Here is a 286,404-nt window from a genome sequence, read left to right as displayed (position 1 = left end):
AAATCAGAACACGCTTTCTAGAGCCTAAACAACTACCAAGGCATTTTCCTGTCTAATGAAGCCTAGCTTTCCTAAAGTCTTTCTCCCAGCTTTGTTGTCACCTTCCGTTCATAAGACAAGCACACTGACAGCCTGTCCACTAGGTGAAGGATATCTAGGTGTACCTCTGTACCCCCCAGATGTAGTTCCAACAAACCACTGTCTTCACTTGTAAACAGGGTACCCTCTGCTACTTGTTTTTGCCAGTAGAGAATCTCCTCTGGATATTTTGCAATCTCTTGATTAGCATTTTGCTCAGGCTGTAAATAGGCATTCATTGATGAAGTATACAACCCTCAATTCACATACAGCCAGAGAGGTAGAGAAAAGTCTCCTGCCTGAAAAAACCTTTTGGTGACCAGCCCCAACTCACTGACCTAAATTGTATAATTTTCAGAATATACACATGTTCTGACATGTTATCTGATCCCACATTTCACAATGATCATGATAGTCAGTGTGACACAGGCTTTCAGCAGAGACCTTATATGAATACTTTGATGAACTACTATGTAGGGATCAGACCCAGTAGATCCCTGTCACCCTATGCACCTCTGTACCCTCTGCCAGTTAGCACTTTGGGTCATGGCATGACTGAGGAAAGACTGTTCTTCGTGAATGGAATTCCCTCTGTGCAGAGGGGCCAGCCTAATGCATAATACTCCATTTAGGTCCCACTTAAGCACTGCTTTGAAGGTTTAATAGAGAATTGCATGGTTTTAGGCCTTGTACAAGCCCCCTGCACAGGTCTGAATTTCAATCTACTGCAAGTGGTCCCATTGACTTCAAAGGATAAGTGTTTGCAACATCAGGCTCTAAATTGGACACTTACAGTATCCCTTTAAATTATTCTGCTAAGGGTGAGACATTATCTTCTGCTAATGCACCCACCCATCAGACTAAAATTAAGCTGTAAATGGAAATCAGAAATTAATAATTCCTGATGCCCCATGAGAAAATATCCTACCTTGGATTTCTTTCAAGATTTCTTTACAGACAGAAAGAAAAGAGAAATATGACTGATTCACCTATCTTTGGACAGAGTATGCCTTCAGACTTCTCTTATCATGCAGAGGAACAGGTTTCTATATCTTTAGTTCCTGCACATCTCTCTCTCCCCCTCTCTCTCTCACACCCACCCACAGTTTCTGATAGATTTAGCTCCTATATCTCTCTCCCACAAAGATGAGCAGGTTCCTATTGCTTTAATTCCTGTATATATACAATCTCACACACACAGTCACATGAGAGTGGTTTTCTATAGCTTTATCTCCTGTATCACACAGAAGCAGCCTTAATCCTGTAATCACAGTAAAGGAGCATTTTTATAGCTTTCCATTATTAAAAAATAAAAGGATTCTAGGGCTCTCTTCCTGTGGCACATAACAGTTTAGTCTCCCAAGCACTGAAATGCTTTAGTCTAACACAAGTTATTGAGCTCATTATAGGGGACTCTGGGTAAAAATTTAATGACCTGTGATATCTAGCAAGTTAGAATGGTCCCTTCTGGCCTTAAGCTGTATGAAACTATTAAACTGTTCTGAACAAATGGCCTACAGCCCTGTAGTATCAGTGTAGAGCTGGTTGACATTTTTTTGTCAAAACTTTTTGTCAGTGCGAAATGGCTTTTCAAAGGAAAGGCAATTCTTATTGCTTCCTTTGAAATTTTATATTTTTTGATGAAGAAACAAAAACTGAAAAATGTTCTGTAGAAAGGTATGGATTTCAGTTTTCTAAAACTGAAAACTGTTTTTTACTGAAATTAATACATGTTCAGTTTTTGAAAAACTATTTTGTTTTTGTTTCAGTTTTACATTAAAAAAATTCATATAATATTTTTAAGATTTTTTTTTTCAAAATCATTTACCTTTTTTTCAAAAGTCACCACCAAAACAAATTGGCATTTTTGACCAGTTCTAATAGAGAGTTTTGAGGCATTACTATCTATTTATATATTTTACCCTATTTTAATAAGAAGCTAGAATAATGTTTAAATAATAACTTTCCATTGAACCCAGGACCTGCTGCACAACAGCACTGCCCATGGTAGCAGTAGTAGGCTGTTACCCCCCGGTGAACCAACCATTTGAGGGAAATGTGACACACATTTTCCAGCGACAAGGAAGGTGAGGTAATATCTTTGATTGAATCAACTTCTGTTGGTGAAAAAGACACGCTTTCAAGAATACATAGACCTCTTTATCAGGTCACAACTCTGTGTAAGCTCAAAAGCATGTCTCTTACACCAACAGAAGTTGGTCCAATCAAAGATATTACCTTACCCGCCGTGTCTCTCTAATATCCTGGGACAAACACAGCTACAACAACACATTTTCCAGTGTTACACCAGTAGTGAGTCCTGCTAAAAGTGGATAGGCCTAAAGCAGCTGTGAACTCCCCCAAGGTGAACGTTACTCTAGTACCATCTGTGTCCTTTCTTGGCAGATTACTGGGAGCTGAGTAAGTGGTCATATTCCTACACCAATTGATAAATTATTAGCCACACTGTATATATAGTATATCAGTTCAAGGTCTAGATTACACACATTATCATTACCACAAGATAAGGTACCGTGAAATGTCTGTAGCTATAAAGGGTATTTCTGTATATCAATTTCTTTCATGCTATGAGGTTTTCAAATGGACTCTAATTAAATTAAACAGCTTTTTTTTTTTTAGTAACCGCAGGCAGATCAAGACTGTGTTGCAATTATGGGGAAAGATCTATATTTGTAGTGTGAAAGAAATTTGCACAGAAGAGGCAATCATCTTTCTGGCAGGCATGGCATGGCATTGACATTGCTTCCGAATGTTGTATAACCTCCTAGTAAGTAAAACAAGTATGTAACAACTACCAGGGTTGTAATACTAAATCTATAGATCTGCCCCTCTTGTACTGCATGTAATACAGAAGCTGGAGCTAAAGATAGAGGTTTATACTAGCTAAATACTGGAGCTAAAGAAGGAGACACTCTATATAGTCAGAGCTCAAAAGTCATGAGTTAGGTCTTAAAATCATGAGATCCACTTAAAATTCATGAGATTTTTGTAAAGAAAATACATTTTGGGCTTGTTTTATTTGTCTTCTGGTTTCTGAGCCTTCAGTGCACACTTGGGTCATGATCAAAAGCTTTTCTCCACAACCTCAAGGGATAGAAACTGAACACTGAGATTGCCCCAAAGAACTGACAATCAAAGTAGACAGGACAGAATAAGTGTGCACTGGCCTTTTTAATATCTCTGCAGTGCAGCCTTCTGAGCAACGGACTGCTTGTGTGAAATCCTGGCCCCACTGAAGTCACTAGGAGTTTTGCAATTGACTTCAATGGAGCTAAAATTTAACTTCTAATGTATTGACTCTGATCCCTTACAGATAATGACAGTTGGGTCACATATGTATTTATTTGTCTCTGCTAATAAACAGGCAACCTCTGATTCCTTGGCTCCTCTCTGCGATCAAGCCATTTGCAGACATGCTACAGAATTATTTACTAAACACAGTTTAACAAGCTTTTGGAATAAAAAAACACCTAAAATGTCCAAGGGCTCATACTGGTGAGATGGCTCGCATGATCCGTTGTTCAATAATGGATTATAATTCCAAACATGGCATTAGCTATTCCACTGCGTGGAGTCTAATTAACTATCGAAAATGCATGGTTGAGGTGATTATGCAGAGGAAGACATTACTTAAAACTCATTCTTATCTACCCATATGTTGACCAGAGCTGAGTGACAGTGGCTACGTGAAGAGTCCATTTCCTATTGGTTTCCACAGCAATGAGTGAGGGGAACTGCAACTACCTATCAGTGCCCCCCACACAAATTAATAGCCGATTAAACATCACCTTTTCTTCACTTGCACTAGTGGAGTAATTTTGATTTTGTAAATGTATACATTAGCGTCATACACTGAGGCTGTGGCACATGCAAGTCAACTGGAGAGATGGGTATGTTTAGAAGACAAACTTCTCAACTCAGTTCTATTTTTGTTGTCCCAGATCTAACATTGCCACGTACCATTGTGCTGAGTATAGGAAGACTTATGCTGGAGAAAACACTAATGTCCTTTGCCTGTTGCCTATCAAGTGTTATAGGTTTGATTTAAAAGAAGATGTCAAATAGCTAGGCTTAATCAACTTTATTAATAAAAGATTATTAGCCAAAGATTAATACAGCATAGTACAAAAAAGCCATTATGTTACCAACCCATGTGGAGGCAGCAGTGCAGCTGGTCAGCTGTTTTACAATCTGAGCTTCACTTTACCTCTAGATATACTAGAGTTGTTTACAACCATTTCACTGCATTACTTTAAACTTAACATATCATTCCTATCTATCTTCTTTGACATGTTTTTGGAATTTTCTTGCTAGGCTTGCAGAGACCCTGCAGTAAACAGGACAGAGATTGTAACTAGCTTATTATTTTATTTCGATCACAGCATTTCAAAGGTCAGCAAAATTTTAGAGACATCCTGTATCAGCTATAGCTTGGTACAGAGGATAAGCTAAGCATCAACAAAATTATTTGTCTTATCCTTTTCCTCTGGAATGTCTCTCTACCTACCGCTGAGACTATAATACTTCACATCTCTGCTTGGTTAAACAGCTTTACTAAGTGAAAAGCAATTTGAAAGCACTTAACATGAAGAAAATTGATAGTTATGTAAAAATACACATGCTATTATATATAATATTGTATATGATATTGGCTAACACTAAACCAGACCTTACCTCACCTGGCTCTACACACATCTGCAAGACAGAAAGATCTCTAGTAACCAAGCATAGCAGAATACGTAAAGGCTGACGGGTTGAGTTATTTCTCAAGCCTTGTATTTTCCTGCAGTATACAGAGCAAGAGTTATGCAAAGGTTACAGCATCTAACTATAGTACAGTTTTACAGTAATACAAATCAGCATGCATATAAAGCATTCTAAATATAATGTATTATACTTATTCCCTATAAGCTACTTTCTTATTGAGGTTACATAATATCTCATTTTTTAATCACATTTACAGCTACGACAACAAACAAATCCCATGATTTGATTAGTACATTTTACTTGTGAGCTGAATGCCATATACTTCCTGGTAGTTAGCTTTGACGTAATTTACCTGCCTGGTTAACAATTCTGTTTTTGAGAGTTGTTTTCCCAAGATATTTTGTTTACAAGAATCAGCTTCATAAATCCTTGATGAAATCCATTCCTTATCAAATAACTGCCCCTACAGCATTTAGCAATCTAAAAACTGTGCAAACAGTGTTTTATTCCATTTCGCCTCTGGCCAAGCAGCAGAGCACCATGGGGCTTTGGCTTAATTTGGCCAACACAAGGTACTGCAGCAATCCACTGGCTCTTAAAGATGATCTCCTGAAGAACTCTTTTCATGTGTTTATGTCTGGGCCTCGATTAGGAGATCCACTTTTTGAACAGTAGATAGCAGGTTCATCCTCACAGTGCAAAATGTAGCTTCCCTCTTAAGATGTATTTAATAAACCACACAGCAAAATCTGACTCTGGAATTCTGACCTCTTTGGACACCTGTGACTTCACTTCTGGTTTCTGTCTGTGACTTGAAGCCAGATGCCCCCAGTCTGGAAACATTAGACTAAAAGATCTATTAGACTGCTGATCATCTTTTGAAGCCATTGGAGTGGAGAGCAGGTCAGCCAGCTGCCCTAATGAACTAGATGAAGGAGGACTGGTTGCCTGAAGAAACCAGAGAGGATAAGAAGTCAGAAGGACTTCCCCTCACCCTGTTCTGTCCCCTCCTCTCACTCAGGAGACCTGGAGCTTATTGTGGGAGAACTGGAAAAGGGGGTTTACTGGGACCTGATGACGGAAAATGTAGGGGCCTCCAATATATGGACAAGCCCCATTTAGAGACTCAGGGCTCAATTCTGCCAGCCCTTCGTATGCAGGAGACATTTATATGCAGAGAGCTACAGGTTCAGGCTCCTGCTATCATCTCAAGGTGACCAGATGTCCTGATTTTATAGGGACAGTCCCAATATTTGGGGCTTTTCCTTATATAGGCTCCTATTACCCCACATCCCCTGTCCCTATTTTTCACACTTGCTGTCTGGTCACCCTATATTGTCCCCAGCATACAGGGCAGCCATGGCAGAGGTCGCTGGTACTGACACGCATTACTTCTCTGCAGGAGTGGGGAGGCTGCTTGATTTGGGTTGTGTTTTTTTTTCTTATTCTAAACACCTTCCCTGTAATGAGAGCTTCAATGTCCCAGCCAGCCAGCAATGGAAGAGCCTCCAGACGGGGGGCTGCTGGAAATGGGGCAGAGGGCATCCACTCAACACACACTGCCACTTATTGCTTGCTGGCTCATGCCATACCATCTGCTGATCAGAGAGGAACTCTCCTCTACAGCCAGTCACTAGCCTACAGGTGCCAGTTGAAAGACAGCAGCAGTGAATGTAACAGCGTGTAATTAAGCAGCAATGGATGCTCATGTGAACCCAGCAGAGAGGGGTGAACACAAGAAGCTGGCAGGAATCTTATCACCTCCTCCTGAACAGATGGCACCAGATTTGTCCATTTTTAACCTTTTAAATAATGAATTTGCAACCTGGTTAAAATGACCCCAGCTAGAGCCTATATCCCCAATTGTTCCTAGGGCTCAGTTCAAACCTCCCCACCACGGGACGAGGTGAGAGCTTGGGCACTCACACACAAACCGCACAGCTGGAAATGGAAGTGGCATGGTTTCATCCCCCACTGAATCTGGGATTAGAAACACTCCCTCCTAGATGGAGCAGTCTGGCCTATAATTTGGAGGACATTCCACTGCTGGTGTGTTTAAGGAAAGGAGGACTCCTTCCATCACCTGCCTGAGGGGTATCCCGAAAATGGCCTGGGGGCGTGTAACGATGTTCAGCTGATCCTACAAAATTCCCAGACTGCTGGTGAATACTGAGGCAGGAGAAAGAGGCATTCAGCATGATACAATAAAGTGTAAATCAGACCGATGGGATTAAAGGAGGTTTAAGTTGATAGTTAGGAACTATATTTTATTAGACTGTGGAATAATTCCAACGGAGGTGCTGGGATGTGGTGGAAGACATTTAAAACCAAATTGGAGAAAGCACTGGAGAACAATTCTGCACCCAGACTAGTCAGCCTAATCAGTCTTTTCCATCTCTAAATTCCTATGATTCTGTGATAGCCCAAATCATCCCTTTGGATCTCCCCTATAGCAAGTTCATGCTTCCCTAGGGTATATTCTTGGTAACCCACTCACTGCTACTTACTAGTTCTAACTGCAGGCTGTACTGGATAACATTCAAACACCTCATCATATAGTCTGTCCAGACAGTGTTTCACAAGACAGACTCATTCTGCTCTTCCTCCATAGACATGAGGATATGTCCCTACCCTAGAGGTTTTAATTAGAGTGGATTGACCGCCATTTAACTGGAGGTGGTTCACGCATTTGTACATGGAAGTGTGACCACTCCACAAACATTTGTATCAGGACACACATTTGTGGTTTACCTTAGGTTTCAACAAACCAAAAATGTTTGTGTCATGGAACAAACATTTATAGAGTGTCCAAACCAGTTAGTTAACTGGCAATCAGTTAACTTTAGTTAAAAAACTCTGGTGTAGACATATCCTGGGATGTCACTTATTACCCCAAGAATCCATGGAAAGGGGGCACTATATGAAATGTACAGAGTAGCATGCAGCCAAGGCTCTTAACCATCTCTTCCAGTGTCTGATCAAGTCAGCAGCAATTGGAGCCAAAGTCTGTGCAATACAAAAAACATTTCAGCAAACAAAAGTCTTATCTGAACAGGTCATTTTTCACCTTTTTATACCTGCATTTATCAAACAGTCTCTGAAATAAAGTTCACACTCACTTATATCCCATCATGAAAATGCAGCGTGCTACTGAAATGAAAGCAATTAATTGAGGTCTTTTACCGAGACCAGCATTAGTTTCTCTCATGCATCACTGAGTTAATTATTTAATGACATATAAATCCTAATGGTTCAAAAGGTCTGGGACTGTGTTGGAACCACATAGCAAAGCTGTCTTTCGTTTATCTCTGCTCACAGAAAAGCAACTTTAACTTTCTCAGGAAGAAAGAGCTTTTTCTTTGATATGATGTTGTGGCAGCCATCAAAAAAGGTGTGATATGAAATGTTTATTCACAACAGATCCCGGAAATTAAATGAAAAAGAACATATGTGATTGTTTGTTTGTTTGTTAGTTCCCTGTTAATCCCTAAAGACATTTTCCTATCACTCTCTCTCTTATTAATACGTGTGTTTGATCCACTGTTCGTTAGCTTCATGAGACAATATTTCTCAATGAGGAAATATAGCAAGTTAATGAATTTGTATAAAACCTGAGCATTTTGTTGTTAATAACACCACCAGTTTGGATTTACTGTTATGTAAGAATTGCAAAGTGCTTTACAAAGATGAATTAATTAATGACTATTGTGATGCCTTGTTCTCCCTCACCCCTGATTAGGGGCTTACAAATCTCACATGGACCATGGCACTATTCCCTGCTTTGGGTGAGTCCTGCTTGGCCCCAGTCTTGCATTGTGCTGAGCACCCTCATCACTGAACTGAATGAGAGTTGAAGGCAGCTACCATCTCAGGGGATTAGACATCCACTGTCTTGCTTCTTACCATAGCTGGCCTGACTTTTGTTTTGCCGACTGTCTCCTAGAAAGTTTATGTCATGTCTTCCTGAGTTATTTCCCATGCCAGAAAATCTTTTTTTGTGACCGGCCAGTCCCCAGAGAGGATAAGGGACCTATTCCCACTGCCAGCTGAGGACCAGCTCCTTTAGTTCAAGTGGTAGAAGACTGCTTCAGAAGGGAAAGAACTAGGGTTCTAAATCCAGCTCCCTATGGGTGTGTGATACTTGGTAGCTAGTTGTTGTTTGTAGCACTGGGATTCGTTGTACCACCCCTGCACTTTCATTCCCAAAGCTGGTGGGCCAGTAATTCATTCCCCCGTCCAAAGTACAAAAGGTTCTTCATCAACAGTTTGCTTCAAACACAGAATGTAAACGTGACTGCTTTATTACACGTTGCAGTGCTATAAAGACGAGAAAGCTACCAAGAGTAGGGCAGCTCAGACCTAGAAACTGATTTGCAGAATGACCTTCCTTCCAGTGACAAGCTGAGCAAGGTCACATCTTTTATTAGACCAACTTCAGCTGGTGACAGAAACAAGTGTTTGAGCCATTTTCCTTCCAGTATCAGAAGAACATGATCCCAGCTTGGGGGTGAATGTATCATATCATGCTGCCAAAAAAAAAAAAAAGGGAGGGTTAAAAATCACCATTGGCCGATCCAAGCTTAGTTAATTGTCTTCCATATGATCCTAGCTGCTTCTTCATTTGTGTGACACCTTCTGCTTCACAGAGAGAAATGGCTATTTCTCAAAGCCCTTGTCCACAAGATAGAAACAATTGTTCTTTCCCCTAGAGTGGCTTTTCCAATGTGTTGACTGCTTCGCGCATTCATTGGCAATCAGTTGACTCAAGGCAACAACAAAAAAGTGTAGTATAGACATTCCCAGTGCAGCTTGGGATGTTTGGACCTACCTGTCTGTGGCTGAAACAATGGGCTGAGCAAAGATGCTTGGAAAAAGTTCAGCCATCATCTAGCTCTGCAACTCTTCCTATGCCTGCATCTTCCAAAGATGAGGTCAGTCAGGCACTGTAGCTGGGCCTTTCTTTCGCCCAGAAGGATTTTATATAAGAAGAATGCCCTCTTTGATATGCTTGTGTATAGAGCAAATTAGTGATGGACAAACAGCCAAAAGTTCAGTACGGAAAGTCATCCAAAAGTTCAGATGCTGCATAATCAAGCTGGAATACTCACCAGAACAGGATTTCTTTTGTTGCTTCCTGTTGATCCAGAAATATCTCAAGAGAAGTCTCTCTCATCACATTAGAGTTTCTGGTTTCCAGCACAACCAGAAACTATAGTGTTTGCTAGGAAAGTGAGAAATACAATAACAGAAAGTTACATGCACTTCTTTAAACCTAAATTCTGTTTGGGCAGAGACATCAATGGACAGGGTGCTTATTTTGTCTGAACTATATTTTCCATTGCATGGCCAGGAGAAATGAGAACAGTGTGGTTAGGAGTCAGACAGCATGGAGTTCCCATTCCAGCTCTCCCACTGACGCACTGTCTGACCTTGAGTAAATCACATCACGCCACTCTGTACCTCAGTTTCCCCATCTGTCCAATGAGTATAACAATGCTTATCCATTTTTGCGTAGCACTGAAAGATTTATTGATAAATAGCACAAAAACAAATAAACAAACCTAAATTGGATTTTCCTATGCATTCTTAGTGCCTCTCAAAAGCTACTTTATTTCCAATCAACATATTGAACATGAGTCAGGAGAAATAAAGTAGATTGTGTTGGAAAATATAGATTTATCCCACTAGTTGAGGTGTAAAAATTTCATAACATGTGTCAGTTCTGTTTTGTCCTCCTGTGTAAGAAGTTCTTGCCTATTCTTGTAGGAATAATAATCCATTATCCCGCTGCAGCTCCTTTTGTCTAGTCTTACATTTAAAACCATATGTGTGTTCTTACTCTCTTTCTCCCCACCTCCATCCTGCGCCCATCTTTGGGTCAGTAACCTGAATGAACCACATCATCTGGCATCTTATCCATGGCTCATCTTGGGGAAGCAGTAGGATTTTTCCAGCAAGTCACATCTGTTACTCTAACGTCTTAAACTATTGCCAAAATGATGTTCTTCCATCAGGGATAACACAGCTGAGACAAATGGGGCTTGAAAGAGGCTGGGCCTGATTCTCCTCTGACTCACACCGGTTTTTACACTGGTGTAAGGCCATTGCTTTGAGCAGTGCTAGTCCCAAGTGACACTGCTGCAGCTAAGCAGGGAATCAAACCCACTGTTTCTATCAGGAGGGGTCTCTTCAGTTCACCAATGTTAGTTAGGCGCCTTTTATTAAAGAACTGCCACAGCCTAGAGGAAAGCTTTGAAAAACATTCTATTTAGAGACCATTCTTCTTGCATTTGTTGGCATTTCTGTTCTCTATTTCTTCCCACGCCGCTAAATTCTGCATGAGAATATGATCTTTATTCCTAGAGAGTTCATCCACTCCTGCTACTGCTGCCTCTCCATCTGAAGACGGGCCTTCTGCAGCTGCTGGTATCTCAACTGGCCTTTGTGGGAAGGCTCCAGGGCAACAGAATGGGAGGGTCAGAGCTCAGAGGTGGGCACAAGGCAGCAAGAGGCCAGAAAGAAATTTTAAGTTTGCTTCTATGTCAATTCTCCCTAGTAGGAAAGAGCCAAATCCTCTCCTATCCCATCCCAATACACAAACACACACACGGACACACAAGGAGACACACGCACATATGCTCCAAGTCTTGAGTTGCAAGTATCCTCAGGCATTGCAGGATGAATACTCCTGCCCAAAATGCCACAGAGTAGCAGGAGAGAGTAGCTGAGCATCCACTATTGTTGGTGCATCTCTTCTGGCCCAACAGAACCATACAGCGCAGCTCTGCTAATTGGCCCCCCCTACTTTTTCCATCCCATGCCTGTCCCCAAAATACATTGCAAAAGTTGCTCTTACAGTGTGCACAGGACCGGGACTGCCTCCATGGGCCCCCCAGAACTTACTCCCCACAAGCTCATACAATGGGGCCACACTACAGATAGGGTTCTCCGGAGCCACAGAAGAAGGAATAGGCTTTGCCCCCAAGTAGAATAAATAAAACAGGAGCGGTAAATAGAGATGCATCATAGTTTCATGATGATTACAAGGCCTGTTAGAGCGTCAAGCCCAGCTCCATGCAAATGCAGGACTTAGTCCCACAACTAGAGGGTCTAACAGTTACTACAGACTGAACTCTGCTCCTATTAACACTGATAGCAAATCTCCCATTGACTTCAACAAAAGAAGCATCATGCCTTTGGTCCTAGCCCAAAAGACCAAGACATGCTACCTCAGCAGGACTGATTCTAGAGTGGAATGTTTCCCACGGAATGGCTTTTAATAAAAATAATTGTCGAGGGTCAGTGATGCTCGGTGGATCAAAGGAATAGCTGAGCTGATAAAAACTAGGAAGAGAAATATATGTCAAAGAGAATCTGGACAGAAATTGGCAAGGAGATAGAGAATTGTTCCAAAGATATTTCATACACATAATGTAACAAGTGCTGAATGTTTTTAGTGATTGATCCCAGAACGGTTTTAAGAAAATGGACCTTTTCATCTCCTTTCTCTCTGATCCCTTGTTTTAACCATGATTAATAGATTCTCCTTAGTTTTCCCACCTGAGGAAAGTGGATGTCACTGAAAAAAAGAAGACAGTGAATTAAGTGGATCCACTTTCAAGGTGAGTGTTAGCTTCTATAGGTAACCAAAGTCACATGAGACACACACAGAATAAACGGGAGCCCTTCATGCTGACTGATGACCCAGGCTGTGAGAACCACTCCCCATTAATTTCAAGCACACTTTTTTAAGTGCCTCAAATGAAGATTCAGTTTAGATTCTGTCAGACAGCTATTGTGTGTTAATTAAATGCCTGCTGATTATGAAAAACATATTATGGGGACTCCAATACTGCTGGTGCCTCTTTAGAAAGCTCTGGAAAACATCTTACTTAGAAATAAATTCTGCCTCATTCATTTTCCCCCTTAATATCAATTCTCTGTTTCTAAGATGGTTACTTGAAAAGGGGGATCTGTCCTTCTTCAGAGTTTTTTCTGTCCCAACTTCCAAATCCTTCATTTGAAGTTGGGTAAAATGCACAATGGTCAGTGGAGCAGGTCACATGAAACAAATCATGATCTTGAGTGAAGAAGATTAAGACTGTAGGAAATGTGTCATTTTTGCTTTACAAGTTGTTATATAAATATATCTTCACTTTTGATCCACAGAGAAAGGCCAGAGCTTCATTTGAAGTTCCAACAAGGGAATAGTTAAAAACTGAAAGCGAGGATTAGATTTTCATAGAGATCCAAGACATGAGTCCCGTCTCAAAACCTGTTTGTGACAATTCTGATGTAAGGAAAGCAGGCACATAAATGCATAAGTATATGTGGAAGTGGGGATCACAGTGTAAAAATCTGGGCCAGGGAAATGTCATTATAATGTTTCAGAGTCAACATAAAGCCAAGATGGCTCGGGCATCTGCTAGAGATGCTGTTTTGTTCCTGTCCCTCTGCAGACTCAGAGAGAGTCTTTTCATGATCACAGCACTTCTTGCAAGCATCTGCATGCTGTACAGAATACTGTACATATTCTAGGTCAATTCCTGAGGTCCTTGGTAAACTTGGACTCAATCCTTGGACATTTGGCTAAGTAAGGATGAGGTAAACCCCAGTAAGGACTTCAGGATTTGGGTCACACAGAAAGGATACTTCACATGGCACCAAAAATTTAAGTGGGACATGGCAACTGTTAAGCTGTACATAACAACACTGGTTTAGGATAGGAAGCATACAAAAATCCGGTTGAAGTTTAAGCAATTTTAAATAGACAAAATACAACTAATCCAAATTGGAATTGGGCAAGGAAAGCTGGGTTAACAACTCTATTTTTGCAAAAACAGCCATAAGATATTTAGTGAGCAGGGCTCTGGTTTGATGCTGCATTCAAGAGAGGGACCCCTCCATCAGAACAGCATCCTCTAACGTCATATTGCATGCATTGGTCCAGTACTGGTTCGAACTGAAGTATACAGCCGAGTCACTTTAACAACTTGAAATATACTCTAGTTGGCTTTTATCTAATACACAATAACAATAATACTAAACTTAAATTAATTGCATAGTAATATATGTGACTCACTTAATCTTAATTGTTATTAACTCAATTTCTAGAATTATAGCAGTAAAAAAACTTACTTCGGTTTCTAAGAAATTGTGGTTATAGTGTGTTTTCTTTTTACCTAGTAAATCTCTATCAGTAATAATAAAAGTAACTTGAAGTATGTGTCCTCCACCTCAGAATATTCCAAAGCACTTTACATATAATGTTCAGGCACTCACAGTTGAAATGCAGCCACTTCTGGGGTGGAACATGGCAACTGTTCAAAACACACAGCAATTGTATGTTGGTCCTAGTAGCTCATACTTTTAGATTCAGATGCCTTGAGTTCAATCACAGGAGATAACCTAGTCTGGTGAGGTGTTTAATTGTGTCTGAATGAGATGTGACCTTTCCAACAACAGAGCTTTGTAGATAGACTATGGCTACTCAGCACACGCAAATCCATAAGAGGGGAGTCCTGTGAGGCTATGACTTTAATTCCCATATTCCCCATTTATGCAGCAGTCTCTTTAATTACAAGTATGTAATGTTATTCAGGCTCTTCTTGTTAAATAGTTTTGCTAATAGAGGATATATTGATGGGCCCATTTACCAGACCAGAGAAAGAACCAAAGCTCATAGATTAAAAATGAATGGAGTGTTTACCTGTATATCATTTTAATGGATGGTGAAATTCATTCTCATGATAAACCCATAAATGTCACTTTTTGTCTGCCACAGCAAAATACTTGTGTAATGGATGGCATGCTGCATTAATACCCAACGAGAGGACTTTCAGAGCAGCTTGGCTCACATCGTATACACTAATAATGACTCACTCTGGGATTTTTATTCATTTCATTGGTAGAGGGAGAAGCAGACACACAGCTGATATCCATGTGTGTAGGGGATGGAATGGGTGGATGTATTGCAGCAGGATAGGTGGAGGATATGAAGACAAATAATGCAACATGGCTTCCCGATTGTAAGGAAATCCCCTTGTTGAGCTTGGGCATGTTCCATATGCTCTCCTGCAAACAGCAGAACCTCTGACCCTCTAACTCTCCTCAGTCTCCTCCTTACTTTTTCCACTTCCCACAGTTACTCGGCTCACCTGGTCAATGAAGCCGATGGGCCCTGTAATTGTCTCATGTTCACCAGTGTAAATAGGGAGTAACTCCATTGATGTCCCAAGGAGTTTAGAGACAATGAAGGTGAAGCCAATAGATGATTACCCTTGTGTGAGTGCAAGGAGACTCTGGCCCCTCATCTCTGCATGTCCTGAGCTGCTCCAGTCTCTAGCTAACTGGGGGCAGGGACTGTGTCTTTCTGCATGTCTGCAAAATGCTTTGCACATTCTAGGCACTATACACATGGTAAATAATAAACCTGATTCCATCTCCCTTTTCTTCATCTAGTTTGGCAGTGTCATGTCCACCTCTGTCCACACTGCTCATCTGCCTCCATTGATTTGACTACATAGAATTCTAGAACCATGCAGACTAGAGAAACAGAATCTCTAGGGCTTTGACCCCCACAAAGCTCAGGGGCTGTATTTATTATTTATACGGAGTGGTATTTCTCTCTCTCATGTCCATCATTGTTGCAGGTCACAGATAAGGACATGGTGATAATGCCAATGCCCTGATTAGATACTGTTACTATTATGCTTTATCTAGACCTTCAAAAATACTGCATCCCTCCCTAATAAATAGCATATTAACTAAACTATCTATCCCTTCCTTATGGGAAAATAATATAGACTTTAATAGAAAATGATGTCTCTTGCATACGCAGTGGTGTTGTAGCTGTGTTGGTCCCAGAATATTAGAGAGACAAGGCAGGGGAGTTAATATCTGTCATTGGACCAATTTCTGCTGGTGAGTGAGACAAGCTTTCGATCTTAAACAGAACTGAAGAAGAGCCCCATGTAAGCTCGAAAGTTTGTCTGTCTCACCAGCAAAAGTTGGTCCAATAAAAGATATTACCTCACGCTAATCTCTAGTATATAGAATTCTAGAGGTTGTCTTAAAATATGTAAAGATTCTCCATTCAGTTTTACTTTCACATCTCTTACCTTAGCATTTCTGATGCACCCATCATTGTGATACCGAGTTACCAGTGATGGATATGTAGCAGTGTCTCAAGAGCACTGAACTGCTAACTTTAGCAAGGGAGTACCCTGTGCTCTGCATTAGGGGCTAGTCCTAGAGAAATGAGCCCTTTGGGATGTTTCTTAAATCACCTCTTTACATTTGAAGTAAGTTTGGTTAAGAATGCCTGTGCAAAGTTGATAAACATAGTTAACTTTCCATGCAGTCCTGTCTTCTCTGACAAGGCAGGTGGTAGGATGAAAATTTGGATGGAGTAAGAAAAGCCCCGAATTATAGGTGCCAAACCTAAAACTAATCAAGGAGAAATGCTCATTGGTCACTCAGTAAATACAGTTAGAGCCCTGAAGGAGTTTAACAAGACTGAAGTTATTAACCTGACTCATTTAACTAATTACAATAATTTTTTCCCTCCCCATCAGTTTGCATATTTATGTCCTATTTTCCTCACCTTGGCTGCTAAATTTCAGCTGCACTTCAGTGAAATATTGAAAGGGCAGGCCTTTCCTATTAAAAACTTCCAGGGCTTAGATTCCAGGACCCAATCAACTGTGCTAACCCATCTAAATGGTTAATAGAGCCCAGACAGACAGGTTGCTAATTAGACATTTCTGTAAATGCCCTTTTATCTACATCTTCCAACAGAAATGTCCTCTGGCTGCTAGTGCTCAGAGCCACAAACTCTTCCATATGATGAAGCTACTGGGGAGAAAGAGTGCATAATGCAGAACAGTTCTCCTTTGCTTGCCAATTCCAATGAATCAATGGCCATTTTCCTTAGCCTTTGCTACCTCTCAAATGGCCCCAAAGAATGCAACTGGCCAGGGCTGCTCAGCATTTGGACTGGCTTATAGCTTGGGCTTTCCAGCTGAAAGCTGAGAACATCTGTTGCTCTCATGAGCAATGCAATTGGATCAGAGTATATGGCAATTGACAGAGCCTCGATGGAGGTACTATCTGAAGGGTTCATCTGCTGCTGCTATTTTCTCTCACTGAGCTGTTGTGAGAATGTGTTTAAGGCAAATACCCCTGCTTCACTCTGATGGCCTCTCTACTTTTTGTATGGGGAGAGAGATAAATCTGTAGCACTATTTCAGGAAAGCTTGTTCTGTGTATTTAAAAGGTTTGAGTGATGAAGGGAAAGAGGAAAAAAATAATCTTCTTACATTATCATTAAAAGCATCAACTAATCCTGCTGCAAAGGGGTGTAATTTACTAATCGTCAGGGAAAAAATTCTGCTGCATGGAAATACATATCACCAGCTAATGAACACTTTTTCTCCAGCTCCTACAACAGTTATCTGTGTCTGATAAACTCTGCACCCCTGCCTGGTTAATTCAGCAGCCTTGCTTGGTAAATACCATATTCCTCTCTCTATAATCCTTTTTTTTTTCCTTTTTAATTGCTGTGTGAATTCAGTACATGAGAAAGCACTGGAGCTTAAATGTAGCATGGGACAAGTGGCAGAGCTGTACAGAGATAAGGACTCTGGCTCACATCCTCAGAGGAACTAAGACATCTAACTCCTAAATAGGCCCCTAAATACCTTGGGAAAGCTGTGCCTCTGTTCCTGGCTTTGTCACTGATTTCCTCTAGTACCTTTGGCAAGTTACTTCACTTCTTTCTGCCCCTGTTTCTCCCCATCTGTAAAATGATCATCACAATACCCAACCCCCTTTGAAAACCACTTTGAGATCAATGGGTAAGAAGTGCTTCAAAATTATGGTTATATGGAGGGGAATTCTATCTATCCTCCTGCCCCAGGCATGGTGAGAAAGGGTTAAATCCCTATCCCTGTGTTCAGGCAGAGTTGCAGAGAGATTCCACAACAGGTAAGGAATGGATCTGGTATCAGCTGGGACTAATTCCCTAAGCAGGAAGGAGAAGCAGCACGAGAAGGTCTTCAGGCTCTCAGACTGTGGAGTTTGGGTAAAGGCTTCCTGAGACAATAGAGGCTTGGTTGGCTATGGTCACAGACAGCTTCACTGGGGTTAGTTTTTATTTTGTGTACTCTCTGGTGGTGAGAAGTCTTTTATTTTGCATTGGGCTAGAAGCCCAAGTAAGTTTGAGTTCTTATGCAGCAGCAGAGTAATTGCAGGGTAATCAGTTACAGCTGCAGACCCAGGGCAAACTGGCCACTCTGTGTTAACAAACTGTATTCCCTCACATGTTTTTCTCTTCCATTTCCACACAGAACTCAATCATTCTCCTCCAGTTCTGGGCCTCTCTTGAGCAGAGACTGCTAATCCTTGGGGTATATCAGAATGTCCCCTGGGGTTTAGGTAAACTGAGAGCCTTTCTCCCCTGAATCTCAGCCATCAAACATTGTGATTTTTAGGTTCAAAGTAGCTCAGTTAAATTTGATCCCTGCTTTGCATTCTCACATTCCTGTGGGTTCTGCTCAAAAACAGAAGAGTCAAAATACTGCAAAGGGGGTTGTTCTGGCTGCATTTCTGGCTGGTTGGAAATACTAGAAAACTCATGAGGGATAGCTACATTCTTCTTAGCTTCCCAGCCTGGTTTTACAGACTGAAAAGGCAGAGAGCCCTTTGGAGCTAAGACCACAGGCTACCTCGATTTTGGTTTTACTCTCTGTGGAGGCTGGGTTGCCAGTAGTTGCAATGGATCCACAACTGCCACAAGTCACTTCTCCACCAAGCCAAACCCAGTGGGAACAGAGTAGCTAAGGCTTGGACTAGATTCTGAGGGAAGAGGAATGGTGGAGCCACGGGGCTCCTGCAGTGTTGAGCCTGGGAGTGAAGCTTCCATCTGGGGAGAGCTAGCATCAAGAGCACAAACAACAAGGGGGCAGGATCCAGAGGATTTAACTACAGAGGAGGAAGTTCCAAGAACAAACCACAGATACAACAGGTTAGAAGCAAAAGGGTTGGGGGCAGAGTTAGACCAGCATGTGGGCTCCCCTAGGAGGCTGGAGGGGGATGTGGTAGGGTGGGGGGAAGTGTCTGGCATTCAAGGGGCTGGGAGGGGGACTTAATCTTAGAGACCCCAAACTAAGCAAAGGGAGATCTGTGCTAGGCCATTGAACAGAATTTTCTCCAACACAGGGCCTGCCCCCTTACCATCAGTGCAGACATGACCAGTATCTATCATGGCTGTTGGAAGCATCCAGGTTTGGAGTCAGCTTGCAGCAAAGAGTAAGTCTTTTTTTAACATTTATTTTGTGCTACTGTTTTCTAGTGTATTTAAGTAATTGCAAAACTGTTTTAAAAAATGACCGAAACAATGTTTGGGCACCTCAGCTCTATTTGACTAACAGACTTTTTGGAGCATGAGCTTTTGTGAGTGAATACCCACTTCGTCGGATGCATGTAGTGGAAATGTCCAGAGGCAGGTATATATATGCAAGCAAGAAGAGCCTGCTTCTTGCTTGCATATATATACCTGCCCCTGGAAATTTCCACTATATGCATCTGACGAAGTGGGTATTCACCCACGAAAGCTCATGCTCCAAAACGTCTGTTAGTCTATAAGGTGCCACAGGACTCTTTGCTGCTTTTACAGATCCAGACTAACACTGCTACCCCTCTGATACTCAGTTCTATTTATTTATTTATTTTTGTTTGTTTAATTAGATGCTTTCTGTTAATGAAATGCCCTGCTTCTTAAGAAAGAAAATAACACCCCCTCGATTTGTCAATTGAATGTAAGAGGGTATAATGTACCCTACATGCTTGTGTAGCCTATTGAAGTTCAGTGTAGGTGCAAGGATTCATCTGCTTGGATCTGATTGCAGGATTGGGACTGTAGGCTCTGATCTCGACAACGCTTACTCCTGAGTAACATTTCTTAAGTTCAGTGAGGCTACTTGTTTGTACATTAATCACATGCATAAATGTTGGTGTGATGGCCTACGTTTTGGCTGATGCACCAAGGGACTGAACAAGGGAACTCCACTGTTGAAACAATGAGCCTTGATAGTTTGGGCTAAATAACTACAAACTGTTACTAGTGGTACAATAGCCCCAGATCCTCTGTGGATCTGTTCAGGGGGAAAATGTGTAATGCATACTGACAAGCGAGTTACATTTGCAAGTTTGAGGCCATAGTCTCACATTTTGGGGAAGAGAGATTGGAAAGATTGAATTTAAATAGAAATGTTATTTCTTTAAAATATTTTAAAAATAAATTGAATCCTCCCCCCCGCCGAGAACATGTTACATGAAAAATATATAGCCATGGTGTTTTGTGAGGGGGGAACCTTTTTAATGCAAACTTAGTTGCTTTTATGAAATTGGTAAGTTGGTACAGTTAAATATCTTGTTTAAGGTAAAAAAATGGCACTGCCTTTTTGACAATTGCTGTGTTTTGTTTTGTGTTTGAATTGAGTTCTCGCTTTGGAAAGTGGAGCAGGTACTTATCCTTGGATATTATTGTTTGTTTGGAAAGATGAGGTGTTTTATCTGTGTCTTCCAGGTATGACCAGATGAGTGGCAGGATGTAGGGGAAAAGTAAGGCACTCTTTTGGCTTTCAGACGAGTGTTGACTTCATGAAAACCTGTGAATGGCAGGGAGTCATTTGTGCTTACTGTGATTGCTTCCTTCTATGTGGTGAGGGGAAAATGTTGTCTTTTATGGTGAGCTTCAGGGTGAGGGAGGAGTGGTGTCTAAAATGCCAGATCTGCCCATGAAAACTTCAGGGTGCTGTTCTCCACATGAACTATTCTGGGTTCTCCTGTCCCTCGAGAATAGACTGTGACTTGGGCTCTGGTCCTGCAATGACCTCTGCAAAAGCAGAGTCCTGCCACTTAGTGGACTTTGTTTTCAATGGGGGTATTCCATCAGAAGGATTGGGATCTAATATATGAGAAATGGGCCCAAGTTGTAATGATTAGCTCCTGAATTGGAGTTGGATCCTGATATTTCCAGAGCCTGTGTGGTGCTATTATTTCACATTTCCCCTTATTTGTACATTTCTGCTTTGCTTTGTCTCTCTTCAGTGCCAGGGTGAACAGCTGCCTCTAATACCAGCCCTCCTCCCCAAATTCCTCCATCTGGGCAGACTGGTTTTCAGATAGATTAACTCTTGAACCTCCCCTACACTCTGTGTGCCCCTTAGTAGGTTGTAGAAGCAGTCTGGAGATTAGCAATGGATCCTGACCAGTTGCCAGCTTTGATAGTAGAGCCCCTTTGCATGCAGGTCTGCCACAGAAGCACAGCCAAAGGCCAATGTCCTCTGTGATGTCACAAATCCATGTGCGGTGAGTGAGCAGAAAATGGGTGAGAGGCACTGGGAGGCATAATTCCCTTCCCCTCAGCCCTCACGAGAAATCAGGAGGGGAAGGAGGAACTAGAGCAGTCTAAAGCAGGATTGTTGTTTCCATGGCCTTTCCATTGTGCTATGCGATCTCCTGTCGGGCAGAGAGGCAGGTTCTATAACAGATGTTGCAGCGCGGATCCATGCTGCCCTGGAATTGAGGGAGCAAGGTCTCTGAGAGCCAGGGTAGAGTCAAGGGCTCTGCCTGGATGTCCCTGTCCATCACTATAGGCTCTCATGGTAGATCCCTAACCACTTTCCATAGTGGAGTTTTCCACCATCTTCCACCAGAAGACCTGGCCTGGGCCCTTCTAATTTAGCCTTATTAACCCCTGCTTTGCTGATGGCACAGATTGGTAAAGAGATATAGCAGGCCCATGGCAGAGCTCTAAACAGAGCTCAAGAGTCCTGACTCCTGGTCTTGTGGTTTAACCACAAATCCATCCTTCTTGGAAAAGGCTCATCACTTTCAAGAAGAAGCAGTCGCAGCTTGGCATAACTGCCGGTATGTTTCCGTGAGAGCACTGGGAAGATAAACACGGTGTAATTCAGTTAAGAGGGAAGGGAAGGAAAACTCATCATAATAGTTTAAAAAAAGGAAAACAACAAATAACAGCTGCTTTTGCAGGAACAGCAATGGCCAATTTTATCTCTCATAAAAGAGAGCGATGATGTGTGTCTCTGAAAGAGCAAACTGCAGCTGCAGCTGCCACTGAGTGCAGCTTTAACCAAGTTTCCGGAACAATATGATAGATTGTATCTGCATAATCAAAAGAACGCAGAATCATAACTGAGCCTAACTACTAATGGGCCATAAAGCCAGGGCACTAACACGCAAACCCCATAAAGCACCTAAGCAATTACCTTCATATTTATACAAGTGCACAATGCCTATGGATATATTTTTGTTGAATGCGATGAATTTCTGTGATCTTGTAAATGAGAGGCTACGGCTACCTTAGCACATTTGGAGGCAGGCATTTGGAACACACTCCTATTCCACCTTTGAAGCTTTGCCAGAAGATCCCTGACAGCCCCTGCCGTTCCAAGCCACTTCTGCCCCATGTCCCTCCCCTGACACAACAAAGTGTAATCTCAGTCCTGACTCACAATTCTATTGCTGGAGACTGCTAGTCCTCCAGATCCACAAACATCCTAGTCCACTGCTGGATTTCTTATGTAGCAAGCTAATAGCTATACTATTCCTACATAAGTGTGTTGGCAACTCTAGTGATATCCCGTGTTTTATTTTTAAAGCCCCTGCTCCTGGAGTCATGTTTTTTTCCTGAGAATCTTAGCTTGCTTTGTATTTGTCTAAATGACAGTTTCTAGTCCTCATGGCTGAGGGAAAAAGCTTAAAATTGTCATTCCCCACTCCCAAAGGGTCAAAGAAGGCAAGCAAATATTCAAGAAATATTATTTTTTAATATCTCGTGATGTTACGCTAATCCTGTGACCTTTTTTCAGGGGGTGCTGAGTCATGATTTGTGTATGTTTGGGATGGGCAATGCATTAAATGCCTATCACAGTAGTATTTAAGCACCAGTAGTTCAGATCTGTGTGGTGTGGTATGGTTCCATGTTCACTCAGGACTAGCTGAATGCCAGCTCTAACTTGCATGTGACTGAAGACACATTTAAATTTGGGCTTTAGACCACTCTGCTATCGCATTACCCAGACCCCTCTTCCCTGCATGATAATGGCTTTGTATGTATTGTACAGAGACAATGCCTGAGAAGTAGCCCTATATAAGACAGGATGGTGACCTAAGAGGATATTACCTTTGTTCTCTTGTTCATAAAAGGAAACTCATTTGCTTTACTGAGCAAAGAATTTAATATTCATAAAAAAATTACTGTCCTATTTTGATTTGACAAAGCGAATGTGTATCTGAGCTGAACAACCACACTCTTAATGTCCCAATGAGTTTTACATCTTTTAGAAAGACACTTTCTAGCAGCCAGCCAGCTGCAGCCAGCATGTGACTGGGGTACTGGGCCAACAGAATGGGCTATGTCCATCACCACCCCAGCACAATCTGTATGGACAGCTTGTACCCATCCCATCAATACTTTGCATATGGGGCTATAGCAGCACAATAATCTGTCACTGATCCTTCCTAAAAAGTCACTCCTAACTGCTTGCCTACAAGGAACTGGGGAGGTAAAGTTCACACATGCTTAAAAAGAAATTCAGCCCCTGAATGTGTAAGTGCTGTAATGACAGGAACAAACTGTGAGATACGGTCTATGCTTCCTCTACCCTACCAAGTGTTGCCAACTCTCACAACTTTATCGGGGGTCTTGTGATTTTTTATTTCATACCTCTCCCCGTTAAAGCTGCAGCACCCAGAGTCATGTAATTATGTTAGGATCTCAGCTTTGGCTTAAAATAAAAAAGTGAGTGTCTAGCCCTCATGGTTGCAGAGACAAATCTGAAGCCATCAAGCAGAAACCTGAAGATAAAGAGAGAGAAATCAAATGTATTATTTAAAAAAAAAATCTAAGAATATAAGAATGTTCATACTGGGTCAGACCAATTGTCCAGAGATCCATTCCCTATCATCTAATCTCAGTATCTGGCGGTCAGAGGGTTAGGGACACCAAGAGCATGAGGTTGCATCTCTGACCATCTTAGATAATAGCCATTCATGGACTTATCCTCTATGAACTTATCTAATTCTTTTTTTAACCCAATTATACTTTTGGCCTTCCCAACATCCCCTGGAAATAAGTTCCACAAGTGGAGTGTGCATTGTTTGAAGAAATACTTCCTTATATTTCTTTCAAACTTGTTACCTATTAATTTCATTGTGTGACCTCTGATTCTTTTGTTATTGGAACAGGTAAATAACACTTCCTTATTAACTTTCTCCACATTATTCATGATTTCATAGACCTCTGTCATATCCCCCTTTAGTCATCTCTTTTCCAAGATGAACAGTCCCAGACTCTTTTTAATCTCTTCTCATATGGAACCTGTTCCATATCCTTAATCATTTTTGTTGCCCCTCTCTGAACCATTTCCAATTCTAATATATCTTTGAGATGGGGTGACCAGGATTGCACATTGTATTCAAGGTGTGGGTGTATCATGACTTTATATAGTGACATTATGATATTTACTGTCTTCTTATCTACCCCTTTCCTATCATGGTTAGCTTTTTTTTTTTTTTTAATTACCACTGCACATTGAGCAGATGTTTTCAAAGAGCTATTCACAATGACTCCAAATTTTTTCTTGAGTGGTAACAGTTAATTTAGACCCCATCATTTTCTATTTATGGTTGGGACTTTGTTTTCCAGTGTGCATCACTTTGCATTTAACAACATTGAATTTCATCTGCCATTTTGTTACCCGATCACCCAGTTTTCTGAAGTCCTTTGTAACTCTTCACAGTTTGTTTCAAACTTAACTATCTTGAATAATTTTGTACCATCTGCAAACTTTGCTAACTCACTGTTTACCCCTATTTCCAGACCAGTTATGAATATCTCGTGATTTAAACTGATCTCATGACTGTTTTTCAGGCCTGCCTCATGATTTTTGGTTGCTTGAGACTGGAAATATGGCCTTCACTACTTCACTCCCCTATTTGTCTATGACACTCCCCTGTTGTGTTGTGTCTAGTTTATATTGGGAACATTCTCTGGGCTGGGGCTGTATCTGCACATGTTTCTGTGGAGTGCTTGGAACATTTGTGGCAATCAAAAATAATAAATATTCATAATATTGGTGGAATAATCATAAAATTAATATTTAATCCTCAAAAGTGACTAGTAAATTTGCATGCCTCAATGTGGGGAGGCTTAACTTTTGAGACCTCAAAGGGGGCTGATGCTCAGAAAGTGCTGAGCACTTACCCTCTGGAAATCAGGACCCTTTGAGATGTCTTAAATTAGACCCCTTCTAAAAATCTAGTTGGTTGCCAACAGGACAATACAGCACACTCAGTCTCTGGGATTAGAGCAAACCAACCTCGTATCTTGGCCTGTGAAGACCAATGAATCCTGGGGCACCTTATAGTATTGGTGACTCTGGGACTCCATTTAGTCAGCTGTGTTGTTTCTCTTATCTTAGTGCCTTCCCACTGCTCACTGGGAAGGACGGACAAGGTCTCCCACTCTTCACTGGGAAAGAACCATAGAGCAGCTCCGCTTATTTCAGCATAAAGAGCCATGCCTCCAGAATTCCTAGCGACGCACATGGGTGAGTGCACCAGAGAGGACCCAGTAACACAGGCCTGGCTTTGTAGTGTGGCTGTTCAAGCCCAGGCGAGGCTTACCCAGTTGCCAATCACCCATGCTAATACCTCAGTGAAGAGGTACCCTCCCTGCAAAAGACACCAAATCACAGCAGGATATGCAGGGAGACAAAAGGAACCTTGTCTGGAGCGTGAATCAGGGTGGACTCTGCTCCCCTCCCCAGCTGGCCATGCAGCACATCGGGAATCATTGCTCTTCTCCATCAACAACTCTGATTTCTAATTTAGAAGGTAATTCTAGCTCAAATTAGTGCCTCTTGTGGATAGAATTAGAGTCTGTGTGATGATTTGGAAAATACAATCAATTTGCTCCAATTGTTCGTACATGTCAGATCTCTCCAATAATGAAGAATTTACTCCTCCAGCACAGATACAAACAATGAGCCATTAGTCATGGGAGACAAGAGCGTCTGTCATAAGCAAACGGTCGAGGATGCTAAATGCTGCATTTAACGGCAACAAGAAAATGCCCTGGGGTGTTGGGCTGTTGTGTGCGGGGATCCTGCTATGTTCGGGCCCTGCTGTGTGGGGAATCCTGCTGTGTACTCGCAGTTTTGGTCAAAGCCCCAAGGATGGGGATCCTATGGTGCTTGGAGGCTAGAAGTGAAAATTCTGCCACAAAGGCCCTCATGCACTTCAGGGTTGGGGGTTTGAATCCTGTTGTTAATATTCTGCTGTGTGGGGCCTTTCTAATTTGAGGCTAAGGGGTCCTTCTTCTGGCCAATGCTGGGAATCTGAATCCTGCCACAGACGCAGAAGAAGGGCTGCTGTATTCTCTTTCCTCCTTAGCAGCACTGCACCCACATGGGAAGCTACCACATTGCCCCACCTGCAAGCAGGGGGAATAGCCCTGCAGAGCATCCCTCACAGAAGGAAAGGGACAAGATGGGGCTTTTTTAACAATCCATGGATTTTTTTAATTGAGGATCCTGGACACAGACAGACCTGGAGGTTCTCTCTGGCTGATCAACACAGCCAGTACTGCCTAGCATCCTCACTCAAGGTCTTCCTAAATCCTGGCCTGAATTACTCAGTTATGGAAGGGGCTGCTGATTACACCACAATGGCAACTATCGTTAACACTGCTGCTATGATTTGTTTTCAGTAGTGCTCATTATGGACAAGGGGGTTTCCAAACATGAAAAGAGATATGGGGACAGATCCTCAGCTTGTGTGAAGTGCCACTGACTTCAACAGAGCTATACTGATTTACACCACCTGGGAATATGTCCTCTGCTCCCTGAGAACTCTAAGAATTGCACAGATCTCACTGGACCCATCCTCTTTTTCTGCACTTGTCTGGGACACATTAGAAGGGAAATTGAGAGTGACTGCTATTCTAAGCATTAATTTCTGGTCTTTTCATGGTCTGATTTAACCAGCTCTTTAGGAGGCAAACAATATACATATTTCATGAAATGCATTTCCATGTCTGTTTAATTGTGAGCGCACTCCGTGAGGCTGAGACGCTAACTGCTCCTTGTTAAGTCATTTGAGCTGACTTAACAGGGAGGCTGTGAGACTGATAATGAATTACCCAGCTTTAAGCCTCTGCCAGCAAACCACCTCCTTGTCTTGCTCCCTTTCCCTCCAGGACCTGGCTCTCGCATCTGACACTGGAGAGGAACCCTGAACCCAAAGTGGCTCAGAGCACTGGCCAGGATGTGAAAGCTCCTTATTCCCCACTGCCCAGAGTCAGAGAAAGGGTGATCTTGTGGCTGAGGCCCAGGTCTGGGGAGTCAGGAGACCTGAATTCTGTTCCCAGCCCTATCACAGAATTGCTAATCCTCTCTGTTCCACAGTTTCTCCACTATAGAAAGAGGAGGATTACCCCCTCCCTGGCTTGGTGTTGGATCCATAAATGTCTGTAAGCACATTGATGTGCAGTCTCTGCCACCAAAGGATAAAGGCCAAATATTGTAATGAATTGACTGGAGTGTGTATATGCTGCTCGATGGAATCCAGATGATTCAGTTCTGTTTCATAGACCCCATGTTGCAATAGCTCAAGTGTCAGGGACTTGTGTTTTTTGGAGTAGGAAGATCCCAAGTTCTAGTCCTGCTGTCTCCAGGGAGTTCCACGTGGCCAGTGTGTGCAGCATAATAAAGGCTGTGAAGTCCTAGGTGTCCATGGACTTTTTAACAGTGACATTACTGCCGTTTGTGGGATGCACTTAGTTTTCGTCACCTTCGGAGAACTTACCTATGCTGTAGAGAGGCTGCCCCACAGGAAGGAAACTGCATTGTGCCAACAAGATCTATTCTAGAGTGATGGAGAAGACCTTCCATCAGTCATATATACTTGACCCTCATGTCCCCTTCCGAGTAGAGATCACCAGTGGGGAATAGAGAAGAATTCTGACATGAACCCAACAATTGTGCATTAGCGGTTTGGCTCAGCTGATGGTTTAATAACTGTGATGCTCCACTGGACAAGATGACCTGCTCGGAGAGAGGCCACTGCCGGCTTCTAAGGTGGGAGGCGAGGCTGTCAAGTTCACCTCTGTGCAAAATGCAGGTAATTGCTTCCTGCCGCTGTAAATTACTTAGGCATTCAGATGTTTAAGCATATGTATCCTATCGCTAGCGCCAGCCTTAATGCTCTGTGATATATATGAGATGGTAAAACCTACATTATCTGGGATTTAGGATGTTTGCTTTGCAGAGCAAGGGATTAAAGAATAGAAAGCCTGAAAGGACCATCTGTCTGCAGAAACATATCCTGTAAACTAGTCATTTTTTCTAACCTCCTTGACTTTTTTTATTTGGTATCTTCCATCATAGTTGATCCCCTCAGTGCCCAGATTGTTCTGTATCTTAATTCCCACAGCTGCTGGCTCTGTGCTCACCTAGTTGCCATTTACAGGAAGATGCATCAGTAACTGAGAATTCACCTACCTAACACTTAGAGTTTTCTATGACCATAATATCTAGACACTTCCAGCATCTTCCATCCCCTTCAGATTGCAAACTTAGCCACTCTTAATATGCATCCTGCTGTATGTGGCTTCTCAATCTGCCCTTGAAATACAGCTGACCCTGGGGTGAAACAGCAGTGACTGTTGAACAGTAATGCTGCACACTAGGTTTAGGACAATAAGTGAATAATATTACTCTACATCTACACAGCAGTATTGCCAACTCTTGCAGCTTGATTTTGGGTGTCATGGTATTTGGTGTCTGTCTGAAAGTCTCCGCTCCTGAAGCCATGTGACTCTGCTTTTTTGTTTTTGTTTTAAATAAAAGTTTCTAACCCTCATGGCTGCAGAGAAAAGTTGAAAATGTGGCTCGTGTAACGTAAAGGTTCCCAAACCATAAGGCAAGTAAAAAGAACTGAAAATGTATTTATTTTTAAATCTCACGATTTTTGAGTGCTTGGGGTTAGCAATACTCAGTATCTTTTTCATACTAAGGGGTCCCCAACTGCTTCACAATTAGAGACATGCAATACAAATGGAATAACCCCACCTCCTGGGTTGAGCAGCACATCGCTGGCTGGGGAATTTTTACCTAAGCCATTGGGACAAACTGTGCTCCTTAAACAAAATATCAAAGGATCATCTGATCACCACAAGGCTCAGAAAGACAGCCCGTGGTTCTTAGGATTGCATCTGGAAGACCCACATAAAATGAAATGTATGGGCCTCAGCTTGTCTAACTTTGGAAGAGTGAGAGGCTAGTGTTTAAAGTCTTAATATTCCACCTGAAATGAAGGAAGGTGTTCTCTCCCTACACACACACGCCCTTTTCAAATGGGAGCTCGATGCTTTTCAGTGGAATTAATTCTGCAGGGTACAAGGAATGCTGATGCACACACAGTCACTGGCATCCTCTGCAATGCAAAGAGGGTTCGATGAGCATTAATAGTACTGGCAAAATAGTTTTCATTTGCCCTGTGCGGCCCTAGAGAGCAGAAGTCCCTCGGCACATAGATAAGCAAAATAGATAAATATTCATAACCACACTGGAGATGGCTTTTGGTTTTGGTTTTAAACATCTCAGCACAAACAAACATTTCCATTTACCATTCCATTGTTCACAGCAAGGTGAATTGTATTTACAGTGCCGGGGAATTTATCAGTGGCAGCACTGTGCTCATCAGCTGTCTTTCTCGTTTCAGAAAGCAATTAGCGAGCGGCAGGCGGAGCATATGAATAAAGGAACACAGTGGAAGGGGCTGCTCACCAAACTGTGCTGAGCAGCATCACTGCCCATCAGGTGGTCCTCCGCCTTCACTTGGACTGACAATTCTTTTATACCAGGGTACAGCCCAGGCCCTGTGTGCATACAACAGGTTAGGTCAGGAAGGGAGTCAAAAGTAACAGATCTACTTGGAACTGCTGCTGATATTTAGGGAGGTGGAATGGAATCACTTTATTTTTTTGAAGAAAGTGCAATGAGGCCTCTATCAAACACAGGGGCTGGAGCTTGGTTCTGGCCTCTCTCTTTCCATATGCCCTGAAGATCTTGTTTGTAGGGGGTGAACAAGTTCTTGTTGTGAGACTGTGTTCAGGGTGGTGACCCTCCTGAACTGCTCTAACACTAGGGAAGGGAAAAGGAATTTTGGAGAGCTCTGTCAGGGCATCAGGCAGGCTTCCTAGACTGGCAGGAGAAAAGATTTGCAGTCTTGTGAGCCTAAGGTTTAGGGAAACATGCATGATACAGCCATCCTGGCTACTGAGTGTGTGGGGAGGGAAGGAGTGGAAGGTCAGCATGAATGCATGCACTATACATCTGTACTGCATATGTCAGTAATATAATCCCTACCCTGTGTATAATCTGGGGGGTGAGGAATTAGACCACCTTGACCCAAAGCTAAGAGTCTGTTTTGTGACACCAACACAAGCCAGGACAATCTGGGACAACTGAAGTGAATGATGAGGGATTTGTGTGGGGTGGTGACTGGGGCTGGGGGTGGGAGCCCTTGTCTCTGCACCAGGATACTGGTGTATGATGGACTTCTGTGGCACTGCTGTCTCTGCTCCCCAGAGCACCCAGGCCCCATAGTTAGGGAAACCTCCAAGTGCGTAGGCAACCAGGTACTTGACTGCTACACATCCGCAGACACCACCTGTATCCTGAGGGCTCTCAACACACCACCTGCAAACTCATCTGCTTCCTGAAAGCCCCACTTGTGCTCCCCCATATCCCATCCAACCCAGCCTGCTTCCTTTGGCTTCCCAGGGTCTTTGTGAGGAGCAGAACTGTAGAGGTAGTGTTGGAAAATCAAAGTGGGAGAGGGTTCTGAGCTGTTCCATCAGCTATGCTTGGTATTGATCAAATCCATTATGTCAAATGAGGGGAGTGACTCCTTGTGAGCTTCTCTGACTACTCCGAAAGCTGTGTGTGTGGTATACAGTTCATGGGGATTGTTCTGTGGACGTTTTTAGCTAGAAGAGAGCCCAAAGAGACAAGAAAAAACAAGACAAGGCTTCAGAAAGGAACATTTTGAAATGTTTCCTCTGCAAAAAGTTAGTAACTATTTTACTTGTTACATGGAAAGTGCAATTGTCCTTTGAGTTCCTTCAAGTTTAGGAGCCCAGTTCAATCAGTGAAGTGTGAGAGAGGGATTTTTAGTCCTGCTTTAAGCGCAAATGTCAGTGCAAACTTAAACATGGAGTTGCCAGTGATGACTCCATTATTTATATATTAGATGTGTCTTGTTCTAAATATAGACTTGCAGCCATTGCATGAGGCAGAGAATGTCTCTCTCTCTCTCTCTTTTTAAAAAAACAAACAAAACCAAAAACAAAAACAAGAGCTTGTTGAAATTCCCCCTACAGGACAAGGTGGCATTCTAAAGCTGCAGGACTGTGTGTGTGTATAATTTATTTATATCTGTGTATATGCTAACTGTAAAACTGTAAATATTACTCTGGAGAGTGTTAGCTAATGGGCAGTAGAGGACTGGAGATGGGTTCTATTACTCATTTGCTGGGTGCACTTGAGTAAATGATATATCCCCACTTATACCCAGTTTACAAATAAATCAAACATTGCTTTACTACTTTACACAGGGTGGTCTTGGGGGCTTAATTAATGCTTTGCAACTCATAACAATTGCTTGGATGGGCTATTTTAAGAGATTATGAAAGAAACAACCCTCTCTTCTAGACTGGGTACAGAGGAGAGAAAATGGGGTGGAGCCTGCTGCATTCCAACTCCCCTGGATCCTTCAAAATCATCTCCCTCCCTTTCTGGTTCATCGTGGGGTCCTTCAAGTGGATATGCTGTCTGACAAGCAGCTTTGCAAGGTTCTGAATCTGGCCACCTTAATGTAAAATAATAAATCTACCATTTAGAAGAAACCCATCAGTACCGCCTGGGGGGAGATGCTCCCTTGAAAGCCAGCATTAAGTGTGTTTGTTCAGAGCAGAAGTGTAGCTAGGAGAACAGAGCTGATTGCAAGTGACAGCCCTCATGCCAGATGAGTTCTAACAGACAACTGTTCCTCCATCGATAAGTGCCTGAGGGGATTCATCCGTCTTCCTAACTGAGGTTGCTGCTTTGGGATATGGGAAGGGTTAGTTGTAGGGGCGGATGAATATGGCTGAGTAATCTGGTAACAACCCATCTTGTGACCTGGAACTGTGGGGGGTGGGGAGCCAGCTGCAGCATCGGAGGAGGGTGGGACCCACCAGCACACACTCAGCTATGCTGTATGGTGGACTTTCTCCAAGGCTTACCCTGTGCATGGCTAATCTGTGTAAATCTGTTTGTTCCTTAAGAGATTACAGCACACTGGCTCTAGTGATAACTCAGCTACAACATATGTATTAAAAGTGACTTTCCAGAAGCCGTGCTCCACTGATGTGATACATTTGTTCCTCTCACCAGGATGAGAGCACTGGTGATTTCTTGAAGCTAGGAAAGAATTTCATTCCTGGCCCCCTCTCAGCTACAAGTAGAAAATATTCATTTGCAGAAGGGCTCATCAGGGCAGGTTCTAATTTGCCTGAACAGACACGCCACTAACACACCTCATGGAACTCATTCCCATCCTCACATGATCGTTCCCTTCAATTCATGTGTTTGGTTTGTGAAGCTCACTGCTTTACTGATCTGCTTTTAGGGCTAGCGCTAGAAGCCCCTTGCTCGGGCATTAAATTCTAAGGGCGCTTAGGCAGCTTTAGGATTTGGATCGTTGTAATTACCTAGATAATACCAACCAATAGGAGGGGTACATAAGGGAGCCCTTGTCACAGGCTATCTGCGTCTAATGATCTGGCTAACTTATATCCCCTGGACATTTTTATTTTGTTAGTTACCAAAATCCACAACAAGAAACTAATTTAAGAACAATCAAAAAATTGCCATAGCCGATCAGACCACTGATTCCATCAAATCCTGCTTCCTGCCACTTTAGAGGAAGGTGTAAACTCTCTCAGCCAATATATATATATTTGGCAAACGTATGTCTGTGGTTCCTTGTTCACTTAATGTCTTTGGGATATAGTGACTTCGCTATGGACGCAGCTGGTGATGTGGGAGTGAAATTAAATCAGAGCACAGGAAGCCTAGACGCCACCACACGGCTTTCAGATGTTTCCAAATATCTCCCTCTTACATTATTAAATGAATAGAAACTAAGTACGTTACTCTGTATCAATAGCAATGCAGGGGGAATGTGTTTAGCCCAAGCTGTGAAGCAAATGGCCAGGGAACAATACTTGTTCATCTGGAGTGGAAAGATTGGCTATTTGATTATTAGAATGAGGATTGACAATGTGTTCAAAACACAAAAATGAAGACCATCCCAGCCCTGACAAGTTTACAGTCTGAGAAAGGTGATAGGAGATAGGAAGCCATGGGAAATATAGAACAAGGAATATCGTCAGGGTGGTGGTATAAAACATGCCGTTTACTAAACTCCCTTCTTGGAGGAACTGGAGAAGAACTGAGTTTATTTGGAATCTGAACCTGTGACTTGGATGTGAAGTGACTGTGAGCTTCATTTGGTTCCTATACAGCCTGATCCCATTGCACTGGAAATGAATGAGAAATTTTACAATTAATTTCAGCTAGAGCAGTATTGAGCCTAGGCTAGACTCTCTCTTTATCACAGCACTTCTCCTATCAGGTAAATCCTGGTTCTGCTGGTCTGTAGGACCAGGGTATGCCTATATATACATACATACACATGAAGGGAAGCATGGCTCTGAGGAATGTGCAAAGGACTGGGACCCAGAAGGCCTGGGTTATACTTCCCAACTTTGCAACCAACTGTTTGGGCAAGCCACATAACCTCGGGGTGCTCCCGCCAGCCCAGATTTGAGCCATGTTGGTGAGGCAAGCTTGCCCTGCCACTTGGCCAGGCTGTAGCTGCTCAGTGCTCAGTGTCCTCAGTCCACCAGCGCCAAAGCAGTCCATAAAAATGCTGATTTGCGATCTGTGCTGGTTTTCCCCCTGCTCCACTTGCTTTGGAGGTCAATGGGTTTTACCTTCTGTTTCTAATCACTTTTATGCCCCCTCTAATGCACACACAGCAAGTGGCTGTGTTGGAGATTCCTGTGCTGCACATAGGACCAGAGCTATGCTCCATCCAACTCGGCAGCCTAGAGCTAGAGGATAGCCAGTGGAAGATTTACTTATATATCCTTCCTCAGCTTACTCAAACTCCGAGTTTTGACTAGGGTGACCAGATGTCCTGATTTAATAGGGAAAGTCCCGATTTTTGGGGTCTTTTTCTTATATAGGCTCCTATTACCCCCCCACCCCCATCCCGATTTTTCACATTTGCTGTCTGGGTCACCCTAGTTTTGACCCTTAAAACACTCTGCCTTTCATTATGTGCCTGTGACTGTCAGTTCATGTTTTCTTCTCTCTGGGTCATTTCTGTGGGGTTGAGAAGCTTGGCCCTTAAAGACCCATCCCCAATAGCCACCTACACTAGCGTCTGGCTGAGGACCCAACTGGATAGTCAGTATGTGACAAACGCTGTGTTAGCTTCTGTTGAGTCCTAAGAGAGAATGGCCTATTGAGGAAAGGAAAATAAATCTTCTTTTTCTCATGTTTTCCCAGGGCTCAGCTGCCCTTTGCCCTGCAAGATCTTCCCAGAGGAAGCAGCTCTTTGCTGCCAAAGAAATGCAGGGATGACGTCGTAGCAGGCAAATAATAACCTTGTATGATTAGAGTTCTGCATGCTGTAGGCCTGCTCCAACTTTGGGGGAGCTTACTGCAGCTGGCTATAGATGACAGCACATATACAAACTCCTACCCACTGCAGGCCGGGAAGGGCATGGGGAGAGAAGGCTGAAAGAATGCTACTTTTATAGCGTTATTCAGGTACAGATCTGAAGGGCTTCACGAAAGTGGGTCAGTGTCATTCTCTCTCCACTGTACTGATGGGGGAAATGGAGACATATGAAGGCCAAAAGGGGAAGGTTTTCCAAGGCACATTAAGAGCAGTTGGAGTTGGGTGCATTCTTTGAACATCTTGCCCACGATGTTAAAGCCCATTTTGGGAGAGGGGAGGGAAGATTCTAAAGTTAAGCATAATTAGGCACCTGAACATTCCTTAACTTTTTTTTTTTTTTTTTTTTTTTTTTTGGCTGGACTGTGGAGCAACTGCACCTCCTAATGCTATCAGAGCAGTGGTGTACCTTCCACTGGTCTGCCTGTCACATCATGCTCACTCAGCTTTCGATCTAGGGCTGCAGTTGTTCTCCTTCTGGAATTATTTAGACAGCTTCCCCCTCCTCCCTGCAGAAGGCGTGCACTTCAGCCCCAGAGAGAGGTGCAGGGATTCCTCAAAGCTGACAAGGCCCAGAGGCTGGGAAGAAAAGAGATTTTTGCCAAGACTCAGCGGTTGTGGGGTTTGAATCCAGACTAAGCCTGTGACCTTTGGCTTGACAGAGAAGGTGATGATGCTGGATGATGGAAATCGCTAGAGTGAGCGTAGGAGAGAGGAGGGGAAATAAATAAAACCCCAGGCAGGGCAGAAATCCTTGTGGGATGCAGAACTGGATGGGGGCAGTTTATACAAGTTGCTCAGCTGAATAATTACTGCTTGATTTGTTTTGGTGGAGGTAGGGGATACTTTAGCTGATCCTGCCCGCCTGTTTATGAGTATACTTAGCCATATATTTGTCACACCACTCCTTCCAAAGGATTGCAGAGCAAACTTAAAAAACAAGAATCACTTCGCTCATGCCACCCAGCCACGGGATGTGACAGCAGTGACACTAGCCTTTGGAGGCAATGGACACTGATCCCTGCACGCTCCCACAGGAGTATATAGCAGGTTTCCAATGCCTCTGGGCCTCAGCAGCTACTGCACAGTGCACAGCTTTGTTGTGCAACAGTATGGGACAGGAAGTGAAGCAGCACCCTGAATCCAGTTGCAACAACATGGGGGGGAATTTAGAAGAGGCAGAATTAAGATTACTCACCGGGATATTAGAGCTAATTTTCCTTCTGTCGTGGGATCTCTAATTGCCAGTTGTGGTCAGGCTTTGGTTTTATGACTCATCTAAATTACAGAATGTCAGCTCCAGCCCTGACTCTTATGACTTTACAATAATAGTCTCCCAATAGAAATGAGTATTGTAAAGATACTTCTATTAGGACTTTTAACTATGGATTAGATTTGGATCGTTTTAGCTAGTTCCATTAAAAAGGCAAAAATAGCAACGTATTCTGCTGTTCTAAGTACTGACGCTACCTGCTGGGTTTATCCTTGTGCGCTGCAGCTTGAACGTCTCATTCAATATTTTGCTCCCTTTATTCAAGTGAATGACATTTGGCCTCCTTTTTTATCATAATTCTGCTGTTTCCCACTGCTCGCTGAGAAGAGGAAAGAGGAAAAAAGGACTTGTTGACAAAGTAACAGGTCATTTACCAAGTTGTGAAGGTTCCAGAGTCAGGGCCCAACCAGGTCACTTTTTCTTAGGGGAGCGGCCCTACTGATGCCAACATGAGAGAAGAATGACAGGGCTTGTGGTCCCATTTGATGGGGGAAGCACCGAGCAATTGATTTTTTTTTTAATAGTGCCTGTGATTCAGGAATAATACTTTGGTGAGAAGTGCACACAGAGAGAGAGAGAGAGTGGGAGGGATGTGATAGCAATTAGAGGAGAATAATAAAAGCAATTAAATGTGGAGGGATATGAGACAGAATTGCTGGGCAGGGCAGCAGAGGTTGTGCTGTTGAGAGGACTTGATAGTGTGGAAAGGGAAAGGTGATTGAGCCCACGATTGCTTTATTTAAATTCCTTACCTAAATGCTTCTGTAAGAGTCTCTTACACAAAAGTATCTTAGTTAAAGCTGCGCCTCTGGAGAATTTAGTGCTAGGAGCCAGCCAGACTCCTACCACATCTTCAAGAGAGCTCACATACTCTGAACGCATGCCCAAACTCACTTCTTCTCTCCCTCGCATTTGGTTGGACTGCACCACAGCAGTGTGCTGTAAACCTCAGCCCAAGCTTCCTTCTGGAACTCCTGATGCCCCTGCTAGGATATCCTCTTTCCTAGTTCCCCATAGGGACCTGCCCAGTCTCCCTTTTATATGAGGGCTATAGTTAATGAGCTGCACCTGCCAAAATCAGTCATCAGGGTTCTTACCCCTGGTGGGTCAGTGGAAGTGTCTCCTTGTTATACTGGAGACTGATTTCCTCTTCAAATTCTGTGATCCAGGCTGTAATAGAGTGCAAGCCTGCCCTGCCAATGGGACTTGGCTCTAGGACTGAGAGGTAACTTCAGTCTCAATGACTTGGTCACGCTTTGGCCATCCTGCTGAGGCTGCCCATTACACAGTCTGTCCTGTCAATAGCAATAATAACTAGAGACTTCAAACGAAGTGCAGAGGTGAACAAAAACCCAAACAAGCAGGATGCAACATTCAGACCTGAGGTTTGAGAACTATGGGGAGCGGAGATAAGCCTGAGCAAAAACCCTGGACCCAGCACACGCATCCTGGCATGTTGCTCTATAATGGAATCTGGGTCCAGATCTGTGCCCCTGGCTCTAGAACTGATCAAACCAAAACCCAGAACCACTTGGACCCTCCAAATCAAGATGGGAATTTCTAGCCAGGGCTTTATTGTGGTACATGGGGCCTTTTGGGATATCTGTAGTGTCTGTAAACTGTGTTGTGATGGAGGAAGTTCTGAGCTTGTATGAAACGCGATGGAGGCTTAGATCCCAGTCCTCATGCAGCCCAATTACAAACAGTCTCCCTAAGGCAGGGCTTCTCGAACTGGGGGTTGAAACCCCTCAGGGGATTGTGAGCTTGTTATGTGGGGGTTGTGAGCTGTCAGCCTCCACCCCCAAACCCCGCTTCGCCTCCAGCAGTTACAATAATGTTAAATATGGTTTGAATTGATAAGGGGGGAGGGTCGCACAAAGAGGCTTGCTGTGTGAAAGGGGTCACCAGGACAAAAGTTTGAGACCCAATGCTCTTAAGGGCTCACGGTGTGTGAAGATGGGTGCGCTGGGGTGATGTTTTTGTGCTTGGTTGCTGCAGTCTGGAGCCAGTAGCAAGAGTCCAGGCCATCCCATACATTGCTGGGCAATAAAATGCACAGCAAGGACGTCATTCCAGTCCTCTGTTTTAAACAGAGGAATCAGGTGTTTTTTCTGAGGCTGGCAGATGAGAAGCTGCTGGAATCTCAGGTGGTTCTGAGGGGAAGACTCTGTGTACAGAGTATTGTAACTGAAGTGCAGCCATATGTGCCAGACCCCTGCTGGGAAGCCTCTCTTCCAGGCGACAGCTGCCCATGGCTGCATCAGAGCTTTCACAGTCCTTAGTATGACCATACACGTCCCCTCTAAATTCCACGTTGAATTCTACTGTTGCAATTCCTCCTTTCCTGGCTTCAATCCTGTGGGCTGGAAACATTCTTAACACCAGAGGTTTTATCTGCCACTCTGCAGACTCACTCCTTCAGTTTTGCAAATGGAGTTTGTAGCTGGCATTCTCAGCTATGCAAAGGCTCTGTTACACTGCCAGAGCAGTGTGCAGGTGCCTTAATGTAACTGAGAATTAGACCCTGTGCATGCCCTATCGTGTTATAGATGGAAGTGGAAACACTTCCATCCAGGTATCCTCCATTTGCAAGGGGTTTGCTTTCTGCCCGCTTTGGGAGAGGACTTCTGGACCTTTAAAGGAAGTGCCATGTCTACATCTCTAGTAGTAACCCTGCTCTCATAATACCTTCTCAAAAAGCAACAAAGCTTTCTTATACTCCAATACGTCTGTTAGTCTATAAGGTGCCGCAGGACTCTTTGCTGCTTTTTGCAGATCCAGACTAACACAGCTACCCCTCTGATACCTTTTCAAAGGATCCCAAAGCACTGTACAAACACAGTGAATTTAGCCTCATTGCTCTTCCTGAGGCAGGTAAATATTATCCCTGTTTGACAGATGGGGAAAGTGAGGTGCAGAGTAGTGAAGTGACTTGCTCAAGGTCATACACAGTCAATGGCAGAGCTGGGAATAGAACCCAGGAGTCCTGGTTCTCACTTCTATGTGCTAATCACAAAACCAGACATGAACGGCTTTCTAATGGGCTACTGCTAAGGCCCAGGCCTAGCAGGAAGTTCTCCTGCCTCTCTGAACAGCTGGAGCTGAAGTGCAAAGAGGACTCTCCTAATCCCACCCGAGGATGATCGGTGCATCCAGTGGTGCATCCAGGAATGCATCAGTTGCTCTGGCAGGTTTGGAGGGACTACAGTTGAGTAATTCTCCCCAGCATTAACCCCGAGATGTTTTTGTTTATTCCTCTGATCCCATCAAAAAGAGAGAGGCTCCTCTGTTTTGTCGAACAGTGACTTTGCCTTTGTTGTCAAAGCAGCAAGCCAGGCTGGTCTGAAGAGCGAAGTGTAATTAAAGTTTGCACAGACAAAGGCATTTGGTGACGAGATACAGTGTTGCTGAATCCACAAGGGGCACAATTAACTGATAAGAGTAAACTAATTGTTATTCATATTAAATTAGGGCACAGATGATTTGGAAAATCTATAGACACTCCCATATGCTTTACAATTTTGAATTGCAGATTATGGTTTTATAAGGCCCTTCTGGGATTTGGATTATAGAACCAGAGTGTGGAGTTGTAGCTAAACTGAATGTTCCCTGCCCTGATTAACTACATGATAAAAACATAAATGTGCACATCAGAGGATTTATCTCCATGTTTGCATATTAATTTTTTTAGGCATTAGCACTGGAACTTTTATAGACCTGAATGACTCTAGTTAGCAGCAGTTGTGTGGATACAGTTGAGGTGACATAATTCCAGTGTTTGCCATATATGATGGGGCCATGTACATATGAGTATGCCTGGGAGGGAGATAAAGCCATGCATACACCAGGGACCTGGACATGGCTTGAGTGATATGGGTACATGCACACGAAGAGTGAGAGAGAGAGAGTGTGTGTGTGTGTGTGTGTGTGTGTGTGTGTGTGTGTGTGTGTGTGTGTGTGAGTGAGAGAGAGAGAGATGTCTGCAGTCCTTTCTACTGTGTGTCATGTGGATTGTGCTGTGTGTGGTTGTGGTGCAGCTGGGCCAAACTCAGCACTGGCTTGCCACCTGTGCAATCTCTCTGCTGTCAACAGGATTGAGTAGGGACACAAATGAGAGTGAGATTTGGCACCGTGGTGTTTGCTGTGCAATAACAGCAGGCTGCTTGGACTTTCACGGAGCTTCTCAATCACCGAGTTCCATTTCCATGTTGTTGGTTTAAGATGGCCCTAAACGAGACATAAAAGTCTGTCTAAATTGTATATGGGTACTTGGGGCATGTGGAATTTTATTTTGTGCCTGTGGTTGTTTTTTTGGGTTTTTTTTGGGTTTTTCTTTTTTTGTTTTTCTGTTCCACTTCACTGTTGCAGTCCCACAAGGTGGGAGGGATAATTGTCCCACCTTGTCACAGGCTTGTGCCTGCAGGAAGATTCTCCACTGGCTAAGCCCGCAGGTGGCTGGGGAACAGCTGGAGCAGAGTGTGACTGACAGTAGCACAAGGAGGGCATGTTAGTAAAGCAATTTTAAGTACTTGTGCAAAGAGAGAAAAGTATATGACTTTCTGGAACTTCCTGGCCCTGAAATTGGGGAAGTGGGCAGGTTATGAGCTCTAGGGGTGAATTTGGCCTGGGATGTCTCCTGGAGAGGTTAAGGCTCCCCGAGTTAGCTTCAGCAGGGTGCATGCTCTTTCTGTCTCCCTCCCTTAGGTTCTCAAGCTACATTATCCAAAGCAAAGGCAAGAGCAGCTGACCTGACTGCTGCCTGTTTGGTGAGCTGTTGGTTTGGAAGCACAGAACTTAATTACAGAGCAAAGCACAGAGAGCTGGAACGCTGACTCTGTTTCTTTTTAGGTAGAGAGTTTTCTACTGAATTAAAATCCCACTGAGAACAGTTTAAAGGCTTGTGATTTAGCACCAAGCAGGTTGCACTAGTCTCTGAACAATCTCTGCCTTGGACTCTGGCCAAAGTCATGATCGGGGAACGGCTGTAGCAGGACAAGGAGTCCAGGGGTTATTGAATCACTCCTTCCAGCTACCAGCAACTCACTAAACCATTTGCTTTTAGACATTTTCCTGATTTAACTCTACCCACAATGGATGTTTAGCCCACGCAGGGATAGAGACGAATAGCAACTGGTTTCTTGCAATCCTTTAAGAAGCACTGCGGTGAGATGGGAGCTCTGTGGGACTTATTTCATTGCTTTCCTTGCTTTTGTGTTAATATAGACTGAGCCCTTCTCCCGGGGAAAAGGGGACTTTCTTGCTGGCTCGATGTGGAGGTTCCACCACTGGAAGAGAGAACCCAGTACTGAAATGCTAGGGCTTGCTGGGATTTCTTCCTCCATTTTGCATGTTTCATGCAAGGCCTACAGGGCTTAACTTTGTTGCTCACTCAAAGAGGAATCTGATATCCAAACTCCACTTCTTGCAGCAGCACCCTGGGTTTTTCTCGAAGGCCTCCCATCTGCACTTGAATCCACCTACTTGGCTTGTGAGAGCCCCCAGGATGGCAGCTGGAGGCAACACAGCTGCAGACTTGTAGCAGTGTTCAAATGCAGGTGTCGTCCTTGTTAGCCTGGCTAGTTAGATGGGTATTCTCTGCCCTTTCATGCTGGGAGTCTTTCCCTTCCCTCAGCCACCACTGATTGTCTTTTCTGTCTCTCTCTCTCCTTGTTGGAAGTGTCAGTGTCATTGCCTGTCTTTCTAAGCACAGTAAAGAAGGCCCAGTGTTAGTGTCAGCCTGAAGGCACTGGCACATTGTGAAATACTGGCTAGTTCATATGCCCTCTTCAGCTACCAGCTATCAGAAGTTTGTCCATTAGCTCAAGAGGAAGAGGTATTTTTTTTTTAAGTGGAAACCTGAACTTTCTGTCCCCTGCACTACAGGATGAAAGATGTAGTTAAGGGCCATGCTAAGTGTGTGTGATTGTGGATTTATTAAAGAATCGCTGTCCACCAGCTTCCCTCCTGCAGCCTGCCTAGGTCTCATCCATGATGTCCCAGAGCACTGCCAGCCCAGGGACTGGAAAGCTGGGAGGCATTTGGGGTCCATGGTCTCCTGTAGCACAGGAGTCCAAACAGGAGCATTAGGAAGAATTCCCATCTGGAAGTGAACTCTGCTGGTCAGTCGGGTTGGAACTAGAAGTGCTATGGGTGCTGCCACACTCCCTGGCTTGAAGTAGCAATAACAACCCAAATACATGGTTTCCATCAGCACCTCCACTATAAAAATTGTTCCAGCACCACTGCTGTCAGCTGCAGCCATCAGTATTCAGAAGGCATCACACTACCCATCCTGGTAGACGGAGCTTCAGCCCCCAAGCCACAGGCCTCTCCACACAGTTGGTTGCAGTAGTAGGTTCTTATACTCCATGTGGACCAATCACAAAAGGAGGCCACCAGACAACTCTCTAACACCAAATTCTGCAGGCCACTTCCCTCAGATCCCACTGAGGAATACACTAAGAAACTGCAACATCTACTCAGGACACTCCCTACACTAACACCAGAACAAATCAACATACCCTATCTCCTACCCAAGATCCACAAACCCGGAAATCCTGGACGCCCCATCATCTCGGGCATTGGCACTCTCACTGAAGGACTGTCTGGATATGTGGAGTCTCTACTCAGACCCTATGCCACCAGTACTCCCAGCTATCTCCGTGACACCACTGATTTCCTGAGGAAACTACCATGCATTGGTGACCTTCCAGAAAACACCATCGTAGCCACCATGGATGTAGAGGCTCTCTACACGAACATCCCACACACAGATGGAATACAAGCTGTCAGGAACAGTATCCCTGATGATGCTACAGCACAACTGGCTGCTGAGCTCTGTGCCTTTATCCTCACACACAACTATTTCAAATTTGATGACAATATATATCTCCAGATCAGTGGCACAGCTATGGGCACCCGCATGGCCCCACAATATGCCAATATTTTTATGGCCGACCTGGAACAACGCTTCCTCAGCTCTCGTCCACTCACGCCCCTTCTCTACCTACGCTACATTGATGACATCTTCATCATCTGGACCCATGGGAAGGAGACTGGAAAAATTCCACCAGGATTTCAACAGCTTCCACCCCGCCATCAACCTCAGCCTGGACCAATCTACACAGGAGGTCCACTTCCTGGACACCAGGGTGCAAATAAGTGATGGTCAAATCAACACCATCCTATACCGAAAACCCACTGACCGCTATGCCTACCTTCATGCCTCCAGCTTCCATCCCGGGCACATCACACAATCCATTGTCTACAGCCAAGCACTGAGGTACAATCGCATCTGCTCTAACCCCTCAGACAGAGACCAACATCTACAAAATCTCCACCAAGCATTCTCAAAACTACAATACCCGCACGAGGAAATAAGGAAACAGATCAACAGAGCCAGACGTGTACCTAGAAGCCTCCTACTGCGAGACAAACCCAAGAAAGAAACCAACAGGACTCCACTGGCCATCACATACAGTCCCCAGCTAAAACCCCTCCAAGGCATCATCAGGGATCTACAACCCATCCTGGACAATGATCCCACACTTTCACAGGCCTTGGGTGGCAGGCCAGTCCTTGCCCACAGACAACCTGCCAACCTGAAACATATTCTCACCAGTAACTGCACACCGCACTATAATAACTCTAGCTCAGGAACCAATCCGTGCAACAAACCTCGATGCCAACTCTGCCCACATATCTACACAAGCGACACCATCACAGGACCTAACCAGATCAGCCACACCATCACCAGTTCATTCAGCTGCATGTCCACCAATGTAATATATGCCAGCAATGCCCCTCTGCTATATACATCGGCCAAACTGGACAGTCGCTACGGAAAAGGATAAATGGACACAAATCAGATATTAGGAACGGCAATATACAAAAACCTGTAGGAGAACACTTCAACCTCCCTGGCCACACTATAGCAGACCTTAAGGTGGCCATCCTGCAGCAAAAAAACTTCAGGACCAGATTTCAAAGAGAAACCGCTGAGCTTCAGTTCAAACAAAGACTGTGAATGGCTTGCCAATTACAAAACCAGTTTCTCCTCCCTTGGTTTTCACACCTCAACTGCCAGAACAGGGCCTCATCCTCCCTGATTGAACCTACCTCATTATCTCTAGCTAGCCTGCATATATATACCTGCTCCTGGAAATTTCCACTACATGCATCTGACGAAGTGGTTATTCACCCACAAAAGCTCATGCTCCAAAACGTCTGTTAGTCAATAAGGTGTCACAGGATTCTTTGCTGCTTTTACAGATCCAGACTAACACGGCTACCCCTCTGATACTTGACTGCATGCATAGCAAGCATGTGTCACAAATGCTATGCCATGGTGCATTCATGCTGGAGGAGGAAATTATGCATTCACAAGAGTGAGAGAACGGGTTTTGTTTTGCCTTCTTGTAAGGTTTCAAAACAGAATGAGGTTTTTATTGATTAGAGAGTAAAAGGAGTGCTAGTAATAACTTCATATATGGGTCTTGGCAGCCTGTGCTTGGGGGAAGTCCCCGAGTGGAAATAAGTAAAGGAGTCTCAGGTCAGCAGTAAGGTGCATTGGCAAAGCCGAGTGGGGGCCAGAAGCTTGTGATTTTCATCTTGGCTGCTTCCAGATCCCATGATTCCTGTTTGCCGTATGACAAAAATGGCATTAAATCAGGAAAACAAATATATTCCCTGGCTTCAAGTGACTTTGGACAGAGGTAGCTCTTTAAAGTGTTTGGCTGTTTGTATTTGCACTATGCCTAAGGAGGACCCATCTCTTTGTCAACTCTGTTCCAGTCAATGTTGCTTCCAGAGTCATGGCAGTGAAAGTCTGAGTATTATGTAGGAAGGCCTGATGGCCTGAGAAATGCCACAAAAACCTGAGAGTAGATGGTTACAATGATGGGGCTAACCAGGGCCCAAACAGGAGAAGTTGCTGGTAACGAGGATGGAGATGCATTGGCAGAGCTGTGGCTGGCATAGCAAGTGCGGGCTGCAAGTCAGGGAAGAGATGTATTGTCCAGGAGAAATATATGCAATGCTAGCTCCATGCAGTAGTCCAGCTCCTTTATAATTGTACATATGCACACACACAGCTGAAACATATCCCATTATTTTCTAGCCACAGCCAAATTTTGAACAGAGATTCTTCTGACAATGCCAGATGGTGAGCCGTGTACACTGGGGAAAAGGAGGAAGAGGAGTCAAGTTTCAGCTTTGTCCCCTCCTGGGGAAGATTCAGTCTACTCTAGCCCTGCCTCAAGTGGATATTGGGCCTGGGAGGTGACTCTAAAGAGCACTGCAAAGGAACTGGGCCACCCGACCACACTGGCGAGTTGGCAGTTTGTCAGGCTGGGAGCCTGATTGCTCCAGCGACTGTGTCTAGTTGAGGGTTTCTTGTGTCTCCTATCATGTGGTAATAAACCTTACATAATCCTAGCCAGAAGCACAGCATTAATATTTAAAAAATGACATTTCAACTATTGAATTTACATTGCATCCACCCAAAGTATATTCTTGATCCATATTTTGTTGAGAGTATTTGTGCTGCAACAAGAATGGGGTTTGGGAGAGGGGACAGATATAATGCTGCTTAGTTCAAATACTTTGCTGTCAGCTGCTACACTGCCTGTTTTAGATTCATGTCCAGTGTAGAATGCTCTTACTCCTTCTAGGTAAACAACATCCCCCCCCCCATTACACCTTAGTCTCTTGGGAGGTTGTATGAGTTTCTCTTCACGCCCATCTCCATCTTGCCCAGGCTTGCCCTAACCCTGGAAGGTGGCACCAGCGAAATATGGTGTGCACAATATCATGCACGTGAACAAGTCGATGTGCAGCCAGTGCAAGGTTCACAGACACACCCTTGATGAATGGCTAAGCAGCAGCCCTGCACCATTGCTGTGCTGCTTGACCATGGAACAAGCTTAAACTGAATTTCTGAGTCTGTTTTCAATTTTCAATTTGCTTGTCTCCCTCCCCCCTCCCCCACACACACCCTGGCCCATTTTCTTTGCTGTTAGCAATAGGCCAGGGCTAGAATGCCATGTCCCAATACCCCTCACTTTTATGGGTCTTCTGAGACTCCAGTTCAGAGCTGAGCCTAAATTTGCAGCTTCCTGCTATTTCTGTTATGACCAGATCCAAAGAGTGTTAGAGTTTTGAGTGTTCAAAATATACAGCTGGACTGTGTGGCATGAGTCCATTTTCAATTTCTTTATTTTTTCCCCCACAGAAAGTCTAATTTTCCCTCCCCCGCCCCACACACACAAAGCCTGCACCATGCATTGTGTGGAATTCCCCACAGATCCCTGTCCTAATAAGGGTGACCCTCCCAACTGCTTTTTAAACATGCCCCTGGCTCCCTGGGCAGCATCCGCCCTTTCGATGTAATTGGACATCATGAATTTTTAATAGACGTAGAGCTCAGCAAAACCCTTTTTACCAGCTGAATTGGCACAAAATTGCCAAACGAGTAGAGTATTTGGAGCTGAGTTCTCCCTAGGTACCTTGCTGAAAATGATAAAGCCCAGTGACAAAAGGACCATGTTCTCTTCCCACACCAGAACTGGATCCTTTGTGGTAAAAGCAGCAGGGGAAAGGCTGGCCTGGCTGGGTTTTCTTTTGTGTGTAACACTTCAGAAGTCTCTCCAGCTTTGGTGAAAGATGCTGGATTGACAACCCTGGAGACTGAAGTTGTCTTATACTTAGCCGTGGAGCAGGTACCACATGTGAGGCAGCCACTGGGCAAAATTCCCTGGCACACCACCCTCCTGCCATTATACTTCCACTGGCCTTGATGACGTTGCCTCTAAAGGGAGAGGACACATCACACTTGGTGGTTTATTCAATCCAGGCACCTTTGCTGAGACTGGCAACAAGGGACCCCCTTAGTGCTTTTTGTGACCATGGTGGACACCTGTCCACTGAGGACTGGATGGAGAGCATCAATTCACTTCATGTAGGACCCACAGAGGTGACTTTCAGCCACTCCTGTGCTGGGCACACGCTGAACCAGTGATCTAGATGTAGAATGCTCTGTATTCCATTATCTAGTCCAGAGCCATCCAGGTCCCTCATGTCTTGTCTGGAACGGAGTTAGCAGTGCTCATGTCTGACCTTCATTGGCATGTCAGCATGTTCTCTGTTCTGTCCTAATACAAAACCCCAATGGATTCAGGCAAGACTCTCTCTGAGAGTTTTGCTTCAGTAGGTGCCTCAGAATTTAGCCCACAGAGAGGAAGGTGAAAGCTAACATGCTTATTAATCTGTCTGAATGGTGCCTGAACAGACTCAGTTTGGACAGTTAGCAGGCCACTGAGTCCATGACACCTTCTCAGTTAGGGATCCAATTCACAGAGGTGTTGGAAACTGCATCTGAACTCCAGAGAGATAAAAGCGGGGGTGCGGGAGAGAAGCAGATAAAAGTGACGTGCTAAAAGTTCTAGTCTTGCTACAGTGCAGAGAGTTGGGAGGTGTGTGCCTGCTACCTTTGCCTGCATGTGGGTCCTTGGTATTTTGTAGAGAAGGCCTAGAACTCTCTGAACTCCATTGAAGACAGGGTGGCTTACATATGAGTCTGATTACCAGGGTGTTCATATTGCTGCCTTAAAGGCAAAGTCCTGAGAATGCAGCTGTCAGTGTGGCTGTGGAAATGGCCTGGGTCTCAGTTCTTCCATGGCTGATGCTTCTTACAGCAACTGGCAGGTAGCTATTGTTTTTCACTGGTCCTTTTTGTGATTCTGTAGCTAGATCTTTCTCACCATGCTGGCAGGATTAGTGATGACATTGTGATCTGCCTTGGGGGTGGAGGGCATAGCTGCAGCTACAGGAGGGTGTATGTTGCAGGTGGGAGATGAGGGGCATTTCTATCGGGACTAGAGGTGGCAAAAATGAGGTTGCTTACGCTGGCAGTGGGAGGGGGAGGTGGCAGGTAAAGGGTAAATTAGCCCAAATTTGACTTGGAAGTCCACACTGATTAGCGTGTGAAAGGAATTCATTGTCCTGGGTGTCCTTGTGCTACTTCAACCAATGGACAACCAAGGCCGGGACCTAGGGAAGGCCCTTGGCTCCCAAGTGAAGTGTTAGTGTCCCAGCTATTCAGGTGCAGGCTCCTCTGGTGTATATGACATCCAGGGTACCTAATCCTCCCCATTACTGAAAGATAGTGGAGTTTAGTGTGTAAGACACTAGACTGGGCATCAGGAGACCTGGGTTCTATTCATGACTCTGCCACAATGACCTGCTTTTTGACCGTTAGCAAATCATTCCTCTCTGGCTGCCTCTTCCCCCAACCTTTGTCTTGTCTATTTAGGCATAAGCTATAAAGGGCAGCAACTGTCTCTTTCCATGTGTTTGTGCAGCAGCCAGCACAATGCGGTCCTGTAGATGCTATTATTACAATCACAGGGATATTCTGAATTTTGCCAGATGGTTTTTGTAGAGACCAGGGAGGGTGAGGTAATACATTTTATTGGACCAACTTCTGTTGATGAAAGAGAAGAGCTTTTGAGCCACACAGGGCTCTTCTTTAAGTCTTGGAAAGGTATTCGAATTTTCTTTTAATCTCTATTTATGATGGGTGCCTTCTGCTTGCTGGCAGTCTTCTCCTCTCCCAGTGGCCGGAACAGTGCACTGGGATGCTGCCCTGTCCCTGAGGTGCTTGCTACCACATAGATCTTCCCACTGAGGCATGGCCAGCTGGTTAAGAAGGTGGAGGTGGGCTTTCCAGAGAGACAGGCTAGGACCCTTCTGGTGGTGGTGCTAGGATGCTGCCCGTTGAAGACTGGTCTCCCCCATGGTGCTCGTGCAGGGCACCGAAGCCTGGTGGCCCTGCTCGTTTATGGGTAAAGGGATAAATTCCCTGCCTGCCCCTCCGAGCTGGCCTGGGTCAATGTCTCTTTGTACAAAATGAAGGCAGTCTTGTATCCGTGCAGCCACATGGGGCTGCTCTCTGCTCTCTCAGGCAAAGCATGGTCCCTCCATTCCCTCTCCATGGTCCTGTGACTCTGGCTGCAGCAGAACATCCATTCCCAAACTTCTGTCCTGTGCTCCCTGCTTGGAAAATTATGCTTCAGCTCCACCTTCTGGCTTCCTGGTCCTTGTATGAGGAAGGGGGCGATCGGATGCTGGGACCGTGCAGAGGGGGTTGTGGGGGTACATCCTGGGAAGATCAGGGAGAAGGAGGAAATGGCATGGAGAACAGGTCCTAGATAGAAAGGGAGTTGGGGGACGAGGTCTGGCCCGTGTGACCCACCCCTTGCAAAACTTAGAGGCTGACCCTACTTAGGATCCAACAATAGCAGGCGGGGTGGGGGGAGGAGTACTGAAAAGTTGCTATGCAGAGAAGAGTGCTGGACCCAACCCACCCCTTTGGATCCGAATACCCTCAAACCAGGGATGCTGGAACAATGTGTAGAGTGGAGGTGCTGAGAGCCATTGAACCAAACTGCAAACCCTATATGTGATGGAAACCACTTCAAGCCAGGGGGTTTCTGCTCTCCAGCCCCCCTAGTTGGATCTGAATTGTGCTCATGGTCCCCTGTGCCTCTAAAGGACCGAGTCCCCAACCTCCGAATCCCAGGGGAGGGAGGGGGCCCAGATGCCGATGCCGCTGCTGCTGCAGCCCATCTGCAAGAGACAGCTGCCCCGGAGTCGTCCCCCTCCTCCCCAATTCTCTCTGTATTTGGGTGCATGCTGGGCTGAAACTCCCTGGGAGAGGCTGAGCCAGGGGCGTGGGGGAGCTGAAAATCTCAGAGCATTCCCAGGCTCTGTCCCTGCCTTGCAGGAAGAAGTGCCCCCTGCCTAAGTGGAATAAATTGGTACCGACCATTAGCAGTGTGGGCCTTCCTCTCCGAGAGGGAGGGGGGCTGTCAGTGCTGCTTTAGACACAAAACCTTCCTCCACCCACCCACCTTCTCCCTCTCTCTCCCACCGCCACGCTGCAGAGAGCCAGACCTGGGGAAGCGGAGCACACAGCAGCCAGCATCTGGAGGAGGAGGGTCGCTCTGCTGTCATCTGGCTTGGGTGAAGGGGGAGGCGGGGGGGTGCTCTCGGTTTGTGCTTGGATTAAAACACGGCCCCAGACAAAGAAGGCAGAGGAGAGGAGTTTGGGGAGGGGAGGCATATGCCAGGGAAAGGCGCCGCTCTCAATCGTGCCTCTGTTCCCAAGGATTAAGGAATGAATGGGAGCTGCTTCCCCGCTCGCCATGGAGAGAGGAGGCGATTCAGGCTGCCAGGATAAGGTAACTCCTTCTGCTCGGGTTTGCATGGCTGGGCTGGACAGAGTTCCTTTGTGCGCTGTGCTCAGCGTCCGGGGAGGGGGCGAGCCACAAAGCCCGAGGCTCGCCAGCCGCCTTCAGGTGGTGCAAAATGGGCATACGGCTGCCCGCTGGGCAGGAGTGCTGTGGGTCTTGACCCCGGTGCGGGGAGCCAGCGCCTCGGACGTACCAGGGGCCATTGGTGGGAAGCTGAGAATCTGTCCCTGGCTTGCCCAGGCTGCATCTCCACTGGCACACCTGCTCCTAGGTCTCCTGTAGTGCTGTGCCTGGCTGGCTGGGAAGGTGCGAAGGGAGTACAGTGGGGTAAGCCTCTGCCCCCCTTCCGCCCCCCCCCCCCCGCTGCACAGTGACTGTGTGTGTTAGATATGGCTGGGAGAAGGAAGCCGGGGCAGTGGGTGCATCCTTTGGCTCTTTCCTTAGTCGTCGTTCTCCTGTTAACTTGGGGGAGGGAGGAGGAATTTCTTCCATTGTTGCTGACTATGGTGCTAGCCAGCTTCTGGACTGGCTTAAAGAAAAAGCTTTCAGAGCTCTCTTCTTTGGAGGAAGACGTGGGGAAAATGGATGAGCCCTCTTCTGTTGAGGAATCTGCAGAGCAAGTTATGTTTGGGATGGGGGGATGGGAAGCTTGGTAATGGATAAATAGATCTTTCTCTTTTTCCTTTGGGGCCCCTCTCTCTGTGTGACTCAATCCCTGGGTCCCTGCTCCTGGAAGTCATATTTTATCCTTGCTAGAGCAGAAAGTGCAACTTGAAATAGCAGTGGGGGTGGAGAAGGGGGAGGAGGTCACTCAGTCCAGCAGTTTCTGGGAGAAGCATTGAAATGGGCATAACATTTATGGGCATGAAACCCGACTGGACAAAAGCCCAGGAACTCCTCATTTTGTCTGGGAGTCTCTAAAGCGTTGATCCCCCAATCTCAGAATCCCAGGGAAGGGAGGGGGCCCAGATGCCGCTGCTGCTGCAGCTCATCTGCAAGGGACAGTTGCCCCGGAGTCCCCCTCCTCCCCAATTCTCTCTGTATTTCTCTCTGAAACTCTGGGAGAGGCTGAGCCAGGGGCTCCCCATTTTGTCTGGCAGTCCCTAACTCGATTTGCCGTGCCGAGATTATTGCAGCAGCAAGGGGTACCTCATGTTGTATGCTGCCCCCAAGTGCAGTTCAATAGGACTCCAGTTTGGGGGAGCGTTTGCAGTTAGTTTCTCGCAGATTACTTGATACCAAGGGCCCAGCATCGTGGGTGTAATATTTCACCAACTCGGAAGTGGTGGTGTTGGTGATAATTGCTTCAAGACAAATATAGGGAGCGTAGTCCAACACTCTATAGACTCGAAGGGACCATACCAGTCTATTGTATGCATCCGTAATCACTTGTGTCTGTGCAGTGAGCGTCACCAGCTTGTGTAAATGCAGAAGGAGTGCTGTCGAAATTTGAGGCTAGGATGGGATAAATGCACAGTGACTAATCTTTGCTCACACAAGTAGGTTCTTTTAAGTCAATGGGCCAAATCTTGTCTGCTTTGCTCATGCAAGTAGTCCCGTTTACTCACTGGCATGAGTGAGGTGAGTGAGATTTGGCTCAGGGGCTGTATGAGTAGAGATTACTTATGTGACTAAGCGTAGGCAGGATTGGGCCAAAAGTGAGAAAGGGGTAGAGGAAATCCTCATAGAAAAAAGTTCTTGCACTATGCATAACAAAACAGTTTTCAAACACGGATGAGTTAAAACTACTTCCCAGTAGCTCTGGTTCATCCTTCAAACAGATGCCAGTTAAACCCAATGGAAGCTCCATTTTTACTAAGCAGTGCTGAAGCATCAGGGAGGCGGAGGGTCTGGCATTGAAGGGGTTATATAACTGAGCTGTGCAAATGAGACAATTAAACCACAAGGGTCCAGTCCTTGATATGGACTGAGAGCCAAGGAAGCAGTCATTGGAGTGCCAAAGGGGGACTTGAACTAGAGGGTAAAGGCAGTTGACCTGTCATTTTATTTTCCTTTCTTATACTTCTTGAACCCTGATTATTGGTTGAACACACACGTGTGAGGGGGAGTGTGTCTGTGCATGCATGTCTGTGAATTCATACTGTGGCTTGTGGCTCAGAGCACTTTTTCTTTTTTCCACTCAGTTGAGTTACAAATCCCTCTAAAAATAGGAGTTCCTAATGAAACACTGTCAGACCTTTCAAGGTAGCGGTGTGAACTGGAGTCATTAGCAACCCAGCAGCCATCCTAATGAGCACCGACTTTCTCAATACCAGGATATGGGGGCAAGGCTGATGTGAGCCAGGCTGTGGGTGCACCGAATCCCACACTCACATTTTGTCCAGGCATCCATTCCTTTCTGTGTGATGATTCCAGGCAAGCACTTAAACCCTGCAGTTCCCCTGCTGGCAGTATTAAGATCTGAGAAGAGCTTTTCAAGGGCCTGATCCAAAGCTCTCAGAAGCCAATGGAAGGCTTGCCATTGATTTTTTTGGATCAGGCCCCGTGTGTAGGGAAGGAGATAGGTGCCTTCAATTCATAATTAGAACAAAGAGAAGCCTCCCACAAACATGAAGGAGGGAGCAAGGAAGCTAGTGCCCATGCAGGAAGATTTGGGGTAAGGCAGCATTTCTCAAAACCTCCCAAGGCAACGGTGAAGATCCTTGCCCCGTACCACTGACTTTTTGGATTCTGCATGCTGTGGGGCTGGGGGGTATGTTTGACGTGCTTGGTGCTTATGCATTCCCAAGGCAAAAAAAATTGCAACTCCCTCTGTTAGAGTTGGTCTTGCACTATTCCATGACCCATGCAGGTGACCAGTACCAGGATGGGAAGTGCCATTCCTGTCCCCAAAAGTTCAAGTGCATGAGCATCCCCACACTTAGAATAGTCTCCCAGTTCTTGTGCACCCCAGGCCTGATCCGGTGATTGACTTCTGTTCTTGTCCAGCTGTAGTAGCAGGTAAAGTTACCATAAGCTCTGGGTCTGATGTCAAACACTCTCTCCTTTAGAAAGAAATCCTCCATACTCTGCTTTGTCCTCCTGCCTCCACAACCTGCCTTTACCTCAGCATTGTTCCCTGTCTTGTCTTTGTCTTTTGTTTGATCCGAGGCTACAAGCTCTTTGGAGCAAAGAGAGCACCTTATGCGCTCTATGCAAAGGGCCGTTTATGGTGCAGTACAAAAAATGATTATTTGTGACAAATAGTAGCAATAACTGGGGAGAGCTGCAGTTCCCATAATGACTGATGCAGCTCCCTTGTGGGGAGAGGAGAGGAGAGAGAATGCGAGTGTGATACAGAGAGATCAACAGGGGGGTTTCAGGCACATTTGCATTGTGGAGAGCTCACCATTAAATAGAGAGAGGGATGGTTTTTAAGGGGAAAATGGATTTTTCTCAGCTGTCCCTTTGAATCCTCATTTTAATTGCAACAGTGGAAGCTTAGGGAAGTGCAAGGAGCTGGCATCAAAGGGACAGTAGGGCAAATATTGCATTCTGAGGAGCTCTTGGTATTTTGTATTTGTTCTGGACCTTTTGCAAGGCCCTTCGCTCTGTAACTCCTGTCCCTTCACTGCCAGCTCCAGAGAAGTTGGACAAAAGCCAGTTTCTCTCCCAAAGCCTCCTTCAGTTGAGAGGTTAAAATTGGAGCGAAGAGAAGGTGCAGTATAGTAGCTCACACTGTGTCACTGCCCATTTGTCCTGTGGTGATGAATCAAGTCCCAGAGCCTGGCTGGGTTCCAGGATTTCTTTTCCTGTGGACTTGCCAAAGGTCTTTTTTTATTTTCTTTTACTTTGGGACACTTCATCCCTCTATCTGCATTCCCTTCTTCCAGGGTAAAGGCCTCTGAGGCATTCTCTCTCAACCCCTGCACCCAGAGTCCTCTTTCACAGAATATCAGGCATTTACTCTGGGAGTCAGGAGAGGCTAAAGCTATATGAGTCTTGCATTTGAAGGGGCTATGTAATAGCACAGAAAAAGCCCCATTGTCCAGGGCAGGCAGGTGGCTGGTGAGGTAGCCTGGTTACCTTGTTACTCCAGGATCTTCCTGTTAAATGTCTGGTGCTGGCTGCTGTTTGAGAGAGGCTGCTGCACTAGATGGGGCAATGGTGTGATCCAGTCTTGCAGTGTTTGTGTTCCAGCAGGTGGGGAAGGGAATAGCGTCTGCAGCAAGTCCAGAGAGGACTAGATCCCTCAGAGATGGAGGAGCATCTGACAGGGCTTCCCTCTAGATCTGTGTGTCTGCTGGGACGCTTCCTTGGTCCCCTTTCTCTGTAACGTGTTCAGTTTGTCTTTCTGCATAGACCCTGAATCAGTTAGTTGTCTTGGACCCCCATCCTCTCCCCACTCCCAGGGATCAGGCATCCAGAATATACATCTGGGATAGAGAAGGGGGATGATCTTTGCCAAGGGAAGACTGCAAATGAAACATTACAAAGCATCTTGGTCAAATGCATCCTCTAAACCCAATAGGAATGTTGCTTGAGCAAAGACTGGAGGGTGGGACCTATAATCTCCACATCCCAATCTAGCTACCCACTCTCATGTCCCCATCACATTGCTTCACCATAATGACTATATCTCCCTGCATCCCTTAGTGAGAGCTACACACCCCAGAGGTATTGAGGCACAGAGAGATGGAGTGACTTGCACCAAGTCACACAGGGAGTGACAGAGCTGGGAACTAAACCCAGTTCTCCTGAGTCCCTGTCCTGTGCCTTAACCACAAGACCATTCTTGCTTTCCCTGTTAATTCATGTGCAATAACATCATGCTTCACTCCCTCCTTTGTTAGGTTAATATTAATTAACCAATGCAGGATTATTCCCCATGCATTCTATCCAATCTAAATTTGAAATGTGCCAATCAAGGGAGATTTCACCCCTTCCCATGGTTCCTAGATCTCATTTGCAGGAAATATTTTTCCAACAGTCAGCCTAAATCAGATCCATTTCTTAAAAGCAAACACTGATTTACACAATGTATAGTCAGCGGTCTCTGGAATTTGCCAACTCGAACACAAGCAGCTGGGATTTTTAAAGGGGCTGGCTAATTTACAAGCAGCGATATAGTAGGATGGATTCTAATCTCATGCTTCAAAGCGTCATCTGAATATAACAAGTAATTGCCTTGCATTGTACAACTGGACAGGGGAAAGGGCATCTGAGAAGCATCAGCTATTGGCCCCTGCTGGAAGCAGGATACCTGATGAGCTGATTCAGAAGAGCAAATCCTGTGTCCTTAATAACTCTTAGGATTCTTGCTCTTCCCAGGGAGGTTCTAACTGGCTGGCCTCATATCCTCTTCTTGGCTGAGGCCATCCTGGCCATTTGGGCTCTAAATAAAAGGTTCTGTAATGAGGAATTCAGCAAAGATGACTTCCTGTGGGCACAATGAACCTGCTGCTCTGCGTTAGTGCGGTCCAGAACTTGGGAGTGAGCTGCTCATTTTCTGCAATCCCTCCTCCCAGTTTCTCCACACTCCACCTCCGGAGCAGGATGCGGTACCCACCATTCCCAAGGCTCTGAGCCCCAGAACCTTTGCTGACCAGGACTCTGTGACATGTTGACGTGCTTCACTGTGTCCAACATCCTCTCTCTAATGCCTCCGTGCTTTCCGCACAGCTTGCAGTGTCACTGCCTGGGATGAGTAGGGGATAGACCTGTTCTCAGCCTAGAGTGACAGGTCAGGGCTCTAAACTGCAGCAGAGGGGCTGTGCGTGTGTGTTTGTGTTTGCAGCACTCTGCTTAGTGTCCAGTCTAGTGCATCCTTAATTCTCTCATATGTTCACCAGGGTATGAATCACATACACAAGTGGATTTTCAATTAAACTTCCTTGGGGCCAGAACAGCTCTCTGCGGCCACCCAGATGAGCCTCTGTGCCCACTAGTTAGGTGTCACTCCCCCAAATCCCTGGTCAGACAAGCCTGCATATTGCTCCGTTTGTCTCTAGTTTATATGCCGATGTTAAGTAGGGTTTTTTGTTCCCTCGCACTGGTTCTAACTTGCTGCTAAATGGTTGCACAAAATTCCTCAGGCCCAGCTCTTCTCCTGGAGCTGTGTCATCACTGCACCCCTTCTAGAGATCCTCAGGTAGCAGGGCCCCTGATAACCATAAGTGTGAGAGCTGCATTATCCACTCACTGGGGGCAAGATTTTCAAATCCACTTTGAAAGGGAGTGAAAAAAAAGTGAAGTGGTGGAGGAAGCAATTATCTAGTGGCTAGAGAAAGACGCAGATAAGGCTCCTGGATTCTACTGCCAGCTGTGCCACTGACTATGTGATTGTGGGCAAGTAACTTGTCTCTCCCTGCCTCAGTTTCCCTATATATAAAAGGAGGATACTGTTTCCCTACCTCCTAAGGGCGGGGTGGGAGAAATAATGTAATGTCTGTAAATGATTTGAGAGCCTCGGATGAAAAATGCCATAGAAGGACAAAGTATGTATGAATTGATGTGGGAAAATCCCCCCTATAAAGAAGTTTAATCTAATCTAGGTGAAACCCACCACGGGGAGAGCTGGAGTAAGACCCTGGCAGGAGTAAGACTCCTCCATCATCCTATTGGTCCCTTAAGTATATGGACAGCGATATCCAGAAGCCATTAATATAGTGTCTTCTGAGCAGTATGGTTAATTTAATAATTCATTCAGTATGTCTGTGGAAGATCAGCGATTCTGACGGGATGTCATTAGATAGCAGGCTTTTCTGTATCTCTGATGTCTTTGGCCCATAACCTCTACAGATTTAGTCTTTCTTGTTTCTTCCTTCCCTCTATCAGGAGAAATTCAAGAATTGCACTAGATGTCGCTACTCAGAGTTGTTCACCCAATGGTTTATATGCAAGCAAACATAAGCCCATGTGTGATCACACAGACATATAGTGACATGCACCTCCCACACAAATCCATGTACATAAACACATTGACATATGCCCTTGCAACATGCATCCCCTCAGATACATTTAGATGTGCACCCTGTGACATGTATATGTACTTGTACTAGTGGTTCAACATGCATGCATACACTTGCAGTGCGCCCCATGTATATGTTTGCACATGCACTCGATATACAGACACACAAGTGTACATTGTGGCCTGCATGTCCAGTCTGTGATCTGCAGCTCTGTCACTGAGAAATGCAGACACAGAATCCGCCTGTCTCCTCTCCAGATGCATCATCCTGCCCCTCTGCTAACGGAGGGTTTCTAGATTCTTAAAATTCCACCACTAAGAAGGTCTTTCAGCAATTTGCCAGCTGCTGCACCCCAGGCCCTTGTTCACAGCCAGGCTAATGCAGAGATAGTGAACTTTCATCGATGCAGTGGAGGTATTTAAGGTCTCTGACTGCTATGGGAAAACAAGGCTTTATAGCTCTCTGGTCAGTGATGAGAGAGTCTGCACTGTGCTCTGGAGACCCTGATTACAAGGCAGGGAAGTCCCAGTCCCCAAACCCACTCTAGGCATCTCCCCTGGGTGATGTGCCATGGTAATGAGGGCGGAAGCAGTGCTCACCCCAGGTGGGAAAGAACTGGAAATCCACCAGCACGTGCCAACTATGCCAAAGGAGAAGAAACAATCTGGTTCTAGGATGGAAGGACAGTTGTGCTGTTTGTGTATAACACCTGAGCCAGCAGGAGCGATGCTCAGGACAGACTAACCCCAGAAGAGGTGGTTACCCTTTCCTCTCCGGTACCGATCTCCACCAAAGGCAGGATTCAAGGTTTTTGGTGGGGCAATCAAATCTGGTTTGGTGCTTGTTAGAAGGAAAATGATCCCCCTTTCCTACAAACCTAGCTGGCTGAGGCAGCCTGATCCACTCACTCTGCTGCCTTGCAACATTGGAAATCATGGGGAAAATAAGTCTAGGGGATCTCAGACTGGAATGCAGGGTAAAATTGCAGCTTGGGTGAAGTTAGCCCCGTGCAAGGGCGTTGGTGTTGGGTTGCAGATTAAATCCTCTGCTACTTTGATATCCTCTGAGCATGCCAAGGCAAAAAAATTTGTATGCACAACTGTGAGTGTGCATGCATGTGATCACGTATGTGGATGTGGAGGGGCTGAGCAAGCTGTAAGAGTAACTCTGGCTCTGAGCAGCCCTTTGCAGCCTTTTGTATGGAAACACAAAGTGACAGTGGACTGGGTGCCTGGAGTACCTCACCCTGGACTTGGCTATAAATATCAGAATGGCCCTGAGATATTCCAGCTAAACTCTTAGCTTTCTCATTTGCTCTCTCCTTCCCCATCCGCTTCTCTCTAAAGCCTCCAACGTGCAAAAGAAACACATGCCTATATTTATCCATACACCAGTGACCCCGTTAGAGGCCAGGCTATAAATACTGGCGGTGACTCTGCATGTGCAGATGCATGGAGAATCCAGTTGCTGTGGGAATGGAAGGGGGAGAAATGGGTGCAGAGCCCTGGAGAATAGACTGTGGGGAATGCTCCTGCTTTGACCAGTGGGGGACAGACAAGGATTTTCTGTCTGTCTGTCAAAGGTGGTGCAGCAGGAAATAGGAAGCAAGACCAGCTATGCTGAACCACCGACATCCCCATTCCCTGGTGTTGCTATTGGCAGGAGAGATCCAGTGGATTTTCCCTCCACTTGAGCCTTGTCTCGTGCAACAGGAGGAACTGGGCCCATCCAGTGCTGACTGCATTGCAGTGCTGGCCTGGAGGAGGAGGAGTTGGCACTACTGGAGTCACTGCTCTTCCAGTAAGGACTTCAGCCTAAGTTCCTTTTGCCCATCTCTGCAGTCTATGTACGGGGAGGACATTGCATATTGTCAAGTGCAACATTCTGGACCAGACTTTCCCTTGCATCCTCCTGCCCCCACACACTAGTGCAAATGACCTCCCTGTGTCAGCTGGGGCTGCTGTGGCTCAAAGTGAAAAGGGTCCACCCCCAAGGGCATGGTCCACGGTGGTGCTTTCAGTGCTAGATAAGGGCGGCTTTAGATGCTGCCATTGCTGCAGCAGAGGGGGATGCACTGAATCAGCATAAATCCCCCCCCCCCAGGTTCCTTTGCCACACCCTCCCAAGCCAGCATTGCTCACACTAACCCCGGAGAGGTTTAGCCTACCGGTGGATTTTCTGCAGGTGTAAACCAGAAGTAACCGTAACACTCCCTCTCTCAGTAAAACTGTTGATCTTCCAGGAGGCATAGGAGCCCATTGCCCAACACAGAAGAGCTGCTACACTGCCTTGAACAGTCAGCGAGGGCATGTTCCGACCTGGTGAAAGCAGGTGAAACTCCACTGATGGGGATTTGCAGCATACCTGAGCTTGTGATTCTATCTTGAATTCCTTCTTAGCCTGTGACTCTGTGGGTGCTTGGGGCAAAGGGCCTAGTAACACCCAGTTCTCTTCTTCTCTTTCCTCCTCATCAATCTCTCGTTCTGCAGGGAGCTGCATTGCTTCCCTCCTGTTTTCCGTGGTCCATGATCCCTCCATCACAGAGTGCAAGGAGCTGTAATTGAAAACCCACAGGAAGGGTTGGCGTTGGTGGAGTGTATGGGAAGTGAGTGATGCGGCACTGTGGCTGTTAGTGAGGTACATTAACCAAACGATAAGGAAGAGGTTTTCTAGGGTTATTAACTCTCATCCTTCACCTTAATGAAGCCATAAAACCCACTAGTGGGATTAAACTAGGGGAGAAATGCTATAAAGTTCCTGTTCCAGACCAGGAAGAGGAAGTGGTGTCTGCACAACAGGAACTTTGTTACAGGCTGGATTCAAAGCCACTAACCCATGTTGGTCCATCAAGAGTTTGAGGTTTACTTCCAAATGATAGAGGAGAGATTTGAACGTTCTTAGACGCGGAAGTCCTGGTGGGCTGAGCTTCTGTGGATGGTGGTTGGGAGGAGAAAGGGGGGAGCTCTTAAATTGAGCTTTGATCTTGTCACATCTCGGAAGCTAAGCAAGGTTAGGCTGGGTCAGTGTGTGGAAGAGAGACCTGAACAGAAAATCAAGCAATACAGGTAGGGTTGCTGGGTGTCCAGGTTTTCAACCAGAACACCCTGGTTGAAAAGGGACCCTAGTGGCACCAGTCAGGCTGCTAAAAGTACGGTCAGCAGCGCAGTAGGGCTAAGGCAGGCTCCCTGCCTGCTGTGACTCCGCATGGCTCCCAGAAGCGTCCAGCGTGTCCGGCTCCTAGATGCAGGGGCACAGCAGGAACCACAGCCAATGGGAGCTGCTGGGGCAGTGCCTGCAGGTGCGGGCAGTGTGCAGAAGCCCCCTGGCACCTCTGCCTAGGAGCTGGACATCCAACCGCTTCTGGGAGTTGCCCAAGGTAAGCGCTGCCTAGCTGAAGCCTGCACCCCAACTGTCTGTCCCAGGTCAGAACTCCCTCCCAGAGCGCACACCTCACCCCCAGTAGAGAGCCCCCTCCTGCACCCCAAGCCCCTTGGCCCTGATCCCACCCCAGAGCCTTCACCCCCAGCCAGAGCTCTCACCCCTCCTGGACCTCAACCCCCTGCCCTAACCCGGTGAAAGTGAGTGAGGGTGGGGGAGAGAGAGCAATGGGGAACGGGGGGATGGAGTGAGAGAGAGGCAGGGCCTCAGGGCAGAGGATGTCTGGTTTTGTGTGACTAAAAAGTTGGCAAACTAAATACAGGGAGTGAATTTGGTAATTTCAGATGGCCTTCTCCTTAAGTCTGTATTGAGACTATACCCCAGCATGATGTCAAGGGTTGATGAAGGCACAGTTTTTTTGGATGAGATGTAAAATCAAGATACTGACCACTTGTTTGTCTGAGACTTTGCTCAAGTGTGTGGAGGTATTGGTAAGAACTCTAAGGCTAAATTCCAGGGAAATGTATTGCATTCTGTCTTTCTATATTCCTCCTGTGGTTTCAACAGGATACAGGATTCTTCTTCCCTTGTTGACCTAAACTGTTGTAGAGTGCTGTTGTGTCTCCCTACACAGAAGTGGCTGCACTTCAGTGATGTGATACCAATATCAGGAGGCTTAGATGTATACATGTTGGGTTCCATTTTCTGGCAGGGGATTATAGAAATCAAAGCTAAGGAAGTAACCTGCAAAGCATAATTCTTTCAACATTTTCCTCTTCTGGTGGAATATCCAGTCATGATTTTCTCCTAATTATTTGAGTTTACTGGACACGTGTCTGAATTTTTTATTCTTGTAGATTGGATGGTTTTGTTTCTTTTTCCATGTTTAGATGAACATGCAGCATATTTCATTAGACTCATTAGATTAAAGCCAGAAGGGACTGACAATGATCATCTAGTCTGACCTCCTGCACATCACAGGCCACAGCACTTCAAACACCCACTTTTGCAATAGCCTGTAACCTCTGGCTGAGTTACCGAAGTCCTCAAATCTTGATTTAAAGACTTTTCAAGTTACAGAAAATCCACCATTTTGGCAGATTCTTGCATGGAAAAATTGGGAGCTAAAAAATACGTTTGACACAGCACTGCATGACATTCTCATAAGCAAATTAGGGAAATGCAGTTTAAATGAAATTAGTATAAGGTGGGTGTGAGCGCAACTGGTTGGAAGACTGTACTTGGAATAGTTATCAATAGTTTGCTGTCAAACTGGGAGGATGTATGTAATGGGCTCCCTTAGGAGTCAGTCCTGGATCCATTACTATGCAATATGTTCAGTAATTACTTGGATAACGGAGTGGAGAGTATGCTTATCAGATTTACAGGTGACACCAAGCTGGGAGAGGTTGCAAGTGCTTTGGAGGGTAGGATTAGAATTCAAAATGATAGTCTACAAATATGTTTGGGGCTGTTATAAAGAAGAAGGTGATCAATTGTTCTCCATGTCCACTGAAGACAGGACAAAAAGTAATGCACATAATCTGCCCAGAGGGAGATTTATCTTAGATATTAGGAAAAACTTTTTAACTCTAAGGGTAGTTAGGCTCTGGAATAGGCTTCCAAGGGGGATTGTAGAATTCCCATCATTGGAAGTTGTTAAGAACAGGATGGACAAACATCTGTCAGGGGTGGTCTAGGTTTACTTGGTCCTGCCTCAGGGCTGGGGGATGGACTTGGATGACTTCTCAAGGTCCTCTCCAGCCCTACATTTGTATGGTTCTATGATAGGGACTGGAGACACACTCTTCAGCTGCACAAGCGTCTCAGGGGTGATTCTGATGGGAATTCCAATTCCATTCCTTTCCAATTACCAGTCCTGAGTGACTCTGAGATGCAACTGGTTCCTGCATAACTAACTCTTGGGGTTCTCACTGCTGGTCCCCTGCTATTTCCCTTCATTGCTAAATCCTTCAAGCACAAGCAGCAAGTGTCTAGCCGTGGAGGGGCGTTAGGCAGAAATATCTGAGTATAATGATACATCAGGGCGAAATGCTAGCTCCTTAGCATTGGGAAGGAGCTTTCTGGGGCCCAGTAGATGCAGCACCTGCTTCTGCCACCAGCCTGGCAGGGAGAAGGAAAACCACAATAAAAGCTGCCTTTCCATAAATAAAATAAAAGCAAAAAGCTGGTAGGATGGGTGTCAGCAGGCTCAGTTAGTATCACTTCCTGCTGGAGCAGTTGCCTGTGGTGCTCATAAGTTGTTGTGGCTACTGCTGCAAAGAACCGTAATGAGCTGCTATGTGCATGCCATTGCCCTCTGCCAGATGCAATAGGTTCTACGCTGTGGGCAGCTGATGGGGATTCTCATGGCACTCAAATGGTTGAGGGGGTGTAGCTTTGGAAGTAGGAGGATCAGAGTTTGCTGTTGCCCCGTCCACAGCATGCAGAATACAGACAGCCGTGAAGCCCTAGGTGACAACAGATTTGTTACAATAGTTTAATGCCTTCGCCCCTCTTCCCCCTCCAATTTATCTTTTAATAACGCTGCCAACATTATTTTTCATCTCTGCCTCACATGCCCCGCTCGCTCCACGCTTTGCCTGGCAGTCCTTTCTGTCTCACCCGGACCGCTCACACAACAACGCTCTAATGGGAAGAGACACCGTCTGCTGCAGTTAATAACTTATGTTACAGACTGAGTCATTCCTGCTATGTAGGAATTGCAAACTGTGCAGCAAGCCAGAGCCAGCACCTCCATTCGGAGGGTTAAGAGGGTTGGTTCTGATTTGGGTCTGGGTCATGGGCACTCCCATAATGCCAACGCTTCACCTATAGTGCTTTCACCTGTGGATTTCTGAGCACTTCCCAAAGCTGCCACTGCTGTTTAGAGGAGAAACTGAGCCACACAGAGAGGGAAGCCACTTGCTCAAATGGGAGTCAATGGCAGGGCTGTGATAAAACCCAGGCCTTCCAACTCCTATCCTGGTGCCCTCTCCACTGAGAAGGCAGCATGTCTGGAACAGGTGAAAGGAAATCCTTTTTTTATATATATACAATATGTAAATGACTTGGGAGAATTGGCTTTTGCAGAATATTGAAATAAATCTGTGGGCATGGAGGGATTTTATGGCTTTCTCTATGTTGCACACTATGGTCACTGGGGGGGACTTCATCACAGTAGCATGGATGGCACTCAGATCCTCCTTTTCCAAAAACTCCTGGCCCTGACCTAAAAGAAAATTTCCATTTGCAGCCTGGGGGCTGTGAGCGCTTCTGATTCTACCAGCAGAGGACAGTGGTTCTCCCTCTATTGCCAGCTGCCTCCTGTGCTCTGGCTTATTATAAATGGAGACAAATAGCTTAGTATGTTTCGTTTTGCTTTTAAAGTTCAGTCACTTATAGGAATAACATCTGCTGTGATGAAGGGTAAGTGCTCTCCACTCTCATGCTTCAGGACATTTGCTGAGGTAAAAAGAAATTGCCCAACCAGGGTTAGTATTGAGGTGTATGATGCAGGAGTGCACACTTTCCAGCATTAGCTACTCTGAGAGTCTGCTGACTACAATAGGAGGCAATATTGCCTAGTGGATGGAACACTAGACTGGGACTCAGAAGATCTGGGTTCTATTCCTGGCTTTGGCAATGGTTTGCTGGGTGACTGTGGCAAGTCACTTCCCTTCCCTCTGCTTCAGTTTCCTCACCTGTGAAATGGGGATGAAGTGTCTGCAAAGCACTTTGATATTTATAGATAAAAAGGACTATGCAATATATTTTATTATTATTATTGGCTAGCTGGTCTCTTCTGGTTATTGAACTTGCTATGTTAGAACCTGCATTTCTTCCTCTTCCAGCCATGCTGAGTGGGAACTTCTCTAGCCTGGTTCATCTACTCTAGGGCTCCAGCATTTCTGGTTTTGGGACTGTTACAAGAGAAAAAGATTTGGGACCGTCCCTACCATTTAGCCATAAAGAAAGGGAGAGTGGTTGTGACCCCCTAGAACCTGCCTCTGATCCCACTGAGAGGGATCATAACCTCTCAGCTGAGAACACATGCCCTACTCCATTTAACTTCTGCTGGTGTAGTCAGAGTGGTCCGTATGGGGCTGCTCAGCCTGTTGTGTCTCTCTCCTTGAGCAGCTGCCCCTTATATTTATATCTGAGTCTGGTTCTGACCAAAAGGTCTGGCTTCTCTCTGGTTTTTCTATTCAAGGAGGGTCAGGTCTGCATGTGGGAAAACCTGTGGTGGCGCCAAGCTGGGAAGCGAGCAGTGCTGGGTTTGTTCTGTCTCCTACCCTGAAGTTATGGATGTGGCAGTGATGGAGAAGCACCTTTAGTGGTGGGAGGAGGAGGAGTATCTTCCTTTTCCAGGCCATTGTTCTCTCCCAGCAGTGCTCCCACTTGGGTGAATAATGGCCTGTTGCCTGCCTGTCCCAGCCGTGCTAGGATGGTGACAGCCATAATAATAGTGATGTAATTTGCCTGTTGATTTGAGATGTGCCATAATTACTGCAAGATTACAATATTCTTACACCACCCCTTGCAGTCCTTTACACTTCCCAAGGGCTTCTCTTGCTCATACTTACCTCACACGACGCCCAGAATTTGATCTGCTCCATTAGGATCTGTCAGATGCTTTGCCTGCCTGTCTCTCACTGATGTAATTTAGTGATGCTCCTGCCTGGCATGCCCATGGCTTCTCAAACATCCGCCCATACCTGTCTGACCATCTCCCATCATTCTGTCTGCCTCTAAGTTTAGTCACAGGGTGGGCTCTGCACACGACATGTGAAAAGGATGTTGTTGGAGGTGGGAGCTGTGGTTGGGTACAGTGAATGGGTTTGCATAGCCATGAGCAGGGATAGGTGAATCGTCATGTTCCTGGTTAGAGCTCACGTTGCTTCTGGGTTGGGGACCTGGATGGTGCATGTGCTCACTGGCTTTCACAACTCAGACAGTGGAAATGTTGGCTTAACTCTGTCTCCCACCTTCTCTTGGGCTTACCTTTCCTTGTCCTCCTGGACAGAATCCTAGAGAGAACCCTGGACCCAAAGGACAGAGCTGCACTTTGTGCATCAGGGCTGAGGTTGGTTCTTAATCAGTATTAGTTTGGGGTAAATTACCTTCTTCATGCGTCTTTGTTACAAATGCCAGATTGGTACAAGTCACATTGCCCTATCACTGACATCCGTTTCAGGACTAGTTTGCACTAATATCTGTGCAGCTGCTGAACTGAGCCCACTAACTATTTGAGTCTCGCAATCCCGGTCCACAAGGTAGCTAATTAGTCTCTTCGTTTTGCAGATTCATAGATTTCAAGATCAGAAGGGAACTTCAGATTATTCTAGAAAAGGTTCAGAGAAGGGCAACTAAAATGATTAGGGGTTTGGAACGGGTCCCATTTGAGCAGAGATTAAAGAGGCTAGGATTTTCAACTCGGAAAAGAGGAGACTAAGGGGAGATATGATAGAGGTATATAAAATCATGAGTGATGTGGAGAAAGTGAATAAGGAAAAGTTATTTACCTTGTTCCCATAGGGGCACCAAATGAAATGAATGGGCAGCAGGTTTAAAACAAATAAAAGGAAGTTCTTCTTAACACAGTACATTCCTTGCCTGAGGAGGTTGTGAAGGCTAGGACTATAACAGGGTTTAAAAGAGAACTGGATAAATTCATGGAGGTTAAGTCCATTAATGGCTATTAGCCAGGATGCGTAAGGAATGGTGTCCCTAGCCTCTGTTTGTCAGAGGGTGGAGATGGATGGCAGGAGAGAGATCACTTGATCGTTGCCGGTTAGGTTCCCTCCCTCTGGGGCACCTGGCATTGGCCGCTGTCAGTAGACAGGATACTGGGCTGGATGGACCTTTGGTCTGACTCAGTATAGCTGTTATGCTCTTTTACGTTCTAGTCTGACCTCCTGTACATTAGAGGCCATCGAATTTCATCCAGTTACCTCTGCATTGAACCCAATAACCTGTATTTGGCTAAAACATACCTTCCAGAAGGGCATCTGTTCTTGTTCTGAAGATATCAATAGATGGAGAATCTCCCTCTTCCTTTGGTAGTTTGTTCCAATAGTTAACCACCCTCACTGTAAAAATGTGTGCCCTATTTCTAACCTGAATTCATCTGGCTTTAACTTCCAGCCTTTGGTTCTTTGTTATGCCTTTTCCCTATAGATTAAAAAAGCCCCTTAGGACCCAGTATTTTGTCCCTGAGAAGGTACTTGTACACTATAATCAAGATGGAGGAAGCTGAGGTATAGGGAATCAAAGTGATTTGTCCAGGGCTATGTAGGGCCCTACTAAATTCTCGGCCATGAAAAACGTGTCACAGACAGTGAAATCTGGTCTTCCCTCCATGAAATCTGGTCTTTTGTGTGCTTTTACCTTCTACTATACAGATTTCACGGGGGAGACCAGCATTTCTCAAATTGGGGGTCCTGACCCAAAAGGGAGTTACAGGGGGGTTATGGTATTGCCAGCCCTCACTTCTGTGCTGCCTTCAGAACTGGGTGGTTGCAGATTGGCGGCCGTTGGTCAGGCACCCAGCTCAGAAGGCAGCAGCAGCAGCACAGAAGTAAGGATGGTAATACCATAACATGCCACCTTAGCCTGTGCTGCTGTTAGCAGCAGCTCTGCCTCCAGAGCTGGGATCTCAGCCAGCAGCAGCCGCCGCTCTCTAGCTGCTCAGCTCTGAAGGCAGCACAACCACCAGCAACAGCACAGAAGTAAGGATAGCAGTATCACAACCCTTGCCTCCCAATAACCTTCCAAACCCTTCCAAACTCCTTTTTGGGTCAGGAGCCCTACAATTACACCACCATGAAATTTCAGATTTAAATAACTGAAACTGTGAAAAGTATGATTTTTAAATTCCTATGACTGTGAAATTGACCAAAATGGACCATGAATTTGGTATGGCCCTAGGGCCATGGAAGGAGGCAGTGTCAGAGCCAGGTGTAGAACTAGGGTAAGCACCTCAATTGAAAATGGTCAGTCTATCTCTGGAAGCTGGGTGAGCTGCATAGTTGGTACATCCAGTGCCAGGCACTCTGACCTAGAGTTTGACTAGAATCCACATTTTCCCTCCCTGAGCCAAGCCTGAATAGCTGGGCACAAGGGGGTTTATGTGGGATGGGAGGAAGAGTCCTCTTTCTTCAGGCTCCCGAATGGCAAAGGAGCCATTCTGCTTGGGACTGTAATAATAGCTGCTGGTGTGGCCCTGTTCAGGTGGGGTCTGGGAAACAGTCTGGCCTGGTCCCCCTTGCAGCCAAGTTTGCAGAGGTGGGTTCTGTGGAGCCTGGCTTCTTGGTGTGCAGGGGGCATGGACTCCCTGTGTGTTGGAACCCCATTGGGAGGTGGGGTCCGTCACAACCACCATGGAGAAACGGGTGAGGAGAGACAAGATAGTCAGTTTAAAATGACCCCTCCCCTTGTTTCCAAGCAGACGGGTGGGTGGGTTTATGGCTGCACTAATGGACTGTGGGACTGCGAGCAGGGATTGATTGCACTGTAAGTTGCTGAGTTATTGTTGGATGTGCCTTTTTTCTTTTTTACCCCCTCCCTTCACTGTGGCGTTTAAAAAAATCAATGCTAATCCCTTGGTCCCATTAGTGACTTGTACAGAGGTCACCTCCTGGCAATCTCTATCCCTCCTCTACCCCAGACTAAGCAGGGCTTGGAAGCTGAGCCATACCTTGAAAGAGACCATCCAATAGGAGTGTGAGCCAGGGATCTCCTTTGGCCATAAGCTCTGGTTGGCACTGGCTGGTGCCCACCTGCCTGTTGGGTATTCCGCTGTTCTCCCGACTTCAGCCTGCCCCTCAATCCCAGCCAACTGCAGGAATTGGTCTTTGTGACTCAGTGGGCAGCACTGGTTCCTCTGAAGTGGTGCTGATACTATATGCCCTCAGCATGGCATCAGGGAGTGCTTTGATGCTGGAGTTGGTTTTGCTCAGACATGGTGGGGGGGATTCAAGACCCTGTGGCTCTAGTAGGATGCAGTAGTTTTAACCCAAGGGTTCTAGTTGTTAAGGATTGACAATACACTCATTTTGGAGACATCCTGCCTCCCAGAATTTCACCTGCATTTTCAGTTGAATATGGCCTTCCTCATTGCTTCCTGCCCTGAGCTGTTGGTTGTGTTAACAACTCTCCAACTGTCCCCCAGATGCAGCCACATTTCAGTGGTACTGGCATACAAAGTCCAACACTTTCAAAAGTGACTTGATTTTGGGTGCCTCAGTTTTACTGTGTCCAACCTGACACCCCTCAAAAGGGTCTGAGTTTTCAGAGTGCTGAGCCACCTGCCTTTTTAAAATAAGGCCTCTTCTAAGGGGTCCCAGGTTGGCCACCCACAATCACTAGTCTCTTTTGGAAAATCCTTGGCCAAGGTCTGTAACACAGCTCTGGGATCTTTCAGGATGAAGGCACCAGACAAATGCAAAGATAAATTGCTCCTGTCCCTCTATCTGTCCCCTACTCACAATAGGAGAGAGGCAGGTTTCTCACTATTCTCATGTTACAGTCAAAGTGCTGCAAGGTTTAATGCTTTTTCCTTTTAAATATTATATTAGAATTTGGTTATTAATAATTTTTAAAATAGCGCAGGACTCCTTTTCCGTCTGGTTTCAATAATTAAAAATAAGTGCTGACATCTCAGAAGCAGGGGCTCGCACACTGAGTTAGCAGGATGTTTTCCAGCTGACGTTCACAGTAGGGAAAGGCGTGTGTGGGAGGGATGTTCAAATGGCTCTGATTGATTGCTGAGCAAGGCAACAGGCCCTGCAGAGTTCCCTCTGCCTCTCCCAGCCACTGAGTCAAATGGCAAGGCTGTGTGGGAAGTGAGAAATTTCATCTCCACGTCTATAACTGAGAACATAATACAGATCCATCTGGGAGATAAAACTGGGGAATGTGGAGCTCTGGGTGCAGGTCCCATCTCCTGCTAATTGACTCATAGGCTCGAGTGTCTTTAGGGTGGTCAACGGCTCTTGGGATTGTCTGCTATCCTTGAAACTGATGAGGAGTCTGGAACCCAACAGCAAGAAGGAAGGTTTCTCGGGTCTTGTTTGCCCACTCTTGTGGGAGGCAGAGAACTCAGGGCAACTTCTTCACTTGGGGAGGTTGGAGAAAGACTTACCACCACCCCCCCCGTTCCCTCCATGGATCTCTCCTACTCCTCACTGGTGACTTGCTGAGGCCCTGGCATCGTGACAGAGTGGGAGGCCCAAGCACTACTGGCAGAGCTATGCCAGCAGTACACATTCAGCCAGCAGCAGGTTGTTGGCTCAGCAGTAACTACTCAGCTTAGTTTCCTACGTCTCCTCTCTTGGGTCTGTGCAAGGGTTGTCTCACAGGAAAGGCACAGGAAGTTTTCAGGGGCTGGATCTTAGTTGGAAGTCAGTTTCAATAATACAATGCAAGGTATCAGCAGTGATCCTGGCATGGGTAAATCTGTATTATGACAATTGGACTTTTAATCCACAGATCTCAGTGCACGCTACAAAGGAGGTCATTATCCCCATTTTACATTTGGGAAAACTGAGGCACAGAGATGAAGAGTCTTGCCCAAGGTCATCAGTGGCTAGTGGCAAAGCTAGGAATAGAATCTAGGTCTCCTGAGTCCCAGTTCACTGCTCTATCCACTTCCCCCATCCCAAAGTGAATACAACAGTTGTGAGAACCAAAGGCTAATTAGTGGGGGCTAGTCAAGCTTTTAGCTTGTCTGGCTGGTATTCACCCAGTTCCTTTTAAGACTCTTGACCCACTTGCTTATTGCAAGAAATGTGTCTTGGTATCAATTTATAAATTTAATTAAAACTCATAAAATAAACTAAAATCAAGAAAACATTGCCAAAGCTAAAATGTTATTGTTACTTACTTTGAAGCAAGAATAAAGGCCAACAGCTATCAAATCAAGGTCAAATCAATGAGTTAGACTCATCATGAAATAAGTTAAATCATCAACTTAATACTCAAAATAACCAACCCTTATAGATTTTTTTAGAGGATTTTAAGAAAGTGGCTGTCAGTTTGGTTATAAATCCCAGCAAAAGAATTTGATCAATGTCCATCAAATCTATAACTTGGAGCTGATTACATGTCTTAATACTGAAACTAAATTATTATCTCATGTCTGAACCACCATCTCAGAGCCCATTATAGAGCTGCCTTCTTGGAGTTCTGTTCCTGTGCTGTGGCTAACCCTTTCCTCCCATCAAGAGAGCTATTAGCAATACAGACCTCAACAGAACACTTTTGAGAAGCGTCACTTTGACAACTCCTGTTTACCAGAAATTCCAGGCGACAGTTTCAAATCCCTCAAGACTTTTAAACATAGAACACAGAGCAGGCTGAAACTAATAGTTCTGTGGGACAATATCTAGGGCCATTTTGGCCAGGGAACTTCTCCTGGGGCCTGCCCCATGTGGACTTCAGGGATGGGCACGTCTCTTCAGCTCTGTGCCTCAGTTTTCCCATCTGTAAAATAGGGATAATGACCTCCTTTGTAGAGTGCACTGAGATCTGTGGATGACAAGTGCATTGCTACACTTTCACACCCTAACCTTAGAGAATCTAATCAGACTCCCAGCTAATAAAAACAAAGGACAGGAGTGGAAAAACGGAAAGCTACTGAAGATAAACGGGGATTCACGAACTCTTCAGCTAGCAGTCTTCTGGACTCTGAGGGTAGGAGCTGGAACTGTAGGCAAGGAGCCAGACAGTACTGTTGAACTAGAACAGCACTCCTTGCCAACAAACCTTCAGGTGCTGGGAGACTGGTGAGAGGCTGGCAGAACCTGTCCGTTCATGTCTTGACTCCTCTTCCCCAAGATGTCCGAGTCTTGGGGATTCAGAAGCATTGTCACCAGTTTCAAAAAGTTTGACATAAAAAAAATCATATAAATATAGCTGATTGCTAAGGTTTTTTCCAACAACCAGTCATTCAACGTTCCCCCATCAGCAGCGTTAAAAATAACTTGACCAACTCATGATTAAAGTCATTCTTCTTTTCCCAAATGAGACAATTTATCGTAATTTTTCTATTTGGAAGTGAGCTATAAATCATCTTGATAGAGAAAAGTTACTTTAAACCCCATCAAAATGAAACTTGTTTAAAACGTAAAATATTTTAACACGTATCTAAAGTCTGCATTCCTGTATATGCTATTTCTCACTCACAGGGGAATGATAGGAACAGGTAGTGTGGTCCAGTGGTCCATCCCATGTCAAAATATACCAAGTAAATATCCTTGAATCAAACTCTTATAAGTTCTCATGTAGATTTCTGACTTTGCCTATCTATACATTTTGATTACTATTGGTGGAAATCTTTTTTTTGGTTGGTTTGCGTGTGTACAGTGAAATCAACATTTATTGACATTTACAGAGAAAAATCCAAACCTAAACATAAAGCATGGCCAGACTGGGTGAGAGGAGGGGTCTATATAGTCTAGCATCCTATCTGCAACAGTGGCCAGTAACAGCTGCTTCTGAGGAAGGTGCAAGAAACCCTGCAGTACCAGTTTATGGGATAACCTGAGCCCTGGGAAAGTTCCTTCCTGATCCCTGTAAATTAGAGGTTGTCCTAAGCGCTGAAGCTTAAGGGTTGATACCCCTCCTAAAATTCTTCTGCTTTTTTAAAAATGTTTTATGAATCTGAATTGTCATCTTATCCATATACACAACTAATCCTTTTTGAATCCTACTAAATTCTTGGCCTCAGTGGTATCCTGTGGCAATGAGATTCCACAAGCTAATTGTGCAATGTGTGTAACAGGTGTTTCCATTAATCAATTTTGAATTTGTCACCTTTACATTTAATTGGATATCCCCTTTGTCTTATAATAAGAGAATGGGGTGAATTGAAGTTCCCAATCCACCTTGTTTATCCTAGTCATCACAGCACAGGGCTGGGAGTTGGGAGATCTGGATCCATTCTTGTCTTAGACACTGATTTTCTGTGTGACTTTGAGTAAATTACTCAATCTCCATGTGCCTCAGTTTTGCCGGCAATAATGATACTTAACAAAAGCACTTTGAGATCTATGGGTGAAAAGTGTTAACGCACCTTTAGAGCCCTTGGAAGGAGGCTGTGTTCTGTGTAACCAAGGTTCAAATGTGGCAGACAGGCAAGATTTTCAAGTAGCTCTGGTTAAAACTTTTGAAATGAGAAATTTATTCGTGAGAAATGGCCTTTTTTCAAAATCTGAAGATTTCCCTTTTTTCTTCAGTGTTCAATTTTTGATTACATTTGAAAATTAAAAAAAGTACTCACTTTTTCTCACCCTTCCCCATCTTTCCCTCTCACCTTCTCCCCCCTACCTGCTTTTCAATAGGAAAAATGGTTGGGGGGGGAGAAGGAAAGGACAAGCTGGGAGGACAAGTAGCCCTAGAAAGCCAAACATTGAAAATGTATAAAAATCTTCATGAAAACTTTCAAACAAACAGGTCCTTTTTGAAACCTGTGGTATGAAAAAATGCTTTCCATGCTTCAAGCAAGCATAGGTGTGTGTGTGCACATATGTATGTGCTGGTGCAGACATATTTAGAGGTGAAGATTTAATCATGTATTCAAGGAGGTTCTCCATTATATGCTTGGAGGAAGTATTACGTGGTAGGGAGAGCAGAGGGACTAACAATCAAGACTCCTCAGTTCTATTCCCAGTCCTCCTATTGACTTATTGAACAAACTTAATCACGTCCCTTCACCTCTCTGTGCCTTGGCTTCACCATCTGTATACAGGTTCTCTGGCTGTATTTCACTCACAGGGGAGTGGCAAAGATATTGTGCTAGGCTTTGCCCATGATCATGGAGTCTGAGCTGGGCAGAAGTGCCCTGGAGTCTATATCCCTGTGCACAGGGTACTGTAATCCACTCCAGACTGTGATGGCCTGTGGGACAAAAGGCCTGTGCTGAGCCTGGCCCTTCCTTATCCTTTCTTGGAAACTGCTGGATACCAGTCAAGACTGATGGGCACCTTGGCAAGAGAGATGCTGCTACCATCTTAGGAGCTGCAGTGGCACTGCAGAATAACAACCAATGGGGGGGCAGGAGGGTCTCTCCTCTCAGCCCAGCTGATCCAGTGTGGTCAGTGCTCCAGCCTAGTTCTTTACTGCTTTTAGCTAAATCCCCACTCTGTTGGGGAGCAAAAGACTGCATCTGTCACTGCATGGATTCTGAGGGACAGCCTGGGATTTCCCATCTGCAGTACCCCAGAAGCCTTGGTTACCTGGAGATGGAGACTCTGCCCCTGCCCCCATCCCTATGGTGGCCCTTCTGGCTGCATGCAGAAGCATAGTGCACTCCCAGAAACTAAGCCAGATAGAGTGTGACAGATTTATGTTACCGATTTGCCTGGGGCTTTAGGTGATTAGGCTGAGGCTGCAGGATTTTTAGGGGAGGAGATGAAGCAGCACACCAAGTGACTGGTTTTAAAGCTTTATTACTTAAATAACAGTGGTGAGTGCTGGCTGCACCCCACGTTACTTGGAGGAAGGAAGAAAGAGTTAGTGCCCAGGCCCTATATACTTCAGACATACACAACCCAAGGCTGGCCAAGCTTGGGTGTAACGTAAGAAGAAGAGGGAGAAGGGTAGATGAGAGTGTTGTTTTCTGCACAAGCCGTTTAGAGTTTGCTGTTGATTTTTTACTTGCTTTAGCTTTTGGGAGGGTTTTAAGCCCTGGGTTTTTCCGGGGGCATTTTTGTTTAGGGACCTTTGCCTCCCGTGCTCTTGGTACCAGTTTGAACAGCTCAGACATGGTATTTCAGTTCTGACCTGCAACCCATCCTACTTCTCCAGTCCTGGTCTCCCAGCACAGCTCTGATCCACTTCATCCCTGGCCAACAGCCTCCTGCAATCCAGTCTTGGGCTCCTTTCCACAGCTCAGCTGGTGCTCCTCAGTCCTGCCCTACAGAAACCTCTGCTAATCTAGCATGGGACCCCTCCTGAGCAGCGTCTACAAATTCATGGCCATCTCTGTGGGTTTTGTGATATGGACAATACGAGAGCAAGCAGGTAGAGATCCCCACAGAGGTTTTATTTGGGATGTGAGAGAGGTTGTGCAGCCTGGTTTCCAATGGCAAAGGGCACAGAATTATGACAACTCTTTATATAGTGCCCAGGCCACCTTCAGGCAAGATGGTAGTGATCACTGCCCTGAGGAGCATCAAATCGAAATGGGCAACATAGATAGTTGAGGGGCTATAACAGAAAGCCAAGGACAGAGTAGTGGCGATTAGCACCATCACAATATTATCATGTTAGTTAACTATGTCAGTGCCATGTCTTGTCTTAGATTCATAGATTAGATTCATAGATTATTATTAGGGTTGGAAGGGACCTCAAGAGATCATCTAGTCCAACCCCCTGCTCAAAGCAGGACCAGTCCCCAAATGGCCCCCTCAAGGATTGAACTCACTCAGGGCCAGGGCTTCCTTCTTCATGCTGCCTGGTATGTTACTCTGGAAGCAGTTGCAGTGAAATCAGTGGGCTTACACATGGCTTAAGGTACTGCTTGCTAGGCCCCATATCAGCACAGCACTTACTTGAAACATTGGCTTAAGTGCTTAGGTGAATATGTGTAGACTCAAGCATGTGCTTTGCTGAATCAGAGCGCGCATGTGGTGTGTGTGTATGTGTGTGTGCGTGCACGCACCTTGTTGTGCTACTGGTTGTCTGAGGTGAGTGTTCAGGTTTATAAGGATGATAATGGAAAACCTTGCTGCTGATCTTGGGCCACTGGTTCAACACCGTAGACTTCTGGCCCATTGGAATAAGTGGTAGCTGTTTAGCTATCGTGGCTGAGTTTGTTCTTCTGCTGGACAGCAGAGCAGAGCAGCAATCTATGAGTAATAGATCATTTGAATCGCTTGACCTGCCTCTAATCCTTCATTTGATTTGAGCTGTGCTTCATGCATCCTGGTACATCAGCTCAAGCCTGGGTGCTCCATTACACATCCTCCTGGGATCATTGTAGTATTGAGTTCCCCATCCCTTATCCCACATGCAGGGGAGTTGGAGGTTAAAGCTGGCAGCTCTGATTAACCCCCCATGTGCTTATTATTATGCACTGGCTCTGAGTCCTTTAAAAGAAAGCATGCCCATTCTGTTCTGCTTAATAACTGCACAGTAATTAGCTTCACAGTTCTGCTACTATACTTATAATAGCCACTATTAAAGTTATAGAGGTTTAGGCAGTAATGACTTACGAAGTAATTAATGAGCAAGAGGTGTTATTGCTACCTTTATTTTTAGATTGTGTTTCACGGGCCATCTCTGCCAAATGCCAAAATCTCAAATGAAACATCTTCCAGCGACGTTCCCTGCTCCCCTTTTCCCAGTTCTCCCCAATAACCAAGCCTGGACTCATGAGGAACTACCTGTTTGATAGCCAATTATCTATATTTCCTATGTGTTGTCCAGTAGTTAAAGCAATTAGCTGGACACCGGAGCTGTTTGCAGCTCTGTTACTGACTTGCTGTGTGACCTTGGGCAAATCTCTTAACTGCTATGTGCCTCGGTTATCCCATTTATAAAATGGGAATAATAGTGCTTCTCTAGAGAAGCAGGTGTTGTGAAGTTCAGTTTGCTAATGTTTATGAAATACTTTTGAGATCCTTGGATAAATGATACTATTGAAAGGGAAGAATTTATTCTCATCTCATCTTCTGGACTAAAGCTAGATCTTTGGTCTTAAAGCTTATATCTTTGGGCTCCTTCCAGTCCTGCTGAGTTGCAGCACGTCAGTGCCAAAATTGCATGATGTGGTGTGATGTTCAACTCCACTAAAGTTTATGGGTCAGTTCCTATTGTTCAGCTCCCCTTGAAACCAAGGGGAGTTTTACCAGTGAAACTGGCCAATTTGCAGTTACGCCAATCAGTGAATGTGGCCCCTGGAAATTAGAACTGGGAATTAACTTCTAATTTGCCTAATTCATCCCCAAAGTCATCTTCCGTACAAGACAGGAGATTAAAAAAGTCAGTGTAATTTAAAATGTTGTTTGGTGGCAGGGAATTCAGCTCACGTTTAGCCCCAAATATAAGTTCTGTAAGAAAGTTATCTTTCAAACTGTCCTGTGAATAGACGTAGCTTGAGTGGAATATAGTGGCTAGCACTGTACCGTGCACCTTCTGGGCCATCATCCTGTCTGTAACGGTGGCCAGAACATTGCAATGTCAGTTATGAGATAACCTGACCCCAGGGCAAGTTCCTTTCTGACCCCTAGTTGTTAGATGTTTGGTTCATGCCCTGAAGGATGAGGGTTTGTATCACTTCCAAAGTTGTTTTTGTTTTTAAAAATGTGTTGTTGTAATTCTGGCTCATCCTGTTATCCAGATAAATATCCAGTCGGTTTTACAGTCCTGCTAAGCTCTTGGCTTCAGTGATGTCTTGCAGCAATAAGTGTATTGAATATTTAGATAAATTCAGTTTAAATATTTTTATATTAATTTCCTATAAACATTGCCCCATGCAAACCAGGAAACCCAAACACAACAGCATGAGGGCTGTATATGAAAAAGGGATGGTGAAACTGACTAAACCAGCTTGCAAATCTAAGCAGCCTTGTTTCAAAATTTAACAAGTGACACAGCTGATGTCAAGTAAAGTCAATATTTAAAAAAAAAAAAATCTTTGAGTGTTTGTTTATCCTTCAGTATTGTAATGTATTGACTGTGCACTGCTGCTCCCTCTTGGATGGAATAAAAACTACTCCACTGTGTGTCATAATCATGCTTGCAGTGAATCTAAATGCATTTCTGGGAAAGACAGGCTTTTCAGCCTAAAAGAAACACTCGTGTTTGGTTTGAATTTTTTTGCGGAAAAAAGGCAATTTTTTTGTTTTGTTCTGAGTTGAAAATTTGTTTTGTTTCAGAGCAATATTTAATCTTCATTTTTCACAGAGAGGCTGGCCCAAAGGTGCCCTTCCCTAGATCTAACTAGGCTTGGGGTACCGAACCAGAGCAGTAGTGCATTCTCCTTGCTCTGTTCTGCATGTGGCTATCCCATTCTAGGTTGACCATTTCTTCACCATCCTCTGGTCCCGTTATGCCCTTTTCAGCCTGCAGTCCCATTATTATTGTGGTGCTGCCTAGGAATCTCAATCAATGATCAGGGCCCCATTGTGGCAGGTACTGTCCTGACAAGAGACCAAGGAAGAGGGTATCGGCTCCTGAGAGCGAGCAATCTAGGTTTCAGATGGGAGGCAGCAGGTGGGCAAAACGGACAAATGAGGTGAGGATGACTTGGCAGTAAGGTACTGATGAAACGAGCAGTCGAGCAAGAAAACAGTTCTGCTCTACCTGGTTCCTTAATTCATGCCAGACGAAGGTGACTAGTTGGCACTGCAGTAGAGAGAGGTCTCAGGGTGGGGTTTAAAAGAGGCTAAGGTAGAAACTTTATGAATTTGGGTGGAGGCTTTTTTCCATGTATGGTAGGGATCAGGATGGGAGAAAACAGGGGACTGAGGGAGAGGTGGACAAGTGAATGATTGTGGCAAGCATTATTGGTCTCATAAGAAGCCTCCTTTCCAGGGGAGAAAGTTTCATCAGCTATTGTTCCAGCCATGCTAAAATAGGATGGCCGCTGACACATCCAGGTACTTCCAGAATGGCGCGACCTCACACGTCATGCTGGCTTGGGGTGGGGTGCTCTGCAAAATGGGGACCTCTGTGTACTGTGTGTGAGAGGTCATGCCAGCGGGGGTGGAGCAGCACGTTCTGATACTGGACAAAACCATTCTGGTACCAGACAGGGAGAAGTGTTAACAAAAACAGGACTGCCCAGCTTATCACCAGACGAATGGCCTGCCTCTGCTAGAAACGTGTCTCTGTGAGGAGGAGGAGTGTAACTTGCAGGGAAGGAAAGGTCTTGTGATGAGAACATTAGTCACAGCTAAGGGGAACTGATTACCTACATTTGCATGGGGTCCCAGAGGCCTTTATGGCTTGACAGAAGCCCTGGATTCCAAGAAGGTTGAGGATTATTAGGGAAGGAAGTGTTTCCATGGCAGAGTGCCCATGAACTCTCTGCTCTCTGCTGGCATGCGGGGGAATGAAGGCAAGCCAAACCCACCAGCTATCCCCACTGGGCATGGGGCGGGCTGCTTTGACCTCTGGCTGCTGGACAGCCGGAGTGGTAGACAGTTGACACGGGAGCAGTTAAGTACTCTGCAGCCAGTTATAGGGAATCAATGCTGAATAAGGCCATGCAGAAATATCTGGCATGCGCTCTCCCCTGTGTCAATGGGAGGGAAACCAGTCCAGCATCCGGCTCTCTTTCCTGCCCGCTGTATGGATTGCAGGGTTTGTCTGTCCGTGGGTAGGATGCTGGTGAATTGGCTCTGGAGCAGCAAGTGGAGAAAGCATTGTAGGTGCATCCATACAGCATCTGGGATGCGTGATTCCCAGCTCAGGTAGACACATACATGCACTAGCTAGCGCATTAACTAACTCCCAGGTATGTACTTGGGCAGCTAGCTCAAGCAGAGCCACCTGCTCTAGGAAATACACTCCCCTGCTTCTATATAGATGCACCTTCTACGGCTAGAGCACTGAATTTCAAGGTGCCTGCCCTGGGTCAGGAGCATGCACTGTGTGCCATTCATTGCGATCTTTTGCCAGCTGCTGTAAGTTGGCTCTCAGAAGCTCCTTAGCGTGTCCGTTTCTCCTCCTGCTTTCCAATGGTATCAGCTGTTGCTCAGTGCGTTCATGGCATAGGTACTCTACTGAGCAAGGAGTTCGGTCCCTTTAGAGCTGCACGCCACAAGAGCTGTCCATGGAGAGACTTTAAGGTTGTATTTCAAAGAGCAGATGCTATGGCTGTGTAAGTGGGTGCAGGTCTTAGGGTAAATGACCCCAGAGCTCTCTGCCCTGTGTTTAGGAAACCACCAGGGCAAGAGGACGAGGCCAGCTGTGATAAGACTTGATCTCCCCAAGGTGCTGTGTGCACAGGGGGGACTGCTATGACCCAGTCTGGCTTAGGAGCCAGCCTCTGCTTGTGTGAAAGGGAAATCCTTGCTGGCAAGAAGCTTCCCTTTGTCCCTGGTGTATGTTGTCTGGACAAAGCTGCTCTCTGGTGCTGAGAAATCTAAGCTGAAGGAGCAACTAGGAGTTTGGCCACACAAAGCGCTTCCTGGACTCCACCTTTGAAGCGGGTTGTGAAAGCCTTTTCCTGTTAGTATGATGACGGGGCAATGGGAAGCTTGGTTCCAATAGATGAGATCCTCCACCACTGGCTGCAGCTTTCCTGATCCTTCACAGGCCCCTTGAGTGTTATTGGGGTCTGTCCTTTTCCTAATATATCTGCTACCAGGGTAGGTGGCAACTCTGATTACACAGAATGCATCCTGTGATAAGAGGCTTGAATGAGGGCTAGTGTGTGCCATGAACCCTCAGAAGGGCATGCAACTTGGGCAGTGTGGATCTGCAGATCAGACCCTATTCTAGAGGACCCTACAAGGTCTTTGGAATGTGCAATAGCACGTATCCCACCAATGAGAAATCTTTGGATGTGCAGTTTGTAGCTTTCATATAAGCATCTGTAGATATCCTAATGTCCCAGCACAGTGTGTGTTTGGGGTCGGGGAGAGAGTGGGACAGGGGACTCCCCTTCAACCTAAGAAGTGAGCAAGGTGAGGGTTCCAGAGTATAACAATGAAGGAGAAAAAGACAAATCAGTCAGAGGTTTTGCTGTGTAGGCAACTATTTTCCTGAACCCAGTGCAACTCACCCTGTATCAGATCCTCCCCTGCCTTTGGCCAGGGTATTCTCTGGGTGCCCCTTGTCTTCTGCAATGCACGGGTTTGTGTGGCTGACCAAGGCATTCCCCCCAGGGAGTGAGTGCACTAAACCACTGTCTGTGTTTGCAAACTGTCCACCCTGCGAGTGCCGGCTAAGTGCTGTACACTGCTTGCCAAGATAAAACCTAGATAAAATACAGTCTGCTTAAAACTTGTGTGTGCTTTTGTTGAATCAGACTAAGCCAGTGTGGCAGCTTAATATACTGCAGTCCTGGCAGTTCAGAAAGGGTGGAAATGAATGCGGAGCAAGTCTGCAGGAGGACAGGAGACCAAAGGCTAGGGAATAGGTTCCTCCAGGTGGTAGAAATGGAGGTGGGAGGGGTTGGGGGATTTGCACTGGGATTGTTATAGTGACACATGGAGTACAGAGTAACCCATGTCATTGCAGCAACCTCCCCAATAGCATTTGAATGAAGATCTCCCATCAGATGGGGGTAGCATTGGATTCTTTGCCAAGCCCTCCACCTGGCAGAGAGCAGCACAATTCAGTGGTCAGAGCACAGGACTGGGAGCCAGCTCCTGCATTCTAATCCTGCCTCTACCACTGGTTTACATGTCAGGCAAGTCACTTAATCATTCTGGCTCTCTGCTTCCCTGCTGTACAATGGGAGCAACACCTCGGAGGGGGCTCCGGAGGCTTGCTTAGTGACAAGAGATGCTCTGAAGACGTAAAGGGCTAGTTATTGTCCCCTCCAAACTGGCTAGTGCCTCCCACTGGCTAGGATAGTTCTGGATTTCTCCTTCCTTCTGTGCAAAGCTGGGAACAGATACCATACAGGGGGTGGGGAAGGTTGGCCTTTTTCTCACTGACCCGGTCTTGCTGCTTGGGCCATTTGCAGTTTGCCAGTAGCAAAGCAGATTGAAAATCTGCAGAGGTCAGAATGTGACGTGGCTGTTTACAGCTCATGGAGGCTGATGTACTGGTGCAGGGCTCCTGTGGGGCAGCCAGAGGCTAATGCAGGCCACAGTGGCAGATGACAATTGCTGGATATGCTCTGGGATCCATACACATGGCTATTTGCCTAAAGTTCATGCCCAGGTGCCCATTTCTCACCTGAGGGAGGGCTCAAAGGCACTAAACTAGCTTTCTGCAAGCCGGAGCTTGCTTGGCTGCTCTGGGACACTGGAAATGCAAAGCCCTGAACACCCAGACAACTCTTCTCCTGCCTCCCTGGCAGCTCCTCCTGCTCCTTCCTCCCAGGGAGGGCTTGTTAGCACCAGGGTGTCTCCCTGAAGGGCAGCTGTTCCCAGAGCTTCTCTCTGCCTATTCTCCTTTGCTTTGTTTTTCAGGCTTCCTTCCTGCTGGGTCCCTGAAGCTCCCACCAGTAGCTCTGGCGACGCCCCGTGAAAGCACTCGCTGCGTGGCCTCCAGCCTGTGCAGCTGTTGCATCTCCGAACCTGCTTTTGCAATGGGTGGGTTGTGAGCGCTGGTAAGACCTGCGATCTGTGTCGCCTTTGCTGCTCTCTTTCTGTCCTTGTTCCTTCTTGCCCATTTATTTCTGTTCTCCATGTGCTCTGCTGTTCTGTCTCTGGGGTTTTCGCTGTCAGGTAATGAGGAGCTGTGGGTCCAGTCAGTCTTGGAGATGCCGAAGAGAAGAGACATCCTGGCTATCGTGCTGATAGTTCTGCCCTGGACGCTGTTGATCACCGTCTGGCACCAGAGCACCATTGCTCCGCTGCTTGCAGTGCACAAGGGTGAGAGAAACTGACCAGTCCATGCCACATCCCCATGTCTCATTCCATCCCTCTCATGATAACCATGCTTATATCTCCACTTGTGGCCCATGCTCAGGCAGCAGCCTCCTCTGCCCTGTTACAGGGAAAGCCCAGAGCTTAGAGGGGTTCTTCCTAAGATTCAGATCCTGTGGCTTGGAAGCTGGGCAGTTTACTGCTGAGAACTGGATAGCTCCTGTGGTCATAAATATATAGTCTCTAAGACAGAGTCTTGAAAGACGATGTGGACCACTGCCCAATGGCTGTGTTTCTTACTTAGAAGAAGCCATCAGTGTGTGTCCTGCTCTGGGGAGGGGGGGAAGAGGAAATCCCTTCTGATGGTCCCTGCAGAAGTTCATCCTGTAGGAGTTAATGACACGTTTTGCAATAAAAACAGTAGCTGAAGCAATGCTGACAAATGCAGCAGAAAATATCTCCCAAGGCCTCCAAACAAGCTGGGTAAAGAGCAGTGGACTTGAAGCGGGAGGCTGGGTAGCGCATTCCAGCATCGAGGGCCTGGGGAGAGGGAGCTCAGGACTTCCTGCTCGTCTCCCCATCTGGATTAGAACTTCAGGAGAGAGGCAGCCTCTAAATTATCTAGCACCCAAGCCACAGAATCGAATTCCCGTTTGGAGTAACTAAGATCAGATGTGGGCGGATGGTTCTGAGGTGGTGAAATTTTGCTCTGTTTTCAGAGTGGCGATAATGTCCAAGGAGCACAAGCAGCGTCGGGCAGATGCCACTTCGCCCAGCGCATTTGCCAGTATCCTTTCTCTGCCTTTTCCCTGGGCCCTGCTGTCTCCTGAGTTCCATCTCGGAAAGGAGCACTGGCGTCTTTGTAGGGAGGAAGCTAAGCTCTGTTTTCCCCATCTCTTGCCCATGCTCTAAATTCTCTTCCCCTTACCTCTCACTGTCCACCGGGTCCCCTTCTCCCCTCTCAGTATGCTGCGGCTTTGCCTTACCTCCTTCTGTAGTCCTGATATGCTATTTAAATCTGCCACTTTAAAACTTTGAAGTGGCTTCTCCTCCTCCCCTAGATGAACTGTAGGAGAAAGGCCCCTCTGTATGACTCTGCCACACAATTGGCTCAGGATGACTCTGAGAGAAGTTATAGTCCTGTCCCCCGTCCCCCCTATCCCCCAAAGGTTCAAGTGGGCAAGAGCTCGCCCCATGAGCCTGGAGGAGTGCAGTGCAACAAAGAGGAGAATACTGGAATTGAAAGGCGAGTGTGTTGATGCTATTGAAGGAAAATGGAGTCCCGTCTCCCCACCCATCCAGGCTCAGCTCAGTGTCCTGGAAGGAAGGAGACACTTCTATGAATGAATGGTGACCTGAAAGGCAGAAGGGCGGCCTTGAGGGTGTGGCACAGGACTGGGTGTGGGTCCTGTTTCCCAGCCCAACTTCTGACTCACTGGTACACCTTGGGCAAAACACTTCCATGGTCTGTACCTCAGTTTCCCCATCTGTACAATGGGGATGAGCACACTGGCTTGCCTGAGAAGGGTGTTGTCAGAGTAAATTCATTCATATTTGTAAAGCAGCTTTGAGAGACTTGAGTGGGAGGTGCCAGAGATGAGAAGAGCAAATTAGTGTGTTGGCCAGCCTGGTATGTGAGGAGTGGAAGTGCCAGAGGATTTAAAGCTGAAGTCTTGATCCACAGGGTGATGATTAACAATCCCATGTATCCTGGCCAAGTTCCACTCTGTCTAATTACGTTCTGCCTCTGCGCTATCAAATACATTTCACAGTTTATTCAGGGTGTGAATTGTTTCCCGTGTTTCAGATTTCTAGACTGCTGGGCTGTGCACAGTGGAGGCAGTTTATCTTAGAAAGGTTCTGATCTGGACAGGTGCTGAACACCTTACCCGCCCATCAGTTTTCACTGGAGCTGGGGATGATCAGCTACTTGATATATTGGGTCTTAAGTCACTTGTGGTGTTTACCCCAGCATCCAGCTTGATGGGTGATGCAGAATAACATAGAAGGATATGCCAAGAATGTAGGAATTGTTCTAGTGGGTCAGACTTATGGTCCATCTACTCCTGTATCCTTTTGTCCTCTGGTACTAGCCACTATTGGGAAGTGTTAAAACCCCATAATACACTATTATCACATGCCCTGCAGACAATGGTTGGCCTATATCCTGGACCATAAGTGTTGATATTCTCATTGTTTGATCATCCCTAGTGCAATTGTAGCTTATGCTTTTAATAGTACTAATGGCAGGGCTGCAGTTCCCTGGAAATGGCAAACATATGAGTAGGCTTGGAAGGATTTCATTGTTATTGATAACGTCAATTTTGTTGTGCACGCACAAACGGACAAAATGTTTCCATCCATAATAATCAAAATTTACGGATAGGCAAAGTTAGAAAAATGCTGCTTGAGAAATTGTTAATTTGATTTAAGGATGTTTACTTTGTGTATTATGATGTGATGCCGACAATATGTATTTTAACGGTTATAAAGCTTTGCTGTTTTGAATCTCAACATCTACTGTCATTAAATAATTATTCTGACCCCTGCATTTAAATAGGTGAAAATCAGGAAAAAAGTTAAAAATAAACGTTGGTACTATCTGTCAAGATTTATAAAAAGGTACAAATCGAAATCAGCAAAGCCTACACGTGAAGGTTTATCTTGTCTGAGCTAACACAGAGTGAAACTCCTGGTAAAGGATTCTGAAGTCATGGTCGTTTGTACTTGTACCATTGGTAAGCGTTGTGATGGTGTTGCTTGTATCTGTAATATCCTGCATATATCCCTTCAAGATTCCTGACCAGGACTTTGGAACTGCCACATAAGAGACTGCCTCAAAAGACCGTAGGCCCCCCCCGGAAGGTTAGTTGGAGCTGTGTAAACACTTGTGAAGTGACTAGGTGACATATTTCAAGATCTCAGCTCAGTGCCTGGATTTAAAGAACACCTCATAAATGGGATACAGTGTTACCCTGGCCAAATCCCAACATAAGCCAATTCCATTCTGTTGACCCATATTGTCTCTGCAGCTCCCACTGGCAATGGTATTTGTCACTTGCTGTCCTGAGCTTTTGCTATACATTCGTGCACAGCTGCAGAGTCCTGCCCTGTGGCAGGGGCTGCTCCAAGGGGCATGGAATACAAAGTACTTTGGGATCCTTTGGGTTTGGCAGGTGCTGTATCAGTGTCAGAGTATCTATTATTCTACACTAGTTTGTCGCACTCGGTTGTTGTTTCTTTGGGCCCTTAAAGCTTGTGGCTCTGAGCAGTTCCCTCCTGCTAGCCTGGAGCTGTCAGAACTTTGGCTATGTAGCTAGTTCACCAGCTGGCATCTCTGTCTTGTGGGTTCTTTGTTTCTTGCAAAAGGCCTCTGTTTTCCAGCTTTGCTCTCAGACCAAGAGGGTGATCTCCCCTGCTAGCAAGCTGCCTGCTGGCTTTTCTGAGGGAGTGGTGGTGAGGAGACTGTTAGAGGACTGACTGTGTGTGTTCTCTTTCTCTCATGCCCTTGTGCAGATGATGGTGGTGACTCCAGGCATGATCTGGCCCAAGGCTCAGACTCCAAGGAGTACTGCCTGTCAGACCGCGACATTGTGGAGGTGGTGAGGACAGAGTACGTTTACACTCGCCCGCCCCCATGGTCAGACACCCTGCCCACCATCCACATCATCACCCCCACCTACAGTCGGCCAGTACAAAAGGCGGAACTGACACGTCTGGCCAACACCCTCTTGCATGTGCCCAACCTGCACTGGATCCTGGTGGAGGACTCACAGCGGCGCACTCCTCTTGTCACCCGGCTACTGCGGGACACGGGGCTGAACTACACCCACCTCAATGTGGAGACACCCCGCAACTATAAGCTGCGGGGAGACATGAGGGACCCCCGGATCCCCCGCGGGACCATGCAGAGGAACCTGGCCCTGCGGTGGCTGAGAGAGACCTTTAACAAAAACAGCAGTCAACCTGGGATTGTTTACTTCGCCGATGATGATAACACCTACAGCCTGGAGCTCTTCGAGGAGGTAAGATGGAAGCAGAGCCTGCTCAGCTGGGTTACGTTATACTCCACTCCATCACCACTGCCTGAGCTTGCAGGGTCCCCGGTGGCCAAGCCAACGTTACTGCTTGCAGCACAGAGTAACAAGGCACTTGGTGTCAGTTATGTGCTCCAGCCAGCAGGTAACACGGTTACGCACTCTCCCAAGCCCAGGGCCTGTCATCGCCACTTAGATTAAGTAAAATACTCCCTTAAAGCAATGTCATTTAAACCACCTCTCAGCATGCTCTGGTGCCTGGGAACCAGACAGTAAAAATAGGGCACATTTGCTAATGTTAAAGGGACCATGGGAAAAGTAGCGTAGACCCTACATTTAGGATGAGGGTCTATAGATGGGGTGGGGGTACCGGGCATTGCTGTTTGTGCCAGTTCCAGAGCCCATCATCCTGGATTCATTTAATAAGTATTTCTGGGGGTCCTGCCATTTGGGGGGATATGCTGACCAGAACTGGGCGAATAACTGATTAGTTTGCTGGTGGTATCGAAAAATCAAAACCAAAAGTTCACTTTGGAGCAAACTGAAATTTTTTAAAAATGTTAATGAATCAAAAAGTTGAAAAAAAATTGATCCAGATTTGAAGCATTTTTTTAACATTTTAAAAAAATTCAAGGACATTTCAGAGCAAAAAGTCATTTTGAATCAAAATGTTTTATTTAGAAAATGTAAAACAAAATATTTTTTTTAAATATTTTTTGAGAGGTGGGTTTGAAACAAATTCAGTGAACCAGACATGAATCTGTGAAACATTTTGCTGTTGTGGTATCTGCATTTTTTGCCACAATAAGATGTTTTAGTTAAAGAAAAAGAAATGGCCAGCTCTAATTGTGACCCTCAGTTACCACTTCCTTCCAATCAGCCCCAGGTCTGTGCTGCCCACTCGTATGAACTCCCTGCTCCCAGCAGACCTTGGCTATTCCTCTTTAGACTGTCTGCTTCATTGATTTCTGTGGGAACTGAGTGCAGTGCCACTGGGAAAATTGATCCTCTGGCAGGATCAGGCCCTTAATTGTTTTAAATGGAAGGCTCCCTGGCATCATCTTGACTGTACAGGGTAGAGCCATCTGGCTGGCTCCTCCAGTCCTCCTTTTTCTCCACTTTGCAAAAATGTAGCAGAATAAGCTATGGTTGCTTCTTGCTTAATTAGTGCTGTCTGGAAATGCATCCACTGTGAAACCTTCACTGGTCTCTCTGGGCCTAAGCACAGATGAGTGTGCATGTGAGCGATGCTCCATGCTGCTCCGGGGGAATTTCACCCTGACCCTGTACCTAGGGCATCTTCCCCAGATCACACTGCATTTGGCTTGTACGATCGTACTTCAGGCATCACTGGGCTTTCCCTTGTTTCCTCACTGTTCGCTTGCCCCCACCTCAGCATCTTTATTGCTTAAATTCTGTCTCTGGCAAGAGCCTGCTCTGCATAGATCCATGGCCTCCCTCAGGGTAAACAGAGCCCTTTCAATGTTCTCTGAACAAAGTCAGGCAGTACAATGGTTGCCCTTGCAGGACATCTTGTTCAGAGACGCACTGTGCAATTCTCTCCAGGCTGCCGCACATGCATGAAAAGCAGGCGTTTGTCAATACCTGTTTGCTTGTTTGTTCTGAAGAGCGTTAACCCTTCAGATTCTGCCACTGAGTTGACCAAACTTAAGTTGTAAATATGCAAGCAGTGCTCACCTCCAGGGCTGCTGATTTGCAGCATCCAGAGACAAATGGGCTCCCAGGATTGTCTGACTCAGCTCTGGGAGACGGCTATAATCACAGCCTGAATGTCTTCCGTTTCCTTCCAGAAGTGGCTTTGAGAGGGGACTGAATTTATCTGAGTCTTTTCATAATTTCTCTTCCTAGTCATGTCCGCTTTGCGTGTTTGTGTGTGTGTACATGTGCATGCACACTCATCTAGATGTTATAGAAGATAAATATCAAACCTGGCTGATCTGTAGTGCACCTCCCCTGGGCCTTGCCTGTAGGTGGGCTAACCTAATCTCAATTGGGAGGCATTACTTTTATTTTTTCAAGAGGTGCTGCTGAACCAAACCTCAAAAGGCTTTATTCACAGTATATTATACCACCCAACTATGATGCTACTTTCATTGTAGTGAAGGGTCACGAGAGTCCAGAGGAGAGCATCAAAAATGATAAAAGGTTTAGAAAACCTGACCTGTGAGGAAAAGTTTTAAAAAAAACTGGGCAGGCTTAGTCTTGAGCAAAAAAGACTGAAGTGGGGGACATAAGTCTTCCAATACATTAAGGGCTGTTACAAAGAGGACAGTGATTGATTGATCTCCATGTCCACTAAAAGTTACACAAGAAGTAATGGGGTTATTTTGCAGCCAGTGAGATTTAGGTTAGCTATTAGGAAAAATTTGCTAACTATACTGGCAGTTAAGGGCTGGAATCCCTGTCATTGGAGGTTTCTAATAAGAACAGGTTGGCCAAACACCTGTCAGGGGTTGTCTTGGTTTACTTGGTCCTGCCTCAGCATGGGGAGCTGGAGTTGCCTTCTCAAGGTCCCTTCAAGCCCTGCATTTCTGGAGAGTCTGGCTGGGTGATAATGGCTGAAGCCAGGGAACTCAGAATGAAGTCTGTGTGGAGTGTATTTGACGGTCCCTATTCCAGCACAAGCATGTTCTTGAGGGAAGGATTCTATTTGTTTGGAGGTTGTGTATGTTAGTTCAGAACAGGCTTCCTCTCTTTGCCTTGTATTCCTGGAGGTGTCATCACATGATACAATCTTTAATTCCTGGAGACTCCAGGACAATCCTGGGGGGTTGACAACCCTATCTTCCTCCCCCTGAAATCTACCTGCATTAAGAGGCACCAGGCAGCCAGTGAAAGGGGCAGCACGATAAACATGAGTGACTCTTCTCTGTGGATAAGCGGTGCCATTAGCATGTGTGTAATGCAAATGGGCAAGTGCCTTCAACTCTTCAGGTCTCTCTCACTGTAATTAGCATTCATGAGATTAGCTCTGGGAAATCCCCAGTCTGAGGGTCTGGGTGAAAAGCAGAAGGTGCAGCAGAGGGAGCACACTCCTGCCAGCAGAGCGGAGACAAGACAAGGGATAAATCGCTGCTCGTCCCATTTGCTTGGTATTTACTAGGGAGCCAGACTTCTTAACTGCCCCTCATTTGAGAACCACGTTCGTAGTACCTCATTGCAAATGTTATCCCCTTTCCCATCAACAGTGACTCACAAAATGGAGGCTACACTGAATGCCACTTGATGCTAATTCTCCTCTATAGCATAGTTTCCAGAAATCTTGTCTTCCTAGCTCTGCTGTTAACTCACCATGTGACACTGGACAAGTTCTGCCCCCGTGCCTCAGTTTTCCCATCTGTAAATGGGGCCAATGATGCTGAAGGAATAATTTTAAAAATTGGATAATATATACAGAAAGTGAAATTAGGAAGCGTAAACATAGCTTGAGGTTATATAATTTTGATTTGTATATTCTGGATTGAAGTGTGAAAAGCCTATATCCTTTCACAGGTTTATTTCTAAGGCAGAGATGGATACTACCGCATGGATCTGTATATCTGTGTTTAGATGGCCGGTGGATGAAAAGCAGATTTTAAAACCTTGGCTGTAACTCTTAATTTGCTACATTGTTCCTTGCAGGAAGCCTTTGCCACACTGAAGTCTCAGTGAGAGTAATTAGTGTAACTGTGTATCTGCATATTCACTAGCATCTTTACCTGAGACTCTTCAAAGCACTTTGCTAGCCACCCTGCAATACAGGGCTTATCTCCTCGTACAGTTGGGCAAATGGAAGTATACAGAGATGAAAGTATATGGCCAAAGTCACAAGGAGAGCCTGGAGTGGAGCTGGGAACAGAACCCAGCATTCTTGGCTTTCATGTGTACAGTATTTATACTGCCTTGCTTCTCTGTGTCTGCTGGCCTTTACCTGCTTCAGAACATCCAGGTCTGGTGCTGCAGTGCACACAGAGGTCTTGCTGGGGACTGTCCAGAGTCACTGCATGTTGCATGTGTGGTTGAAGTAGTTTGGATTGGACGTTGAGTGTGTGCTAGCAACTGTCAGAGCGGGTGTCCTCTCCCCTCGCACTCACTGTACCCTTCTCTCTCCTTGCCCCCAGATGCGCACCACCAGGAAGGTGTCGGTGTGGCCGGTGGCTTTTGTGGGTGGCTTGCGTTACGAGTCACCCAAGGTGAATGCAGCGGGGAAGGTGTATGGCTGGAAGACTGTTTTCGACCCCCACCGCCCGTTTGCCATTGACATGGCGGGCTTTGCTGTGAACCTCAGGCTGATACTCCAGCGATCTCAGGCTTACTTCAAACTGCGAGGAGTAAAGGGTGGTTACCAAGAGAGCAGTCTTCTCCGGGAACTAGTGACCCTGAATGACCTTGAGCCGAAAGCTGCCAATTGCACTAAGGTATGGACTCCTTCTGGTACGTGGACCATAAGGACCCACGCTCCTGCATCTATCACTGATCACAATTGCAAGGAGATGCAGGAACTTGAAAAGGGAGCATAGGGGTTGTCATATGGGATCAGTCCTATAGTCTAACCAGGCCGGTATCCTATCTCCCATCCCTCAGGGTTAGCCCAGTGCCCATCCAGTCCAGTATCCTGTCTCATACAACTGTTGGTACCAGATGCTTCAAGGAAAGACACAATGGGCAGTTATGAAGTAAAATGCATAGTGAGGAAGTAGCATTTTAACTCCAGGCTGGCTTCTGCCCTGGAGTGTGAGGGTTTGTCCCCTCTATAAATGTCTCTGCTAGTTATGGTTATTCTACATGACATCCTTACTGTTTATATGAATGTCTAAAACCTTTTTGGTCTCAATAATGTTCTGTGACAGTGAGTTCTGCAGATGAATTAGGCATTGTGTGAAAGAGCTTTTCCTATACGAAATGTGCTGCCTTGCCGTTTCATTTTCATATATAATAGTGAACACCAAAGTGAATTTCCAGCTATGCTCCTGCTTCTCAAAAGACGTTACAGGAAAACATGGATTTTAGAGGGGTGAGCAGGAAAAGAATAATGTCCTACATTATGTTGGGAGGCAGACAGGCATCCATGTGGGGTATGGTGGCAGAGAGGGGGTCCAGGGTAGAGCTGAAGCAGTATGAACCAAATGGAGTTGACTGAGATGTTGGCATTAGACAGTCAATCTGCTCTGCTCGCCCTCTCTGCTGCTCTGCTTAACAAGAGCACAATAATGTGTCCTAAGAGCGGAGGGAAGTGAGATCTAATGCTGGTGTGAATGAGGGGAGGAGGCATGTTGGGTAGAACACACTCCAGATTGATTCCCTCTTAGAATGGTAAATGGACAGGATGAAGCAGGCAAGGGAATCCAGTGCTTCGAACTGAAGCTGGTGCAGCAATGGCTATGTGGCCTCTAGAAATACACATAGAAGAGCAGCTTTTGATGTGAAGGTAGCTGTCACAGTAAAGCATTGTGCTGGAAGGCTGGGCGAGAGCAAGGCCAGCTGCAATGGGACATGCTGTCAGGACTTTGTTTCCAGACAAGGGGGGAGATTTTGTTCCTTGAGTCAGACAGGAGGTAACTTCTGTGCTGTGGGTCAGGAATTGAAGAGGTGGCAGCAGGAGGCGCTGGTTGAGATAAGGAGCTGGCTGTTTTCTCTGTGATGTGGCAGTGGAGATACCACAGGGACTCGGTTTTGAGCCGGAGACAGTGTGATCCTGACCAACTTTCAGCACTTCAGGTGTCCTGCTTTGCCCCTCTGTTTCCAGCTGCCACCAGCCTCCCCTTCAGCAATTATCACATAACTCATCTGCCCAGAGTGAGGTAAACAGAAATCAAATTCAGCAGAGGCACAGCTAAGAGAATTCAAACGAATGAACTCCCTACACAAGTGAGGGCACGACAGCAGAGAGACGCCTCCCCTTCTAAACACTGGAGCTGAGCAGTTTGTACGCTATGCAGGGGCATTGCCTGCAGAGTGATTACGGCAGGGTTTAGGGTAGCTAAGAAGGGGCAATGCATGCCTGGAAACTTTACCTTGTTAATGGGAATGGCTCTGCGGTGACCTCTTGAGGAGATGGGTGGAAGGAGAGTAATTTAAGCTGTGCTGAGACTCTCACTATCACTACTAGTGGTTGCAGGCTTGTTCAGAATCCAGCCCTGAGAGGAATGATGGTTCAGGGATTAGGGCACTAGCCTGTGACATCAGAGATCTGGGCTCCATTGCCTGCTCGGCCACAGACTTCCTGTGGGACTTTGGGAAACTGAGGCACACACACTAAGGCCATGATCCTCAAAGGTCTTTAGGTGCCCACTGCCACTGATTTTATCCCCTTCCATTTCCATCTGTAAAATGACACTTTTCTCTGCTGCAGAGAGGTGTTGAGGATAAATACACTAAAGAGTGTGACTCTCTCAGATATGATTGTTATTGGGGGCTAGATAGGTACACAGGTAGACAGCCCTTTACCAGATGCCTCCTTAGATGTCCCCTGTGTGCTGCGCTGGGATTAATTTTTATCACTCTCATCAGACTCACACACAGACTGAAGTGCCTGCAAAAAGCTTATTTACCAGCCAATCAGTAAGTCCTGTGTTGCTCTCCTTGGCTTAATACCTGCTTGAAAGAGGAGGACTGAAAGGAAGATCTTCACTGTGGGCACTGCAGGAATTTCTAGACAAAAGGAGGCAGGCAGCATTGAAATCCCTGCCAGGAGCTGCAAATCCTGAGAGGAGAACATGCAGAGAGCTTTCTCCATGGAGATGGGGGCAGATGTGCTTCTCTGAGAGAGGCAGACTTTTGTTTTGAATGGTCTGGGTAGCAATTTATCAGCCACATTTAATTAAGTTTCTATAGCGGCTGCAGTTAAGCACCCGCCTTCTGCCCCTTCTCCTGTCTCTCGGCTGCATTATGCACCGGGCTCCAATCTCAGACTAAATTTGTGAGTTTGAAACTGTGTGGGTATGGGGGTGAAGGAAGCCAGCCTGCTGCCTAGTGTTGGACAGGGATGTTTTGCTGCTGCTTCCGAGGGGATCAGAGAAAGGCAGAGTATTTGTGGACAGAGAGAGCTAGTATGAGATGCCACAGTAAGTGTGATCAGCTATCATCAAGGCTACAGGCTAAGGATGGAGTTGATGGGGAAGAGCGGTGCTTCCTCACTAGCATCTGTGGAAGAACAACACTGCAGCTGTTGCAGGATTTTGCACTAGCTCTCGGAAGAGAAATAAATCTCTTCCCTAGATAAGATGCAGAATCTATGAACCCTGATTCTCACCATGTATTTTCCAACATGTAGAAAGGAACTGGCTCCTTTTTTTTGGTCACAGATCTCATGTAGCTCAAATTGGCCCTAGGACAGAACGATTCCCGCATGATTCCACTCATGAAAGCAGAAGGCAAGAGGGGCTCCTGGGGAATAGCTTCCTTCCTTCCTTCCCAGATTTCCTGTGATAAAGTGTGTGTGCTGAATGCAGTGCAGATGGAGGGAGACATCAGATCAGCAAACTCCATTTATATTCGTTCTCTCCCTGTGTGAGCTGAGCAAGTATCTGCTAGGGCAGGTTCACCCTCCCTTTCTGCCTGAGTTATTCCCCTGTGACTGGGATGCCAGCCACCTCAGCGTCCCACAGGGCTACACTTACTTGGATTGATTGCAAATGTTCCTAGGGCAGGGGCGATTCGATACTCTAGCTGCCATTGGTCACAGAAGGCCACATGCTCTTGCTTCTGGTGCCAGACTGGCAGAGTCGGACTCCTTAATATTCAGGAGGAAAAGGCCTGAGGAAGCCCCTGAGGCTGTGACTCTAAGGCAGTGGTTGCAGATAAGCAGAATTTAGAGGAATTTAGGCTTTGAGGGAATGGGGGACATGTTCAGATTTCAGCCATCAGCACCAGTGCAGTCTTCTAGTTCACATAGGGTTAAGATGCTGTAACCTGCACCAGGGCAGCTTATCCCAGTAACTAGCAGGGCAAAACTCTGGTGCAAATAGTGCCTTTGAATAACTGCACTGGGGGTTTGTGCTGGTGCACTCCCAACAGCAGCTGGGCTGGTATTAACTCCCTAACATAGACAAAGCCTTATTTTAACCCCTGTTTTCTTTTCTGGGCCACGTATGCTTTGTTTGAAGCTTCAACCCTTGGTCACATCAGGGCTTCTCTGAGCCTCACTGTCCGGGGAAGAGCATAAATCTTGATGTCAAAGTAACTATGGCATGGTCATAGCTATAAGAGCTACTGTCTGAGCTTTGCCTCTGCTCAGGGTTTGGGGAATCCCCATGCTATGTCCAGCAATGTCCCATCCACTAAGCTATCCTCCTTTCAATGCAGCTACTTGTGTGAGGCAAGCTTAAAAGCTGCCAGCTTGTAAGCACAAGCTGGAAACCTGCTTTTAGAGAGCAAAGTGATGGCTTGGATGTTTGCAGAGGAAGCATGCTTTAAAATCTGAGCAAACAGCTGTGTAAATCTGATTTGGTGTGTGGGGAGGAGGCAGGGTAGCTCTAAAGACAACCCAAGAAGCAGATAACTGTCCAGGATACCAGCCTTGCCCTGAGCCACTTGCAAAAAATCCCATGTAACAGCATAAAGGTTCTAGTCACAAGTGGAGTGTCTGCTTTGGAATAAAGTTTTAAAATGCACATCAATGGGAATGAGGGGGTCACTTTGGAGATGGGCCTAATCCTCCCCTGCCTTTCACTTGGGGTTGTCACTACACCTGTGCCGAGAGGGTAGAAAATGCCACTGGGTAGAATGCTCCATGTGCTCACAGCAGCCAAACAATCTTATACTTGCATTGCACTGGTGAGATGTGTGACACAAGGTGAAAGATGGGAGAATTGGGTCCCTGATTGTTTTCCCTTAAATTGCACTGTGCTCCAGCGATGAAATTTGCTGGTGGAAGGTACTCGGTTTGTAATTTCTTGCTACAAAACAGTGAAACTCTAATGAGATGAATCTTGCAGTGGCAGGGTATGGGGGTTATCAACTAAGTCTCTTCCTTCTGTAGGTCCTCTGATTCTTACACTCAGTTATTGCCTGAGTTTCTATACTGCAGCCATCTGTAAGAGGAGATACAGCTGCATGTAATCATGAGTGGATGCCATTAGAGAGGTTAAAGGGGGGGGCACCTGAGATTTGTAAAGTACTGTTCAAAGTGCCCCTTGTGCTGAGTGCTGTTATGGACACAAGTCTTTCCGCTGTTGCTCTGAGCACAATAGTAATACAAATGTGAAAATAAGTTTTGAGACATGAGGGCAGACCTTAAAAGGCCCGTAGAACTACTAAAAATACAACCTGTGTTGTTATTACATGTATGATCCACACTTTGTATATAGCAGAGGAAATGCATTGTCCTCAAAGTTACAGACAGTTGACTGAGAAATGAAAAGCTGTTTCTGTACTTGATTGTTGCTCTGTACTAGGTGATAACTGCTGTGACCCCACTAAAGAGCACAGTGTAGAGACTTAAGTAAGACTTGTACAAAGGGCTGGATATTATTTTTAGTGGCTGCCTGTTGCAATCAGAGATAGGGAGCTCAACTTCAGTATTTACCTTGATGAAAAAATACTATAGCAATGACCTCAAGCTCCCTGCTGTTGCAATTGAAGGGGGCTGGTATAAAAAAAGGCTGAGTTTTACAAAAAGGTTCCCTTCTCTGACAAAGTGGTGGGGAAAGCAGCCCAGTCCAGGTTCTTTCCAGCTGTTGGAAGCAAACAACTACATTAATGTCACAGAGAGAGATTCACCTCTGCTGCAAGTGTTGTGCTGGCTTAAACCAGAACTGAATTAAGCCTGTGAATAACAGGGAGCTGAGTATTTAACCACAGGCAAAGGTGCCAAGTTCATTCTTGGGAAGCAAAACATGCTTTTGCAGGTCTAAGGAAAAGCAAGCCATCACCATTGACTACAAAATGGATCATGGAAGCTTGGATAAAACATGCAGTGTATTGTCATAGCAACAAGATGGGAGCCCTCACAAGGTAAGAAATATCAGTGCAAACTGGGTATGAAAAACGGGAAGCTATAGCTCTGACGGGACCTAACTGCTACCATAATGCAGCTGCAGGGAGCAGAGCAATAAGAAGTAACCTTTATTTTAGCGTGGGTACAGAGTGTAAACCAGCTTCCAGCTCTGTCTGCTTAGGCATTTTAATAGAGCAGCTAGAAATCTTTTGTGTGAGACAATTTCCCCAAGTAAAAATGGTTTTGGAATACATTTCTCATTTGTGAAAGTTTTTTTTACTTAAAGATTTCATTCCTTCCTCTGCCACTTTTTCAGAGGAAAGCCCCAACAACTATCATTTTCATTTTTAGAACTTCAGTTAGAATCTGACAATTCTGAAATTGTTCACTTAACTATTTTTTTAATCCAGTTCTACATTGTATACCACACTGAGGTCAGTGCAGAACTATTTTCTAATACTGTTTAGCTGGCCACTCTGAATAGGCTCAAATTGGGTTAGAGGCTTTAACAGCAGCAGACTAATATGCTTTGTCTGGCCAGTGTAAGTAGGGCCAAACAATATTAAACTGGATTAATAGGGACTCTTTAAACACACACCCTTAATGTAGATAGTGGCCCTCTGGCTTTTGATGGCACAGGACCATGGCCCTGGGAGTTGGGCAAGCAAGGTAGTAGCATCTCTTAGCGTATGTTTACACTGTAGTCAGAGGGTGTGACTGCAGCTCATGTTGACACACCCCTGAGCTAGCTCAGGCCCTAGAGCAGCAAAGCGGTAGCAGCGTGCACTAAACCTCCTTGAGCACTTTATCCAGGATTATGGGTGGACTTGTACACCCCCCACTGAAGCATGCGCAGCTGCAGTTTCACTGCTCTGGGACTCCAGCTAGCTTGGGTAGATGTACCTCTATTAGCTGTACTTGAACAAGCTCACTAAAAATAGTCAAGATGCAGGGTGGGCTTCACCAGTGCCCCCGTACCTGGAGGAGGTGGTGTCAGGATGGGGTGGGCTTATGCAGCAGCATACTCATGTCTAGAGCAGGCACATGTACCTGAGCTCCCATTTGCACATCTGCTTGCAATGGAATGTAGCCTAAGCATGTTGGCGAGCTGTGATTTTGATGACCTAATGAACAGCGCAGAACATGAGGGGCTGATGAGCGTGAAATTTAACCCATTGGTCCCGAGCATTTTCAGCAGGGTTACTCAGCACATGTACCGCAAAAGGTCCAAAGCAGATATCCAGCACTGAGTACTGTGTTCTGTGGTCAACTACCCTTAAGCCAGTGTGAGAATCAGAAAAGAAAGGGAAGAGATCCCAAAGCAAGTCACCCAGTCTCTTGGGGATGCTTAGAAGAATAAATGGATAGTGAACTCCAGATGTCACTGACAGAAAAGCTCCAACTAGGAAGTGAGAGCCCCTCCAGTTCTGCTTTTTCAAAGGTACTGATTCCTTCTGTGAATCAGGCCTGGGATGGCTTCAGGGCATGTAGATGGTGGTCTGAACTGATGACTCAATGTTTCTTTCTTGTAATAACTAGTAGTTACAGCAATGAGTGTACAGAGCAACAAGGTGCCTTTCTATTTTCAGCCCAGCTGTCTGTTGTACAGTGAGTGGATGATGCTGTTGTAGTGGCTTGATATGCAGACACCACTGGTATAATTTAGTGCAGCTGGACTGTAATAATTGCTAGCTCAGGTAGACACACATGCAGTAGCTTTGATTGAGTGACCATGATAAAAATAGGAGAGTAGTCAGTGGCATAGCCTGTGGCTTCAGCTAGCTGCCCAAATGCACACCCAGGATCTTGACACAGGATTATGCTCTGGTGCTAGCCTGTGCCTGGTGACTACACTTCTGTTTTTAGCCTGGTAGCTCAATCAAAGCAACTACATACGCACCTACCTAAGCTGGAAATTACATCTCTAGCTGCAGCCTCAACACTTTGAGTTGGGGTTGGGGAGTGTTTGTCTCTGTAAACACATACAAGAATTTTGATTCCAGAGTGATGATGGAACAGCCCAAAATCAGTGCAAAGGATGATAAGTCTTTAGCAGAGGTTGGTTGATAAATAGATGGAAAGAGCAGGTTAATGGCCTGAGACAGCATACTGTCAAATGGGTAATTTTTGCACATGGTGCATTTTCAGATGTCACTGGCCATAGCAAATCTGCCTAAGGCTGTGAATGCACCATTACGCTTGAAGGTATGTGGTTAAATAGCACTATTGGTTTAATGTGCAAGATTATTTGTTAGCATAACACAGAGATGCAGCTAATGACTTCTGTGGGCTTGGTTCAGATTTTAGTCTGGCACACAAGGACGGAAAAACCTGTGCTCGTGAATGAGGGAAAGAAAGGCTTCACAGATCCCAACGTGGAAATCTGATGCTGCATGGCTGAGCGGAGATCAAACAGGTACACCCTCCTGTATCTACCCAGAGGGAGGAGAGGACTGAGTGAAAAGAAAAGCACTACAGCAATTTTTCAAGGAAAGTATGAACATGCTCTCTCTGAAAGCCAAGTTTGAGAGAGCAGAAAGTATGTGTGTAAAGGATGGGGTGATATTTAAAGGGAAAGGATAGGGCCCAGAAAAGGAAAGTATTTAGAAGGTAAGGGTGAAAAAATCTTGAGAGGATAATGGTCTGGTTAATTGAGGGGGTGGTAAAAGAGAAAAAGAAACCTGAGGCTTGATAAAATGGACAGTATAGTGCTGAAAGAAGGGAGGGTTTGTACACATGGGAAACTACTCCCTGCTGATTAATGTATAGCGCACCACCTTGCCATGCAGTAAAGGACTCTGTGGACCTTGCTACAGGACAGTGAAGTCCTGATCAGCCACACTCTTGGTATTTCAGAGTCTGCATGCTCCATGGAGAGACAGTGGCAGGGCGGTGTGGTGGAAGCCTGCACTGTTATGTACAGCGGCTTTTTGGGGCTGTCGCATACTACTTTCGCCACCATGCAGTTGCCTAGCAGCAACAGTCAAAAACCATGTTCTCAGACAGGCTTGGGCTAGCTCCAAAGGACAGCAACTAGCTGCAGTGAGCCATTGGGGTAACCCACACTTGTCTTTCCTTTGCAGAAGATTCTCTCATTCTGCAGGCTCCCCTCTGCAGCTGCCAGGACCACTCCTGACTTCTACGTGTTTTAAATGTATGAAAAACAAGCAAGTTAGAACAACTGACCATACCTGCACTGCTCAGACTCTCCTGAAACTTCCTCCTGGACTCTGAACAGACCTGGGCCCTCTGGAGACGGAGGAAAAGCACAGAAACCGTAGCACTGACCTCAGCTTCAGTACAAGGTGCAGAGCCTGTGGGCTGCTTAGACTGGAAGGAGCATGTGCAGGGCACCATGCACTTGAGAAGAGGCCCAGCTGGAGCTGGTTTCACAGTAAGGATGAGAAGTACCACAAGGAGCCACATATATCTTGTGTCTGTGGAGAGGACACCTGCCCTTGGAGATGGCACCTTTGCCCTTAATTTGGAACCCAGGTTATTCAGTATTTATTACACTGCATAAGACTGAGCTTTGGAGAGGGAGAAATGCAAGGCAGGTAATAGCTAACCAACAACTATCTGTTCTTGCCACCCCATCCCCCTTTTATCAGCTCCATGGCTTGGACGGTGGTCTGACAGATTTGACATACCTCCATGTACTTGTATTGATTTGTTTACAGCACCTGTGACCATCTTCACTGTCCCTGCTAAACTAACTGGAGGTAGGCCTGAGCCAGAGGACTGGGACCTATCTCTAGTGCTAACCTGACTGAGCCAAGTGTTGAGCTAGGTGTGCACTTCAGGGAGCCTAAGTAGTTTTTTTTTTTTTTTTTTTCCCCCCTCTTTAACAAAATGGGAGGGAACCACTCAGCATTTCACTGAATGCTGCTGTCATCTCCAACTCCTACCCTAGGCTTAATTTCCAGTGTTCACTGTAAAGGAGGAATCATGCAGCACCAAACCTACTTCTGTCTATTACTCCCACCTTCTTGAGTACATTTAGTGTTGACTTTAAATATGTCCATTTCATGGTACCCATAAAAAGCCACTTGAGCAGTTCTATATCTGCTATTACTGATGTACCCACCTCTAGTATGATGGCCCAGGCCTGTATAGCTTCCAACACCTACCTGCACAAAGAGTGGATTGAAAAGAAATCATCTGAACAAAAACAGCACACAATAACCTTAACCCAAACAACTTCAAATACCTGAAACCATGGTGGTGCAAAGCTCCTTCCTGCAGGAGAAAGTTACACAGGTGGGGGTGGTTGGTTTTTTTTGACTGCTCTGTGTAAGGTAGAGAGATGTCATGGGGAAGCACAGTCTCTTAGGTGATGCTTCTGTGTCTGAGACTTAGACACACAAAAGGAAGTTAATCAGTTCCTATCCAGCCCTTTCTTAAAAACTTTTTTTCTAGATTGCTGCTTAGGTCTGGTCAGACTTCAAAAATCTAATCAATCTCCCCTTCTTTTGGAAAAGTTTGAAGCACAATTTTACATGTGAATTAAGGGACAATGTAAAGAGACTCACTTATTTTTTTAACCCTTAGCATATAGAATATTTCTTGCAGAGTATTGGCTTCTGTGGGCAGAAATCACTCATTGGAGTAATGCCAAATCTATATTTCCTAGTATTTAAAAAAAAATTGTTTGTGGAGTTTATTTTCCCTGCTGTATTTATCAAAACAATCACTGGGGAAAAAAGTTACCTCCTTTAGCTGATAAGGTTCTTTAGTTTCCATTCATGGAAGCCTTGCTACATAGCTTCTGTGAAAACCTTCCTTTGTATACAGTGGCTGAAATCCAAACTGGATAGCAATGAGTTTATGCAACTGGTATCCACTTGCATTTTGGGAACAGCCATTATTAGCTCATGTTAAACAGTGGTGCTCTGCATCAAAGCAGGTTTATTCCACTATTTTACAAGTCTCCCAAGTGCAGCGCTCAGTCTGTATCTTAAAGGGGGAACAAATTGGTATTTTCAAAAGGGATACAACATTTTCATGATATTCAAGTTATGTTTTCAACTGATGTCCTAGCTGCATGTCTGTTTGTTTATTATAATAACCCTGCTGGATTGCAGCCTTCCATCCTCTGTAGGGAACAACAGCTGGTCAAATGCAAAGGACCATGTCCTAAAGACAACCCTACAAATACAAATATGCTCCACTCTCCTCAAAGTCAGCTACACAAGCCAGGCCTTTCCAGCTGATGTGGTGGTGATTGCTGGAAGAGCAGAGGTACAGATGCTATGGAGGATGGAGTGTATTACAGCTGCACTGTCTGTTCTCAGTTTTAATTAAACTGTATTTAATTTGTTAAATAAAATTAAATATGGTTTTTAATGGTTAAAATTTTCTTGAAATTGATTGTTACTGCCATTGCCAGGTGATTATGGTGGTGATGTCTAACTGCTCCCATAAGTACTGACTTGACACCTCTAGGTCAGAGGGCATGTTGGTTGCAGGAGAGATGAGCAGCTCTTGGACACTGCTAATTCTACACTGACAGCCCGAGGGTATTTAAACCATCTTCCCTATACCTTAAGTGGGGAAAAGAAAATGAGCAGGTTTTCAGAGCCAGCAAGGGCTCTCTTCAATATTTGACCTGTCAATCTGAAGATTGCCAGGGTGGGAAGTTATAATATAATCCCCACTGTGCTTCTTTCCCAGGATCCTTTATTCCTGTTTGTTTACATCAGTTTAAAAAGAAGCCCAGTGAAAAGTGTTAGGTTCTAGTCAAACAATGGGAGCTCTGATGTAACCACTCTAGCTCTACCAGCTGAAGTCTGGGTCCTGTTCACACACAGGAGGACATTTTCTCCTTTCAAGGCTACTACTAAGCTTGCTCATGCATCTTTCTTCCTGAGGTAAATGGGATCTGGGTCCTTTATGGTATGGAGTACAGGACTAAGTAATACACTAAACTGTAAATCAGTGGGCTACTTATCCATTCCCCTTCTAAACCTGCTCTTTGGAAGGTTCTTAATTTGCCTGAACTGGAACCTTAAGTTGACACAACAGTCCTGCTCTGGCAGAGGCTGACAGAGGAGAAACACAGATAATGTTAGAAATTGTTTGGGTTTTTTTTCCACAAAAGAGAACGTCAGAATATTAAAAATTAACGTTTAACATCCAATCAGAATTCCAAAAACTGAACAAAGCCCCTTCTCTACACATAAAGGCTATTTCAATTCATCACAGAAATTCTCTTTCCTTTTCATCAAACAAGAGATGTTCACATAGACTGCCTTAATCTCAGGCAGGGGCTGGGCTCATCTCAGATGGTTCCCTCCCCTCCAACACCCTATTTTAGTCTTTATCCCTGGATTTCCCATTACATCACAGCCACCTGTTCCAAGCTGGTGGCCAGCTGTCATGTTGAATTTGGAGAGCTAGATGTCCTGGGAGAAACTGATGGACTCACCTCTCAGGGTGCTCCAAGTCTATCCCCTAAACTTGTTGCCAGGGAGCAAATCCTTTACACTGGTCTAGTGGAAATTAACAAGCCAGGCTGTACTTGGACTGATGCATCCCCACACATACACCAAAGAATATCCAAGATGAACCCAACGGGAGGCAGTTCTCCTGTTCAGTCCAAATAGTGGGTCCTTCCTAGATAAGGCATATCTACAGATTGTATGATCCGGCCTGCCGTGCGCTCTTCAAAAACGATAATCTAGAGAATAAAGAGATTGGGGATGGGAGGAGGGAAATGCCCTTTAAAATGACAATCACTGCTCTTTCTATCAGGGAAATATTTTTGGGACTTGAAGATCAAGCCTGAATTTTGGGGGAGGATGCAGGAGGCTCCCCTTGAAGGGAATGTTGTCAATATACCACCCTATTAGTCCCAGTATGTACCCAAATGCTGGATCCATACACTCAGACTCCCATCACTTGACATCCTGGGCTGTATTAAGACTTGACAGCAAAACACCAATCCAAAGTCAGGTGGTCTTGCATTTTATTTAAGTTATGCTGCCCTTCAAATTCTATATAAAATACTGATCCAAAGCCAGTGTTCAACACAATTTATTTTTTTTTACTCTGACAGCCAGGGAACAGTGTTGCTCTAAACTGAATCTCCACTTCAGAAAGAGCTACCCCCCATGCTTTGCAGAGTCAGATTAAGGTCAGTTTTTAAGGCACTGAGCATTCCTAGCTGGCCTTAGACAGACATGAATCTGATAAGCATGTTTAATAGAGAGCCTCTCACCTCATTGTTCCCAGGTTGCAGCCAAGTTGCAGGGAGGTAGAGTGTTTCCTGGGGTCCGATTTTCCAGTAGCGTCCTAGGTTCTCTCCATTGATGAACACAACTCCTTTTTCCCAACCCTACAATAAAGGCAGCAGAGCAGGGTTACTGAAGCAATTGCTCTCATTAGCCAAAGCGCTCACTCACTAAAGCCCTAGTGTTTTTTCAGGCCACCTGCTGCTAACCATCACTCTTTTGCTCTTAAAGCAAGTTGTTCAGATAGATTTAAAACCCCACACATTCCACTCCAGTCCTGCCACTAATGTACCTTCTTACCTGAGGAGGTCTGTCCTTAAGACGGATCTGCCAAGGGCAGTGACTAAAAAACAAATGACTTGTTTTGCAGTAGTAGCTAGAAGCCCTCGCTAGGAATCAGAGCCCCATAGTGCCAGGTGTGGTATGCAGCCCCCATTACTACAGTAAGTCTTGATCTTTAGTGTATTATTCTCAAAACCCCTGAGAGTTTGTTCCCCATCTATACAATCATGACAAGGCACAGAGAGTAAATGATTTGCCCACAGTAATATAGAAATGCTGTAACAGAGCAGGGAAATGAACCTGCTCTTTCAAAGTCCTAGGTTAGTGTAATAATCACTAGACCATTTCTTCCTCTCACAAAACAATTACCCTACCTCAAAGAGCTTACAATTTGAGTAGCTTTCCAAATAAGTCAATCCAGCAGCCCTCATCCGTGTCACATCTGAGGGCCTTCCAGCAGTGCATGAAAGCACTGTGGCTAACATGTCTGGTTCAATATCTCATCCTCCCCAGGGTTTCTGTACTCCTGTGGGTACTGCAGTACCAACATGGCTAAGGGAGAGTAAGCTGGCGCATTAACAGGAGAATCATTGCTTAGTTCCATTGGCAGGGCAAGTTGTCCCCTCAGTTACCCCTGTGCAACCACATAAATGATGAGGTACTGGGGGCCACCACCTATGCGCAAAGGGAGCTGGGGCAATTCCCCTCCTCTCAAGTCATTTCTGCTGGAGATGACTTAGCCCTGAGGCTCAAAGTAATACTGCTAAAAGCAAATGTTAAATTATTCTAGCTTTGCTCTTCTGAATTGGCCAGACTGCAACAAATAGCAGGTTTATTAAAAAACAAACCCATGACACTTCCCAAGGCAAAATATCCTATCCCTCAGAGCCTCTTTGAGGCCTTCCCCTACCATTTCACGCAACACCTGTTAGTCATCATGCTCTAACTATCCAGATACTTGGTCTTGTAAACTACACTGGGAGACAAATAAAATACAAGAGGAGGAAGTTCAAGATCTTAATGATACACACAGCACGTCCTCTTCAGCGCTGTACACATATAATGCCACCCTCAGACCCCACGGTCGAAGGTTCCAGAGCACTATCCCCTTTTACAGATAGCACAGAGGAGGGAAATGACTTGCCCAATGTCTCATAAAACTCAGATACTCACAGGTTTGTGCTCACAGCCACTAACCCTTTGCTGGCAGAAGAGGTATAGCAGCTAAAATTTATGTAAAGCTGGGCTCAATTACTAACTCTGCCTGGATGCTGTTAGAGTGGCAGGCCAGAATCACTCCCATTTGTCTCAGCAGGGCCTGCAATGGTGGAGGCTGTGTTTTAACTGAACATGCCAGCTGGCAGTTTTAGGAGCAGACTTCTATGCATGAAGAGTGCTATGTGGTGCCTGGGCCTGCCCTCAAGCCTGGTGGCACTGCTGGAGCTGTTAAGTCAGAATCTCTTTCCAGCCATATGAAAAGAAACAGACTATAACTGACGGACTCACCTCAAGTTTCAGGAAAGTGTCCCGAGGCAGATACTGCACTTGCAGGTTTCCTCGGAAGAATGCAGGACCCATGGCGTAATCCGGGATTGTGCTCCAAGCAGTAACACCTCGCAAACTGTGAGGGAAAGACAAACACACTTAACAGAAGGAAAGCAGCTTCCTGACAGGTGCTATTCATGGGTCCAGGGCTGGTCTTAGGATCATTTCAAACAGGAGGCCACCATAGGGGACTGTTTGTTACAGTGAAGTAGCTATTCGCTTTGCTGCCTGAAATGTGCAGCAGTTGCTGCCCACTGGCACGGGTTTAGGGATGAATAATCAGCATGGGGCATTCAAGGTAGGCACCCTACTTACCTCTTTCCTTACTTCCAAGTTAATCCCCTGGTGAGAGAGATCTTGGCCTTCACCTTTCTCTGTCAGCAAGGTGAAGGTCTCTACTGTGAATGCAGTGAGATACACACGTGCTGCTACTGCTCTCTGCTTTGCTAGAAGTGAAAATCCCTGCTTTAAACTCACCCATTTCTGATCTCGCCAACCTGTCGCCTGGTGCACTCCAGGTGCTAATCTTAAACTAGAGAGATCTAGCTCAGGTGATACTGAACTGCCCATCACACTCCCAAGGTGATGGTGTAGCAGCAAAGAACAGATGGGATACTGAAACCCCTGATTTGTACTCTGCTTAGGCAAGTAGTTCGGGACAGTGCATTCTTGGTGTATGTCTACACTGCCCAAAAAAGTGTTCTTAACTCAGGTTAAAATAGCAATGAAGACGTGGCAACTCAGATTTTAACCTGGGTCATAGCTCAAGAGCCTGGGGCTGACCTGGAGTGGCTAATGTGACTAGACAGCTGTGTTGGCATGTCTTCAGTGCTCTTTGAATCCATTAGCTAATGATGGTTAGCTAACTCAAGTGAAGAACACGCTCTATGCTGATGAGCGCATGGCTCTGGAAACTCTTCCTCCATTGGTCTGACAAAGTTAGCGCCGTTTTTAGGGCATGCTCTGACACTTATATCTGTACCCTGAGTAAGTGGCGTGAGAGGCTGAGAGTTTCTTCTGAGGCTTAGGAGTTTACGTTGACTTTGATCCATTTCTGCTCTCTATGTTGTAGCATGTTTATAGACCTTTTATAAACATGCCCAGAGGCTAGTGATATGAAGCAAAACAGGAGGCCCTGTGATCTAATAGACACTTCCCTGGAAAGCTACTCAGACTTCACCACTAAAAAAAAAAAAAAAAAATATGCCTGAGGTGAGGTTGCACTCTCAAGGCTTGTCTATACCCAGAAAACACTGGTTTTACTAGACTGCTATAGTGAATGGTACCTGCCCCTAGTGCGGATGCAGTCCAAGGTGCTTTCTAGCAGCACAGCTTATTTCCCTTCCTGTACAAGCAGGGCAAGAAGGTATGCCAGTATAAAAAGCACCTTTTATACAGCTATAAACTCCACACCTGGGGTTTGTACCAGTGTAACTAGCGGCAAAGGAATCATACCCTTAAATCAAAATAGTTTACCAGTAGGAAACCAGTGTACAGAGCAGACCTCACTTCAGCCTTCGCTCTGCTTCCTTGTGCACAGGCATCACAAGACTGGCTTTAATGTCTCGAGCACAATCTAGCCTAATGCTGAACACTTCACCAGCTGGCCTCTGGTACTGAGACAAAGTCTTCTATGGAAACACTGCCCCTCCACACTTCACAGAGTCTGCTGGAGTCCTTCCTCAATCCCTTCCTTTTTTGGGCAAACCTTCCCATGTGTTCATCTAGACTTCTCTTGACAGAACTCCGGCTCAGCAACACACTTCAGCATGCTAGATTAGCCACAATCTTCTGCAGCCAATATTTGCCCCAGGTACATCTTACAAGCCTAGGGTTTATAACACAACAAAGCAAAAACCACCATTCATCTACAGTACTGCACAATTTCCAAAGGCTCGTAACTTAGTGAAATCAAAACTTCTGGAACAAGGAAGGGCACTTCAGAGAAGGCTAGCTGCAGGCTACATTTCACCTTTTGGACCCCCATTATTTACATTATAGAGCTGTTTAAAAGTTCTCTCCAGCATTAAAGGTTTTTGTTTGCTTGTTTTTTAAAGTGTACACGTACTCACAAACTGCTGAACCATTTCAGTTCCTCCTCCTTCAAACTTTACCTTATCTTGGTTATTTTGGGGGACACACAAATACTGGGAAAATTCTGCCAAATCAACAGTTACAAAAAACCAAAAACTTATGAGCAACTGAAAACAGGAAGTGAGCACAGACAGCCATGGAACCTTAACTATAATGGTGGCTACAATTCATCTTAAATTAATGGCTGTAATATGTTACATCTATACAGCACCCTTCAACTCAACAATTTCTAAAGTGCTTGACCAGTTTATTTAAAAAACCTGCATCACCTATCACCATAATGAAGTCACCTCTGGGGAGAAACACAGCAAGTATAACAATAATTTGCAGCACACAAGGTCCTTCCCTCTAGTTTTTGAAACAAAACTCATTTGCCTTGAGAGCACACTACAAATCTATTTGCTACAGCCTTCCTGCCATCAGCACCACCAAGGAACTACTCATACACAGAAGGCAAGTCAAGGTTCCTAGATCTTAGAAGAGGTGGCATGAAAATTCCACCCTGACATTCTGTGGAGAATGCTATGGAAACCTAGGCCACTCTATTTAGCATTTAGATGTTATAGTGATGAGTGCTCTAGAACTACCTTTAAAAAGCCCCCAGGACATACTGTACGATACAATGTTATGACGGCCAAATGTAATTACTTGGGAGGAACTTTGGTCAGGACGCTCTGGTGAATGCTCTGCTCTTTGAGAAATATTGCAGGATCTTTACTGCTTTCAAGTAGGTTGGGCTTCAATTTTAAAAACTCAGCCCAAACAGCTCCTCCACAGGCCCAATGCCCCCTTAAACTATGCTGGAACATTGGGTTAGGTGTTAGTGAATGCCACCTACCAAATCAAACACATCACTTCTATTAGTATTGGATTTTTGGTGGCTGTCTCCCACCCAAGCATTAACAAAGTCCAATCCTGTTTAGCTCATGGAATCAGATATCACTATCTGAGCCAGTACAGACGCATCAAGTCTATTTTGGAGTACACAATGGAAGGGTACCCTTGATCACATAACGGGGTATTAGCAGGTTATTGTGTATGCTCAAAGTCTGCATCATATCTTGCCTTCTGGTACCCCAGGTGTGGTTGGGGGTAGTGATGAAGCAGAGAGAAAGTGAGGTGCTTAGAAGTTCCACAAGAGGCTCAAAACCTTATCAGAACATGTTCTCTCCAATGCTGATCACCAGCATCCCTGGATTCAAGCAAATTATTGACCTAGTACAATATGAATTCCACTGTATTGCTGAGCTAAGCCTGGCACAATCCCATTTTCAATACAGTGTACTTTGGCTTCCTACTCAGAGATTTCTACCTTATGATGTTTCATTGCTAATGGTCAGTTGCTAATAACTGATCATACTGCTGGCTAATCTTGCTTTTATGCCTGCATGGCAGCTCACTAGCTTTCACACCTTTGATTGTGAATATCCTTTGCTAATGACCCTATGGAACAAAGCTGACGCAGCTCACCCTGCCAAAGAGAATCCTTGCAAAACCTTCACTTGGAATATTTAACACTACCTCTTAGCATTGTCCTTAGAGGATGACTGTAATAAATTGACTAGAGAGAATATACACATGGCTAACACCTACTGGATGGAATAAAAACACGACTGTGTGTGTCAAAGGCCCTGCAGTGCCCAGAACAAACAGAGATTCTCTCTCCTTTGACTCAAGCGGTAAGGGCTTCCAACTTTGTAGCAGAAGTACTGGAGTTCTATACCTTCCACACTAATAAGTTCCAGGTGACCACAGCAGGCAGCAGAATGACAGCTGTGAAGTCCTCAGTCCTCACAAATGTGTTACATTATTTAGTGATACTCGCACTGCAACAATAAACCCTCTTAAAAACATGAAATAGGGGGACACCAACTGGACTGTTAGGAGCTTCCTGAAATTACTTCCCCTCTTTATCCAGGGAGGAGGGAGTGTCCTTCGCTAAGGTGTTACCTAATCCCAAATTTCTGATCCAGACAAAGCCCCAAACTTGTACAAAATTCAAGAGGGTTTGGATTGGCCACATCTCAACAAGCCCGAACCAACGCCTATTAAAGTCAGCGCGAGTCTTTCCATCCCCTTCTATGGGGGTTGTATTGGCTCCTAAATAAAAGGTGCAAAAATAAGTGTTGCAACCTTCTGTACAATTTTAGTTGGAGTTGTCAGGAAGAGATTTGTCAGCATGAAGATTCACCAGGTGCTGCCTTTCCGGGACATGTAATTGCTAACTAGGTTTTGCACCTATGCCAAATTGTGTGTGCAAACGAATGAGATATATATGCCCTCCTCATCTGCACAAACAATTTAGATATATGTACATTTATCTCCCAAACCTTTCCATGAAGCCAGGTTTCATCTCCAGACTGTAAATCTTGAAGTTCCTCAAGGGGGTTTTATTCAGGAAGACGTCACCAATTAAGCCTGCAAGAGCAATAGAGGTAATAAAGAGCTGAAAAGCAACTAAGCTGATGGATCTTCTTATTTCAATAGAAGGAACAGCAGGATACAGAAAGTAGTCATGCTCTGCAATAGCATTAAAGCCCATATGGTCCCATTCCTCATCCAGATTGAGCAGGGAATGTTGCCACACTTTGTCTCTCCTCTCTATCCTTTGCTGTAACTCACTAAGCTGAGAAACCCTCTCCTGGCAGAATGTACTGTTGGCACACATAGCACATTGATTTTTTGTTTGGCTGCGCATACATGGATTCTTTTTTAAAGCAGCAGATAGTTACTTCCCCAATACTCAGAGGAAAATGTGACATCCTGGTATCGCTAATCCCTTGTACTGATCCAATGCTTTTTTCCCCAAGGATCTCAAAGCATCCCACAAACAAATTTAGCCTAACCAGCCTCCTGTGAGGTATTTGCGGGTGGAGAAAACTGGCACACAAGAGTAAAGGTCACACAGGAAGTCTGGGAGAGAGCTGGGACCAGAACCCATCTCTTCTGGCTCCCAGTCCAGACCACTAACTACAAGACGATGGTTGAGATTGTCAAAGCAGCTCAGGGGCTTCACGCACACCTCTTCCATTAAAGCTAATGGAATATGTCTCTAAATTCACTAGGCTGCTCTGAATGTTTCAGTCTACGTTTCTCCCCTATAAAACAGAACCGAGGAGTCTTGACTCCCTGTCCCAGGCTCTACTGGCATAAACATTTTACTGCATTCCACTGAGCTTGACATAGCCCACAGTCCCAGGATCCTATGTACACTGAGATTCTCTTGCTCTCCAAATCTCAGAGCAGAAACAAGGATCAGGAAGGAATTCCTTTCCCCCCATGTATGGCGTTACACAATTGCATATGGACATCATGGAGTGAGAGGAGGGGCTTCATAGGAACCATTGGGTATTGGCAACCACTACAGGGAGGGTAGGACTTGTGAAGGTCTTTAAGATATGTCCATCCCCCATGAAGTGGGCTATTTTCATCAACTATCACATCAGCTACCACCACCCTGGACATATCTAAACTTATGGTTAAGAGGTGAACTACATTCTTTTATCAGACTCCTGCATTGTCTGCCTCCTACTGCCAGACTGCAAAGCTACATAGCATTAGCCAGGCACAGTGAAATTCCTGCATGCCTTTATACGGCTTAATCCAACACACAGGATTTTAACATTTGATCTGGAGTGTTCATTTCTGAAGGGCAGGAGCCATTTTTAAAACTGTCCTCGGTGTTTGAAGTCCTTGCTAAACACAGATTCAAAAACAGGCCTTTATTCTGAGTTCTCAGCCCCATGCACCAGCTTGGAAGGAAAGAGACAACCTACCTTTCCGCTGCTCATTCAGCATAAGTCCATAATTGACACGCCCGCAGTTCTCTACCAAAAGCCTGAGCTGCCTGAAGCCCTGTAAAGAATGGATCAGCCTCTGCTGAATCAGTGCACAGCCAAGTGCCAGGTCAGCCATGTTGGGCAAAGAAAGAAATCAGTGGGATCACTCCAGGGGGCAGTTTGCACCAGTAGCTTTGGCAGCTGTTTACAGGACTATAAATTACAGGAATATGCCACAGCTGCAAGTAACTGCATCACGGAGCTCAACCTTCTCACGAAGCTGTAATATTTTACTGTTACATTTTAAATGCTTGAAGTAGTATGTCGTGCTACAAACAACATATGTCCAACACCACACAGGCTTCCATCACACAGCTCTACCCACGAGTCACATTCTTGACATCCAATATTCCCTCCCATTCACCCAATTCTAGCCTTTAGAGCCATGCACACCTCTGCCAGTGCACATTTAGTAGACGTGTTACTCATACAGCCACTTTGAGCCAAGTGTGAGCTCAGAACACACGTGAGACCATCCAACTCATTTCATTTGTGACCTAAGAGAAGTAAAAAGACTGAAGCATGTTTTGTGCCTATGAGCAAACAGCCTACATGTCCTCAATCAGCACAAGCAGGGTCCCTATAGCCCACTGTTCCATCTCATAGGTGTTGGCAGTGTGTGGGTGTGGCAGGAAGGGGGTTAAACTTACTGCATCAGCTGCTACTCTGGAGCGAACCTGCTGAGTGGAGTTTTGTCTACTTATTTCCATCTCAAAAGGATACCTTGGCATTTTGAGCCACCCTCTGCTCCAACTGTGGAGTCATTTCTGGTTTGAGTATAACAACTGCTGTGTCTCATGCTACAGCATCACTGGTTTGCATGAAGCTGGCAGCTTCTGGGCTCTGCATTTTCCGGGGCGGTTTGAGCTGCAATTCTACTACCCACATACCTCCCATGAGTGGCCTCACATTACTTACCTGTCCTTCAGGAATTGACAGCTCCACGGTGTTGTAATCAAGGAATCCAACGAACACAGTGTTAACAAACACCTGCAGGAGAGGGCACAGGAGACTAGCAGAATTCTAAACCATTTCAGAATACAGTTAGACAAGAGATTAGGGCCATAACGGGGGAGGAAGCACTGTCTAATGGGAGTCAAGACTCCTGGGGTTTATTCCAAGCTCCGCCATTGACTCATTCTACAATGTTGGGCAAATCAAGGCATTTCTAAAAATGCACCGTGATTTCCTACCATTATGTTCTGCGGATAGATTTGACCTGGTATTATTGGAGTTTAAACAGACTTGGACCTTGAGCCTGGGATTTAGGGAGGATGTAGGCTGGGGTTTGTTTATGAATAGCACCCCTCACACCTTCTGTGGGTCATCTTAATTATTACTTCAAAAGTTTTTTCTCCTGCTGATGATAGCTCATCTCAACTGATTAGACTCTTCCTGTTGGTATGCATACTTCCACCTTTTCATGTTATCTATATGTATAAATATCTCCTGTCTGTGTGTTCCATTCTATGCATTCGAAGAAGTGAGCTATCGCTCACGAAAGCTCATGCTGAAATAAATTTGTTAGTCTCTAAGGTGCCACAAGTACTCCTCTTCTTTTTGTGGATACAGATTAACGTGGTTGCTACTCTGAAACAAGGGAATCATAATTCTGCTCAGGAAAAGCCTGCCACCTTGGTTCGTAGTTGGCCTATTTCACGTCAACTACCACAGCCAAGCTATTTCGCTTCTGGAGAGTCAGAACAACAACAACAACTGCTCTGTACTCTTTACCTGTGCTCGGTCCCGGACGTGGTCCCTGGAATGAAGCTGTCCTCCGCCGGATATGACCGTCTCATAGAGCGTATACCCATAGGCCTGCCCATTGCCATCATTCACCGGCAGGTTCTCCATGTTAACCGGGAACTCTGACTTAACGGGCTGCGAAGGAAGAACAACTAACTAGACGGATCCTTTCTAAGGGGACAGGCTACACATGGGTAGCATCATAAAGCCCTTCTGCTATGTCCCACAAACCAACATTTACTCAAATACTATGCAAAAGCTGCCTCTTAAAGGGCTCCTGGGGTGCCGAGAACTGCAGCTAAGTGACGAGTTTCAATCCTGCTGCCACCATCCCTGCTAGCTGGATGTCTAAGCCTTCATCAGATACAGATGCTCATAGCTTTCTTAACAACCTGCTCCATTGCCTATGGTTCTGTACTGCATCTTTAACCCATTACTTCTTGTCTGGTCCTGGTTGAATAATTAGAGTAACTGATTCCTGCTTTCTTTATGTAGGAGGCAGGTTTGGTGTAATGGCTAGGGCCAGGGACTAGGAATCAGGACTCCTGCATGCTATTCTTGTCTCTCTTGCTGTGTGACCTCATGCTAGTCTACTGACCCATCCTGTGAAAAGGAAAGCATTGTTATCCCATTTTACACTCTGGCGGACTAAGGCCCAGAGGGATGGTTGAGGGTTTTGTAAAGCTCTGAAGTTCACAGAGGGAAGGCGCTCCAATGAGTGTGGAGTACTAGTAAATGGAGTGGGTGAAACCTCGTATTTGCAATACCAAGCATCTCTAAAACCAAATCCCAACAGCCCCCCATCTATCTTCTTAGTAAATAAATGGGAGTTCCATACAGTGTATTAGGCTGAGGTCTTTCTGATAAGACCTTAAAACACAGGTCCTCTCTCTGTGACATTAAAGATCATGTAGTAATTTAGAGACAAATGGCTCTAGTATCCTTGGGCAAAATGTGCCCTCTTCTCCCCATTCTTGTGCAGCATGTGGTATATAAACAGGTTGACTTCCTCCACCCCAGAGGTGGCTGCCTTTCACTGTGGCTATATATACAAAGTTTGTGAAGCACCTGAGGTCCTTCAGAATAAGATTATATTATTTCATAGTGCAATGTGGTTCTTTGCATCATCCCATCCTCTTGGCACATTCTCCAGCTTCAAGGACAGTACCTACCTCTACAATAGATGGCAGCACCTCCCACAGAGAGACATACTGCGGCAGCAGGACTGCGCCATATGATGCTTTGGCTGTGATCATAGGAGGCGGGGGCAGAGGCTGCCCTGCAATGCAGAAACAAGACAGGTGTTATATTTCAGTTCCGCTAGACAGATGCTACAGAAGGCGTCAGGGGGGTTTAAGGGCACTCCCTGATTCTACCTCTAGACCACAGCTCTGCCTCTGGAAATGTCTTTAATCAACCTCCCTATGGGATCAAACAGAGCACTGTATCCACCCCAAAGAGACCTCAAGCAAAGCTGAAGGCTGGGCCAGGGCTGGTGTATTTATTCAGCAGTGAGAGCCACCTATCCAACTCCAGAAAGAACAGAATGCAAACAGGATCTGTACAACAAAAGCACCTCCCCAGATCTGCATTTGTTTTAAGTTTGCTGGCGTGACACATTTCCCCTGCATGCAGAGACTGTTAAATGCATGCGTCCTTCCCGCTGCTGAGAAGTCAGCTGAACAGCCATTTCTGTAACAAGCTGCTCTACATCCCTGGGCTACTCCTACACTTCAGAAAATGCTTCCAACTAATCAGCAGGACATATCTGTGTGGGGAGCAGCAGGGATCCAGCAGAGACCTTTGGTGGCCAATTTTAAAGCTTCTCTGGTATAGCACAGGCCAGCATTTAAGGGGCAGAGAAGCAGCTCTAAGGTTTATCACCACCTATGATCTTGGTGAAGAGTTGACGGAGTTTGAAGAACTTGGACGTGTAGTCTCCAGCCTCTGTCAGCACGGCGTCGTAGTCTGGAAAACAAGCATGCATCTGTTACAGAGCATCGTCAGCTTTAGGAAAGTACTCATGTAAAGCACAAGAAGAGGTCAGAGCCAAAGGGGTAACGTGTTTATCTCAGGCCTTGTGGACATTAAGGAAATCTGCACTGGTTGATTAACTACACAAGCACAAAGTTCCTTAATGCAGACAGGGCCTGAGACATTGTCCCATTGTGTGGAGAGGGAGCTACTTAACAGTAAAGGGATTCTGAAAATGGGCGTAAAATAAAACTAAAGAGAAACAGCTTGAACTCACACCTATTCCTGGTATAATAAACGTGTGTGGTCTAATTCTGCCCCCCACATTCACTTCTACAATGCCCTACTGAAGTCAATGGCAACAGTGCATGAAAGTTTGAGGACACAACAGGGCTCTTAACCAATACCCTTCCTCTCCCATCCATTTTCCCATTATGCTTTATGGGTTTTCCCCTGCCTCATACAACTGATAGACAAATAAAATACTTTCTTAACTGTTAGTGCAAGCCAAAGAGGAGGTGAAGAAATATGGATGCATGTTAAATGCCTATGTTTCAGGTATGAAATCTCTCCACTAGTTGCAATCAGAGGTTCAAATCACAGCAAGCTCAGGTCAGCCCTTCTTCCATGGAACACAAAATACATTCAGAATAGTGCCATGTGGTAAATGGAGAGAGGTCCTATCTGCCTTGCATGGTCCCAGACACCTTTCCATACGAGCACAGATTTGTCTTAGCATCCCAAGCTAACATTTCCTCTTTTTCCTCACTACTGTTCTGTGGTTGCTGCTCTCCTCCCCAGTGTCGGCTGCACATACCGAGGGTCCCATTCTGCATCTGCCTTTACCTCCATGTAGGATAAAGGCAATAGTTTTGGTGAGGACTTTTGGGATTAAAATTGCTGTAAGACACTATTCAAATTGTTAAAAGTCAAAGCCAAACAACCAACTATTTTGATGTCAGAGGTATCAGATGGTCTTTCCTTAATCATTAATTGAAAGAGAGGAGAGACACTGTAGAGAAAACAGCACTACTTGATGTTAACTATATGTCTTCATCTACCCAGTGGTTTCTGACTCAATTCATAGTGAAGGGTTCCCCCAAATACTGGAACAGGACTAGAAATATGGAGTGTTAAAAGAAACCCTTTGTCACAGTCACACCATCTTCCCAGATGAGCCAAAATCAGGGTCTTCTCTCGTGTTTGGGTGATGGTATCGTGTTCAAGATCTGTCCTCAGAGACAGCACCTAGGTCCTTCAAGGAAGTGATGGGGTTAGAGCTTTCCATCAGCTGTAGGTGGCTCAAAGGCTGCAGGCTTGCAATTGGCACGCAAGCGAGACACTGAATGAAAACTCACCATAACTCGTGACATCTGGCTTGTACTCATCACTATCCAGAGCACCATTCATGAAGCCAAAGTTGGTGCCCCCATGGAACATGTAGAGATTGATGGATGCTCCTGTTCTGAGGACTTCTGCTACAGAATTCACCATATCTGAAAAGGAAGGAAAACTCCCAACAAGGGCTCCGAGCATCACAAATCAAGAAGCTAGTATAACAGAGTATGGACCGAACATGCCAACAATTCAAGAATCACAAATTGAGCATTTTGTTTACAATCACCCTCCTCTCCCAATGCTTCATGAGCCCAATTCAAGACTTGGGTAACTCCAGTCACTTACAACTACAGCTCTACCACGATCTAACACGACCTGATATAACACGAATTCGCATATAACATAGTAAAGCAGCACTCGGGGGGGGGGGGGCAGTGAGTGTGTGGCAGGGCTGTGTGCTCCAATAGATCAAAGCAATTTCGATATAATGCTGTTAGATTTTTTGACTCCTGAGGACAGTGTTATATCGAGGTACAGGTGTACCTTCTATAAGGCAGCCTTTCCACTTGAAATGTTCTGCAGGAATCATTTATACACACCCTGTCCGAGAGAGCCTGCATTCCCAACTCAGGCCAAGTTTTCATTGACTTCTGTGGGAATTCTGCCTAGGCAAGGACCTTGATCAACTATACAGATTATAGAGTTACACAGAGAATTGCACAGGGAGGAGACAGGTTATTTTAAATGCATTATGTCATGACGACATTATTTAAGGTTCCCTTTTTTTTTTTAAATCTTGCTCATTAACATGACCTGAAATGGCACACACCACTTTTGGAAGTACTAGGTTTGCATGAGGTTTATGTTGACCATATCACCCACAAAAGGTAAAATAATCTTGCTGGAGTGAAAACAAATCTTTTTACTGTGCATATAATGTAATGACAGAGCTATCACAAAAGCCTCATGTCATTTTTACTACTGCTGCAGCATACATATGCAGAATAGAGTCCCTTAGAAATTTCCATTTTGCACAAGATAGGGATGAAGCAGCTAAGGCACTGGGCTAGGAGTCAGGAGATCTGTGTTCTATTCCCAAATCTGCCACAGACTCTCTCTGTGACCTAGGCTGTCATTTCGTCTCTGTGCCTCAGTTCCCCATCTGTAAAATGGGGCTAATACTATTTCCCTATCCACATGGGTGTTGGAAGAATACATTCATTAATGATAGTGAGGCATTCAGATTCTGTGGTGATAAGAGCCACATAAAAATGGAGATCACTAGAGCAAAACCATTTGACTCCCATTAATTTTAAGGCAGGTTGTGGTGTTAAGTACCATACAACACTGAACATTTAGGCAAGATGGTCTATAGGTGGCCATTTTCACTAGTCCAGTATCAATTATTTTTTTCCCAAGCAACAATACTGTGCTTATTCTAAAGCACCTTTCATCTTGGGATCTCAGATTGCTTTACAGGCCTGCTCCAATGCACACTGAAGTAAATGGAGAATCTCCCACTGATTTCAGTGCGCAATCATTTGTCCCTATGACGACCCACACCCCTGAAAAGGTAGGGAGATAGGAAACAGTGGAGGAGGTGAAATAAAACCCAGGAGTTCTTTCTAATATCCTCACAATGACTATCCATCTTTCCTTTCCCTTCCACCTTATCTCTAATCCCAATTAAAAAAAAGTCTTCTACAATCCACACAGCTATCAGTTCTTCACCATATTCATTAGCCTTTATGTTGTATCCACATTGCCTACTCTTTGTTTGTCTCTTCAGACTGTAAATTCTTTAGGGTGGACACTGTCTCTTTTCTCTGCTTGTACAGCCCCTAGCACAATGGGTGGTTGTGACCAAATTGATGCCTTTTGGATACTGCCATAACATAAAGATCGACTGCTAATGTCAATGTTTAAATCTAGATTAGCTCTTTTTCTGAAAGATCTGCTCTAGGAATTCTTTTGGGGCAGGTCTCTGGCCTGTGTTATACAGGAGGGCAGACTAGATGATCACAGTGGTCCTTTTTGGCCTTGGAATCTATGCAACTACTCCTTGCACTAGCTTGTTGATATGCTAACTTGACATTGACAGGGATAAAAAAGCCAAAAAACCCCACAGCTATGTGTGAATCCACTAAAGAGGTTATAAATTTATAGGCACTTGCTCAGAGCTAGGGGCATCACTGGATTGGAACTTAATGGAGACAGCATTACTGTGCCACGTTTCTTGACAGCAGTTTATATTGCAATAAATCCTAACCGTGTGATGATAGTACATGGTGCTCACCATCTGCGTCAAAGATATTATGAGGGCCGCCCCAGCTATCAAACCATCCAGTCCAATACTCCATCACCATCTTCGGCTTATTTTGCTGTTATAAAAACAAAAGACAGAATTACATAGATGGGGTGGTATGGTGATCCAATGCTCACCCTTGTTTTCCAGAGGCCCATCATCTGAGTGCTGTTGGATGAAAAGGTCCTTTAAAGGGTTTCTTCCCAAGCTGACAGAAAAGATCTAGAGATAAAACCCTGGACAAGCAAGACACAGGAACACCTAGGACAGATGGGCAAAGCACAGCCTGCAGCATATACAGGCTCCTACGATGACACCACCAGAAGGGAAACACAAAACAACGCAAAAGAACAGGTGATACCAAATGGTTCCACATATCAAGGCTTTGAGCAACTGGAGCAAAAAACAAGCCAACTGCCATGGTATAGTTTCTGCTAGAAATTCACATTTATAAACGTCTACTTATCAGCCACGCCACTACAGTTTACGAGTTTGCAGGTGTGCTGTAGCCAATGCTTGCCTAGGTGGGAACAGCAGACCTTAGAGACTTAATGCCTTTTTAATGCTGCATACGGTGTTGGCAGGAAAGCATTAGCCTTTGCAGGAATTAGGTCTTCATTAAAAAGCAATTTCTTCTCATTTGTCATGGCTTGCCAGCTCCTTTACCTCCTGTGGAATTCCGCTTGGCCCTATCACACCAGACAGCATCACGTAGGATCAGACTTGTCTGCACTCCCCATTCATGATGTTTACTTCTAGTCAAGGCAATTTCACCTTGTGTTTGATGGGTGGGGGTTATCTGATGTTATGTAAAAGTAGCATTAAAGAAAATCATGTTCCCTTAGGAGAATACAATTGCGGGTACCTGTAATGTTCTAATTGCTCCAGGTTCAGAGCAGATCTTGATAAAATACAGTATCAATCAGTCTCAGATAAAACAGTCAAACAGGGCATTTAATCAGTGCCTGGAATAGAGACCATATCAAGGACAAACACCTATGATTCAGACTCCCAAGAACACGCATGGTCAGCCCTCCAACCCCTATAATTAACTAGTATTGCAGAGGGAGTGCTGTTCTCCAAGGGTCACGCTGTACCTTGTGATCAGCAATGACTATGAGGTTGGTGAAAAACATGCTAGTTCTTGCTTCAGTGCCAGCTCAACATGGCAAAGCCAATTACAGAAGAACATCTCTAGCCCGTGGGTCATAAAGTCACGTTAAAATGGCTGGATTTGCCCTGCAATTTCCAAGAATGTGCAGTCCCAATTAGGTTCCAAGCTGGAAAACAGGGAGATGAGAGAACAGACAGGCAACAGCCCAGGGACACAAAGCAATTCTGCAAATCTTTCCAGGCCGGTATTTAGGGGAAGAAGGGAAGGTGGTGGTGGAGGCGGCGGCAAGTGTGTGCAATCAAAGAAGAGATTGTCATCATTTAAAAAATAAAACTTGGTCCCATTTCACTACTGTGGCATCTCACAACTAGGTGGCAATCTGAGCAAAGTGCTCATTCACCAGTTCCCCAGCCCTTTACATCTCTTACATCTCGGACAGCGCAGGGCATCTGGGTGAAACACTAGACTGGAGTGGTCCTCTGCAAACAAGCAGAATTAAATAAAACGCCATACAGGCAGTGTTGCTGGGATGGCAGGAGGTGCCCTGGGACAGGATTCTGTACAAGGTGCTGTCATTAAGCCAATATGTAGGCATATCTGCAAGGAGACAGAATCTTATTGAGTCAAACTGCCTCCTGATCAGTTTTGGACCTGGATACCCAAGTCTTTAGAGAGAAAAAACTGTTAGAGTGGTGAATCACTCCAGGTGAGGATGGGAATGAAGCTACTACTGTTTGCTTGACACAGACTCAAGACATAACCTCCACCGCCCCACTATATCAGTCATAAAAGGACAAAGTACAGTACACAATGGGTTAATCAAGTGCTTGGTGTCCTTTGCTTAAATTTGATTTGGGTCAGAAATCTAATACAGTTCACCACCTTAGCTTATCCATAAATCTGGCATTACAGGCTTATGAGAGGCTCAGGCTTGGAATGGAGGTGTGAGGGCTGCAGATAAGGACTGAAATGCACTGGCAGAGCTGGATGAGACCCTGGACTGGAACAGCAGGTGGAGAGGGCATTGCAGGTGAACACTGGAATTTGCTGGCAAAGCTGTATAGCAGCTAAGATTGAGATAGCAGAGGAGGAGCGAGGTAGGATGGCAAAGCTACAATAATAGAGAAGAGAGCAAACAGTGGCTACACATACCAGGCCCAATCCGTTCATGGAGTCCATTTATGAAGCAGATCCCCTTTTCAATTGCCAGAATCTGCTGTTCAAAGGCACCTAAATAGAGAACCTGGTTTTCAAGCTTGAGGCGCTAAATTAGGGAGTCCAGTTCTCAAACCGACAAGCAGGAACATTTAGGGACATACCTAAATGGCTGGTGGAGCCCTTCAACTATGGAAACATGCATCCAAACTTCCCACTGAAGCTGCTGTAATGAGCTGCCATGTTGAATTTGTTTTATCAGAGGAGACTGAAACCTCTATTACTGTGCAGGGGCTGCAGCGCAGCACAGCCTGATTGGCAGCTCACTGGCCCCTCGATGATTATATACTTCTGAAAAGATGTTGCTCAGCCTGACCCTGGCTTGGTTGGCTGTGCACAAGACTTTTATTTGTATCCTGATCTCGACATGGCTGTGACTGTGTGTGAACCAAGCAGCTTGGCAAACAGAAGGAGCCTTCACTTTGCTTTGTGAGTTCACTTGATTTAAGAAATACTTAGTCCACCCCCCAAAATATTTTTTACACAGGGAATTTAAACTTTACAGTTGCCCTTAATCCCTCAGATATTTAGTACAAGTCCAAAGAACCTTCCCATCACCGCCCCATTAACAAACACTTGAGGGGATAAGATTTCTGGCTTTTTTGAAATAGCTGGCTACAATTAACCTCTACAGGACAGTAGAGAAGGTATTTCAGGCCAGGAACAGACCAATGCCCAGGCTTCTGTGGGTCAGGCAGAACAGCACAATCCTCTTTAAAGGAAACCACAAGTATCAGGCTATCTTCACTTGCGTCAAGAGCCCTCAAGCTGCAGGTAATAAGGTCTCCAGTTCCAAGACCCAGTGGCACCTGCACATTAATACTCAGAAGCAGAGAGAACATGGAGAATAGGAATGCTGCCAAAGCAGTCAGGCTCAACTCCCTGCTGCCAAAGTAAAATTATTCTGGCCTCTCTTCAGTGGATCAATAGCTGTGTATGTCATGGAACAATGGAATCCCAGATGAGGGGAGTCAGGTCATGACCTGGAAATCGGAAATCTGCTCACAGATCCCAAGGGCTCCACCAGCAGAACACTTCAGAATGCCATCCCCTCTCCCCACGAGTAAGCAAGAGTCACTCGGTTACGGCTGTGAAGGACACGCTTGCCAGAAAGGCTGCTGTGCAGTCCTGCCTTCTCCTGCCAAAACTTGTTCACTTTAATTGTTTAATCGATCACTCAATATTAGAAAAATGAATGACCAAATGATCAAATCTGTTAAGCACTAAAAAGGACAGACAAACACAGACCTCATGCTGCAAATTCAATCCAGGCAAGGGGGATAATTTAATCGCATGTCGCTGGTGGCTTTGTGACGTAGCAAGTCTATCGGGGACATCTCAGCATCTTGCTTTTCCACCACACTCATTCCCACCATGCCATTTCGTCGAGATGCAGCTGGACCAGTGCCCTGCTCTCCAAACACCAAATAATTTAACAACATGGAAGGCGGGGGGGCTGGCTGTTGAACACCCAACCCGTATCTAAATCTGCATTTTGCAAAGAGCCTATACCTTTTTATACAGTGCTACCCACATTTTTCATATTCTCAGTAACCTGGAGGTTGGCTGTCCCCCCTTCAGGCTTGCAATGACTAGAGCTGTGCTCTTGAAAAGCTGTGGGCTTCTGTCCTGAACATCTAATCCCTGGGCGGCTGAAACTAAGCTCTTAAGAGTTCTGAAGCTCCCAGCTGCCCAATCTTCCAATTTCATGAATATTACGAAATTAGGCTTCACCCATAATGGGCTGAACCAGAACCTAACACTGACCATCTTTGAGGCATCCAAAATTCAGAGCTTGATCTGCAGCCTGTCTCTCTCGCCGCATTATACCAGAGCCAGGCCTCAGCTGTAGAAATTCTGATGCACACACTATCTCTCCACTTTCCCAAAGATAGATGCCAGGTTGCGAACACTAGCCAAGCTCCACAACCATATCGGAAAGCAAGCAGTAAGTGAGCATTGGGGTGCAGCCTCAATAAGATCCCATCCAACTTCCACTGACTTCAAAGGGATTTGGCCCTAAGGGAAGGGGAGCCTGAAGCATCCACCACAAAAGCAAGGTATCAGTGTTTGGATGACACTGTTTCAATGATAAGAATAGGCTGAACAAAGGCAAATCTTCGCATCTTACCTGTACTTTGTCCAGAAAGTCCAGGAAGCTGTAATCCATCTTCTGAAAGTTAACAGTGGCCAAAGCTGTTGAAAAAGAAGAGTCTTCGCTAGTGCTGATAGCTAATCAATCCCCTCAACTGATGGAACTTTTCCACATACCAGGACGGGCATCAACCCATGACCAAGTCAGAGGGAAAATAAGCCAATTACTGAATCATTAACACAACACTCTGCAGCACATCTGAGTGCTCCTTGGAGATCTCCAATCCAAGTCCTGACCTCCCATGAAGCTTCTCAGCTTGTGGACTTCAACAAACAGTGGAATAAATGCAGGCCACATTTTTAGCTCAGAATATTCACACAGAGATACAAGCAAGAAATAACAGCAGCCCACCTCATGGGTATCCCAGGGCTTAATTAGCATTCGTAAAGCACTTGGAGATCCTTGGATGAAAGGCACCACAAAGGAGAATTGTTATAATTAGAAATCATATCTGGAGGCAATTCTGATCTCCCAGGCTTTCGCTGCAGGATACTCTATCCCTGGCAGAGGCTTACAGCTTAACGATTCTGCAGGGAGTAGGTGAACAAGAGCAGGGATTGAGAAATTGCATGCTGGGTGAAAGGCACTGCAAAGTCCAGGAGAACTAGGGCACATGGCCCCTTGACAGCTCTTTGGAACAGCAAACACTGCTGTCCAGTAACCAGTATTCCTCAACTTAGCAGGGGCTGTGGTGTGAAGAACCCTTAACTCTTCCCTTGCCCTTGCCTGACATTTAAGACACTCTAGTCCAAGAGCTCTGCGATGTAAGGAGCAGTGGTACACGTAGTGTTAATACAGAAGTACATTATTCCACAATAATCTAAAAGAGAGCTGGTATCAGCTCCAGCCCCTCTTCTGTCAAGCACAATGATTCAGACAGAATATTTACAAGAGCCAGAGCCAGCATTTCACCATTTTTACCTTGATTTTCACAGATTTCTGTAACCAATGTGCAAACCCTGAGACTTTGGTACAGATGAATAAGTCAATTCTTTTGCAAGAACAAAATATGAGTTTACTGCTGGTGGAAAGCACTGGTTGAAAGCCCTGGAGACAAGGCACCCAGTATTGCTTTCAGTGCAAATCAAGAACTCCACTTGAAACTGGTGGGAGAACAAAATCAAGGCCGAAGCCTCAGATCAGGTAAAGCCTGGGCAGCGGCAGAGTAAGCTTTACACACATCCCATCCAGTGCACGTCAGTCCTGACCTGGAGGGACCAGGAGTTTGGATTCTGTGGCCCATTTAGCCCTTAGGTTCACTGTCAAGACTGCCAATAAGGTTGCCAATTAGTGCAGAGTGGGATGGTAGGTTATATGGGAAGAGGCCACCCGTCCACTAGGAATTAGCAATATATTGCTGAGCAGCTACCAAAGACACTGGGAAGCGACAGAACTAACCCAGATATAAAGGTGAGCTAGCTAAGTAAGTTCTCTGGAAGCTCTTCTTCCCTGTCCAAAGCACCTCCCATCTTCAGGGAGTACAAGAGGCAGCTTTTGCTAGGATGGCCAATAAGAGCCATCCACGGCTCCGTGTCTATCCCCTTGGTGGAAATTGTAATAGATAATCTGCATAGCGATGCAAAGCCTGCTCCCAGGACCCTGCCTGATGAACTGGGTTGGGCGCTGGGGATTGGTATGCAGGAGATACTTTACCCTACTCCAGCCTGCGGAGAAGTACTGAAGCTTTGCCAAGCCAGCCTCAGGGTTTAAGGAGCCTTTGCAGCTCTTGCACCTCCTTCATTAGCCCAGGTCGATGGCTGATGGATCCATACAGACAGCGAGCTACAGGCTTCAATGCTACCTCTAGAGAGCTGCAGCATATGGCATACGCTGTGTCCATGGGTGTGGAAGGGATGCACACCACGAGAAGCCTTGCTCCCACTACTGCACTGATTCTGCTGCCAGGAAGGCGCTTTACAGCTACAGAGTAGGAGCTAGGAGAGAACTACCAGACTGGCTACGACACCCTGGGGCAGATGCCCTTCCATAATGGATATTCTTCTCCGCAAGGCACTGTCAGCCACTAGCATGAATGGGAATCATGCACACATTTTAAAAGGAAACCAAGCCTCCATTGACTCGAAGAGTGAACCAGGCCTCAGGATCATGGCTTTATAATTCCTCTCCAACCTCATGCCAGCAGTTTCTCCTCTCATCTTTCTGCCTTTTTCTACAGCAGCCTCTATTACCTTCCCTTTTGTGCTTTCAGCCACCTTGCTGCTGCTGCAGCATCACTTGAAGCCCTAGTTATTCCGCGTTCCTGATTACTTGACATGTTGACTCTAATGAGCAGATTGTTATGACATCTAAAAGGCGAATTGGTATCAAAGCCCTCTCATCACACAGCCCTCTGGAAAAGACAACTCCGCACGAGAGAGCGCTCCAAGGCAGTAAACATTCCCAGGGAAGGCAAGGAGTGCTAAAAAGGGGATTTCTACCCCCACCCCTTCCAAATGCTGAGCTCACTGGCAGGGAGAGAGTGACCCTGCGTGGACAAAGCTGGAAACTGCTGTAGCTGAAAGGAAAATTGGAACAGGCTACACTAAGTCGGGGAGCAACTCTACAAGCTTCAGAGTTACACTCAGAATGAATTCTCTCCGCCTCCTTATATATTTATTTAAAATGTAAGAGCAAAGATCACTTATTTTGTGATCTACATGTGCTTCTCTCTGGACTGATCAGCAGCATTTGTGACTAAGGCTATGATTTAGCCACGGCTATTTTTAGTAAAAGTCATGGACAGGTCACTGGCAATAAACCAAAAGTCATGGCCCTGACTAAATGGTAGTTGCTGGGTGTAGGGGGAGTGCTCCAGCAACACTACTGGGAGTGGGTGGGGGTAGCTCCAGCACGTCACTGCTGCTGGGCGGGGGAGTGGTCTTGGACCCTGCTGCTGCCGCTCTGGGGGTGGAGGGATGGCCCGGGACCTTGCCGCTGCTCTTGGACCGCTGCTCTGGGGCAGTGGCCAGGACTAGCTGCCTGAGCAGTGGCTGGTGTGGCTGGCCCCAGGCCATCCCAGCTGTTAGGGCAGCCCTGGGGTCAGCCACACCTGCCGCTGCAGAAGTCACGGAGGGCCTGGGAACTCATGGAGTCCATGACCTCAGTGAAAGACTCGCTGCCTTATTTGTGACTAACATAGCCCTGGGACCTGCAAACCGTTACACAGGAGAGTAATCATTACTCAGGTGGGTAGCCCTGCTGAAGTGAGTAAGGGCTAGCGGCAGGATCAGGCATGGAAAAAGCAACATCTCAATATGGTGCTGAATACACCACCACCAAATGCAGAGCACAGAAATCAGAGCTCATGCACGTGGGTTTCTAGGAGTTATTTTCAGGGAGATTGTAGCTCATTAGGAGGATTGATTTATGTGATTTATACCACATAAGGCAACTTGTCCCTCCCGATTCGTCTTCGCACCCCAAAAGTTCCAGCTCTAGGGACAAGCACACAGACGCCACAGTAACCCACGGCTAGCCAGCCTGCTCCTCCACAAACTATTTTCAACTCTTTCAGAATGGTAAATTTCAGTCTCCCATTTTAGCCTTTAATGAGGCCTTCTGACTTGTAACCTGAAATCCAAAATCCTAACAAAAGGTGATGGCACTTTTAGTAATTGTTAGGGTAACTAGTGCTTACGTGTAGGCATTTTTAATGTGTTAAATTGAAATAAATAACTAGGGTAGTATTTTTAGCATCAACCGCAATTTCAGCCTCTTTGCTCAACACCTCTTGATATCTCATCTCTTACATCTTCCAGAGAACTCTAATGGAAGTTGCAGATGCCCCTCACCAAACAGGATGAGGTAGCTATATATGGTTAAACCTTATTATACCCAAGCTGTTCATCCCTATCAGCCCTCCACAACTCCACATGGTCTGGAAAGTGCTATATAACTCTCAGTGCTTCAACGGGTTGTATAGCCATGGTGCAACTCTGCTGTCAACCATATCCCAGTCATACACTGAAAAGGAGCGTGCATTAAGCTCTTTGGGACTCCCTTTTCGCTGTGTTTGTACAACATCTAGCACAATGGGGCCCTAATCCTTGATTTGTACTCCTACGAGCTAACGCAGCACAAAAAGTAATAAATAATAAAGAGGTGCCTAAGGAAATGCACCTCCCTTCATTTAAGGCATCAATCTTTTCCACCATCCCAAAGAGTGGCTTTAACTTTTCCCCCTGAAAAGCATTGCAATGCCACATACCTCCTTCCATGTAGCCAGAGGACAGTCCATCCCTGTTGTCAGAAGTCATTAACAGTTCCACAATCCCTCTGTCTAACAGGGCCTAAATCAAACAAAAAATCATTGTGCTGGGACCTGAATGTAACATTTCACCAGCACACTAAGTATGTACAGTTCAGTATCATCTTTCTTTGGGGTGGAGGGAGGAAGATAGGGGACAGACCTCTTACCTGGATGCTTCTAAACTATTTTTCGTCCATCCATTGAAAGTAATGGAGGAAGTTTCATCTGGGGCCACAGCTGTGCACTTTACAATAAAGCACCGTGCTACTTTCTAGCCAAAATGGGCTATGTAAATATCAAAGCACATCTTATTCCTGTTTTCATTGGAAGTTAATGGCAAAATCTCAATTCATTTCAATGTGAGCAGGCCCCTTCCCTTTGTTGTGCTGTCAAACTTTACTACCAGAAGAGAAGTGGTTGAAATATACATATTTTCAAGCTACCACAGCCCCCTATTCTGCCTCCCTTCATTTTTGTCCCACTGAGATTCTTTATTTGATTGGATTGGCCCTCCCAAATTTCAGGATTACGCATCCCCATTGGGCAATATGTTGAACATATCTGGTAATTCCACTGCTTCCAACTCCAAGGGGAATATAGGGGAAGGAGGCAAAGAATAGTCTGCCTTCCTACCATTTAATAAAGATGACCAGGTTGGGTTAGCAGAATCACCAAGTAATGGACACAGCTCTCATTCATTTCTGGGCAAACATTATAGGTAACTATGCCAAGGGGAATCCCTGAATGGTGACTTCTCTTAGTTCTCCATTCTACTTTTACCACATAGTAAAATAGGGATAAATACATATCAGTATGAACCAGTTACCTGCAAGGATTCACTAGCTAATGTCTGTAAAGCACTTACACGATGAACGTTTACATATTGCACAAAGGAATGTTGCATTAAATCAATGTTATGAGTGAGAATTTAAAGAGACAAAATTTCAGAGATACATTGGCCCGGTTCCAGTTTCTTTGCCAATCTCTGTTCATCATTATACTGCATTCGCTATGATGTTTAAATCTTAATGGACACATGTAGTGGGGCAGAATTCAGTTACTGTGGGAATTTTGGAATTTCTCTCACTTGCACTTATTTAATATTCCTAGAGTGCCACATTAATGTTACGTTTGTATTTATATTTATTTTACTTGGATGTAAGTAAAAAAACACAGTAAGTCGCTGCACATTGAAATGCATTACAGGATTTCAGGGTGCAACAGGAAAACCAGGATTACAAACAGAGTCAAAGGCAGGCACAGGTGTATGCATTCAGATAATCACAGCAGCAGTATGCTCATGTACCTTGAGGAAGGTGGCTGCTGGTACAGGAAGTCATGACAAGGACACAGAAGGGTAAAGGCAGCACCTGACAGGATGCGATGGGGAGTGGGAACTTAAGGGGCTTTTTTGTTTTTTAATTTAAATATGAATTTTATGATGACGGCACCGTGTTAACAACAAACATTAGTCAGTCTAGAGTCACAGATGGGCAAAGGGCAATGAAGTAACCAGCCCATCACATGCAAAACCCAGGGGCCAAGCCAGGAACAGAACCCAGGAGTCTCTCTGCACGAACTCTATACCACACTCTCATCCAAAGACAAGAGCAGAACCCAGGAGTCCTGATTTCCTAGTCCCTCCCCTCTAACCGCTAGACAATGCAGCCTCAGACAGGAGGTGTCACACACAATACCAGACCAAAAGGAAATAGCCTTGAAAAATTCTATTCAGTCACTCGTCTGGGGCATGTAATTTGTTTTGACAGGCGAGTGAAATATCACTAGCTCTTTCATCGTCATAATCATAAAGGTAAAGGTGAGCAAGCAGACTTTACACCTGTGCTGGTAAATTGTCAAGGCTGATCTCAGAGCAATGCAATAGTGCCACCTCCATGCCAGAGTGATATAGGACCCAAACAGCCATTTACTTACCTGCTCATTACTTGATATAAGAAGTGGGAGCGTGAACTAGACAGATTTTTTAAAATGGCTCTCACATGCTTTGTTCAGGCTAGAAATCAACCTTCTAACCTGTTAACCAGGACATTGCATATTTAACCTCCAAGGAGGTGAAGACTGAGTTAACGCAGGAAGGGAGTAATTCAAAGAGGATTAGGAACCTCGCCACGTGACTCCTTCAGTTGAATACTTGCAGGCTAGTTGTGAGGAATAAGATGACGTGAGCCAGAACTAATCCAGTTAACTCTCCAACTGGCTTCTAGCACAAGGGGGCTGAAATACGTGCAAGGTTAAAGCAGGAGCTGTCAATGCCATGGCAGAAAAGCAGGTGACACATTGAGTTTATGGTGCAAACCTGGGCCTGTAAATACAATACTCTAGGGAGCGGGGTCTTACAGGCAAAAAGAGGACTGTGCCACCTGTTTGAAGCCAAGGGATGTGTGGGAGGAGTCTTCATTCACCCAATCCAAGATCTTAATAGTTACTCTGAATCTTACACATTTGAAGCACAAGCATTTGAAAACAGAACACCATCCCCATAATACACACACACAGAGCAGGACACTGAGCAAGTAACTTCCCTCTTATACATAACAGGATTTTTAGATTCTCACGGAAAGATGACCCTCTGAGCTATAAAGTGGCCCCAGTTAATTGTCTGCACTGGCATGGGTATTGTGCCAGCAGCAGAGGTAAGCAAGTCAGCATGGCTCATATCTGATCCACCAGGATAACACAGCTTCCTCAAGTCCACATCACCTCTTTGCCCCCAGCTCAGAAGCCCAGACTGGGGCACAGTATCTGCCTGATGAGGATGAGGGAGGCCTTAGTCAAATTAGGCTGCCTGGCCAAGGTTGAGCTCCAGATTACAGAGGTTTAGGAGGAGGCTTGTCTGGCTCACAGAAACCTCTCTCCCAGGGAAGGTACTGGATCTGACATGCCTCAGAACCACCACCAAACTGCTTCTGATCTGGAGAATGGGAATGTGCACAGCCAGAAAACAGCCTTGCCCAGGGCCAGGTAGGTATCCCTGTGTTTCTGGGAAGAGCTCATGAAGTGCAACAGTCAGCATACACGGGCTCTTGTCTGCAGTGAAGGTGTTAAACATGATCTCTTTCCCTACCCCAAACCCCATCGAGATACAGGGTGGATCACTTCACCTGCTCCAGGAACATGGGTATTGGAGGTTAGCTGGATCAGACACTGACCCTGCTGAGGTTCTCCCGGTGTGCTCAGGTGTCAGCAGACGTTTGTAGGAGTGCAGGAAAGGAGGACGCTAAAGAGCAGGCTCAGGAGGTGCCTGCCACAGGGGAGAGTGGGAGTGCCAACATTACCATTTTTATGTAGGTCAGGTACTGAGGGTCTTTGGCGTAGGAACCATATTCATTCTCCACCTGCACCGCGATGATGGGGCCCCCTTTCTTGTACTGTAAGAAGAGAGGGGAGAAGCTGATCACCAGGTTCACGATTTCTAACCCAGCTGAAACTGGAGTTATACCAGCCCTGGGCTCAAGAAATGAATGTCTGTGAGGAGGAGAGGGGCCTCACACTTTAGAAGTTAAGGCGGAAAAGCCTGTGCCTTCCAAGCTAGGGAAAACCTGTACGTCGCTGCTGTGGGGGGGGAGGAGGGTGGAGAGGAAGAGAGTAATCTAATGGGAGTATCTTCCTACTGCACACCTTACTCCTCCACAGAACTCAGTAAAAGATGAGCTAGGATTACCCCCCAGCCCCCACTTGAAAGCAACTCACTAGATCTGTGAGACTACCATGGCCAGCTGCAGTCTAGACTGGTTCATAAGGTGGAGTCAGCACATTTGCCCTGTTATTCTGTTGCCACTGCATGAGTGGTCTCTAATACTTACAGCAGCCAAGTCCTGGAAAGAGAGGGTGATGCATCTTACTTGCCTGAAGAGGGACCACTCTGGTCATCAAGTGATCAAAATAGGCATCCACAGCCTCCGTGAAGCCTTTGTAGGTTGTTCTCAGTTGCATTTCTGGGTCTTGGAGTAGCCAGCTAGGAGAGAATAGAAGGACAATCCTGGAGTAAACAGAAACTGTTCAGCAGCAGCAGCGGGAATCGATTGGAGACCCACTTCTGCTCCAGCCCGCATGCATTACTGCCACTCGCTTACATGTCACAGAGTTCAGGCAAAAACAATTGCCATTTTTAGGTTATTTAGCTCAGCAACAGCTCCATCCTGCAAGGTGCTGAAGGCTTCTTGAGAGATGTTGAGCTCCCAGCAAGCTAGATGGGAGCTGAAGGTACTCTACATCTCTCCGAAAGCATACAGCAGTATCAGACTCTAAGCTAGATACACTCAGGACATAATCATGGCCTGTACTTTTACCCAGTGCATTCATACACAGATGTACACAGACATTAGTGATTTTGTCCTGGATTCACATTAACTTTAGCATCCAACATGGAGTTCAAGTGACTCATTAAATAACACATTGTAAAGTTGGCTTTATTCTCTCTTTAACTCACTCCCAGATCAAAACAAACAGTTTCCAAGTCAAAAAGGCTTTTTCCTAGCAATAGTTCTGCAAAAGCATTTGGGATCTCAATGTCAAGCTGGATTATCTGTTTTAGATATCAGTCCCAATAATAAAGATCCTGCACCAGAAGTTTAGACATTAGTGTGGATAATAAAAAAAAGACAGAACAGAAGCCAGTTTGCTCTTTCTGCAGCGCTAACAGGAAAATGCTTGCTTCTGCCATCGGTTCAGCAGCAATGACTCTGAGGCCTGGTCTTCACTATGTGTTTAAACCAATTTTAGCAGCGTTAAACCAATTTAACGTTGCACCCGTCCACACTATGAGGTCTTTTTATATCAATATAAAGGGCTCTTTAAATCGGTTTCTGTACTCCTCCCCAACGAGAGGAGTAGCACTAAAATTGGTATTACCATATTGGATTAGGGTTAGTGTGGCCGCAAATCGACGGTACTGGCCTCCTGGTGGTATCCCACAGTGCACCACTGTGACCGCTCTGGACAGCAATCTGAACTCGGATGCAGTGGCCAGGTAAACAGGAAAAGCCCCGTGAACTTTTGAATTACATTTCCTGTTTGCCCAGTGTGGAGCTCTGATCAGCACAGGAGGCGATGCAGTCCCAAATCCAAAAAGAGCTCCAGCATGGACCGTACGGGAGATACTGGATCTGATCACTGTATGGGGAGACGAATCTCTTCTATCAGAGCTCCGTTACAGAAGACAAAATGCCAAAGCATTTGAAAAAAATCTCCAGGCTACACAGTGCTGCATGACAAGCGTTAACGGAAAGCCAAAGAATCAAATGGACGCTCATGGAGGGAGGGAGGGGGTACTGAGGACTCCAGCTATCCCACAGTCCCCGCAGTCTCCGAAAAGCATTTGCATTCTTGGCTGAGCTCCCAGTGCCTGTAGGTTCAAACACATTGTCCAGCATAATTCAGGGTATAGCTCGTCAATTTACTCCCTCCCCCCCCATGAGAAAGAAAAGGGAAAGAAATCGTTCCTTGACTTTTTTCATTGTCACTCTATGTCTACTGAATGCTGGTGGTAGACGCAATGCTGCAGCAGTGAAGAGTAGTATCCGCTTTTCTCCCCTCCCCGGTGGCAGACGGTACAATATGACTGCTACCCATCGTCACCATCAGCCTGTGAGTGCTCCTGGCTGGCCTCAGGTGAGGCTGGCAGGGGGCGCCTGGGTAAAAATAGGAATGATTCCTGGTCATTCCTAGTAGATGGTACAGAACTGCTGGTAACCGTCTTCATCATAGCAACCGGGGGCTGAGCTCCATCAGCCTTCTCCCTTTCATGTGTCAAGAAAAGATTCTGTACTGCCTGGACTATCATAGCAGCTGGAGGCTGCCTCCCCCTCATTTAATCTCACTAACAAGTCACTGTTTCTTATTCCTGCATTCTTTATAACTTCATGACACAAATGGGGGGGACACTGCCACGGTAGCCCAGGAAGGTTGGGGGAGGAGGGAAGCAACGGGTGGGGTTGTTGCAGGGGCACCCCCCGTGAATGGCATGCAGCTCATCATTTCTGTTGGATCTGACACAGAGCAGCTGTGCTCTCTGATACACTGGTTCTCTAGTACACTTGCCCCATATTCTAGGCAGGACTGACACTATTTTTAGAAACTATAAAGGAGGGATTGACTCGGGGAGTCATTCCCATTTTTGCCTTTGAGCCCCCGGCCAACCTCAGCCAGGGGCACCCATGATAGCAGCAGTCAGTACAGAACGACACCTCCAAATCACTACCCCAACACACAGCATCCTTTCAGGTGATCTGTCCCTTCACTTCTAATGCAGGTTTACAGGATTTAATTGGTTTGTTTGGGATAACAAAGGAACAATCAATGTGTATCCAAGTGCAGTATACTGCAGAGCTATTACAATCCATCTAACCTCAGTAACTCTGCTCATTGCCCAGTCCCTACAGGAGAAAGCCTGGGCTAATGCTAAGAGTAAGGACCTGAGAGTCACAATTATTGGGTTCTACATGCCACTCTGCAACTGCATGGCTCTGGCCAAGTCACAACCATGCTTTGCCTCAGTTTCCTGAACTGTAAAATGGGGATACTATTACTTACTTTATCAGGCAAAAGGGGTTCTATGTGAGCAAAATATGTTACAACGGTGACCTGGGATCAGCTAATAATGCTGTCATTTTCGACCAATATTATTTCTAACCAACCGCTTCCTGTTATCACAAGCAGCTGTGGCATCATGAGTGACGATGAAAGGATGGGACAAGAGAGAATCTCTGTAAGACATTCACAATCTCAGAACTCTACTCTAATTTTGATTCTCAGGTGGCAGCACATCCTGCTGCCACCTGGGCCCCCAGGCTTGCACAAAACAGTTTGTTGCATGTTGTGGCAAAGTATTAAGGCAAAAGTCTCACATCGCTGCAGGAGGATACCCCAGAGGCCTTAATCAAACTCAGTCTCCTGATAAGATTACGCTAATTGCATGAAATAGCCAAAACACACTGAATTCATTTTGTCTGAGAGTCGGGAGAGTGTGAGTTGCAGCAAAAGTGAGACGAGAAACGTGGGGAGAGATCATCCTAAAATTTCATCTGAGCCAAGCTCCTCCACAGAGGTTAAAGATCTGGTGAGCAAGACAAGGAAAGATAAACAAGTGGGACTGAATCTTGGCAGCTGTCCCATTGGGATCTGGTAACCAGGAGAGATTCTCAGTGCTTACGGGTTAGATTTGACTCCCACAGGCTCTTACCATGACCAGGCTGCTGTAAACATGAGACTCCACTTACGCAGTGGCAGCCAGATAACTGGTAAATGTGCTGACTCCACCTTATGAACCAGCCTGAGCTGCCGCTGGCCATGATAGCCTCACAGATCTAGAGTGTTGCTTGTAAGTGAAGGTTTTGTTGTGGAGAAAAAAGGTACTCAGGAGGACAAAGCTTTAAAAGAAGTTCTAATAGAGGGATGAGGGAACCATGGGACATTACTGCTCCCATCCACATCATGTGTGTGTCCCCATAGGACTATTAAAATGAGCCCTGGGGTGAATGAATCCTTAACATCAAGTTGCAAATATCACTATCTGTATTTTATAGACGGGGAAACTGAAGCATAAGGAAGGTAAATCTAAGTCACACAGTGAGTCAGAGATAGAATATGGATCTCCCAATGCCAATTCTCTGCTCTAACCATTACACACCACAGCCTTTAAAAAAAAAAACTGTTCATAGCAGAATTCTAATTCCAGGTCTACTGTTTGTAATGCTCTGAAAGGACCAATGACTGAGTGGGAATCTTGCTGCTATGGGACATGACTATCTCCTTGGAATACACAGGCTGAAACATTGGATCATTTCCTAACATTATTTCTGAATCTCTGCAGGAAGCTGGGCTGCATGACCCAAAGAGCTTGTGTGTTCCTATGGTTTTACGAATGCAAAAATATACACATTGTCTCAAGTTAAGGGCTGAATGCCTGAGCATTTGAGTCAAACAAAAAACCCAAATCCACGTGACTACCATGCATACTCTTACCTGGGAAGACCACCAAGATCCCATTCAGAGCAGATATAGGGTCCTGGACGCAGAATCACCCACAATCCAACTTCAGCTGCCAAGGTAAGGAAGGCCCTAGGAGATCCAGACAACGTTAATTATTGTCTCGCTAAAAAACCACCTGGTTTCTGTGCATTCCTAATGCACCCATGACCATGCTGTCTATGCAGCAAAGTCAAAGGAAATAGTTTGCTGTAGCAACAATATGAGGTGATTCCAAATCAGTGGGTTTCAAAGGCCTCAAAATATTAGAGGGATAGTGGGCGCAGAGCCTTAATGCAGTCACATGATTGGTAACAATACCGTTATTCCATTTAACTGGCACTGCCCACCACCTGACTTCACAGAGCAGAGAGCTTCTGACTTAACTGTGGAGGCAGACTGCCCAGAGAGTTAACTAAGCAGCCTCTACCCAGGAGAAATGTTTCACCACTTGACAGATGGCACCAAGCAAATCACCACTCTCCCCCAACTTCCGACTCACAGGAAAGTCAGTGTGGTGATGCTGAGAGTCAGTGGATGACCTTCACTGTTGCTGAGGACAGAAGGGGAAGGGCAAGAGTAAGACAGCATATGGGGAGAGGAAGGCTTTTGGAAGAAGAACAGAGATTTATAATGGACCTGTTACATCTTAACAAGCATGCAGGTAAACCCCCAGCATAAATGCAGACTAACTACAAACTTTTTGTGGAAGTTTTGCATAGCTGAGACTTTAGAAAATGCTACTCCAACCTAGAAGTGTCTAGTAAGATACTATTACTTGGCACTTCTGTACCATCCCCATTTTACAGATGAGAAAGATGAGGCACAAAACAGACTGAGTGCTTTGCTCAAGGCCAAACACACTCAGTGGCAGAGTCAGTTCTCCCAACTCCTGATCACGTGCTCAAAAAACAGTTGCTAAACATGGCTGCTGTAAGCAAGGTCCAAATAGAGTTTGCCTCAATGATATGGTCTGGGAATACGTCAGAACCCTGTTATAGATGTTATCTGGAGCAAAACTTAGAAAGACCCCTGCATCCTTCTCCATGCTACACAAGCAAACCAGCCTTGAAACCTGCTAGAATCAACTGTGAAAGGAGTTCCTGACCACTATCCTTGATGCCAAAAACAATACGTGTGTCAAACCACAGTCTTCTAGCACAGTGGTCTCCAAAGTGGGATGCGCAAGAGGATCCTTGGGGGTGCGCGGCAGGAGGAGCAGTACTGAAGCAGCTCCGCTCTTCCACGCCCCCCTTCGGCAGTTCGGCCAGGAGTCCGAGCGGCTTTTGTTTTTTTTCTCCCCTCCCTTGGCAGTTTGGCCGGGAGCAGGGGGTGCATGCTCAAAACTTTTTTTTACTGATGGGGTGCACTATCTAAAGAGATTGGAGACCAGTGTTCTAGCATCATTTTCACTGCAGGCCTAGAAAGGAGGCACTAAACAAAGCAGAACTGCCTGATGTGGCGGTGACTGGAGAGGAGAGGGAAGGGGATAGCGATCTGAACATTTCTCTACATGTCCCTATAAAACTATCTATGCAGCACATGCTTACTAAGTAAACACTTCTCTAGCAGTCAAGTTTATCCTTCCTTAACAGAAGCTGCATCCTAAAGTTATTACTCAGGGAGAGGCAGTGAACCTACAACCCAACAGGATCAGGGATGTACTTTTATTCAAAGTACAATCACATGCAACTTTAACAAGCCACCTTGGGTGCAAACAAAGATTCAAACACACAAAGCTCATGGTTCTTACTGTTGTACCCGCCTCCCCAACGCCCTGCCTCCCACACTCAAACCAGTGATAACAATAGAGTAAAAAACCAAAACAAACCCTCCTCATTATTGCACCACATACTCTAAATCCAGGTTTCCGCTGAAATCAAACTTCCCGTTCGCTGCTTCGTGAAGGTTCCATGGCACATACCTGAAAACACAGAGTTAGAGTGAGGGACTGGGAATTCATACATTGAGCAGTGGGGCTAGGACTGTGGGCCCTTGCCCCCTTCCCCAATACATTGCCTTCTTGTGCACACACAGTTCTAGCCAGAAATAGATTCAAGCAAGCTTACAGCTATTTGTGCACCTGTGTCAAGGGGTGTATGTTGATGTTACTTCACACTGAGGAGCCCGCAGTTAGAGTAGGGTGGGGTTGTCTTTATACCCCACTTCTTACATTCTCGTGTTAGATGCTTTTCTTCCTACATTTCTTTCTTCCAGCCCTTCAGTATGTGAGTTACCCCAGCTCAGATGCCCTTAGGCTTGCTGGATCAGGTTCAGAGGATCAGTAAGGAGGGAGGCCTGTTAAAGGTTGGTAAGAGAGTGGGAGTCTAAGTAATGAAGTGAAAAGGAGTTTAAGTTGCTGTGACTTTCACACTGAAGGGACAGATTTAGACTCACCTTGGAATTTAGTCTTTGGTGTCCAGGTATCTCTTCATTGCCAAGGCTGAAGCAGTTTCCAAAGCACTGTCATGTTAACTGGCAGCTGCAGAGCCTGGACCTGCCTTGCCACTGTGAAAGTGCTAAGTGACCAGTCACAACAGACTCCCTCAGAAATACCCAGAAAGCCAGGACTGACTGAGCAGGTTCTTCAGGTGTATTGTAAAACTTAGAGAAGGTCAGAGTCAGATTTGTGGACTGGCAGAACTGAAGATGGTTAACCAAGTAGAGGTCAAGTCAAGCAGGCCCTTGTTTGCTCCTTGTGCAGTGTGCCCTTTGCGTTCTGTCCACAACACCCCCAAGGCTCCCAAAGACAACAGCTCAATCTGTCTGCTTCATGCACGACTGAGGGTATCAGTTTAATAGAATTATATTGGTCTAGAGCAGTAGTTCTCAAACACGTGCTTACTGGTTGTCCATGGATAGCTCTTGCATCATTTAAGTGCTAGCTCTTTTCCTTGTTTCCAGAAGCTCCTCCAGACGTCCAAGCCTGGAGGTGTGCAGAAGCAGCTAACAAGGAAGAGACATCTGGTTGGTAGGGGCTGCTGCTACACAGCAGAAAGATTGGAACAAACAGGAGGTGCCCTTGGGACTCAGAGCCACCAGCAGGACTGGAGCTGGTAGCCATCAGCTAGAGAATGTTTAGGGGAGCAAGGAATTAGCTAGCTGGATAGCGTATTCAGGGGAAGGCTAATGACCTGCTGGCAGGAAAACACGTGAAGGGGAGCAGGGAAAGGATCCAATCTTTTTTTCATGATCTGAACAGAAGACACTTTTAGGACTTGCTCTAGTCAATGGCAAAATCCCCCCTAACTTAAATAGCCACTCTGCAGGACCCAGTTAGTGAAGATAGCACTTACGTGGTGAGGGTGTTCAAGCCACATGTCTTCATCTTAACCATGCGATCTCTCCAGTATTCCTTGGGGACTCGGAAGTAGTGCATGGAGCCCCCGAAGATGCGGAAGGGCATGCCTTCAAGGTGGAACTCCGAATCCTCCGCCTGCAGGCCCAGTGTCCTGCCCCTCAGCTGCAGGGGGACCAGACTGCTCCAGTTAAACCTAGAATGGGAGGGAAACCACGTCAACACCTCAACTCCTGCAGAGGATCTCCCAGGCGATGCAGCTCATTTCACCCCACCTAGCAGGGTCGACTCAGTCCTTAATCCTTTCCAAGTAAATTGCGCTCCATGCAGTTGTTAGCATGTGCATGTTTCATATGAACCCTTCAAAACCTGTTTGTCTTCTGTGGACATAAAAAGAGCCCACAAACCTGTTGGGTAAGAATTTCAGATTTCCCCTGGAGTCCTGGGCTAAGACTTCCCTTCTTGTATTAGCATTTTATGTGCAGGTTGATTTACTGGGCTCCATTCCAGAGGTGGCTGCATTTCAACCATGCTGCATGTGTGTATAATGTGCAGAGTGCTTTGAGGTCATTTAGGATAGAAGCCACGATGCAAACCTAAGTTATTAGCAGCTCTGGAGAAGAGCTGAGCTCTCTAAGCATACTTGCAAGAATTAGCATCCCCGATGCTGTGTATTTCAAGTCATGGTTGGGTCCCTTTCCTGCTCACTTTGGTCAGAGAAGATGGGAGAGGAAAGATGGGAGCATTTCCAAGATTTTTATTTATTTATTTATTTTTAAAGTCAGTGCATTCCATTAAAGGGACAAATTGGGCCCATAATCCCTATAAACTCATTTGGACATGATCACTGCTCTCATTTCCCCCTCATCCTAATCCTCTCATTGTCTACCATAATGCTGTCTATCAAGCCACCTCCAATGCCTGGAAGTCTCCCACTAGCCATCCTTCAAGTTCTTCTTGTTCCAGGAAACATTCTTTGCTCCCTGTAAATTATTTTAATAGGTCCGATCACTTTACACAAATAAGTCGGTTACTTTACACTAGTTCTTCTCTGATATTATCCTAGGTGCAGAAATACCTTTGAACTGAATGCTTAGGACAGTGGCCCCCAAACTTTCCAGGATCACGCCCCACCCCCCTTACCCGTCTGTATCCCCTTTGCCCCTGTACCCAGAGCTAGGCCATGGCTCCAGGGGGCAGGGATGTGCGGGGCAGGTTTGAGGACAGGAGTGGGGCCACGGGCAAGGATGTGGCTGGGAGGTGAGGCCGGGCCACAGCAGAGCTCAGAGCAGAGCGGGGCTGAGTGGTGCTCCCTCCCCATCCCTCGTGGGGGCTGGTTTGAGCCCCATCGCGCCCCCTCAAATGTTCCTCGGTGCCCGTCTAAGGGGGCACACCCCACAATTTGGGGACCTCTGACTTCAGACTTAAAGGCAGCTTCCACCTGACTAAAATGATGCGAGAACAGGTCATCATAGCCTAGAGAGCAGCACTGATGCAGGGAACCTTTCCTTTTCAAATAGTGATTCTCTAACAATGTATCAGTAGGAAATTGGACTTTGTGAGCTCAATTTTTCCCAGATATTGGCACCTTAATAGGATATCTACATTTGGACCCATACTGGCATCTATATGCCAAAAATAAGCATTTATTTGCCTAGACACTTGCTTAAACTTCCAAAGATAAGGAGATACTGAGACAGATGAGCTTGCGCTCTGTTCTTCTACTTCAGGCAGGTCCAGGTCAGGAAAATCTCACTAATTTTCTGCATTAAAAACTCAAAAACCTGACATTTCAGCAGGTGGTCAGGAAGACCCAGACAATGACGTTCTTCCCTGTTCTAATCCTGCCATACATCATCAGAAACACTCAGTTCAAAAAAACAAAACAGACATCACATTCACAAGCCTTTTAATTGAATTATGTGCTTAGATAGTCACAATTATATCTGATTTCCTTTCACATTGATTCATTCATAGAAGCAGCCATATCGTACTGATTAGCATGGTCCTCTAATTTACCAGGCCTCAATCCAGTAACCCTCAAGCAAGCCCAGACACCACCCAGAAGTGCTTCTCCAACCTTAGCCGCTTCTTCTAGGAGTCCAAGTGCATTTGCCTACTGCAGGATTCAAATGAGTAGTTCTCAAAGGTCACTATAAAGAATTTAAATCCCTTGACTTTCTAATCAGAAGTGGGCATGTTGCCTTCTTCAGCTCACACAAGTTCCACAACTTCAAACCCAGCTCCACAAGCACAATGGCAGTTTGTTCCCGTGAAACAAGCTCACAGACAGATGCAAGAAATAGCTCCCATTCCGAGCTGAGTAAGAACCCACGCGTAAAAAGAAAGGTCACATTTAGAGTCGGTACTATCTAAGCCTCTAGTAGTCTTCTACACTAAGACTCAAGTTTTAACTAGAGGATGCTGGCAGAAGGTAAAGAGGACGTTTCAGAACACATGGCTTACATGGGATTGCACAGAGGGGATCTGCAGTGATTAGCTCTCCTGGAACACAAGACAAGGCCACTACAAGGGAGCTAAATCTAAGGGCTTGTCTACATCACAAAGTTGCAGCGCTGGTGAGGGGGTTACAGCGCTGCAACTTAGGAGGTGTACACATCTGCAGGGCATCATCAGCGCTGCAACTCCCTGTTTGCAGCGCTGGCCGTACTCCCGTTTTGTCTCGGGTGTAGAGGATCCAGCGCTGGTAATCAAGTGTAGACACTTACCAGCGCTTTTCTTGACCTCCGTGGAATAAGCAGGTATCCCAGCATACCTGAGGAAGCCTCTCTGGTAATCAAGCAGGTCTCCTTCCCCGGTTTGCTCTTGCGTTCCCCGAACCCCCGAGCAAGCAGGTCTCCTTCCCTGCGGTTTGCACGGGGGTTCGGGGAACGCAAGAGCAAACCGCAGGGAAGCTGGTCTCCTTCCCCGGTTTGCTCTCGCGTTCCCCGAACCCCCGTGTAAGCAGGTCTCCTTCCCCGCGGTTTGCTCTCGCGTTCCCCGAACCCCCGTGCAAGCAGGTCTCCTTCCCTGCGGTTTGCAGGGGGGTTCAGGGAACGCGAGAGCAAACCGCGGGGAAGCTGGTCTCCTTCCCCGGTTTGCTCTCGCGTTCCCCGAACCCCCGTGCAAGCAGGTCTCCTTCCCTGCGGTTTGCAGGGGGGTTCGGGGAACGCGAGAGCAAACCGCGGGGAAGCTGGTCTCCTTCCCCGGTTTGCTCCCGCGTTCCCCGTACCCCCCTTGAAGCCGCCCAACAGCGCTGCAGTGTGGCTACATCTAACACCACTTGCAGCGCTGGTTGCTGTAAGTGTGGCCACTCTGCAGCGCTGGCCCTATACAGCTGTACTAATACAGCTGTAACAACCAGCGCTGCAAAATTGTAGATGTAGACATACCCTAAGACTTCCAAAGCATTGCAAGGGCTGGCTGACAAGCACAGACAGTACCTCTGTAGCACAGCATTGTCACAAGCCTCTGAATCAAACGGCAAGCCTGGGTAATACCTGGAAAAGGAAGCCTGGATTAGACACTGCTGTCTTTAGCCACTGAACACTCAAGTGGATTTATTGCTGAATCATTTAAAAAATAGTAATAAAGCTGAACAACAGAGAATGTGACAGGCCACGGGTGAGAAACCACTGTTATCCATAGGATCTGTATGTCCGTGCAATAATAATGGATCTACACTCTAACACAGGAACAAAAGCCCATATAACAGTAAAAGAGGAGCAAGCATGAAGTGTCTGACATGACCACATCAAAAGAGAGCCTACATGCAGACAAACGGAATCAGAGATACAGATCCAATCCATATATGCAAGTGAACAGAGCCAGAGACCAAAGTGTGAAGAATGAATCATCTTCCCATCTTCTGTTGACTGAAGATCTACAGCTGGACCAGTATGCCAAATGGATCAGATGGCTCAGTAGTCATACCCAGCATTCCCCAGATTTGCTTCTGTTCACAATGCAACTGTATATGAGAGAAATTGTTTTGAAAGGGAGGTAGACTGGGTTCATCCTCAAGGCTGATAAACTGTCAACTTGAGAAAGGATTTTACTAGCACTGGCTGCACTCATGACTTAGGCTCATGTTTCTCCAGAGGAGGCATTGACTTGTGGATGCCTAGGGTATGGCTACATTTGGAATTTCAAAGCGCTGCCCCGGCAGCGCTTTGAAGTGTGAGTGTAGTCAGAGCGGCAGCGCTGGGAGAGAGCTCTCTCAGTGCTGCATGTAAACCACATCCCTTACGGGTGTAGCGTGCAGCGCTGGGAGCCACACTCCCAGCGCTGCTGCCCTGATTACACTGACGCTTTACAGCGCTGTATCTTGCAGCGCTCAAGCGGGTGTTTTTTCACACCCCAGTTGCAGCGCTGTAAAGTGTGAGTGTAGCCAAGGCCTAACATGAGACATCTTTGGCATGACTTTCACAAGTACTGGACACCCATCATTCCATTTTAAAAGCAACAGAGGCTGTAGGCACTCAACACCTCTGAAAGTTAGAGCCCAAAGTGTTACAAGCTTGGCATCCAAAATCAGTGATCTCTTTTGAAAACATCGATCTAGATAACTACAATATTGCCCTTGTGGCTTTCCTATAACCCTTGTTACTGCAGTATCTATGTATCGTCATACACTGCCTGCCACCCAAATGCTTTGTAACCATACAAAGCCACTGTGTTTGGCAGACTTGCCAAAATAAATAAAGAGAACCATTCAATATTATCTGTAAAACAAAACATGTTTCTAGGGTCCTGCTCACTGGGAAGTGATTTAGGTAGAATAAAAGAGAAATTATTCATTTGGGCTCTCCTTTCCTATGCAGAAAAGTGACCACTCCTCTCCCTAAAAATGTGAATTGTCAAAGAACTTATTTCCATATTCAAAGAAAACTAACACAGATGATCAGAGGAATGGAAAACCCATCTTATGAGAGGAGACTAAAAGATCTTGGCTTGTTTAGCCTAACGAAAAGAAAGCAGAGAGGTGATTGATTGCTCTTCACATGTGTAAACACCAGGGCTGGAGAAGAGCTACTGATATTTAAGTTAAAGGAAAAAGTTGACACAAGAAGAAATGAATAAATTCTGGCTGTGAATACATGTAGGTTGGAAATTAGGAGAAGTTTTCTAACCACCAGAGGAATAAGGTTCTAGAACAGTCTCCCAAAAGTAGTGGGTGCAAATAACCTACTTCGTTTTAAAATAGAAATAAGTTTATGAGTGGGATGGTATGATGTGGTTGCCTGTGACCGCAGGCAGTTGAGTTCAGTGGCCCAAGGGGTCTCTTCCGGTCCTCTCTTATGTCCTGCATCTCATGCTTCAGTTCTTCAGCTGGACACCTGCAAGGGTCAGGAACAGGGCTTGATTTGTGCCAGGGCCGAGCCCCAGCACCTCTTGACTTGGCAGTTCATAGCCCTGACACCTCTGGGCTTGCCACGTCAGCTATGCTTGAGCCCTGGCACCTCTTTAATTACAAATTAAATACCGGTCAGGAAGGAAAATTTTCCCCACTGACATATTCTGGGTCTTTTTTTTTCCTTTATTAAATCCTTCTTCCTAAACTTTAGACATGAGTCCAGGTGGAGATGAGACACCGGAATGGTGGACGGTACACTGAGGTAATACAGAGAATTCTCTCTCTCATGCTTGGCTAGTGAGTTTTGCTCAAATGCTCAGAGTCAAAAAAATTTTCCCCAGGTCATACTGGCAGATTGTTCCTCCCACCCCCAAACACACACTCATTTTCCTCTGCAGCATAGGGTGGGTGGTTTGGCAGGTTTATCTGGGTCTCTCAAAAATCAATCCCTGCCATTGCAGGTGCTTTGTAACTCGTGAACCCCAGTCTCTCATATTCTCTACCTGTGGCCAGGGTGGATAAAAATGAATGATTTAAAAAAACAAACTGATTTTTTTTATAAAACGCATTTTTAGGAAAGAACCTATCAAAAGATAGTTTTAATTAAGATATCCTTGAGCAATAACGTATCTCATCATGGAATAGGGATTATAAATTCTTATTCTATAGTACGAGACAATATATTCATGTAATGTTTAAAAAAAGTTTTGTAAATGAGTTTCAATAGTTCATGGATTAGGGACCCAATCTTATGTGGTTCCAGGGGCTTCTGTATAAATTATTTAGGCTAATATTTCTATCTACCCAATGGGACTCCGTGCTCAGTCTAGAAGATACCATCAGAGATGCTTAGTTTTGCAGTTCTCAAACTGTGGATCTGTGTCTCCAGGGATAACATGCTTGTTAAAAGCAAAAAAACGTTTTTAAATAAATTATATATAGAGGTAAGAAATAACAGACTTCAACCCTATTGTCCCTCTGCAAATTGGTATACACAGAGTAAATCCCTTGCCTCTCTTTAAAAGTGCAAAGTTTCAAAAAGTTCAAAGAAGATTGTTGGGGGTAGACTAGATCCGGACAAGGAGAAGAAATCTGGAGATAAATGTGAGAAGGGAAGGACAGGCAGTAGAAACAAAAGTGAAACTGTTTGAGCAGCATATTCCATAAGTCTTGAGGTTTTTCTGAGTGTAGCTTTCATTGATTTGAGACATACCATAGCATTCTCTCACTAGAAGGGAAAACCTATAATGGCAGCAGGCCAAAAGAGAGATCCAGTTTGGGAATATTTTAATGAAGTTTCTCTATCTGTGGGTAAGACAGGCATGCATGCAAAATGCAAACAGTGCACCAAAGAAATGCAAGGCCGGGTTGCCCAAATGCAACAACATCATCATGATAAGCGTTCCTTCTCAGGAGGAAGCTGCATTGAAGATGATGAAAGGAACATGTCTGAACATGCAGGATCTTCAGGTAGGTAAACTTGTTTATTTCATACTTCTTTCTTAAGGACAGCCTGTCTTCCTTCTGGACTATTCTTGAATTCTCATGTTTGAGCAAAATATATAGTTGTTACTCTATGGTACTATCATTTTAGATGCAGTTGTGATAAAAAATAAATAGTTGAAACAAACAGATTTTCTTTTTACAATTTCACCGTTAAAGTAGTACTGAGTGCAATGAATGATGAGTAGTATGGTAATAATAATTAAACAACTGCATTGACTTATTTTGTTTATGAGAATCGATCCTCAACATAAAGGATTCTGAAGACTATCCACCTTTAAGATCACCATAATTTTCTATAGTTTCAGAGTTATCTGCCAATGATAGTGTTTCAGTCACATCATGTATATCACACAATCACAGTAGATCATCTGCAGCAAAAAGAAAAAATAATCTCCATCATCCACAAACAACCATAGATAAGTTTGTTATAAGAACCAGTAGATTACAAAAAGATGAAAAAATTGCCTGGTTTGTTTATGCAACACACTCTCCTTTCTGTATGATTGAGAATCCACACTTTATTAACATGGTTCAGTCATTAAGACCAGGATCCAGTCCACCCAACAGAGCAGATGTCGCAGGCAAATTGCTGGGTAAAGTGTATGAAAGAGAAATTGAGTAGTGTGCAAAAGGTCTAGAGGGTAAAATTGTTAACCTGAGTCTTGACGGGTGGAGCAAGGTCAACAATGTTCCTGTTGTATGTGCTTGTGTGACATAAGAACAGCGTACTGGGTCAGACCAAAGATCCATCTAGCTCAGTATCTGTCTACCGACAGCGGCCAATGCCAGGTGCCCCAGAGGGAGTGAAGCTAACAGGCAGTGATCAAGTGACCTCTCTCCTGCCATCCATCTCCATCCTCTGATGAACAGAGTCTAGGGACACCATTCTTTACCCTTCCTGGCTAATAGCCATTTATGGACTTAGCCACCATGAATTTATCCAGTTCCCTTTTAAACATTGTTATAGTCCTAGCCCTTCACAACCTCCTCAGGTAAGGAGTTCCACAAGTTGACTGTGCGCTGCGTGAAGAAGAACTTCCTTTTATTTGTTTTAAACCTGCTACCTATTAATTTCATTCGGTGACACCTAGTTCTTATATTATGGGAATAAGTAAATAACATTTCCTTATCCACTTTCTCCACATCACTCATGATTTTATATACCTCTATCATATCCCCCCTTAGTCTCCTCTTTTCCAAGCTGAAGAGGCCAAGCCTCTTTAATCTTTCCTCATATGGGAGCCTCTCCAAACCCCTAATCATTTTAGTTGCCGTTTTCTGAACCTTCTCTAGTGCTAGAATATCTTTTTGAGGTGAGGAGACCACATCTGTACACAGTATTCGAGATGTGGGCATACCATGGATTTATATAAGGGCAATAATATATTCTCAGTCTTATTCTCTATCCCCTTTTCCCCCTTTTTCAAAGAAGGGAATGTCTTCCTTACAGAAACCATTGATTCATCAGGAAAAGCACACATAGCAGAATACTTATAAATAGCAGCAGTAAAAGCTATAACAAACTGTGAAAAAATATTCAAATGTCTACTATGCAGCTTGGTCCTAGACAATGCTGCAAATGTATCCAAGATGAGAAGAAATTATTTAGAAGAGAGTCCCAAGCTAATAACATACGGTTGCAGTGCTCATTTGATGCGTCTCATAGCCAAAGACTTCAGTGTTCCAGTAATAAAGGCTAATGTTGTTGAAATTGTAAAATACTTCTGTAACATCCACTTTGCAGCAGTCACTCTAAAAAAAGTTGGAGGAACCAAGCTAACTCTCCCACAAGATGTGTGATGGAACTCAGAAGTGGACTGTTTTGAGCATTATATCAAGAACTGGCCTAATCTGATGACAGTTTGTGAACAAAATCATGAAAAAGTAGATGGCACTGTCACAGCCAAAGTTCTCAATATGGGGTTTAAGAGAAACGTTGAGCACATGCTGCGTATCCTGAAGCCTATTTCTCCAGCCTTGAACAAAATGCAGCAAAGTAGCTGTTTTATTGCTTATGCTATTGAAATTTGGAAGGAACTGAGTGACATCTTAAAAAGAGAAATATGCAATGATAGAGTTAAATTACAAGCATTAAAAAATCAGATGGGACAAGCACGATCTCTAGCTCATTTTCTTGCAAATATTCAGGCTCAAACCTTACCTGCTGAAGAAGAGGAGTTGGCTATGACATGAACATCCAGCAACCATCCCTCCATAATGCCAACTATAATAAACTTCAGAGCTAAGGGTGAACCGTTCAAGAAATATATGTTTGCTGCTGCTGTGTTAAAGAAAGTCACACCATATAACTAGTGGAAGTCACTTAATCACTTGGATTCAGAGACTGTTGAAGTGATAATCTTGCTTTTAATAGCAGTAGCTTCTTCTACCAGTGTAGAAAGAATATTTTCTTCCTTTGGACTAATTCATTCCAAATTGAGAAATCATTTGGGACCTGAAAAAGCAGGAAAGCTTTGTTTTTCTTTTCCAGATTGTGAACAAACAGGAAAATGAAGGTAAAGCCAACTGAGTTAGCTGCAGAAGCCAATATTTTAAGTTTCTCATGTTGATGTGGCTGACATAGTCAATTTAATTTTTTTTTTAAATATTTCATTTAACTATTTTAGTTTAAAACAATTTTAACAAAAACAAACCTGATTTTAAAAAACTTGACTGTTTACATTCAAAAATGCATATGTTTGTTTTGTTAAAATATTATGTTTGCTGTTTAAGGAAAAAATCCAGAATACATAATGTTGTTGTTTTAGTTAAATAAAACAATTTCAGTGTCTGTCTGGTGATGTTCTCCTCCTAATATAGGATGGCAAGAAAATCCTCCAAATATTAATGATTAACTTGTTGAATTGGAAATATTTATGAAGTCACTGGGAGGTGAACTATCTGCTTCAATTATCTATGGTAAATGAAATAATCAAACAATCGTTCATTTTCTGATATAGCTGTAAAACAAATATGAAAAGTTTTCAAAATAAATCACTTTAAAAATGTATAATGTGTACCATCTAAAAGTGAAACCTACGTATATCTGAGTCATGAAGAATATGTATTAGGATTATAACAACCAACAAGAAAGCACTTTTATTTAGAAATCCATGATAGAAATTGTCTTCCGAACTAGTGATTGAAATCATGATTTATATCAAATCCACCCTGCCCATGACATTTTGTTCAGAGTTATGAATGTTTCAGAGTTACAAACAACCTTCATTCCCAAGTTGCTCATAACTCTGAGGCTCTACTGTAGTTGGTTTTTGTTAAGAATGGTCAAACAAATCCAGAACAGCCAAAATCTAGCTAAACATCCCCACTGTGCCTCAACTGAAGGCATGAAATATCATAGCCCAAGTTTCAGTCCACTGCATTATTGTGATCCCAGTCCAGGTCTCTACCTCCCAGCAAGAACAGGAAAATCAAGACCTGATATTTCTAATATGAAAAAAACAATAGTGTGGGGGCTGTAGTTGAGGCTATTTGCACAAGGCAGCACTGAAGGTCACACTTGCAGGGGGTGGATTTTATGGTTCAACTTTAACTCTGCTCATTCCTGCTACAGAGGACTCCACAAAATCCAGTTCTATTCATTCTGGGCTTGCCCCCGCAGAGGATGGTGAAAGCTAGCAACTGCAACTTCAACGTGCTGCTCATCATCTCTTGTGACAGAGATCTTGCGCCCACTGGGAAGAGCTCTATTTTCTGATCCAGCATCTTGTTTTATAAACGGGTTATTTTCAACTGAATAGTCGAGGGACAATCATGAGACACACTGGCCTCCTAAGACACGTTCAAAAAGAAACACTGCTCAAGAAGGAAGAGACCGGTATGCTTTCACAAGGTATTACATACAGTTCATGAGGTTTCTGCTCAGAATACAAACCACAGCATAAAAACAGGAGTGGCTATGGGACAATCCTGCTCCCAATGAAGTGAATGGAAGACAAGCGTTTACACCAGCTTTGAAAATCAGACCACATTCAATTTAACTGATAATATGGATTTAGAAGCCCAATGTAAAGCACTAGTCTTTGAAAAATCTGGCCATAAAAAACCTCATATGTTCAAAGTGCATTCTCCCAAGCCTGAGTATATTCACCAGTGCTTTGTACACCTACATTCTAATAACACTGCTCTACAGCCAAAATGCTTCTGAAATAAACGTAGTCCAACTTTACTAATTCTGGGTCACTGAGAACAAAAATGATGCTTAAAATTGTTGATTGGCTCTAGTTTTCAAGACATGCTATTGGGTCAGTATATACGACCCTTGACTTGGGAATGGCGGAGGATAAGTGACTTATAAAGGGAAGGGATCTCAATTTAAACCAGAAATGACTAAAATACATCTTTGACTGGATCTATGAATAAATCTATGACTGGGTTTGGACAGTACTTGCTTTTTAGGCAAAACAATGAATGATGAAATCTGAAGCTGGTATTGCGTCATACATGATATGAATTGCATCATGTTATTCCTAGAAGTCATGGATGATGCAATCGTAACGAAGCTTACATCACTCTGCTGAACAAATTGCCCTATATCAGCTCTCGAAATCACACAGTGTCATGCCCTCTTATTTGTCAATGTTTGATTTTGCAAAGAGACACATTTCTGTTTAGCCAAAGTGAGCAGAGATGCCTCGTACTGGTGTGAACAGTGCAAATGACTTCTGCTATGTTTGTGGTGAAGTGACTTTTGCATCACAAAAGCGCAGTATAACCACTATGGTTAAGAAAGCCCATCACCTTTATTTTGGCTGCAAAATTGGAGATCGGGACAAGAGGTGGGACCCACACATATGCTGCAACACTTGTGCAACAAATCTTTGCCACTGGTTGAACAGGAAAAGGAAATCTATGCCTTTTGCAGTGCCAATGATTGGAGAGAGCCAACAGATCATACCAGCAATTGTTACTTCTGCATGGTGCCTCCAGTTGGGAAAGGTGCGTCAAAGAAGAAAAAGTGGACTGTGCCTGACGCCCAGTACCCCACGGAGAAGGACTGCTGGTTCCTGATGCACCGGAATCATTCTCACTTGAGTCAGACGAGGAAGAGGATGAAACTTCTGGTCCTGAACCATCAATGTCACAGGACCCACATTTTCTCCCATCCTCCTCCTCTGAACCACATCTCATAACACAAGGCGAACTGAATGACCTCGTCAGGGATTTGGAACTACCCAAGAGTAAGGCAGAGCTGTTGGGTTCCAGGCAGTGGAATCTCCTGGCAGGCTATCAGGGCAAATGGAGCCCATCAATGCTTGCAGACTATTGCTGCACAATGACAAGAGATGCTCCATTTAATGAATACAAGACACAAGCCAAGAAGCGCCGAGTAGACACTGAATAGGACTAAACTATGTACATAATAGTTTTTTGCCTTTTGTTGCATAATAAATTTTATTTATATAACCCTTTTGCTGATTTTTAAAGTGTTATATAAACAGGACAGGTGAAATATTATCATGGAAAGCAACCACAAACACATGAAAAGACCTAGGTTTACAATTTATGATTAAAACTCTACTATCTACACAATATACATAGACATAAAATGTAAAAACTTAAATATCTTAGAAACAATAGCCAATCAGTTGTTTTAATTGTCATATTTGAATTCAGCACATCAAAATACATAATAAATATCACATTTTATCTCTGAAGCAGATGACTTCTCAAAAATTGTAGACCAGTGTAACCCCAGTGAAGAGCCTCCCATGCATTTTCCCCCAGTACACTATTTCACAGTGATGTTGTAGCTCTCACTGAAATACAAAATCCATTCACTCAGTACAGGGCTTTAATAGCAGAAAGGACATGATCTGAAACACACAGTAGCAAATTAATCTACAGTGTAACTTCTCTGGCTTTAGTGGGGGTGACACAAGGGATAAAGTTTGGCCCATGGCAGACAAGTCGAGGACGGGGGGGAAGAAAAGGCTTAATACTTGGCTAAATGGAAAGTTAGATAAAGCCCACCTCTTACTCATGCTGAGCAGTACATTACTCCACCTGTAATTCCATTGATCTCAAGGTATTACTCAAAGCAGGGTTGGTATAATCAGTATCAGAATAAGCAGGATATGCCCAAAACCACAAACAACAAGACAGAGCCCTGATACGAAAAATCAAGAGCTACCCCTGGCAGTTTCAAAGATGGTTTAGATCCAGGACAGAGAATGATTGATTTGTAAATGCATGTCATCCATCAAAGAGCTTCAGCGATTTTAGTAAACCCTCCAAGAGCCAAGGTTGATGGGGATAACGTTAGCTTAATGCAGAAGCTGATTTATAGTGCTGGCAATTGGTCTTTCCTTATCCATTACTTTTTATGATAGACAAGGAATTGCTATATATTATGTGTAACATTTATTTAAAGCTTTTAAATCATTTCTATCTGGTTGCAGCATTACTCTCTCCATGCTTCCCCTACCGGATGAATGCTCAGTGTCAGTGATTGATTCCGAGTGGTGCTATTTCTCTCTATGCATTCCGATAAAAGAAGATGTTGCTTCAGTTTTATCAGGTCTGAGCTCTTATAAATCAAGAGCAGATTTTTTTTTTAAAGCAGTGAGGAGGGAGCACAAAGTTTGTAAATGTTTCCACATTAAAGGAGTCCTATTCTTCATCTGAATGCAATCACTTACTAAGGTTAATGGGAATCATGTTAACACAGAGGAGAGGTAGACCTTTAAGCCGAAACATTACTCAACAATGATAACAGAAGAAGATTGTCTTTTAAGTTCGGTGTTGACATTACACCTGCAAGCAGCAGCAAGCATACCCTGTGGCAAGCACCAACTGGCATATCTGGGTTTACAGCATAGTGTGAGTACTACTCTCATACAACCTAGTTTCAAGTATTGCCATTTAATCTCATTTTTCATGATTAGTGCTAATCAGAAGAGGCTGGATTGACAGTCCTAGAATCATCTAGTCACCCAACAACAGGTATAAAACTAGCACTGATGGGCAAGGTGTCCCACCAACATACACCAAAGAATAGACCACTTATAGGGGGAGAGAGGAGTTCTGCCCAAATGGTCCCATTCAGGCCTCGGTCGCTGTTGAAACTGCTGGCAAAGCAGGAGGGCAAGGTATTGTGGGGTAATTAGTATCCACTGCAACGATGTTCTGAGATATGGACATTTGTCCAGTGAAAAACTGACAGAGACTCATCAAATTCACTGCACACAGATTACTGAGTAGCCAGCAGATGGTGGTAACTTTCAGGCTCTGCTAACCCGAACCATGTGAAAAGGTCCGAGAGAGTTCCAGTCCCTCCCAGCTGCACAGCACCCTATAGCCTCACATCTTGAAATATTCAGCTTTGTCTTTTTGTAATTTAATCATCAGTACTTCAGTTGAATTCATTGCTACATCTAATGTACAGCTTTGGGCCTCCATTCACAGGCATATGAATTGTTTAAAACTGAATGCTGCTGCTGAGATATAGTAACCATAAATGCATTAAGGATTAAAGAGACACATGAAGTCAGTTTTGGCTCCAAATTGAGAATATGTGAACAGTTACACAGTGCAATATATTTGTTATTAAACTTTCCACTTAAAGTTTACTTTTGGAGGAATAAAATCCCCCTTGCAGTATTTGAAACCTAAGTACAGGTGCATAAAGCTAGTTTGAGAGAGACATGAAATGGAATCAACTAAACGTATAGCTGGCCAGTCTACTTTCACTGCCCAAGCTTAGAGAAATGCAGTAAACGAACAGGTTCAAGGCTGACATACCTGCAGATTTAATGATTTCCAGTGCTATTAGTAACCCGGTTAAAGAAGCCCATTACATGAATTTAACCTGACAGCATTTCTTTCAGTACTCTTTAACAGTATCCCTTAAGGACAAACCAGTAGAGATCAATTTCACTTAAATGGCAATGAATCTTGACCCAATACATTAAGCTAAAAGGAGTCATAAAATGTACAACCTCAAGGCCCTATTGTTCAGCAGATAAGGACTATGCTGATAAGGCTAAGAACAGCTGTTTAAATCCTTCCCAGAAGAGAGTAAATCCAGCAGCAAGCAAACCTGATGGGGCAGAAACAGCATAGTTGACAAGGAGTAGTAGGGAGAAAAGAAGCAGACCAACAAAGATGAGATGCATGCTAAATAACAACCCCGATTCTCCTCACTGGCAAACTCACAATAGATCAAGACATCAGCATGCCTTGGTTATCAAGCAGAGGAGCATGTTTAAAGGCTACACAAACACATACTGGGAATTCCCTACAGATACTTGAACAACACTCTCTCTTCTGGCTGAAAACTTTTTTTTAGGTGCAACAATTCCAGACAGGGAGCAGGGGGAGTGCATTTTTGTCTGTTGCATCTGGTTTGTGGATCCCCCAGCACTTTATTTAGTCAGTTTCGCTGTACAGTCAGCTAGACAATTTCCCATATTGTTCCTGAGGGTCTTTTGGGGAGAAGAGAACAACTTATATGTAGGAGAATGCGACCAGGGAAAAGGGGTGGTGGTGCAGGTCCTAGAGCTGCTTCCAACACAAGCTCAAGTACATTTCAACTTGACTAGGAACCTCTGCTAATCTGCACAGGGGGAGGGGGACAGGACCCTGCAGATGGGCAAGCACTGGGGGCAGGGGAGGGCTGAGGTCAGGCAGGTGCCCTGGGGAGTGGATCCCAGAGGCAGGATGGGCGGAGGGGAACAGGGGAGTCAAGACCCTATAGGAATAGGGAGAGGATCCTGGGGGACAGGGCTCTGGGGTTGTAGAGGCGGTCGGGGGGGCAGGCTTGGACCCTCCTCTGTGTGTGTCCAGAAGGGATGTCCCAGGCAGGGCAGGCCCGGCCCCGGGGCGAGGGGACGTGTCCCTCGGGGGAGAAGAGTCCCGGAGAACGTGTCCCCCCAGAGGAAATGTCTGAAGGGGCCAGGCCGAGGAGGGGGAGTCCCTGGGGGCAGGGTCGAAGAGAGGGCGTGTCCCCCGGGGGGGCCAGGCCGAGGGGGACGGGCCCCGGAGGGGGAGGGACCCCGGGGGGGCAAGGCCGAAGGGGGGGTCCGGGAGGAGTGTCCCGGGGGGCACGGTAGGAGGGGGCGTGTCGCCGGGGGGGGCAGGCTGGAGGAGGGGGAGGAGCCCCGGGGGGGCAAGGCCGGAGGGGGGGCTCCGGGAGGAGTGTCCCGGGGGGCACGGTAGGAGGGGGCGTGTCGCCGGGGGGGCCAGGCTGGAGGAGGGGGAGGGGCCCCGGGGGGGGCGGGGCCGGAGGGGGGGCTCCAGGAGGAGGGGTCCCGGGGGGCACGGTAGGAGGGGGCGTGTCGCCGGGGGGGCCAGGCTGGAGAGGCCCCCGGGGGGGCAGGGCCGGAGGGAACGGGTCCCCCGGGGAGCAGGCCGAGGAGGAGGGGTCCCGGGGGGCACGGTAGGAGGGGGCGTGTCGCCGGGGGGGGCAGGCTGGAGGAGGGGGAGGGGCCCCGGGGGGACAGGGCCGGAGGGGGGGCTCCGGGAGGAGTGTCCCGGGGGGACCAGGCTGGAGGGAACGGGTCCCCCGGGGGGCAGGCCGAGGAGGAGGGGCCCCGGCCGCTCTCACCTGCGGAGCAGGAGCCCCCCGAGCAGCAGCACGAGCAGTAGCGCTCCCAGCCGGCGCCGCCTCCGCCCGCCGCAGCCCCACATGGCGGCCCCGGGCCCGCGCGCTGCCTCGAGCGCCGCCGCCGCCGCCGCCACTTCGCTGCCTGCCCGCCGCTCCTGGGGTCTCCCGGGCGCGCGGCGCCTCGGCCCCCCCCTCCGCGCACGCCCTCCTGGCCCCCCATTGGCCGCGACCTGCCGCCCACAGGGCGGGGCCCCCTGCTGATTGGGAGGGAGGGTCAGAGGCCGAGCCCTCTCCTGATTGGCTACAGCTGGGCCGCTGCACGCCTCCCGCTCCCGCCCGTCGCGCACAGCCGCAGGTGCGGGGCCGGGCACGTGTCTGCTGCACGGGCCGGCGGGGACAAAGGTTCGAGTGCCCCCTTGCCCGCGGCCCTCGGGGGATGCTTGCAAAGCCCCAGGCAGGCGCTCAGGGGACGCGGTAGCACCGCAGCCCTGGAGACTGGGGGGCAAAGACCTGACCCACTTATGAAGAAATCAGGAGTCAGGCCCCAAGAAGAAGCCCTTGGCCAAGTGTATGCTTCAGAGAGGACAAGCTTCTCTCCTCCCAAAACGTGTGTGCGTTCAGCAAAAGCTACACTTACCTGCTAAAAACCTCATGCCACATTCCTGCATCCAGACACATCCTTCAGATTTATGGGGCCCTACACCGCAGTATTAAACTGGTGCCCCAGTGCCCAACTTGGGGCACAACCCCCACCCCTGTCCACAGACCTCGGAGAAGAACCCCTCCCCCCATTGCTGACACACACCAAGCTTTGTATGCAGCAGACACGGGGGCATGGGGAGGTATGGGGTTCGAGGCAGCAATGGATACCAAGCTGTCCAGCCCACCTCACTGCAGTGGAGAGTCACCATTCCCCCCAGCAACGCCCCCTCTTCCTCACGTGCCCTCTCCCTCATGCAGAATGCGCCATGCCTGTGCATTCGTCTCAGTGAATACAGCCCCTGCCTGAAGAGACTGCAGCATGTGCTGAGTGTGCAGGAGCCAACCCACTCTTACCTGCTGCCTTGGTGGTGCCCCACATTTTTGGGTGCCTCAGGCGTCCTGTATGCTCCATATGCCTTAGGATAGCCCTGCTTTCATCTTTGCAAACACACCTACACGGCAGCTGGAAGGAGTCACAGCACCGTAAAGAGGCCCCAGCAATAAGCCAATGCCTCTACCTTCCTTTGCATCAATACACTCAGGTGTATAGACAACTCATGTAAATTTCCTCCTGTATGCAGTTAAATTGGTCACTGGTTAGCAGCTCTGGAAACCAAAGCTTGTGGTTTCTCTCCCAGAACTGTCAACCACCGTATAGTCTTTTTTCACACTGGTGAGGGTGGGCAGTATCGCCCGCTCTGGACCTAGAAAGCAATTCCAGTAGAGTTCACAGTAATAGCTCATTCTGCCTTTTTACCAACATTGTCAACTGTGATGGTGGATTTGGAGATAAACCTGCCTCCACCCCTAGACAGAGACCTATTCAATTCACAGCAGCTGAAGCCTGCGGCCATAACAACATTCAATCTCTGCCCAGCTAAACCAGATTCAAGCCATTTATGCCTGAACCATTCATAGCACTACTTTTAGTCAATTACATAACCCTGAGTTTACAAAGCATCTTGGCCCAAGCAACCCAGCAAATGGGAAACAGATAAGCGTTACTGGCTCTCTGGTTGGACTCTACAGTACTAGGCAAATACTTAGAGAGGCCCAAACAAGGGTTATCTTACAGGGCAGTAGCCTTATGTTTACCCAGGTATTAAATACAGTCAGTTTGGATTTTAGCTTTTACCAAGCCAGTCTGTACCGTAGAGATGAGTCGTGTCTGGGGAGCTGGTTACAACGAACGTGAAACCTATCGCGTAGAAGGGACTTAAGTGTGTAACCACTGTTAAGCGACACCATCCAAACAAACAATCACCTCTTGACAGTCATGATGTAAGTAAGCACAGACAAGTCCTGAACAGTTAAGAGTTTCTATGGAGCGCGTAGCACAGCCAACTCACAATGTCAAAACCACTTTGGTATGACACTCCATTCCATCCCCATCCTCCACCTGGAAGGGTCAGATATGCGTGTCTTCATCTCCAAGAAGGAAAGGTCAAGTTACTTCAGTTCCTTGACATTATGGGGGGAAAAAAATCTCACCTATCGGCCTGTGTCATTTTTTGTGGCAGACACCAAAACAGGAATGTTGCCCAATAATTAAAGCCAGGATAGGAAATCAGCTCTCTCTGCCACTGATTCCTTACCTTGTCACTTCTCCTCTCTGCACCCCAATTTCCCCATCAGTCAAATGAGTATGGCAACACCTACCCACCAGAAAGGGATGTTAATTGGTAAAGCACTTTAAGGGACTAAAGAAATGCAAGTTATTAGGAATTAGGATTTTCCATTAAACAAGCAGATTAAAAAATAAATAACGCTATCAACTAAAGGGAATATGTTCAAATTAAAGAATTAGAATGTTGCAGAAAGAGTGAATTACAAGAACTGATGAAACTCCCTTGTGATTTTACTGTCATAGCTTTATTGATTCTGACATTGGGGAGGGAGTAAACGTGATCAAAGCTCTGACTCTGCTCATATTATACATTTCTGGGCAGAGTGAATTTGAGAATAAGGAGCCTAGGTTTTCTTGTGCAAGATTCTCTCATCTATCCCCCGATCCCATTACCCAGGATTCATAATGCTAATGAAAGCATTAAGTGAGATAGGGTGGAGCAAGAGCCAGTTGCACTAGGTAAGAGAACTCTAAGAAATGAGAAGCAGTGATGCTTTCAGATTAGCACCAGTCATTCCCCATTCCCTTCAATGGGTTTTAAATGCTCACTGCACTTTGTGACAACTCATGGAGAGACACTCTTTACGGATGACTTGCTCCAGTGCTGCAGCATAGCAGCTTGTAAAGACGGGTTTAAACAAGGCAACAGATTCTCCCTGTGATTCAAAGGAGTTGCCTTATTGATCCATAGGAGACCACGCATGTGCACAGTCCTGCCTGAAATTAATCAGCAGGCTATGCCTCCATATCTGCCTTAGACATGCCCCAGGGAAGGAGAGGGGCTGACTGGATTCCCTGTTTTAATCCTGTCTTGGCACAAAGGTGGAGTGGATGACCCCACAGGTCTAAAGTTTCTGTCTGAGGAGGGGCAGGGCAGCAGCAGTGGCCCATAGTCAGGAGACAGAGACAAGGGCTTTCATTCATGTCTGATTTTTATCTTTGGTGTCCTTGATACCAGTGGCTCTGCCAGGCACCGCATACAGCTGGGACCCTACGTGGCCTGCATACAGCTGTGCTTGGGGTCAGAAAAAGTCAAGAGAGTTTCCACTGGTACAGTCCCACTCCCAGGGAAGGAGGCTATGGAAACAGGAGCAATAGACAATGTTCTGCCTAGCAAGTGGAGTGTATTAAGACTAGAGACCAGCTCCTGGTTTCACTCCTGTAATAGACTCCTGGCCACAATCATCCTCATCACCTCGTTGGTACCTGCAGCAGGACAAAGACACAAAGAGAGAGAGACACACACACAGACAGAGACACATATCAGTTAAGTGAAGGCCCAATCCTGCTTCCACTGAAGTAAAAAGCAAAAATCCCAGGCTTGAAACCCACAACAGAGCAGCATGCAATCAGCAGAGCAGTTATTCCATGTCTCCATTCAGCCTGTGATCAGGGCAAAACCTGGTGGGATCTGTAGCCTACTCTACAGAAGAGATTCCTTTCAAGCATGAGAGGAGTTCTGGGTATTAGTGAGTGTAGAGCAGAAGGTAAGATGTAGATGCCTGGAAAAAGACGGCTCATTAAGGGGGCACTGAGCGCTTCTTGCTCCCATTGATATTAAAAGGATTTTAGGGCACTGAGCTCCTAGCAGAACTGGTCCCATATTGAAGGCCACAGTCTCTACTTTACCTACTGCTACATATGCATCATATCAGAGAGTAGAAAGGAGCATAGCAGGGGATAGCCAGGACCATACCCCTTCCCGATACTCTAATTCTAGGTGAATGAAGTTCAAAGAATAGCAGTAATAATGATTAAGAGGCTAAATTAAAAATAAAACGAGTTTGGCTCCACTAAGGGGGATATTACCACAAATCTCTCTACATGGATCTGAAGGTGCAACTGCACGCAGAGTGAGAATCGTTTAGGGTTCAACAATGGGTGTTAACAGGAGTAATAGGATGAAATTAAACAAAGACACCTTTCATGTGAACATCAGGAGACCTTTCCCTCTGGTGAGACCCATTAAACTGTAAAGAATTTTCCCAGGGAGGTGGTGGGAGTTCCTTCAACTGAGACATGTGGAGCAAGAGTAGACATGACACTAAAAATATACTGCAGGGAGCAATCCTGCACATGGAGTCTCTTCTGTCTTCCACTGGGTTGGAAATATTTACAGGGCTACACAAATCTGCTATAGCCTAGTGAACTCAGATCCCCTGCATGGGTTTTGCTGTCAGATGTGAGAGCTAAAGCACAGAATGAAAGAAGCGGAATTTGCAACTATAATCCAAGTCTCTGTTCTCCACTGGGACATGCGGCCAAGGTCATAGCCAGCGGACAGTTTTGTTGGCAATACCCCAGGTTACCTTCCAAGATCTGGTGGACTCTGATGTCTCTCATGAACTGCTGCACAGCATAGTCTTTCAGGTAGCCATAGCCCCCATGCATCTGTAGGGCCTGGTTGCAGATCTGAGGAAAAGAGAACGTGGCTGGGTCAGGCACAGAGTGATGAAGTGACTTGCCCAGGGCTACACAGCAAATCAGTGGCAGAGCTGGGCCTAGAGTCCAGGAATCTGGACTACGTCTATGCTCCAACCAGCAAACCACATTCCCAAGCAGAAATGGAAATGGAACCCAGGAGTCCTAAATTCCAGTCTCTTCTTCTCTAACCACTATATACCAGGCTGCTTGTTGCCACATTTCCAGACGTGCCATTTAAAACAAATGGTGTCATCTTAAAAGGAACGCTGCAACGCACAAACCCGTAGGGTGCATTTTAATTCCCCTCAACCAAAGTGGTTTCTGCTGCATTTTTAACTGAGTCTAGGTCCAAAATTAAAACGCAAGGCCACCATCTAGTGGCCAGCTAGGATAATTCCAGGATAGAGGCCCTCGTTAGTCAAAGATGGTACCAGGCCTAACTATAATTAATCCTGTGTGTGAGATACACCACATCGGCATTATACATCCAGGAAGCCAATGATAGGATGTAGTGGTAATTCCAAAATAAAACTAATCCAAGGCAATTTATAGCTCAGAACTTTTTTCTTTTAATTAAATGGCATTCTGTAATTGCACGAGAGTACCTCCCTCACTCCTAATGACACATGCTAACCAGGAATTAAGAGCAAGTAATGGACACCCTGGCATGCACCCTTATTACCTCATTGAAAGGTAGCTGAAATCACCAAAATGAAATGCTCTACTCATAGGTCTGTCTGAGCCCCCAGGCTCCTAGAAGCAGCAGAAGGCATTACAACATATGAAGACTGCCCAGGGAGAAGGATCATGGCCTGCAGAGGGGCTGAGATTCCTGTCTACACACAGGCCAGGATTCTGGCCCACATAAGAGGACTCAAGATTAGGTTTATGGCCCACCAAATGTGCCCAGGGCTGGAACCCTACAGACTGAAGAGACTTCCTGAAATCCCAAGCAGCATCAGCCATTACAAGGAGACTCTGAACGTTTCTGATTACAACACTTCCGTCAGAGACTTGGAAAACCTACTGTGAAGCACTCATCAGTGGCAAAAAGTTTGGCCATGGCGCACAGGGCAATAGCATCCTCCCGCTCTTCCTGTAGTGCCTGCGCTGCATTCCGTACCATGAGCCGTGCTGCCACCAGGCGCGTTGCCATCTCAGCCAGTCTGAACTGGAGGTACTGCCGGGAAGGAAATAGACAGCACATGAGGGGCCAGGTTAAGCCAGAGGCTCAGTGGGTCCCTGCCCTGAAACACTTCTCCCTATCCATCCTTCTCAGATGGGGCCTTGCCCTAGTACCACCGCCTGCCCCCTCAATTGGGGCCCTGTTCTGAATCTCACACCCCACCCTTTTCCCCTCTCAGCTACTATCCCCCAAATATCCCTCAGGTGCTCCCCCGTGCTGCTCCCCTATCCCACTCAGGCAGGGCCCCTATCTTCGTATTTCCTCTTCAGGGAACTTTCTAGAAAGGACTTCCCTTCACATGAATCTCAGGCCTCTCTGATTCTCTGTGCCAAGGCCACTGGCTCCCCTGACTCCCCAGTTCCTCTCTCTCAGCCTCTGTATTTTTCTCCAGCTCCTTCTGAGCATCTCTCTCTCTTCTATCATAAGGCCAACAAATAATTATGAACTATTTTCTGCATGAGGTGAAACCTCTCCGAGCGGGAGATGCTATAGAAGAGGGTCTGAGTACATTAGCATTGGGAGAAACTACTACAGTACCAGCTTCTCCCAGCAGAACATGTGTAAAGCAGGATGTGGGAGCTCCAGCTGTTTGTTTATGCAATAGCCAGAGGGGTGCAGTGGTGGAAAGGGCAAAGCTTGTAGACAGAAAAGTCACCTGGTTACTGGCTAGGGGTTCCCCAAACTGTTTGCGGATGGTGAGATGGTCCTGGGCCAGGAGGACAGAGGCATGAGCAGCTCCTAGAGAACAAGAAGCTGGCGGGGGAAGCCAAGGGCACAGAGTGAATATTACATGACAGCCACAAGGCTAGACTAGCCCCCTCCCTTCCCCTTGCTCTCAGCTGCCAGGCTTACCAATGTTGATCCTCCCTCCATTCAGGCCCTTCATGGCGATGCCGAAGCCCTGCCCTTCTGCACCCAGACGGTTGGTGACGGGAACAGCACAGTCCTCGAAGATCACAGCCCGAGTCGGCTGGGAGTTCCAGCCCACCTGGGAAAGACAGGAGTATCTCACAGACAGTCTGGAGGACTGGGCACATCCAGCTCTCTGCTGGAGAAATAACAGGTCTATCACTGCTCTCTCCCTCCACTGTCAGGCTTGTGAAGGGAAGTGTCTCTAACGCAGACTCCGTGACACAGAATGTGGCACCCCTCAGATCCTGCAGTGAAGAGAAGTCTGTTCAGCTACCACTCCAGCCTTTTCAAACTAAAGGTTTACACATGCACTGCCCCCTTCAGCTGGATTTTGACAGTAACTTTCGGGACATTTTAGGTGGCTCAGTTTTAGTTTGCTGGATTTGTACCTCCAGACACCTGGATCACGAGTTTATCTCCAAAGCTTTGCAGTTCACATGCAAAGCACCATGCAGTCTGGGAATCTCTGCTCAGAAGAGACCTCATTACTAGCTTAGCCAAGGGGTCAGGACTGAACTTCAGCAATGCTGCTGGTGAGGGTTGAGGGTCAGGCGCTTGTGAAGCTAGCACAGTCTGCACCATACGTAACCCTGATTGGTTTGAGGAACCCTTAAACTTCATGAGCAACTCAATCCACTAGAAATTGAAATGCAAATGTCTCTGAGAAGTGCAGATCCAGTGAATCTGTATCTGGTGCCGGCTTGACAGACCTGGAGATTAAAGCTCTCCACCTATTCACGCAGCAGACACAGCATTAGCAGTGGCAGTGCAAGGTTTCCCCACACCATGCGCGTCAATGCTGCCGCGAGTCAGGACACTGGATTATCTCGGGCTATGGTTCAGTGAGGAAGCAGGACAGCAGACTAGAACGGTCCAGCTGTCTCACCCAGTACAGGGCTGGATGGGCCTGCTATCTGATCAGACATGGATCGCTAGTGGTCTACTCCACTCTGGCCTGCCTCTGCTGTGTTCCCCCGCACACTCTGATGATGTGTGGGTCTCTCACCTTCCTCTCTTTCTTGCCAAAGCTGAGCCCTGGAGTTTCTTTCTCCAGCACCAGGCAGGAGATGCCTTTGGGGCCAGACCCCCCTGTGCGACACATGACTACATACACATCTGTGTCACCACCGCCACTGGTGAAGGCCTGGCAAGGGGCAGAGGAAAGGAGACAGAATTAGCACACAGGAAGCCCACGTCCACAGCCTGGGAAGCAGGAGAGACTCTCCATTGGGCACCATGTGCTGAAAGGGAGTTAGGTGTCCTGTGTGGTGATACAAGGGCAGAGAGGAGGGCGAGGGGATCAGAGACTTGGAGGAGGAGGAAGGCAGAGGGGAGGAGAGGCAAGGAGACAAAAGCATGGGAGGGGAGTGGGCTTGAGGGATTGGTTTATGGGGTGAAATCACAGGCTGAATAGGTGTAGCCTGGCCAACTGGGGTTGGAGGGACAGAAGGGCGCAGAATAACCACCTCCAGTTACTGGTCGTTAGAGTGCACAAATTCCAGGGAGAGGAGGGGGTAGAGCTAGAAATAGTGGGAGAAAGTTCAGCATCAGGCAGGGCTTCCCAGCAGTGCACTTTACTCGGCTGGGAACAGCGTCTCCAAGGGAAGAGGCGGACGCCCCACCACCAAGGGACATGTAAAACAGAACTGAACAAAGCCCTAGAGAATACACTGTGGGGAACAAACCTGCCCTGGGAGAAGCAACTGGAGATTATGTGAAAAAATGGGATATCACCAGTTCCACAAGCCAAGAGGAAGAGGCAGAGATGAGAGGGTGAGTGGGGGAGACAGAGATATGGCAACGATCCTCTCATACATGCAGGGCACTCAGGGGTTTTTAAGGCGAGAAAAGCTGGTACCTTGGAACCATTAAGGACGTAGGTGTCGCCTTTCCTTTTGGCTGACGTTATCAGGGAAGCTGCATCACTTCCACTTCCTGTTAGTGGGGAAGGAAAGGAGCCAATGAGATGGCAAGGCTGCCTCTCTCCTTGAGAGATTGTGTATTTATTTGGAATGATGCAGAGTCAGACTCAGGGCCAAATGCATCCGTGGAACCAGAGAGTATAACTCCTACTGACCTCAATAGGGGCTGTGACCCCTTGCCCCTGAGCTGAATTTATCCTCTAGAGCCAAGCAATTCAGAGCAGGATGGTCAACCATATCCTCATGGGCTAAGGAACAGGTCTCATCCAGCTCATGTGGGATCCTGACTGTCCATGGCTTTAAACTAGAGATGTCAGATCGGTGTGGATTTATTTATTAAAGTGCCCTGGACAGAGATTCACCCTCTTAACACAGTATTTATCCATTTTGTTTAACCAGCCTTGAAAACAGGAGCGACAGGCCAGTCAAAGTGCATCTAGTTTTGTCACATATTCTGCAAAGCCGTGTGTATCCCCCCACATCTGACCAAGGTACCCTGCAGTACCTTCAGCTCCTCACTTCTCTCAGTGAATCACAGCACTTCTCCTTGCCCTTCCCATCACTGCTGTATGCTAAGGGGAGAAGCCTGTCAGCATCGTGAGATGTGCCCCACTGAGGTACCACCCCTTGCTACACTGATACCGTAAAGCACAAGCCACATGGAGGTCTGGATAGCTCAGAGCAACAGGAGATGGAGTTTCACTTCTAGTTCCTTGGAACATTTGAGAATGAGAGTGACTGATACAACATTTCTGGGACTCAGGACAGGAAGGAGATGGGATTATTTGTACATGAAGCTCACCCGGCTCGGTCAGGCAGTAAGAGGCTAACTTTTCCATGCTACAGAGGGATGGGCAGAACTTGTGTCTCTGCTCCTCATTGCCAAAGGTGTCAATCATCCAAGCACACATGCTGCACCAGGAGAGAAGGGATAGGGTTATAATGCATGCATACAAGCACAGGCCTAGGAAGAAAGATGATCATTGAATGCTCATGCCACTGGCATGGAGGTTTGGCAGTTTTCAGCCTCTTCCGGAGCTAATATAACCTAGCCTAGGAGACAAACACCTTCCCCCACTGAAACTGAACAAAGCAACTACATGCCAGAGGGACTGGCTCAGGGTCTTAAACTTCATAAAGCTTCTTGGAATCAGTGTACAGAGCTGAGAGTCAGGACAGCTGCATTCTATTCTCAACTCTGCCTCCGACTCTGCGTGAGACCTTGGACAAGTCACTGCCTCCTTGTGTGCCTTAGCATCTGTAAAAAAGGTATGGAGATAATTATGTGAGTATTAATATTGCAGTAATGTCTAGGAGTCCTAATCATGGACCAGAACCCCACTATGCTAGCCACTATACCAATGGAACAAAAAATGGTCTCTGCTCCAAAGAGTTTACAATCTAATTCAATTTCCCTTCTCAAGAGTTTAGAGTTCTACAAAATTATTGTTACAATCATACTACTGAGAGGGAGGTGTAAATATTATTTCCATGCCCTACAAGGAAAAGGCTGACTCTTACTGTGTATTGGTACATCACTTAGTGCAATGGGATCCTGATGTTGACTGAGATATTGCCACAATAAATAAATCAGTTTAGAGATGGGGTAACCGAGGCACAGAGCATTTAAGGGATTTGCTCATGGCTATATAATAAGTCGATGACAGAGCTAGGAACAGAACCCAAAAGTTCCCAGCTCCAGCTCTCTGCTCACATCACTAGGCTAAAATTATTTCCCTGTGAACAGAATGATTCCTTTCAGTGTCCAAGGAACTGCAGCCTGATTGCTAAGAGTAACCAGCCATGCCCCACATGCCCACTAATGGTCCCTACATTACATCCTTACATAATGCAATTCAATACAGACATGTGAAAAGTACTACACTTGTGAATTTGATTTTTCCTTCTTAATTACAAAATGAGGAGTAACGGCCTCGTTGGTAGTTCTGCTGAAAAGGATCTGGGGGTTAAAGTGGATCACAAATGGAATATGAGTAACAATGTGTCGCAGTTTGCAATAAGGGTTATCATTCTGGGCTACATTAACAGGAGTACTGTATGTAAGACATGGGAAGTAACTGTCCGACTCTGTCTGGTGCTGGTGAGGCTTGAGCTGGAGTACTGTGTCCAGTTCTGGTGCCACACTTTAGGAAAGATGTGGACCAACTGGAAAGAATCCGGGGGAGAGCTATAAAAATGATAAAAGGTTTAGAACACCTGATCTATGAGGAAAGGCTAAAGAATCTGGGCAAGTTTAGTCTTGAAAAAGGAAGGCTGAAGGGGGAGCCGATAGGAGTTTTCAAATATGTTAAGGGCTGTTACAAAGAGGACTGTGGTCAATTGATCTCCATATACACTGAAGGCAGGTCAAGAAGTATGAGCTTAATCTGTAGCAAGGGAGATTTAGGTTAGATATTAGGGGAAAAATTCTAACCATAAGGGTAGCTAAGCTTTGGAATAGGCTTTCAAGGGAGGTCATGGAATCCCTGTCATTGGAGGTTTTTAAGAACAGGTTAAATAAACACCTGACAGGGATGTACTAGGTTTCCTTGATCCTGCCCCAGCGCAGGGAGCTGGACTTGACCTCTTGAGGTCCATTCTAACCCTACTTTTCAATGATTCTGTAATGAATGGCACCCCTGAAAGTGACAAGATGACAGGATTAAGGAGTCCCAGTGTTCATAGTAAGAGTATTATTCAGCCAGACTGACCACAGATGCTTAGCCAGTTGTCCCACACTCACTTATGGATGCTCAAGTAGGCAGTGGTGCTGGTACATCCTGTCGACAAAGCCTCAAAGATGATGGAGGTATCAAGCCGTGACAGTCCTGAGCCACCTACATCTGGTTTCACATAGATCCCTCCGAACCCCAGCTGGGCTGCTTTCTGCATTGTCTCCACGGGGAATATTTCCTATTGGAGGCACAAAGGGAAAAAGGCATTGCAAGAGATCAAGAGCAAGATCAGCTTCCAGTGAAGATGAACCATGAAGTCCAGTTCTGAACTTCCACAAAGTTTAAGTGGATAGGTAGGCATCTAGGTAGATCAGGGAGCAAGTGCAGGTTTTCTGACTTCTCTGTTCTGCCCGCTGGGGTCACAGATGGCAGCAGGGTGCCCCTGAATCAGCATCGCTGAAGGAAATCTTTCCACTGTCACAATCACAGCACTAAGCAAGAGAGAAGGAGCTACTGAAGACTCCACTACCTGCAGGGCTGGGGCAAGGGGGAAAAAAAGGAAAGAAATTAATAGCCCGTTAATGCAGGCAAGAGGAACTCCTGAGGGAGGAGAGGATATTGGGTGAGGCATCCCTTTTGTAGGCTAGCAGCTGGCCTGTGCTCTCACCTTTTCATCCCATTCTGCCATGTGAGGGGCCATCTCCTTGGCAGCAAAGTCAAAGGCGACCTTTTGGAATTCCTTCTGCTCCTCAGTCAGGCCTGTAGATGCTGGAAAAGCAGGAGAAGAGCGGATGCTTTCAGAGGATGAGGAAGGAGGCTGCAAACCTCCTCACTTCTTTAATACCCAGGACAAATCTGAAACATTGTAGTAATTATTGTTCACAGTCCAATATCTCTTAGCCCTGTTATCTGCACCGACCCGCTGTGGCATTATCAAGCATCAGTCGCGCCTCCCAATGAATCAATGCAGAATGAATGCCTCTGCATGCTGCTATGAGGCAGTGGTCTAGCAGAGGGGCTGCCTTCTGGGGAAGCAAAACCAAGGTCTTGATCTCTTGCGGTCACTGAACATGAACTTCAATGCACAGCTAAAACTGTGTGTGTGGGGGAGGTTTACTGGTGTTTTTTGATGCAGAAAGACAGCCTTGACATTCTACAGGGTTGTTTTGTTGTTGTTGTTTGCCTGGGTATTTCCCCTCCCTCTTCATTAAAATGATCACTTTTCGATTTCTTTGCTTTTCTGGAGAACTCACTGGAGAGCTGGGTTGAAGCTTCACAACAGAGCAAAACTTACTGCAACCCCCAACTCCAGCTTCCATGTAAAACCCTGTCTACAAAGGAGAGGTGGGGTGGGGATGAACCCATGTAGTTACACTAGTATGAGCCTGAAGCATACATGTGCTTCATCACTGCAATATACATCAGCAATTTACCAGAGAAAGTCACAAGTATGCAAGCGTGTGACCTTAGATCCTGCACTGGTGTAACTATGTGATGTAAGTTTATCCCCGCAGACAAACCCTGAGAGGAGAAGGCAATGTGGAGTCACACACAGGTTAGAACCCTTCGTTTTTGTCAGAGTTAAACAAAACCCAACCAAGCAAAGCAAACCCAAAGAATTTCAAATAAAGTCAAACTCATTCCCCTTCCCTACTCAGTTACAGATAGGAAAGCTACAGCCCAGGTTTCAAAATAGTTCCATTGCAGGATTAACTTCTCAGGTCCTTCAGAGGATCCTCTAGCAAAAATTAGGAGGACAAGAATTGATATTCCTCATTTTAAAATCTTCTGTTGTAACCACATTCAGAGACCCCCAGCTAGGATCAGGACCCTGCGGTGCTCGCTGCTGTACAAACACATAGAAAGAGTCCGTGCCCTGAAGAGCTTACACTCTAATCTTTATAAGATAAAACACAAGCTGAAAAAAAAATCAAAACAAACTTTAGACCATCCTTACACTTCATAAAGAATCAGTGAAGGCTATAAGCAAAATACATTTCCTCCTTTTGTAGTCCACATCTAGAGATCCTATAGCACTTCTTGCAAAAGTAGAGACAGGAATACTAGTGCTTTGGCTAAAGGCTAATGTGCATAATTACATTCTGGTTCATGAAATTCCCACTTTTTAGAATCATAGGGTTAGAAGCGCCTGCAACGATCGTCTAGTCTAAACCCCTCTTACAATTATATGACATTCTTCTTTGATGCAGGCCCTACAATGTGTCAAGGGGCTGTGACAGTTGTTTGAACAGCACCAACACATGGGGCTTTCATCCCCTCCCTAGTGAGATCATTCCCCAGCTGGAAAGATCTCACTGTCAGAAAGCTTTCCCTGATGTACAGCCTACATGTGCCCTTTCTTAAGTGCATTGCATTGCTGCCACTCATAATCATACCCCTTGGAACACACTCAGCAACTCCTGCTGTTCCAGAATGGACAGAGGGAGGAGGCTCAGTTCCAGCGCTGGTTTTATGGGCTCCAGCCCCTCCACCACCTCCACCGTATTTAAGACTTGCCCATCTCCATCGCTTCTGGGCGCCCCTGCTTCCATATCCCTGCCCCCCGCCATCCCCCCAGCCTTCACCCTTCTGCACCGCCTGGCCCCGCGCACCGTGGGGCTCGGCCCCTCTGCCCTGAACCTTACGGTCAATGCAGGAGACGATCCTCCTGCGCCCCAACACCTGGGGCCAGCTTGGGCTCCTGCGCAGCTGGGCCCCTAACCTGCTGCAGCCTCGCCAAGCCATGCCAGCAGCCCTTCTGTGCCAGGGAGCCTGCCCTGCGCCGCACTGCGGGAGTTGTAGTCTGCAGCAGAGAGCAGCCCGCAAAGCATCCCCAGCTGGAGGGGGCGCGGGACTACAGCGCCCAGAAAGCACCGCGCAGGGAGGCTGAGGGATTCTGGGAGCTGTAGTCCTTCTCCCCCCCATTGAGGGACTGAGGCTCTCGCATTGGCCGCTGGGCAGGGGGCAGGTCTTAAAGGCATTGCACGTTTGCATAACTTTTATTGCCCGCCGACCTTCAGCAGGCTAAGAGGCAGGCAGCCTGGGGCTGCTTCTCCATCCCCAAGCCGCTGTGCAGCCAGGAGCATCCCTCCCCCCGCAAAGAGACGGGCTGCTGCACCCGCAGCTGGTGAGGAGAGCCCGGGGGCCGGAGGGGAGGAGTGAGCCATGGGGAGGCGGGGTAAGGGAGCGAGCCCTGGCATGGGGGGAGGAGGGGAAGCAAGGCATGGGGATATGGGCTGGTGGGAGGAAACTGGGGTTGGAGGGAGTCTGGGGGGCAATGACTGTTCTACTGTGGTTACCAGGAAAGTTGCCCATTAAGCAGACATCAGGTTGGTCCAACACCTACCATTGGAGGATTCAAACCTGCCACCTAGAGCTGCAAGGCTCTGTCCCATGAACCATCCAGTGCTCCCAGGATAGGACACCAACGGCTGGCACCTTGAAGAGAGAATGTTTATACCCTTTCTGCAGCAGCAGCAGCATAGCTGGCACCCAGTCTGCTGCAGGGGTGGGAGAGAGGGGAAGGTGAACAGGGACGAAGGGAACATTTGTCCCCCCCAAAACCATCTTCAAAGGGTCCCAGATTATTGTACAAGTGTCCAACGTTAAGCAGTGGATACATTACAAATCACAACAAAATACTAACATAATAGCATTTTTACTTCTTTAAACTCTTGAATGGAATGGTTTCTCTTTCTTTTTGCTTGAGTAAGTGGTAACAGCAAGTGTTTCCCAACCAGTATTCTCCCCCACCCCCCAGGTGCTTCTGCCTGCAGAGAAACTAGTTCAAGGAAGCCAGAGATGTCTCGGCCAGGCAAAAAGAGAAGCAGAGCAGCATTGCCAGGTCTGTGCAGAAATCTTAATCCGCTCAACAGCTGTAGCTTTTTGGCTGTTGGGTTCTCAGATTTGGGTGTGGGTTCCAGCTGATAGTGAAAACATGGACAAATACTCTCTGTACTTGCCTGTAAACTGCCCACCTTTTCATAGGCCAGGATTTTGCAGATTGTGTGTTTCTCTTCTATAAATTGTCTGGGAGACCCCTATGGGCCTGACAGGACTTTTTCCATCTATATAATAAGGGATAATGATACTTCCCTACAGCACAAGGGTGTTGAGAGATTTAATTAATTCATATTTGTAAAGCATCCTTAGATTGTCCACTGTTAAGGTACTTGAAGTCAAAATACTATGTAGCATTGTTATTACACTACTTGCTATGACACGGAAGAGTATTATCAAATAACTAACCAACTGCATTAGAGGCAATGTGACTTAGCAGTTAGGAAGTTGTATTCCCACCTCTGCTATTGATTTGCTGTGCAAACTTGGGCACTTTTTCTCTCTGTGCCTCTGTTACTCGCTCTCTTGGCTGCATGCTTTTTAAGATTTTAACCATTTTCAGGCACGGACTGTCTGTTAGCATCTAGCACAATGGAGCCTGTACCTGAGGCTTCTAGCTGCTGTAGTACAGATTAAAAATAAAGTACACTGTGATGTACAATTTTCGTATGTTCACTTATGGACTAATTCACAGAGTTTGGCTGCCTGCACTCAGTTTCTCATCTGTTGGTACAAAGTAGTCCAGTTGTTGCATTTCATTAGGGCTAGTTTTCTGAGTCAAACTAATACACTATTGTGGCTTTTCTATATTTAAATGACAGTATGAGCAAAACCTTGGCAATTGCTAGACCACAGCTGTCCAATCAACAGTAAAAACGCCTGTTTTTTTTAACCTTGGAACACATTCCAGATATGCTGGAAAACTTTGTAAGTGATGTCAACTGCCTAAGCTAGGGGCTGGGATCCACCAAAAACTCCTTTTCTAGCCAAATATTGTCCCATATCAAGCCTGCTGGGATGTAAGTCAGGTATTTACAGCAATTGGCAAATTAGGAAACAATGTGTTCTGATTTCTCCACTCACACTGTGTTTTTTTTAAAAAAAGATAAAGAGGGGTCTGCTGCTAAATTCACCAAAAGTAAGACTCAGGAGGAGGAAGAATCCATGATACCTGCAGCTAAGGAGAGGAATTCAAAGCCTGTGGGGAGCGGCACAGGAAAGACTACTAAGGAGGCCTGCCCTAGCGCGCAGGGAAGCAAGCAAGCATACAGCCACTGGCTGATGAAATCAGAGCCAGAGAGCAGGTTTGAGAAGGGAGTGGATGTGAAAGTAAGTACTTGATTTTCCTTACTGTCACCATCCCAGCATGTGTGCTCAGGGATGAGGAGGAATGGAAACTTATTTTTAGCTACAGGTTCTGTTTAATATCAAAATTACCTTATTTCTTTCTTTTACAATGAAGAGTCACTCTCTTCTCAAATACCCTTCTCTTTCTGGGAGCATGCACACACAGATTTCATTCTCCTCCAGGCCCAGAGAGATCCTGTAAAAAAGCCCCACCGGGCACTGTGTGTGGAACTCAGTGTATGTACCTTGTGACCACAAATGGTTGAATTGACCTTGCTAGGATTTTTATCTGCAGCAGCAGGAAGTCTGTCTATTTCAGACCTGGTCCTTAGACTGCCAAAGCATTCCCTCTACAGCTTAACTTTCTTTCCTATAAACCAAGCAGGGACCAAAAGCTTTGTAAACCAGACAGTATGGTGAGAGATGCCCTAGAAACACATTCATGTACATAGACAATAAGAAAGGCCTCTGTCCATTAAATCCAAATTATAATCCAAGTCTAACCACCTGTTTTTAATTTGATTGGGCAGTTTGGCATTGAAGATTTAAAGGCTCAGCCCAATCAGACAGCATGCTGGGATGGAGTCAGGAATTACCAGGTAAGGAGCAGTGACTGAAGGCCCTGATTGCAAATACAGCATCGCTGAAATATCACTATTGAAAACAATAAGAAAACAAATTAGCTCTCTTCATAAATGCCAAACTGCAGGCAAAATAGATGACTTGTCCACCCTGCCTTTTCCTGTGACCAAATTCTTCCCCCGCGTACGCTAAGCCATTTGTTCCTACTTGCTGCCCTTTGGTAAGAGCATATGTGGCTAATTATCTGTGGCTTAAAAAAAAAAATCTCCCCAGACATATTCAGACAGGCCAGTTCTCTGGAAAGTCACCTGGTTTTTCTGTCTGGTTTCAGAAAGAAATATGAAGGGTCAAAGCAAACAACCCTCATTTCTTGTCTTTTCCTTTCCTCTTCAGTTTTTTCCTGCAAAGCCCCAGCTAACCTGACTCCAGCTTCTTGTCTACGTAGTTTTCTGTTTTGGCACATTGGTACAGTGGGAAATCTAAGCACAATTTTGTCTCTTTATAAACAAAACCAGCTTTCCTGCTTGTTCTGTAACAGCAAACTTTGGACTCCTTCAGTTGCTGAATCAGTATGGCAGAGCTGCTGAATTCCATATAGACTTTATAGCTACTAAGACCCTGGGTCTTTAGTCTGTTTTTCTTACGTGAACTTAGAAGAAAAAAGAATTTTTTTTGACATTTGTAGGAATGTTTGTATGAGCAGGTCTGCAGCACCAGTGGCACTTCCATTCTTCCTTCCTGTTTCATTAAGGAGCTAATGGGGACAGCCTTTGGAAACCTTCCTATAGGGGACATTGCAGGCCCTCCTCATAGCTTAATTCCAAAGTTCAGTGGTCTCTTATCTAATCATCTGACAGGCACGGAATTTCATGAGAGACATGAAAGTTGGACAAGAAGCATTTTTCTATCACAGTAACTGCAAAGAGCCTGGGATTGCTGGAATTATCAAGGTGAGAACCTCTTGCTAATCCTTGCAACAGTGCAATACTTGACTACTGGTCTATTGGAAACAGAAGTAAAATTAGCCCTGCTCCTACCTCAACCCCCGAGAAATGCAAGAGTAGCCTAATCATTAGTTGTGAAGAGCCTACAATCACTGGTTCACAGACCAGCAGTGCTAACTACCCCCCTTCACCCTTCCCCAACAGAAACAGAACCAGCTTATGCAATCTCACTGGTTTCATGCTGGAGTGTTTCCAGACAAGGCAATCAAGTGATGCCAGATTTACACCAGTGTCTGAATAGAATGTGGCTCATTGAGTTCCACGCAGTTGTTTGTGCAGTCTTTCAGATTAGACCTGAAGCAGCTGACCTCTGTGAGCATGCAAGATTTTAAGAGTACATGGGTATCCCAATTTGTTGCCCACCATTGCAGTGCACTGGTGCATTGTTGCTCTCAGTGTTTTTTAAAAAGCTTTGGGCAGAGACTGTAAAGAAGCAGCTCATCCCATTAGAATGGAGCTCCTGTGGTCATATCCAGGGAGCAACTGGCTAACTCTGCAGCAGTATGGCCCCATTACTCCTCCTCAAGATCTTTTGGTGGACACCACATATCTTCTGCTGCTAGGAATACTTAGCTGGCTGATCATGGGAGATATAGGCAGAGTGCAGGAACCCCAGTCCCTGAGCATTCATTCTATCAGATGCCCTGCTTCAACACTCAATGACATCTCCCAAGATGTGCGCTTTTGGCTGCTATTAGTTAGGGCCTTGAATTCTATGCCGTTCTGACTGCAACCTTAGGCAAGTTCCTTAAACCTCTGACTCAGTTTACTCATTTGGAAACTGCATATACCTTACCAAGCTCAGAGGGTGCCTAGATAGCTACTTAGTATTTGTAAAGCGTAGTAGTGAAGGGCGTGCTAATGGTGTTGCTTTTGATATACCCTTCCTCTCATTTATGGTGGGTCAGGAGGCATCAACAACTCTAGTCTTACTCAGTCTCTGCTCTGCTTCCCTTTAAATTTTAGATTGTGAAGGAGGCCTACCCAGACCACACTCAATTTGACAAGAAGGACCCTCACTACGATTCCTCCAGTACCAAGGAGAACCCCAAGTGGTCGATGGTAATGTATTAAGTTAAACACACAGCCAGTTCTGAACATTGATGTGGTGGGCAGAGAAAGGGAGAGAATCTGATGGCCTCCCTGGTCTATCAAAGCCCCTGTTCGAACCTACACCGCCTCTGTCATAAGAGGGAGTTCATTCCAGTTGTTTCCCTGTTCCCTTGCTCTACCTTGGCCCCATCCTAGAGGATGCAGAGATCCATATATCCTTAAGTTCTTACCACCTCACCTGGAAACCCTGCTACCTGAAAACAGAACCTCTAGCCCCTCTATAGTGCAGAGCTCAGTGGCCGGGGGAGGAAGATTACTCTGCACACCTGTAAGTCTCAAGCTGAATCTACACTAGGCAGTGTTAATTCCTCAAGCACAAGAACAAAGCTGTAGGGTAGTATTAGACATCAGCTCTACATCCCTAATAAAGGTCGTGTCCCTCAACAAGGAGATGGACTCATTGCTCTAATGCAGGGGCTCTCAACCTTTCCAGACTACTGTACCCCTTTCAGGAATCTAATTTATCTTCCCTACCCTCAAGTCACCTCACTTAAAAACTACTTGCTTACAAAATCAGACCTAAAAATACACAAGCATCACAGCACATTATGACTGAAAAATTGCCAACTTTCTCATTTTTTACCATCTAATTATAAAATAAATCTATTGAATACAAATATTGTACTCACATTTCAGTGTGTAGTATATAGAGCAGTATAAAGAAGTCATTGTATGACAGTTTGTGCTGACTTCACTAGTGCATTTTAGGTCATCTGTTGTAAAACTAGGCAAATATCTAGATGACTTGCTGTATCCCCTGGAAGACCTCTGCGTACCCCTGGTTGAGAACCACGGCTCTAATGTCAGTAGTTCTTGTCTATCTCTAGCAACTGTGCTCCCTCACTGCCCATGTCTCCCCACTCACCAGGTGGACGTCCAATTTGTGCGGATGACTAAGCGCTTCATCCCCCTGTCGGAGCTGAAGGCTCAACACCAGGCACACAGAGTTTCGGGAGGCCCGCTGAAGGACATGACACTCTTCACCAGGCAGAGGCTCTCCATCCAGCCCCTGACAGATGGTAAGAACCTTCCCCCTACTAGGGAGGCTTTGACAAGATTCCTGCCAAGGAGAACCCCATTGCTTAGGACACTAGTGTGTTCTGCTTTTGACTCTCTTTTCCTGCCCCTTCACCCAGAGGAATTTGAATTCGTCTTGAGCCTTGAAGAGAAACCAAGTTAGACAGACTGCAGCAGCGGGGCCCATCAAGGCTGAAAATTACCCCCCTCCAGCCAGGACCCTCCATTCCAAATTTATATTCTCAAACCCAGCCCCAGGGAAGACCCTGCGAGCAGACCAAAATGAGGTGTATATATTCACTGTTATTTTGGTGCACTGTGCTTACTTTTAAATAAAACTTTTTTGAAGTCAGTGATACCTATTTGATTTTTCAGGGATGGGGAAGGGTTTGCAGCTCCTGTTTACTGCAGAGAGAAGAAAAAAGCTTGCCTTCCTGATTCTGTTTACAATAGGCGGTGCCAAGACACACAAGGCTCCTTCCACTCTTTAGTGCGAACCCATTTGTGCTGCAGGGGGACAGAGATCTCTCAAGAGCGAGTATACACATTCAGCACTCAGGCTGCTTGGAGAGTTTATTTCAAGTTTTTAATACTGTAGCCTTTGGGGCCTAATCATGTGAGCTTTGGTTTAATCCTTATGCTGGGCTAGTGATCGGGGGCAGTTCACTTACTGGGCCTGCTCTAGGTCAGGGGTTTTCAAACTGGGGGTCGGGACCCCTCAGGGGGTCATGAGCTGTCAACCTCCACCCCAGACCCCGGTTGCCTCCACCATTTATAATGGTGTTAAATATATTAAAAAGTGTGTTTAATTTGTTGGGGGGGGGGGTCCACACTCAGAGGCCTGCGATGCGAAAGGGGTTGCCAGTAAAAAAGTTTGAGACCCACTGCTCTAGGTCCTGGTAAAAAGGAGAAAAAAACCATGCACTGGGATTGAATAGCTGTAAAAGTCACCCATCAGCACAGCTCTAGCTGCACTTTACATGGCTTAAAGTGGGGTCAATTAACTTTCCCCAGTAATAAGCACTTCTGGCTCCACACCCTTAGAGGCAGCACAGTGAGAGAAAAGGCTGGGTTCTTCCTCCCTCAGGTGTCTGCTGAGTGCCTGGCCTGAGGATAGGTACAATAGTTCCGAACTGCAATGTAAAACCACTTGGAGAAACCAATGCACAGCATTTAAAAGCCTAGAATGGCCCTTTTAATTCAAGAGACAAAAAACAAATTTTAAAACACAGCCATTGAAAAGATGATGAATTAAGAAACATGTAAACACTGCAGAGGCTAAATTACAAGTTGCACTGCTTGGTTCAGTACCTATGCACCACTCCCCACAGTGAGAATCTGCTTGGAGGAGAGGGGACACCCACAGCACAGGATAAAACAACCCAGCATGGACTGGGCTGCGAAAGCCACAATTGCTCCCCGCTCCTCTCATTAAACAATTCTCTCTCTCTTTTCTGTAGTTTGAGTTGAATAGTCATGTCTGTCCTCTCAAGAGCCAATCATTACAGATGGGGCAGGTATCATCACCCCAAACACAGGGCATAATAGAAAGCAGGTTGAATGATCTAATCAGAGAAGGTAAAAATGTGGGGAGGGGTGACTCTCACACCTAGTCGTATGAAGGGGGACACACAGGTGAGGAAGTTAGCAAAAGGAAACATTTTCGCTCATGCACCTTTTCCGACTAATCCCGCTTACAGTGACAAGCAGAAGCTGTCTGAAAATCTTCTAGGGAGGGGAGAGTGTGATTTCCATCTTGAGGCAATCTCCTCAGGTCCGTCACTGATCCTGTTTCACCACTCACCTAATGCAGAGATGTCTTCGCCCACTGGGCTCCTTAACACCAACACATACTACAACCAAGGCAAGTTTTTAAGCACAAAGGGATTTCAGGATGGCTGTTTTGAGATGAGGCAAAGGGGAAAGTGGGTCAGCCATGCAGATACCATCTGTTACCCGGACTGTCTCCCAAAGGGAGCCTCACCTGTTTTCAAGTGATTGTGCATTGCCACAGTACACCTGGATCCCTCTCAATGGGGTAGACGCAGAGCAGGTTAGCCGCTGAAGTAGCATCCACGTTTGTTTGCTACACAAGGCTCAAAGCACACTGCTACCCCTATATATTATGTAACAAAGCAGCTGCCTTTACTAGGACTTTGCTTCAGTCTGAGGGAGGAGACTGCCATTCCAGTCCACAGCAGGGACCTCTCACGTACAGAGGCAGAGTAAGCCACACATCCTCGCTACTACAGTGCAGAACATGGTGTGACACTAGTGTTCACAGCAGAGAAGAGGCAATTAATGTCCCGTGGGACGGAGCAGGACTCTCCATCTAGGATAAGAACCATAGCCCTACATGTGACTGAGTGAAAATAAAACTTAGTTTGGCAAGCAGAAAACACATTTATCACTGAACTACAGCAACTTTCTTACTACGCAAACATCACCCCCCACCCACCCAGACCCCACCATCACTACAGGCACCAGGGCACTGTCTCACACATTGCAGATGACGCTTTAACTTCCCAGCAGCAAGAGAACAGCTCTACATCCAACTGGAGGAAATTTCAGATTCAGAAGCAAGCCTGGCAGAACATCAGGAAAATCATCAGTATAGCTCCCATTAGAGGGAGCTGATGTCCCGGTTTAGTGCAGGTTTCTGTCTCCCTATGCTGGTTGGACATTTTATTACCTGCTTCCTAGAAAGGGATCTAAAAAGGATGGAGAACATCCAAATCCAGTTGATCAGTTAAGTCTAAAAGACCATCTCTGAATTTTAAAGGAGGGCTGAATCCCTTCTGGGTACATTCTCATGATCCCACTTAACTCAAAAGATTAAATGGAGTTTATTTTAAGAGTGAAAGACATCCCATACTCAGGTCCTCAGATAGCTTCATGCCCAAAGACACCTCCACTACTGTTCTCATCAGGCCCAACTGATCCAGGGCTGTCTGTATGGAAGCAGAAAGTTTTGCCTGCCATCTTGCTTCACATCAATAGGCAGCACATACAGGCCAGTAAATCCTTAAACAAAGGTGTCCCATTTGCCAGGAATAGTAATAGCCCATCCCAGGCGCTCAGGGGGTATTCTTCAAGCCTTTTGCATATAGGTACATTTAAAGAACACTCCCGTGTCCCCTCCTGTCCCACCGTTACCTTTTCAGATAATTTTCAGCCAATCAGGGAAGTCCCCATGAGGTTTAACCGCAGCACCACTGGGGTGAATCCTAAAGACAGATGAAGCAGAGTTTCATTCAGATCAACTGGAAACAAGGAGAAAGCCAGAAGGGAAAGAGTCCACCATTTACTGCAGCACTTCAGAGGCTGCACAGGCCACTGCACTGATGCTGCTCTCTCACACCGAACACTTTTCCCTGTACAACTCCTTAAGAGACCTGACTGCAACTGCTTCCCACAGCAGCACGTGGAATCTGTACAACCACTCTGCTATTACACTCTTAGCTCCAACATACAAAAGCTTCCCAGGACTCAGCTGCACCAGCGTGGCTCTATCATACAGCATGGATTACAAACTACAGCCTGACCTCCCAGAGGCGAGACTATTAAGGCTCTGTGCACGCTCTTTCATTGGCCAGTTTCCTCCCAGACTCACACTACCTAGCAGCTCAGCTAGTTCTCTCATACCTCATTTGCCCTTTACAGTATCCATACGCCTGTCAATTCCATACTCAGCTGCTATCTGCGTTTTTCAGTGTTAGCTAATCCCCTTGCCCCCACCCCAAGATGCTGCATCCATGAGTTCCCAAGGCAGGGACACAAAGGCAGCATCATTTGCTACGCTGCACAATCTGGCTCTGATATTCACAGGGCTCATTCAACTAGTTATATAACCGTTCGCAGCAGAAACTTAGCAACAGCATGGGGGTGGGAGGGGAGGGACGGGACAGCAAGCAGGCTACACCTCAAGCTTAAATTCTGCTCACACATACTCCTGCCTTTCAGCTCAAATGCTTCATCAGGCTCCCTCTTCCCACTCACCTCATGAGGGCTTCTCGATGGCAGCAAAATGCCTTTCTACATGCCCAAAGTGACACCCCTATCGCAGAGGAGGAGCATCAAATTTCCCCTTCCCCATCCCCACTGCCATGCTGAAGGGGTCTCATGGCAACAGGGAAGTCAGGCAGCCCAATGGCCCCTGCACATGTAAAAGCAGCCTACCCCAGAGGAATGTAGGAGGTTGGGGAGCACTGAGGTACGTTCAACTTTGTGCCGTGGTTGCTGTATCTTACATTGCCCCCTCCCCACCCTACTGGTCCTTCGAACATCAGAATTAAGTCAAAAAACTGATGATTTTCATAAGTCTCTGATGAAATATTTTCTTTTTCCCTCGTTGCTGCTGCCGGCCCCGGACACTTGGGTTCTGCAGCAGCCTCGCTCCACAGGGCCTTTCACTGCCGGCTGTTGTTTTCTGCAGGTTGGCTGGGTGTCCTGGCCTCAGCATGGGAGGACGTCCCCTCAAACCGCTGAGAGGCAATGGCTGCCTGGTGGGACATGCTCTTCCTCACAATGTCTCCTTTTCGCCATAGCACCACCTCCTGTCAGAACGCAGACAGCAGGACCCGTTAGGACATGCAACAGCTACGCTGGCCCCACCCAGGATGTACTCATAGGTCTGAACGTCTGCCTAAGCTGCTGGAGCACTAATGTGCATCCATCCCCATATGCTGGCCTATTCCACTCTCCGTCCTTCAGCTGGGAAAAGCCATTACAGCTTCAAGAGAGGGGCTCAGGCAGTGCAGACCTCTGGAAGGCCAGATGGTAGCACTTCATAAAGGATGGGCCACAGGCAGCCACTACATGCCAGGTCTGTCCTAGTATGTTGGGCAACATTGCCGTGGTTAATGCAGCGCAGGGAATTGATAGGGGGATTACGCTGGATAAGCCCTCTCTGAGGAGCATCCCTAACAGACCCAGATACACAGGTGCCTTCTCTATCCACACCCCAAATGATCTGGCTCCAGTGGGTACCCAGGGAGGAGCATCCTCCCCCCACATCACCAGCCAGGTTGTCCAATATTCTTCTGTTGCTAGTTGTAATGGAGCACCTGAAGCAGCACTGGACTGGCTGGCTACAGTCCACCCCGCAGTGCAGTCACACCCTTTTTCACCTGCTGTTTGAAGTAGCGCCTTTCTTCTTCATCTATCAGCACCAAGTTGAGGTAATAACGCACCGAGAACTTCTTATTGATGTCCCTCATAGTGGGCGTTAGCTCATAGCCCGCCAGGAAGAGTCTGATTGGAATGGATTCCCCTGCAAAAGCCATGAGTGTAGGCACAACATACTGAGTCAAATCTTACAAGGACAGCACCGGCACAGTAAGGTAAAACCAGAGCAAGCTAAGGCCTGCAACTCTGTGCCTGAATGTGGCATACCTTACCACTGCTGGATGGGGTTTGGGCCGAGTGCCCTAAGCTCCCACAGAATAGCAGTTAGCATGCTTACTCCTTAGCAAGGTTGTGCCCTTTGTGGCAAGCATCCTTCCTCCACTTCAATAGCACAGGGTTCCCTTCATTGCCCACAGCATTGGAGGAGAAAGAGAATGGAATGACATTCCTTCTAGCTACTGACATGGGAGTTCTAGAACATAACTGCACGTCACCACTGCAGAACACTATCATCCAGAGAGACCAGATCTCTCAGGGGATTGGCAATGAGGTAACGTACCAGCTTTCAGCACTATGTTCTGAGACCAGGCACAGGTCAGTAGTGGAAATCTATTCCCAACTGTGCCACTGACTTGCTAGGAGACTTAAAGACACCAGCATTGTGCCTCAATTTCCCCCACGTTTGTAAGCTGCCATGAGATTCACCAGTGAAGAGGGATGCACAAGTCAGCTATTACACACAAGAAAACAGGCACTCAGTTGAAGACAGATGACAATTTTATGGGACTCACAATAGGGCCCACATTCCTGCAAAAAAATAGTGTAAAACAAGCTCGTCCCCCAAAGATTCTAGGAGAGGAATGTAAATGCTTCCCCACCCCTTCTCACCTCTCACAGGTGCCCCATCCATGATCTCATATTTAGCTATTGTGTCATTCTCATGGTAAACATTGGGGCCGGTCCCTGTTGTCTCTCTCTTGATGATATCTATCTCCATGTGTTTGATCTTGATCCGCACCAACAGGAAGTAGATTTTTCCAACAATCACATCTTTTAAGTGGTACCTTGGGAGGATAGGAAAGACAGTCATGATCAGTTTTGGTCTCTGCACAACAGAGCAAGAAACAAGTTGACAAACTGGAATGCGCCTGTCAGACACTTCCCCATTCTCCTCAGGGCCTAGTTCAGATTCCCTGGGCACCCCAGCCCCATGTTCTGGGCTGCTCCAAGCGATAACTACGCATTCATGCTCAATTCTCTGGACATCAGCAAGTCTGAGTGGGATTACTGGATAAAATAAGGAGACATCTTAGGCTGGACATTCATAAGAACTTCCCAACAACAAGATCCAAGTCTCCCAGTGGCAATTGCTTAGGTAATTTAAAACAACACACTGCAGGAAGACGCTCCAGCACTGGGTGGGAAGGATGGACTAGATATAGTCTAAACTGGTAATTTCCAACTTCTGTGCCTGGGTTAACAGCCACATAGTCCCACACTTAATCGTGCCACTCTGGGACTCCCAGACTCAGAACAATGGGAGTACTCAATCCGACTGAAATAAACCCACTTTCATACCAATTCTATGCACCCCTCACCTCAGTATGTGGGTGCAGATGCCACCATCTGGATAAAGCACATTCCAGGCTGGTGGTGAGAGGGGAGAAATCTAAAGCAGGAACAGGCCCAGCACTTCAATGAACCGCCTGCCATCCACAATAGGGAACAGAGAGAGCTAAGATAAATTACAGGGCCCCACCTGAAGTTTACACCGGGAGCTGCCTCTGCATATTTAGTCAAGTTAAGCAGCCTTTAAGGGTATGTCTACACAACAATTAGACTCTGGCTAAGGGGCTGTTTCATTCCTATAGACTTCTGGGCTCAGGCTGCAGCCCGGGGCTCTAGAACCCTGCAAAGTGCAAGGGTCCCAGAGCTGCAACCTGAGCACAGAAGTCTGCACTGCAATGAAACAGCCCCATGAGCCAGCTGTGGTTTTTGTTGTTTTGTTTTTGCAGTCGAGACATGCCCTAGGAGGACCACCCAGCCTACCCAGCAGGCCGCATCCCCTCACGCAGGGATTTTTGCTCAGAAGCCATTCTCAGGACACTTACTTGGATTTGTTATACTCAAACTCGATGTGCAGGCAGTCCTCGATTCCCACCTCCATCTTGATAGAGGAATTGAGCTCCGGGTATGTGCTGAGTGTGTGCACAACGATGTCCATCTCCTTCACCACGTCGTTTAATCTGCGGCTGACGGTCGCTCGGAGGAAGTACCTGAAAGGAGAACAGCTCATCCATTAGAACCCTGGCAGACTACCTCATTGGGTGCAAAACCCATGGAGGAAGGCATTAGGGTGGAGGAGAGAGGAATGTGGGCTTTGATGGAGCCGCTGAGACCATCTGGTCCATCCAGTCCTGTAACCTGCCTCCTGTAGTGGACAATACCTGATGGTTTAGAAGAAGGTGAAAGTCCTTTGTGGTGCACCTGCTGTACATAGGGGAGACGTTCCAGCCTGAACCCTATTGCTTATTGCCCTAAAGCATGAGACATAAGTACTTTAATCACCACCTAGGTAACTAAATATCCATCATAAAATTATCCAGCCCTCTTAAATGCAGCCACAGCATTTGACTCACTGACTAGATTTCAAGGGGACAGCCCAACTCTGAAATAAGATTTGCAATTTGTAAACAACAACATGCAAGCAAGGCATTTCTTTGCATCTAAGCTACGATTAAAATAAGCAGCCCTGATTACCGAACTACTGAAACACATTTAACTGACTCTGCTGGAGACTGAAGCATATGACCAGACATTGCTCTTTTATTTCCCAAACGCTTCCAATTTATTTGGCATCAGAAGAGACTTTGGTTTCCCTTATTTTTTAAACAAGAAAAAAAAAATAGAGCAACGCAAGTGAGATGTACATGCACAAGAGAAGCCACGACAGGCTGCATTTTACTACTGAGCCCGCCGCACAGCTTCTGGAATTGCACTCAGTACTTGACATGCTGTCCCAAGACGGCGCTGCATTCCATTATCACAAGTGTTGATAATTTAACATTCCATTTCAGCCAAGGATCAGATGCACAGAGCCTTTGGCCGGCATGAGCGATCGCAGTTGCAACACAGACAAGAGATATCAAGAAGTAACTGCAGACTGGAGGAACAGAGGCGAATCCAGAGAGAGAAGCAGGGGTTTTAGAAAAGGGGGAGAAAGACGAATGACAAAAAGGGCCGAGACCTCCCTTTTCAAACATGTGGCTTCCACAGGAGTTGGTAGATTTTCCACAGATTTTCTAGGCATCCCACACACAGTATCTGAACTGTCAATCCATCCCCATGCCCTAGTGCTTCAACACGAAATGGGACTATACTGTGACCCCCTCCACACAAACAGCAGCTTGAGGGGCTCAACGCATGCACGCACATGAAGGGCCACAACTGAGTTTAAAAGGGAGAGGCCAGTAAATTATTTATTTACTAGAGAGATACAGATTAGAAATTAATTTCTTCAGCAGCCTTTAGAAATTATCAGCATTGCCCTGTTCTCTCTACAGGGTTAACTGGGAGTGTGGTGCCCCTCTCAGCTGGGAATAGCATTTTATGCTGCGGGGAAGCAGCTTGGGCTGGAATGCCTGGGAAATCAGATTTTAGAAATTACTGTCAGCTTGTTTTAAAATGATAGAAAATGGTTAGTTTAACAGCAGTTCAATCACTTTTCAATGACACGCCCCTCTTAAACAATTTCCCACGGATTTCAAAGGCTGTAGCACGAGCGCTAGTAGCTATGCCCTTCGTGGAGGTGGTTTTTTAGAGCGCTAGGAGAACGGTGTGACTACACAAGCCATGTTAAAGTGCTACCGCGGCAGCGCTTTAACATTGCCAGTGTAGACTAGCCCTATGTTATCACACTGTCAAAGTTGTCAGTTCCCCATTGGCTTTTCAGTTGTTCTTTATTATATTTAAGGTACATTGTAGTTCTATCCTTCCTAATTCGACTCTTAGACACAGGCATTAGACCCTCATGTTGCTGTACTATCTGTTGGTGTGTGTTTATTTGGGGTACCTTAGGTGCTGTAGTTCTTACTAGAAAGACACTGCATGAAAACTAATGCACAGGGAGAAGGCTGAATCTTGGGACCGGGAGAAACCCAACAGCAGGAGGAGACTCACCGTAACTTCACGTTCTGCCCCGTGTAGGACTCGTACGGTTTTTCCACATGTGTGAATTCAAAGTCGAATGTCTGTGATTGGGTGAACTCACCAGGACGGGCCAGATCCTTCACCAGAGAGACAAATTCATGGTGATTTCCCCGGTCATAGTAGAGCTCTAGGAAGAGAATACTTGGTTAAGCAGTGCTGTTCACTCCCACGGGAGGTCAGCTTTGGGAGAAGAACTGCAGGAAATGGGCATGGCAGAAAGGAACCAGTCCCCTACAAAGCCTCTTCCCCATTCTATCCGTTCTCCTCCACTTCCCAGAGATAGAATGTATCCCTGGAAATCCTGAGGTTCAAACACTAAGGGCCATGCTTCATCCAGCCCCAACTGGGCCAGATATACAGTGAATTGAGTGAGCCAGGGTCTAAAGAGTAGAGATGCACAGTTAGGTCCTTGACCCATCACGGGCCCAAGCTCATTTTGAAGTGCCAGTAAAAACGAGGATCCAATTTTGCAGATTGATTTGTGCATCCTAGAAATCAGCAGTGCTGTTCCCCTCACTGGACAACTCATGTTCGCACAGTGGCTTTCATTCTCCTCTCTCAAGCGCATGACCAAGAGTTCAACACAACAGAAAGAGTGCTCTCTTAATAGTTCCATTTAGCAAGTCTAGACTGCTGGATTCCATTCTTGGGTCTGCCACTAATTTATTGTGACATCCTCAATACTTCCCTCTTCTGTATGCTTTTTTCCTCGTCAATTAAATGGGGTCAGCTACTCATCTCCTTTACTACATAAATATCTGTAAATTGCTTGAGGATCCTCAAAGTGTCATCCTCCATTGTACAAGTCGAAAAGAAATAAGACATCCCATGAGCTCATGCAAAATATCCAACCCACGGGAAGGGGAACAGGACAGGCTGGGGTCAAAAATAACTGAGAAGGTTGATAAATATTCCACTCCCATGAAAGCAGGTGAAGCGAGAGGAGACAAAGAAAGCAGGAGCAGAGATTCCCACGATGTCTCTTCAGCTTTACTCACTTAACCCCACCTACAAAAACAAACCAGAACATCTACGTGGGTCAGTTTAATCAAGGTTAATATATCCAGACTACCTGCAAAGACAAGGAACCATCACAAAGCAAATCAGCAGCTAGTGCCATCCCTTCTCTCATCACTTCCTGCAGATCCTCACCTTCCAAGTCTAGGCACTGGACTTCTAACCAGTAAAAAACAAAGCCCCAAGGCTCCCCCGAAATGGGGAAAGCAGCGACAATGCAGAAGTGTGGGGCTACGAGGCTTCCATCATTCACTGCTCATGCCTCCCAAAGAACGATAAAGCAACAGAAAGCGCAGAGGTGGCCCCATTAGCTCCAGGGAACAAAAAAAAGGGTAAAGAACCCCATTGATTCCACAGTATGCCAGCACTCAGCATGTGACCACGCAGAGAACACATCTTCAAGGGGTAAAGCTAAGCTGATGGCTCTAGGACGGATACATGCATGGCCAGGGAAATGTTAGGGAACAAGGGTATTATGGAAGAGTTGCTCAAACCAGCTGCAGATAAAAAGGCAGACATTTTCCTGTGCCCTCCCAATTGTTCCAGCAGTTCTCCAAGCATAGCCACGACCAAGTGACCATCTTTAATATAAGGTAGCCCATAGAAACTACAGCCCCTAAAATGTAATTTTCCTTCTTGATCCAAGATAACAGAAAGTGACACACTGCGGGACCTGTATTCAGCTTGCTATTATACACAAGGGTAAAGGCAATCTACTCCAGTTTCCTGCATGCTGTGCTCCCAGAAAGTTGCCAAAACAGCCCTTTGGTTAGGAAAAGTTTGGGCAACCCTCATTCTTAAATCTGGAGCTGAAGTCACAGCTAAGACCAGGTCAAATATTATCACACGTCCACTGAACTCACTGCAGAGGCTTTCTGAAGGGCGGTCTTGTCATTAGGGTACAAGCCTGGGACTCAGGAGATCTGGGTTCAGTTCCCATCTCTGCCACAGACTCAACACGTGACCCTGGGCAAGTCATTTACTGTGTGCCTCATCTCCCCAGCTGTAAAATATGGGGTAACGCTTTGTCTTGCCCACCCTTTTGTCCACCATATCTCTTTAGACTGGAAGCTCTTCGGGGTTGGAATGATCTCTGTGTTTGTACAGCACCTAGCGTAATGAAGCCCTGATCTTGGTTGGATCCTTTGGGTGCTAATGTAATACAATGATATAATAAAGCATCTCTCCATTCAACACACCTCCACAAAGAGAGAGGAGGGATGCTCCCTTATGTGATGGGGAGGGAATGCAGAAGTGACATACAAAGAGACATGGACTCATCTCATGGCACAATGCTAAAGGCAGTGACTGAGTTTAAACTGGGAAAAAACAGACTGCCAGCATACTAGGCTCCCAGCAACTATTGCCCAGGGGCTGAGATTGGCACTTAAACCTTTAGAGGAGGAATTGAGGAGTTTTCATATTTGAAAAGACATCAGCACGTCAAACATTAGAAAAAAATCCCCGTTTGAGTTGTTCAGCGAAGCCAGAGTTTTCCATTATGACTTTTTTTTTTTTTTTAGGATGATCGCAGAGAACAGTCACTGCAGACAGACAGATGTCCAAAAAGGAAACTGCACTATCCATCCATCAGAGGAGAAACTGTGCTGGACATTAACTAGAGAATCAGGTACAGGACTCCTGAATTGTATTCCCAGCTCCATCACAGATCCTATGATCTTAAACAAATCACACCATTTCCCCGTGTTCAGTACCCCATCTGTAAAATGGGGGTAATGCCTACCTCCTCACTTCAGAGTCTAAATCCCTACTGTGAAGCATTTGGAGATGGAAGATGCTATAGACGCACAAACAGTTATCCCACCTTTCAGATTACTAAGGCTGCTTTTTGTTTTGTTTAAATCAATATAACCAAGCACAACCTGGACCTCAAGTCTGGATATGAAAGCTCTCTTTATACCTTTAACAGACACATACTACTTATGTAGTGCTTCATGAAGTCAAAGCACCGAGCAAATGAATCAGTCTTCCAAACTCCTCTCTATTTTTTTTTGGAATATCTGAACACCTAGAAGCCCTAGTTATGGACCAAGACTCTACTGCGCTACATGCTGTACAAACACAGAACAGAAAACCACTCTGTCTTCCCAAAGAGCTTAGAACCTAAGCACTCATTTATACAAATGGGGAAATGAGACAGGTGGACTGTCCAAGGCCGCACAGTGAGGTACTGGCGGAGCAGAGAGGAAACCTCATGCTCAGCTTACTCTGGAGATTTTAAACCCAGAGGCAGGTTATAATCCAGTTTCTGATAATGGGGCCTGTTTATATATAATTAGCTGTGCTTTCTCTGAATGCAGAAGTATAACATGTGGTGCAAGTGGAGAAAATCAGAAAAGAAGTTAAGTAAAGATGGTGGGGCTGAGTGGGGAAAAATATCAATTTAATCTTCTGTGCCAAGGGGTTTACAAAGAAATGCGATCCATCTCAAGTTGAAAATGTTGATCACATTGATGTGCAGGTGAACAGTTTCTACCAAGATATTTAGAGCAGACAGGGCCATGGATTTAAGGTCTTGTCTGAAAAGTCCTACACATGCATGGTACAGAGTTAATAAACGAATAAAAACTGTGCAACTTACTCTAGGGTTTATCACTTCTTTTAACTCAGACGAGTCCACAAAATGTTTAGTTCTTTGTAAAAATGGCATAGTGGGTAAGATGAACACCCTCCCTCCTGTTACGGGGGGAGGGAAGCACTTATCTCAATTGGGTTTGCACAATATAAAATCTCCAAATTCAAATTGCAATCATAGACGTAACAGCTCAGGTACCAGATGACTTTATATGGCTAAGTGGGCTTGGCCACCCCAACAGGATGAGAAGAATAAATGGAGCTGGGGACAGCAGGCTTTGAAAGGAAAGGAAGCTGATCCACAAGGGTAGTTGGCTTCTGGGGCATAGCTCATGAATTGAAATGTGCACATATACCAGCTGGTCTGTTGCCTCATGCCCTCAATATAACAATTACCTCCCAAGGCAGCCCTGCCCATCACACACAATGTAATCAATAGCACAGTAAATGCAGCTAGAGATGTAGTAACATGTTAATAAAAAGGATGGAGAATAATAAAGAAGCCACTTTATACACTATAAGGGATGCTGCTGCCAAGATATTAGAACTTAAAAATAACCCTGGAGGTTTGAATCTGAATTTAAAAATCTCTCTATATATTTCGGAGCTCAGGTCACTGAATGAGCAGAAACAGGAAAATAGAATGAGAGAGAACAATGACCTGGAAAAGGAGTGGTAGTACCTCCACTCTGCACAGACTCAAGGGTCTACAACACATGGATTGTCCAAACCTAAAACGGGATTTGAAATAATTTCTGATAATCAAGGGACTTTTCAGTGTAATTACAAGACCTTGGGGATCATAACCCAGTTTCTGAGAACAGGATGCAGTGTAACTACACTCCCATCTCCTAGGCTAATGGAGATGGAACCTTGCCAGTGTTAACATTTAAGTATATTCAACCTGGAGGAATTACTAATGCAAAACATATAAGTAAGACTCCATGCAATGCACTGCTACGTATTGCTGCCTCACCGAAGGTGTTTCATTTTTGAATTTCAGAGGGGAAAGAGCAATCAGACTCCAAGCAGAGAAATCACTGCAGGATGGCAGGCCCATGACTGTGTTGCAAGCAAGCTTTAGGAAGCTGTGAGCCCAACCCACTCCTCCATGCTGATACTAATTACCCCTCCCCTCCACCCTCCCAATTAAAGTCCCTGGTGTTCCACCATGCAATACTCACACCCCCTCATTCCCCTCTCACCAATTTGTCCAATGAACTCCACCTTGATGCCTTGGTGCTCCAGCCGTTTGTTTGGGTGCTTGAGGGTGAGGGTGACCCGACCTGATACTGTCTCCCCATCATAGAATAGGAAATATTTCTCCTTCTTGCCCTCTTCAGTCTTGTGCTCAGCCCTGCGCCTGCTCTCTGCATCGCTCAGCACCAGCTCCAACTCCGCACTCTGCCCAAACCCAAAGAAGCTCATCTCACTGCTGGGGAGGAGGAGGGGAGGGGAGGACAATCCCAGAGGACTAGTGGGGATGCTGTGGGGAATGGGGTAAAGTACTCCAGGGAGAACTGGAGGAGTGGCGTCTCAGGATTTTGTTTTCTTCAAGGGGCTCTAATACTATGGCGCTGGATGCAGTACACAAACCCAGATAAGGAGAGAGAATGTAGTCCAATTTTGGGGATGAAAACTGTAATGCTAAAGAACCCTGGGAAGGGTCAATCCTAGGAAGCTGGGACACTTCAGGACAGAAAAGGGTTCAGTACAGCTCAAAGGCACTAGAGGAATATATATTTCTGGGGGAAAGGGATGAAGTAACCTCAGAGCGCTAGAGAGCTTCTGTTGCTTAGGAAGGGGAGTATGTTGCAACCCAGAAGGCTGCAGCTTAAGGAAGGGTAGTCCAATGCAACAAAGAGAGGGCCTAGAAAGCTGTTTAGAAGGGCGATGTAAGAGCCTAAGAAGCTGCTGCTGTTTAGGAAAGGGATGCAACACAAAGGTCGCCTGCGGAGTCTGCAGCCGCTGCTAGGAGATGAAGTACAAGGGACGGTCACGGCAGCTAGAGACTGAGGGGTTCAACGCACGCCGGGGTGCTCTGTTATTTCTTACCTTCGCTACTCAGGAAGGGGTGGGGGGGGTGCTGGGTAACAAAACAGGAGCACTTACCGCTTGGGGTGGGGGGTACAATGCAGCAGGGGCACCAGTGCTGGGGGAAGGAGATGCAATTGGGAGAGTCACCCCAGTGGGAAGGTATAGAGCGTACCCCGGCTGTGGGGCGAGGGTAAGCGGGGAGGGGCCCCGGCTGTGGGGCGAAGGGGGAGGGGCCCCGCCTGTGGGGCGAAGGGGGGTGCTATGGGAGGCCCTGCTGGTGAGCACCCAGCCCCCCGAGCCGGCTCTCTGCAGGGCTAATGAAGCGCAGCGCTCACTCCGCGGCGCGGGAGCCGGGCTCGGAGCTCGCGCGATGCAGACCCCGCTCCAGGGTGGGTGGCAGGGACGCAGCAGCTCGCGCTCTGCCCCGGCTGACTGGCACTAGCTGCGCTCGAGCTGTCCTCCAAGGCCGGGCCTCGCACTGCGCAAGCGCCGCCTGGCCCAGCCTCGCTTCCTCACATTGCGCAAGCGCCATCTCCCCATTCCGGGGCTCACTCCCCGCGCAGGCGCCTTGGCTCCGCTGTGAGCGCCCCGCGCAGGCGCAGTGGGCCAGCCAGGCCCCGGCCTTCGCTGACAGCGGATGGTGATTGGCCGCTGCCGGGCCGGAGCGCGGATTGGCTGGTTCGAAGGCACCGGCGGCGCCGAAGCGAGGAAGGCAGGATGGTGGCGGCCGAGGGGCCCCTGCGAGGCTTGGAGAGCTGGGGCCTGCGGGCGGTCAGTGCGGGTAAGCGGCGGGAGGCCTGAGTCCGGCCACGGGGCTGCCGGGGGGCGGGGAGACCTGGGGGGGCGCAGGGGTTCGGCGGGAGGAGGCACAGGCCGGGGGCTGAAGGAAGAGGGGATCCTACGGGGAGGGGCCGAGGGGGGACGGAAAGAGGAGGGGGCGGGAGAGGCTGGGGAGGACTGAAAGAGGAGGGGGCGGGTGGGGGGGAGGGAGAGGCTGGGGGGACTGAAAGAGGAGGGGGCGGGTGGGGGGGAGGGAGAGGCTGGGGGGACTGAAAGAGGAGGGGGCCGGGTGGGGGGGAGGGAGAGGCGGGAGGGGGCGGGTGGGGGGAGGGGGGAGAACTGAAAGAGGAGGGGGTCGGGAGAGGTTGGGGGGACGGTTCTGTAGCTTCAGGGGGGTGAAGGATGGAAGAGCTCTAGGGGGTTGAGGTGGCGACTGCTTCTTCTCTTAGGACAGGGGGGAGGGATCTCTCCTTCCTAGGGTGACCAGACCTTAAGTATGAAAAATTGGGACGGGGGTGGGGGATAATAGGAGCCTATATAAGAAAAAGACCCAAAATCGGGACTGTCCCTATAAAATCGAGACATCTGGTCGCTCTACCCCTTCCCCTCCCGTCTGCAATGCCTGAGGCTTAGGGTGTGAACCTACCCTCTACCCAACAAGAGCCCCACCTCCAAAGGGAGTGGACTGAGGGGCTGGCTTAGGAAGTTGTGTGTTATTCGGGGGTGGGGCACGTCTGTGGGATAATGGAACAGGCTGGTGTGAGAGCCAGGACTCCTGGATTCAACTCCCCGAGGTACCTCTGACAATCGCTGCTTCTTTTTGTGGCCCTTTGTGGCCTAGATCCAGTGATATTGGCCTGCTTCATAGGGAGCTCACGGTGAAAAGCCAGAGCCACTTCCACTGGATTATCTGTCACTGCCTGTTACCCGAATCGGGGGTCTCTCCATTTGTCAGTTACACTGAGCATTTTCTTCATTGTTGGAAAACAGTGTATTCAGCGGCCCCCTATTGTCCAGTTTGCCACAGTTCTTCTGTAGTTTGCTAGTTATTAAATAATGCCATGACTATTAAAACTGTGCTGCATCTCCTCTGTGGATAATAAAAAGCTGCTCCGATTCATAGATCAATTGAGCTGTCTGATTTAACTTTTTTGTTTATAGTTTCATTGCTTTGTATTTCAGAAGCTTGCACAATGTATAGTTTTCAAAAACAACAGGGGGATGTTTATTTCTTTTAACAACTGCTTCTATTTATAGACATTTTTGTTTGGAAAACTTTGTTAGTTCATAAGATGCTACTTGAGAATAGTTTCTTATTGACATAATTGTGAATAGTAGACAGCAGAAAAAGTTACTTATCTGTCCAATACACTGTTTCAGGGGTGGCAAACTTTTTGGCCTGAGGGCCCCATCAGGGTATGGAAATTATATGGTGAGCCATGAATGCTAACAAAATTGGGGTTGGGGTGCAGGAGAGAGTGAGGGCTCTGGCTGGGGGTGCGAGCTCTGAGTTGGGGCCAGAAATGAGGAATTCAGCGTGCAGGAGGGGTCTTTGGGTTGGTGCGGGGTGGGATGAGGGCTCCGGCTGGAGGTGCGGGCTCTGGAGTGTGGCTGGGAATGAGGGATTTGGGGTGTAGGAGGTGTGCTCCAGGCTGGGACCAAGAGGTTCGGAGGGCAGGAGAAAGATCAGGGCTCTGGCTGGGGGGATGCAGACTTTGCTGGAGCCAGAAGTGAGGAGTTCAGGGTGCGGGAGGGGGCTCCAGGCTGGGGCTGACGGTTGGGGTGCATGTGCAGGCTCTGGGGTGGGACTGAGGATGAGAGGTTTGGAGGGTGGGAGGGGACTCTGGGCTGGGATGGGGGGCGGGAGGGGCTCAGGGGTGCCGGTTCTGGGTGGCACATTCCTCAAGCAGCTCCAGGAAACAGCGGTGTATCCCCACTCCGGCTTCTACGTGGAGGTGCGGCCAGGCGGTTCTGCACGCTGCCCGGTCCGCAAATGCAGCCCCTGCAGCTCCCATTGGCTGCAGTTCCCAGCCCCTGGGAGCTGTGGGGGCAGCACATAGGAGCCGTAGGCGGGGACATGTCACTGCTTCTGGGAGCCGCGCAGAGCTGCAGCATGTGCGTGCATAGCAGCCTCCGAGCCCACTTCCCGGCTGGAGCGTGGGAGCTGGGCAAGCCCCAGACACCGCTCCCCAGCAGGAGCTCGAGGGCTGGATTAAATTGACTGACAGGCCGGATTTGGCCCGCATGGCATAGCTTGCCCACCCCTGGGCTATGTGATTCTAATTTGCCCTGCTAAAAATTTCCATAAGAATGCTAGAGCAAAACGTAGGGGTATGTGTGTATATTGGGGGGGAGGGGGAAGGGTATAAAAATAATTCTGTTGATTTGGGGCTTTGTGTTTAAATAAATAAGACAAACACAACAATTGAGCCAAATTTTGAACTGACATTCTTGCTGAAATGTTCAGCAACAGCAAATCAGATGTGTTTATATATACAATATATATGTATATGTGTACAGTATGTGTGTGTATATATATAATCTGAGTTGTATATAACTTCCACATGCTATTACTGTAATACTCTTCGTCAATAAGAAACTAATATGAAATGTAATTCTCAAGTTTATTTTTTGAAATGTGCCATAATCTCAATTTTTGCATTCAATTTTAAATAATCATTAACATCTGAGGTTTTTGTCTTGATTTCTTGCTAGTACAATAATTTAAGTAAATAAAAATTTCAAATGGTGCTTGGGGATAAGCAGGATTTTTATCCATCAAAAATCATATAAATAGCTACATCTAAGTTTATATTTTGACATATACAGAGATATTACTTTTCCCAGCATTGAAACACAGCCTGCTACAGCCTGTAATATGGCAGTTGTTTAACAGTGCTCAGCGACGCTGCACAATAATTTAGTGCACGAAATGCATAATACTGCACCTAATTGAGAGTGCTCTGGCATTGTTATTTTTTAAAGAGGAAAAAAATAAATTAGTCTTTGCAAACTATTGTAAAGGTAGAGGGGAGATCAGATTGTCATCCCCCCATTCTGAATTATATCATCTTTATTTTACTGTCTTTAGAAGTCTAATTGGACTGTCACTTGTAGTAGGAAAAGCCACACTCCCAAGAATGTCAGAAACATGGAGAACAATTTGAGTGTGAAGATGATACCTAGGTTGTAGTTGTGCTTTTCAGTTACTGGCTAATTATTTCACCTATCTCAATGCGAAGCAAAGATAGGAGGAATAATAATAAGAGGCCAATATGGCTTTCCCAGGAACTCTTTAATGACCTGGAAATCAAAAAAGGAATCCCTACAAAAAGTGGAAACATGGCATAATTGCTAAGGAGGAGTACAAAAGAATAGCACACGCATATAGGGACAAAATCAGAAAGCCTAAAACATAAATTGAGTTACATCTAGCACGGGAAATAAAAGGCAATAAAAAGAGGTTCTTTAAATACATTAGGAGCAAGAGAAAGATCAACAGTCCAGAGGAGAGCAACAAAAATGATAAAAAGTTTAGGAAACCCGCCTATGAGGAAAGATTAAAATATTGGGCATGTTTAGGCTTGAGAAAAGAAGACCGAGGAGAACTTGATAACAGTCTTCAAGTATTTTAAGACCTGTTATGAAGAGGACTGTTATCAGTTTTTCTCCATGTCCACTGAAGATAAGACAAGAAATAATGGGTTTAATCTGCAGCAAGGACAATTTAGATCAGATATTAGGAAAAACTTTTTATAACTGACTATAAGGGTAATTAAGCTCTTGAATAGGGTTCTGAAGGAAGCTGTGGAACCCCCATCATTGGAGGTTTTAAAGGACAATTTGGACAAGCACCTGTCAGGGATGGCCTGTGTATACTTGGTCCTTCCTCTGTGCTGAGGAGTGGACTTGATGACTTCTCAGGGTCCCTTCCAGTCCTACATTTCTGTGATCTAAGGCACTGTCCTTTTTTTCCCCTACTATCTGATTTCTTTCCTGATGAATGGTTAACGGAGGATTACTGTTTCTTCCTATTGTAATTATAAATTGTTTGTTTTCATGTTTGTCCAGGTGCCAGAGATATGGGTACCCTTAATAAGCTATTATAAAGGAATAACTTGTACATTATGTCCTCTTGTAATTACTTTGATGCTCTAAAAAGAAAAAGGGGGAATGGAATCTCATAGCAGAAAGAACCTAGACAAGCACCAGCCTGGGACAAATCCCACCACTTTCTGAGCTCCCCATAGTTTATGATCTTTGATGGTGAATTGCGTTTCCTTTCACCACAGTAATGGAGAATACCACAGCATTTTACGTTTTTATAACCTGCATAGGGGCAAGAAAAATTAGCTTCTAAGTTTTAGACTCATAGAGGTCCAAATGGTTTAAGATACAGAATCACATATTGAAAGAGACTGACAGATCTACGATCATCTGAGGCTCCTGAATTAATGGACCCTCAAGGAGAGGCCTGTGGCAGGATGTTTTTGGGAAAGAGTCCTTTGCTCTGAAAGTGTCCTTTGCCAATTCATTAACAAAACATTGAATTGTTGAACTTCATTGCACAGTGCGAGGCCTGTACAATTTCTGAGGTTTTTCTGAAGGGATTGGGCGTGGGGAAGACTTTATTCTTGATTAGCTGAAGGGAGTCACCTTGTGAATATTGACCTAACTCATTTTTTTTAATATAAGTTGTATTTTTGCTTGAAGTTTAAATAGGTGCATTTAAATAAGTCCAAGTGAGAGATTTTTCTTTAAAGAGTTGTTGTTCTAAAGGTTAATACCAGCCCAAAGTGCAGGTATTAGTACTCCTATCCTAAACTGTTTTATACTCATAAAAAACTGCCACATTCCTTCTCAGAAGTGGCCACACTTCAGTGGTAGGTGAAGTGATCCCTGTTTATATTTTTAGATAAAACTTGTGAAGTGCTTTGGAGTGAAAAGTTCTACATAAATATATTATATTTTTTTATTTTTTGAATAAGTGTGTGTGTTTTACTTCTTTTCCCCCTAGCCTGGGTTGACACAGTCTGGGAACTGGATTTCACTGAGACAGAGCCTCTGGATCCCAGAATAGAAGAGGGGATCACAGAGGATGGACTTGATGCCTTCAGCGAACTTTATGAGAATCTCTACTCTTTTGTTGCCGAGGACCATGGGACCACTGAAGTAAGTTGGAAATTATCCATCTCTCTACTTGGTGGCAAATATGTACCCACTGAATCTTCCTACTATCCGTGCTTTCCCCATCTTTGTGTAGTAGTTTAGTAATTAAATATTTTGACCTCTGAATGAGTAACTGATATTTTATACAGTTGTATTCAAAGAATTCATATCTGAGATGCACGCTGTTTCAGAGAAGGGATATTAAAATAAAAAAAACCTGTGTATGTGGGGAGTGGACAGAATGACAACTTTTCAAAATCTTAATGGTAGCTGACAGGGAAATGTATTGCCCTGGTGTGGTTCACAAAAGAGTTCTACAGTTAAGTCGTGGCTAGACATCTTGTGAATGTAAGTGTTATTCTAACCGTCTCTTCTCCATCCATTTACTTGAAATTTTGAAAGAAAATCTCTAATTTAAACAAATTTGGTTATCCCAAGTGGTGTGGTTCAGTGAATTTAAAAAAAAAAAAAAAATCTAGCTTGTGAATGACCTGTTTCTCCTTCAAACCAGCATCACAGCCCTTTGTGTCCTTTTTGATCTGACTGGCCATGATAGCAAGTGCCCTCAGAGGGGGGAATTGATGTGAGATTTACCATAGTTCTTATTGTCATTCTTCTGCTTTGTCTCAGAGTATCTGGACCCTCTTTGCTGAGAACAATGTCTCCCCCAGTGCTCTTGTGGCTGTGTTGTATCACTTTGTCCAAGTGGCCCAGAATAAAAAGGCTAATGTACAGCAGCGGATATATGCTCTCCATGCTGCTGGGCTGTACTTCTTACTGCTTGAAATCCCAGGTAAGTAGATAGACCTTCCTTTCTGTTCTTGCTAGTGTGGCTAATTTGGCTCACGCTGTCTGGATGTGTCTCTCTTGTTCATAAGAACATGAGGTGGGATAGGAAATGGCTGTTGAGCCATTCTCCTTTATAGTTGCGTGGATGTGCAGAGCTGGAAAGTTGCTATTGTCTTAGTGGTTTGGTGTCCTATGTGAAACAATTTGATGATCTCAGTCCAGGTCCTAATTGCCAGACGACTTCATCAGTCTGTCCCCTTATCGGCAGTTTTAGCAGAGAGGCCTAAATGACATGGAGACTGAACTTCTCCAAGGGAAGATTGTACTGCCAGTGCTTGTGCTGTACCTGCTTTGTAGATAGAGAGGATTTAGCTCACTAGTGCTTTCAGACTGATCATGAAAGCAAAATTCTCTGATTAAAATAGAAGATAATCAGAGTTTTCTAGCAGACTGAATCTGTGGCTGCATCCTTTTGTATTTTAAGGCTGATGTGCATTCTAGTTAAAACTTTTGTGTTAAATAATACAGCAACTTCCAGATTGGCTCGTTGTCCTGTTCTGTAAGCACCAACTGAGAATGTTTTTGCTGATTTTACTCCTTCCTGCAATTTGATTTTGTTTATTTAAATACTGATTTTCTGAACCTCAAGTCACCAGGAAGGCGCTCGTGTTCTAGCCATCTGATTGTGCAAACAAGTGGAGCAGATGGCTGAATAATTTTATGCTTTTCTTGTATTTGTAGTTTTGTTCTGAAAATGGCTTAAATCCTGATGTGTTTTGTTTCTGGGTAGGCAGCGTAGTTAATCAGGTGTTCCATCAAGTGATGTTTGACAAATGTCTTCAGACGCTGAGAAAGAGCTGGCCTCAGGGATGCGAATTGACTAGGAAAAGGAAAAAGGATCATGCTAAAAGCTCTCAGGCTGAATCAAGAAGAAATAAAAAGAAAGGAAGGCCAACCAGGAAGGAGAGCTTTGATGTAAGATGATGTTCATACAGTATCTTCAGATACAGTACTTTTATGCTCTCTATTAATTCATATAGCAATAGGAAACTTGTTTACTTTCCAAGTCAAAATGAGACTTCTCTTATCTTCCGGCACTTTACTCTCTCAACCTTGCATTCTGAAATCAAAGCTGTGTTCTTTTTACTTTGCATATTGTTAAAAACTTCTGAAAAGCCAGGCATGCAAAATTAGCTGGCAGTTTCTTTGATGATGAGTGAGTTGCGATATAAGAAAGTGTACTGTTCTTCAGTATATTGTTAACACATTGAGCAGCACATAGACAAGTTGATGTTAATCATGAGTGCAGCCTGCAGCTGTTTTGTATATTTAAGAGACCTGCATGTGAACAGAACTAGAGGACTAAGAGTATTCAGATCTCTGTACAGATCTAATGATGGGGGACTAAGGGCTAAATACTTGCAGCCTCCTATGAAGTGCACCTCTTGAAAAGTTTTAGTTTTTCTAAAACCTTCTTTGTTATATTTGTTAACACTTAGTTGAGTCCTGAACTGGACATCAGAAATCTGAGGGAACATGAGAGCAGGGTTGTCATGAGAGAGGGTGGAAAAGAGTAGGCAGAGCTAGGAATTTGGCTTTGTGTACATCAATATCAGAATTCAAACACCCAACCCTAGTTCTGCAGGGGTTTTTGTTTGTAAACTCTCAGATGGGAACAAGCTGTGTGAGGTTTTTCTGTGAGCCCCCTTCTCTCTTTTCCCAACTAATACTAAATGCCTTTAAATATTTTGAAATAAAATATTTGGTATGTTGGATACAAATTCCAATCCTGCTTTACTATTAAGTAAATTCTAGCCTCAGTTTCTGCATAGTACAAATAAGAGTTTCTGCTTTCTAACTAAAAAAGGCGATTGTAGCTATGATAAATGCTGGTTCTGTCTTCTACCAATCTAGATGGATGAGATTTTTGAAGAGGATGAGGATCAAGAAGAAGAGATTTATTTTTCAGCACATGACCTGCTTCAAATTCGGGAAGCCATCTTCTTCCTCCTGAAAAACTTCTTAAGACTTCTGCCCAAGTTCTCTCTGAAAGAGAAACCTCATTGTGTGCAGAACTGCATGCAGGTAACTGAGACTACTGAGGACTCAGGCACACAGACAGATCCTCATCACTGCCCCTCACATAACCTCACCCCTTTTGCTTTCTTGCAGACCTTTGTTGAGTTGACAACTTTTGAGCCTGCAGTGCATGAATTCGAGTTTTCAGGAACAATGTGAGCTATTACTTCTTAATGTTTATACATTGTTTGGAAGAGGTAAAGTAGTGAATATATTAAGTAGTATTATTCTGTGGATTTAAAATGAAAACAGTGATTTTTCTCTAGATAATATTGGAATGTGTGTTCTTCCTAATTTACATAAAATTATATTCAGTGAATTTTAGACATGTCTTTCCACTTAATACAGAGTATGTTTGGTCACATTATTAAAGTAGATAAATACCCATCAGTGAGTGAAGCCATCTCAATGTGTTCTTTTGTTTAGGAATATTAACCAAGCAAAATATGTCCCAGAGTTGGCCTATCATGGGCTGCGGTTGCTGTGCTCCCCGCTTCATGGTGTAGAAAATAAGGTAAAAGTCTTGACAAAATCTTTCAGGTCTTTATTTATACATTGAAAAGAAACAATTATTTTTCCCTTCAGCAGGTGTCATAAACAGATAAGTAAGAATTAATAGAACAGAAGTACTTCATATCTCTGTTGCCTGGAAAGGGTTAACAAGTCCAGTGAGTCTGGCTGTCACCTGACCAGAGGACCAGTCAGAGGACAGGATACTTTCAAATCTTGAGAGAGGGAAGTTTTTGTGTGTGCTGTTGTTCACCCTAGGGGCTCAGAGGGACCAGACGTGCAACCAGGTTTCTCTCCAATCTCTCCGATACAGGCTCTTATAAGTTCAGAATAGTAAGTACTAGGTAGATAAAGCGAGTTAGGCTTATGTTTGTTTTCTTTATTTGCCAATGTGTATTTGGCTGGGAGGAGCTCAAATGTGTATTTGGCTGAAAGGAGTTCAAATTGGTATTTTGCTGAAAAGATTTTAATTTGTGCTTGTATACTTAGGCTGGGAGGGTATTCCCAGTGTCTATAGCTGAAAGACCCTGTAACATATTCCATTTTAAATTTACAAAGATAATTTTTACTGTTTTTCCTTCTTTAACTAAAAGTTTCTCTTGTTTAAGAACCTGATTGTTTTTTTATTCTGGTGTGAGACCCCAGGGGACGGAGTCTGGATTCACCAGGGAATTGGTGGGGAGAAAGGAGGGAAGGAGAAGAGAGAGGTTATTTTCTCTGTGTTAGGATTACTTTCTCTCTCAGGGAGAGTCTGGGAGGGGGAAAGAGAAGGAGGGGGGAAGGTGGATTTTCCTCTGTTTTAAGATTCAAGGAGTTTGAATCACAGTGATCTTCCAGGGTAACCCAGGGAGGGGAAGCCTGGGAGAGGCAACGGTGAGGGAAAGGTTTGCTTTCCTTGTGTTAAGATCCAGAGGGTCTGGATCTTGGGGGTCCCCGGGTAAGGTTTTGGGGGGACCAGAGTGTACCAGGCACTGGAATTCCTGGTTGGTGGCAGCGCTACAGGTTCTAAGCTGGTAATTAAGCTTAGAGGACTTCATGCTGGTACCCCATCTTTTGGATGCTAAGGTTCAGAGTGGGGAATTATACCATGACAGCAGGTCGCTTTCATTATATTCGTATGTTTCCCAGTTGGAGATCGGCTTAGGTACCTCTATTTCCTCATCCCTATGTCCTGTGACTTCTATGATGGTTTGTTGTGTATCTATACAGCATAGTTTAATGAAAACATTTTGGTAATTCTTCTTCAAAATCAGGATAGCTTTGTAAAGTTGCATCTCTTTAATATCTTAGCAGAGAATCTGATCAGTTACTGACGTGAACTGACAATTCTTTTGCTTCCTGCTAGGTGGTGCTCTAATTCTATCTGTTAGTCTTCTCTGTTGTGGCATTATTTGGTGATAGTGGACAGTGGGGATTGTGGGAATATTACACACTATGGTAAACAGACTGCTTTACAAACTAATGCAAACTGGCAGAAAATTCTAATTATACCAGAAGTCTACAGCTTGGCCTTTTTTATTATTTTGTTAAATCAAGTACCCCTCATAAATGCTTAATTATTTGTATATTGTTCCTGTTTCCATAGAGCATGCAAACTTAGAAAGTATCCATGTTTTTCTGGATTGTAATACAATATCAAGAGGCCACTAGTGCTCATTTTTTCAGAGTTTGAATCCTCCTTTCTATCTCTTCGCTGCTCAGGCCCCTCAGTCAGATGATATGAATAATAGGGACAGCTAAATTATGGCAAGCAATGGAATGCCAAAAATGTATCTTCTGCACCATCAGTGCATAAGGAAGCAAAGGCATTTAAATTAAGGTGTTTTCTTTGAGAAAATAATGAATTTCCCCAAATTCTGTGGATTTCTGTTGTAACTGATTCATAGAGTTTAAGCCCAGAAGCCTGACTGCCTATACACCACAGGTTGTTAAATTTCAACCAGTTACTCCTATATTGTGTTCCGCTTGAAATTATGCACCTTTTTAACTTGATTGCCCTGCTGGAAAGTAATGTTTTAGGTCTTTTCAGGCTTGTATGACATCAGTTAGGGTAAGTATAACCCCAGTATAAAAAAGAAGCTTTCTGTGTATGTAACTTCCCTTTTAAAGTGTTTTGTTTGGATTTTGTTAGGGAAAATTGTTTTGTATGAACTCGCTTGGATTATTTTATTAACCGAGACAGAGTGGTGGTGTAGTTCCTGTACCTGTTGCTGAAGATCAGCTGATTCTGTATTTTTCTTTCAGACTCTGCACCGTATCTTCCATCGTCTCCTCAATGTCATCCTCATGCTGGAAGGGGAAGAAGGATCCAGGCATACAGCCCTTTCTGTCACGCCACAGGTTACTGGTGCTAGGAATCAGGGAATAAAATTCATCAGGTGAAGTACAAAGTTGTTGGGTTTTCCCTCTGGCATTGTCTTATTCCCCATTGCTAGTTAATAGAGGGATTAAAATAACTAAGGCTTATTCTGAAGCTGAGGATTAATTTCAATTTTTGTCATAAGAGCTAACATAGGACTTGTCTTCTGGGAGGGGAAAACACTGAATGTTGAAAAGTGGGATGGGGGGACAAAGATCTCCTGTTTTAGACTTGCAGCAAATTGGAGGGATTTTAGTTCATTATCGAGTGTGATGAAGGAGACATTTAGTTAGGAATATATCCTTTAATTCTCCAGTCATCTTTCTGTTTCTTAGCTTTTTGCTTTCATTTGTGCTGTCCCTTATACTTTGAACAATATCCTACTTTTCATCTGCATTCCGTTCTTTCCTCCAACCCTATTCTTAAAACCTGTTCCTTACAGGAATCTTTCTTGTATAGGCTCTCCATCTTTCTGCGACATCCCCTACCCGTGCTGCTGTCCCTTATCTTGTCTACTATAGAACACAGGTGTTTGGGACAGACAGGACATATCTAATTCTGTTTTGCAAAGTGCTGCTTAAGTTTTTGGCTCTATCTAAATGATTGTTTAATTGCAGCTAACTGGTGAGGACTTCAAACACTTGGGTACTGGTAGACTTAGTACCAGAACTGACCCAGGTATGGAGCTTTACGATGTTATGCTATGCAGCAGTCACAAGAGGGTGAGGATTAGCTAACTGTTACATGGAGTTTGTTTTTAGTACACTACTTCTAATGTGTTGCTTTTGGGAGCAGCTGCTATTTCTGACTTCCTCTTCCTGCACTTCGAAACAAGAATATTTTAAAAGCACAGTTTATACAGAGGCCAGTGAACAATATTTAACAGTCAGAGGAGGAATAAGGAAGCTCTGTGTACAGCTGCCTGTCTGAATGTAGGAGATGGCCTTGTGCTAATTTTTTTGCTCCCTATTACAATAGCAACCTGTTCTAAGTTGCTTGTTTCTGTTTTGTGCAGCTCTATAGTAGATGAACTAAAGGAAGTTGCCTTTCCTGTGCTCCGAATCTTACTCCAGCATATCTGTGCCAAGGTATGTTAGCTCCTTTTTATATCTCGGATCTAAAGACAATAGCACTATTCTTGGATAGACTGTGATGCCTGTGAACGAATGTGGAGAATCCATTTCCTTAACTTTCACTGTTTAAAAAACTTTATCGCCATGGGTCTTTTGTTGCTTATTTTAGTACGTCTGAGGTTCTTGTGACAGAGTGACTCTAGATCCGTGTAAGTGTTTTCAGACTGTCAAAGTATGGCACAAATCGTAGCAGAGAGAGTCTCATGGACACTGCTCCACTGTTCACAATTGCTTGTACCTTCTATTGACATCTTTAACAAAAAAAAAAACTAAAATCCTATGACAAAGCAATTGCTTATGTGGCCAAGTGAAAATAGAGAAACATTTAACATATGTGTTGTTACTGTCAGTGTGACTTTAGTAGCTGGAAACAAGGATTACAAGAGCCTTGATACCAGCCAGCTGTCCATGGATCACCCTTTAAATCAAGATCAAGTTTTTCCAGTCTTCAGTCACCTCAGGAAGCTAGTATTATCTCCACTTTATAAAGGGGGGATCTTTGCTTTTGAGGGTTTTAGAGTTGCCCGAGGCCATATGTTGATCCATTGGCAAAGACAAGCTTAGAATGCTGGAATTCCTGGTTGACAGTCATGTGCTTGAACTTCTAGGCCATATTACCCTCTTGAATAAACTGATATGTATTCTGAGGACTGAAATGCGTTTTAGCTATCATAACAGACCATCTGAATATTGGTCTTGGCAAATTCCTTTGTCCTTGTATTTCAGGTCCCAGATAAAGCTGACTATCGTACCTTTGCCGCACAAGCCCTGATACAATTGCTGAATAAGCTCCCTTGTGCAGAGTATGCTGACTTTATAGCTTGGCTCTATAGATATTCACATAATACCAAGGTAAGTGTATATCCTATTTAATACATCAGACCTTTGGACATAGCTGTATTTTGAGCACGTAAAACACTGTATAAGTACTAAATAGTATTTTTCTTATTGCTGGTGGCTGGTAGCAACTAGGTTACAGCTGTGATAGATGTCTCAGTGCTTTAACACTTCCCTAATAGAGCATCTTGTGTTCTTCGCTTCCATAGATTCCTTACAGAGTTTTTGCCCTTGATGTAGCCTTAGCTCTGTTGGACCTGCCGGAGAGGAAACCGGACAGCTCCTTGTCTGTGGATCATCAGAAGCTACTAAAGCACAAGTTTCTGGTGCAGGATATGGTGTTTGGCCGCTGCTCAGACAAGGCACCTACGGTCCGCAGCAAAGCACTCTCCAGTTTTGCTTACTGTCTGGAAATGAAAACTGCCACTATGTTGGAGAGTATACAGGAGCTATTACAAGGCAGTAAGTATGGCAGCTGAATTCAGTATTGCTAAATGTCTCTTGAGTTTTGGGGGGAATATTTATTGGGAGAGCAAAGATCTAATTGTCAAGGAATTAGAAATCTGGGCCGAGGTCCCTTTAGGTGTTATGACAAAGTGAAAAGGTAGATGTCTTGTTACTCATTACAACTTATTAAAGCCTTAGAAAGGCTTTATTGACGATATGGCTGTTTTACATAGACTCCTCTGTGTGATGACTTTGAAAGGCATTTACAAACTACTAAATGACTCATTTAAAAAATAATTAAATTCCTCATTCCTGACACGCAGTTATATCTTCAGAAACCTTTAGTGTCTGAGAAGTTTAAATCTCTCATGTTTAGCATGCTAAACTTCCCATGGTTTGATAAAAAGCCAGATGGCATGCTCCAGTAATGCATCTGCAGTCTCCTATTCTTAGATTACCTGCCTGATTATTTTTGGAAAGAAGAAGAATCCTGAATGGAATTATCTTGTTGTTGATTGTTTTTCTTCTTTCTGCAGCTTCTGGTCATACACTTTTAGACACAAACAACTACCCTGAGAGTTTGGTAACCCACACAGAAGGTAAAGTCTTCTCATAGAAATTATTGTTTTTCCTCCATAGGTCTTATGTTCTCTACAGAGAAATAATTTTGATATATATAATCTTGGGGAGGGGGGGAATGTTTACATAACATTCTCCATTTAGTGATGTGCCACACTGTGCAGAGAACATGTTCTTTTTGTATGCTCAATCCTTTGATTCACTGATATATTTTTTCCCTTCCTTCTCTTAGCTCACTCTGACCATCCACTGAAGACTCTTCCAACTTTCAAGACCATTGAACTGACCAGGGATGGTGATACCACTATATTTGATGGTACGTCAAAATAACACTTGTCTTTTCAGCTGATATTAGGTTTTGGCAATGTCTAATGGCAATCAGATCCTCTTATGTGTATTCAGCATCTAGTTTTCTATATAAGTAGACAGATTTTTCTATAGAGATTTTAGGTTCCACTTATATGTAATGAGGGGAGAGGTGGAATTTTCAGTTTTAAAGAAATTCCTTTTCCATTTAAGTCTGGATGGACCACTCTGGAAAGTATATTTAATCTTGACATATTGATGTTTGTTTCTACTGATGTGGCAGAAGCACTTGTCAAAAAACAAATTAATTACCATCTCTTTTGGAAGGAGTAAATTACGTGGATTATAACACTTGTAGCTCCATTGCTTATGATAATATTAATAAAATCTCTTGCTTCAGTGCAAAAGCAACAGGTATGTTTTCCCCACATAAAATATTGCACCTCTGACTAGGTGCATTATATGGGAGTGGAATTCACTTCTCTGCAGCATCAGGTATTGGTTACTGCTGAAAGCAGGTTGAGGTTAAATGGACTGATGCAACATGGATAGCCACTAGTCCTAACTTGTCCACATAACAGAAATTAGCGTGCAACTTGGCAGCTCAGCACGTATCACATTATTAACCTCTTGGAATCCCTCCATTGGCTCCTTTTCTTTTTTCACCTCATGTTCCAGCATCTTGTCCTGTGCTTTTGGGAACTGCACAGCTGTACTTACATCTTTGCTCACATATTTATTATTCCGCTGCCACCATTCCCTTTGTACAGCTAATAATCCCACTTCACTGTTCCCCTTGTGTCCCTCATATATGTCTTTGTTGCTTGTCCCATGTTGCTCCCTACACAGGAACTCCCTCCTTGTCTCAGTGTGACAGGCTCCCATCTTCTCTATTAAAATCTTTCCTTAAAACCAATAAGAATCCACTCAGTAAAACATATGATATTCTTAGAAGATCTACTCTCTCAGGTAGAAATGCCTCTAGGCCACTCAGCGTATAATATGTTCTCTATTTAGGTTGTAGGCTCCATGGAATAAGGAGTGTGGCACTTAAAACAAATTAATAACAGTAACTCAGTGCAGTGGGCTGGCTGTGCTTGACAGGATAGCTGGAACACCAGGGACATGTGAGCCAGAGTTGAGGTGCACTGTCAAAGTTGTCTGGCTGCATTATACTTGACTCAAGCTTATGCTAATTTCTTACTTACATGAGGACCACACAGTTCAAATATTTTAGGAAGAAAAGAAATGGTAAACAATGTATTCAAAAGTTGACCAAACCCATGTATAGGAGAGACAAAAGAATAGCGGTGTTGGCCCAATGGGGCTACTCCTGGGGGAATTCTGCATCACTGCGTGTGTGCAGAATTCATGTCCCCAGCAAATTTCTTTTCTTCCCTGAAGAAAAATTATTTCTGAAGGGGAAGCAAAGGAAGCTGCAAGAGTGGGCATGCACTCCTTCCCAGCAATGCAGGCAGGTTGGTTTGGGTTCCTGGAGCAGGCAGTTGAGACGTAAATCACTGCCATGGGGGAGGGAAAGGCCTGGGCAGTCATGCAAGAGAGAGAGACGGTGCCCCTCTTGCTTGCTATTGCAGCACACTTGACATGGAGGGGCAGAGCTTCAGGGTGTTTCTGAAGAGCGAGGCATCAGGCAGGCTCTGTCCCCTCTCGCAAAGCAGAATGTAACAGCCTGCCTGCTTAGTGATTTGTTCCCATTGTTCTTAGAGGACTCCCCCAGGAGTATAAAACAGGTCTAAAAGTTTTAAGGCTCCTTTAAATGGCCAGAATAGTGTAAAGGATAGTATGGTCTTATAAATGCTTATGGTGCTTTAGTGATTAAAACTGGTCTAAATTTTTGGAATGAAAAAATTTCCTATCAAAATGTGCTCCATGAACTGTTTGCTACTGACCTTTCTGGAGATGGTCAGTAGCCCATACAAACTGTGAGTTTGATTCCCCAGCCCTCAGTTGTTCTTCAGTTGCCTATGATGTAACCCTGAGCATATGGCTGCATATATTTGTTGACTAATAACTAGAAATAGAGGGTCAAACCTTGCTACATTACTATTATGAAAGGGAGTTTGGGGATTTCCTCCAATGCTCCCCGCTCCAATTCTTCATCTGTTGTATTGTAGTTTAACTAAATTACTGACATAATTGATACCATTTGACCAATAAAATATGCAGAATTTTAAAATATTGTGTGCAGAATTTTTAATTTTTTGGCGCAGAATTCCTCAAGAGTACAATGGGGCTAATGTACGTTACACAGCATGCGGTGCATGATGTGTACTACATCATGTTCATTCCCTTTCTAATCCTTCTCTGCCTGCTGAAGGTCACCTTCATACTGTTCCTGTCCACTATGCTGAAATGCTCAGTCAGTGCCAGTTGGCAGGAGCATGATTATCTTAGCCAGTTGGTTCCCCCTGCAATAGTTTAGTTGTCATGGACTGACCTCCCCAGAAAACTTGTTGCTACTAATTGAGGCAGTATATCTCTGTTCCAGTCAAAGAATCTGACATTATCAAGCCATCTAGCAGCTGGAGTCAAGTGGAGAGGATAGCTGCCTATTAAAAAGGCATTTAGGGCCCAATCCAAAGTCCACGAAAGACAGGTGAATGATTCCCATTGACTTCAGAGGTCTTTGGATCAGGCTTTTACTGACTAGAACACAGAAGCGCAGTGCTCCAAGTTGGACATGTATTATAGAAACATTGTTTTATTGGGGAATCATTGTACACTGAGACTTTGCAAAGTATACATAGAAGAAGATGAACATGTAGGAAAGTCCACTATAGGAGCTCTGAAAGATAACAGCTGGGTTGAAACTAATTTGCCAGAACAACCAATTTTAATGCTGGAATTCTGATAATTCTGTGTGTCAAGTGTGATAACTGAGAATATAGGAGCCTAGTTGCAGCTACCAATTAATAATCTCACTGGTAGACTATATAATTTCCCCTAATCATGTGTAAAAGTTTCTTTCAGTATGGGCAAGGAAAATAAAGCTTTAGGCCTAATTTGCATATATAGGGAGCGGAAGTGTTCTTGTTTCCACTAGGACTTTTGGGTTCTATTTTTGCTCTGCCACTGACTCCGTGACTTCATGCAAGTCACTTGATCCCTCTATGCCATAAATTCCCTATCTGCAAAATAGATTTATTAATACTTCCTTCATCACAAGGGGTTGTGAGGTTTAATTCACTAATGTTTGTAAAGCATACTGAGATTCTGTATGAGGCTTGTAACTCTCCGAGCAATTTTCTCATGTCCCGCTACCCAAATCTCTATCCCACAAACAGCAGAGTTACCATCATACAGACTTTCTTGAGAGTTCTGCATGGTTTTAATTTGATGAGGCTTTTAAGGTTAAAAATGATCTGAGGCCCCTTTATAAAGAAAAACAATTGGTCAAAAATTACATATTCTCTTTATTTTTATTTTTCCAAAACATTTAGTACATTTAGAGATGGTACAGAAGCGAAGAAGGCAATAATAATGGGGGATTTCAACTATGCTCATCTTGCCTGGGTATGTGTTGCCTCAGGGAAGGATGCAGAGATAAAATTTCTAGACATATTAAATGACTGCTTTGTGGAGTAACTTGTCCTGGAACCTACGAGGGAAAGGCAATTCTTGATTTAGTCCTAAGTGGAATGCAGGATCTGGTCCCAGAGATGAATATAGCTGAACCACTCGGTAATAGTAATTTAGCATACTTGTAGGGGGGAAAATACCAAAGAAACCCACCACAGTAGCATTTAGCTTCAAAAAGGGAAACCACACAAACATGAAAGAGCTAGCTAAATGGAAATTAAAAGGAACAGTCACAAGGGTAAAATGCCTGCAAACTACAAGGAGGCTATTTAAAAACATCATAATAGAGGCTCAAACTTAATGTACACCCCAAATAAGAAAAAGAATAATAGAACTAAAAAAATGCCTACATGGCTAAATAGTGGAGTGAAAGAGGTGGTTAGAGGCAAAAAGGTGTCCTTTAAAAATTGTTGCTGTAGCCATTTGGGTCCCAGGATATTAGAGGGGATGTAGGGGAGAGCCCCACATCTGAGCCATTCTTTTTTAGATGACAAATCTGAGGAACTATCCCAGACTGAGGTGTCAGTAAAGGAGGTTTTGGAACAAATTGATAAATAAAACAGTAATAAGTCACCAGGACTGTATGGTATCCCCCAAACGTTCTGAAGGAACTCACATATGAAATTGCAGAACTACCAATTGTGGTATGTAACCTGTCGCTTAAGTCAGCCTTTGTACTGGTTGATTGTAGGATAGCTAATGTAACACCTATTTTTTAAAAAGGTTCCAGAGGTAGGTTCTGGCAATTACAGGCCAGTAAGCCTAACTTCAGTACCAGGAAAATTGGTTGAAACTATAATGAAAAACAGAATTATCAGGCAAATAGATTAACATGATACATTGGGAAAGAGTCAAGAAAGCTTTTTTAAAGGGAAATCATGCCTCACCAATCTATTAGACTTCTTTAAGGGAGTCAACAAGCATGTGGACATGGGTGAACCAGTGGATATAGTTTACTTGGATTTTCAGAAAGCCTTTGACAATGTCCATCACCAAAGGTCTTTAAGTAAAGTAAGCAGACAAGGACATGGTAGGGGATGGATCTCTTGAAATTGCCCTGTTCTGTTCACTGGCACTGTTCATCTGGCACTGACCACTGTCAGACACAGAATATTGGGCTAGATGGACCATTGGTCTGACCCAGTATAGCCATTCTTCTGTATGTAACTTTCCTTTTAGGATTTTACCTAAAATATAAAAGCAATACAAATATATTTAAAATTCCACATAAAGTATTTGAAAATTAGTTTTTCTTTGGTTTACCTGCCAGATTGTGTGTGGTTTATCTTTCCCTGTCAACAACTGATGCTCAACAGAGTGCGAAGCTGTGCTCTACCTTGTCAGTGTGCTGCTTGCCCTGTCAGTATCTCCTGGTGGTGCTGCAGTCTCTACCTGTGTTGGATCTCATGACTCTCTTTCTGTGCTTTCCCGGGACAGGGAAGGAGATCATGGTTATGCTGAGACTGAGAGCAGGGGATGAGAAGACAAATGTCAGGAAGTCTGCACTCCAGGTATATTCTCTACTGAGTACTGTGTGCTATTAATATAAACAAGCAGGCTAACATCCTGCAATGAATTCATGCAGTGATCTGCCCACATGGAACTCATTGAAGGATCATGGCCTCATTTTGCTGCTCCTGCAGCATACAGACAGGTCTCTCAAAATGCCTTCTCCACTTGTTCCTGATAACCGATGAGTGAATAATGCAAGCGCAATGATGATGAAGAATTCTTCCAGTACTCTCGTTGAAGATCACTTATTCCATCATTTAGAAATAGGGCTTCTTTTCAAATGTCAGTAGGCTTTTAATTTAAGCAACTTCCTTATATAAATTGAGGCATGTTGGTTGGGTAGTTAGTCAAGAATTCATGAACTCATTTACAAAGGAACTGGATTCTGTCCAGCCTCAATTTTGGAGTGTGCTGCTTTAGTTTTACAAAAAAAAGTTTTTTGGAATAACAGGCAGTTGGTCTTGAAAGAGACTGTCCTTTTGAAATCTAGTCAGTTTAAAAACAAACAAACGTGAGAATAGTTAGGCATATAATCCCTGCCCCACAGTTCTCCTGATGGTTGATTTTATGCTTATACAAATGTATTGTTTTGAGTCTTTAGAATATTTTCCTTTCCCTTGTTACTGTGTGATGACCCACACAAATGCAAAGGGAAATGGATTGTGACTGTACAGGGGGAAAGGTGAAGCTAACTTTACCTTAGTGCTGTTGCAAAGCCCGTTCACTTTCAGTTTTTGTGTCCCCCAGTGTATCTCTAAATCTTGGGATTTACTGTCATTAAGACCAGTTCTTCTCCCATTGAAATCAATAGGAAGTGGATTGGATTTTTCACTGGCAGCCAAATGTGCACCCATTGTATTCCTATCAGTGTTATCATAGTGATTGATTTGTAGGTCTTCATGAGTATCTTGAAGCACAACGTGATCCCATGTACCCCAGAAGACTTGTCCACTCTCCAAGATCGCTGCCGGGACCCGGCTGTCTCTGTACGGAAGCAGGCACTCCAATCTATTACAGAGCTCCTTATGGTGAGGGGAAAGAATGCACAATATTTATCAAGACTGGCAGAGTATCATTTTATTTAAAGGGGCTAAAGAGGGAAAAGACCACATAAATTATTAGCCACTTACTTCTCCACTGAATTTCTTTAGCTTGATTTTCCTTTGTTGCCTTTGACATGAAAGACATATCTTGCTCTTAAACATAGTTGTGAATAACGTTAGACATTTCCTATTGTTAAAAACATCTCTTTCTGGCTCTGATATAGCTCTCCTGTAGCAAATTGGTACATTTGTTGTTCACCTTGTCAGCTTAAAAAAAAAAAGGCTGAATCATTGTACTGAGATTGCAGTATGCAGATTGTATCATTGAAAATTTTTTCATACTTTGATATTTATTTATAAATGGTTAGTAAAGTAGGATAAGAGCACAAGTTTTGTGGTTTTTTTTAGGCACTGCTCATTTTAAGTGATCTCTTGTAGTGCTTTACTGGGACACTGTCAGACTGATTTTAGTTTTAGTAAATATTACAAACCTCAGGTCAGAAGGAATAACTGATACCTTGATCATGAATATCATATAATCAGCAATTCCATGGTGATGAAGAGATTTAAGACCACTGGTCCTGTACACTATATGACTTCAATACTGCTTCATCAGTACCTTGGAAACTAAAATGTCTTGAGTCTGTCAGCATGTCTCAGCTCTCATTAATCCCACCATAGCATCTGAATGCGTAGAATCTGAATTACTGGCTTCAAAGTATTTCTAATATGGAATTTTTTTCTCTTTAGACTCAACACAATAATGTTATGATACAGAAGGCCTGGTTAACAGGTGTGGTCCCTGTTGTGATGGACAGTGAGAACTCTGTGCAGGAAAAGGCCTTGGATTGCCTTGATCAGCTTTTATTGCAGCACATTAGACACTACAATAAGTTCACGCATGAAGACCGAAACCAGACACTGGCCTGGGATCTCCTTGCCCTCATCACTGCAGAAAACCAGGAGTTGAGGTAGGTCAGTTGTACTGCCAATTCCAGTCAATAAAGAGGACTTTGGACTCGTATGTCGGCCCCTTCCAACTCCGTGTTTCTCTAGGCACGTATTGCTGTTATGATGCTTGTACCCGTATAAAAACATGTGAAATGTGTCCAGCTAACCCTGTGTCAGGAGATTATTGATTACACGGTAGGACAATAGCTTGTTCATCGGTTAGAGTAGAGGAGTGGGACACAAGTTCAGGGTTCTGTTCCCATCTCTACCACTCACTTTCTGTATGACTCCAACCTTTCTGCATCTGTGTTTACTTACAGCTAAAATGTATTTAATACCTACTGCACAGGGATGTTGTGATGCTTAATTAATTTTTGATAAAGCACTTTGATATCCCCAGGTGAAAGATGTAATACAAGTACATGTTACTATTAAGTGATACTATCAGTGCTAATGTGGGTATTGTTATATTGTAAGCTTCTTGTGTTGCTCTACTGGTTTAATGGGCAGGGTATAGCAGGCCTGAAAATCAACAGCCAATTATTTCCATGTTGGCAATTGGTGTGCACAGCTCAGTTCTCCTGTGTATTGGCTGTTTTAACTTTGTTGTCATTGATGCCTTTTCCCTGAACACTTTGAATGGGAGATTGACACATGTGGTGTGTCTTTTTGGTGTATTGCTAGGAACTTGGACTGTTAAAGTTAATTGAGGGTGTGGTGATGAGAAAAATAACCATCTATATATTTATAGAGATCAGAGTACATGGTGGTTTTTTTTTCCCCCTCTTCATTCTGCTGTACAATATGTTACTTGTCTTATGACTAATAGTATCTTACTCCCTTTTGCAGAACGCTGTGGGAAGTAGCAAAAGAGATGAGGTGACACACAAAATGACAGGGACAGAACACTGATGAAAACCAGCCTTATGTTTATTAGTCAACAGCATGTAATAGATCTTAAATAGAAAACTGATCTGTCAGTCGTGCCATCTTTCTGGCTTGCAAAATTATTTTACCAGTCTAATTTTGGCCCTTGTGCATCATACTTTGCACCTCCATAACACTTTCCAACTGAGAATTTCAAAGCGCTTGATAAACATTGAGTTTCAGAATTCCCCCAACAGAAGGAAGGCAAGTATCGTGGTCCTTGTTTGACAAAAGAGGAAGCTTTGGCCCAGAGAGGTAAAGTGAATTGCCTAGTGACACAAAGTGAGCTTCCTCAGAGATGAGGGTAAACCCAGACCAGTAAATCCCAGTCCTGTCCCTTAATAACAAATTTATCATCTTCTTGGCTTGTGGATGTTGGCTAGAAACGGCCAACAAAAAATCTTCCCCTGCTGGATTCTTCTAGTTAAGTTTTCTTGGCTATAAGCATACCAGACTTTGGGCCCAATTTAGCAGTGACCTGGAATGTATAGTGTTACATCTATGTCTACGTGGCAGAAGCTTTGTGTGCACTTGAATTATGAATTGGAATATGGATGTAAATATTTGAGGTTAAATGTAGAATGGAAATCCTGATTTGCTCAGAACAATGAGAAGTAGAAGTTTTTTGCATAAATAGCCACCAGCTGGCAATGTCACTAGCTTCATTGTGTTGCCTGCTGTGTGAAGGGTGGACTGGCTAAAATTGCTAGCCCCTAATACAGATCCTGAGACTAGCTGTTTTGTCTGTTGTGTGCTTATCTCTTTTCTCTTTTCTGTCTTCCTTGCAGCCGTTATTTAAACAAAGCCTTTTACATATGGTCCCAGAAGGAGAAATTCTCCTCCACTTTCATAAATAATGTAATGTCACATGTGGAAACGGAGCATGCTGCATCAGCCTGGATGCTGCTTGCAAAGGTAGCAGGTTCCTCACCCAAGCTGGATTACTCCAAGATAATCGAATCCTGGGACAGTGTCAGCAGGTGTGTGCCTCTATCTTAATCATTTGGCAATAAAGAGACATACAGGGCAGGCCAAGAGAATCTTCTCTTCTTCCTGCCTCTCCACAGGTAGAGTGCTGTTTGGTGACTGTTTAGATCAAAGTGCTTGATTTAAACTAACAGTGCTTCCATCTAGGAGAGAAACAGTGGCCTGCATCCTTGAGCTAGAGCCCAATAATCCAGTACCTTAAAGTTGCCTTTGAGCTTTATCATGTTTTCATTCAACCTGACAGTTCTGTCTTCAGCATGCATAATCGAAATGAAAGGATTTTTCTGACTCTAGTCAGTTTTTCTTCTTGGATTAATGTTTCTATTTGTCCCCTTTATGGCCTTTCAGGCAGCAGAATATTAGCACTGATACCGCAGGTCACATCCTGTGTGTAATTGGACACGTTGCGAAGCATCTCCCCAGAAACACTCAGTGCAGGCTGATTGGTGAGTGCCTTGGCGGGGTCAGTGTTCAGCTTTGCATCCCAGCTCCACTGTATTTTTGTCTTTCTATTAATAGTCAGTTAGCATGAACACTCGCCTCAGCTAGGTGTTTGACCTTCTTTTCAGATGATATCAAGTGCTGGCTGAAGGAGTTTAAGTGTCCCCTGGAGGTGATTAGCCCAGCTGTTGAAGCTCTGCAGAAGCTCTGCCATGCGTACACGGATGCCCCTGAGGAGGCACAGGTGGGGCTTCAAATAGACTGTTTTAAAAGTATATTTTACATGTCTGAAGAAGTTGGAGACGTTTTCCTCTCCTGAAAGTGCTGGTTTCTTCAGTGCACAAAGGAAAGAGACTTCTGATTCTAAAAAATTGCCCCTCTGTTCTGTTTAGCCATCTTTATTGGTATATCATACCAGCACTGGCATACGCCTAATGTGAAGGATGGGTTTGAGAAAGCTGCTTTTTTTTTTCAAGAGGATGTTTTGCAGTTGAAATCTGCTGAATTAACTACTTAAAGTAGTGCCTGTTTTGATACAGTTTTTTGTGATTTGGATGCTTTTCCAGTAGATTATGTTGAGGCTACAGACACGTTCTGTATATGCCACCATAGATTAAGTTGGTCACTACCAACCTGCTGTGGACTCAAACAAGTGAAAGTAGACAACAGTGTTCTGCAGACTATGTTAATAGAACAACTTGTGACAAAGCCAAGGCAAGCTGAGAAGGGGAGCTTTGCTGAGATGCTGTTTAGTAAATTCCTATGGCAATGTGCTAAAGCGGGTTCTTCTGTTTCTATCACTGGGAGATTGTAAGGTTGATAAAGCAATGCCAAATGAAGACAATTGACCATTTCTGCCTAGATACCAACAACCCCTGCATTTAAAGTTAAAACCTAAAGAGGAAAATAACTGTTCAGATCAGATGTTCTTTTGTAGATTTTACCCAGATTTTGTTTGCAGCTGATTTCTGCAGCTAGATTGCTAAATAAAGACTAGGACAAGTTTTTAGCAATAGAGAAACTGCTTAGTGTGAGGGGTCTGAGAGAGAGAGATTATTCATTTCAGAGTCTAGAAAAAGGTTTTCATTTACTTATTCAGGACTAATGCATGGAGGATGCTTTGCCCATGATGCATTTCTTTAACGAGCACTGCATTGACTTGCCTTCATCTTGAAACAGAAGCTGCTCAACCAGGTATGTGGAGATCTAGTATCTGTCTGTGAGAGCTACATCTCCAGTATAGTCCTCAAAGAGGATGGAGCAGAGCAGCTGCAAGAAGACCTCTTGGTAAGCTTAGTATCCTTTCTCTACTGATTGATCAAAGAATTAATTTGTTCCTTCTTTAAAATGACGATTCCATGATTGTCCAGCTGAGCTGTGTTCTGTGGAGTACTCTGCCTTGTTTTTTTGTTGTGGATGTTTTTTGTTTGTTTTTTGGCTTTTAGCTTATTTTTCTGATACTTATTATGGAAATAAACATGAATTAGAATCATATATTTACTTTATAAATATTCACTGGAATAGTTCATAAGATGCAATACTTTGTTCTCCTGTGAGTCCTAGAGAACAGCAGGCCCAGGCCAGTCACCACAAATTTGACACGGTAGTACACACAATAAGAAGTAGGGCTTGGAAAGTAGACTGCAAGTGGGAAGCTTTCCTTGGTGAGTGGGACAGCTCAGGCCATCAATTTCTACAGAAACTAGCCTTTCCTTAAACTGCAAAACTAACTAAATAAATAAAAATGTCTTTCCAGCCCTTATGGTAATGAAGACAACACTCCAAATGTGATCAGTTTGGTGACCTTTTCTTTAATCTCAGTGGCTCTACATCGGATGCGCTTGTTTTATGGGAATTTGTCAGCAAGTTCAAGTCTATGGATTGAAATTCAAAATAGGCTCCTTCTGATTCATGTATTGCCGCCACCGTAAAGCGTTCTGTAGACAAAAGGTTGCCCTCATTTAGACCTGTGCAACCCCATTATCTTAAAATTATATCCTCAGTTAGATCTGTGCGGCTTTATTGCTTTCACCTGGCATGCACAAAGGTAGCTGAGCTCTCAATTTGAAGGCAAAGGGGTTTTGCCTGGGTGACCCTTTCACTTGGAATATGATTAAGTATCCTGTTCATGCACAATCCAGAACAGAATCCACTTCATTCTCCCAGAGTTGTGCTGGTTTGGCAGGCACGGCAGCAGTTAGAAGTAGTAAAAACTCTGTCAACTTAAGTCAGCAGATATGACTTAAATACCCAGAGAACTGCTTTCAGTAAGAAATTCTCATTTTCACCTATTCACTTGTCAGAGCAGTCCATTCTTAAAGGGATCTAGGCATCATTTGCATCCATTGGAGGCTGAAGAAACAGCTCCTCTATTCCCTTGCCATTCTTACTTTCTCCAATCTTGAGGTTTCTAGAGCGAGGAGAGTATAATTAGTTTACAGTTATAGGGGAAAATACTAAATCCCTGTGGTATTTCTGTGAGTACATGTCTATAGACTCTTGTGTGTTAGTGACTTGAAATCATTCCTAATGGAAATATTGAGTGATGTGCCAGAAAGCTATAGAATAGACTTGATTTCCAGAGTTTTGGGGGAGTTGCAGTGATTATACTAATGCAAAATGCATCATGTCATTGCCTTCTCTTTTTTTATTTTTTATTTTTTTTGGGAGGAGGAGTGGGAGGAGAAAGTAGGAATTTAATTGCCTGTTTGCAACTTGTCAATAATAAATGTCACCACTGAAATTCACCGTGTAGTAGGGACAGGTCTAAAAGAGCTTGGCTCTCTGCAGTTAGATAGTAATGAATTAGGTCTAACTGAGCCTCATACAGGCCTACATCACAGGTGATGCCTTCCATTTTAAAGGGCAGAGGGAATTAAGCTGTTTTGGAAACTGTTGAAACATTGGTGTGTAGAAGCTTGTTGATTTAATTGTCAGCCCTGCTGTTATCTTTTGACAATGTTGCTTTTCTCTTTAGGTGAGACATCTCTTCACCTTGGGTGAGACTGCACAGCTATGTCCAGCCAAAGTGGAGAAACGCATCTTCCTTTTGATTCAGTCTATTCTGGCTTGCCCTGTCAATGTAGATCAATGTGAGGTCCTCCCTTTACTCTTAAATTTGCATTTATGAACTAAAACTCTGGTTTTGAGGGTATTTTAATTCTTGGTCTGTTGTTTCCCAGTGTCTAGTCCTCCAGATGGTGAGGAACTCCCAGTTTCTCAGCCACTGTCCCAAATGAGAGGATCTGCTATGCCCTCAGTGGTCAGAGCCCATGCGTTCATTACACTGGGTAAGAGCTGTCCTGTCGTGGGAATAGGTGCTGTGTACCACTGATTTCTGCCCTTTTCTCTCTTCCTGGGTTACAATTGCTACAGCTCTTCTGCATGAACTTTAGACACAGACATGAACTGTATTCAGTGTTTATAGTGCTGGAGCTTCAAGCATTCAGGTAATTCCCTGCAGTAACAATATGCATACACCAATAAAAATATTGGAGTGGGTGAGAGTACGTACTAAATCTAATAATCCACTGGCTTTATATAGCTTTACCATACCTAACCAGTGAGTAACACAGTTAGCCGGACCTGAAGAACGCTACAGACTTGTACCAACCTTGTACTCTTGTGAGCTTGGTGGCATCTGACTATGGAACTACATGATGCACAAAAGGCTCTCTAGAGGGATGGAAGGAATTCAATGCTTTCCAGAGCAGGCTGTGCTTATGCTTCCCGTGTGGTCATAGACGTGACACTTCTTTAGTGTGGGAATAATATTACTTCCTCACTTATGTACCTCATGAGACTCAATCCTTTGTTCTTAAAGAGCTTAGAAACCTTTAGAGATGCAAAGTATTAGTGTTATTTTAAAAGGCTTCTAGTAATGATATTGGGGTGGCTCTTTTCTTATTATGCATAGGACATTAGGCTGCACTCTTAGCTCTCTGTGGCCCTTTGGGAAAGAGGAAACTGGGTTACTAGATCCATGATATAGGTCTCATGTTTTCTCAGAAGAGGGATGAGACAATGCTCCTCCTTGATTACCTTTTCCTTGAGGTGGGTTGCTGGTTTCTCATACAGTCTCCACTAAGAGTTTCTTGCTTTTATTTGCTTGTTTACTTCTTGCTCTCGCTATTTTCTGCTTTAATTTCTCCTTGGCCTTATTTCTCCGTCCATGTGTTTTGACTCATATGCCACCAAGAGGAGATGGAAAGATAGTCCTGGGGAGATGAGGAACTGTAATATTCACAGCCCCGATTCTCTACTCTTTATGTGACAGGTAAGCTGTGTCTGCAGCATGAGGATCTAGCCAAGAAATGTGTCGCAGCCCTAGCTCGTGAGCTAGAGGTGTCTGAGGATGTGGCCATTCGCAATAACGTCGTCATAGTTATGTGTGACCTGTGTATCCGCTACACCACCATGGTGGACAGGTACATTCCCAACATCTCCATGTGCCTGAAGGACCCGAATCCCTTCATCCGCAAGCAGACACTGATCCTGCTTACCAACCTTCTGCAGGTGACTAGAGGGCTTTGGCTAGTTCTCACTACATTCCAACAGCCTCCATCATACAGAATCCTAGCAACCTGTAAAGTGGATATACAGATTTCAGATTGACCCTAAAATATCTTTACAATTTACCCAAACTTTAAGATGCACTTTTCTTGAATCTACAATTTCACCTCCAGTAGATAGGTGTAACAGGTGTCCACCAAGCAGAAGCAGGGCACTAACCTTCTCTGGTGGCCTATCGGTTCTTCTTCGAGTGATTGCTCACATCCATTCCAGTTAGGTGTGCGCGCCTTGCGTGCACGTTCGTCGGAAACTTTTTACCCTAGCAACTCCAGTGGGCCGGCAGGTCGCCCCCTGGAGTGGCGCCGCCATGGCGCTCGATATATACCCCTGCCGGCCCACCCGCTCCTCAGTTCCTTCTTACCGCCGTGTCGGTCGTTGGAACTGTGGAGCGCGGCATTGCTGTCCTCCACGTCCCTAGCTCTCCTTGTTAACTACCGTTATTACTACAGTTGTTAGTTAGTCGTTAAGTATAGTTAGTTAATTAGTTGTAGTGTAAATAGTATTTGTATATAGTTGTTCGCCGGTCTGGGCTGTAGCCCTTCCCAGCACCGGGCTCATGCCTGGTTCGCCGGGCTTTAAGCAGTGTGCGGCCTGTAAAAAGCCTATGCCAACCAGCGACCCCCACGACGCGTGTCTAAAGTGCCTGGGGGAATCGCACAGGTTGGACAAGTGCCGCATTTGCAAGGCTTTTAAGCCCAGGACAAAGAAGGAGAGAGACCAGAGACTCAGGACTCTCCTAATGGAAGCGGCACTTGACCCAGCAGCTTCACAGGCCGTGATCTCGACGCCGGCACCGGATCGCACCGGCACCGGAAAGACTCCCCGGCACCGACCTTCCCCGGCACCGGGTGCAGAAGCGAGACCATCAACGTCTGCTACTCCAGCCAGGCAGACCCGAATGGAGCGCCCGGCATCGACATCGGCCGCGGCGCTACCGGCACCGTCGACTCCGGGCCCGGTGGGTCCGTCGAGTCCGGTACCGCCAAGCTCCCCCATAAGATCTGGGGTTGAGCTATTGGTCCCATCCACTCCGGAGACCTTCGCCTCGGCACGGGACCTTATCACCCTGACTGAGTCTACTCAGCCGCCACCCCCAGTACCTCCGGTGCGGGTAGCATCTAGGGGCAAGCCCATGATGACGACACCGTCTCGGGACTCGCGATCGAGGTCCCGATGCCACGGTCGCTCGAGATCCCGACGCCGCTCGCAGTCCCGGCACCGCTCCCCTCGGCGGTACCGGTCGCACTCGCGGCACCGATCGACCTCCAGACGGTCGCAGTCTGACTCCAGCCGTTGATACCGGCACCGTGACTCTAGGAGCCAGTCTCGCCGTCATTCACCGCGCCGGTCGACCTCCCGGCACCGAGCTGGTGGCAGGTCCCGGTCCCGGTCGACCTCCCGGCACCACGTCGGTGGCAAGTCCCGGTCCCGATCCCGGCACCGAAGCAGCGGCCGGTACTGATCCAGATCCCGGCACCGAGACAGAACCCGGTCCCGATCCCGGCGCCGCTATGACTCCCGGTACCGATCCCCGGCACCGAGAAGATCTTCGGTGCCGAACCGCGCAGACTCTTATCAGCCGCGGTCGGCCCCGCCATGGCCTTCTAGACAGCCGTCGGTGTCGTCTCAAGCGGAGAGCGTGTATGCGCTGCGCACCGACAGACAGGCGGCATTATTTCAGGACCCTCCGCAACAGGACCAGGGTCCGCAGCAGTGGGGGTTTTGGACACCCTGGGCATACCATCAAGCCCAGGGCCCCCAACAGCTTCCTGCTAGGCCTGCAACGGCGGAGCACAGGGTGCCAGAGGCTTCGTTGTCTCGCCCCCCTCCCTCCCCTGATGGAGAGGAAGGATCGAAGCAGCAAGACCCTGGTCTTGCTCCTGAGACAGAGGCGAGGGCTGAGGGGGACCCCCCACTGGACACTTTCTTGCCAGGGGTCTCCTCATCTTCCTCCCCCGACGAAGCGGTGGCTGGCACTTCCTCCAGTAGCCCTCCTCCGCTAGATCTCAGGGCACACCAAGACCTCCTTAGGCGAGTAGCACAGAATCTGAGCTTGCAAGCCGAGGAGGTCTCTGAGATCGAGGACCCCATCGTCACCATCCTCTCATCTGATGCTCCCACCAGGGTCGCCCTACCCTTCATTAGGACGATCCAGGCCAACGCCAATACAATCTGGCAGTCACCGGCCTCCATCCCCCCTACGGCGAGGGGCATCGAGAGGAAGTACATGGCCCCCTCCAAGGGCTACGAGTACCTCCACGTCCACCCGACACCGTGTTCCCTGGTGGTGCAGTCGGTGAACGAGAGGGAGCGCCACGGACAGGAAGCCCCAGCCCCCAAATCCAAGGAGGCCAGGCGTATGGACCTCCTCGGCCGCAAGGTCTATTCGGCTGGGGCCCTTCAGCTCAGGGTTTCAAATCAGCAAGCCCTTCTCAGCAGATATGCTTTTAACTCATGGGTGGCAGCGGACAAATTCAAAGAGCTGCTGCCACAGGAGGCCCGTCAAGAATTTGCGGCCATTCTGGACGAGGGCAAGAAGGTTGCATGAACCTCGTTGCAGGCCTCTTTGGACGCTGCAGACTCGGCTGCCCGCACCCTCGCCTCGGGGGTAACGATGCGCCGTATCTCCTGGCTTCAGGTCTCTGGCCTTCCACCGGAGCTCCAATACACCATCCAGGACCTCCCGTTCGAAGGCCAGGGCCTGTTTTCAGAAAAGACAGACCCCAGACTCAAAAGTCTTAAAGACAATCGGGTCATTATGCGCTCCCTCGGGATGCACACGCCAGGAACGCAGCGCAGACCCTTCCGGCCACAGCAGCAACAGCAGCGTAGGCCATACCCCCAGTTCCGCCAACGGCAGGACCTTAATAGGCGCTGTGGCAGGAATGGAAGGCGTAGACATTCGGGGAACCAAGGGGGGCAGAATCAAAGCTCCTCTAAGCCCCCGCCTGGGCCCAAGCCTTCGTTTTGAAGGTGCGCCCGAGGGCGCAGTAACAGTTTTCCCCACGGATCCTTCCCCCCCGTTTTCCAACCGCCTTTCGTTTTTCCTCCCGGCGTGGACCCAAATAACATCGGACCGCTGGGTCTTACGCATGGTGCAGACGGGATACCGCCTGCAGTTTATATCATTTCCTCCTTCCCGCCCCCCTTCCTCGTCCCTCTTCAGGGACCCCTCTCACGAGCAATTCCTTCGACAGGAGGTACAGACGCTCCTCAACAAAGGAGCTATAGAGGCGGTTCCGGAAAACGAGAAAGGCAAGGGGTTTTATTCCCGCTACTTTCTGATCCCCAAGGCCAAGGGAGGCCTCAGGCCTATCGTCGACCTGCGAGAGCTCAACAAATACCTAGTGAAGTTGAAGTTCCGCATGGTATCCCTGGGGACCATTATCCCATCCCTGGATCCGGGAGACTGGTACGCCGCCCTCGACATGCAGGACGCTTATTTTCACATTGCCATTTGGCCACACCACAGACGTTTCCTTCGATTCGTGGTGGGCCGCCTTCACTACCAATTTGCAGTCCTCCCATTTGGCCTTTCTACGGCTCCGAGGGTATTCACAAAATGCATGGCCGTCGTTGTGGCACATCTTCGGCGCAGTCGTATCCACGTGTTCCCTTACCTAGACGATTGGTTAATTCAGGGCACGTCGGAGCTACAGGTTTGCAGCCACGTCCGCAGGATCACCGGCCTGTTTGCTACCTTGGGCCTCATGATCAACGTAGACAAGTCCACCCTGCTCCCCACGCAGAGGGTGGAGTTCATTGGGGCCGTCCTGGACTCCACCGTGGCCAGGGCTCTTCTGCCGTTACCAAGTTCCAGGCGTTGTCGGCGATCGTTCAGCGATTGCGGGCAGCCCCCTTAACATCAATACGGACATGTCTAACCCTGTTAGGCCACATGGCAGCATGCACATTTGTGACCGGTTACGCTCGGCTCCGCATGAGGCCCCTCCAGTTGTGGCTCATCGCACATTACCGGCCGACAAGGCAACCACTAGACATGCTGATCACAATCCCCCAAGGGGTGTTGGATTCTCTCAGCTGGTGGCTAGACCAGTCCGTAGTGTGTGCGGGGCTCCCATTCCACCCACCCCAGCCCTCGGTGTCCCTAATGACGGAGGCCTCAGATCTCGGCTAGGGGGCCCACCTGGGATCCCTGAGAACACAGGGCCTGTGGTCCCCGCAGGAGGTGAAGCTGCACATCAACATGCGGGAGTTGAGAGCGGTCCGCCTTGCTTGTCAAACGTTCTGTCACCAGCTTCGGGGTCGTTGTGTCGCGGTGTTTACCGACAACACGACAACCATGTACTATATCAACAAGCATGGCGGCACCAGATCCTCTCCCCTATGTCACGAGGCGATGCAACTCTGGGACTTTTGTGTAGCCCACTCCATTCACCTCACGGCTTCCTTCCTCCCCGGAGTACGGAACACGCTGGCGGACCGCCTGAGCAGATCCTTCCTCTCACACGAGTGGTCCCTTCGCCCGGACGTCTCCCTCTCGATCTTCCAGAGGTGGGGTTGTCCCCGTGTGGACCTCTTCGCGTCCAGGGGGAACAGGAAATGCCAGGCGTTCTGCTCTTTTCAGGGCAGGGAACCCGGGTCTATAGCGGATGCCTTCCTTATTCCGTGGACGACCCACTTGTACTACGCGTTTCCCCCGTTCCCGCTGGTCCACAGGGTCCTTCTGAAGGTGCGCAGGGACAGGGCTCGCGTGATCATGGTAGCCCCGGCGTGGCCCAGGCAACATTGGTACCCCATGTTGCTGGACCTGGCCATAGCCGACCCAGTTCCCCTGCCCCTTCACCCGGACCTGATCACCCAGGAACACGGGACTCTCTGTCACCCGGACCTGCAGTCGCTGCACCTAGCGGCGTGGTTCCTGCGTGGCTGACCAGTTCTGAACTGCGCTGCTCCACCCCGGTACGGGAGGTACTCTTGGGCAGCAGGAAGCCTTTCACTAGAGCGACATACTCGGCCAAGTGGAAGCGTTTCTCCTGTTGGTGCATGGAGAAAGGTCTCCGCCCTATGGAAGTTTCGGTGGCCAATATTTTAGACTATATTTGGTCCCTCAAACAACAGGGCCTGGCGATATCGTCCTTGCGGGTCCACCTGGCAGCTATCTCCACCTTTCACCCGGGTGGGGATGGCCGCTCCGTTTTTTCTCACCCGACGGTGACTAGATTCCTGAAGGGGCTGGAACGTTTGTACCCTAACGTCCGACTCCCTGCTCCAACCTGGGATCTTAACCTGGTGTTGTCTCGGCTCATGGGGCCCCCCTTCGAGCCGTTAGCTACTTGCTCCCTACTCTATCTCTCTTGGAAGACTGCCTTTCTAGTAGCTATCACCTCAGCTAGACGGGTGTCGGAACTCCGGGCTCTCGTGGTAGACCCCCCGTATACAGTCTTCCATAAAGATAAGGTGCAGCTGAGGCCACACCCTGCCTTTCTCTCCAAGGTGGTCTCAGCCTTCCACATCAACCAAGAGATATTCCTCCCGTTTTTTTTCCCGAAACCTCACTCTTCAGGCAGGGAGCAACAGCTGCACTCGCTTGATGTCCGTAGGGCTCTCGCGTTCTATGTGGAGAGGACCAGACCGTTCCGCAAATCCCCCCAGCTTTTCGTGGCAGTAGCGGACCGCATGAAGGGGCTTCCCATTTCTTCGCAGAGGTTATCCTCGTGGGTAACGTCCTGTATCAGGACCTGCTATGACTTGGCCCACGTCCCTACGGGCCGTGTGACTGCGCATTCTACCAGGGCGCAGGCGTCGTCGCTGGCTTTCCTCGCCCGTGTGCCCATCCAGGAAATCCGTCGGGCAGCGACCTGGTCATCGGTCCACACCTTTGCTTCCCACTACGCCCTGGTCCAGCAGTCAAGAGAGGATGCGGCCTTCGGATCTGCAGTGCTCCATGCCGCTACTTCTCACTCCGACCCCACCGCCTAGGTATGGCTTGGGATTCACCTAACTGGAATGGATGTGAGCAATCACTCGAAGAAGAAAAGACGGTTACTCACCTTTGTAACTGTTGTTCTTCGAGATGTGTTGCTCACATCCATTCCACACCCGCCCTCCTTCCCCGCTGTCGGAGTAGCCGGCAAGAAGGAACTGAGGAGCGGGTGGGCCGGCAGGGGTATATATCGAGCGCCATGGCGGCGCCACTCCAGGGGGCGACCTGCCGGCCCACTGGAGTTGCTAGGGTAAAAAGTTTCCGACGAACGTGCACGCACGGCGCGCACACCTAACTGGAATGAATGTGAGCAACACATCTCGAAGAACAACAGTTACAAAGGTGAGTAACCGTCTTTTCTGGTGTGTACATCAATATGTGAGAGGCAGAAGACAGTCTGCCCCCTGTTTAATAATGTATCGTAGGCAGGCAGACTTCATGAGAACAATGTAGAGCAATGCCTTATTGGCATCTCAGCATTGGAGTTCAGATTTTCTCTCTTTTCCCTTGTTCTGCTAAAATTTAACGGTAAATTAGGACACCTGCTGCTGTGGCATTTAAATAAATGTACTATTTTCAGAATTAAGGAATCTTGAGCTTTATTTTGTATGCCTCCTGTTATGACCCAGAGGGTGTTTCTGGGTGCAATCTGAAGACTCATTCATTCATTCCTAGTTCATTCTGACATTTCACTGTCTACTTCTTTCCTGTAGGAGGAGTTTGTGAAGTGGAAGGAGTCCCTGTTCTTCAGATTTGTCAGTTCTCTGGTGGATCCCAACTCAGATATTGCCAGGTAGGATACTAGTTCTGTAAAATATCCAGAGAGCAAAGCAAACTGAATCTCATATCCCAGCTGTTAATTCTGAATGTAAGAGAGAAATCTCCATGAGAAAGCTTGTGTTCTCTCTAATCCTTGCCCCCTTTCTCCCTAGTTATGCCCTAATAAAATTTTGAGAGTGGGAAACTTCACTCCGAGCCTGACTTCATCTGAAAGTACACGCATGGCAGGAGGGATAACAGTGAGCAATATAATTTGTTCCCTCTTTGATGTGTGCATGGAACTGGGTACTGGCCTCTAAGTCAGAGGACATGGCTGGGAAGGCCAGTTACTTGTTCCATGTGTCCAGGGAAAGCAGATGTGGGACAGGAAAATAATGGAAGTAGTCATTGGGAGCGAGGAAGAGGGTTCAGGGAAGCAGTTAATGTCTAGGAGAGAGAACATGTAGGGCCCAGTCAAGGAGGAGCTGCTGGAAAGAGCTGCTGAGAGAATGAATTCAATCAGCACACAGGCCCCAAGAAGGAGGGCTGTGCAACCCCTAAACTGGAGGAGAGGAGAGTTCGCGTGCCATAGAGGCCAGGATTTAAAACACAGTCCCCCTAGATGTAGAGCTGTGAAACCTGGAACCTGAGGGGAGGCCAAAAGGGCTCTTTAGGGAACTAGATGATTTTTAATATTCCCTCTCTCCTGGAGTTTCATTTATTTAAGGTTCTGGGTGTAAACTGGAAGGAAACTGAGGTAGGGTGCCAGAAGGGCCACATCAGGCCACAAGAGGTGGCACTGTCTGCGAGGCAGCTCTGCCCTTTTTATCTTGTCATGATTTACATACATGTGGAAATGGAAACTTTGAAACAGATGTTCTAAAAACTGCCCTCCCACTTTACATAGTAGACATAGGTTACAGTTCAGTGAGTTCTCTAACTTGTTTTTGCATGTTGTTGTTTATTTTCCTTTTAAACACCATACCACAGCTTGAAGATCTCCTGCCATACTGAGATACAACAGGGATCCTGCAGAATTAGCCTGAAATTTGAATTGTTTGGCTTCTGTGGGCTTAGAGATCTTGATTTTACCCAAACGTAGTTCAGAAGATACCATAAGTTATTACTGTTTGACACCCGTGTTGGCCTTGGTGCAGTAACTTGGTGGTTCTAGTCTCGTTCTTAATGGATGGGTGTTAATATTGAGCTCTACCGTACTTGATACTGACAAGTACCCTTGTTGTCAGTCTCAGTAGGAAGGGCGATGACTGAGTGGGATATGGAGAGATGAACTCCCTTGCAGGTTGTTCCTCTAGGGAATGGATGGGTAGATGACGCATGCAGTGGAAGCTTGCCCAACCGCTGCCAGTGTTTCTGCCTACTCCAGATAAATTGAGGATTACAGCCGGGGCCATCAGTCTGGGGCTGTTCATGAGGCTTTTATAATGTCCAGTCCTGGCTCGTTCCAGTAGGTGGTGGCATTGCAGCATCTTATGCACAACACTTTAGATATGGAACAATAACAGTTTCTGTTGGGAGCCTGTTTCTGGGCATTTATATTCAGCAGGTGCACACAGACAAAAACTCTTTATTCCACGCTGGGATTGACATACAGCTCTTGGCCTTGCAGTGACTAACTTTGCAAAATACATAAAATTGGATTTTTGTTTAGTTTTCTTCCCTCTCTGAGTTCTGGGAAGTAGGACATACACACGCTTGGATTTTCAGCTGCTGCTTTGTACTCTCTTGCCAAATAAACTAATTTCTCAGGTGCTTATTCTCTTGCACATAATTGGTGACTTTTGATATGGGGAAAGGAGAGGGGGATGACCTTAGATACACTCCAATCATAGGCACATCAGAAGGTAACTACTGCTCCTCTATATTAACAGCTTCTCTTGTTGTTTTATTGTACAGTAGGTTGAATTCAGTTTGAATCCTTGAAACAAAATGCCGCTTGAATCAGCACAGTTACTGATTCTCTCAGATCAATACTATTTTTTTACCTTTTTGGGAAAACAACCCTACTGGCCTGATAATTGCTCCTTTTTAAAACCATTAACATTTTGTTTTCCGATGACGAATTTGAAGTTCCCGAATGAAAAGGTTTCCTTGGGCAATGATCTGTGTTGTTTCAATGCCAACATAGCTATTTCCATTTGAAATAGTAAACTTAACCCCACAAACCTACGGTCAAATAGGGTTAATGGTCTGACCACCAGTAGGCTCCCAAAGCACAGTGATTCGTAGCAAAGGTTCAAGCTTTCTTCTTACCTCACCATAACGTGCTTGGGTTTTGCCTGCTTGTGGTCAGTGAATGTTCTCACTGACTACGTGAGCTGCTATTGCTACGCACGGCCTGCCGAGCTGCTGACTGAATGATTTGGCCTTCATTTTAGCACTCAAATTCTTGCCTTAAATCACATCTGTAACAGTTGCATGGAGAGTTTATTAATGTGGGCAGCCTGCTCAAATGGGGATGAACTTTGAGGCCCTTAGGACTTGCTTAGGGAATGTATTTAAAGGTGAGCTGCAAGGGAATTTTTTTTTAAATGGCTTCTGCCCTTTTTTCCTTTTATGATTTAATAAGGCATGGAAAAATGTGGTTGGGAGAGTTGAGAAGTTTTTGCTTGCTTTCTAAGTTAGAAACAGCAAGGCTGGTCTTCACTGGTTTTTCAGGTGTATCTCCTGGATGTCGGAGAGCATGTTTGTGAGTTGTCATTCTTTCGTTTGTGGAATGGGAATAGCTGAATCTTTAACAAATGTCTAAAATGTTAATAACTGGAGTTAAAGAACTGATGATAAAAATCCCTCCCCTTAAATAGCTCAGGTTTCACTCTCTAACTTGCAATATTGGAAACAAGGGAGGTGAGGTGATATATATTATTGCATTCTTATTGGTAATATCTTTTCTTCCAGTGCTGGCATTTCCCTCGTTCTCGGGACAACACTGTTCTATGGCAGACAAGACTTGAAATTCATATGTAAAAAAGCAAGGAGAAACCTCCTCCGTTTTCCCCTTCCCAAAAAGACAGGCCTTATGGATATCATAAATAAAGCCAAAGTGGCCCCATGGCTCTTTTGAAAAATCCTTTGTAGATCCCCTTTAAATATAGGTCTAGACAAAATGAGTGTCTAACAATGTTTGTTGTTAGGGTTGTCCCCGTCCCCCTCAAACTCTGATGAACCGTGTTTAGAAATCGTGTTCCAACTAGATGCTTTTTAGCTTTGTTTCTATCCCTCCCCTATCTCCTCCCTGGGCTTACCTTCATGCAAGCGTTTCTCACTAAAGTATCCTGTAGTTCTGACCTCTGGATTGGTGCAGGGGTAGATCTCAAACCCTTTGCATTTCACACTACACTTATAGAGCAAATACCATCTTTCTTTTTGTAGAATTCAGAGAACTCAGGTGATACCTAAAGCCAGGTGCATATGGGTAAATGACTTTGAACTTTCTGCAGGGAATGTGTTTCTGATCTCCCAGAATAGCAAAGGGCAGAATGGAAACTAATAAAAAATGTCAGATCAGATGGTGAAGGAATGACATAGGAGAGTAAGTGATACATAAGAGCTCCCTGCACCAAAACCTTTTCCAGGCCAGAGGCTTTTTTTCCAATCTGTTCCCCCTTGTGAATGCTTTAACACTGTGCAAACATGCCTAGCCTCCACCTGTTGGTATCCCTTGTGCCTCAGGCCAGGCCTCAGCTACTGTCCAGTGTTCAGATCACTGATGATAACTGAGTCCAGGAAGCTCCCTTAATATTTTCCCAGTACACTGGTGTTTCCTGAGTGAGCATCATCCTTTTTACTTCTTGATAGGAAGTAAAATCAGTTAAGTGTTACTTATGACTTTTCCATGCACAACCCATTCAGCTGCTCCTGAAAATTCTGCCCAGACCTCTAGTGTAAAAACCAAAAAGTGGACCCGCAAAGTTAATTGAATTCATAAGTTAAAGTCCATTTCGAGGACATGGGACAGCTTGTTGCAAACTCATGTCTCACGGAATTTACTGTTTTGCCCCTCAACTTGGCTTGCTGTGGACAGCCAGCAGCATTGGCAAGAGCCAGACCTAATGCGAGTAAGCACTATGCAAGCTTTCATATACAGCTGTGCCTGTGCACTTCGCTCTAGCCGAGATCCTCCAGTTCAGTACTTTAGCATTCTTGGTCCTGTCTCCCCACACTGCTCTGCCAAAATACCTTTATCTGAGCAGGCTTTCATATATTTTCCACCATTTGAGTCCTGTTGTTCCAATTTAGCATCCTGTCCCTAGCAGCAGCTGCCATTTGAGTGGTAGCTTTGAAATGAGATTGTATTTACACATTCTCATAGTGCTCCTCACTGTCATATCTGAGCATGACACAAACATGACTGTGTGTATCCTCGCAATTCCCTTGTGAAGTAGGAGAAACTCTTCTTTCCATATTATAGATGGGAAACCTAAGCTCAGAGCAACTAAGTGATTTGCACAAGGTCTCGCTGGAAGTTTATGGCAAAACCAAGTATTAAATCTAGTTGTTCTGAGTTAGAGTTGAGTGCCTTAACCATAATCCATTTTCCTCTTCCTTCTTTTGTGTGTGGCCAAACTCCCAGTCAAACCTGAATCTCAACATAATCCAAGGTCACTCAGCTTGCAAACCCTTTGTCATTGTTAGTTTAAACTACTGTCTTGATCCACAACTGTGTTCCAGGCTGAGAGGAATGAAGAAGCCTTTTGTTTGTAACAGAGTTTTATATTATCAATTCAACTAACCATTGTCTAGGCTAAAGCCGTAATTACTCTAAGTGCCTAAATCCTTTTCAAAATGTGATGTAGGCTCCTAAATCTGCTAGGTGTTGTACTGGGTGCAGCAGTGCCTCAATACCTCTAAAAATCTGGACCTTAGTCTCCTAAGTGTCTAAGTCACTTTTTAAAACAGGATTTAGGCTTGTAAGTCACTATAGGGCTTGTCTACACTTACTGGGGATCAACGTGCAATGATCTATGTCAACCACAGATCAATCTCCTGTCGACTCCTGTACTCCACCTGAACGATAAGCGCAAGGAGAGTCGACAGGAGAGTGTCTCTTGTTGACATAGTGTAGTGCGGAGCCCGCGGTGAGTAAATCTAAGTACATCTACTTCAGCTACGTTATTCACATAGCTGATGTTGCCTAACTTAGATCGATGTCCCACCATAGTGTAGGTATTGAATTATAAATAGAAATAAACCTGCACCATAGATGCTGAAAGCTTTTCAGCACAATTCTGGATGGGGAGAAGATGAGGCTGAAAGTAAATAGTTTAGCATCTTTCTCAAGGCCCTGATGTGGGAGGGAAAGGGTTAAATGTCATATTGAGGAAGATTTAATTCCCCGGAGTCTGTCTCTGCCATGTTGAGTACAACATGTTGAGTTGCTGAATTTGCTGGACACCTAGCTATAATTCAGGAGGTGGCCTCCAAAATTAAAGAGGTTTTCTGGTGGTTCTAATTTTTCAACCCTGTATCCAGGTTTGGGGAGTTCTGCCTGGTGCACTTGTTACTGAAGAGGAATCCAGTCATGTTCTCCCAACACTTCATCGAGTGTATTTTCCACTTCAACAGCTATGAGAAACACGAGAAGTACAACAAGTTCCCCCAGAGTGAGCGGTCAGTGAATATTTGGCCACCTCTCTTTTAATGTTAATGGGAGTTGCATGTGAATATCAGTGTGGTGCTGGGCATGCAGTCTTTGGGCCTGGAGCAAAGCTTTCATGGTCACTTTTTATAGTGTGTGGCAATGAAAGATAAAATCTTAAGAATAATTCATATTAAGATAACAATACTCTGCCTTCCCCTGTCACCTTCCATGAGACTTCTGAATAGAATGTGTGTGTATGTGTTATGCAGTAGGTTTCTAGACCTTTAAGGTGGCATTCAAATGTTTCTTGCCAGATTTAAATTCTTTTTACTTCTATAATTCCATGTACATGTGTTGGCCTGAGGTAAAATGTCTTTATCTACACAGGGAGAAGAATCTCTTCTCTCTGAAGGGGAAAGATAACAAAGGAAAAAGAATGCAGATCTACAGGTTCCTGCTAGAGCATTTTACAGATGAGCAAAGGTTCAACATCACTTCTAAAATCAGCCTGAACATCCTGGGTAGGGGCATCATTTTTGGCACAGAATGAGTATTGTAAAAATAAATCCTGTGATGAGCCAGTTGCGTCTGTTCAGCCTCTGGGTGCAGCACAGGGACCCTTCTGCCCTGGCTTGTTCTGGGAATAAAAATCTTCCTCCTCTTACAGCATGTTTTGTGGACGGCATCCTCCCACTGGACATGGAAGCCAATGAATTGCTCTCAGATACATTTGAAGTCCTCAGCTGCAAAGAGATCAAACTTTCTGCTATGAGATCTAAACACGATGAAGATATCCAGCCAGTTGAGGATGAAATGGACATGGCCAATGCTGTTATGCAGGCAGCACAAAAGAAACTCATCTCACAAGTGAGTACCACTTGGCATGCAGTGAGAAGAGTGGGAACAGCACTGAATGAAATCTAAATCTGCAACTAGGGACGATCTTGAGTGAAGTCATTGGTCTATAGTAGGGACTGCCATCCATCTCCGCAGATTATATGCCCATACAGTCCTTGTGATTTGGGGACAGCTGGTGAATCTGTGCAAGCAGCATGTGTTGCAAAATGAAAATGTCCTATAAAGGAGTGCTGATTTCTGGAGGTTACCTACACTTGAACAGTCAATTTGAATTAGAATTTGACAGCAGTTTGGCTACTAACCTGTTCAAAATGATTGCTCACTTGTTGAAGAGCCCAGTTCAGACTTGGTGTAAACAGACAGGACTCCACTATAGTCAATGGAATTACACTATGGCTCAGTTTGGCTCTAAGAGACACTGACAGGTGAAGCGTTTGAAGTTAATGCTAGGATTTCATGCAGCTGTCAGCAACTTGCCATTAGAATGACTGACGTAGACCAGCGTAAAAGGAAGATCACGTATTGGGATAAAGTGAAACCATCACTATGCTACGTGTACGCTCATACACACGTGGGATGTATGCACACTAAGCTGTTACTCGTTTATTGTTTAGGGGCCATTTATATAAGAATGAAATGAACCATCCCTTGTTCTGTCATGTTAGGTGTTTGTGTGTTATTTAAACTACAGGTTCAGAAGAAGAACTTCATAGAAAACATCATCCCAATAATCACTTCGTTGAAGTCTTTGTTGGAGCAGGCTAGGATTCCAGCTCTAAGAGACCTCATGAACTATCTCCGGGTAAGGAAAGACTTGTGATTTTTCTCTCAGGCTGTGAATTTGGAAGCGTGGCCAGAAGTAGAATGAAGGTAGAGCCCTGTGCGAACTATTTTTTTAATCCCGCTCCCAACCTGCCCCCCAGTATCTACTCCCACCTGCTCCTGCATTGTTTCTTGCACTTTTATCCTGCTCTCACTGCAAAAACCTTCGATCTCAAAACTCCCACAAGACTGATCCCCACATGCTACTAAAAAAAATTTAAAAAAAAAATAGTCTGTGTTTTAAATATATACACACAGGGAATTCAGACACAATTTTTACCATTAAAAGAATCACACAAATCTTGCTTAAAACATGTAAAAAAAACTTGAATTCCTGTTATAATAGACATCAAGTCTTTTTATCCCTTGCTTAAATTTAAGTATTAAAACCTTTATTTTTTAAAAAAACCAAACTTACTTCACATTGCTGAAATTGTATTTCTGACAAACTGGCGAGTGATTTAGTGCAAATTACCACCCACCCAAACCTGCCCACAACAAAGTATATTTTTCCTGCCCCTGTTATATCCAGTCCTGATGCAGAGCTCTACCATCATATGAGGAGGTTTTGAAACCCAGTGAAATGGATTGTACAGCTTTGTAGGGTAAACCATTCCTTTCCTATAGCCAGGTTGTCCGGTTGCTCTGGTGGTGATGGGAATACAGATGAGGGCTGTGTATGTTAAGTAAAAGGCTTCGCTTTGTGGAGTGGGCATAAACCTTCAATGTTCATAACAATGAGTAGCATTATAAAGTCATGAATCAGCAGCAGACCTTTTTGATAGACTCTCTCTTTCATTTAAACAGAAACAGTTCTGCTGTCCCAACTAGCATTTTCTTTTGGACTTGGAGAGCTATGATGTGAACATGGGCAGTAAGTGCTGGTCAGAAGAGATTTTAAGATGGGGAAGTAAAATAAATTAACTGTTGTGCCTTTCAGGAAGTGATGCAAGATTATCGGAATGAAATCAAAGACTTCTTTGCAGTAGACAAACAGCTGGCAGCTGAGCTGGAATATGACATGAAGAAATATGAAGAGCAGCTGGCCAGGGAGAGAGAGGTGGGAGAAGGTCAGACAGAGGTCATCAATGTCATGAACACAATACAGGTACTGGCTTCCACCAGAGTAAGGTGTATGTTGCAATAGCGCTAACAGGTCATATAGCTTATAGCTATAAATCATGCTACAGGACCACTGGATAATACCTGACTGTTTTTCCTTTATCTTTCTTACCACTGTAGTTCCTGCTGACCAGGGCTTTATTTTTTTAGAGACGTGAAGAGTTTTAAAAACCCCATCCAGACAAGAAACCCTTACCTCTCACACATCCATAAATTCAAACAGATCTTACAATCTGATATACTATATGCATTGCTCTGTACTTCCACAGTGAAAATATCACCTGTCAGTTTCAACTTCACTTTCTAGGCAATTTCAGTTCCTGGTTCTCTTGTACTAGAACAATCCTGCAATGTTTGTTTGCAAGCTATTCTCAGGTATGTAAATCCAAACCATGCACAGTGTTCATAAAATCAGAAAACTCATGAAAACCTTTGTCTACACAGCCTGAAAAGTTAGGGAGAACATTTTTGTACAAAAACCAAAAACTGCAGGTCTAACTTGGGAGCATGCATTTGAATTTGCTGGCAGTGGCCAGTCCTTCGCTAACTGGCAAAGTTCTTTCTCTCAATGGGTGAGGAACTGGCAGCTGTATTTCTTACAGCTCCTTCTGTGATAGGGACCTTTCTCTGTATATTACACCTTGTGAACAGAACTGTCTCTCTACTGAAGTATCAGAGGGGTAGCTGTGTTAATCTGGATCTGTAAAAAGCAACAGAGTCCTGTGGCACCTTATAGACTAACAGATGTATTGAAGCATGAGCTTTCGTGGGTGCATTTAGTATTCACCCACGAAAGCTTATGCTCCAATACATCTGTTAGTCTATAAGATGCCATAGGACTCTTCGTTGCTCTCTACTGAAGTAACTCACCCTTGACTAGAAATCAGTAAATTATATATATCTTCAGATGTTGTAGGTCAAGACTTTCAAACGTGATGAGTGATCCTTAGTGCGTCAGTTTTTGGCTACATGACATTTTAAAGGCGCTTGACTTTCAACTACTGCCATTGAAATTGAGACCTCTTTTAAAATCTGTCAGGTTGAGCACCCAGATTCACAAGTGATTTTTGAAAATCTTGGCCTGTAGATACTGCTCCTTGGCACATCTTAACCAGACACATTGTATACATAACATGATGTGGGGCGGGGGGAGATGAGACTGTCCTTTTAATTACATGCATAAAACAATGTAATTATGGCAAACCCATTTCTCCTTCTCTTCCCTAGCAATCCCCAAGTTCAGTGGTACCTCCTAATGGCCAGAATAACAAAGCCCAGTCACCTGTTGCTGGGAGACGGTCTTTGTCGTCTGGGTCTCCTGCTTCCCCTGCTCCGTTTGGGTTTACTACACCCAGAGCTGGCGTTCTGAAACAGCAGCCATTTAGACCCAGGTATGGATTTCAAGTTTTACAAGGGGTAAGAATGGTGCTCTACCAACGGGCATTTAGTGTGTCATGGCTCCAGAGCCATTGTACTGCCTGTCATCTTCTCATTGCTCAGCTCAACAATGTGAATACCAGCAGTAGTTAGACCCTGCTATTTCAACATAGCCTTATCTTTTGTGGTGTGTGTGTGAGAGAGAGAGAGAGAGAGATTGCTGGGGGTTTGAAAGTGAGTTGGGAGTAAGCAAGATCTTCCCTACATCTTCTCATCTGGAGTGACTTGTAGAAGGAAACCCCTTAGAGCATTTGTGGCTTCTTTTGCCCAATAGGCAGATGTCCCTGAGCACACTTGCCATCCTGAACTCTGCCAAGAAAGCCATGGAGGCCAGTAACAAGCAACGCAGCAAGAGTGTAGGAGGAAGGCTACCTTCTTCTCCAGCAAGCACAAGTGACAGCAAGCAAGGTAAGCAGCCAACAGCTGGATTTTACACGTTATAGAACAGGTTTAATGTGGAAGCTAGGTGGTTGTTTAGACCTCTAAGCAGGAGGTGTGGTTGTAGAACTGCCTTGGGGAGCAGCTTTCTGTCTTTTAACTTTTTCTTTTCTTGTTACTTTTAGTATCTTTGTGTAGCCTAAACCATCAGTCTACTGGAGCGAACATTTCACTGGTGGGCCGAGCAATCAGTACCCCTGACCGTAAGTAACCCAACTATATACCTTTTGAGAATCATAGAATATCAGGATTGGAAGGGACCTCAGGAGGTCATCTAGTCCAACCCCCTGCTCAAAGCAGGACCAATCCCCAGACAGATTTTTGCCCCAGATCCCTAAATGGCCCCCTCAAGGATTGAACTCATAATCCTGGATTTGGCAGGCCAATGCTCAAACCACCGAGCTATGGTTCCAAGCTGCCCAAGAACTCCCTTCTTTGTACAGATGCACCAACGTAGCCCACACTGTAGTGCAGTGGTAGTCAACTTTTCATTACTGGAGAGCTACTTGTCTCTGTATATATCTATATTGCAGTGGTGGCCAAACAATAGAGTCTTTGAGAGCCACAGCATGACATTCTAGTGTGGAGTCAGTGTATGATAGGGCCTGTACTCCTCGCCATTCAATGCGGGGGAATGTTTGGTCCTTTTTTCTCCCAACTTCTGGGCTGCTGAGGAGGGGAGTTTCCCCTACTTGTTCCTGGCTCATCCTCTGATTGGAGTGCTCCCTAGACTGTCCTGCATCTCCCAGAATGCCTGTGTTAGTGCTCAGCACTGCTTCCTGTGATCATCTTGCTCTGCTCAGAACTGTAGACTCTGAAGCATGAACAGAGTACTGCCGCACTAGAAAAGATCCTTGCTAGGCATTGGTCTTCTGTTTGATGAAGAGTCCAGCTCAGGGCCCAGTCGAGACCTATTCTGTCATTGAAGGAGCTGATGAGCTGCGATAGCAGAAGGATCTTTGTACAATTGGCTTGGATCTGATAAAGTGGTATTAATACCCTATGAAGTGTTCTCCGAGAGCGAGCTCTTCTCTAAATAACAGCTGAAGTGAGTGTTGGGGAAGCAATAATTGTTTTGTTCTCAGCTGTGGAAACAAGCTATGTAAACTCCCAATTCATTACTGCTGCAGAACTCTGATACACAGGTCACTAGTAAGTGTGTCTGCCCATTATGTCTGTGGCAGCTAAATTACAGCCTCACAAAACTCGACCTTGAAAAGTTTCCATTTATTGGAGCCATCTTTGATCGCGTTCCTGCGTGTTATGCAATATCCCTTTTGTGATGATGAAAGACAGTTGACTATTCATTTCTTAGGACTTTTGAAGTATCCGAATGATTTATGGCAATAATCCAAATCCTTCTGATCTTCTAAATGAGGCACGCATGTGCAGAGAGAGTGGGAAATGTGGCAGCCCACTTCCTGTTATCCTTTTGGAGGAGACCGCTGGGGTAGTTCCTGGGCGGGCAGCACAGTTCCAGAGCCCCACTTTGGTACTGTTCATATGTACTGGAGCATGGATGCAGAAGGAACTATGAAATGTTACTGCGCTGAGCTGCCTCATCAGTGCATTTCCTCTGCTCCCCTTTCCCACTTCTGAATTTCTGTAGGGCACGCACTGTACCAGTCGCTCTGTGTGTGGGATTAACTTCCTCCCCCTCCCCCACAAAAATAAAGGAAACTCCATCTTAATTGTAGCAATGACAGGTCGGCTCTCATTAAACAGTTTTGGTCTGATATTTAAAGTTAGATGTGAACGATTGCCTGTAGGAATACGTCGGGTGCACACGAGGTGGGTATATGTGCATGGCCATTTAGGCAGCAGACTGGCTGCTTACATGTACAAATATCTCATCTCCATGTGCAAACAGAAGCCAAGCACAGGCAACTGGTTGCATGTAATGGACAATCTGACCCTTATCTTTGTGCGTTCTCACTCTCTTATGCTCGTTCCGTCTGTTTAGTTATCTACATCACACCAGTCCACTGTACTAGCTGAGCACTTAATGCTTTTTGCAGATAAGATGATGACTACTGGGATGCAATACAGAGCAGAAATCTTTGCTTCGTCTGCATGTCTGTCTCGGGGGCTTGCACTGCAGCTCCACTTAAGAGCCATATGCTGTGAAATGAGGAGAATGTTAATCCCCAGTGGCACCAGTCCTAAAATCCTGCTTTGTTTCCTGGCAGCCTGTGTTCTCAGCAGTGACTCAAGCTGGACAGTGCGTTATCGCTGTTTTAGTTAATCTGTACTGAGGTATCTGCATGATGGCACTGGGCCTTGTTGGTTGTTAGAGGATCAGAGGAGAACATTTTTCTTTCCCTGGTCTATCATTTGTAAAACTCCTGCAGATGCAGTTCTTTGTAAATCACTTCTGACTTCGGATGTTGAGAGGCCAGCTCTCATCCCTGTATCCTGTGAGACTCTTGTCTGGCTAGCAGATCAGTCTCTGCCACCCTTGGGTCTTTCTCTCCTCTGTTGTTTGCTCTGGACAGTGGAAATGTTTAAGAGGGCCTGGGAGAGAATAGACTACTTCACTATGGAATGTAAATGCAAACACCAGCAGTGATGCTACATGGTCTGTGGAGGGCTTCAATAAAAACAGGGAGTGTGGAAAGAATAGTTGGTGGTGATTCTGTTTGCCATTTCTTTCTCTCCCTTTTATAGTAAAAAGCTGTAGCATGCAGTAAAATGAGGCAGGTGTAGTCATTTACCATTTGTGAAAATCACATTACCTTAAGATAAGGCTTTCGCTGCATAAAGTCAGGAAATTCAGAGGCCAGTCTAAAGAGTCAAAAGCCAATCCAGGCAAGATAAATAATAAAGCTGGACAGCAATGGCATGCCTTCGTGATTCCTTATGGCCAAAGGCAGCTGGATTGTGGGGTCCTAAGGGTACCAGTGAGTTGGTATCCTGAGAGGTCAGAGATGATGTCTGTATGCTCACTGCAGTGGGCTTAGGAAGCATACCGGATCCTGTGTTTGGATTCATACGCAGCAGTCTGGTGTGTGTCCAGCAGGGGGAGCTTGACCAGCTGTGACTGAGATGGTGTGGACAAGCAGCTGTAGATTTAAGGAAATGAGAACTCTCCAGTGGCCCCCAAAGAATGGAATTTCCTTCAAGTCTAATAGTGAAAAACAGATTATCATGAACAAGTGCATGTGTGTTACCTTGAAGATTGAGGCACAGGTTTGCGCTCTATAGTCTTGTCTTGGAAGGGCAGCTGGTGCTTTTAGAATGGCCTTGAATGACCGGTTCTTTGGCGTCCTGCTCGATAGACTTCGAAGGCTTAGTGTAGAGATCTACTGTAGGAATTGGAAGTGTCCTCCTAATGCTGCTAACTTCCTATTAAAAACTATTCACGCCAACTTGAACTTAAAAGGTTTTTTTTTCTAAATATTAAAGAACAAGTTGTATGGGGTTGTTAGGCTTTTAGCTAAACATCTACAGAGTTTTATTAATTCACTTGGCAATATGTGCCTCTCTCCTCCTCCTGAAGCACATGCAAACCTAAAAATACTAACACAGGCTATGATTTCACTACCTGGAAGGGATAGGAATTTGCCTTGTTTAGAGTCATTGATGCCCGTCCTACTTCCAAGCACACAGTGTGAAGGAAATTTTGGCAGAAGTGCTATCAGTATTAGGTATAAACTTGACTGTGGGCAGTGAGGATGACCAATTTCATTGTGTTTCCTTTATTCTATGTAAAAGATGAGTTGATACATGGTTCAGTGGGCCAGAAAGAAGCGTGCATGCTTGTTGGAGTTGGGTATGAAAGGATTGTCTTGCCCTATGGCTGTATTACAAGCTGACCGCTGATCTGTGTGTTTCTTTCAGAGACCGTTGATAACTTGACCTTTGGAGCTGGGGTCAGTTTCATCAGCCTGACGCGCACACCTGCTTCAGCTCAAGGCAAGTTATTTTCATGCTCCTAACTTTTAAAATAAAACCAAACCAAACCAAAAAAAAAAAAAGGATCCAATGTGCATGTTTCACTTGTAAATGTCGCTTGCAGAAAAAAACAGATCCCAAGATCAACAACAAGAAGATGTTCTCTGTCTGACGTCACCTGATAAACCGTAAGTTCAGCTCAGGCCTTAGCTACCAGTGACTATAGATAATACTAGTGTCTTTTTTAAAAATAAACCAACAATCATTCTGTTTCCTTTCTGTAGAGGGCCCCTGCCTCGTCAGTGGAAGGTAGAATCTCCCTCCAGGAAAAAAAGCAGCTCAACTGCAAGTCTAAGGAGATCCCTGCGGAAAGCTCCCCTGAAACCAGCCAACTGATACTTCCCCGTCCATGCACTGTGTAGTTCCAAAATGCTCTTGTTTAGACCCTTCATCACGCTGACCATGAACTATTCCTCTTCCCTCTAAAGTTATAATTATGAATCATTGTGTGTACAAGTGTCTCTCCTTACCCCCCCTCCATTTTATTTGTTTTTATATATACACACACACACACACACGTTTGCTTTGATTTACGAACTGGAACAGTTAATGACATTCTTTGCTGTAGGACAACTGGGCGTGCCAGGAAGCTCCTGTATCTAGTGCTGGCTGAATATTCACTGCACAGGACCTATGGCTTGTTCATTTTGAAACGCAAGTCTGTCTTGGCCATAAGCTCTAGCCCATTTTATGTAGGTGCAGCTATTAGGAATACTGGCTTGGTTGAACCTGGTATGTTTGTCACAGCTTGTTACCTTACATAATTGGAATGGCTATTGGCTTAAATCATTCCTTTGGTGTCATGCTGTCCCGTGTTCATAATATACTAGTTACCATATTTTCTGCAAATCTAGAATAGCTTGACATTGCCATACCTGCAAATCTGATATAATTGCAAGTTATTAAGGATTTATGTGTAATGAAAGGTCCATTCTGTGTGTATATATAGCCTTCCTTTTCTTTCCTAAAGGAAGTATTTCCACTCTTGGACCAAGTCTTTATTTCCAGCTGTTACAATTTTATGAAAAATAAATGTTTAAAGAACAAATTTCACCCACCTCTCAGCTTTGCTTCTCTCAAAGCAAGAAAATTATATTTTTCTGTAAATCTGTAGCCTTACCGCATTCATTTTATTTCTTGCCCACTGCTTTCGTCTCTTCCATGCCTACGTTGAAGCTCTACTATTCTGTCACCCCAACAGCTGGTGTGCTCATCCATATAAATACTTGAATTCCTGTGGGATCCCCACCCATTAGAGCAGCTGCTTGCGGGATCCAAATCCTTACTATCACCCATTCTCGGGGCTGGTGTATATGACAGCCAAGTAAAGCCTCTACCACCAGCCGCCTGGTGTGACTTACACATGCATTCAATGCAGCTGTTGGAACAGCAGATTTTGAACGTGATCTTGGTCATTTTACGGATAGCAGGTTCTGAGTATTTTATTGAGGATGGTAAATCATGTTGAATTTTAATGCTCAGTACAAAAAAGCCACTTTTTTCTATGTAAAACACTAGTGTTAATGCTGGAATTACAGTTAAGTTGAAAGCCCAGCCTTCTTAGTGCCCAGGCATACGTGACTGAGATCTTCCAATGCTCAGCTTCAAAACTACTGCACTTCCCTGGCATTACATAATTTGTTCTGTAGCTCTCAAACTCTAAAATTTAAGTGACAATGCATTTCGCTACAACCCTCCTTTAGCATTTACCTCTGTGCTAATAAGGTAAGGGTTGCTCCAGCACAAAAGGAAATTGAATGACTAAAAAGGGAAAGAGGCAAAGTTCAGCTTCAATTTTAACCTTACCAATACTGTGATCACTCCCAGGATTCTTCTTAAAGAACTTTAAGTAGGGTCAAATCTTAATCTCAGAATTAATGTAGCAGAATATATAGGGTTAGTTCAAGTGGTTTTGAATGAAGGAATGGCTAACTATGACCACCTTCTTTTTCATTCCATCCTACTTACATCCCTCCACCCCAATTAACTAGGCATATTGACCAGTAAGACAGCAGTGAGGTGGTAATTATACTGAGTTTAGTTCAAATATAAAACTCTTCAGAGGTTTTCTTGAATTGTCTTGTCCTTGAACAGAACCAGGTATAGCCCATCAGGCAAGAATTCATCTCTTCTTGAGAAGAAATGGGGGGTGGAAGAAATTCCCACAGTAAACCAACTGATAAGTATTTACATGAGTTTTGTAACATCAGTTTAGTTCTTTGTAAGTCACCAGTTGAAGTAAACAAACAATCTGTCAGAAAACAAGGAATCTTTCACCTGTTAATTGAATTCAAAGCAAACACAGGTTAGGATAAATAAGAATGTAAAAAAAAAACACCACCACAAGGATGCTTTAATACCTTGATATGTATGTAAAACATTCTTGGCAAAGTTAAATGTAATACATTAGTACAAACCTATAAACTATTTACAGCGAGTTCTGTAAATCAAATCTGATGAGCTATGTCTTGGGGATGGGCGGGGAAGGGTCCCTTCGTCCTGGTAGAGATACCACTGTCACATTTTTAGATCTGAAAAATAAATCTCTATTCTTCACCATGCAAAGAGTCTGCAAGCTGAGAAATCCAGCCTTCGGCAGCAGGTCAAGTGTCAGACAGTGCTTCCCATAGTGCCAGAAGCTAGCTTAACTCTAAGCTTTTTCCTCTCTCCCCGTCTTAATGTTCTATAAACATCACAGAAAAGGAGTAGTGGATAAAACTGAAGGGTAAAGGAGTGTCTTTAAGTACTCTATTGTCATGTTGACTACAGGACAACATGCAGCCAGTGGACAGGAATACCTAGTTTTAGGTGAAGAGCACATCTTAAAGGTAACCATAAATCAATTGCAAGGTGTCACTACCCTCTGCAGAGCACACAGGTATTGCTACTCCATCTTTACCTCCATATATGATAGCAAAAGGAACAAGTGGCGGGACTGTTTGTTTAAATGCAGCAATGGCATGTCCAGCAAGGCCCCAAAATCACTCAATAAGTGGTGAAAAGGCCAAGGCAGATTAATACAGAACACAAAAAAAATAACACTGACAGTCCAAATTGTCAAGTATTCAAAATACTGTATGCATCAAAAGTTAAGACAACTCCATTTATGTTTGAAATACAAGTACACTAAATTATGCTACATCAAAAACCATTCTTCAACCACAGCACTGAACTGCTCTAGTGTTGCATCTAAGTATTTCATATTTAACATATGCCCAATGCCGTAAGTATACGTTTCTGAAGAACAAGGAATTCTAAATGATCCCTTAAAGCCAAGAAAGTGGTAACATCTACCAGCTGAAAAAAAGTTGCAACTAACATCTTGAAAGAACTTTTGTGTCAAGCTTTTTGCTTTCACAACTCCAGAGATGTTTTCCCTGCTTGTTATGCAATCTCAAAATTCTGAAGAGATGATGTAGCTGCCAGGGTTAGAATTAATTTAGAGACCTTGCAGAGAGAGGTTTGTTGTCTTCCGCAACCATTAGTCACTCCGTCACCTGGTCAGAACTTAATTCAAACACCTTCACAGGATATTTCTTGCAAATAAGCAGTGGTCTTTTGCAAGAAAATAGTAATTTGAAATATAAAATTGAATAGCTCCTGCCTTAAACTTACAAAAAGGATCCCTGAGTGACTCTATGCTCTATGTCCTATAAGACCTCTCTTGGGAAGGAAAATGTTGAAGTAAGCTTGGGAGAAAGAGGCTGCTTCTCTGTCCACAGTTAGTAAAGTTGCTTGTGCTGCACTCTGCAATAATACTGATATGCTCTGCCCGTGCCATGCTGTAGCAACATTTGAGCTCCTGGCTGCAGTTTAAAAAGGACTTGTTTTTAAAAAAATAGCTACATTATTTAACACTGTTGGCATAACAACATATTTACATTTTAAATAGAAATGTTACCTTTGCTGAAGTAATCAAAATACATCTTTGCAAAAATTTAGAATACAGAGTTCTACAAAATCAACTGGGTCTGTAGAAAAGCTTGAATTCACTTCAGTACCATTGTGGGAATCAGCCCACAAGAGTGGTTTTGGCTTTAAATTTCAGAAAAGGGATATCTTAATGCTAAGAGTCTCCGCCTCCAGTATCCAGAATCTTAGAAATATTTAAATAGCTACACAACAGGCAAGCCTGCTTTGTGCAAATTAGAGTTAAAAGTTACCTGCATACAGTGAGTATTTTATGTAAAACTGAACAAAAGCAATCTTTTTGGATTGATGCTGTCCATGTGGAAAAAACAGAATTCACCACTGCAGGCAGAAGGTCTGCAACATTTAAACCAGTTAGTTGCTTGTACTGTATCTCCACCCAGTACTGTGGGTTTGACTCAGATTGTGGCTCCGCACCTGCAGAACCAAATCCTGACTGGGGTTCCTAAAATCCACAACAAACAAACATTTGAGGCCAATGCTACATGTGCAACAGGGGCCAGCTAGTGAGATCAGTAGCCTGCATGGCTGATGCTCAGGAGGGGCTCTGCAGGACTGATGTGATAGCAGTACTGGCAGCTCAGCCTAGCAGACCTTTAAAGATAAAATGATATGAAGGGCAGGAAACCTTCACTTGCATAGCTGGCAAGAGCCCAGTACAGTTACAGCTGTAAAGGTTCCCAGCCAGGCTCAGGCCCGCGCAGCTAAGCAGAAGGTTCTCCCCTTTTGTGGATAAATCTCATTTAGAATCTATTGCCACATCAGCACCTTTTGTCTATCAGGTCAAGATGCCCATTTACCTAAAGCTTCTCCCTTATTTGGCTTGGACATTCTGGCTGTGTATCTGCACCACCGGGAGAAGGCAGTTCCATGAGCACCTGTAGCTCAGAAGGCTATGGCTGTGGAGAGGAATGCTCAGTCTTGGAAAAAGTAACAGTTCCCCCCCTAGTGTGCGGAGAGATGCAAGTGGTCCAGGTGATATCTCTAGGAGAGGAAAAAGATTGGTTCGGAGTGAGTGGTGTTAACTTTGGCAAAAGAAAGTCCAGTTTGTGTGTTTCTAAACTCTTCCAAGTGCACTTTGTTCATCTTTTTGCGCTTGCTTTGAGTTTCTGGAAGATGTATTTCCATAATTGTTCTGGCTGCTTTGCAATATCCTTTTGGCCTCTCAGATAACAAATGATGATTTGTGTCTGAAGTCACCCTGCAATGAAAAACTGATGTGTTTAGCAACGTTCCCCAATCGTGTCTAGGCACCTCTTCTTGCCCACTCTTCCCAATCCAAACATACCTTGCAAAACAGGGGCTATTTGTATATATTTTTTTTTTCTGGAGTCCTGTCTGGGCCCCAGTATCTGATTCTATCCCACAGAAGCTGGTAAGGACAAAGCGTCCACCAGCAATACCCAGCTCCTAACATCTCCTCACAGATGATCCCATCCAATGGAATGAGGAAGATTTCCCTGTACTGCTTCTTCAGTCTCTCTGCCGATAAGAAGTTTAGGAGACATCTCTCCCTGACTGGTGAGCAGTTCAAATCCTGAGATGTAAATATGCTAGTCTCTTACATCATCAGTATAGACTGTCTACTTAATCCAGGAAAGCGTATCCCAAGGGAGCAGTCAATCAGCTGCTTAAGGTAGAGCACAGCTGTATTTGATACATTGGGGGTCAGTCCCCGAAGACAGGCAGTTGCCTAGTAAGGGTGTCCTCTTGGACAGACTTGACTAATAGAATATAAGTGATTGATAAAGCCGTAACCCATTCTCAGGATTAAACAGCATCATTCACAAGGAGGGGGCCTAACTTCCTAGAGAGTGTAAAAGGACTAAGCCTTCCCAAGCAAATTACTCAGCTGTTGTCCTTCCTCTTAGTCCTAGATCCTCACTTCATGACTTGCGTCTAACCCACGCTTGAAGAAATTCTGCTCTGGAGAGTGACTATGGGCTTTAGGTGGTATGTAATTCCTGAGCTGGGCAGCCCTTCACCAGCCCCTTCAGAGATCTAAAAGGAAAGATGTCGTGCTCATTGTTTCCCTTCCCTTAGCTTACCTCGTCGTCTGTCTGGATATAATTAACACCATCTGGTTTTGCTGGAGTCTTGTAGCTGAAATAAGGGGAAACAGATCTGATTCCTGTGATGATGGGACTTCAGGTGGCAAAGCAGAACTGTTTATTATATTAATTATTAATATTTGAGGAAGGGGACAACTAAAGATATTGTCAAAATGAGAGCTGACCTGGGGGCAGCTAGCTCTGCTTAAAGCCAGGCCTGGACGTTTCCCCCACTCAAAGCAGCTGGGCTTTCCCCATCAACTATAAACCCCTACAGGAGCATTTCTTCAGGGAGGGGAAGGTGCCAAATGTATCCACCCAGGCTACGCTTCTGACTGCAGTAACTGTGAAAAGAGTTAAATAGTTTTCCAGCCTCCCTCCTTCTGGTCACTGTAACATTTCCTCTGATAATTACTATGCAGTTAATTTTAAACCCTTGATTGCCTGCTGGCAGGTTTACTGATAATCCTTTGATTGCACAGGGTTATAAGAGCTCCACTTGTTCTGCCCAGCAGAGGAATCTAAATATTCATATTTAAAGTCCTGCTTCCCCAGCAAGCGTCCACTTAGAATCATATTTAAATGGAGGGGTTGGGGCCTCCAGCAGACTGGGAGGAGGCTCTTGTTGAAATGTGACACTGAACTAGGCCAATCCAGCTTCCATCCGAGATTACACAATCCCCAAAAGTTCAATATTTGACTCAAATGTCATTCTGTTTCTGATCTTGGAAGCTATTTATAGTCTGATCCTTTGGCTTCCATAACGCTGCAGTCTTAAATGCGCCACACTGTTCAAGAACACAAGTCCTCATTGATGGGATCAACTCAGAAATGGCCATTTTAATCCAAATGGAAGTGCTGGGATGTACCCAACAAGACGTGCTTTCCGGCCTGGGACTGCTCTCCCTCACGCATTTTCTGAATATGTCCTGATGCTTGTACTGATTACACAATGAGCTCTGCTCCGTAAATCTCTGACTTCAAAATGCCAGCAGCATGTGACCACAGGAAGCATCTGCCAAGCTACTGCATAAATACGACTGTGGGATGGTTGGGAATTAGCAGGGCTAAGCCCCTGTCTCTGTGCAAAAGCACCAGAATGTTAGAGCCGTTCTTGTCACAGGAGACCCCTGTGTTGCAAATCTGAGTGAAGACTTGCCAAGGCTAGCCTGTGTGTGCACCAACTTCTTTGTGCAAATCGGTGTTCAAAGTGCACCTGTGGAGCTGGGTGGAAATGGGCTGGTCTGGAGAGTTCATTGGGGAAATAGGAAGTAGTATTTAAAAGTCAGGCAGTGACCCATGCTCTAGCCAGCAGGTGCCATGCCCTGTTATGAGAGCTGCATGCCAGGAAAGGCAGAGGACTACAGGAAAGAAGGTTGCAAACCTACCCTTACCTTTTCCCAGTCTGTTTGCTGTTCACAAAGTAACCCCTTCTGTAGGCACAACAGATACCAAGCATTATCAGCACCAGAACCACCACGACCACTAGGATTCCACCGACAATCCCACCAATATTAAGATCATCTGGAGAGGAGAGAAGGCATCAGTCACTGATCACCACAGGTCTCTCAGCCTTCCACCTTACATGCAGACTAGCTGGCACGAAACCTTCCCCCCCTGAGATTCCGCCTACTCGAGCAACTCACCTCATGCCATCACAGCTGCCCTTCTATTTTTAGCACGTTAGCTAGGCCAGAGCTAATATGGGTATGTCTCCTCAAGCTGGAAACAACACCAGCTCCCACATCAATATATCCAAAGACTCTTCGTCTCAACTTCACTCCACCCTGGCCTCTCTTTTGCCCTGCCCTGTTCCGCTCACCCCTCTGTTCTCTTTCCTCCTCTTTCCATTTAGCTTGTCCCGTCCTAACTAAACCCACTCCCTCAATAAAACTATGGCACTAACATGCCTTTTGCTGCCATCACATTGTTCACTCTGCTTGTTATCTCTCTTCCGCCCGGGCACCCTGTCTCTGACGTGTCTATTTACACTGCATGCTCTTAGGAGCAGGGACTGCCTGCCATCCTGGGTCTGGGCAGTGCCTAGCACCAGGTGGGCCTTAGGCACTACTGTCAGAGACATAATTAATTATAATTAATAGAATCAAATATATAAATCAGCTAAGTAACCTCAGGAATCATGAAGCTAATTGACCCAATCAGTTCTCCTGTTTTCATTTAGCGATTCTTTTTTCCTTGCCCACATTTTGTCATTGTGTTTTTCTATGTTGTTATTTAGATTTTCACATGCCAGGAGCCAAGATTCTGTCTTGTCCACCTGTATAGCACCGTGCTGCATCTGTGGGGCTCCAGAAATTATTAGGGATTTTGGAAGAGCCAAGAAGATACTTGATGCTGCATGAGACACCAAGAAATACCAGCCCCCAACACTGCAGAGCTTCTAATATATAAACCACCGCTTTCTACCGGTAGGCAGGGCCACTCACAGATTTCCATTTCCTGCTCCTCACACTTGGCGGAGCCGGCATCGTTTGTCGCTATGCAGTAGTACCGGCCAGTGTCACCCTTGTGCACGGCAGCGAAGACCTGTTTCGGAGGAAGCATAATGTGTCAGAGACAGGAGTCAGAATCACAGCCTTTCCACAAACAGCAAACAAACATGTTAGACACTACACCCAGAGGTCTAGGCCTTTTGGACCCACATGAGGATGAAATAAATATACCCACGCATTTCTTTTTTGCCTTTTGTTCACACCAAAGACCTGCAGAGAATAGAACATGTCCCCAAGCCTGCAACCTGGAGATATTCTAGTTGCATGGACTCCAGAGAGGCCCAGAAATTAACTAGAGGTTCACCGCTTTTAGAGCATAGTGCGAGAACTCACAGCAAAAGACTTCCCTCAGTAGCAAGGCTGCAAACTGGACCTGGCATATTTCTCCCTGGGGAAGACGGTGATCAAGAGAGAGACCTTTCAGGGCCAGAAATGATGCTTCTCTTCCTTTTCTACAGCACTGAGTTTTTATGGTGACACATTGATTAGAAACACAAAGAGAAAGCGTCGGGGTGGTTATGCCATTCCTCCCTCCTCACAACAGCGTGCTCTGCCCACTCTAGAGCCAAAGGCAAAGACTACAACATGGGGGTCATCTCTTCTGGTCCCAAGGAGGAGTTCTTCCCCCACATCCTGCAGTTGGACTCTGCCATCCCCTCGGGACTAGAACCCCAACCTGTTCCAATTGTTTCCTCCTCTTCAGTCCACTCATAATCTGGGTAAATGCGAAGAGCAACCCTAGCATAGCCCCTAGCATAGCCCAGAAACAGCATTCTTGGTCATTTCCGTCAGAGCATTACCAAAGTGCCTGTTCCAGGGTTCAAGCTGAAGGAGGAATTACGGAATTTGGGGTTAGATTTGGAGTCGGTCGGTAAGGGTTCGCTGTTGCGGTACCAGCTGTAGGTGGACTCTGGGTAGCCTTGGTTCTCATGGCAGTGAAGGGTTGCTGTCTTGCCCACTGGCACAGCTTTAGGGACTCTGCACCTGGGAGTGACTGGCTTTACTGGGAGAAAAGACACAAAACATGTGAATCGCGTGGCCCGGAACCCTGCTGCACTCCAGCTATTCCAGTTCCCCCTTGGATCACAGAGCAGCGACTCAGCTGGACTCCAATCCCGCATAACCAGGGCTGCTTCCCCCTCCGGAGGTGACGCCCACCACAGAAATCAGATTGTCTTGGGAAACCAACGAGGCGCATTGTGGGGCCCGGAGCTGAAGCAATACCTTGCACTGTAAGCTGGATGTTTATCTCATCTACTATCTTTGCATCGTCGGGCGCTGCCACTTCGCAACGGTAGGTGGCAGTATCCATGCGGGTGGTGTTTTTGATCACCAGTGATGTCCGGCTGAGAATTTCTGCACGAGTTACAAAGTCTCCTGGAGAAGGGAGGAGAGAGAAGGAACTCATGACAAACAGGAGAGACCACATTTCCAGCTGTGTCCTCCATCAATGCATTTTAAAGGCTACAGCTCTATAGTTCTGAAGGGGGGGAAGAATCTGAATTGGAAAGCGTAACACCTGCTGCAAATCATAAAGCCAGAGAATGAATTTCCAATTCCAATCACTCTCCAAAATCCCAGGGCTGGCAGCCTGCTCCACCTTAACAGTAACCCCCTCCAAGTGAGTGGGAAGTGGCACTGCAGTGACTACCCTGGGAGCAACTCTGATCTGGAATGATGGTAGATCTTCAAAGGTTCATATGGGACAGTCAGAGACTGCAGGCAGGGACTATGGGTCCAGGATTATGGGGGCTGCACCAATTGCATCTTCGCTTCACCCAATAAATGGTCCCACAAAAAGGATGCAAAGTTCTCCTGGTCTCACAGCTCTTTGTGACACCTCACTGCGGACCATTCAGTTGAAGTCTGCCAGCAGGGAAAGGGGATCCAGGCCTCACTCAGTTCTGAACCCTGGCTGACCAACATAGGTTTCGGAAGTAACTAGTAGGAGAACCAGAATTCCTGCATTTCACAGACGTATTTCTTCCCTGCCTTTGTTTCTGTGGTTAGAAAGGGGAGAAGGGCACAAGGGCAACAAATCTTCATACCCTGCATTTTACTGTCAAAAAACACATAGGAGGTTTCACCGCCTTTGATTTTCTTCCACTCGATCCTGGGATTGGGTGTTGTGGTGGATTTAATGATGCAGGACAACTCCACACCTAGCAGCAGAAATAAAACAAATACAGATTAACAGGGAGCAGCTGTGTTTTCACTTTGCTCCGAGCAGCCTCGCACACTGTTTTACTGGGAGATGTTGCCCATAAAGCCAGGGTCCCCATCTTTCATCTGCCTCACAAACAGGAATGCTGCTGAGTTCCAGGAACCTTGGTGAAGACGGACCTCGGCCAGCGAAAATAATAACAATGCAGATAGCGACCTCTGAGAGAAAGGAACACATTCAGCATGACGGTGTCTTATTTATAGCAAACAATCCCTCATAGTGCAGGCACCCAGCATTGGCTTCGTTGCTAACAAGCATGCAAGATGGAGCGAGAGTCATTATTATCTCCCGGAGCAATGACTGAATTATAGCTGTCACACTGGCATTTATGAGAGAATGCTTCAATCTCATCCACCATCTCCCAATTCAGTCAATTCAGTAGCTCAGTCCCCTCGGCAGGAGGCATTTTCATTTCCATTTTACAGAAGAGGAACTTGACCTCAGAGCGGGGGGAAATCCCTCGTGTTACACTGGATGTCTGCAGTAGGGCCAGAAAGATTTACATCTCCCCAATCCCAGTCCTCTGCCTTAATCACAACACTACTCTCTCCTGCATGCTTATGTCCAGTGCTTCGATCCTGCTGGTGTGCTCCTAGATGCCGTCCCAGCACTCTTTAGGAAACCAGAACAACCTCTTACGGCATTACCGGTACTTGGGTTCTGGCACATCTCAAATGTAGCACTTACTTGTGTTTAGGCCCCACTTCAGTTAAGCACTTAAGTCTGACCCACACCTAAAATGTCGGTCCATCTAGTTATGGTGCTCAGGGGTGTGAAAAAGTCACACCCCTGAGAGACTAATTAAGCCAATCCAAGCCCCAGTGTAGATTGAATTCTTCCAGCTGCTGCCTGTCAAGGGGGTGGATTCACTACAGAGATGGAAAAACCCCTTCTGCAGCTGTAGCATGTGTCAGTGCTACAGCACTGTCGCTGTAGCACTTGTAGTGTAGACTTATCCTTAGGCACATGCTTAAGTGCCACTGAGTTCAATGAGACTTCAGTAAAACATTTTAAGTATGTGCTTAAGTGCCAATCGCACTTCAGCATATGTTTAAGTTTCAGAGTAGCAGCCGTGTTAGTCTGTATCCGCAAAAAGAACAGGAGTACTTGTGGCAACTTAGAGACTAAGAAATTTATTTCAGCAGGAGCTTTCGTGAGCTACAGCTCATTTCTTTGGTTGCATAGAGTGGAACACACGGACAGCAGATATTTATACACACAGAGAACATGAAAAGGTGGAAGTATGCATACCAACAGGAAGAGTCTAATCAATTGTTCTAATCTTATGTTTAAGTACTTTGCTAAACAGGAAGAGATGTAAGAACAAACACGCGTAAGCGCTTTACTGAAACTCAGGGCCTTAGTTCTGCCTTGCTCTATACAGCACATATCCTGAGACATGTGCCAAGTCTTCCCAATTGATGCAAATCTACAGCTACAAGAAAGTGTCATGATCATATTACAGGGCTGACAAGCACTTACGCTGGAATTCCTGCACCACGGGCTTCGTGTTGCTGGATGTCAGCTCCACGGCCAAGATTTGATAACCTATAAAAACAAACAAAAGGGATTAAGAACAGCCCAGCTCATCAATCCTACAGTTACACACTTACTCCCTGGTGAGAAATCCTCCAAGCCAGCTTCAATAAGGACCAGCTTCCTTACAACAAAAGCTCTCCCTGGCCTCAAATGCTGGGCCAGCCAGCCATTAGCCTTGTGTTTATTTAGAAATCAATCTCGGTGCAAATACCAAAGGTTAAAAGCAACAATTAAAGAGCACTGACAAACTGGCACAATACCCGCAAAAGACTCTTCCTCAAGCCATGCGCTCCTGGTTATATAGTGGACAAACATTCACTCAAAAAATGACCAAAAGTGGCTTGCAAAATAAGGACACTGGCGTTCAAATTAATTTGACAGATGAGATAAAGGGAAGGAAAGCTCAAGAATTTAATTTCACTTTCTAAACTCTGGAATTGGTTAGCTCTGTCCATAGTGGATGCACAGATTATTTACTTATTTGTACAGTTTGCAGATCCCTCAGATTAAGACACACTATAGAAATGTAAAATATGTGGGTAATAAGCCATAGAAGGCTGTTTCAAGAGAAAGCTGGACAAAAAGGGTAATGGCAGATTTAGGGCTCAAACTGGACAAAGTTAGGGGATTGGAATTAAGCAGGTTCGGTGAATTCCTGGCCTGACTGAGGTCAGTGACAAATTGGCTTCAATTTGGCCAGGATTTCACCCTTTGAGTGGAATGTTCAAAAGTACTCAGCATCAGCTTGATTCCGCTCCCATCATCAAACGCCTGCTTTTCCACTGGCTTCTAGGGGAGCAGGGATAAGTCAATGCAGAGGGCTCTAGAAAATCCCACCCACCATACGCAGCAAGCCCTCTGTCTGCCATAGGCTGTTTTCATTCTCAGTCGTCCCTGTTTTCCCCCTTCTTGCTGCTGCTATTCCAGCCTTTTGAATTATCCTAATTAGTGCTGCAAGCGTTACCTTTTTACAGCGTTTTCCTGCTTGAGACCCAGCCTTTATGGCATTCCAAACATAACACCACCTTTCATCCTGGCAGGGCTCAAAGGCTTGCACAAACCATGTACATGCACCACCCCTCAACTCTACATAGAGCTCTTCTGGGGCAGAGGGAGGCATCCAGCACTGCTCATCAGGAAAACTGGATCACCTGAGCAAACCTTCTCTGTCACATGAAGAAACTTTTACAGCTGAGTATTCTAGTATCGGCAGGGCCCATCACCTCCCATTCAACCATACACTCCCACAGAGCATATTGCACAGTCCTGTCTCTCAGTGATGGGATAGGGCACACAAAACAGTCTACAGCAATAGTGCACCACGTTCCAGCATGGAAACTCATTATTAAAGACTGATCCAAAGCCCACTTCCGTCAACAGAAAGACTGCCCACAGGGACATCAGTAGGCTTTGGATCAGGCCCAAAGTCAGAAGATGAAAACTAAAGCAACAGTGACCCGATACACACAGAAATCAGGACCCTGCTTTATCCAGGATGAAACAGACAAGACAAACCAGGGAAGGGACTCGAAATGAGACATGAGGAGGAGGAAAAGGGCCTACCTACATCATTAAGACAAACCACTGGAAATTCCCACATGCTTGATATTTCGGGTAGAAATATTTCAAACCAACAACCAGTGATGAAAGGAAGTTAAAATTCCTACAGTTTGGCGGATCAGGAGGATACAATGAAGAAACTCTGCCCTTTGCTGCAGGACTGGGTTTTTTTTAAAAACCACGTAAGAGAGGAGACCAACTGAAAGTTGATAGGCCTGATGCTCCTACACCCTTTAGCCATTTTTGGAATTCTCCTCGCTAATTATCATCACTCGTTATTTGTTAAGTGTTGACAGTTTGCTCAATGCCATGTTGGGCATAGTTCCTGCCCCAAGCAGCTTTCTCAAAAAAGACCAAGATGCTCTGAGATGCTGGTGAAGTTTAAAGACCGTGACTCCAGGACAATCACTGCACAGATAAAGGTCACAAGACATTGCAAACTAGCAAAGGCCCCAGCCAAACTACTGTCCTATAAAGGCAACTTACTCTTTGCCTCTGCACTCCTCTCTGTCTCAGCATTTGGAGACGTGTAGAGCACTTTGGAGAAGCCTAACATTGACTCAAGAAGGCGACAGTTCTGCTCCTGTAAGGTGGTCCGTCAGGTTAGAATGAATCACAGTGCAATATGGTGGCACTTAGCCCTCTGGGGCCTGGATTTGAGTCTGAAAATACTTCCCCTTTTGGGAGCACAGAAGAATGCCACCTTCCATGCTAGATCTCAGTAGGTGGAAGAAGATGCTCCAGTCTTGGTTTACTATCATCGGAAGGCAACAGAGTAGTTGTGCAAAGCACACGTGCAGGCCAGCAGTGAGAGACAGCGGAGCATATTTATACCAGCCCTGCGATTTCCAGGCTTAGCTCTGCTGAATGATGATCAGCCACACAGAACCTGTAACATGTTCCCTTCCCTTCACTCTTGTTTTGATCTTTCTTGTTCCATCTAAGATCCCACATGGCAAATCTGGTTTTGATCCTTACTTTCCTCCCTGGTGAGCATAAGCAGATCTCAGTAATCTCAACAAAAGCCCAGAGCATTAAAGTAACCAGCCATATGAAGACAAGCAACAAGCTCAGGAAAATCCCTCTGAAGTCCCCTGACACACTTTTAAAGAGGCTCCCTCCTGATGGGGAGGCCATTTTGTTTCTGAATTGAGGTTTCCCACCTGCAGGCTGCAAAGCAAACGTTCCCTCAGCTCCATCCCCTACTGCCCAGGAGCATGGATGTACATGCCCTTTCCTCATGATCACCATCCTGCTGATGCTTCTGCTGCAGAAAGGCATTTGCCTTTCAAAAACCCCCACTGAATAATGACTCATGGTCTCCTACAAGAGAAGTTTTTTCTGGACAGCACTAATTAGCCAAAACACCCAAGGAAGAGAACACACTGATGAGGATGCAACTGGTGAAGATGCTTTTTCCACTCCTGAGCCTACACAATGGGGCGATAACATTCTGAGAGACAGGATCCAAAGCTTGGAGAGGAAGAGTAATGTTTGTCCCAGCTCCTGATCTCTTCCCCTATGAAGAACTCCCTCCTCCAGGGCTCTGTTGTTTACTAGGACTTCATTTGTCTTACCTTTGGAGACTTGGATTGATCTTGCATTGTAGAGAGGGTTTGGTGAATAAAGCCCCGAGCCTCATTTGCAGAAGGGGTCGGATGAAGTGAATGGGATCTGCGGGTGCTCATCACGTCTGAGACAGGCCCCTGCTCCCTAAGGGAGTAATGCAAAAACAACAACCCCAAGCAGCAGCATCTCCTGAGGCCAGGAATAGCAGGAGGGCTCTGGGCGAGAGCTAGGATGTGTTGGAGAGCTAGAGAAGACAGTTTGCACAGCAACTGTGCTCCAGTCTGTCCTAGGCTATCTCATCAGCTTTGCTTTCCTGACTGCACAGATGCACCCAAATGATAGCAAGGAGGGGTGCAAACGTTGCCTTCGTTACTTAGAGGAAAACATCCACGGCTACAGAAAAAATGAACCTTTCATCCAGGTCTGCTTTGTACTATGTGCCCTTTTTCACAAGAAGGAAGCTTTTCCAGAGCCACAACGTCCCATCAAACAGATACGGTGACAGTTGCTGTAGAAATACATATAGTATCATACCTGTTAGCATACACACCTGATTATCCCAATAGCATGGGGGACATAGGTGTTATTCAGACTATCAAGAGGGCAGGAGCCATTCAGCAACAGGGTAGCCTCCCCCGCTGCCTTTGGCTTGTCCTCTTCCTCCTCATCATCACAGTCCTGGCCTGGGGTCTCTGCTCTATTATTCAAACCTCTGCATTACCTGAATTCCTTCCTTGTTATCCAGAGCGAGATACATGGAGGACAAGGAAGGGATTCAGGTAATGCAGAGGTTCAGATCATAGGGTTTGGGATAAAATATACTGTATATCCTTTCATAGGAAGGTGGATGTAATACCACACTAACTAGTGGTGGTATGCTATTCAAAGTGAGCTGACATCCTACAGGCATTACTTCCCAGGCAATAGGATTACATCATAACTTGGACCCCTTCTCAGCTCTTGGAAACATTACTCACCCTTTCCTACCCATTAAAAACAAGAGATTTATGTTGCCCCATCAGGCACAAAGCAGGCCAACAACTGGTTTAAAATACAGAAGCTGTGTGCTTGGAGCCCTCCAGAGCGGTTCCCAGATTATTATGTTTATTGATTGTGGGCACAGTGTAGCTGTGGCTCCTTAAATCAACACGAGGGCAGATTTACTGTTCACAAGCAGCAGAAGAGGGCTGCCTGCAGCCAGGGAGCTCTAACCCACAGCATGGAAGGGAAAGCCACGCAGGGAGCAACAGACTGAGCAGAGAGGCTGCAAAGCAGCAGCAAATGAGCTTCTTTTTGCTTGACAATACGACTGCCACGAGTCTCACCAGCATCAGTCTTACTGGGACAGCAGGAGCCATTAAAAATCAAAGATCCTAGCTGTTCTCACACTCTGCTGTTGAAGTAGAGGGGACCACTGCTGCTGAAAAATGCTGACTATTTTAATGGAACCATGGAATTTGCATTGTTTGGTGTATTACATGATCATGAGTTACAACCCCCTCTTTAGAGGAGCCTGTGTATACTCATCTCGGAGAAATTCCCCCCCGCACAAAGACTGTGTGTTAGTGAAATCTCACCTGAGCCTTCAAACCAAGCTGGTGTAACAAGGCTTGTGCCAGAACTCTTCTCTGCCCTGGCATGCATTCCCCGCCTTAAAGCCCTCTGCATTCCTCATGCTGACAACCTGCAATAATGCCAACAGGTGCAGTGCTGGCTGGGTATATAACAGACCAGGAGGGCGCAAAGAAACCCAAGGTTGAAACCTAAATGCCACCAGAACTCTATGGAGGACAATGCAACAGCATCTGCAGTGTATTTCTGTTCTTATTTTGGCTAAGGTGATCCAGCCCATATAAATACAGCCTTGCTCAAATACAAAATTTGTATCCGCAACCAAGCCACAAGCTTTCGTTTGAGATGTGGTACGGGGTGGCAACCAAGTGATTCACCCCATGAGTGTCCCACAGTTTTTCCATGGTCCCTGCCAGGAAATTAGATCCTGAATCTGTAAGGATGTCGGAGGGCCAACCTACCCTGGCAAAGATGTCTGTTAGGGCCAGGCACACAGTGTTAGCCCTGGTGTTGCCTAGAGCTACTGCTTCCGGCCATCGGGTAGCAAAGTTCACTAAAGTCAGTACGTACTGCTTTCCTCTGGGCGTCTTTTTTGGGAAAGGACCCAGAATATCCACAGCTACTCGCTGAAATGGGACCTCAATTATGGGGAGTGGCTGGAGAGGGGCCTTGACCTGGTCTTGAGGCTTTCCCACTCTTTGGCATACCTTACAAGACCGGACATACTTGGCAACGTCCTTGCCCATCCCCTCCCAGTGGAAGGACTTCCCCAACCGGTCCTTGGTTCTGTTCACCCCAGCATGGCCACTGGGATGATTATGGGCTAAGCTTAAGAGCTTCCCCTGGTACTTAGTTGGAACCACCAACTGTTTTTGCGGCTGCCATTCTTCCCGGTGTCCACCAGAAAGAATCTCCTTGTATAAAAGTCCTTGGTCTATAACAACCGGGATCGATTAGAAGAGCTGAGAGGCGGTGGGGTGCTCCGTGCCGCCGCCCACGCTTTCTGAAGGCTGTCATCTGCTTCCTGCTCAGTCTGGAACTGTTCCCTTGAGGCTGGGGTCACCAGTTCTTCCTCAGACTGTGGACTTGAGCTTGGTCCCTCTGGAAGCAATGTAGGTGATGGGGTGGTTTCCGTTGCTGGTGAACCGCTCTCCGCTGGTGCACCTGAGGGTATTTCAGGCTCTGGCTGAGCCTTTTGGGTATGGCTGTCTTTGGCTTCTGCCAGTTCTGGCTCGCTGGCGCCCTCTGGCGTTGAGTTTGAAGATGTGGTTGCACTTGCTGGTGCTGGTTGCTGTTCCAGTTCCGGGCCTGGGACTGGAGGTGCTGTGGCTGTTTCAGTGGTAGGCATGGAATCCAGGTCCACTACCTCTGTCTGGGTCTCTGGTAACACAGACGGGGCGTCTGTGGACGGCTCAGGAACAGGAATGGGTCTGGAAGCTTGCCTGGTTTGGCTACGTGTAACCATTCCCACTCGCTTGGCCCGCTTCACCTGGTTGGCCAAGTCTTCCTCCAGTAGCATGGGGATAGGATAATTGTCATAGACTGCAAAAGTCCACATTCCTGACCAGCCTTTGTACTGGACAGGCAGTTCAGCTGTAGGCAAGTCTACAGCTTGTGACATGAAGGGGTAAATTGTCACTTGGGCCTTTGGGTTGATGAATTTGGGGTCGACGAAGGATTGGTGGATAGCTGACACTTGTGCCCCCGTGTCTCTCCACGCAGTAACCTTCTTTCTGCCCACTCTCAAATTTTCCCTTCGCTCCAAGGGTATTTGAGAGGCATCTGGGCCTGGGGATCTTTGGTGTGATGGTGGTGTAATGAATTGCACTCGCATGGTGTTCTTTGGGCAGCTGGCCTTGATATGTCCCAGTTCATTACACTTAAAGCATCTTCCATCTGATGGGTCACTGGGCCGAGGTGAGTTACTGGAGACTGGTGAGGTGGAAGAATAGGGCATCTGTGGCTTTACTTGGGTTGTATGTGGGGTCTTTGGCTGTCCTCGGTTGTAGGGTTTGTGGTCTGTGTGCCCCCTGGGGTATTCGTTCCCCTTGACCGTAGCTTTCTTGCTTTCTGCCACTTCCATCCATCTGGCTCCAATCTCCCCCGCCTCAGCGAGATTTTTGGGTTTTCCATCTTGTATGTACCGTGTTATGTCCTCAGGAACACCATCCAGAACTGCTCCATTTGTATGAGGAGGTGCAGTTCTTCCAAGGTTTTAACATTGTGTCCTGATATCCAGGCCTCATAATTTTTCCCAACGTAGTAGGCGTGTTTGGGAATGACACATCTGGTTTCCACTTTTGGGTTCTGAAACGCCGACGGGCATGATCCGGGGTGATCCCCATTCTGTATCTGGCCTTGGTTTGAAAAAGTTTATAGTCGTTCATGTTCTCTTTAGGCATTTCAGCTGCCACCTCTGCTAAAGGTCCACTGAGCTGTGGCCTCAATTCTACCATGTACTGGTCTTCAGGGATGCTGTACCCAAGACAGGCTCTTTCAAAATTTTCCAAGAAGGCCTCGGTGTCATCACCTGCCTTGTAGGTGGGAAATTTCCTGTGCTGTGGAACGATAATTGGCGCAGGGTTGTTAGGGTTGGCTGTGTTTTGCTTAGCCTTTTCTAATTCCATGGCCTGTCGGTGGGCTTCCCTCTGGAGTTCCATCTCTTTTTGTTGTTTTTCCATGTCTCGGCGGTGGGCTGCATTTTTGGCTTCTTCTTGTTTTTGTAGCCTTTCCATCTCTTGTTTGTGAGTTGCCTCATCTTTGGCCATCTGTGTTCTGAGCAGTTCCATCTGTTTTTCCATTGCCTCGAGCTGTACTGCCTCTGGTTTTCGTGACATCGTGTTTTCTTGTGTTGGAGTGCCCTCCGGTGTTTATTGTCTGAACTGCAGGCTCTCTGTTGCCTCCTGAAGTCTGCCTAGCAACAGTGCTTATTTCCCTTTCTTCCTCTAGCGTAAACTAGAAAAACCACTTTATTTGCATGTATATAGTGCTGGTATTTGCCTCCTAATGGGAGTGCTATTGTGTCACAAAAGACTCTTTTGTCACAGCTTAATGGTTCCTTGCTTAATATGCAAGCCAGAAACTTGCCAAAGAGAGCAGAAAAAAAAATTCTCTCTGGTTCCCTTTTAAAACCAAACTGTTTCTCTCTGCTTAAAAGCCCCTAGCAGAGAAAAAGAAAAATATAATATTCCTACTGGCTTCTGGATTCTCTCTATACCACCTCTGTCACCATGTCATAACTTAGTCCCAGATTTGGACCTTAGCGTCCAAAATATGGGGGTTAGCATGAAAACCTCCAAGCTTAGTTACCAGCTTGGACCTGGTACTTGCTGCCACCACCCAAAAAATTAGAGTGTTTTGGGGCACTCTGGTCCCCCCGAAACCCTTCCCTGGGGACCCCAAGACCCAAACCCTTGAGTCTCACAACAAAGGGAAATAAATCTTTTCCCTTCCCCCCTCCAGGTGCTCCTGGAGAGATACACAGACACAAGCTCTGTGAATCTAAACAGAGGGAGTCCACCCTCAGAAATTCCAATCCTGGAAACAAAAGCACTTTCCTCTTCACCCAGAGGGAATGCAAAATCAGACTAGTAAATCTAACACACACAGATCTCCCTCTGACTTCTTCCTCCCACCAATTCCCTGGTGAGTACAGACTCAATTTCCCTGAAGTTTCCCAGAAAAGAAAACTCCAACAGGTCTCAAAAAGAAAGCTTTATATAAAAAAGAAAGAAAATACATAAAAATGGTCTCTCTGTATTAAGGTGACAAATACAGGGTCAATTGCTTAAAGAATATTGAAGTATTCAACACAGCCTTATCAAAGAATACAAATCAAAGCTCAAGCAACTAGCAACATGTAGAACATGTAAAAAAGAAATAATAATTAACTCATATTATCTCATTTTGATCTCTTTGTCCTTAACACTTGGAAACAGAAGATTAGAAAACAGAAATCACTTCTCAAAGCTGAGAGAGAAGCAGGCAGACAGACAAAGACACAAACTTCCCTCCACCCAGAGTTGAAAAAAATCCTGTTTCCTGATTGGTCCTCTGGTCAGGTGCTTCAGGTGAAAGAGACATTAAACCTTAGCTATCTGTTTATGACAATCTCGCATGACATTTTTTGATGAAGCAGAATGTACCTACCAGACGCAGGAGATACCTGGACTCCCTTCTCCGCTAGCAGTAAGTAGTTCTTGGGTCACAGGCACTGTAGGCTAACTACCCTCAGAATTGAACAACATGGCTGGTAAAGGTTCCAGTCAAGTTGTTGCCTCAAACTGAGCTTTGATGTGAGGTGGCTGAAGGGGGGAGTCACACAGAGTGATTGTTACCAACTTTATAGTTACTTGATACATTCTGTTTTTTTTAATAAAATACACTGTGATGGGATATGTAGCCCATGCTGGCAACAAAGGGTTAATGAGGGCCTGAGAGCTAATTGACACACCTGGTTGCACCTGGAGGGCCAGGCCTAATTAAAGACAAGTCCCAGCTGGGGAAGGAGCTGGCTGGGTTCTATAAAGAGAGGAAGCCCAGAGCAGCAGGGACAAGAGTTCTATAATCTCTCTCTGAGTAGCGGAGAATAGAGGACTCTCAGGAGGGAATTGACACCCTTGGCCCTAATGGGAGAAGGTAGCAGGGTGAAGCAGACTCCTGCAGTGGGCCTGAGAGAAGGCAACCCACAGGCTGACAGCCATGGGTGCAGACGGGAGATGAAGGTCCAGACTAGGGCCACAACTCTGCAGTGATAGCCCCTGAGAGCCAGCGTCCTGCAGCAGCAGCAGAGACCTGGGGAGGCCCCAGCATGGATTAAAAGTTTAAGACCAATGAAGGGGGCAGAAGCTGCTTTTGTGCTTCACTTTGGAGTCTGGCTGAAAGACTGCAGGGAGAAGCCCTGAGTCCACTGTTCTGCCAGAAGACTGAGACAGGGGAGGAGTCCTGGAGGGGTGAAAAATGGCAGATTGATGACCAGTGTTGCGTGTGACACAGTCCGTTTGGTACACGGACACCCTGGAAGGAGAGAAACTTTATAGAGACCTGGGTGGTGGGCTGAGTCATGAGAAGAGAGACCATTAAAAGCCAACACAGCTGTCAGGAGGGGCATTAGACAAGGAAAGAGCTGCTACACCACACCCAGCCATGAGGGGATGCACCAGCGGTGAGTTAACTCTTTCTTATACATACACCCCTGCCCCCAAAAAAGCAAGAGGGAGGTCCAATGTCCATTATACTGGGCTCTCTCCATCATCACAAAGTCTTTGGTGGTTGTGCAATTCAGAATGCATCTAAGGCACGTGAGAATATTATTACAAACCACACACTTCATCATTACTCTCCCAGCTGTTACTTCATGTAGCAAGACTGCTGTGAGTGAGAGTAAATGATACACTTTTAGGCACTAGATGCATGGCAGCTGAATGCTGTTGCGTGTGTGCGTGTGTGTGTCAACAAGTTTGACTGCCAGTTTTTCCATCTGAAAAACAGGGATAATGATACTCAGTCACCTTTGTAAAAGGCTTTGGGATCTATAGATAGAAAGTGCTAAATAAGTGCAAAGTAATCAAAAGGCAGGGACATAATTATATGGATCCAAAGATCTTTGATACTTTTGCCTTTCCCAGAAGTTCTAAGGAACTCAAGCACGGACAGAGCTGGGTTTATTAAAGGAAGTCAAAGCATCCCATTGGAACCTTATCCTTGCGCTACATCCAAAATAGCCATTTCTCCCACATGGTGTCGGTTGCGCAGTTCTCAAGAGCCCTGCTTTTCGCAACCTGACTGTGGCTTTCGGTTACACCTGCATCATCATCGATGCACTAGGAACGTGGAGTGTTCTGTCTCCCTCTCCCAGCTGGTCCACATCAGAGGTTTGTGAGCCTGCTACTGCTTCCTTACGCTGGAATTCTGAATGAGCTCAAGAGAGTTAGGTGCTAGCTCCCTTCAGAGTTAGAGAGAGACAGTGGCCAGATTTACAAAGGCGCAGACTTGTGCCTACTGGGTTTACAAGTGACTTAGGCACCTAGCACCTAATGTCTTCAATTGGATTTTGGTGCCTAACTCACTCAGGCACCCAGTGGGAGGTTTTAAAACTTATCAGCCTCTTTAGGTGCTTACAGACTTTCATCAATTAGGCCTTTGGTGCCTAACTCCTGTAGGCTCCTCTGAGAATCTCATCCTCAGTCCATTAGCTCCTTTGTGCTTTTAGCACTGAAGGTCTAAGATTCAAATCCTATTGCTGGCCCAGGTGGGGTCAGTGATACATTCACTGTGGCATCCATGTGGCAGGCGCACAGCTGCTCTAAGAGTTAGCTGGAAAAGGGCCCAGCAGAGCCACATGTGTATCGCCAGGGCTCTGTCAGCTCTTGGCCGAGGACACAGTCAAGACTGGCTCTGGGGTAGGCTGGGGAACAATGAAGATGTGTAGGCAAAGATTAACAAACAAAAGCCTCTCAGTGTTTATGTCCAAATTAAGCAACAGTCTGGACCTGGGTCCTGGTCTGTGTGGGAGCTGATAACAGTTATAAAAGGCTCTCCTCCCACGGGCAGCTAAGTGGCACTGGAAAACACTCCAACCAGCCATAAATCCTCTGTGCTGTCACAGATGCTTATGCTGGGAGGCTTTTATTTTTACCAGCTACATAAAACACCGCCACTTATTTTAGATGCACATTTGTGCTGCTTGTTTAAAAAGGAAGCCAAGTCCCCGACAGACTCCTACGAACAAAAGAGACATGTTGGCACAGGCAGGAAACACGAAGAGTAATTAACAAGAGGGATGGCAAATGGAATGGTGCAGAGAGGCTTAATGGGCTTTCCCCACATGCTGTGATGCTTTTTCCCCCCATCCTCCTCCCTACCTTTCTGCTGCCTTTCCTCTCATTCTCCATGTGATTTGTGCTGTTCTACAAGCACTGTCTCTCTACTGGCTTAGGAGTCGTGCTTTCCTTCTGTAGCCAGTGATCATATGTCAGCAGTTTATTATTACTGAACATTTGCATTACAGTGGCGCATAGACACAAGGCTGTACAAACATAATGTAAGTGGTAGTACCCATCCCAAAGAGTCTACACTCTAGAATTGTCCCAGGATTGCCTACTAAAAGCAAGGAAAGACAGCCTGGTCCAAGAGGATTCTACCCCGAGCTCTGCTGCAGGGCTTGGGGCAAGACATTTCACCTCTTTGTGCCTCCCCTTACCCATCTGTAAAATGGTGATGATACTGGCCCACCTTTGGGATCCTTAAATGACAAGTGCTATAGGAGCACTAAAGATAATTACTAGTAACCGACAAATGATCAAAGTGAGGAGCCTACACTCCTGTGACTGTGTTCTACTCCAGTTACCTGCATTTCATTATCTCGGAAATTGTACACATGTCAATACATTAGCTGGAGTTTCCTGTAGCATGAAAGCAGTCTGCTGCACTCTGACTGCCTTAAAGAGCAGAACAAATGTATTCACCAGTCAATAAGAAACTAGATACATTTCTTTTTTTAAAGAAGCCAATTTCTGGCAGGCTACTTTATTTATTTAAATTTAGGTCACTTGATAAGGTAGCCAGAAATCCAATTGGCCAGCACAAACTTATTTGGTATGTATATAAAGCAATAAAGCTAACCACCGCAAGGGGACACCAAAAGCACCTCTGTTCCATGGGCACAGAACCTCCTTACTGTGACAAGTCCATAACATCCTCTGACTTCTTGGATGCCAGGCAGAATTTCACGCAGGCAGCAGAGAGAGAGCGCAGATCCGCCTCCTTCAGAAGTGCAGGCCCCTGCCGCTGAGCTAGCTGTTTGGGGCCTATGACACCAAGGGGCGCAGCAGTTACTCTATCTAACAGAGAGCAGTGGTGCACATACACATGACATTATTCTAAGAGGTGTTATGGGGACAACACTCAGGGCAGCCTGTCTCTGAAAGAAAGGAAGCGGTTGGGAGCAGGGGTTAAGTTAATACCCTCGACTCCCAGTCACAAATACATTTCCCTGTAGGTCCCATATACTTGGCTGTTTCAGTGCTTAATAGCAGCGGGGCTTCTCCCCTGCCTGTCTTTTTCTGGTATTAGGAAGTGGTCTCCCTTACGCCTTAAGCCAGGCTGGTGCTTGGGCTTGTCCAAATGCAGTGTGACTGAAAACCATCTGTGTTCTCAGACCTGCACATTGCATAGCAGGGCCTGGGAGAGCTTTATGAGACCAGGAACAGACAGACATCAAAGAAGGGAAAATTCCTTGATTTTTTTTTTTTTTTTTTTTTTTTTTAAGAGCGGCCCCCCTACACACACACCAGCCCTCCAGCCAATACAATGCAAACATCCCTGTGTTAATAATGGAACATTCGATTGACAGGTTGTTCAGAGCAGGGATCCACTTCATCTTGATTACATGTACAGCAACAGGCATGTTGTCACTACTAAACAAATAAGGACTTTGATCATGCAACCAACTCCATGCAGTGGCCCCTGCGGCCCCATGTGGAGCTCATTGCAGGATCGGGGCCTACGTTTGCAATTTTAAAAAATCCACCCAAACTCATCAACAAATGCAAGAGTTCCAGTTTTCATTCATCAGTAACGCAACAAGTGCTCGTTGCTAAGCAGGCCCCAGAAATGAATGTTAATATGTAAAGTATGTGAAACCTTAAACCTGTAAGTTTTCTGGTTTAAATCTGCACCTTGAAGACCTTTCGTGTATTTTGTGCAGAGAAAGCCTATTAACAAACAACCCGCACGCCCGGCCTGCTCTGACGGGAGATTTACTCTTCTACCTCAATCAGACAGCAAAACAGCCCACACGCCCGCACAATGGAGAAACAGCTCACTGGAGAGGTGTAGTGGGTTACATACCCATCTACCGCAGGCTCCTGTCTGAGCACCCTGTCAGCTTTCAACATGTTTATGCACACAACAGAGCTCTGCTTTTAACCCCACACAGTGACACACAGACTTGCCAAAGGTCACACCCGGAGTCTGTGGGAGAGCAGAGAATTGAACGTGGCTCTCCTGCATCCCACCACAGGCAGGTCAAGCACCACAGAGGGGTCAGGCCTTTCTTCAATGGATTGCAAGCTCTGCGGGGTAGGCGCTGTCTTCTCATTGTGCGTGCGCACAGCCCTCGGCACCATAGGGCTCAGAGTGGGACTGCTAGGTGCTGCTGCAGTACCTACAATAAACCACCACCATCTTCAAGGGAAGACTGAGTGAGTCAGTTGCCCAAGTAAGTGAGGGATGACGTTTGCCTGGGGAGAACATTCAAGCCACACAGGAGGCACCCGAGGACCAGCATCCAGGGAACTTTTGGGTTCCAAAATTCCTATTCCCTTCCTGCAAAGGGCACATCGCCCAGGATGTGTTTATTTCCCACACGACAAGCAGGGAGGAGGGAGCACAGAATATGTTGAATAGTGGATATGTCTCATGGGTGACTGCTTGGATGAGTTAGGGGGTCTCTCTCATCATTGACCTCAAGGATCAACCTGCCTGCCCGCCCTCCCCCCCCGCAACAGTTCTAGGTTCGCAACATCACAGCAGCTCCTGGAAAATCAGACACTGGGCCTGTTGCACCACTGCATAACTCAGAAGAGAGGCAGACAGATGAGCAAGCTTCCATTTATGTGCAGACTGAGTCTTTGGCAATGACCAGAAAGGAAAGGAGGAAATGAAAACAGGTCACTTGTCTGGGAATTTGATAAGACAGTCCTATTCTATTGACCACTGTTCTTAATGCTCCAATTAGCAAACAGACACAGAGCTATCAGATCTTAGAAATGCTCTGGCTCCCAACCAATACTGCTTGAGATTTTCAAAGCTATCTAAAGAATTTCAACAACTATCTTACGTTATTAAAATTAGTAGCAAGAGGTGTCCAAGTCCCCTAGACCACTCTGTGACTCTCAAGCACCGTGGTCTTCTACAGTAACTTTCCCTAGACAGTCATAGCACTTTGCAATCATTAGTTAAGCCTCAAACACACATGATGCAGTACGTAGGTACTACACCAATCTTACCAATGAAGAAACCAAAGCACAGAGAGCTACAGGTACTCAATGAAGGTGAGACAGCAATTCAGTGGCAGAGCCGCAAATCTACGTTTGAGAGTCCTGTGCTCTAATTACTTGGCAAGCTGCCTTGAGCAGAATGGACGGAGGCCAGGAAGAGGAAGGGCGAAAGGGGACAGAAATGGGAATATTGAAAAGTGAGGATTTGAAGGTAGTGCCTTGGAATGAGGAGTCAATACACGTCTCTGTTTCTGCTGGCGTTCCACTATCCAGCCCCGGGGAAGCTGCCATCATCACATTGGGCACTGTCTGTAACTTGCAGAAATAAAGTGTCTGCCCTTCTCCTCCCAACAGCGATATGATACCAATATCGGGGTTAGTGGGAGGGAGCAGGCAGATGGCAGTGACAAGAGGCCAGCAGGATGCCCTGATATCATCCCCGACAATGGCCTTTCCCCAGTCCAAGCCCTTCCTCCCAGACCGCTCCTCAGCAATGGCCGGTTGCATTCTCTCTTTGGACGTGGCAAGCAGCTGCACGCCTGGCGGAGAAAGCTCCAGATGAGAGCCAGGGGACAGCCCCACAATTCAGTGACACCTGCCAGGAATTCAGGGCGAGGAGGGGAAGGGGACAACGAACCTTATTTTCATTGGTGAGAGTTTTGCTTAGAGTTTGGGGAGAACCCAACACACTAGAGCAAACTAAGTTCCCACCACCCCGTCACCCAATATGGGTCAAGTTTCAGGTTAGGATCAGATCCTAAATCAAGGCAAAGCTATTGCCCAAGGAGGGCCATGCCACTCTGGGTCACGCTTCGCACCCTCAGCAGCATCCTGCAAGTTAGGAGTTTATCTGCACAAGGTGTGGCGAAAAAACACACAAACCCCCAAACTCAATCTTGCGAGGTGGGATGCTAGTGTCTCCCTGACTCAGGCCCTGGAGGAGAAAGAACATCACCAGCTGCCTGTAGTTCCAAGAATAGAAAGAAGCAGATACACTCCCAGCACTGGCCTTTGCAGTATTCATGGATATCGGGCTGAGTGCCAAGCTGCAATACAGCGACTCTGGGACCTTTAACCTATAATCTCCTACTCCTTCCTCTGACTCTAATCTCCCAAGTGCTTAGTTCTTCTCCATCATGTAACTTGACCAACACAACGTAAGCAGCACTTCGGAGTGGGCCTATGAGGGAGTCAGTATATCATCTTCCTGTGGGAAAAACAGGCGTTGGGAAAAGGCCAACAATCAGCAAAGCCAACAGCCCAAAGGGGGTGGGGAGAGAGGGCTGGAAACGGCTTCCCTTTTAGAACCACCTCTCCAGACTTTACAGGACCATTTCTTTATCCCTCTGTGTGCTTTTAGCCACAGGTATCAGAGGCAACTGTCCAGCTAACAAATGCACAGGAACATTTACGAATGAACTTTGCAAGTGACAGATTGCAGGTACTGAGGGAGTGTTAACATCTGCCGACAAGCTCACCACTAAGAGCCTGCCAAGTGTTACTGGAATCCTTTCACACTGGTGAGCTCCGGCCGTCTTCCCTACTGCAGCTTTGAGGCTGTGCTGTGTGTCTGCCAGAGCAAAGGGGACAGATCCAAGAGAAGGGTAGGAAGCTGCATGGAAAAATGCAAGTTAGCAGAAATTCTCCTGGAGGGAGTCATAATTCACCGTAACAATCTGACTGAATTTGCCAGCCTAAAACCAGCCCTGGTGCAAGCCCCAGACCTTCAGGAGCTACCTCCTGCTACGCCAGGGCTGAATTTGGCCTCTTGACTCAGGAACAGAATCAGGAACTAGGGAGGTAGAAGCAGCCTGTGAGTAAGACATGAAGGATGCAAAGAACAACACTGGGGCGAGGCTGATTTAATTATCCCCAGGGAAGGAAAGTATCTTGAACTTCCCTGCATTTGTATAGGAGAAAGTGCCTAGCCCTGTGGGGTTCCGACCTGTGCCTACAGCCCCATGGTGCTCGGGTAAGACTAATAATAATTCTGGCCCTTCCTAGGCTGGATTTCTGCACACTGTCATCAAACAGAATATATACACTGCATGTGACTCTTGGCATGAAAAAGTTACAAGATTCTATGCCATGGAGGAGTCAAACTTGCCATTTGGCTGGAAACTAACTTCTCCTAAGTGCCTGGTTTTGTTTTGTTTTTTTAATTTCTCTTATTGCTATTTTTAGCCAAATATTTTCTTAGCCAAATGCTACCCTGTGTGTCCTGATCAGAGGCACTTTTCCCATGGAGACTCCAGCTGCAGCAGCAGGAGGCTTGCTATGTGCGTGGAGGAATTTTATCGGACGTGCGGGTCTTGTGTATCTCAGTGCAGCTTTATTCCATTGCCCTGCCAGGTTCACCAGCACGTCTCTGCAGGGAGAGTATTTGGGATCATCCACGCCAGCGCTCAGCAGTTACACCTAGGCCCTCTAGTCTAAATGGTAGCGCCTAGAAGCCCCAATCAGGACACAGGGTCCCAGTGGGTTAGGCGCAGTTTCATGCCCTTACTGAAAAGACAGTCCCTGCCCCAAAGCTTGGCTACATGGATAGTGTTGCCAGCTCAGTTCACAAGGTGTGAGACGACTGTTCTACCTGCCAGCTCCGCACGCGCCACTCACAATCTAAACATCAAGCTGGGTCCTGTCTACTTCAGGCAGCAACAGCAGGAAGACTGATTCTGCAATCTGAATGCAGCTGACGTTGTCAGCAATGTGCAAGGCAGAGGAGAATTCCACTTGCATCCCACAGCTTGTTTAGCCTGACCCAAAGCCTGTTGACTTCAGGGAGGTTCTGGATCAGACCTTGGGTACGTAAGTCGGCAATTATAAAGATGCTGAACTACTTTGCCTTTTCAAAGCAACATACACAGTAATATTCTCCTGTGACTAATGGGAAACTGAGGCAATAATGAGCTAAAGGCACTTGCCCATGATCACACAGCGGCTGAGCAGGAGGGCAGGTCTCAGAAGTTCCTAGCTCCCAGTTGCAACACAACATTAAGCCACGTAGGAACAGGGAGAGCAGAAATGTAGAATAAAAAGAAGCCATTTTTCCATCTTGCTGGTACAACTGAAGTGGAGTCAGTGGCACTCATGCGCTCTCTCAGTTGAGTCAGTCCAATGCTGAGTCCAGAATCCAGCATTTGCCCTATGCAGCCACTGCAGCAGCAACATCTAACGCCTTACTTTTAATAAAGCCTCTTTACGTTCCTTAAGCATGAGGGGCAGCAAATGAAACCCAATTCTGCTTTATTCTCTCTAGGGCAGAAGCTCCCTTTATTTAGCAACCGCTGCTAATAGCTCTGTGACTGTCTCATCAGCCAGTACTGAGGGAGCAAGGCTGCAATTGTTTAGAAGTCTGGCACTGCAGAACAAGCTGGGATAATAAGGTCTAAAAGAGAAGATTCCTCATGACAGGCCCACAATAATCTAGTAATCCGAGTTAAGTCCCTGACAATGAAAAGTGCTGATCAACTGTAAGGAAATGAGACACCAGGGTCCCATTGGACATGGAGGCTCCTGCTGCATTTCATGCTTCAGGCAGCTATGGGGGAGCCCTGGCTCATGGAGCCGGCTCTGCTCAGCCACAGAACAGCTCCCTAGATAATGCAAATGTGGAACCTGCTGAGAAGGTAAAGGAGGAATTTACATTGGAATATTGATGGCCTAGTTTTTCCATGACTTACTACTGCATACAGAGCCTGCGTTACTCACTATGCTCAGTATGAAACTATTAGCAGGCCCAGGCCCTTAGAGAGCAACCCAGTAGGTATCCCTTTCTCATGCATCCATCAATGATGTGGCATCTGGACATGGCTCTCCACGTTAAGGTGGGATTGCCTGCTTGGGATCCCCGCCGCTCACAAACTGAGTCTTCGAGGCTGCAAGGCATGCAGGGCCTGTTCCCTGCAGGTAGCCCCATGAGCGCACAGCTTTATGGGATGGCGTCCTTCTTGTCCAACGCTCCAGGGACTGACTCAGGGGCCTCCAGAGCTGCTACAGCTTAAGCTAAAGGTCTCCAGTGGGGGCTGCACCAGACTCCTGTCCCCCGTGCATCAGGCATAGAAGGTGCTACGTAACACACTGGCCAAATACACTGATTCTCCAGCTGCAACACTGTTTAAAGTCCAGCTCAAAACCAAAAACACTGCTGGACCAAGAACCTTGGGGTGCTCTCCATCAGCCACGGGCAGCCTAAACGCTAAATTTTTCATTCACGACACACACCCAAATGGCATGGCAGCACATATATCACAGTCACTAATGGAAAGAGAGCCTCAGCCAAGACTGGTTAAAGAGACTGGTGATTCTGGGAGCCTCTGTACGCAGGAAGCCCAGCTAGAGACACCTGAAAGGGGCCTGTCAGAAAGTGATGAGCTCCACCCTCTGGAAAGGCCCTTTGAGGTGCCTCAAACCATGGCCCCAGTTTCTTTCTGCAGATTCCAGATCAATTTGCTCCATTTACAGTTGAAAAGATTATTTTCTAACTGCCAAGGCCAGACTGCAGCCCAGGACCTGATAACCCATGGGGGGTCCTTTCCACCTCCAGCATCCGCACCTGCAAAAAAATCTCTGCAACCTCAGTGTTGCTGCTGAGCCATAAGGAAAACAAGCACTCAGCTTGCTCGTCCATCACCGCATCGGCTCTGTGCTGGTAAAGACAGCAGATCTGACGCAGATTCAAGCACAGAGCAGCAGCTGTGAATGCTGCCACAGGTACTTTGGCTTTTAACTGAAAATTATTATGTTTGGTTATGTGTATTCTGGTAGCTTCAGAATGTCGTGGACCAGATCCCCATCATGTGAGGTGCTGTACAAACAGAACAAAAAGATGGTCCCTGCCTCAATGCTATTGCTGCAAATTGAGGGATATACGGGGGAATTGAACTCAGGACTGAGGGGAAGAAAACGGGGGAGGGAAGAGGGAAAGGAGCAGGGATATTGCAATAGTAGGATTAAGTAATAAAAGATATTGCACCACATCAGGAGCGTGAGGCTGACTGACAGATGTGAGAAGCAGGACACCCCTCTCTCCAAAGTGAGTGAGCATGAGCCAGGAACTGAAAAGCTCTTGGTAGACATTCAAGCAGCTGCAGCCATTACGTTTTTGTCACTCAACCGCAAGAAATTTCCAACAATGCTCACTCCAAGTAATTTCACAGTATTACAGCCAGAGAGGCATCCGCTTGCATTAGCATAGCCCTTTCCAGAGCTGTGTGATGCAGGTGGAGCTACTGCGCTGGGGCTCAATCCAGTTTGTCAGCTTTTGGTACCGCGCACTGCGTACATGCTCCAAAGAGCCATCCATCTGGAGTAAGTGTGCGTGAAGGAGACTAAGCCTTTGCACCTGCTTGGTGAGTGGTTCAGATCTCTAATGCAGATGTGGCCAATCAGCAATGGAACAGCCATGCTGCCTGTGGGACAAATACTGTCCCCGCTCACTCCAGTCAACCCTCAACCCACACACTTCAATCTATACCTGCTCCCGGTATGTATGTTATGTCCAGTTACTAATGTGCAACTGACAGCACTATCCACATCACTTGTAGCTTGAGCTCTACGTCTTCTGTACCAGGTAGAGTTATTTGTCATCAAGGTAAACCCTAATAAACTGAATGGGTGCAAATGCCCTTGTGTGAACTTAGCCATCAGCCCCAGCCTGCTATTCTGGCCACCAGCTGCAAAAATGAGGCTATTCCCGAGCACAGACAAGGCCTGAGAGGAAAAAGGAGTGTTTAAAAGGGCGTCTGGGCCAGCAGTTGGATTACTGGGAACCCCTGTAATTCATGTGAACAATAACTCCCGCTGATGAGTGGGCAGGCCCTCCTGTTCACTGCTGGCTAACAGCCAGTAACAGCCGCATGTTATTTCCAGGAGGGGGCCCCAGGGTCGTGCCATGGACACAACCCCATAAATGCAAACTGGAACATGAATGGAGTGCCCTGTGCCCTGTAAAACACCCACATACTCCCATGCCCTGGAGATGCCAGCTCAAATCCCAGAACAGCTGTCAGGGCTGGGTCACAAAGCACAGTCAGTTCTGTACTGGAAGAGGGGGGCAGTGGGGTGGTTTAGAAGCCATTCCCAGTGAAGAGAAACAAGACTTCAAAGGACTTATCCTCCCCTGAGTGGGAGGGAAGTTTATTAAATCATGCAGTGCAGCGGGGCGAAGACAGCTGTCCTCTGGCCAGGCTGATCAGAGATTCGCTATGGAGAAAGTCAGTAGCTGATTTCACACCTGGCTCCGACGCTGGCCCACACAACGCTAACTCAGCGGGCAGAGCTACAATGCCCTCTTATTCCAGCAAGACACTTAAGCACATGCTTTACTTTAAGGACATTTAGCCCCACTGATTTCAGTGAGACCATTGTGGCAGTATGTGCTGTCCTTGTTCTGTGGTTAAACAGAGCAACCAGCATTCAGGGCTGTCAAAACAAGACCTTTCACCAGCAACAAAGGGCAGGCTTGCAAAGGCTCAGAGGACAGTTATGCACCCACCTCCATCCAAGAAGGGGGCTCACTACCGCCTATGGCTTGGGAAGTCTCCCCTCTAAAATAATCTGATTGCTGGTTCAGATGACATGCTCGCCCATGACTGTGGGTCTCCTGGACAAGCATGCAGCTTCACTTTTAGAAAGCTGCAGGTTCATTTTGGCTTCCCCAGGACAGCGTGTCTACTTGGAGCAGCCTTTTCCAGGTCTGCATGGGTCTACCTTTTTGAGCTGTGCTTGTGAAGAACTGTCAGGCTTGGAGGCGTTGTAGCTCTGGCCTCTCGATTTTTTTTTTTTAATTTGGTCAATTAGGTTCAGAGAAAGTTGAACTGATTTCATTAAACAATATGGGTACAATGTCCTTTGACAACAACACCATCCCAGCTGCCATCCTTTATTGGTTGGCCCATAGAAGAGTGTGAGGTTGCAATGTTTGCTCTGCAGCAACCACATACAATGGGACGAACCCTGTTTACACCAGTCTAAATCCGGAGTGACTTCACTAGCTTCAGTGGAGTTACTCCAGATTTAGGCCAGTGTCACCTGAGAACAGAGCCTAGCCTACTATTCCTAGGCACGAGCTGTGATTCATACCAAGAGGTCTCAAGCCCAGGTCGCCAACAGGTGTCAGAGGGTCACAGAGATCCTCCTGTTCTACTTCTCAGCAGTAAGGATGTCCCATCTAGATCCAAGTTAGATGGGGCGGGGAGGAAGGCAAGGGTCCTAGTATGGGAAGTAAACCAGAAAAAACACTTTATTTGCATGTGTGTTGTGCTGGGTATTTAACTCTCAATCGGAGTGCTATAGTATAACAAAAGACCCCTTGTCAATCTTAATAGTTCCTTGCTTAATATGCAAGCCAAACTGCAACTGAGAGAAAAAAAAATTCTCTCTGGTTTCTTTTAAAACCACACTCTTTCTCTCTCTGCTTAAAAGCCCTAGCAGAGAAAAAGAAAATAATATTCCTACTGGCTTCTGGATTCTTGTCTTTCCACACCACTGCCACTCATGTCAGAACTCTCCTACTCAGATCTGAACCTTAGAGTTCAGAACATGAGAAGCTAGCATGAGACCTCCAAAGCTTAATTACCAGCTTAGATCTGATATCACTGCCACCAATCAGGAATTTTAGGGCCTGATAACCTCTGGTCCCCCCAAACCTTCCCAGGGGACCCCAAGACCCAGCTTCCTTGAGTCTCACCACAAAGGGAAATAACCCATTTCCCTTCTCCCTCTTCCCCTCCAGATGTTCCCTCCCTGGGTTCCTGGAGAGATATACAGATTCAAGCTCCGTGAATCTAAACAAAGGGATTCCAACCTCCCTGCTTCAAGTCCTTGAAACACAAGTACCGAGAGATCTAACCTCTCTCCCCACTCACCCAGAGGGTATGCAAAGTCAGGCTTAGTAAATCTAACACAAAGAGATTTTCCCCCTCCCTTCGTTTCTTAGCCTTAACCAGTGAAAAACACTCAAACAGGTCTTAAAAAGAAAGCTTTATATAAAAAGAAAGAAAGAAAACGGACATAAAATGGTCTCTGTATTAAGGTGACAATATACAGGGTCAATTGCTTAAAGGAAAAAAATGAATAAACAGCCTTATCCAAAAAGAATACAATTTAACACATTCCAGCAACTACACACATGTAAATACAAAAAAACAATATAAACCTATTGTCTTACTATCCTTGTACTTACAACTTGGAAACAGAAGATTGGAAAGCCTGGAGATAGAAAAATCACTCTCAGAGCCGAGAGGATCACTGAACCAAGACAAAGAACAAAGAACTCACACCCAAAACTTCCCTCCACCCAGATTGGAAAAAGTCTTGTTTCCTGATTGGTCCTCTGGTCAGGTGTTGTTTGTTACCCCTTTCCAGGTGAAAGAGACAATAACCCTTAGCTATCTGTTTATGACAGGGAAAAACTGAGAACTCCTGATTGATGGTGCATTAGGAACAGGTGGGGTTGTTTAGTGGTTAACAAATGGCACTGGAGAATCAGGATCCATAGCTCCCTTCCCCTCTTGCTTTGGCTAAGTCACTTATGCTTTCCCAGAGCTGTGTATTACACCCTTCCTTTATGTGGTTGTGAGTGCTTAATGTTAGGCACCTCAATAAACATGACCTGATTTTGAAAAGTGCTGAGTACCCAAAAGCCCCAGTGAAGTCAATGAGAGCTGCAGGTGCTCAGAGTAATGCACTGGTATGTGGTGTTGTCACGGAGTCACCGGGCGATGCTCTGGAACTGCTCCCCACCAAGCCAGGCAGGACTTTGGGGAGCCTCCTCTCCCTTGGAGCAGACTTGTTCAGGGCAAGAAGCTCACACAGCTTCACCTCCTGGGTCTCTCCTTGGAGCATTCAGCATCCTCTGCCCCTCCGTGCGCTTCCCACAGCGAGTCCACCCCAGCGGGGTCCTGGGGAAGCCACCGGGTCCTGCACCCCCACTTTGCAGTCAGACGTGACTCTCAGCCAGCCAGTAACACAGGTTTATTCGATGACAGGAACAGGGTCTAAAACAGAGCTTGTAGATACAGCGAACCGGACCCCTCGGCTGGGTCCATTCTGGGGGTCAGTGAGCCAGACCCCCAGGTCTGCCCTCCACCCTTGACCCCAGCCAGCTCCAGACTAACCACCACTCCCAGCCCCTCCTCTCTCCTCAGCCCCTTTCCCGGGCCAGGAGGTCACCTGATCCCTTTGTCTCCAACACCTTCAGCTGGCACCTTTGCAGAGGAGGGGCCCAGGCCATCAGTTGCTAGGAGACAGAGTGTCAGGCATTTAGGTGCACTGGCCCTTTGCTCTGCCAGATACTTAAGAACTGCCATGGGGACACTGAGGCACCAACACAGTATTCAGAGAAAACATTAAGAACTTTCCCAGTTCATCACAGGTGTGTCACAGGTCCCGCTCTGGGGCAATCTGTAGATGATATGACTTACAGCTACATAGCGTTGGCTCCTTACCTCAAGCACTTGCAACTTACGCGTTTAGCTCTGGAGGTCAGTTCCTGGTGGCTCCGCGGTCACTCAGCACTTCTGAAAAGCAGCCCACTCATTTATGTGCCCAAATGCAGATGTAGGAGCCCAACTTTAGGCAGCCAAGTTTGAATATTCTGATCTTAACCTCTCTCCCTTTGTGCAAGTGGGAATACTACCAAACCCACTGGGATGCAGTAATTTATCTACGTTTGCAGTGTTGTGAATTCCTCACCTACAGGATGCTATCGAGGCAAAGTGCCGCTATTGTTGCAACAAAAAGGAAGTAAACCCAAGAACTGTGTGTGGCACAAAATAAACAGTATCACAGGGCTGCTGCAAACAGTGACCTGCTGAAAAAATAAATAACTAAACAAACACCACTGGGAGGAAGAAATGTTTATCTTAGAGCTTTTGCAGGGCTTAGTATGAAAAAAAAATGGAGGTTAACACAACGATTGGAAAATATATAAAAAAGAGCAACTGACAACATCCTTCGAAGGGATAAAATAAATCTCAGAAGAGCGACGTATGCTATTGGGCTTCACAGCCTCACTCGAGTCGTTGACTGTAAACTCTGAAAAGGTTCCTCTGCCAGAAATGTTTCAAGAAGAGCGTTTGCAGCCAAAGCCCCTCTGGAAAAGTCCATTTGCTGCGTGCCGCACAAGCAGGGTGCAGTGCCATTAACGGATGCCGGGGACATGAGAGGGAAGACTTGGCAGTTGGCTCATGGAGACCTCCCCTTCCACTACTGTTACTTGGCTGCTGCGAAGGCCACCATATCTACCTACCTTAAGGATCCCCCCGAGTCTCTGTGGCAGCCCATTAGGCCCAATCCTGCAAATATTTAGGTGCAGGTGTAGATTTCATTACATGATGTGTTCCAGTGGGGTTTGGACTGTAAGATCCTCAAGATAAGGACTGTCTCTCTGTTCTGTGTTTGTACAGCCCCTAGCATCCTGAGATCCTGCTCCATGACTAAGGCCCCTATATACTACTGTATTACAACAACAGGGTAAGGGCCTTTATTTTCCAGGGATTGATAACCTGGCTATGATATTCTCTACCCATCCCACCCACCAGTGCTAATCTTGGTCTAAAAGAACAGAGCCTTTTACAGCTTAGCTGTCTGTTTGCCCAAGGGATCTGTTTGCATTTCTGTTGTAGACAAGTAAAGATTTATCATCATTGTGCTAAAGATGGATGAGCAAACTGTGTGTCTCGGTTTTAACCATGCCTTTGCAAAACTGGTCTAGTATTTTAAACAAAACCTGCTCAGCCAATTCTAAATTGCAGGTTTGCAGGGGCGGGAAGTGCAAAGAATGCACTAATGTCTATACATAGTTTGGAGGAGCAGTACGTGGTGTAGGTACACATGTATGCAAACGTCATTTGGACTAATCATATTACATTTTAGTTTGGCATTATATAGTTTTAAAAGTTAGCATTATGTTATTCCAAAATACAGACTAGATTACTTTTGCACTGGAAAGCGGAGGAGTTTGTTTCTTTGTTTTTAAATGCACACACACACAAATGATTAAGGTGCCAATCCTGCAACTGGCTATGCTTGAGTGCACCCCACAGACAGCACAAAGTCTCATTGAAGTCAAATCCGTGTAGCCACTGGGATCTGCTCACATGGAGCAGAAGCAGGATCGGGGCCTAAATATGAAATTGTAGCCACTTTTATAAAACATATTTAAAGATACATGTCTGTAGTAATGTCACAGTTGGAACAGGTCGATAGAACAGGGGAAAGAGGGTTAGGTTTCAGGAGGGACCTAATTCAGTCTGACCCCTGAAGCTCAGCAACGCAAGCTGGTGCCCACGCTGCTACCAAACATGCAAAGGCCTCTTGGCATGTAACCTTGGCCTCTCTAAAAATCTCTTTCCTACAACTCTGCCTGTCTGTCTGCCCCATCACTTATTACTGATGAAGTAACAATCGTGTCATATTTTGGAGATCTAGCATATGGTGTGCTGTCTATTTAGCAACCTCTGAGTATTTTCATATCAAACTCTTCTAGTTTAGCTCATTAGACCCCTGTAGAGACACTGGCAAAAGTGACTGGTGGTTTTCAGTGCCTCCATTTTTGAAGGCCCAAACTAAGACAGTTTTAAGGGAGCTGATTTTCACACAGTGCTGAAATTCGGCCCTCTGAAAACCAGGTCTCTTTCGCAGCATATAAAAGTGGACATCTAAGAACTGAAGCCCACAAAATCACTCGCCACTTTCAAACACTGGCTGTTTATGCAATGGATCTGAATTGTTCCAAACATTTATTAGGGCTGGGATTTTCCAAGGAGGCTATGGGAGTTAGGAACAAAAGTCCCATTGGATTTCAATGGGAACTAAATGCCCAGCTTTCTCAGGCTCCTTTGAAAATCTCACCCTAGGTGAATAATACACATTTTAAAATGTGTCATTGCAGATCTACTTGAAATAAGACTGAATCAACTGTTCTGAGCAGTTACCCTTTCACACATACACAGCAGAGGTCTGACAAATCCCTGAAGGAGCACAGAACTCAGTATTAAAACTAGAAGAGTCTTTAAATGGACCAGCTGTACCTAAATAATTTATGAGGTCTCTATGCTCCTGGTGATCTTACATTTGTGTTCTAATAATCAGGCACACTGATAGGATAAGACTAGAGAAAGAGAATTTCCTTCTCACTGCAATCCCTGGGATTAATGAGTTTAAAAAAAAAAAACAACAACCACCCACAGGGCGACCCTGAACATTATCTGAATGCAATTTAATGTTATCTACCACATCCATTATTGCTTCAAAACCTTTATTTCCTCTTCAACTTGTAACCTGCTCTCCATAGCACTTTGCAATATCCTGCATGAAGGACATTACGCAACCCAATCAATTCTATTATCGTCACCTATGAAGCAACTTACGCAGCACAAGGTAACTCAGATTAAAATTTCAAATTTACACTGAGGACCCGTGGGTCAAGTCTAACAGTTAGATTTCAGCTGTAGGGAACTGTGTACATCCTGGTTTGCTCTTATAAAACCTGCACCTATATCTGTTGCCAGCAAAATTCAGGAGATTTTGTTCCAGTCAATTGTCAAGTTTGAACGGGGACTCCTCCTGTTTCAACCCTAATGAAATGTACCTTGAAGACCCAAAAGCTGTGGGAAAGCAACTTAGACCAGGTGCTTTAGAAGCTTGTAGAGCAACCTCTCCAGAGCTCGCACTCATCACGCTGCCCGACTGTTTCTAAAGATTTCAGGCTCTATTGTGCAGCTGTCTTAATGTTTTCACACTACCAAGCTATGTGCTAGACAGCTGTATTTTATCAGTAGAGCTACACAAAGCTTCCTTACAGCATGAAAATCAAAGGAATAGACTGCAAAAAAAGAGGTGATAACAGAACTTCGGCAGACAATTCTCTTGCCGAAAATATCTTTAATACTACCTCCCCCATAGTTTATCCCTGGAGGACGCCTGCTTGACCTCCATTTATCTAAAATGAGAAAGAGAACTTTGCCAGGATCTGACTGCCCTAAAGGCCAACACAGCAACAGCTCAGAGAGATACTAGCTTCCCCATGCCAAATGGACACAGACGAACAATAATCTGTCATTGTTAAATCATTGGAAAAGAATGCATTGTCAAATAATTGAACTCCAAGACAGCCCCTTCTCACTCCAACTAACTGGAGGGGGGGGAGCATCATGCGCACATGGGAGTTTACCTCGACCAAAGGGTGTGAAGGAAACCAAGACCTTGGAGGTTTGCAAAGCCAGACGCCCAATTTCCAGTTAGAGAGTCTGGATAGTGTAGTCCAACAGGCACTTCTTGTCCTGAGCAGAACTATAGTTAGGACTACAACTAAAGGGTAGGTGAAACACAGCAGGTGAAATTCAGCCATATGTCCTGCTTAACTACAATTTAGACCATCAAATGGTGCTTAGGTCCTGGGCAGACTCTGCAAAGGAGTGCCCGTCACCTGATGACGTGTGCCCGTACTGCTACACGACACACATTACTGATATTTATTGGTTTGCTTTTGTCTTTGAGCAAAACACAATGCCCCCAATGAAGTGCGTGGCCTTTATCAACAGGGAAGTAGATGGCAGGGCTTATCTGCCTGTTGACAGAGGAAACAGATTGGAAATGTAATTACACTCATTAATTTTATATCTTTAATTCCTCTGTTTTTATATGCTGCAATTTCAAAACAAGCCCCCAAGCACTAGTAAAACGATGATGCAAAGAAAGCAGTTATTTTATCCTGTCGAGAGGAGGGTTTGCACTAAATGCTCGTGTTTTGCATACAGGGAGTTAGGCCTCCTGGGATCCTGAACACAGCACATAGTGCTCTCTGGAAATTCTCCCCCTGCCTGGATTCTGCTTTATAAAAAGTTCACACTCTTTCCTGGAATCATCAGGGTTTGATGCAATCAGCTGTGAAGCATTAGCTCTAAATATACGAGGGGGAGGCCAGTTCTGTCTCAGTGCACACACCAATCCCGCCACACACATTCTAACTGTCAAGAATGCCAAAGCAGAGAACACAACTTGTAAGAGTAAAACTCTCCCCCACACCCACCCACCACCACCCCCAAAAAATAAACCACCTCTCTACCAATCAAAAAGAGCTTCAGGAAAAACAGGAACTAGCTATCAGGGCTCCCCAACATTCTATCTTTTGGCGTGAGCAAAGAGAAAGGGCATACTGGCAGGAAATTAAGGAATCCTAGCTACCCACAGACATCATGTAAAGCAGCTATTGTCCTTGTTTGCTAAACTGGGGCTGCAAAAGAACATTCTGCTTTGTACACTTGCTTAGTTGATTGCTGGCCATTCAAGTCATACACACGGTTCAAAACCCAAGCACACCAAGGGATAAAACTAAAAAAAGTTATGTTTAGTCCAAGAGACACAAAATTGAACCTCCACAGGGGAAGTAAACTAGTCCATAAAGACAGCCCAAGTTCACAGCTAGGTCATTACTGCTCAGCAGCTTTCTCTCTTTGCACAATAAACACATTTTCCTCCTTCAGCCCACTTGTGCTTAAGGAATAAAATAATCATCAGAAGCATTTAGAGCAAGAGGGAATTTGCTAGTATCACTTTCTCTGTCAACAGCTGTAAAGTGGATGTGCATGAAACTTGCAGCCCCTTCTGTTACACTTTGGTGGTGATGCCAACATATTCCTCGCTCGATTGGCAGTACCAAACCCTTCCAACGATTTTTTTTTAACCTGTCATTAAGCATCCACTTTTGCTCCAGCTCACTGAGCTGTTTCTCCTGGTTTTTAATTACCTGTTGAAAATAGAGCAACACTGGGACTACTTGCAGTCAGAAAATCCTTACACGCAACTCACACACCAGTTTAGCACTAGAGCTAAAAACACCGCCTTGAAGAAGCCATTTTTGGCACCAACAGCTGACTCAGCACTTGTTTGCTTCTGGAACAGGTGAACTGTATATTAAACAAAAATCAGGAGACTTTTACCATATATTTTACAAATATAAGTGATTGTAGAATCAAATATATTAGTGAACAAACAAACTTAACCCAAGTCAAAATAAGTTGAGTCAAATATCAATTGATTACAATAAAGCATCCATACATATATTTTCATGTGAGATGGGTAGAAGTCCAATCTCTGGGTCCAAATGCCTCAGAATTTTCAGAGAGTTGCGGGGGAAGGTCATTCAAAATCCAAACTTGGATCTGAATTCCAGAAAGGGTTGTTATAAACCATGGAATATTCAAACTCTAGCTAGAGGCCTGTCTATATTAGCTGTTTGCAGCATTGTAGTCCCAGGATATGAGCGAGCAGATCTGACGAAGAACATTGTGCAGCTCGAAAGCTTGTCTCTTCCAGCAACAGAAGGTGGTCCATTAAGATATTACCTTACCCGCCTTGTCTCTATATTAGAAAAGTTTATACTAGTTTAGCAAATCCGATGTAGCTGTATCGCATTGATGTAAAACAGGGCTTGCATCAACACAACTTACTCCACTGGTGTAGTTGCATTAGTGCACATTTCCCTAATGTAGACAGGCTCTTCAGATTTTCTACAGTGCCCATAACTGTATTATTATTATTTATTCGGATTATGGTAGCACTTCAAGGCCACAATGGAGATCAAGGCTCCTCTGTGCTAGGTGCTGTACATACACAGAGTAAGAGGCAGCCCCTGCCCCAAAAAGCTCACAGACTACTGGTGTACACTTAAAAATTAGATCGACCAAGCTACATCGCTCAGAGCTGTGACAGATTTCATGCCCTAAACACCTAAGTTAAATCGACCTAACCTCCAGTGTAGATGCGTCTAGGTCGACGAAAGTATTATTCCAACAACCTAGCTACCGCCTCTCGGAAGGGTGGATTAACTTCATCCAAGGACAAACCCTTTCTGTTGATGTACACAACAGCTACACTCCGGTGCTCCAGGGCACAGCTGCAGCGCCATAGCTGTGCCACTGTGGTGCAGACATCATCTAAACCTGGCTGCGAGTACCCAAATGCTCCAAATGTGAGTTTTGCAGCCTGGGGCCTCGGCATGTTTGTAGAAGGTCATTTTAGCAACCAGCCAGGTGTCCAAGCCACTGCCAATTACTGGGGTGGACTATCAATTATTCTGGTTGTTGTATTTAGCCATTTAGTAGGCCTTTGCAGAAACTTAGCATAATTAAGGCGTGGCAGGGGGGAAGGGAGGGCGCTTTAGCTATCACAAGAAATGGGCTTGACACTCCCTGATATGCTGGGGTAAGCATCTGTGAAAAACAGGAAGTCTGGATATATTTCCGAACTGCTGTTCTAGGGAAATATGACTCCCAGACTGACTGCTTGCTTAATAATTATTTTTTTAAATAATATATTTTTGTAACACCTGCTTTTTGCCTAATGACTGATTCTGTTTGGTCAGTCATGTAACATTTTCTTGCTTGACATGTCTCATAACTTTTCAGGTATAAGAGGGGAAACTGTGGGTTTGGGTCAAGTGGATCACCTCGTGGCCTCCAGCCACAGACGAAAGGTTGGCCACCGGAAACCTGCGACTGAGTCCCCTGAATATCGCTCCAAACTCCTGAGGGGTAATTATCTGCTTAGGGTGTTCTATAACCTATTGTGTTTGAGACTAAACAAAGCAGTGACTTTGAGTAAAGAAAGGTATTCCAATGGGAATACTGGAGACTAATTCAGTGTCTGGCTTTAAAGTGAAAGCACATGGTTTAGGTTTGTTTTTGTCAGCCACACAGCAGACGGAAGTGCTGCATCTCCCTTGGTTTGTCCTGATACCGCCTTGCATAGATTAAAGTTACTAACAGCTTTGGGCTCAGGGGAACCTCGGGTAACATGTTGACAAGTTTTAAGAGTAGAATTTTCCATCCAAATCTCCTCTTCTATTTGGTTTTCAAATACTCAGCTGGCATTGAACGTCCTGAAAGTCTCAGAATCAGCAACCCCCTTTCGCTAGGGCATCAAGGCCACGGTCAGGCCAAGACTTATGCACTTCCTTAACTTTATGCCTCGTGAGGAATTCTATCGACTTTCACAGGGCTGCAAGCAGCACATAAAATTAAGCATAAGTATGTGTAAGTCTCTTCAGGCTCAGGGCCTATGCGATAGTACCGTAGTAAGAATTCCACACCCACCCACATCCACAAATACTGATTTCTCTTTCAGTGTGCTGTCTGCAGAGAGCAGCGGAGCAGTGTGGGGTGGGGAGGGCACTCAGGCACACTGGCTGCCACCCGACCCTGTCCTGCCTTTATTCATAGCCAGACAAGTGAGTCTAAACTCATTCCTGAACTGCATTAGCAAATGTTTCTGCAGTTAAAACTGCCAACATTCATGTGGGGCCCCCTAAACAACAGGGGCCTGTGCCCTGGATTGAATAGGCTCTACTGTCCCGCCTGCCTGCCTGCCTGCAGAGGCTGCACATTCCTGACACCCTCTGGGATGAGGGCTGACTGAGATATAGATATTCTTAAAACCATTCTGATTCCAAGGCCACAGACACCGACGCTCCCTATCGCCCTTCCCCGGTCCCTGCAGGCCGGGGTATCTCTCATCTCAGCCCTCCTGAACAGCAACCCCTGAGGGTGCCTGCAAGCCCCTCCCTGGCCCCCAAAGCAGAGTGGCATATACTGAGGTGGGGAGTCCCTGGCCCCTCTGAACCTAGAAATGGGGGTGCATAGGGAGTGCTACACACAGACAGCCTCTAGAGAGCGCGCTCTGCCCAGGGAGCTGCTCAATTGGCTCCCAGCCCAGCCAGGGACCCAAGCCCAAGTTAAGCCTCTTGCCCAAGGACCCCCTCCCCTGCTACCCCATGCACTGGGGCAGCTGGTTCCCTCTCCCCAGAAACCCCATGCACCTGGGCGCAGTGAGGGACCCGCTCTCCAAGTTAAGCCTCTTGCCCGAGGACCCCTTCCCCTGCTACCCCATGCACTGAGGGGCAGCTGGTCCCCTCTCCCCAGAGACCCCATGCACATGGGCGCAGTCAGTTGCCCCCTTCCCTGCCCTCCTCATGCACCAGGGCATGGTGAGTGCCCCCGCTCTGCTACCCCATGCAGCAGGGGGCAGCCAGTCCTCCCCTTCCCTGCCCTCCTCCTGCACCGGGGCATGGCAGGTTCCCCTGCCCTGCGCAGCAGGGGACAGCCAGTCCTCCCCTTCCCTGCCCTCCTCCTGCACTGGGGCACAGCAGGTCTCCTCCCCCCCACTACACCATGCCACAGGGGGCAGCTAGTCCTTCCCTGCCTTGCTCATGCACTGGGGCACGGCAAGTTCCCCCCCCCCCCGCTACCCCGTGCAGCAGGGGGCAGTCAGTCCCTCCTCCCCTGTCCTCCTCATGCACTGGGGCATGACAAGTCCCCCTGCCCCACTACTCCATGCCACAGGGGGCAGTCAATCCCCCCTTCCTTCCGTCCTCATGCACTGGGGCATGGCAGGTTCCCCTGCCCCACTACCCCGTGCAGCGGGGGCTGCCAGTCCCCCCTTCCCTGCCCTCCTCATGCACCAGGGTACAGCAGGTCCCCCTGCCCCGCTACCCCATGCAGCCGGGGGGGCAGTCAGTCCCCCCTTCCCTGCCATCCTCATGCACTGGGGCATGGCAGGTCCCCCTGCCCCACTACCCCGTGCAGCAGGGGCCAGTCAGTCCCCCCTTCCCTGCCCTGCTCATGCACTGGGGCATGGCAGGTTCCCCTGCCCCACTACCCCGTGCAGCGGGGGCAGCCAGTCCCCCCTTCCCTGCCCTCCTCATGCACCAGGATGCGGCAGGTCCCCCTGCCCCACTACCCCGTGCAGCCGGGGGGGCAGTCAGTCCCCCCTTCCCTGCCATCCTCATGCACTGGGGCATGGCAGGTCCCCCTGCCCCACTACCCCGCGCAGCAGGGGCCAGTTGGTCCCCCGTTCCCTGCCCTGCTCATGCACCGGGGCACGGCAGGTCCCCTCTCCTCTGCTCCCCCGTGCAGCGGGGCGCGGCCGCTCCCCCGCCCCGGGGCATTATCATCTCCCAGACTCGGCGTCTCTCTGCCACTCCCCGGCCAGCACTCACCGAGCATCGGCAGCAGCAGCAGCAGGAGCAGCGTCCGCCGCCTGAGCGCCATGATGGGATGTGCAGAGCCCCTGCTGGCTGCCGGGGCCGGAGATTGCGCACTCCCGGCTGGACGGGTCCCAGCACGGGAGGGGGGGCGGTGAAGAGGAGGGAGGGAAGGATGCTGCTCAGGCATCGGCTACCAGGGCAACGGTATCTAGGAGACAGGGGATGCCGGAGCTTCGTTGTCGGGGCAACGGGATCCGGAACACAACTCGGTCGGAGCCTGGGTATCCGGGGAGCTCCATCTAGGTGACGGGAGAGGCTGGAAGTTGCTTACCATGGCAACACAATAATGGAACATAAGAGCAGCGGTCCGGCTCCAGGCCCC

The 286,404-nt window shown here is 45.7% G+C and overlaps 7 protein-coding genes across 15 annotated transcripts; 3 read left to right on the top strand and 4 right to left on the bottom strand.

Annotated features, from left to right (window-relative positions):
* The first annotated feature begins 49,712 nt into the window (after window positions 1-49,712).
* Window positions 49,713-101,277, top strand: B3GAT1 (beta-1,3-glucuronyltransferase 1). Of its 5 annotated transcripts, XM_050922178.1 has the most exons (7): window positions 49,713-50,205; window positions 81,605-81,727; window positions 81,863-82,009; window positions 85,520-86,028; window positions 90,162-90,458; window positions 98,278-98,393; window positions 99,061-101,277. In XM_050922178.1, exons 2-6 carry the CDS (start codon window positions 81,724-81,726, stop codon window positions 98,362-98,364), a joined length of 1,044 nt encoding a protein of 347 aa, XP_050778135.1. In that variant the 5' UTR covers window positions 49,713-50,205; window positions 81,605-81,723; the 3' UTR covers window positions 98,365-98,393; window positions 99,061-101,277. The 5 variants fall into 5 exon arrangements, with proteins under 5 accessions (XP_050778135.1, XP_050778133.1, XP_050778136.1 ...); XM_050922176.1 differs by lacking the exons at window positions 98,278-98,393; window positions 99,061-101,277 and having other exon boundaries at window positions 90,162-90,696; XM_050922179.1 differs by lacking the exons at window positions 98,278-98,393; window positions 99,061-101,277 and having other exon boundaries at window positions 81,605-81,744; window positions 90,162-90,696.
* Window positions 101,278-102,089: 812 nt separating this feature from the next.
* On the bottom strand, window positions 102,090-154,875 carry GLB1L2 (galactosidase beta 1 like 2). Of its 3 annotated transcripts, none has more exons than XM_050922184.1 (19): window positions 154,780-154,875; window positions 138,348-138,545; window positions 136,907-136,975; window positions 135,049-135,144; window positions 130,933-131,041; window positions 130,362-130,454; window positions 127,024-127,105; window positions 122,793-122,857; window positions 118,324-118,408; window positions 116,048-116,185; window positions 114,603-114,683; window positions 113,888-113,994; window positions 112,704-112,850; window positions 111,888-111,959; window positions 110,907-110,985; window positions 109,461-109,548; window positions 104,998-105,112; window positions 103,197-103,313; window positions 102,090-102,656 (listed from the first exon to the last, which is right to left on the bottom strand). In XM_050922184.1, the coding sequence occupies exons 1-19, from the start codon at window positions 154,860-154,862 to the stop codon at window positions 102,570-102,572; spliced, it is 1,911 nt and encodes a 636-aa protein (XP_050778141.1). In that variant the 5' UTR covers window positions 154,863-154,875; the 3' UTR covers window positions 102,090-102,569. The 3 variants fall into 3 exon arrangements, with proteins under 3 accessions (XP_050778141.1, XP_050778143.1, XP_050778144.1); XM_050922186.1 differs by lacking the exon at window positions 154,780-154,875 and adding an exon at window positions 145,484-145,567; XM_050922187.1 differs by lacking the exons at window positions 102,090-102,656; window positions 103,197-103,313; window positions 104,998-105,112; window positions 110,907-110,985 and having other exon boundaries at window positions 109,468-109,548.
* A 2,456-nt stretch (window positions 154,876-157,331) lies between these two features.
* Window positions 157,332-169,980, bottom strand: ACAD8 (acyl-CoA dehydrogenase family member 8). 2 transcript variants are annotated; one of them, XM_050922167.1, is made up of 11 exons: window positions 169,574-169,980; window positions 166,895-166,995; window positions 166,296-166,465; window positions 164,355-164,464; window positions 163,489-163,565; window positions 162,637-162,774; window positions 161,571-161,706; window positions 161,374-161,471; window positions 160,560-160,712; window positions 159,418-159,520; window positions 157,332-158,314 (listed from the first exon to the last, which is right to left on the bottom strand). In XM_050922167.1, exons 1-11 carry the CDS (start codon window positions 169,773-169,775, stop codon window positions 158,262-158,264), a joined length of 1,341 nt encoding a protein of 446 aa, XP_050778124.1. In that variant the 5' UTR covers window positions 169,776-169,980; the 3' UTR covers window positions 157,332-158,261. The 2 variants fall into 2 exon arrangements, with proteins under 2 accessions (XP_050778124.1, XP_050778125.1); XM_050922168.1 differs by lacking the exon at window positions 169,574-169,980 and adding an exon at window positions 168,873-169,073.
* Window positions 169,220-175,482, top strand: THYN1 (thymocyte nuclear protein 1). The gene is made up of 8 exons (XM_050922169.1): window positions 169,220-169,354; window positions 169,988-170,071; window positions 171,173-171,396; window positions 171,945-172,013; window positions 172,854-172,946; window positions 173,967-174,062; window positions 174,982-175,132; window positions 175,250-175,482. The coding sequence occupies exons 2-8, from the start codon at window positions 170,029-170,031 to the stop codon at window positions 175,291-175,293; spliced, it is 720 nt and encodes a 239-aa protein (XP_050778126.1). The 5' UTR covers window positions 169,220-169,354; window positions 169,988-170,028; the 3' UTR covers window positions 175,294-175,482.
* Window positions 175,483-176,295: 813 nt separating this feature from the next.
* VPS26B (VPS26 retromer complex component B) lies at window positions 176,296-190,282 on the bottom strand. The gene is made up of 6 exons (XM_050922188.1): window positions 189,284-190,282; window positions 184,437-184,593; window positions 182,369-182,533; window positions 181,146-181,321; window positions 180,260-180,402; window positions 176,296-179,686 (listed from the first exon to the last, which is right to left on the bottom strand). Exons 1-6 carry the CDS (start codon window positions 189,504-189,506, stop codon window positions 179,540-179,542), a joined length of 1,011 nt encoding a protein of 336 aa, XP_050778145.1. The 5' UTR covers window positions 189,507-190,282; the 3' UTR covers window positions 176,296-179,539.
* Window positions 190,283-190,779: 497 nt separating this feature from the next.
* NCAPD3 (non-SMC condensin II complex subunit D3) lies at window positions 190,780-241,123 on the top strand. Of its 2 annotated transcripts, XM_050921516.1 has the most exons (35): window positions 190,780-190,896; window positions 195,913-196,067; window positions 196,695-196,857; window positions 197,644-197,828; window positions 198,768-198,938; window positions 199,026-199,087; window positions 199,359-199,446; window positions 201,687-201,820; window positions 202,817-202,889; window positions 203,661-203,786; window positions 203,981-204,233; window positions 204,755-204,817; window positions 205,030-205,113; window positions 210,141-210,214; window positions 211,109-211,243; window positions 212,009-212,229; window positions 213,925-214,116; window positions 214,472-214,569; window positions 214,693-214,808; window positions 215,744-215,851; window positions 217,542-217,656; window positions 217,747-217,854; window positions 218,841-219,079; window positions 225,797-225,876; window positions 231,336-231,473; window positions 231,832-231,965; window positions 232,112-232,311; window positions 232,994-233,104; window positions 234,065-234,232; window positions 235,474-235,637; window positions 235,958-236,091; window positions 236,247-236,324; window positions 239,962-240,036; window positions 240,140-240,203; window positions 240,300-241,123. In XM_050921516.1, the coding sequence occupies exons 1-35, from the start codon at window positions 190,833-190,835 to the stop codon at window positions 240,409-240,411; spliced, it is 4,485 nt and encodes a 1,494-aa protein (XP_050777473.1). In that variant the 5' UTR covers window positions 190,780-190,832; the 3' UTR covers window positions 240,412-241,123. The 2 variants fall into 2 exon arrangements, with proteins under 2 accessions (XP_050777473.1, XP_050777472.1); XM_050921515.1 differs by lacking the exons at window positions 234,065-234,232; window positions 235,474-235,637; window positions 235,958-236,091; ... (2 more) ...; window positions 240,140-240,203; window positions 240,300-241,123 and having other exon boundaries at window positions 232,968-233,098.
* A 1,277-nt stretch (window positions 241,124-242,400) lies between these two features.
* On the bottom strand, window positions 242,401-286,109 carry JAM3 (junctional adhesion molecule 3). The gene is made up of 9 exons (XM_050921736.1): window positions 286,035-286,109; window positions 252,276-252,341; window positions 250,618-250,731; window positions 249,794-249,946; window positions 249,370-249,572; window positions 248,504-248,603; window positions 247,451-247,580; window positions 246,054-246,108; window positions 242,401-245,206 (listed from the first exon to the last, which is right to left on the bottom strand). The coding sequence occupies exons 1-9, from the start codon at window positions 286,084-286,086 to the stop codon at window positions 245,171-245,173; spliced, it is 909 nt and encodes a 302-aa protein (XP_050777693.1). The 5' UTR covers window positions 286,087-286,109; the 3' UTR covers window positions 242,401-245,170.
* Between the last annotated feature and the right edge of the window lie 295 nt (window positions 286,110-286,404).

Source organism: Gopherus flavomarginatus, chromosome 13, assembly GCF_025201925.1.
Source record: "Gopherus flavomarginatus isolate rGopFla2 chromosome 13, rGopFla2.mat.asm, whole genome shotgun sequence".
NCBI classification, from domain to species: Eukaryota; Metazoa; Chordata; order Testudines; family Testudinidae; genus Gopherus; species Gopherus flavomarginatus.
This window is presented reverse-complemented; position numbering and strand designations above follow the sequence as displayed.

Coding starts and splice junctions, on each gene's coding strand:
- NCAPD3 (XM_050921516.1), top strand. CDS start 190,833: ATGGTGGCGGCCGAGGGGCCCCTGCGAGGCTTGGAGAGCTGGGGCCTG. Junction 197,829..198,767: donor CCAGGAAGGAGAGCTTTGAT/GTAAGATGATGT, acceptor CTACCAATCTAG/ATGGATGAGATTTTTGAAGA. Junction 234,233..235,473: donor ATGTCATGAACACAATACAG/GTACTGGCTTCC, acceptor TCTCTTCCCTAG/CAATCCCCAAGTTCAGTGGT.
- ACAD8 (XM_050922167.1), bottom strand. CDS start 169,775: ATGTTCCCTTCGTCCCTGTTCACCTTCCCCTCTCTCCCACCCCTGCAG. Junction 162,775..163,488: donor ACGTCCTTAATGGTTCCAAG/GTACCAGCTTTT, acceptor GCCCCTTGCCAG/GCCTTCACCAGTGGCGGTGG. Junction 161,472..161,570: donor TGGAGGGAGGATCAACATTG/GTAAGCCTGGCA, acceptor TTCCCCCGCCAG/CTTCTTGTTCTCTAGGAGCT.
- VPS26B (XM_050922188.1), bottom strand. CDS start 189,506: ATGAGCTTCTTTGGGTTTGGGCAGAGTGCGGAGTTGGAGCTGGTGCTG. Junction 181,322..182,368: donor TTTGAGTATAACAAATCCAA/GTAAGTGTCCTG, acceptor TATCCTCCCAAG/GTACCACTTAAAAGATGTGA. Junction 180,403..181,145: donor GGATGGGGCACCTGTGAGAG/GTGAGAAGGGGT, acceptor TGGCTTTTGCAG/GGGAATCCATTCCAATCAGA.
- THYN1 (XM_050922169.1), top strand. CDS start 170,029: ATGTCTCGGCCAGGCAAAAAGAGAAGCAGAGCAGCATTGCCAG. Junction 172,014..172,853: donor ATGGAGTCAGGAATTACCAG/GTAAGGAGCAGT, acceptor ATCATCTGACAG/GCACGGAATTTCATGAGAGA. Junction 172,947..173,966: donor GGATTGCTGGAATTATCAAG/GTGAGAACCTCT, acceptor TTTAAATTTTAG/ATTGTGAAGGAGGCCTACCC.
- B3GAT1 (XM_050922176.1), top strand. Junction 82,010..85,519: donor GCTGCTTGCAGTGCACAAGG/GTGAGAGAAACT, acceptor GCCCTTGTGCAG/ATGATGGTGGTGACTCCAGG. Junction 86,029..90,161: donor GCCTGGAGCTCTTCGAGGAG/GTAAGATGGAAG, acceptor CCTTGCCCCCAG/ATGCGCACCACCAGGAAGGT.
- GLB1L2 (XM_050922184.1), bottom strand. CDS start 154,862: ATGTGGGGCTGCGGCGGGCGGAGGCGGCGCCGGCTGGGAGCGCTACTG. Junction 138,546..154,779: donor GGGGGGCTCCTGCTCCGCAG/GTGAGAGCGGCC, acceptor CTCCCATTCTAG/GTTTAACTGGAGCAGTCTGG. Junction 131,042..135,048: donor GATCTTGGTGGTCTTCCCAG/GTAAGAGTATGC, acceptor ATTCTCTCCTAG/CTGGCTACTCCAAGACCCAG.
- JAM3 (XM_050921736.1), bottom strand. CDS start 286,086: ATGGCGCTCAGGCGGCGGACGCTGCTCCTGCTGCTGCTGCTGCCGATG. Junction 249,947..250,617: donor TTTTGACAGTAAAATGCAGG/GTATGAAGATTT, acceptor TCCCTTCTCCAG/GAGACTTTGTAACTCGTGCA. Junction 246,109..247,450: donor AGCAAACAGACTGGGAAAAG/GTAAGGGTAGGT, acceptor CCCTTATTTCAG/CTACAAGACTCCAGCAAAAC.